A 279296-nucleotide genomic window follows, 5' to 3' on the forward strand; every position below is an offset into this window, starting at 1 on the left:
TCAAAAATAACAGATAGTTCCTCTTAAGCAGTAGAAATATAAGCAGGGTTAGTTTACATGTGTTTTCATGGCATGTCATTGCATTTGTAATTTCTAGTAACTGACATTTTGTCAGTTACTAGATTAAAAATATCCTAGTGTAAAATGCAACCTACATTTTGTATTTTACACTAGGATATTTTTCAACAAAGCATCAATATCTGCTGACAAGTTTGATTCTGGTTTCTTTGCATTTTGAATTGATTGTCACAGTTTCACACGAATATTTCACCATTTGAGTCGACTTTCACTGGTCGCATTTGATGAATATTTGGGGCTACTGTTACCATGAGATTGATAGCATCTTGTGTCACAGTACATGCATCTAGAAGTTTCCTTATTTTCAGTTCCGTTTTCTTCGCGAGGATTAGTCGCTTTGATATTTTAAGGGTCTGCGGGTAATTGGACTATATACGGGTGATTTAAAATGAACTGTACCCAAATTCAAAAATTAGAATAAAATACTTACCGACATTTAAATAATTTGTGTTTGTAAGCTGTAACAGGATGATGTTTCCTATTATTGGTGAAAAAATCATGTCTTTACCTCAAATGGTTTTGAAGAAAAGTACATTTTTATAACACACCAATTTTGTTACTGCGGTAGAGAACACGGATAAACTTAGTTCCATGTGTTGGTCTAAAAATGGGATGATAAATTGAAAATGCGATATCTTCTGACTAAAACCACTTATTATCAAAATTCAAAATTTCTACTACAGAACACTTATCACTGCAATAATTGGAGTTCAGAAGCTGCTAAACATAACTGACGTAGAGAAAGTGCTCACCCCTGGGGTGCTCACCTCACCTGGATCTAGTATCCATACATTGGCCCTTATTGCGATTTCGAAGCTATACTATCTGCAAGTCTGATGCAGCTCACTCCATATCCCTCTACAATGAATAAACTTGATGGAGACACAAGGTATCGACCATACTGGCTTCAAAGGGTTCATATCAAATAGATTTGGTAGGATTGCTGAGATTGCGAAGGAATTCATGTGTCGTCGGCAGTGTCCATCATAGACTTCTTTGATGTTATCGTTGATATCAACTCAACTATAAAAGTTAGTTTTGGCAGAAAGTGTTCACGTACATACATAACGATTGGTTCCTGTATTGAGATCTATTCTCAGCTGATTGATGCTTTCATTTTCCCATTGACAAAAGTGAAAAGTCTAGAGTATGAAGAAGAATTTGCTAAATTTGACGTTCGCATTGTAGAAAGTGGTGAAGAATGAGACAATCCATTCAAAATGCTGTGTATCCAGAATCAAACTTGCCAGCAGATATTGATGTTGAAAAATATCCTAGTGTAAAATACAAAATGCATGTTGCTCATCGTATAAGCACACGTGAACTAATCCTGTTTATATTTCTACTCCTTAGAGAAGTAGATTTTAGCAGTTTTCTTCAACAAAATTGGATGATGTTTTAATGCTGGCAACTCATAATTCGTGTATGGTACTGCTAATTATGTTAAAAGTGTCTAATTTGTGTTCCCCTTACATCAAAACATAGATAAATACATATTTGTAGCCATGACCATATATCTGTCAAAATGTGCTATTGCGAGCAAAATGACGTCATTTTGGCGGCCATTTTGTATTTCTGGCAACTGATAACTCGTACATGGTACTCCAATTCTTCTTATTAGTTTCAAAGTTGAGCCCCCAAATCCAAAAACATTATTTGAAGTCATGTATCTACTAAAATATACTATTACAAGCAAAATGACGTCATTTTGGCGGCCATTTTGAATTTTTGGCGACTGAACTTGTACAGGGTACAGATAATTATCTCAAAAGTGTCAAATTTGTGTTCTCAACCCCCCTAAACATATAAAAAGACACACTGAAGCTACGTATCTACTAAAATTTGCCACAAACAAGCAAAAATATGTTATTTTGGCAGCCATTTTGAATTTTTGAATAGTAGGGGGGTCAAACGTCATTGGAGGTCAAAAATGTTGACGGATTTGTGTTCTACGCTAAATTTGACCAACAACTCGTTTTAAATCAGTTTTGTAAAAAAAGTTCAGATTTGCCCAACCCTAGTTTTATATACAATGTATATACCGTATTGTCATAATACCAATATTTGTCATAATATAATGAGTAATATTTAGCAACGCAAATGTGCAGTTCATATGCACAAACGAATACTGATCTTTATGATATTCAGGTTTGTGTACATCACATATAACATGTCACATAGGAGGTCATACGTGTTGACCTTCATCTATTGTATTTGTTCATCTGTGTATGGAGAGGAGAAACACCATTAAACGCCATTAAAACTCCATTAGTATTAGGGCGTAGTTCAGTGAACTCACCGGATTGTTATTCCAAGTACTTTGATAATACAGATAATATGTATTAATGGGTCGAGGCGATTGCATTGAAAAACCTAATAAATTATTCATAACAGTTACATAATCAATCGATAGTGCGGACACCTTTCATTTGCAAATCACCAAAATTCGTGATCTTTTAGCGTTGGAAAAGAAACCACGTGAATAGAGTGCCCTCTCAAGAATATCTGCTCTCTGATAAGGGATACACCATAGATTAATTCCTGGATTCGGCAGCTTTCATTAGCATGAGGCCGCATTGATATGTAAATAGCGTATTGTTATTTAAATTTGTGCCCAGACGTATTGAGGGCGACAGTCATGTTATCCAGACGGAGAATGGTTGCATATGCCGGGCATGTCAAATTGCTGAGTGAAGGCTGATAATCACCTTTCTGTATAGGTAATAAGCTAGTATATTTCGTGTACCAGTTGGTTAGAACAAACAATTAGTATCATATTCATGTATTAAGTGTATAAACTTTGAAATTTACATGAATTTGAAGAGCAGAGCTTCGAAATCTAGCTAAGTCAGGTGGCGTGAAATTCTGCTGCGTGGCCCCCTCTGCGTGGTAGAATTATATTCATAAAACATTGAATTTAACAGATATCATGGGCAGCCAACCACGATTTATGAGCATTTAAAATATATGTTAATTAACAAAGATAAATAATAAAGAGTACAAATGGCAATTTTAATTGCAATTTTAATGGCAATTTTAAACTAGCAAATAAGCCTGAAATCTTAAAATGTTACCACTATTCAGATTTACCGTAAATATTTGGAGTATTGTTGCACGGCTTGCATAGTCGTATAGTCAACTGTGCATTTCTTTACCTCCGTATAAAATCAATAATTCATGCTGGGAGCCAAGTAACATTCTCTCTGCTTAGTGCAGATTGGTATTTTATTTTACTTGAGAGCATAATAGAAATACATACGACGAATAAGGCGCCATGATGGAAAGGTCAGGTCGGGTATCAAAGGTTATTGTAACTTAAATACTACTTGTATTTCACACCTTGCCTCTGTCACATATTTCCTTCATATCGTCACCCTCATAACAAAGTGCCTAAGTCATTATTACACGTTTCTCATTTGCAATATTGATTCTCTGAGTAATAAACCCATAATTAATCAAATTTCTAGCCGCATTCTTCATTAACTTGTGGAATTCATATCTGTTGATGTATTCCACAAGTTTAAAATGAAGAATGCAGCTGGAATTTTTTTAAAATTAATTATGGGTTTATTTACTCAGAAAATCAAAATTGCAAATGAGAAACATGTAATAATGACTTAGGCACTTTGGTTATGAGGGTGACGATATTATTGACAGCAAGTCCTAATTTTGACTTTGCTATTGCAAAATGTGATTTCATATCAAATTAGTAGACTTTCTTTGAAAAAAAAACACATATCACTGGTGCCTAATGGGAATACCCGTCCGCCATTTCATTAAACTGGATCGTTTTCGCCTGGTTTGTGCCCAGATGTATTGGGGGCGCGCTATACACTCATTGAACAGGCAAAGTTCGCAAAACTACTAACGTTGTTATCAGGCCTCGAAATAAGAAGAAAAATCCAAGGGTCCTCTGGATCCTTGCCTTTGAAATTTCAAGGGTCCTCACCAATTTTCAAGGGTCCGACCCCGGACCCATGCTTTTGAAATTTCAAGAGAGAGAATTAGCTACGGCGAATCGGCAATCACGGTATGTAGATTGTAGAAAATTGAAAACCCGGATTGAAAACTTGATGGAAATCTAAAATGAAAGTGTACTCAGGGAGCTGGACCTATTATGTGAACCAGATTTTCCAGTGGAACAACAAAACTGTGATTTTCTGCTCTTTGCTTGGTTCAACTTTTACGGGTCACGCGGACCCGTACCGTAGGAAATTGACGGGTCCGCGCCTACTTTCACGGGTATTTGACGCAAGGACGCGCCTTATTTCGAGCGCTGGTTGTTATTTGCCAATATCAATTAACATGATCCAAGGGGTCGAACATGAATTATTCATAACGGATCGATAACTGGCCTCACTTTCTAGCTTGTAAACCAGCGGAATTTTTCATAGGTTTTGCGTTGCTTCAACCGTGAATTTAGTGTCACCCCCTTGGATACACCCGGGGATACACGCATTGTTTAAACATCGGTGATGAGTCAGTTAGTGCACACTGCACACGCAGCTAAGCACCCCCGTATCATGGCCACTCAAATGTCTTTCGGGTCCATTATACTAGCATGTTTAGGTGCATTTTTGCTCCTTTTGTTCTGTTTATTTTGTATGGGAGGTACTAGTATTTTAATGGCGGATTTTATCGGCGATACTGCAACCACATAACTACGACTTTACACGGAAAAACTGCTATTATCACAGGTAGGTGATGAATGCATGTGCAATCTATTGCATTAAAGGCCCTTTCAGTGATTTCACAGGAACATTAAAAAAATGGAAATTTGTCAGAGTTGCTTAGAAATAAAGAATAAGTCTACAGAATTTCATTAAACCACTTTTCCCTGAATACATCGACAAATTAGTCAAAAACAGAAGTTTTAGAAAGGTTTTCTACTTCAACTCAGATCGACTCGAGAAAATCGAGATTTTCGTACAGTGCGCCACCAATCGACTGGAAAAACTTCCTAGTCCAGTGTTTCTAACACGGGGAAGTAGAGTCTAAATTGATTTAAAACAGACGCTTAATTTTTGTAGTAGAAAACAAAATAAGCAATTAAAGGTCACCGAGGCAAACTAACGGTCAATTCAAATATGAAAAACAGTTAAAATTGTGTATTTTGTTTAAAATAGTAGCTACTGATGTAATAAGTAGTAGAAACAATACGCAACGCGTGTTGGTACGTGGAGAGTGAGCTTCTTTCGATCTCGAGTCGGACTTTTGTACTGTCAGTATCAAAAGTCCAGAATCATGCAAATGCTTTATTTTGTCTAAAATACACGGCTTTCGACCGAACCACTAGCAGGCTATGTTAGCACATCTATGCCAATCGATCGTCCGGATGAGCAAATCACTGAATGGGCCGTTAAGCTTCTGATTATGACTACCGTGGAAGAGACACGTAAAGATACTTTATGTACTTCTTTTGTAACGTATTCATGAGGGATGATCATTGACCTATGAGAAGGGTGACTGGAATTACAGCACGATGGGTACGATTTATATAAGATGATAGACAATAGGCGCCATTAACGTCCATTTTTGTTCCTACATTATGTTATTTATGTATCGTAAACAGATGGAAACCCTGGGTATTCCACGGCCCAACTATCCGGCCCTGGGCATCAGATGTAGGCCTAGATCTTTTGGTTTTAATATCGCGGCATACGGGTTCAAAATTCGGCAGGTATATTTCAATGGAGTGAGGTTTCTGAGGGTTCGTCGCTAAAGGCTGAGCTAGGGTAGATCTCGTAGCTATTATACTGCAGATCATCTAGACTATGCCATAGTCGATTTTTGATAAATAAAACCTGTCATTAATCATGATGAAAGGATTCAGTTGAACTCGAAATTATACTGATATTTATTACATCAAAATACTAGTATAAAATTGTTATGAAAAAGTTTATATAATTATATTAGTGACAGTAAAAGTAAAGTATACGTAGGCTTATATTATTGAATGCAACATTATCATAATTATATTGGCACTTCAATACTGAACAATTCTGATTTTAGAATCTACCAGTTTATTAATCGCGAAAGTCCGGGTTAAAAATCGACTATGGACATTGCATTTTAAATGGGACTTTGATCGGGCAAAGTCCCTAACACACACACTGTCAATCACACTTGTTTATCAATCCAATTTAACCGCACGCACAAAGCTTGGAAGTACAAGCATGGTACAAAACGCGCTCATGCACCTACTGGGAGTTTAATGTTTAACACAAAGGCTGCATAGTTGTGTACCATGTAGTTATTAATGGTAATGTCAGGTACCCGGAGGATTTAAACCATAACGAGATATGGGCGACCAATCACAAGCCAGATCCATTTAAAGATGCATTACATCATGGCCAATTTTAGTAGGCCAGAAATCCGACAATCTCATCCATAGACAGCCGTGTTAAGCATGCAAACTGCAATCCAAAGTCAGTAGTCCACTTGGGATGCTAACAAACAGAGGGGGTACGGTGACTGAAAAGATCAGTTGTGAAAATCTATCAATTGTGCACAAATTAATTAAATCAGAGTTTTCAGCTTAAATGCAATATCCAGAGTATGGACAACTGGACTACGGAGTAGTCTACGGCACAGTCTACGGCACATGTTGTTGTTGCTTGCCTGCCCAGAATGCAATTCACGCATACCAAGGTATTGGATTGGGCTATTTATTCACATTTACGCTGAAAATGCTCTCGTGATTTTGGTGTGGATCATTTTAGTGACCATAACCATGTTAACAGTATGCTCCGGGAGTGGAGTATGTCAACGTGTTTCTTATCACCATGTGAAAATGCGATGTGCTAATTGATGATACGGTTACTTTTGTACACGTATCGGAAAAAAAATAAAACATCCGATATATTTTATGTTTCCAGGTGGAAATGCCGGAATTGGCAAAGAAACTGCCATTGATTTTGCACGTCGTGGAGCACGAGTCATTATTGGCTGCAGAAATCCAAAGAAGGCCACAGAGGCAGTCAAGGTAGGGAGAATTAAATTATGGCTTGCACTGCAGACCAATGAACAGAATCAAGGCTTGTCATTGGCTGATTGACTTAAAAGGGCATTAACCCTCTCCATGCGAGCGTCGAATGCAGACGACAAGTTTCAAAATTCGCTCCAAAAATTGAGCATTGTATAAGTTTTCATGACCATATTTGGAATCAGCATTAAAATGAGCCCAGTATTAGCCTTTTCGATGTATGGCATACACAAAAGGAGGACAGTCTTCAATCTGGGTAAAACCTGGCAAATTCAACTTAACTTTACCCACTTCGTGCCGCGCCAACCTATTATGTCCGCCATATTTTCGAAAAGGCTAATTGGTTCATTGTTTCTTGAGATATTTCTTGATATTTTGAGAACTATCTCGAACTTGGGTTCTTATGTTGAAGTCTATGGCTAACAAGCGTGAATACATCACAGGTAAATGTGACGTTTTCAGTTATATTACTTTCAACGGCGTATTTAAAATTCGTGAGCGCGCTGTAAATTTGCCGTTATGTAGCTAACATTATTAACATCCACCCAACCAGCGGGATTTACGCTTATGGAGTGATATTTAGTACCAACTTTAATTTTGTAAGGCACAAACTTGTTTTCAAAAATAAAAAACACAGCGCTAAGAACTGTTACAACCACAACAATAAGTGTTTTCGACTACTGGGGCAATTCCAAACAAGTTCACCCAAATTGAAAATATAAACACTAGAAAATTTTATAACGTGTATCTTCGTTAGCATTGTTTGAGTACCAATTTTACGATTAAAAGCATCATTCCGCAACGCAAAAGTATCATTTATTAGCACTGCATACAATTTGAAAATAAGATTGATTTTCATTGAAACTAGAATAGTATAGCTGCTAGGCTGAATCGTTGTGCACTTTGAGATAAAAGCATGAGAATGTCCACACATGAAGTACATGGTCCAAACTTTATTTTAAGATGTAGAACCATTTCAGATTTGACCCCTAGTGCATCTAGAGGTCACGAAAGGTAATACATTGGTGAAAAATTCTTGTCAACAGATACACCAAACTATTCGTCTGGAAAGGTATTTTGCCTCATTCATGAACATTGGTTTTCTTTTCTCTATTGTTTTCATTTTGGTAATAATTATTTTCATGTTTGTTTATTTGTCTTTTTATTGATACCAGGAAATTCAAAGACGCGCTGGAAGCAGCAATGTAGTATATTTTCCACTAGAACTCTCCGATCAAGATTCCGTCCGTGAATTTGCCGAAACTGTTTTGAAACAAGAAACCCGAATTGATTATCTAATCAATAATGCAGGTAAATTATACACTATACACAGGTTGTAAGAAAGGAAATTACTTTTTGCATTTGTTGGAGAATGAGGGAGGCTGTAGAAGGTGCTTAGCAGGGGGGGAACTGCCCAGGAAATTTTCAGGGATATAATTTGGGGACGGCAAAGAGTAAAGTGTCCCTAAAATTACTAAAAGTGGGACAAAAATTTGACAAACGGGGACGAAAATGTGGCTTCCCCCTCCCCCTTACATCAAAATCCTGGCTACACTACTGGGCGGTAGGCGTGCGGTACTGTCTAATTATTAGAATTCTTCAGTTGCGGATATTGTTCTAATGAAATGGTTATGTTTTACTTTTGTGTAGGTATCACCAAATCAGCCAAGGGTCAGCGCACCAAAGAAGGCTATGATATGGTTTTTGCTGTGAATTACTTTGGACATTTCCTACTTACTATGTTATTATTGGACAGACTCAAAGCAAGCGCACCTAGTCGTATTGTTAATGTCTCATCCATTATGCATGCTTTCGTGAAGCAAGGAGATATATATTTTACGCCAAAAGACGCAGAAGGTAAGAATGTTAACCTGGATTTACCAGATCCACGGGACCCGCGGGAGCGAAGTATAAATTACATCATCGTAGAATTCGACTTCAACTTAAAAATGACTTCAGCCCTACCCTGACCACACTGGTCACTGAGTTACCTTGCGCCGGTTCATTGTTTGCTGCAGTGAGACCCAAGTGGGCCTTATGGTGAACATTCAAATACATAGGCGGGGGAACAGGGTACGTATTGCTTTATTTTTCTTCTATTAGGATTTTAGTGGGCACGTCTCCAATGCAATTTTTTATGGGGGACCTGTACCTTTCACCACCAACATGACCAAATAGCTTTCATTTTTGACTAAAGTATCCGGAATTTGCGCGCAAATATCTCAGTAATTCGGTACAGACTTTTATGCTCGTCACCCAAAACTTTTAATGCTTCAGCCGCCACTGTTTAAATAGACACGTGGTTTGCTCCTTTATTATATCAACTTTATACATGAAAACAATAATGCGATTTTTATACAGTCTGCCAAAGGACTATTGCAAATATATTTGGGAGAGTGAATGTTGGGTTGCAACATTGTTAACTCATTGTCCAGTGCGAAATTAAGGTCAGCAACTATTTTAGACCGTTGCGATTATATAGTTCACAGCATCTTGTGAATGGTAGTGAGCTTTGGTAAATATTGCATTGATCATTTCATTACGAGTGTGTAGAAGAATTAAAATATCACAGATATACTTTTGTAGGTCCTGTGGTTCTTAAGTTATGTTGTAAAGAGGGCTGAAACAACAACACTTTTGTCAAACGTAAATACCTCATTAAAGGTCCGTAACCCGATCGACAACATCATCCCCCCGATTTTTGTCATTGTTAATGAGTTTTTGGTATCACAAAATAGATCGTATTTTTCTTATTCCTATTCTGAAATTTGACGCTCCAAGTCGATGTATTTCCGGAGAAATCGGAGAATTCATGCCAATATACCTCCCTTGGTGGCTTCCAATTTCTGGAATTCTAGACAGATAATTATAGTCTCCTCAACAGCTAGTTTGGTTTCGCGTCATTCACATTGTATGAAAAGAGCGAACCGCAATAACTGCTGAAGAGACTTCAGATCGATGATGTTACTATAAAGCTTTAAAAATTCCTTCCGAAATTTGAAGCTGCCCGCGTGGCGCAGTTGGTTAGAGCGTCGTATTTTTGTACCAGAGGTCCCCAGTTCAAATCCAAAACCAATAGGGTTACCCCCCTTTAACAACAATAAATCAAGCAAGTTTTCAAAGTATATGATTTGTAGAATAAACTTTTGCAAAACATCAAAGTGTTATTTTTAATGTTATATTGATTTAGATAACGAAAATACCTCGTCTACCCTTAAATATCTATTTCCCAATGACCTTTTTATTGCACTTTCACTATCATTATGCATTGTCGTATATTGCATCTACTTTTCAACATGAGCACATAAATAACTAAATCCTATTAATACTTGAGAATAATAAGATCATATATTTTCACCATATTATGGCAGGTCGAATATACCCCGGTCTACGTGAGTACGACATAAGTAAACTGGCAAACGTATTATTTACCAAAGAACTTGCGCGGCAACTTGAAGGGTCTTGTGTCACTACATATTCATTACACCCAGGCGCTGTAATGTCTAGTATTGTTGCGACAATGAAGGAGGCTACTCAGATGTCCCTACTAATGTATTGGCTTAACGCAGGCATCTTTTGGTAAGTTTTGGTAAACTTTACAATCTGATATTAAATTGAAACAACAAAACTCATGGATTGATATAATAGGTCTTCTATCTTTTTGTAATCGTTTTAGCATCAAAATGAGTAAAGGATTTACTGACTGCCAAGTCCAATAGCATCTTTAGCATGTTTATTCTGAATATTTATATTGGTTGAAAACTTGAATAAGTGATATCAAACTTTTGTTTTGATCTCTTAACATGCTGAAGCCACATATAAAGGAGGGCCAAAGGAAATATAATACAAACAACAACAGATAAATACCGTTTTTTGTCTTCTCGTCATTTTGCAGGCTTATGGGAAGTGATGAGAGAGCCGGAGCACAAACGAGCATTTACTGCGCTCTTGAGGAGTCTATAACGCACCTTTCAGGGCGTTATTTCGACAATTGTCGTGTCGCTAAGGGGTCCAAATTGGCTTGTGACGACGGATTGGCAAAGAAATTATGGGATGTTAGTTGCCAAGCAACTGGTCTTTGAGAAGACATTTTTATCACATAGCAACGTATTGACTTTTAAATAATATTGTCCTTTTTCTATAAACCACGAAATATATCCACATATCTAATGATTATTAGATAAAGACCTCCGTTAACAAGATGCATACCATTTATTTGACAAAGTTATTTAAAAAAGGAGGATTATATGATCAATACAGTGCTGTGTGTAATATTCGTTGCTGAATTTTCTCTATTTTCTTTGATACTCATAATAATTAAGAACAATAATATTGACGTAATGGTACCTCGAAAGTAGATGGCGCAAAAACAAATTTGGATTAATTTCAAAAGCTTATTCAGTAATATTTATTAAGGGGCTGTGCAATAGTTATGAGCCCCCAGCCAAATATCGCTTGCCCTCCTCTCGGCCTGCCAAAAATCGCTTGCCCTCCCTCTCGGTCCGCCAAAAAATCTTTGCCCCCCCTTTACACATGCCAAATTTTTGAGATCCCAATTTTCAAACTTTAAATGGTCTAGATATATGTTGCGAGCGCAGCGAGCAGCAAAATTTGCATATTAAAGCGTTTCTGTTCTGTTTTCCTAAGCCTTTTTAGAACGTTATATTGAAAAGGCGCCTTATAAATGTGTGCCAAAAATCGCTTGCCCCCCTCTCGGCTCGCCAAAAATTTCTTTCCCCCAATTTTACCCTCCCTAGGGCTCATAATTATTGCACAGTCCCTTATTGATGCATCGATATGTGTTATTAATGAACTATTGACTAATTAATGAACTATTGACTAATTAATGAACTATTGACTAATTAATGAACTATTGACTAATTTATGAACTATTGACTAATTAATGAACTATTGACTAATTTATGAACTATTGACTAATTAATGAACTATTGACTAATTAATGAACTATTGACTAATTAATGAACTATTGAATAATTAATGAACTATTGACTAATTAATGAACTATTGACTAATTAATGAACTATTGACTAATTAATGAACTATTGACTAATTAATGAACTATTGACTAATTATTGAAATATTGACCAATTAATGAACTATTGACTAATTAATGAACTATTGACTAATCAATGAACTATTGACTAATTTATGAACTATTGAATAATCAATGAACTATTGACTAATTTATGAACTATTGACTAATTTGTGAACTAGTGACTAATTTATGAACTATTGACTAATTTGTGAACTAGTGACTAATTTATGAACTATTGACTAATTAATGTTATTTTGCCAATACATTACGAACAAAGATTATATGTTTTCAAAATTTTAAAGGGGGGTAACCCTATCGGTTTAGGATATGGATTCTCTTCAAACTTACAATGTCAAATATTGTCCCCTTTATCCATCTATGTGAGAAAACGGGAACAATTTCAGCATAAATGTGAATAATTAGCATATTAGCAAGCCAATACACTGGTACGCGTGCATTGCATTCTGGTCAGGCATCCCGAAACAACGGCCGAGTGCATGTCCCGGTGGAAACAGGAAGTGTTCGCCTTGGCACTGAAAACCGGCTCGCCCCTGTTCACTTTTATACCCTCTATTCATACTGATTAATCTTAAAAAACATTACATATCACTGCGCTCATTATCATTCTTGACAAGATAGCCCATGTTATATTTACTTCGCTTAATTATTTCTTTATTTTTAGCAATATCATCCACATTTTCACATATTTATGATTTTTCTTTATTTTATTTTTTAACTAATTTTTTAATAGGGGGAGGTGCTCTCATATTTTTTTTCATATTCCTCGTATCATGCTTGACAATATAGGTCATGTTTCCTTATTTATTTCGCCTCTTATGTATTTCTTTATTTTTGTTTTTGTTTAATATCATTATAGCGCCATCTATAGTTTTTGATGTAATATGTATTTTTGCGGACGAATTGGTACTGGGGTGAAGTCTTCCGAATCTATTCCGATTTCATTCTATGACTACCCAAAACTCCCGTGTCGTGTAAAATGCGGCCAACTGGTACCCTGTAACAAGGTGTTTTTTTCAAGATTTCTTCGGAAACACAACGATTTGAAGCGTCAAATTGCAGGATGGTAATGAGAAAAATACGATTCATTTTATTATATCAAAAACTCATCAACAATGAGAAAAATCGGGGGGATGATGCTGTTGATCGGGTTACGGACCTTTAATTGATATTTCTTTATGATGAACAGGATAATTTATTGATGATATGGATGGACCAGCGCAAGCATTGTTAGTCAATCGACAGATTGATATCAGTTCCATTGCCCACAAAGAATAGGCGATACCACATACATCTATTGCCCACAATGTACCACAAAACGTAAACCTTTCTCGAATTATGTCATGATGTTGTATTATCATCGATACATAAATAAAGATGGTTTTAATGGAAATCTGTATTTTTATACAGATTTTTACTTTGCTTACCCTGAGGTAAATACAAAGTTGTACTCAAGGGGCACAGGCATATGTACCTCTTTGAGGATGGGGCACTTTCACCCCATGTTTTCTCTGCGGCGGACTTACCCTGAACTGGAAGCGGACTTGCCTCATCCGCGTATTATGCAACATATTGATAATAAAAAAAAATAAAATAAATTTCGGTGTTTTATATAGCGCCTTTTCCGGATCTTAGAGGGATCAAAGCGCTGTAACTTCGCTGCCATGGTGAATCTTCACAATCAGATCGCATCAACTAGGCTGGTTGCAGCCGAACTTGGCGCAAACCTATCCGCACTTAGATTGTAACATCCACCAATTATCTATGCAGCTCCCCAAATTCCATTGGGTGAAGGAAGTTTTTGATAGCCAAACAACTAATCACCGATTTTTTGAAAGCAGGAGGAAACCGGAGATCCCGGAGAAAACCTGCGAGAGCGAGCATGGAATCGGGATAAACCAAGTGCACATGAGTCCTTGGGCCGCGCCGGGGCTTGAACCCGGGACCTCAGTGGTGCAAAGCGAGGGAACTACCGCTGCGCTAACTCGCCCTCAATAATCATACCATTAAACCAGGTAAAACTACTGGAAAGCATATTTTAAATTTTTTATTTGGTATTAGTATTACTCATACCTCCTAAACCATAATCCTCCCAAAGTTGTAAACAAAATGTTTTTTGTTTACTTTGAACCCCCTAAATTGTACCCATCCAATATATTTATATTTATTGTCTTCCCGGAAGACAATGACTGCCCAATATAATCTTACTGTAAAAAGAAACATTTGCCTTGAATACATGTATAGTTATGCAATATATATTTTGATTTTTTCTGGTTAGGGCGAACTAACCCCACCGTATGGGCGAACTTGTCCCATAATTCGTATGACATTATGAGGCCACCTGAATTCTTCCCAAAATCCAAGATGGCAACCAAAATACCAAAATTCTACTAAAAAGTCCGAGAATAAGTTAACAACGGTTGAGGCACAATTCTACAATGTTTGTGCCCTATTCAAATGTTGATAGTACAGTGGCAGTACAGTCAAATGGCGGCGTGGAGTTAGCAGTTCTTTATATTTTTGCAAACGTGAACGTTTATGAAATATGTTTCAAACTCCTGGGCTCGCCAATATTATACAGAAATCCTGGGTTCAACCCCCGGGTTCAACCGTCTCTAAAATCTACTCTCTAAATTCTCATTGAAACTACTTACTTCGGTCATGTCTTAATAACTATGAAGACAAAACAGTCAGTTTTTATTGGTTGGGGTGCGTGTCACAGTGTCAACACCCTGTATTATACATATTTTTTCCATACAGGTCCACCTGGAACTTAAGGTTGGTCTGAACCCTGGAATTATGGAAACTTTCGGGCCTCATAACTTCTAAATTGTTGGTCTAAAGTATATATAAGTATACATATTTAGAATGGTAAAGACTTGATAAGTTCATCTGTGAGGTCAAATTTGGGCCATTTTTGGCCCAAAATCCCCAAAATAACGGTTTTGGCCCACTTCTTCTTCGTGCACCGTAACAAAAAAATTCTTGGGCCAAATTTTTTTTTTTTTAATTTTTAAAAACTAGATCAAAATATCTAAGACCCGTTTTTTCATTTTTTTGAATTTTGACCAATTTCACCAAAAATATTTGAAATTTGGGCCAATGATTTTTTTGAAAAATCAGCAGTTTTTGACAATTTTTGGTGCAAATTTCTCAAAGTTGGTCGAAATTAAAAAAAAATGAAAAAACGGGTCCTAGATATTTTGATCTAGTTTTTAAAGATTAATAAAAAAAAAATTTTGGCCCAAGAATTTGTTTGTTACGGTGTATGAAAAAGAAGTGGGCCAAAAACCGTTATTTTTGGAATTTTGGGCCAAAAATGGCATTTTGGCCCAAATTTGACCTCACAGATGAACTTATCAATTCTTTGCCATTCTAAATATATATACTTTTATATACTTTAGACCAACAATTTAGAAGTTATGAGGCCCGAAAGTTTCCATAATTCCAGGGTTCAGACCAACCTTAAGTTCCAGGTGGACCTGTATGGAAAAAATATGTATAATACAGGGTGTTGACACTGTGACACGCACCCCAACCAATAAAAACTGACTGTTTTGTCTTCATAGTTATTAAGACATGACCGAAGTAAGTAGTTTCAATGAGAATTTAGAGAGTAGATTTTAGAGACGGTTGAACCCAGGATTTCTAGTATAATATTGGCGAGCCCAGGAGTTTGAAAGTTATGAGGCCCGAAAGTTTCCATAATTCCAGGGTTCAGACCAACCTTAACTGAATGGGCTAAACGTGTTCCTTTATACCTATAAAGTATAATTGTAATTCTCAAAATTAAATATATCACAATTTTTACTTTGGATTTCAAAATCTTTACTTATAAAATGCAGTAAAAGATATCCACAGCAAGCTGCAAGGCCCCGCTATTAGTATTGCTTTTCGAGTTAGTGTACTGGAAACAAAACCCTGGTTTTACCTGAAAACAAATCGATTGTGTAGAATATAGAAACTCTGTGGTATCTCATACTCATATGATAGTCATGGTATGCTTAGCACGAGTCGCTCGGCCTATCTCGAACAAAATCGCCATGCTTAGCTGTTGAAAAACGAGAGGATTCGCTGTACTATCACGGCAATTTTTGACACGAAGATATAGGGATGATGACGATGTGCGTGTGTGATGGCGTGCATCTCTTTTTGGAGTCATGGACAATATTATTAAGGTATTTTAAAGGTGACAAAGGTTGTGGGTATTGTTTGTGTTTGCCAAATATTGTTTTTCTATAATTAATCATGGTAATAAGATAAGGAATACATACATCAACTGGCTAGTGTACAGTACTAGTAACTACACACACAGCTAAAAGCTCCTCTGAAAATGTCTTTCGGGTTCATAATATGCTTATATGCATTCTTCATCCTTGTTGTGTTAGCCATCTTGTATTTGAGGTACAAACTTAATGGCGGATTTTATCGGCGATATTGTGACCACATAACTACGACTTTACATGGAAAAACTGCTATTATCACAGGTAGGTGAATTTATACAGTGATCAGTTTGTGATAGTTACTGCGTGAGACAATAAAGTCTCAACTTTAATACGCCAGCGTAAATTTTGAACAGTGCGTGTCAGTCACGCAATATAGAAAAGCATATAGCTCTCGTAAGTGCTGCGTCAGCTGTGCGTATGTCATTCTCTATCAAATCACAATGTTATTACACCAGGGACAAGTGATTTGCGCGGAACCTTTTTTTCCGCGCAATTGGCTATTTTTTTCCTATGGGCAGGGATACATGATTTGCACTGAAAAAAGGTTCCGCGCAATTTCCTATTTTTTCTCGCAAATCGCCTGTCCCTGCATTAGTCTCGTCCATTGCGAGTATTGCATTTCTCCTGCTGATCACACTATAAGAATTAGAGCTAAGCTCGGCCCTTAAAGCCATTGCCTTTAGCGATAATCATTGACAAAATTAATGAGCCTGAATGCGTCCCTAAACTCTGATCAATAACGATTTTGCCTACCTCTACCTCCAACTAAGGTTGATGCTATAAAATATTTTTCTTATTTTAGGAGGAAATGCTGGAATTGGCAAAGAAACTGCCATTGACTTTGCACGTCGTGGAGCACGAGTTATTATTGGCTGCAGAAATCCAAAGAAAGCCACAGAGGCAGTCAAGGTAGGGATAATCAAGTGTGCATGGGTTGCTCATAATTAGATGGGATGCTTTTCAGTTTTATGAAGTGCTATTATTTGGATAATAGTAATAACTAGATTTCGCGGTTCTCGGGTTGGGCGGTTCTCGTGATAGGCCTATCTCTAATTACCCAACGCCCGTTACCTATAATACTTGTCCTGACCTTTCAAACTACTATACGATTATGTCTCTCAATGATTAAGACACAACTATCGACTCTGTTTTGTAGCTGTGACGCTTACTTCGGAACCTATTTAATCTGAAAACCCATCGTTCGCCTCTTCCAAACCCTGTCCTGCAACCACATCGGAGGACCCAAAAATACCCCGAAATTTTAGTAGTGTCTGGATGTAGGCCGTCAATTCAATCGGGAGAAATGTGAACGCAAACGGGTATGTTAATCATGTCTTTAAAATAGGCCTATTGGTCCGATGAGATCCACCTGTTAGTCACTGTAATGCTTTCCGATGCTCGCATTGCGCCCGTCGGTACTCCGCAGCACTACGCGATAGCGCACCGCGCACACGCGATACGCACCGCGCGCTCGCGTTATACGCACCGCGAGCACGCGTTAGCGAGCCACTCGCACGCGATAGCGCGCGGACAGAGGACGGACACGCCATAATTAGTATTAAGATAATACTAATACTAATTATAATAGTAATACTTATTATAATACTAATACTAATTATAATACTAATTATAATACTAATACTAATTATAATACTAATACTAATTATAATACTAATACTAATTATAATACTAATACTAAAACTAATTATAATACAAATACTATACTAATTATAATACTAATACTAATACTAATTAAATGTGAACATGTTTTTTTTTCTTTTTGTCATTTTTGTAATAACTTTTTTATGTTTATTGGCATTTTATTCAGGAAATTCGAAGACGCTCTAGAAGCAGCAATGTAGTATATATTCCACTAGAACTTTCTGATCAAGATTCCGTCCGAGAATTTGCCAACACTATATTGAGCCAAGAATCAAGAATTGATTATCTAATCAATAATGCAGGTAATATTATATTAACAAAATACAGGTTGTATCTAATCGCGCGGTTTGTCGGCATGCCTGTGGTTCAACAGCGTAAAAGTGGCGTCGCTGCCAAACTCGAGTTGAAACATATTGTAAAAAGTGGCTTGCTGTTTTTGGAATCATGCTGAATAATTTGGGTGAGCTGGTGCGCTAATCCAAGTGCTGGCCCTGTAGCGCTTTTATCCATTGATGCCAAACGTAGTAGCGTCAATCCCAAAGTGCGATTGCTACGACCATAATGATGTCAAATGTGATATTTTCATATGTCATGTGCATTAAGACATTATTTCTCTATTTGCGCTACTAATGTTGGAGGAATCCTTCAGTTAACGGGCAGCATTGTTCCAATGAAATGTCAATGTTTTACTTTATTTATAGGTATCGGCGAAGCAGCAAAGGGTCACGTCAACAAAGAAGGCTATAATATGGTTTTTGCTGTGAATCACTTGGGACACTTTCTGCTCACAATGTTATTATTGAACAGACTTAAAGAAAGCGCACCTAGTCGTATTATTAATGTCTCATCCATTGGCCATACTATGGCGAAAGAAGGAGATCTACCTTTTACGCAAAAAGGCGAAGAAGGTAAGCATGTCTGCCTGAATTGATCAGATCCACTCGTCCGCGGGAGCAAAACACGTGATCCTGCATAAAGTTTGAAATAATTATGTGTATGCAAGGGATAAGATGAGACAGAGAGAATGGAAGGCACTACATCCGGATCCTAGAGCTCTTCTTAAACAGCTTTTGGGCTATTATGGCTTGCGCTATTCCCAAAACCCATGTCTTACCGACGTGTTACTGCTAACTTGTGTAGTGTGCAGAATTCCACGAGTTTCTCATAACTGCTGTTGATATTGCCCATGCCGTACATGCCTCTGGGTGGTGCCAAGAAACTGTGGTCCGTCCCTAATTTGTAATCCGACCGTCCCTAAATGTGGCTCGTCCCTAATTTGCCGTCGAGGTCTCCCAGAACAATGAGGCTCTGTGTATTAACAGACCCTGAAAGGAATTACTAGTGTCATATTATTCAAACTAATTTAGCAATCAACATGAATTGTTTGCAAATAATAAGATCATATTTTATCACCATATGACAGGTCGAATATTTCTACGAGAGTACAATAGAAGCAAACTTGCGCTCGTCTTATTTACCAAAGAACTTGCGCGGCAACTTGAAGGGTCTGGAGTCACTACCTATTCCTTACATCCGGGTGTTATCAGATCTAGTATTATTGCAACCTTGAACGAAGCTAATCCAATGTCCCGAAATAGGTACTGGTGGCTTGTACTCTTCTTTTGGTAGGTATAATAAACACTTTCATCTGAAACAGAGTCATATAGGCCTTCTTCAAAAATTGGTACAGACGATCAAGTCTGTAGCATGTTCAGCAAGTCTGCAGCATGTTTCTTCAAGTTAGCATGTTTAATGTAAATAGTTCATTTATTTAAAAACCTGTAGTGAAAACATTGCTTTGGTTAGGTATACGAGTCCAAGGAAACCACGCATCAATATAAAGGGCCAAAAGAAACAAATAAACAAACGGTACGAATTAAGTGGCAATCTATGCTCTTCATAGGCCTTCTATCTGGCAAACGTCAGTACAGACTGTAGCATTGTTCAGCAAGTCTGCAGGATGTTTCTTCAAGTTAGCAGGTTTAAGGTAAACAAACTCCTGGCCCATTCCATGTCAACTCCAGGGATGTGCACCGCAGCACCTCTTCAATTTTTTTTCTTTTTTCTGTGTGGTGGTAGATATTGATGAGAAAGTAAAATCCTGAAAAATTGAGCTTCATACTCCATTTCGTTTTCCTGTGGCATCAATTTGAAATTTAGGGGGGTCAGCGTAAAAAATGTGTCGCAACGCGAACGATGTTTGGAGGTCCATAAATGTATAAAGGAACCCTTTAAAACTTTGAAAATGTATGTATCCTGGGGTACTTTTTCTGTAGAAATCAAATCTGGTATCAGGAAACTTGTAACCCCTTTACTTTAAAAGATATAGGGCCCTCAAAATGCAACTTCGTCCAACCAGGACCAACTTTGAGGGGGTCAGAACTCCAAAAGTAAAAATAATTTTAATGTCCATTTTTTTTTGCCAGTCAGAGCCCTTTGGTAGGACATTACTCTTATCCAATATTGAGCATATTAGAATACATTTAGCTGAGATATTACCCATACAAAACCACTTTTTTTTTTTTTTTACCCCCCTGAAAACCAATGTCAGACAATTTGCCCCACCATCAATTTCAGGTATGAGGGAAGATATGTTCTTGGACAACATTTCTGAGAGATATTGGCAGATTTGATGGCTTACAACAAAAAGTTTGCCTTCCATAGAGATACATTAAATCATTTACATCAAAATCAAAAAGGGTTCCTTTATACATTTATGGACCTCCAAACGTCGTCTTCGCGTTGCGACACATTTTTACGCTGACCCCTAAATTTCAAATTGATGCCACGGGAAAACGAAATGGAGTATGAAGCTCAAATTTTCAGGATTTTACTTTCTCATCAATATCTACCACCACACAGAAAAAGAAAAAATTGAAGAGGTGCTGCGGTGCACATCCCTGAGTTGACATGGAATGGGCCTCCTCAAGAAAGTTTGGAAACTTTCAAAAACGGCTGTATATCAGATATGTTTGAACTCTATCTCCATATTGTTTCATATCAGTGAAAACATTGTTCTTTCCTGTCAACAATGACACCTCATTTGTGACGCGCCTGAGTAACTTTCTTTGAAAGACAGAGAGGGCTAAAATGTACCAAACTGACCATTTTCTGCGCTTATCTCGTTGCTTTGAATGAATGAATAAATGAGTGGGTTAATGCAAGAATAAAAGAATAAATGTAAAGTTGTTTGCAGTATATCATTTTGAATGAAAATGGCTAGGATGGGATTAACAGTTCTTCATAGTGGTCATTTGTAAAAACAGGTTCTAATCAACCATGGTTCGATTATCAGATCTGGAAAAGGTTCGAGCTATTGGTTAGCTTGAGGCTCGCATACCTCAGAATCAAGTTGCGACAACTTTTGGAGTTCCCTGCAGTATGATATCCATGATAAAAGCCAAGGTTCGTGAGACCGGAGATGTCAAAGACAGACCCTGAAGTGGCAGCCCAAGAAAATCAACGGCTGCAGAAGGCCGTTACATCATGCTGCCAGCACTTCGAAACCGTAGACTAATGAAACAGTGGGGTATTCCTTACTCACGTTAACTAATGCAAATGGCGCAGACAATAGCAGATTTAGCACATTATGTTTAAGACCTCTCTGTCTTTCAAAGACAGTTACTCAACCGTGGAATACGTTATGGTCACAAATTTGGTGTCATTTTTGACAGGAAAGAACAATGTTTGTATTGATATGAAACAATAAATTTTAAATATTTCTGATATACAGCCGTTTCTTCCTTTGGTTCAAAACCTGTTCAAATTTGCTTTGGTCAGGTATGTCCAAGGAATTAAGCCACAAATAATAAACAAACCCAAAACAACAACAACAACAACAACAACAACAACAACATCACAAAAACGGTACGAATTAAATGACAAATATTTAACCTTAATCTGTGCTCTTCATTATTTTCAGGCTTGTTGGAAGTAATTCGACAGCCGGAGCACAAACGACCATTTACTGCGCTCTTGAGAAGTCAATAACACATCTTTCAGGGCGTTATTTTGACAATTGTCGTGTAGCGAAGGAGTCCGAATTAGCTCGTGACGACGGATTGGCAAAGAAATTATGGGATGTTAGTTGCCGAGCAACTGGTCTTTGAAATGACATTTTCAAACAAACAAATAAACAAACAAACAAACAGCAACCCCACTACAGTCATAAAATCATGTTATTACAACGTTAAACCAACCAATTTACGTCAAAAAAACAACCATCCTACAACCATTATACAACGTTCCGACGTTGTATTGACGTCATTTTGCTGACGTGCCCGCTGGGTAGCCTCATTCCTACCGGGAACTCTGGTTACATCATGTTTGTGTGCAAGACATATCTTGCAGATGAATTACTTTAGCAAATATATCGTAAGGTGAAATTTGTATGTATGTTCTGTAAATTACAGCATAGTGGCATATGGAGCAATATAGGCGTACATAATTATGCACAGGGGCGTCGACGGAAATATTTTGTGAATTGTAGACATTTTTTTAGCCAGGACGGCGCTCAAGAATCTAATATATATCGGTAGGGGTCAATTTTTTTTCGACAATATTTTTTTAATTAGTAACTATTACGTAACAACAGCACAATTTCGTAACACATTACTCTTTTAAATGACTCTCACATAGCTTTGACAATCATATGGTTTTGACGACAACAGTCAATTTTTACCGACAAAATTGTGTACTGGGGGTGTCACCCCACCCCCTCTAGCGTCGCCCCTGATTATGCAACTTACAAACGCGTCGGAATCAACTGAAATGCGAATAAACTTTTTTTTGCAGGTATCTACTCAAACATACCATAAAAATAGTATGCTAGAATAACAAAATGTTCCGTTAAAGGGCATATATATTGCTCTGACAACATCATAATTATCATTGGCAAGCTAATATTATGAGGACAATGAAAATGACTCCATTTTTGAGAAAATAAGACGTTTAAAATTGATATTCCGCAAAAACCAACCGTAAGCGATGAGTTCCTTCGAACGAGACAGATTTAACCTAGAAAAAAGTTTGACGTCATGAAATGAAATGTGCCCGCTTTGAGAGAATGGACTGTAAACACTCTCAATGCATAGAACGTATACTGTTGTTGTTCTCTAAAAAAACCTCTGAATCAAGTATTACAAATTTAATGGTTTTTAAACATGGATAACAGCTGTTTCTTTATTATATATTAGTAAATTGTGATATTACAATTCATATGTATATCAACATCATGAGAAATATTTGGACTAAAAAATAAACAAAATATTTTGAGCTTAGAATTTGAGCGTGATCAATATTGTATTTATTATGCAAATAAACAATTTCATTGGGCCGCGCATATGAATGAACATGAAAAGAGCTTAAGGCTCATGTGTTATCGTGAACACAGGGGAAGAACGGCGGGTAATCCCACTCTTGATATTGATATGGTTTATTCTATCTTACGTTGTTTTAATGTGTAGTAATAGGCTTAAATGAAAAGGTTTTTGGGATTACCCCACTCTCCCCTATATAGTGTCCTCGTCATTTATTTACGTCATTCAGCCCGCTGCCTTGAAAATTAATTTCGCTTCGAACGGGTGCAGGACCCGTACGAGCTCGAATTTTACCAACACATTTTTTTTAGGAGAAATACGCATAAAAAATTGCAACGAGTGTCAACTTGTAATGTAACAATTATTCTCTTCGAATGGAGTCAAACTTGTTTTTGCAATAGATACGCCCTTTAACTGAATTCTTTCCTACTTTGTACATGTAACTGTAAGCTTTACTACTTCTTGCATTGTTCACACTTTGTCACTTGACAGCTTTATCAAAGATCGTGATCTATGGCTTTATCATGCAATGAAATAGATAATCAGCTTCAAAGGGCAGTCCGTTATCACAGCTTTGAAACCTGGGATTCATTGCTTAATATAAATATTTTGACTGCTCGACGGTTAAATCATGGCGGATTCAGAGTAAGTATAAGCCTTTAGAAGCACGATCGGTCAAATGAATAACTGTTTGAAATGATACTTTCAAGGAGGATCAGTTGTCTTATTGGTCGTCGATTCACTTACGTATTTTAGGCCTTAGTGTGCGCAAACACGTATTATGGTCGCGTTTGTATGGTAATGCAGCATAAGTTAATGGCTTATAGAATTCGAGGAGGTCCGTAGCACGGAACGTGTACGTTAGGGAAAAATGCTGATCAAGAACATGCGACCATGAGCATATTGAAGTCAACGAATACACAATAGTGTGTGTGGGTGGGGGTGGGTGTGGGGTGGGGTGGTGTGTGTGTGTGTGTGTTTGTGGGGGGGGGTATGCGTGTACCAGGAGATGGGGATAGCGTGAGTGGGGTATATATAGTGTAGATGTGATGAGTTGTTGGGGTGTTTGCTATGTATAAAGTTAACTTTTTTCATGGTACCCGATATATACTACATAATGTGCTCGGTGCACTGACATCCCGGGGGGATCACTCACATAAATGGTCTGTACGCATGCGTGACCAAAAAAACAAGTAAAAAGGGGGTGTTTTTAGGCAAGGCAAGTTACGCGAGTGACGCATTTTGGGTCTAAAAACACTGATTTTCAAGAATAAGGGTAGTTTTCTGAAACTGGACAACTTGTTTAGGGTACCTTTTCAAATTTTTGGTAAATTACGAGTCCAAAAAGGGTACATTTGTTGCATTTTCACCAGCCAAAATCTCATTAGGGGGTAAATTCTATATTAAATTACCTTATTAAGGGGCTAAATTTGCTGGTAGGGTAAAACTCGTTTAGGGGGTACAAATATGGTTATGTTTCAGTGGGGATGGATATGCGCATTTTATATAAGTCTTTGTTTTTACTGGAAATGCGGAAAATTAATGCTGGTACCACAATTTCATTTTTGTGAACAATAATATTGAGATAGGGCAGTTTTTCGCTGAGTCCACAATGTAATAGACTACCGTAAAAACTCGTCTACAAGCATATAGTGTGTTTTTGATGAAAGCTAAATAAACCGAGACAGCCGTAAGTATGTCAATACAATATATTGGTCTTACAATAGTACTTGTTTGTAATATACTTGTATCAGTAATAAATTTGCTCAAACTCCATAATATTACAGTTGTGTTGATTCTATAGATTAATTTAGCTTTCATCAAAAGCGCTCTATATGCGTGCAGACTATGCGTGTATGCGGTATATTAACAAATTAGGTTGTTTTTCGCCGTCATCTTATTTCGATCAGGTTACCTGAAACGTTTGTCAAAGGATTTCACGATGAAGACTCCGTCCGAAAGATGCAATACAACCCTTTGGGGAATACGGGAATGAATGTATCAGTTATTGGTTGTGGTAAGTAGGTCAAATAATATTACCAATCATATGAGAGAGGTTGCGATGTTACAAGTATGGTGCGTGGCACGTACGTCGGCCCGTGCGTTTATACGTCGTTGAAAACGGTGTTAAATATTGCTAGTCTTTGTTCAAAACTGGATAGCGCTCATTCGTCACGAAGGTAAACAAGGCGGCTGGAACAAAGACTAATATCTGATTCTGAAGCTGTCTGATCTGGTCGATAGAAGGCATTGTGATTGAAAATGTAATGGTTATACCGAGTCTCTGCCTAATTCAATACAGCATACTATTGACTTTGACAAAAACCAAGGTTAACATGCTGATTAAACTAAATTGTATTTTTGTTTTTCCCAAATATTATAGTTGCCCAAAAAGTTATATTTTGGTAGATTAAGGACCAATACATCCATATATCATGACTTTACTTTCAAAATAAGACTTTTTTGTGCTGAAAATTAGGCGCGTTGCATGAACTTCGACGTGTCGTAAAATCTGCATATTTCCACGTAACACGTGCGTTTTATACAACGTTGGAGTACAAAATGTGAAATCGCAATGTCATTTTTAATACACATTTCAATGGAAAATCTCTACATATGAACCTCGCGTGTGAATTCAGTCAAATTTTCACACATCTCTGTAGCTTTATTATAATGATTTTTTACAAACAAGAAGGATCATGATAATAGTAAGACTTTCCTTTTTATGTTCATTATCCTTGATTGTCTTTAACATATTTGAAAATGGACAAATTCTTTGCATTTTCAACGATGTATCTGCGTTAATTTCGCACGTGTAAAATCTTTAAAAATCTCTAAATACGCGACCTCGCTTCGATGCAGGAGAGTGGTTTTGAATAGATCGACGTGCGTCCGATACCTATGTTTGGAAATCGCAATCTCTCTAATAAACCGTAGAAAATGCACACAAAATTGGTCCGTTTTATATTATATTAAAGACATTCAGATATTGATAATATGAAGGAAAGTATAACTATTAATATTTTTCATTTTGTTGTAAGCAATCATTATGATACATATACCATATACCATATAGTTGAATCCTTATTCCTAAAATCTAACCTCCTAATGTATTTAGGCAGTGGCGTGGCAGTGGGGGATTGTCAGGGATAAAATGGGTAAGTTGTCATTAAAATTACTAAAAATGGGACAAAAAATGACAAAAATGGGGACAAAAATTTGGCTTGCCCACCCACACACTAAAAGGTTGGCTACGCTGCTGTATTTAGGATAAGTTTGGTTTTTCACTTGAGAAATAGTTGATTTTAGGTTTTCTCCAACGTAGGTGGTGCACCTCTTGGTGGCTGGTATGGTGATTTTCATGAGGAGAAAGCTGTACAATCAGTTCGTGATGCTCTCGTCAATGGTATCAACTATATAGACACGGCACCATGGTATGGAATGGGGAAATCCGAAACGAGAATTGGGCGAGTATGTTTCATGATTAATTTCCAGAATCATACACGATAATGTATACCTACATAATAAACCTTCTAGCATTTACCTAGTATTCTTTTTCTCAATATCAAACTAGCCATATGTTAAACAAAGTAATAAATGCAAATCTTGAAGGGTGTGAAAACAGCCTCTACTTCTGTAGCTAAACTTAGTTATACAACTAGTTTGTTAGCCTGTGTCTTCGGGCACGTGTGGTGCAGCGGTAGTATTTAAGGACTCAAAATATTCAGAGCGTGTGTTTGAGTGACCGTGTGCTGTGTCTTGAGCAAGGTACTTAATCTCAATTTGTTCATCTACACTCAAGTGTATAAATGGGTACCTGCTCGTGAAGATAAACGGACTCGTTTTACGGAGGTCTAGCGACCCACCCACCCCACATGCTCAGAGCAACATTACAAGGCAAAGGTTGGCCCAATGGCCACCGCCACACAGTTTACCTTTCTCAATACAAACTTCATATCAATTTGTAAGCGCTCTATAGTAAAGTCATAGTTCATTGAATTTACAACCGCATGACAAAACAGGCGAAAATAGTAATTTTTTGCACAAGACTTGCAATTTAAAGAGAATTGCGCCATTGCTCATTCTAGTGACGCTAGTATATGGACAATATCAGTGTGTTTTTTCATCTAATGACATAAAATTTGAAAAAAAATGTAAGGAACACTTGAGGTTTTGACTTTTAAAACCTACATTTTGGTCAAAAATGTGCTTGAATAGGTAGTTTTTAACAGATATTCCACATTCGCCTCGTTATAACATTGAATTGCGTTATCTGTTGACCTAATGACGAAAAGTATTTTTAGGGGTAAGTGTTAACTTTCGTTTGATCTAAAAATCTGATTGGATGAAGGGAACACTTGAGGTTTCGACAAACACCAATCACAGAGGCCAATTTTCAGCTAGAAGCTCCACAGCTCTTACGATGCTATGCACTCAACCGTGTAGTGTAATCAAAGACTGTTTGAAGACAAATTCACTGCTTGCTTGGAAGCTCTTGGACGAAAATGTGTGCTCAGGTGTATCGAGCAACTGTGCGTAGATGGTTTATAAGAGAATCGTTTTTGTATAGAAACCTTTCCATATGGTGCTCTTCCCTTCATTTTTACAGGAGACATACTACCAATAGGATATCCCATCAGTAACTTCATATATCATGTACCGTAAAACCCCGTCTACAAGCATATATAGTGTTTTTGATGAAAGTTAAATTAATACGATACATGCGTAAATATGTCAATACAATAGAGTGGTCTTACAATAATACTTGTTTGTATGTGCTTGGATCTATAATTTATTTGCTCTAATTCCATAATGGCGCCTGGATTAATTTAGCTTTTATTAGAAGCACTCTATTATGCTTGTAGACGAGGTTTTACGGTATATGCTTTGTGTTGCTGTTTTATGGAGATTATTTTAGTCTTATACATAATATACATTATTTTTTGTACCTTTATGAAGGCGATCAAACACGTTCCCCGACAAGCGTACTACATCGCCACCAAAGTGGGTAGATACAAGCCAAATGTTGAAGAGATGTTTGATTTTTCCGCGGAGAAGACCCTTCAAAGTGTAGATGACAGTCTGCGCTATCTAGGGCTAGACTACGTAGATATTATTCAGGTAAAGCTGTTTTCTTATTGTAGACGTACCTGGGGCTAAATATAGTCAACTCGATAGGCCCGAGGCCGGCACTCTAAAGTAAAGTTTGTCGTTGGCTTAGGAGATTGCAGCCCAAAGTTGGGTAATGTTTTGCCCAATGTTGTGTAATGTAACGAGACTGCTGTGCAGCAAAATTGCATATATAATTGTCTATTTTGTTCAACTTTGTGTTTATATTGTAAACGTTTCCGTCGTTGAATATTTTTTTCCGTCGTCAAATACTTTCAAAATATTGATTTTGATAACATCTTACAAATTCTGAATTGCAAAATGTGTTTTAATTTTGCAATTCAATTAATACTTAAATTTGATGATATTCATCTACAGAGTTCCTATCCCTTTCTGTATAGTGGTCAATGCGTGAGGATTTGGTCACGCTTGCTGGTCTTGGTATGTCGTGCCCATGGGTCACGTGCGTATTTATAAAAGCACATTTATAAATACCGAAGTACACTGATTATAGACTTTTCCCTTTGCATTCAATTGGCTCTTTTGGACACTTCCATGTGACCACTTTACTGTGTCAATCACAGACCCCTCTGTCCAGAATCAGGTCATCATTAACGCACGATGAAATGTCCTCGCAATCAATGCCAGAGAAAACAGCCAAGACCGTATTGTTATTGCCCGGCTAAAGACTCATTCTCACGCTAATTATTTAATAGCTTTGAACAGTAAATTTGACACTCTTTGCGATTTTTGTATTTTTTGCCTTCATCATAATAATATAATGGTATATAATAATTTTGGTAGGATTGATAGGATTGAAATCTCAGACATCAACCAAATTTGAATTATCATTTTAATACAGGTGCACGATATCGAGCATGCCAAGAGTCCTGATATCATATTAAACGAAACACTACCAGCACTGGAAAAAGTGAGACAAGCTGGAAAAGCTCGGTTTATTGGGATCACGGCATATCCCTTGAACGCTTACAGGTACTTGGAGAAATTTATCTTTATGCTGGTTTCCACAGTGTCCTGTCGCTGCCGCTTGGTTAAAAAAAATGTTGGTATTTATATAGCTCCTTTCAAATGTGCACATGTATCAGACCGTGCTTTTACATGCTACGCACCTCGTCAATGGAACCGGCTACCGAAACATATCAGAAATGCAAACTCTCTTCTCATTTTCAAAAGACTCTTGAAATGCCATTTGTTTAATGTTGCCTATGGACTGTAATTTTATTTGGTTTAAGTGTTTATCAGCGCCTGTTAGTACAATTATTTGGTTTTAGGCGCTATATAAATTTCAGTTGTATTGTATTGTATTGTATCAAAGCGCTGCCATACAATGCCCAAGGCATGTTTATACCTTTGCGCGCGTTCAATGGACAATATTCGTAACAGCTCCCCATTTCATCCCTGAGTAGAAAGAGGCAAGTAAGGTAAAGCGAATTTTGTCCAAGAGCACAACACGATATTATGAGCATGGTATAAGTATGCCTTTTGCATTATTTGACAGCTGACATGTTCTAACAATAGCGGAATAAAGCACGTTGATACATATGAAAGGCGCTTTATAAATGTCAACATTTATTTAACATTTATTTATATTAGTTTTGTGGGTAAATATTAAGAAAAAACACCAAAAGGCAATTTTCAACAAGATGTGGCCGATTTCATGCCTCCCTAAACTACATGATAATTACACTGTACGAATGTCACTTGTTTGATTCGTTTAATGTATTGTTTTCAGGGATATCATAGAAAGAAGCACAGTTAAGATAGATACTATCCTGTCATATGCGCACCTGACGATGCATGATACCACTCTTCTTGACTATTTATCGTACTTCAAGGTAAGCTGGTGTGTAACGGCTTTTTTGTTCAGAAAATATCCTTTTTTTGTAAATATTTGGGGATTTTTGAGTTTTGAATACACCGTGTGCAGCACGTGTGGCCGAGTGGATAAGGCGCCCGACTCATACTCCATAGGTTGCGAGTTCGAACCCCACTTGTGCCAACGTGTTGTTACGGGTTACCATTAGAAATAAAACCTCAAAAAAAGTGGTAAAAGTGGATTAATGGAAAGAATTGTTAACCTCAATTGTTTCAATTTATTGATGGAGTATTTGTTTTCACCTACAGCCTACAACTGAGTTGTTGATAGCACTCGGCCTATTCAAATAATGCAAAAATCCTTTCATCTGACTTCTAACACCATGTCTAACTTTTGTCAATTTCTTTCACTTTATAAATTATACAAACTTTTTAGGAGAAAGGAATTGGTGTTATCAACGCGTCACCATTCGCGATGGGATTTCTGACACCGCACGGCCCGCAACCATGGTTAACCACGCTAACAGCAGCTAAACCACACATCAAGGAGAATTGTAGGAAAGCTGTTGAATACTGTCAAACCAAAGGAGTCGACATTACTAAGTTAGCACTACACTACACACTTTCCCACAATGCAGTGCCGATTACAGTAATTGGCACGACGAGCCCTGACGAGATGAAGACCAACATTGGGAGCGCTTGTGGTTCTTTGACAGCTGTCGAATCTGAAACACTGCAATATGTACTTGAAAAGTAAGGATTAATGCCCTCTTTATTTCTTTCATACTTGCCCCGCTTTATTTTTAGTCTTAACAACGTTCAAAGTATTTTTTTAAAGTAAAGGTATACTTTATCAATTTTAGGAACTTTTGAATCGGTCTGAAAAACACATAATGAACAAAGTCTGCTCATAGGACATAAATGTCGCATGCATAATTTTGGATGTCATTTTCTTCAGCATGTTCAAGGCTCATTTTTCTGTGTATAAATTTAGTTGCTTTCATATTTGTAACAGATCTTTTCACGCTTCTATTTCGTTATCAACACGATATTTCCTTGGCATATACAGTCAGCACAATAAATAAGAAAGTAGTTCATAAATAACCTTATATAATTGAAGACTGAATTAAAAAGACTAGTTTGCGTAGCCTATGACATCATGTCAACCAGACCAAAAATGCTGTGCTGCGCATGGCAGCAGCCAATCACGTCGCGCCTTTGCCCTGAGTTCAGACAAACTAGTCTGTTTAATTCGGTCTTCAATTAGCCCTATAGCAAAAGTGAGGATCGATTTTGAAAATCTAGGTAACCGCAAGGTCGATGTTTTCTTTAATTTGAGATATCATTGACGGCAAATTATACAGAAATATACAACTTATGAAACTAAAACCGATAGAAGGTACAGATTCAAAAGTTGCACCCTTTATATGACAATACCCTTATTCAAAATGAATCATGGTGAGTGCCGCACACCGTCATCGTCCCTATATCTTCGTGTTAATAATTTCCGTGATAGTACGATGAATCCTCACGTTTTTCAACAGCTACGCATGGTGATTTTGTTCGAGATAGGCCGAGCGACTCAGGCTCGGGCTCAGGCTAAGCATACAATGTGAGATTTTGAGAGTCTGCCACACTGTTTCTATTCTATGTTTTTACGATTTTCGCATGATCAGTATATGGCTGGCCGTAACCGCCACAACGTGGAGCTGCTACGCGCAGCTTACTTTTCGCTTCGCGGAACTAAATTGACCAATCATGTTAGATCTTTTCATTACGCGGAACCAGTGGATGCATCCTCGTTCCAGAGAGAGAAAACTCTTGCCAAAATTAATGTTTACTATGGGGATTTTAAATGAATCGAATATAAATACACCACGACCAGTTGTACAGGACCAATACCATTGTTTGATTAGTGTATAGTCAATGTTACCTTGCATGCATGTGTCATGTGTGTGGCGTGTTTGTTTGTTTGTTTGTTTGTCTACTGTGTCAGGCCAGGATCACTGACACCCACGGTACTGATACTGTCATACTATCACGGTGATCATATTGTTGAATGTTGTTGACTTTAAAATAATCATGATGCAGTCATGTCTACAGTAGAATTCACCACGACCTTTGAAGGACTTAAACCCCATTAAAAGCTATTAAACCAAGATAACACTCAATGAAAACAGCTCAACTATGTTACATCAGATCTTCTCTGGTTAAATACACACTGCACTTGTGTCTGTTTTACCTGTGCAATAAGCAATGAGCTGGTATTATAGTTTCAGTTGGGTGAACGATTATAAAGCGAACGCAAGGTAACAATACTGTGTGGGCTTAGTGTTTACGAAATGAGACAATAGTCTGCTTATTGTTAACCAGCGTTCTTGAAAATGAGAAGCATAATGGTTTGCAGACTTAACACGGTTTAGAAATAATTTCTTCATATTGTTTGGTGTTATCTGTCGTTTACATATCCTTCCTAAAACACAAAAGTACCAATATTTCCAAACACCTAAATTAGCTAAAAATTTAGGACATGTTACAAAACTATATTTTCTAGAATTTCAGAGAATACTTTAAATATTGGCCGGTTATTTTTTATACAGTGACGTCAACTAGGCAATGGCCTATACTTCTAACATACACTATTTGTAGAGGTCACGCGTCAATGGTGAGCGCACTGAGTATTGTGTATAGGAAAACGGACAGTAACTACAGTACAGTATGTATGGCCTACTACTAGTATATAAAGTAAATCCGAACTGGTTTGCTGAAGGTCGAATTCCGCAGGCCACGCCGCGCAAGTTGTACAAATTAGCTCTCGGCGATACACTGCAGATCGCAGAATTGTGTGCATGGTTTACCACCACTCTGCCTAGCTATTATAGTTATGTACAATACTGTATGAGTTTCTTATGAGTGCATGTCCATCTTAATAATAACGGTTCGTACTTTTCATAAACTACTTTTATCATAACTTTCGTGACCGAGGATATCTTGCAACTACGTGAAGCTCGTCTGGCAAATTCTTAATGAATAAATGAGTAAGTCGTACTTGATTGGTCAGTTTTACCTCCGAGTAATGAAAAACTCCAACATGATTGGTCAATTTGGCTCCACGGAGCAAAAAGTCAGCTACGCGTATAGCAGCTCCACGTTGTGGCTGTTGCGGCCTACTATATCAGTATCCCATATGATATTTCTATTGCAAGAAAATTTTATTTGTTGTCATGTAAATCACAGGTTTTATTTTAAATACACTAACTGGAAATTAAATTCACTAATTAGTGAGGACCGGTATTAACTGCAATTTTGCGGTAAAAAATTTGAAATCCTGGGTAAAAATTTTGATATATTCAACTCTTTGAGAAAATAATTATATAAAGGAATGCATGTAAAACCCAGGTGCAATACAATGTATATTATTGACACACTATCACTTTCTTTATCTACGTCAATAATAGAATAATCGATTTCAATCGAATTGAATACAATTCTCCATTTTGAGTTTGTAGTTGACTACTGAGCGACATAAGCGATCGATTGCTAGCCAATCAGATAGAATTCCGTTTCTTGCGTTCGGTGAAATACCACTCGCCCGTCGCTCACCAACGGAGTATTAAATTTATATTTATCGTATAGGGCGTCGACACTGTGTGCCGCGGACAATGCTTGCATGCTACCGATGAATATTGACGGAAAGCGAAAAGACATGCATGATGTGTATTAACCGATAGGGTCCGAATACGTCTGTATTCGGACGTCTTGTGTCCATTCGTCTGTGACAAACGCAGAAGTAATTTAGGTTGATGTGAACGAAGGCCTAAACATGACATATACTAAGTATTCTGGCCCTAAAACCCGGGACTAAAACACCAATGACATTTTGAAACCTTCGTTCCTTTCAGATTTATGCGTCCACTGAATAATAAAAATTAGGCTGATGCGAACGAAGGCCTATACATGATTTAAATTCTGGCCCTAAAACCCGGGACTAATACAAACACCAATGACATATTGAACTTTTCGTTCCTTTCAGATTTATGCGTCCCCTGAATAACGACAATTGGGCTGCTGAGAACCAAGGCCTACAATCATACACATAATGTGAGCTAATCAATGGAACCTTCGTTGGTCAATGAAGTTGCTCAACTTTCATCAACAATCAAGCACCAGTCAACGTGTCACTACATTTCTTTACAACAGAGGCTGGTTCTGCAACAAACCAGCAATGTGAAAAATCAAAACACATTCTTTAATTATGGGCAGGTATAGTTTCTATTCTGACCAAAACGCATTTCGTGAGAGATGTAGAAACAATTAGGCAGGTACATCCCAGAAAAAAACTACTGCTTTTTCCTACCAAAACCATACTTGGCGTGTATTTTGCTTTCGATGACAGAAGTAAAATAAGCCCAGGGGCCACCTCAATTTTTTCCTTAAATCCAAGATGGCGGCCAAAATCCCCAAAATCCACTAAAATCCCCCAAAACTCATGTTTACAGTCTTAGAATGTTTCATTTTACCTTGCACTTATATACAGATATCGGTTAACATGTGCACACAACAAAAACAACATCACAAAATAGGTAATTCACTAAATGGACTCACCGTTGACCCAACTCAATATGACTAGATGTTAAAAATAATTATGATGAAATGACACAGTAGAGAGATTGCGAAATTTACGTGAAACGTGATACGGGAACGCCAACCGCATGCTACATTAGTCGAAAATCAGTTAGTATGCCCTCTAGATGGTGAAATCCATTGTGAATTGGTCAATCGTGGAATTTCCGTAAGGTGGTTACGTTGCGGTTGGTAGCAAAAATGACGTTCCAAAATGATAAAAAATTGCATTACAAAATGTGCCCATCCACCACAAACTGGTCGTAAAGTCGGCATTTTCCATTTTGAGATACAATCAAAAACAGTATATGGATTTGTATGTAAAATATAGTAGGAATTTGACCTTTGATGAACCATAACTTCACTTCCAGATGTCAGATGAAGCTGGTTGAGATGTCATTTTACAGCTGCAAGTGCATTTTATTTTAATCTGCAATGAGAAAATGATCTAGAGCCGACTTTACTACTACTTCGTGGTGGATGGTCTCAAATGCAGAAAAATGTTATGTTTGTCGTGTTATGAAGCGAATCAAAGTATCCAAATAGTACAAGTAGAGTCCGACATGTAATAAAATCCATTTTGGGGGTTACAATATGACTTAGTACTGTATAAAAAAGAAGTGAATAAATTTCGATTTTTTTCGACGCGAATTCGAACGGGCAGACTGCCTATTCATTTGTGTGTGGAGAATGCCGTCCAAATATCATCTTGCGAAAATGCGTTATAGGCAAGATCGTGTCGTCTTACGGCATAATGCGGTATGAATTGTCTGTTTTGGACGACGTGCAGTAGAAGTTCGTGCAACGTCATTTTTCGCCATTGCTTTTTCGTTGCGTTAAACAGCTATCAAGTGTTTTGCTTATGGATACTATTCAGCAAACACCAAAAATGTTTTTAAAACATGATAATTAACTTGCCCATACACTATCTGTAAATAAATGATGCAGGCTCGTTCACTGATATTCATGTTAAGTAAATGGAAATAATTTGAAATATCAACCGAAAATCTCGATCACCCATCTGCTACTCCACTTTTCACCCCTCGACCCCTCCTTCACTACCTCAATTGCCCCTGGCTTTTAAAATGTATATTCGTGATATTACGAAACCCATTTGACTTTATTGAACAGGTCTATAACCATGATAACAACATATAAGGCCCCAAAAAAAATTGTTGTGTTGCCCTCAACCGCCCGACCCTAAATCCTGAAAAATCAGGGTCGGCATTTTTTTTTTTTGAATAATGATTTTTACAGATTTGTTCAAAAAAATCAATTAATATTTTATTGAAAGACTAGTCTTTAATTGATGTCTAACAGGTATCCAGAAGTCAAAATTGACAAATGTCTCCAAATTGAAGAAGCATTATTTAATATTTGAGGGGATTAAAAAAAAATGAAGGTTTGGGAAAAAAAAATCCGTCCGTCCGACCCAACTTTCCCATTTTCCCACTTGAGGGCAACACAACAATATTTTTTTGGCCTAATACTGCGAAGTAGTTAACTATAGAAAGTGACACAGATATACCTATAGCAACAATGGCACGGGTAATCGATCAGCAACTCTATTGAATTTATTTAAATGAGGCGCCTAAATAAAGGTGTGTGGTAAATAATTGTACATCGACGGTAAAGTGTGCTTTTGTGTGCATGTGACAACTCAAGCACACCCTTGGGTTATATTAGAACAAAGGGTACCTCTCGTTCGTGTAGGCGCTTTCATGTGACTTTCGTTTCATCACTTATTGACAGTAGCCTGCCTATTATAGCGTTAATACGCTGTCAGGTCAACATGAAGGCGCTGGAACTGACAATAGCCATAATATCAAAGAATAGCAACACTGACTGCTAATCTGCAATTATCAATGAAATTAGCGCAATTATGAACTAAACATTGCAATTATGAAACTTTCAAAATGCTCAACGAAAATAGTGCAATTATGATCCTGTTGAAATTAGCGCAATTATCAACCACATTTTGAAATTAGCGCAATTTTGAGATTTTCACTACTCTCCTCTCTAGTGATAATTGCGCTATTCCGCTATTTTCAAAAATCGCTTCAAAGTAATTGCGCAATTTTGAGTTAAATTGCGCAAGTTTGAGATTTTCACTTTACCTCACCACTCAAATGATAACTGCGCTATTTCTCTATTTTCAAACATGACATTATTACTTTACATCTCCACTCAAGTGATAATTGCGTTATTCCGCTATTATCAATCTTTTCGTCCAACGTATTTAACATACACGCAGCAGCTCAAATGTTTTGAGAACATGCTCCAAGTGGGATCACAACGTATCAGCCCCGCAGGGCAAGTAAGAAAGTGTGAACTGCTAGGTCTGACGTTTACGCATTTGTCCTGATAGCTGTGGAATTTTGTCCAAAGGGCGTTTCAAATTTTTTAATAACATACATGCAGCAGCCCAAACGTAGGTCTAGCTGAAAGGCTAATTTTGAAAATTGCGGAATAGCGCTATTATCACTAGAGTGGTGAGGTAAAGTGAAAATTTCAAAATTGCGCAATTTTGTCTTAAGGCAATTTTTGAAAATAGCGAAATAGCGCCATTATCATCTGAGTGGTGAGGTAAAGTTGAAATTTCAAAATTCCGCAATTTTGTCTAAAGGCAATTTTTGAAAATAGCGGAATAGCGCAATTATCACTTGTGATGAGTGGTAATGTGAAAAATTCAAAAATTGCGCAATTTTGTTTAAAGGCCATTTTGAAAATATATAGCGGAAATATCATTTGAGTGGTGAGGTAAAGTGAAAAACTCAAAATTGCGCAATTTCGTGTAAAGGCCATTTTTGAAAATAAGCGGAATAGCGCTATTATCACTAGATAGATTTTTTTCTAATTTAAATATGTAAAAGTCCATGTTCTTCTGATTACAAAACTGAAAGTTTTATTTAATCAGACATTCGGTTCTCGAGATATGGCCTGCCAAAATGGCGCGAAACCAACAAATTGGCAACAACTTTCTTTTTATTTTCTTTATTTTTGGCATGCAGCGTTGCCAGGTAATTTTCTAATTATATATGCATGAATTATGCAAAGTAAAGTTTTCAGATACAATTAGAAGAGGTATGGTACTGAAACTTGGTACATGGGCAGTATACATGAAATGCAACAAACCTACGGTTGCGTTTGGCAAATTTCCATTTGCATAATTAATTAGGGCCCTAATCAACTTTTCTAATTAGTGGCCCTAATTAATTATGCAAATTGAAATTTGGCAAACGCAACCATAATTTTGTAGCACCTTGTTTGTACTACCCATGTACCATGCCTCAGTACCATAGCTCTTTTAATTCTATCTGAAAACTTTACTTTCATAATTCATGCATAATTAGAAAATTACCTGGCAACTGCATGGAATTGTCAAAAATATAGAAAACAAAAAGAAAGTTGTTGGCAATTTGTTGGTTTCGCGCCATTTTGACAGGCCATATCTCGAGAAGCGAATGTCCGATTGAAACAAAATTTTCAGTTTTGTAATCTACAAGGCAAGAGCTTTAATATTTAAATTGAAAGAAAATCTAAATGTTTGCATTAGCCGATAGGGCCACCTTAAGGTTTGTAAATTGGGATCCCAAAAATTTGGCATGCACAAGGGGGGGGGGGCTTTTTGGGCAAAGAATTTTTGGCGGGCCGAGAGGGGGGGGGGGGGGCAAGCGATTTTGGGCATGCCGAGGGGGGGGGGGGCGGCAAGCGATTTTTGGCGAGCCGTTTGGAAATTCCCCCCGGGGCTCATAATTATTGCACAGCCCCTAATTAGGCGGAGGCGCCGTGGATATTTAATTATTTTCTTTGATTTCCACCCGCCTTACCCCCGGGCCTTTAGGCGGGCCTTTAGGCCCCTATACCCGGGTGGAAAATCAAAGAAAATAATTAAATATCCAAAACAACGCTAAACTACGGCGCCTCCGCCTAATGTGTACCGGGCCGGAACTGGTAAGGAGGCGCGAGTGTTAATGGAATGAAATTCGGGGATGGCGCTATTCAGTGGTTCTTATCTTCCAAATTTGTCTTCACTTGTTTTAAAAACTCAAATTTTAATAAACATGTTATCTTTATTTAAGAGATTGGTGTGATCAAAACAATAAAAATACTGTTACAGCAGAAAAACAAACTTACTTTTTTGTATTTTCACGTGTATTTCAATGAGACGTTTATTTAGTGGTGTGCACCCACAGGCTTGGGTGACAGGCTAGAGATAGCGGAGCACGGACATTAATTTTTACGAGAAAGAAACAGCATTCAGTTAAATTAACACACTTAAATTAGCAGTAGGCCTAATTGGAGAATCTACTGGAGGTGACGGTAGTATGCGAGTATGAAATCGTCTCAAACAACTGTAACGCAGTGAGTATTAACGTAAGCACAGCCTCTGTCATGATCAGGCGCGTACGCAGGAATTTATCAAAAAGGGGAGTGTGATGATAAGGGCGCACACCACTAAATAATCTTCCCATTGAAACACGTGTAAAAACACCGGTTTTCTTTGCTCATTTTGAGGCCTTTTGGGCTCGTTTTAAAATAATTTATGATGACCAGTCGATTGCAAATCGATGCAAGTTTAACATATGTTTCAATGTATGGGGTCCTTCCACCTCGTTTTCCCGCTACGAGGCCGCGAACAGCGCCCTCACTGTTTTTGACATGCTCTCAAGACTGCAAACCCGATTCTGCCATTTTTTAATTCGCGGACCTATTTTCTCAATAATTATACAAAAGCGACTTTTTTTTTTTTTTATATTTATGTATAGGCTTTACACTTTTATTTGAGCTATAATTCGCCACTCTTTCTGATTAATATGTCTAAAGACCAGCCCAAAATACCTCAAAAGTTTCTGTATTTTACCGGAACTCATTAGGGTTACACAAATGGCGCATTGATTTAGTGGTGTGCCCCCTTCAAGAAATTATGGTGTTCATAAAATCGAATTTTGTTATATTTTTCTTGAAATATAAAATGTTTTGAGTAAAACACTCAAGGTTTGAGTGCTCTGTGACATCCACATCAAGAGAAATGTCCTATCAAAGATACATGTTGCATTCCAAAAATGTGCACATTTTCAACATTTTGACCATTTGTGCTTATTTCCCTAGATTTGCATTAAATACCAAATCTCAACATATAGTTTTTGACCGTTTATCTGCTAAAAACCGCTTTAAAATGAAAAGAAATTAGGTTTCATAATGGCAAAGGTCTATATATTAATGATTTTGCAACAATCACCCCCCTTATAAAATAATTAACATTTGAGAGGTTTAAAGACGTGTGCCGATTTGTCACCTTAAGACAATTTTGCTTCAAATCTGAGAAATCTTAGTTTTCTCACAATTTTTGACAGTTTCTTTAACTTTGAAGGCCTCTGAGAGAATAACCTTAGCGCGACTTGCATCTAAAACGCATTAAATATATTCACTAACATAAAAACTATCTATTTAAATCAAAAAACCGCAATTTAATCGAAAGCCAACTTCAATTTTGGGCTAAATCTCTCAGGAGCACGATTTTACACCTAGGCCCGAAATTATGGTGTTCATAAAATCGAATTTTGTTATATTTTTCTTGAAATATAAAATGTTTTGAGTAAAACACTCAAGGTTTGAGTGCTCTGTGACATCCACATCAAGAGAAATGTCCTATCAAAGATACATGTTGCATTCCAAAAATGTGCACATTTTCAACATTTTGACCATTTGTGCTTATTTCCCTAGATTTGCATTAAATACCAAATCTCAACATATAGTTTTAGACCGTTTATCTGCTAAAAACCGCTTTAAAATGAAAAGAAATTAGGTTTCATAATGGCAAAGGTCTATATATTAATGATTTTGCAACAATCACCCCCCCCTTATAAAATAATTAACATTTGAGAGGTTTAAAGACGTGTGCCGATTTGTCACCTTAAGACAATTTTGCTTCAAATCTGAGAAATCTTAGTTTTCTCACAATTTTTGACAGTTTCTTTAACTTTGAAGGCCTCTGAGAGAATAACCTTAGCGCGACTTGCATCTAAAACGCATTAAATATATTCACTAACATAAAAACTATCTATTTAAATCAAAAAACCGCAATTTAATCGAAAGCCAACTTCAATTTTGGGCTAAATCTCTCAGGAGCACGATTTTACACCTAGGCCCTTCGAAGGGCGCACACCACTAAATAATCTTCCCATTGAAACACGTGTAAAAACACCGGTTTTCTTTGCTCATTTTGAGGCCTTTTGGGCTCGTTTTAAAATAATTTATGATGACCAGTCGATTGCAAATCGATGCAAGTTTAACATATGTTTCAATGTATGGGGGTCCTTCCACCTCGTTTTCCCGCTACGAGGCCGCGAACAGCGCCCTCACTGTTTTTGACATGCTCTCAAGACTGCAAACCCGATTCTGCCATTTTTTAATTCGCGGACCTATTTTCTCAATAATTATACAAAAGCGACTTTTTTGGCGACTCAAATTTATGTATAGGCTTTACACTTTTATTTAAGCTATAATTCGCCACTCTTTCTGATTAATAAGTCTAAAGACCAGCCCAAAATACCTCAAAAAGTTTCTGTATTTTACCGGAACTCATTAGGGTTACATAAATGGCGCATTGATTTAGTGGTGTGCCCCTTTCAAGAAATTATGGTGTTCATAAAATCGAATTTTGTTATATTTTTCTTGAAATATAAAATGTTTTGAGTAAAACACTCAAGGTTTGAGTGCTCTGTGACATCCACATCAAGAGAAATGTCCTATCAAAGATACATGTTGCATTCCAAAAATGTGCACATTTTCAACATTTTGACCATTTGTGCTTATTTCCCTAGATTTGCATTAAATACCAAATCTCAACATATAGTTTTTGACCGTTTATCTGCTAAAAACCGCTTTAAAATGAAAAGAAATTAGGTTTCATAATGGCAAAGGTCTATATATTAATGATTTTGCAACAATCACCCCCCTTATAAAATAATTAACATTTGAGAGGTTTAAAGACGTGTGCCGATTTGTCACCTTAAGACAATTTTGCTTCAAATCTGAGAAATCTTAGTTTTCTCACAATTTTTGACAGTTTCTTTAACTTTGAAGGCCTCTGAGAGAATAACCTTAGCGCGACTTGCATCTAAAACGCATTAAATATATTCACTAACATAAAAACTATCTATTTAAATCAAAAAACCGCAATTTAATCGAAAGCCAACTTCAATTTTGGGCTAAATCTCTCAGGAGCACGATTTTACACCTAGGCCCTTCGAAGGGCGCACACCACTAAATAATCTTCCCATTGAAACACGTGTAAAAACACCGGTTTTCTTTGCTCATTTTGAGGCCTTTTGGGCTCGTTTTAAAATAATTTATGATGACCAGTCGATTGCAAATCGATGCAAGTTTAACATATGTTTCAATGTGTGGGGTCCTTCCACCTCGTTTTCCCGCTACGAGGCCGCGAACAGCGCCCTCACTGTTTTTGACATGCTCTCAAGACTGCAAACCCGATTCTGCCATTTTTTAATTCGCGGACCTATTTTCTCAATAATTATACAAAAGCGACTTTTTTTGCGTCTCAAATTTATGTATAGGCTTTACACTTTTATTTGAGCTATAATTCGCCACTCTTTCTGATTAATAAGTCTAAAGACCAGCCCAAAATACCTCAAAAAGTTTCTGTATTTTACCGGAACTCATTAGGGTTACACAAATGGCGCATTGATTTAGTGGTGTGCCCCTTCAAGAAATTATGGTGTTCATAAAATCGAATTTTGTTATATTTTTCTTGAAATATAAAATGTTTTGAGTAAAACACTCAAGGTTTGAGTGCTCTGTGACATCCACATCAAGAGAAATGTCCTATCAAAGATACATGTTGCATTCCAAAAATGTGCACATTTTCAACATTTTGACCATTTGTGCTTATTTCCCTAGATTTGCATTAAATACCAAATCTCAACATATAGTTTTTGACCGTTTATCTGCTAAAAACCGCTTTAAAATGAAAAGAAATTAGGTTTCATAATGGCAAAGGTCTATATATTAATGATTTTGCAACAATCACCCCCCTTATAAAATAATTAACATTTGAGAGGTTTAAAGACGTGTGCCGATTTGTCACCTTAAGACAATTTTGCTTCAAATCTGAGAAATCTTAGTTTTCTCACAATTTTTGACAGTTTCTTTAACTTTGAAGGCCTCTGAGAGAATAACCTTAGCGCGACTTGCATCTAAAACGCATTAAATATATTCACTAACATAAAAACTATCTATTTAAATCAAAAAACCGCAATTTAATCGAAAGCCAACTTCAATTTTGGGCTAAATCTCTCAGGAGCACGATTTTACACCTAGGCCCTTCGAAGGGCGCACACCACTAAATAATCTTCCCATTGAAACACGTGTAAAAACACCGGTTTTCTTTGCTCATTTTGAGGCCTTTTGGGCTCGTTTTAAAATAATTTATGATGACCAGTCGATTGCAAATCGATGCAAGTTTAACATATGTTTCAATGTATGGGGGTCCTTCCACCTCGTTTTCCCGCTACGAGGCCGCGAACAGCGCCCTCACTGTTTTTGACATATGCTCTCAAGACTGCAAACCCGATTCTGCCATTTTTTAATTCGCGGACCTATTTTCTCAATAATTATACAAAAGCGACTTTTTTGGCGACTCAAATTTATGTATAGGCTTTACACTTTTATTTGAGCTACAATTCGCCACTCTTTCTGATTAATAAGTCTAAAGACCAGCCCAAAATACCTCAAAAAGTTTCTGTATTTTACCGGAACTCATTAGGGTTACACAAATGGCGCATTGATTTAGTGGTGTGCCTCCTTCAAGAAATTATGATGTTCATAAAATCGAATTTTGTTATATTTTTCTTGAAATATAAAATGTTTTGAGTAAAACACTCAAGGTTTGAGTGCTCTGTGACATCCACATCAAGAGAAATGTCCTATCAAAGATACATGTTGCATTCCAAAAATGTGCACATTTTCAACATTTTGACCATTTGTGCTTATTTCCCTAGATTTGCATTAAATACCAAATCTCAACATATAGTTTTTGACCGTTTATCTGCTAAAAACCGCTTTAAAATGAAAAGAAATTAGGTTTCATAATGGCAAAGGTCTATATATTAATGATTTTGCAACAATCACCCCCCCTTATAAAATAATTAACATTTGAGAGGTTTAAAGACGTGTGCCGATTTGTCACCTTAAGACAATTTTGCTTCAAATCTGAGAAATCTTAGTTTTCTCACAATTTTTGACAGTTTCTTTAACTTTGAAGGCCTCTGAGAGAATAACCTTAGCGCGACTTGCATCTAAAACGCATTAAATATATTCACTAACATAAAAACTATCTATTTAAATCAAAAAACCGCAATTTAATCGAAAGCCAACTTCAATTTTGGGCTAAATCTCTCAGGAGCACGATTTTACACCTAGGCCCTTCGAAGGGCGCACACCACTAAATAATCTTCCCATTGAAACACGTGTAAAAACACCGGTTTTCTTTGCTCATTTTGAGGCCTTTTGGGCTCGTTTTAAAATAATTTATGATGACCAGTCGATTGCAAATCGATGCAAGTTTAACATATGTTTCAATGTATGGGGTCCTTCCACCTCGTTTTCCCTTCTACGAGGCCGCGAACAGCGCCCTCACTGTTTTTGACATGCTCTCAAGACTGCAAACCCGATTCTGCCATTTTTTAATTCGCGGACCTATTTTCTCAATAATTATACAAAAGCGACTTTTTTGGCGACTCAAATTTATGTATAGGCTTTACACTTTTATTTAAGCTATAATTCGCCACTCTTTCTGATTAATAAGTCTAAAGACCAGCCCAAAATACCTCAAAAAGTTTCTGTATTTTACCGGAACTCATTAGGGTTACACAAATGGCGCATTGATTTAGTGGTGTGCCCCTTCAAGAAATTATGGTGTTCATAAAATCGAATTTTGTTATATTTTTCTTGAAATATAAAATGTTTTGAGTAAAACACTCAAGGTTTGAGTGCTCTGTGACATCCACATCAAGAGAAATGTCCTATCAAAGATACATGTTGCATTCCAAAAATGTGCACATTTTCAACATTTTGACCATTTGTGCTTATTTCCCTAGATTTGCATTAAATACCAAATCTCAACATATAGTTTTTGACCGTTTATCTGCTAAAAACCGCTTTAAAATGAAAAGAAATTAGGTTTCATAATGGCAAAGGTCTATATATTAATGATTTTGCAACAATCACCCCCCCCCCTTATAAAATAATTAACATTTGAGAGGTTTAAAGACGTGTGCCGATTTGTCACCTTAAGACAATTTTGCTTCAAATCTGAGAAATCTTAGTTTTCTCACAATTTTGACAGTTTCTTTAACTTTGAAGGCCTCTGAGAGAATAACCTTAGCGCGACTTGCATCTAAAACGCATTAAATATATTCACTAACATAAAAACTATCTATTTAAATCAAAAAACCGCAATTTAATCGAAAGCCAACTTCAATTTTGGGCTAAATCTCTCAGGAGCACGATTTTACACCTAGGCCCTTCAAGAAATTATGGTGTTCATAAAATCGAATTTTGTTATATTTTTCTTGAAATATAAAATGTTTTGAGTAAAACACTCAAGGTTTGAGTGCTCTGTGACATCCACATCAAGAGAAATGTCCTATCAAAGATACATGTTGCATTCCAAAAATGTGCACATTTTCAACATTTTGACCATTTGTGCTTATTTCCCTAGATTTGCATTAAATACCAAATCTCAACATATAGTTTTTGACCGTTTATCTGCTAAAAACCGCTTTAAAATGAAAAGAAATTAGGTTTCATAATGGCAAAGGTCTATATATTAATGATTTTGCAACAATCACCCCCCCCCCTTACAAAATAATTAACATTTGAGAGGTTTAAAGACGTGTGCCGATTTGTCACCTTAAGACAATTTTGCTTCAAATCTGAGAAATCTTAGTTTTCTCACAATTTTTGACAGTTTCTTTAACTTTGAAGGCCTCTGAGAGAATAACCTTAGCGCGACTTGCATCTAAAACGCATTAAATATATTCACTAACATAAAACTATCTATTTAAATCAAAAAACCGCAATTTAATCGAAAGCCAACTTCAATTTTGGGCTAAATCTCTCAGGAGCACGATTTTACACCTAGGCCCTTCGAAGGGCGCACACCACTAAATAATCTTCCCATTGAAACACGTGTAAAAACACCGGTTTTCTTTGCTCATTTTGAGGCCTTTTGGGCTCGTTTTAAAATAATTTATGATGACCAGTCGATTGCAAATCGATGCAAGTTTAACATATGTTTCAATGTATGGGGGTCCTTCCACCTCGTTTTCCCGCTACGAGGCCGCGAACAGCGCCCTCACTGTTTTTGACATGCTCTCAAGACTGCAAACCCGATTCTGCCATTTTTTAATTCGCGGACCTATTTTCTCAATAATTATACAAAAGCGACTTTTTTGTCGACTCAAATTTATGTATAGGCTTTACACTTTTATTTAAGCTATAATTCGCCACTCTTTCTGATTAATAAGTCTAAAGACCAGCCCAAAATACCTCAAAAAGTTTCTGTATTTTACCGGAACTCATTAGGGTTACACAAATGGCGCATTGATTTAGTGGTGTGCCCCTTCAAGAAATTATGGTGTTCATAAAATCGAATTTTGTTATATTTTTCTTGAAATATAAAATGTTTTGAGTAAAACACTCAAGGTTTGAGTGCTCTGTGACATCCACATCAAGAGAAATGTCCTATCAAAGATACATGTTGCATTCCAAAAAATGTGCACATTTTCAACATTTTGACCATTTGTGCTTATTTCCCTAGATTTGCATTAAATACCAAATCTCAACATATAGTTTTTGACCGTTTATCTGCTAAAAACCGCTTTAAAATGAAAAGAAATTAGGTTTCATAATGGCAAAGGTCTATATATTAATGATTTTGCAACAATCACCCCCCTTATAAAATAATTAACATTTGAGAGGTTTAAAGACGTGTGCCGATTTGTCACCTTAAGACAATTTTGCTTCAAATCTGAGAAATCTTAGTTTTCTCACAATTTTTGACAGTTTCTTTAACTTTGAAGGCCTCTGAGAGAATAACCTTAGCGCGACTTGCATCTAAAACGCATTAAATATATTCACTAACATAAAACTATCTATTTAAATCAAAAAACCGCAATTTAATCGAAAGCCAACTTCAATTTTGGGCTAAATCTCTCAGGAGCACGATTTTACACCTAGGCCCTTCGAAGGGCGCACACCACTAAATAATCTTCCCATTGAAACACGTGTAAAAACACCGGTTTTCTTTGCTCATTTTGAGGCCTTTTGGGCTCGTTTTAAAATAATTTATGATGACCAGTCGATTGCAAATCGATGCAAGTTTAACATATGTTTCAATGTATGGGGGTCCTTCCACCTCGTTTTCCCGCTACGAGGCCGCGAACAGCGCCCTCACTGTTTTTGACATATGCTCTCAAGACTGCAAACCCGATTCTGCCATTTTTTAATTCGCGGACCTATTTTCTCAATAATTATACAAAAGCGACTTTTTTGGCGACTCAAATTTATGTATAGGCTTTACACTTTTATTTGAGCTACAATTCGCCACTCTTTCTGATTAATAAGTCTAAAGACCAGCCCAAAATACCTCAAAAAGTTTCTGTATTTTACCGGAACTCATTAGGGTTACACAAATGGCGCATTGATTTAGTGGTGTGCCCCCTTCAAGAAATTATGGTGTTCATAAAATCGAATTTTGTTATATTTTTCTTGAAATATAAAATGTTTTGAGTAAAACACTCAAGGTTTGAGTGCTCTGTGACATCCACATCAAGAGAAATGTCCTATCAAAGATACATGTTGCATTCCAAAAAATGTGCACATTTTCAACATTTTGACCATTTGTGCTTATTTCCCTAGATTTGCATTAAATACCAAATCTCAACATATAGTTTTTGACCGTTTATCTGCCAAAAACCGCTTTAAAATGAAAAGAAATTAGGTTTCATAATGGCAAAGGTCTATATATTAATGATTTTGCAACAATCACCCCCCCTTATAAAATAATTAACATTTGAGAGGTTTAAAGACGTGTGCCGATTTGTCACCTTAAGACAATTTTGCTTCAAATCTGAGAAATCTTAGTTTTCTCACAATTTTGACAGTTTCTTTAACTTTGAAGGCCTCTGAGAGAATAACCTTAGCGCGACTTGCATCTAAAACGCATTAAATATATTCACTAACATAAAACTATCTATTTAAATCAAAAAACCGCAATTTAATCGAAAGCCAACTTCAATTTTGGGCTAAATCTCTCAGGAGCACGATTTTACACCTAGGCCCTTCGAAGGGCGCACACCACTAAATAATCTTCCCATTGAAACACGTGTAAAAACACCGGTTTCTTTGCTCATTTTGAGGCCTTTTGGGCTCGTTTTAAAATAATTTATGATGACCAGTCGATTGCAAATCGATGCAAGTTTAACATATGTTTCAATGTATGGGGTCCTTCCACCTCGTTTTCCCGCTACGAGGCCGCGAACAGCGCCCTCACTGTTTTTGACATGCTCTCAAGACTGCAAACCCGATTCTGCCATTTTTAATTCGCGGACCTATTTTCTCAATAATTATACAAAAGCGACTTTTTTTTTTTTTTTAAGTTATGTATAGGCTTTACACTTTTATTTAAGCTATAATTCGCCACTCTTTCTGATTAATAAGTCTAAAGACCAGCCCAAAATACCTCAAAAAGTTTCTGTATTTTACCGGAACTCATTAGGGTTACACAAATGGCGCATTGATTTAGTGGTGTGCCCCCTTCAAGAAATTATGGTGTTCATAAAATCGAATTTTGTTATATTTTTCTTGAAATATAAAATGTTTTGAGTAAAACACTCAAGGTTTGAGTGCTCTGTGACATCCACATCAAGAGAAATGTCCTATCAAAGATACATGTTGCATTCCAAAAATGTGCACATTTTCAACATTTTGACCATTTGTGCTTATTTCCCTAGATTTGCATTAAATACCAAATCTCAACATATAGTTTTTGACCGTTTATCTGCTAAAAACCGCTTTAAAATGAAAAGAAATTAGGTTTCATAATGGCAAAGGTCTATATATTAATGATTTTGCAACAATCACCCCCCCCCCTATAAAATAATTAACATTTGAGAGGTTTAAAGACGTGTGCCGATTTGTCACCTTAAGACAATTTTGCTTCAAATCTGAGAAATCTTAGTTTTCTCACAATTTTTTACAGTTTCTTTAACTTTGAAGGCCTCTGAGAGAATAACCTTAGCGCGACTTGCATCTAAAACGCATTAAATATATTCACTAACATAAAAACTATCTATTTAAATCAAAAAACCGCAATTTAATCGAAAGCCAACTTCAATTTTGGGCTAAATCTCTCAGGAGCACGATTTTACACCTAGGCCCTTCAAGAAATTATGGTGTTCATAAAATCGAATTTTGTTATATTTTTCTTGAAATATAAAATGTTTTGAGTAAAACACTCAAGGTTTGAGTGCTCTGTGACATCCACATCAAGAGAAATGTCCTATCAAAGATACATGTTGCATTCCAAAAATGTGCACATTTTCAACATTTTGACCATTTGTGCTTATTTCCCTAGATTTGCATTAAATACCAAATCTCAACATATAGTTTTTGACCGTTTATCTGCTAAAAACCGCTTTAAAATGAAAAGAAATTAGGTTTCATAATGGCAAAGGTCTATATATTAATGATTTTGCAACAATCACACCCCCCCTTATAAAATAATTAACATTTGAGAGGTTTAAAGACGTGTGCCGATTTGTCACCTTAAGACAATTTTGCTTCAAATCTGAGAAATCTTAGTTTTCTCACAATTTTTGACAGTTTCTTTAACTTTGAAGGCCTCTGAGAGAATAACCTTAGCGCGACTTGCATCTAAAACGCATTAAATATATTCACTAACATAAAAACTATCTATTTAAATCAAAAAACCGCAATTTAATCGAAAGCCAACTTCAATTTTGGGCTAAATCTCTCAGGAGCACGATTTTACACCTAGGCCCTTCGAAGGGCGCACACCACTAAATAATCTTCCCATTGAAACACGTGTAAAAACACCGGTTTTCTTTGCTCATTTTGAGGCCTTTTGGGCTCGTTTTAAAATAATTTATGATGACCAGTCGATTGCAAATCGATGCAAGTTTAACATATGTTTCAATGTATGGGGTCCTTCCACCTCGTTTTCCCGCTACGAGGCCGCGAACAGCGCCCTCACTGTTTTTGACATGCTCTCAAGACTGCAAACCCGATTCTGCCATTTTTTAATTCGCGGACCTATTTTCTCAATAATTATACAAAAGCGACTTTTTTGGCGACTCAATTTTATGTATAGGCTTTACACTTTTATTTAAGCTATAATTCGCCACTCTTTCTGATTAATAAGTCTAAAGACCAGCCCAAAATACCTCAAAAAGTTTCTGTATTTTACCGGAACTCATTAGGGTTACACAAATGGCGCATTGATTTAGTGGTGTGCCCCTTCAAGAAATTATGGTGTTCATAAAATCGAATTTTGTTATATTTTTCTTGAAATATAAAATGTTTTGAGTAAAACACTCAAGGTTTGAGTGCTCTGTGACATCCACATCAAGAGAAATGTCCTATCAAAGATACATGTTGCATTCCAAAAATGTGCACATTTTCAACATTTTGACCATTTGTGCTTATTTCCCTAGATTTGCATTAAATACCAAATCTCAACATATAGTTTTTGACCGTTTATCTGCTAAAAACCGCTTTAAAATGAAAAGAAATTAGGTTTCATAATGGCAAAGGTCTATATATTAATGATTTTGCAACAATCACCCCCCTTATAAAATAATTAACATTTGAGAGGTTTAAAGACGTGTGCCGATTTGTCACCTTAAGACAATTTTGCTTCAAATCTGAGAAATCTTAGTTTTCTCACAATTTTTGACAGTTTCTTTAACTTTGAAGGCCTCTGAGAGAATAACCTTAGCGCGACTTGCATCTAAAACGCATTAAATATATTCACTAACATAAAAACTATCTATTTAAATCAAAAAACCGCAATTTAATCGAAAGCCAACTTCAATTTTGGGCTAAATCTCTCAGGAGCACGATTTTACACCTAGGCCCTTCAAGAAATTATGGTGTTCATAAAATCGAATTTTGTTATATTTTTCTTGAAATATAAAATGTTTTGAGTAAAACACTCAAGGTTTGAGTGCTCTGTGACATCCACATCAAGAGAAATGTCCTATCAAAGATACATGTTGCATTCCAAAAATGTGCACATTTTCAACATTTTGACCATTTGTGCTTATTTCCCTAGATTTGCATTAAATACCAAATCTCAACATATAGTTTTTGACCGTTTATCTGCTAAAAACCGCTTTAAAATGAAAAGAAATTAGGTTTCATAATGGCAAAGGTCTATATATTAATGATTTTGCAACAATCACACCCCCCCTTATAAAATAATTAACATTTGAGAGGTTTAAAGACGTGTGCCGATTTGTCACCTTAAGACAATTTTGCTTCAAATCTGAGAAATCTTAGTTTTCTCACAATTTTTGACAGTTTCTTTAACTTTGAAGGCCTCTGAGAGAATAACCTTAGCGCGACTTGCATCTAAAACGCATTAAATATATTCACTAACATAAAACTATCTATTTAAATCAAAAAACCGCAATTTAATCGAAAGCCAACTTCAATTTTGGGCTAAATCTCTCAGGAGCACGATTTTACACCTAGGCCCTTCGAAGGGCGCACACCACTAAATAATCTTCCCATTGAAACACGTGTAAAAACACCGGTTTTCTTTGCTCATTTTGAGGCCTTTTGGGCTCGTTTTAAAATAATTTATGATGACCAGTCGATTGCAAATCGATGCAAGTTTAACATATGTTTCAATGTATGGGGGTCCTTCCACCTCGTTTTCCCGCTACGAGGCCGCGAACAGCGCCCTCACTGTTTTTGACATGCTCTCAAGACTGCAAACCCGATTCTGCCATTTTTAATTCGCGGACCTATTTTCTCAATAATTATACAAAAGCGACTTTTTTGGCTACTCAAATTTATGTATAGGCTTTACACTTTTATTTGAGCTATAATTCGCCACTCTTTCTGATTAATAAGTCTAAAGACCAGCCCAAAATACCGGAACTCATTAGGGTTACACAAATGGCGCATTGATTTAGTGGTGTGCCCCCATAAACAATACTAAAATAAAGAAATGGCCGCGTAGCGGTATCCCGTCGCGCTTCCGCGACGCAGGGAGGTGTCTGAGGGGGGATGTGCCCCCCTGAGAATTAAGAAACTTTTGGGAAATGAAGACCTAATTGAAGCGATTTTTTGGTGGACAATTTTGGCACTATTAGGCTAATGAAAGTCGATTCAAAGTTTCCCGTTACCCTACTCCGCGCAAAACAAATTGCTGGCCAAATATTTCATTATTTTGAATAAACGTTGATTTCTAACAAACTTTTTAATATGCAAATAAATAATTGTGTTTTTAAATATATCATAAATCTCTTTCTGTTGATTTTCAGGGATTTTTTTTGCAGTAGGAGCATGGTATATCATGCCTGGAAAAAGTGGGGAACTTGGGAACCATGTTCCCAGGAAATTTTGCTATTTGGAGGGAAATGTTTGTCTTCTAAACAAAAAAATACATAAGAAATAATGGAAACATTTTCAATACTGGAGGGAAATTTTGCAAACTTGGAGGGAAAGTTTGATGATGTTCCCGGGAAATGTTGCATTTTTTCCAGCCCTGCGGGTTCAGTCCATGTCAAATCAACCAATATTCTGAAAAGTTCCCAGGTGACCCTCTCAGATTTTGATGAAATTCCATCAGAATAATCTTTTGTGGCCACAATGAACCCATACAAAAATTTGGCTTCATAGGCCATGTCGTTTTTGAGAAATGGCCCTTTGAAGTTTGGCCCGGACCCCCCCTTTTTGGCACTCGCGAGTGTCATTGGTGATTTTTACCAACTTTGGTGGCTCATATTAAACTTCTTGTTCTAAACAGATATAAAGCTGCATTCTTGGATTCTAGCTAACCTTATGTCATATTTTCAGAATCTGGCTCTAAATTTCAGATATCTGCTTTCGTTTTTTAAGTTATGAGCATCCAAACTTAGTCATTTATTCAACCGCAAGTGTGATTTTGTCATTTTTGGGGTCCCCTGGTGCCAAAAATATGTGGTCATATGACTCAAATGTCATAGATACATTGTCTATGGGACTCAGGGACAGACTTAGGTTTCAGTTTTCTACTGGCCCTCCGGGCCAGTGAAATGGCAGATCTAGTGGCCCTGCAATAAATTTACTGGCCCAGCTTTTTCAATAAAAAACATGCTAATTTTTTTCATGGTGTTTTTTGAGGAAAATCTATATCAATTTTTAATAATTTGCCATAAAAATGTGTACGGTATTAATATATCACGAAATTTCAAAAAATCAAAATCATTTGATATCAGAAGGACATTCCTCTTTCAAAATGCTATTCGATATGTCTGATGTGCTCTCAAGTCCCATAAAAATTATGTGGAAACGTCGCTATCCGAGCCCTTAAAGTCAAGCAAACCTTAAATTTGATTTGTACTTGTTATTACCCAATGTCTATAAATTGTAAACAGATTAGGGGTCAAATGTCATTAAGGGGTTCAATTCCGGTGTTAAACAAAATAACATAGCACATTAACGGTATGTTTACACATGAATTGTTGATACCCCACTCCTCCCTACGCCATACATAAATTCTCCCAGCTACATTTCCCTAATAAGAAATTAAAAATAAAAGTAAATTGAGTTCGGCAGAGGTGGGGCTCGAACCCACGCCGCTATCATAGATACAGTATACTTCCAGCGCCTTCGGGCGCTCGCCTACGCAACTTCAACATACCACGTGGCAATTTTATCTGCTTAAAAACATTAATGTGTATTATAGCGCTAAATTGTTGATAATTGCGTGTTCTACATACAGAAATACGACAATACATGGGCCTATACACATGCACAATACATATCGATTTTGACTCGCCGGACTGCATGTGGCTAAGGTACCAGTTATGTTCATCCCCTGTATATCCTAAATAAACACAGATATATAAGAAACCAGCATCCAAAAGCTCCATCTTTTAGCTCGAATTTAAGACCTCATTCGTTGAAATTGTTCAAGAAATAAAGACACGACGATCCAAAAACCCAGAAATACCAATTTAAAACTTGCAGTTAACACCATTGCATGCCCTATAATATTGATTTGTACACAAAGCGTTCGCGAACAAGAGAACTATAGCGCCGTGCTTCCATTGATTAGCACGATTAAAACTAGCGTCGTTCTTTCATTGATTGGAACACAAAAGTGCAACTTTTGAGTCGTTTTTTCATTAAGTTTTAGATCACTGTTTCTTTAATTCACAACCAATGTCAACAAATAAGGTCTTAAATCAGAGTCAAAGAGTATAGGTATTGGCTGCTTGTTTTAATTTTGACATATTTGTCCTTATTTAGGATATACAGGTGTGAACACAACTGGTACCTGAATTCTTTGGCTTACTGTAGATCAGTATATGGAGCCAACCATTTTTCTTGTGTATACGTTCTGGGTTTTTACCATTTATTTATAGGATTTCCCGGTCAATTTTGCAACTTGTGTGTTCTGTTTAATAAAAGGGTCGTTCCTTTTCGTGCCAGATTGAATGATCGCAACGAATCCCGCTTTCTTTTTGCATCATGAGCAATCGATTTCATTTTAGCTCAATCAAATTAATGTATGATCAGCACTATTCATTATTGTGAATTCAATTTTGTTCTAATGCTTCTAATTAATTTCACCATTACACGTCTAATTTGAAGAATTCGCCACAGATGAAGAGGGACTGTGAAACGGTGTTAATCCGATTTTCTGTTTCATGCATTGTCAATCTAATAAGCAATAATGCATTCAATTCGAAACTATGGGCATATTTAAGTCCACTGATATTGCAAACAAGAAGAGTCTTTCAAAAAGACACAGTTCACGGATCAGGTGTATAGTAATTTGTTCTATAACTTTCCATTTTCATATAACCTAGGCCTACTCTGCACTGATCTTACAATAAATTAGTGATTTGAGGCATAATGACTACTACATCCTGACTCTGGCTATATAACTCTCCATCCAGCAAGAAATATATACCATGCAGATAATAACCTTGGCCAAATAAATATTTGGGATCCAATTATGATAAGCAAACATTACTGGGTAGATAACAGGAATTAAGTTTTGTCAGTTGGAAGGAATTGAGTAAATCGCCTGTATCAACATAGCAGTCTATTTTTCATATATGCAGTAATATGCTCAGCCTTATCACAAAATAAACAATAGCATTGACCTTACCCACCAATCAGTAAAACCTATTATAATCATGTGATGGCTCAATCCAATAGTAAACATGCTTAGAAAAAAGGCAAAAAAATAGTCCTGGCTGCCATTGTCTCAATACAAGATAAGATGTGCTAAAAAGTCCTTGTCAGTGGGGCCGGATTAGATAAAGGAATACAAACCTGGGTATGAGGCATTAGGAATTATTTTCTAGCCTCACAACCACATGGTTGATGGCTACAATAGTTATTCAAGACACAGTGTATGTAAGGGATAAACTGTGCATATGAGATATGGGTTCAAGTGGGAGAAAATGTTCACTGCCGTGAACAAAAATACAGAGTATGCCTAGGTACGTAAAACTGAAACACTTTAACGTGTTGATGGCCAATGCTTGTACAATTAAGTATACATTAGGTGCTGTTCAAGTTCATTCATGAATTAACACATTAACGCTTGCAAAATGAATACGAATGCAACATGTTACTATTGTTAACACACGCACGTCTTAAAATGTGTTCAAAACGTCTTTTCACACGTTCAATGATAAACCATTACGTGTTCAAGTATAGGGCTTAGGCTTCTCTGCATTTTTGCAGACAAACACCAATCTGTAAATGTTATTTTTTTATCCATATTTTCACACAATCACTTGAACAAGAAATAGGTCTCTATAGCTTTAAGATTTTATTCGTAATTAAAGTTGCGTATATATACATTTTATTATACATATCTGGGGTCAAAGTTATTAAAAGGTCACTTCCGGTCCGAAACGAAATTCCTTCAAAATGTCTCTTCTGGCACAAATAACACAGCAGAGTGATGCCACGTGCACTCATGCATTGGCAATAGCCAATGTCTATGGGGTGTTCAGAGATTTTGGGGTCAAAGGTCATTAATGGTCACACCACAGCTGTGTTCGTTGTCGTAGACAATGATATTGGTTATGACACTGGATTCCTGATGATTGACAGCTGAAGGGCGGGGCTAATCGACGAGACAAAAATGTGACTCGAAAAATGAATCAAAATTCGGAGCGGTGATACAGGAGTCACAAACTAGATAGATCATAGATGCAAGGCATACTGCAGTTACTGTCCGTTTTCCTATACACAATACACAGTGCTCTCACCATTGACGCGTGACCTCTACAAATGATGTATGTTGGAAGAATGGACACTTGCCTAGTTAACATCACTGTGTGAAAAATAACCAGCCAATATTTAATTTATTCTCCAAACTTCTAGCAAATATGTTTCTCTAACATCATGACCTAAAATTACAGCTAGGTTAGATGTTCAGAAATGGTCGCACTTTTGTAAAATATGATGGTGAGGGCAAAGCATAGCTAGCTCATAGCTAGCCAACTCCCCGTGTTAATTGAATGGAGATTTGACCGAAAATATTGAGCTATATTGGTAACGGACCGCTCCGTTCTGAAGGATGCCACAAAAAAACGGGTACAAGCTACATTTAAACTATTCTAAATAGGTTCTAGAAAATATAGTTTTGTAACATGTCCTAAATTTTTAGCTAATTTAGATGTTTGGAGAGGGTCGCACTTTTGTGTTTTAGGAAGGATATGTAAACGACAGAAAAAATATGAAGAAATTATTTCCAAACCGTGTTAAGTCAACAATCATTATGTTGCTCATTTTGAAGAATGCTGGTTAACAAAAAGCAGGTCATTGTCTCATTTCGTGAACAAAGGTACACATACCATTGTTTCCTTTCGTTTCCTTTATAATCGGTTACCCAACTGAAGCTATAATACCAGCTTTATTGCGATGTCGCACATGTAAAACAGACACTTGTGCACAACCAGAGAAGATCTGATTTAATCAGTTGAGCTGCTTCAATGAGTGTTATCTTGGTTTAATAGCTTTTAATGGCGTTTAAGTCCTGCAAAGGTCGAGATGAATTCTACTGTACACATGACTGCATCATGGGCCGATGTGACTCCATCGTATAGGCATTTACTACAGAGTATCGTTGGCCTGATTCCCCGCTGGGGCCTGATTAGAATATGGCTTTCATTTATAAGCCTAAGTTGTATGATTACAAAGTGTACCACGCCTACAACAAAGTTATGAACGATCATCTTACCCACACTGTATTTGTTCACTATTCTTCAGATTACCTGAAACATTTGTCAAGGAATTTCACGATGAAGACTCCGTCCGAAAAATGCAATACAACCCTTTGGGGAATACGGGAATGAATGTATCCGTTATTGGCTATGGTAAGTATAGGTCTTTCATCCTAAATAAAAATGCAATATTTGCTTCGATGATTACATACAGATACTGCATTCAACTTTGGATGCAGACTGAATTAATTAAGATATCTGCCCCCCCCCGTTAAAACGGGTGACGGGGATGTGCGGTCACATTGACCCCCATTTTTCAACTCGCTCTCACCCAATGACCCCCTTTTTTGTTTTACTGAACTCCTCTCACATGACCCCCTTGTTTGTTTTTCTGTCACCAAAAGACCCCTTTTTCAAAAATTGTTTTGAAATTTTGAAATTTTTCATCAACTTTTATATCTTGACCCACAATTTTTCCCAGTCTCACTGAATGACCCTCTTTTTGGTCAGAATTTCCCCAGTCTCACGGAAATCCCCTTTTTTGGAACCTTCTCACTGAAAGACCCTCTTTTTCGGTGTCTAGGCTCTCACCGAAAGACCCCTAGTTTCGAACTGCTGTCCGCACATCCCCGTCACTTCCAAAGTCGAGTGCCCCCCCCCCCCCCCCCCCCGGGTATCTGCCTCCCAAACTTGCCTGTTATGTGCATTACAGGTTGTTATCGATAACATTTTCAGTCTTTGGCGGACTTTGCCATTTTTCTCTTATCTTCTGACTTCACATTGAATCTTGATGAAGCCATCTTTCTTCCAGTTGCCTAACAGCTTGTAAGATATATCTCATAGTGGACCCTCTTAACCGTATCCCTCTTCTGCAACTGTAACCCTAATTCAAATTCTAACCCAAAACATATTTCTAGCACTACTAAACAATCATAATCCTAATAGTAATACGTGTACTATATTTTGGAACACCAAATCAAGTATGAATTATAGGCCTACACCTAAAGACTTCTCCAAACGCGCCCCTTTCATTGGCTGCTGAATTTGGCACCATTTTTGGTTCTGACCCCAACCAGCTTAGGTAGCCGTGTTAACGCTTGCTTTACAGAGTCTAATTATTAATGACTGAAATTCTATCGAGAACGGTGAGCAATGTGGTTTACTTTACCGTAAAATTCCGTCTACAAGAATATACCGTATGCCTCTAAACGAGGGTTTTTTGACGGAAGATATGAGAGGCAGATACTCTTCACAAAAAAACATTATTTGGAGTTTGAACAACTATATTACTGCAGGCGACTGCACAAACACGTATTATTGTAAGACCGATATATCATAATATTTTTGTGAAGGGTATTTGCCTTTGGTCCTCGTTTAGAGGCATAATCATGCTTGTGATATCACACCACCAAATAAATCCTCATAGAGATATGTACTAAATTCGCCTCAAGAAAACGTCCTTTTTTCTTCTCAAGAGCGACTCAGTTCTTAGCGACAGCTATGATGGTTGAAATTAGCCCTAGCCTGATCCCTCTGACTGGGAAAAATATAGGTTGACCGTCATTATTTTTTACGACTGGCCCTCGAAGTCTATGATGTCTGGGAATTACCTAATTTACCTGCAAAATCATGCCAGTGTTTCTGTACAGAAACTTACTTTTACTTTTATCCACCACTTTTGCCTTTCATAGCGTCGTGGGGAAATGTAACTTTCTTTCCTGGGCGAGTCGGGTAGCCTCACTCATGGTAATCCCATGACTTGCGAGTACTTCCTTTACTCCATCTGCCCACCTCTTCCTTGGTCTTCCTCTAGCCCTAGTTCCTGTTGTTTTGCTGTTATATGTTCTTGCTGCAGGTTGGCTAGGGGCCATTCGCATAAGGTGACTGAACCATCTAACTTTTTGTTTTGCAACATATTCTGTGATTGGTGTGGTGCCCACCATCTTTCTGATATCCTCATTCCTGATTTTATCCCTCCTTGACTTATTAGCTGCTCTTCTTAGGCATCTCATTTCACAGGTGATGAGCTTTGGGGTTGTTCTATTGTTGAGAGTCCATGTTTGGCACTGGTAGCAGAGAGTTGGGAAAAATATGGCATTGATGAGTTTTTCTTTTGTATCCATCGGTATTGCAGGATGTGTGAGAAGCGGGCCTAGTTGGTAGATACTATTATTGGCCTTTTGACATCGTGTCTCTATTTCTCTGGTGATACTTCCATCCTCAGAAAAGATACTTCCCAAGTACTTAAACTCCTTCTGTACAGAAAAGACTGCTTAAAATCATTTAAAAAAAATCGATCTCTCCCATCTGTGGTACACTTGCAGGATTTGATATTACTAATCATGACCAATCCAAATTTAGCCAAAATTATGCAAATTTCAGCTCATTTTAATGCTTACCAAGGGTAATTCAAGTTTTTTCTGAGAAATGCATTGGACGCACGACCGTATAATCCTATTTTATATTTGGTGGTGTGAAATCTTGTAGACGGTATTTGCGGGAGCAGAATGAATCAAACAAAAAGGCAGTAGCCCTATCTGCTCTGTAATATTTAGGCTACATGTAATCACTGCGTTGTTACTTGGATGGGCATACATGTAGGTCCGCCGTCCAAATTGTTAATTCATATACAGACTTTTTATTAGTTAGAAGTTAAACATTACTGGAAATGGAATTGGAACAGATTGAATAACGAATACATGTTACATCAAATATTCTACGTCGAATATTCGGAGTCTGTATGACCCTTTAAGCGTAATATTTTTGCTCTAAATGCAAAAATTGAGTGCCCAATCGGCACCCGTGAGCAATCCCAACATTCCAAAGTCAAAGTGTATACAGGGGTCAAAAGTTTGGCAAACCAAATCCAAATAATTCTGCTGGTCCCAAGGATTAAAAAATTATAGTTTGACAAATCTACAACTTATCTGTCTGTAGTTAATAGTGAAAAGGCCCAAGGATTTTGGTTTTGTTATCTCAAAAAGAATACTTTGCACTATCTAGGGTATTTGTTATCTAGGAATCACAGCAAAATATGTCACAATCAATAGGACTGGATGGGTATCGATCCATTTCGATAACTGTGTTACCCAGGTAACAAAATATCTTAGGTATTGCAAACTATTTATTATTTAAATAATTATTATTGTTGCAACAAACTGACCATTTTGAGACCATTTTGATGAAAATGTTTTGTTTTTTACCTAAAGCCAAAATGTTGTCCTTCGACCTTAAAGGTGAACCTCATTGAAAATAAAGTTATATGTCAATGGAAAGCTTATGATGTCAGGATACTAAAAATTATTTTTTCCGATTTTTTTGATGGCCAATAAAGCTGAAAAATTAAAAAAATGATTGAATTTTTGGTCTTTTTTGAGGCGCCCAAAAAGCACCCAAATCAATCGTCTATGACCTTGGGAATGCTCGTGACGTAAGCTCAGGGTTCGCAGTCACGTGATCCTACTCGGAAACATGTAAACAAGACTTGCTTCCTGTACTTTGCAAGCTGCCCGGCAAGTCTGATTTTCACAATAAAGCTTGAAATTAGAGGAATCTTCAAGTTGCTGGTTCCTTCTATATATATTAGAAATAATAGAATTATTGTCAATACATACATTTTCCGTAAATTTTTGACAAAATCAGTCATAACTGGCTGGGTATAACTGGGTAATTGAGTTTGAATTTCGCGCTGGGATCAATCCCATGCGCAAATGCTTGCTGCTACCGTTCATGTCATGGACTGAATAAACATGATCGAATAACAAATTAAATACTTGTTTGTGACACTCCCTATTCTTGATTCATTTTAAAATATCTGATTAAAAAAAATATCGTCTTGCAGTAATGAAAAAATTAATTAAAAAAAACCAGATTTCATCAAATCCAGCCCATATAATGGTTTTCATATTTAGCGCATTGCGGTAATACATTCTTTCCACACAATCGCGATTGAAAGAAACAGATACTCGGCCAGATACTTTATTATAAAAATAAATACAATTTAGGCTTAGTAGACCGTTATTTGACGGAAATCTGAATAAAATTAAAATATTGTCACTTGTGTCACGATTCTTTAATGATAGTACAATCAGTGTACGGTACTGAAAAAGTGAAACATTCATGTTTTATGGATTACCGAACACGATGCGTAAATTGCTGCTGAAGAAATTGAAGGGACGGATATGCACAAACACAGCGACTCGCTTCGGGGCTTCGTCCTCAGCACTTGCGCTGTCTGTTTCATGGGGTGTTTCAGCAGATTTGATCAATCGTTCCCTTATATTTGGAACATTTACAGGAATATATTACGCTGATGAAGTAGCAATAAGTTGGAAATATCAGAATGTCAATATCAAATCGGTCATTTTGTCTGCAAGTACAGTACAGTCGCGGATACTGAACACTCGGCGTAGTGAGACTCAGTCAGTCACTGAGCTCATCCCGTATGTATCATATACGAGTTCGCCTATCATACATGACCGGCCATGACCGGTTGTAAAGCTAAGAAATAATTAAAACATCCTGTACATATACCTTATTCTATTCCTTCATTTTCTCATTGTGATAAGTTCATCTCAACTTGGTGTGACGATCTGAACTGGTAGCACTAGCAGTTATTTTTTGCAACTTGATCTGTTTTCATTCCGGTTCTTCGGCGAATCTTCACTCTTCGTGTTACTGTAATATTCCCTATGCATATCGTGGATGGCTTGGCCTATCCCAAATCACCCCGGCCAGCACTTTTCCCATTTTTAAATCCACACACTTTATTCAGGAACTTCATTCTTGATTTGATCATGATATTTCCTTCATGTTATTCTTATTTTATTGAAGATATTTTTCATGTAAAGTAAGTTGACAATGACTGAGTTCGTGCATTGGCCCGTTGCATGCCACAGTAATACACGGACATTGTGTTTACAATCAAACCCGGAAGTAACTGTGTGTCCCTGAGCTGACGTCATCAACGAAAGCGCCCAATTTGAACGATTTCGTTTTGTAATTTAGGGGGGGTGCCAATATCCAATCTTTGCATGGAGATTATGTCTAACCTGGTACGCTATGCAAATAAAAAATATTCTTTTCTGCTTCCTGACATCATAAACTTTCCATTGATATATAACTTTATTTTCAATGAGGTTCACCTTTAACGTTAAGAATTCCAGACTAATAAGTTGTAGGTAGGCCAAACTATATTTTTCTGAATCCTACGAATATTTTGGAATAAGTTTTAACTAAATCAGAACAAGTATGAGTTTTAACCCCTGTGTAAACTTTGACCCTTGATATCTCGGAAGGCTCAGGGGTTCACACTGGACACCCTCCAGATTCTTGTTCTATAATACACCTCAGAGGTCAACATAAAAAGCAACAAATCGTAGTCATACCCAACTTTACAGTCATAATCAAGTTCTACCTAAAGTATTATTCAGATTTCCTTTTACAAGTTAACCATCGCGTATACGTGCGCGACGTCAAGCGTGTGCATTGGACCATGTGTAAAATACGCGCTGGACGGCTAGCAGTACGCTTAATTTGTAAAAGGAAATCTGAATAATACTTTACCTGACTAAATATTTTGATATGGTCGTAAACCATGATACCACGAGGAGGATGAGCTGACATTTTAGGGGGCGGGGGGGAGCCGCAATAGTGAAATTGAGGTTTAGTCAATAGACTCCCGCCTTTCTCTGGACGAATCCAGAATCCAAATTACCACGTTTCTTGTGAAGACAAGAATGTTAATTTTGATACATTTTGACAGTTTATTTGAGCAAATTGATTTTAACATTACACGATTCTCTCATACAGGTGGTGCACCTCTTGGCGGATGGTATGGTGATTTTCATGAGGAGAAAGGTGTACAATCAGTTCGCGATGCTCTCGTCAATGGTATCAACTATATAGATACATCACCATGGTATGGAATGGGGAAATCCGAAATGAACATTGGGCGAGTATGTTTCTTGTTCAACTTTCGAAATGATAATGACGATAGTGTATAAACTTACTATATATGGAAATTTCGGCAGTATTTCTTTTCCAAATACACTAAGCCAAAAAAGAAACCTATCATTTTTTACAAGGTCATATCTTAAAATCCTGTCCATCAAAATTAACCAAAATTACACACAGGATTGCCTCAATACTATACTCTAAACACATGTCAGTAACCAAGCAGTTGTCCAACTGACACAACAGCAAAATGAACTGATATGGTACAGCTTCCTGGACCACCATGACCATATTCACAGCCCAATAATTGGCACCAGCACAAGAAATATGTGAGAGCGTTGAACAGATGCCAATTATTGGACTGTGAATGTGGTCCAGGAAGCTGTTCCATGTCAGTGCATTTTGCTGTTGTGTCAGTTGGACAATTGCTTGGTTACTGACATGTGTTTAGAGTAGAGTATTGAATCCGGGTGCTCTGCAGGGACTCCAGTGGTGCCGTTGTGGTGGATGGCAGTGTCTCAGAGCCTTTCCGGGTGACGGCTGGAGTGCTTCGGGGTGGTGTGTTGGCGCCGTTTCTGTTCATTGTCCTGGTGGACTGCCTTCTGATGAGGTCGACTTCTGGAATTGACGCTGGGGTTGTTGCCTGCCCGTGTCAGTCTAGCAGGTGTCCTGCCGGGATGTTGAATGACCTGGATTTTGCTGATGATGTTGCCCTGCTGGAGTCTTCCGTGGACTTTCACGGCTTGCTGGGACTGCGGCTGCGGCGGCGGATCTGGGCCTTGTTGTCGGCGCACCTGGGACGGAATGTGTGACTGCGGGCTGTGACGCCCGGCCGGCACTTGAGGTCTGTGGTGGTACCATCAGCCATGTCACAGGCTTCAGGTATTTGGGTTCCGGGGTGGGCTCTGTTGTTGGAGACCTGGAGGGAGGAGGGGCGCTGGCCTGGGCGGCTTTCTGGAGGCTGGGCGCCTTTGGAGGGGCCCGTCCCTGCCGGTCGAAACAGGGGTCAAGCTGTTTCAGACGGCGTGTGTTGCTGTCTTTCTGTGCGGGTGCGAGTCGTGGGTGATTGCCAGGGACGTGGAGGACGGGATCAATGCGTTTGCAGCGTCTTGCTGCAGAGTCATGTTGGACGTCGGGCGTGTGGATCGGATTCCGGGTGGGGCCATCTGCAGCCTGGCCGGCGCCACTCCACTGGTTGCCGGAGTCGGGATTCATCGGCTCAGATTTCTCGGCCATGTGCTGCGTCTTGGAGATGGCGAGCCTGTGAGAGAATATGCGTTTTGTATTCCACCACATTGGAAGAGGAAACCGGGACGGCCACGCACACTGTACTTACAGTGTGTCTAGCACCTCCTGGGAGATACTGATGGGATGCTGCAGCCAAACAAAATTGTTTTGCTTGCCCAAAATCGCATTAGTTGGAGAAAGCTTGTAGTCGCCTGCTCCGCAGCCGACTGATGATGATTGAAGTAATCCTGTGTGTAATTTTGGTTCATTTTGATGAACAAGATTTTAAGATATGACCTTGTGAAAAATTGTAAGTTTCTTTTTTGGCTTAGTGTATCAACCCCAATCATAAGTTTCAGCCTAATCGTGAGAATCAACTTAACCGTATAGGGTCATGATTTTTATGTTGGGCACCAGTTACGTTGCATGTGTATTTTTCAAACAAATCACATGCTTTTACAGGTTTGGTACTAAAACTTCAAAAGTTTACATTAGAACCCAATAAAAGTATATATTCTGAGAGCATATACTCAGACGATTTCAGAAACCATACAATGGGAGTAATTATACAGGGTGACCCATATAATATACAGGGTGTAACAAGCAAAATAAGAATGAAAATATTAATTCAGTTAGGGGTGTCACCCCTCGACGTACATTGATAATGTAAAGTTTTCACACATGTTTAATATAGTTTATTTAATTGCCCACCTAGCCATATGGAACTTTTAGCGGTCAAGTACTTCAATTATGTAGATATATGGTGGTCAAAAATCTGTCAATATTTATATATATTTCTTTAAAACACCCCTTATCAAAATTTGTCGCAAACTTTCTATAATTTTACTAGTTTTTAGTTTGCTGAAGTAAAGAGGATCACAACCAAGGTCTGCTTAAGAAATTTGAGCCTTTTATCATGTTTCGTTTGTCCGTAGCATCCTTTTGAATGTTGCCTACATTAAATCCCTATTAAGTACATAGAGGTCAACGAACTTTATTAATGTAGCAACAAGTAATTAGTAATTTTAATTGTCTAATTAACAAATACTGAGGCAATGAATGCTAAACATGATATCACTTGGCTGAGATCAAGTACAGAAACAAGTAGAAATCCATCAATAATGTTTATTGAAGATCATGTGGCGGAGGATCACCATTGTACAGCATTGTGATCCTCCGCCACATGATCCTCCGCCACATGAGCCACCTCTGACTAATTAGACTTAACGAGTTACAGTAATTAGTACAAATAAAAATCATTAATTTTTGTTTCAGAAATTGAAGGACCAATGTCTAAGGAAAAAAAAGTACTAAACAAGCTCATAATAAATATCAAATAAACAAGCTACATGCATGTAAACTTCAAATTGTGAAAGCCTTTTGTTTTCGAACGAAAACAACTTATTTGCTATATATAATTTACATAAACATGATAAAATCTGAACTAATTTTTGTTTGCCATCGACTAGCTCAATATACAAAGGTATGCTCGACTTCGCTTGCTGCATTTAAGAAGACATACCTCATACGATATGCCATCATGTAACAGTGATAATATTTGGTATGGTCAAATTTCAATAATTACGTCACAATTCATTTCGCATGCGCCCATCTCCCAAAAGCTTACACAAAAACATATCAAAAATCATGGAAAATCTAAGTGGTGATCAGTGTCTAATATGCATGAATCCAACATGGCCGGCTATAAAGGTGTGAAATGTTAATGCATTCCTCACGTCATAAGGATTCAGAAAAAGTACACTTTGACCTGTCTCAGTCCTTGAATTATAGGCCTATACAAAAAGGTCGAAGGTCGAAATATGTGGAAAATCACACTGGTCTCAACTTGTTCCTTTAGCAAAATCGCGACATTGGTCAACGTCAGTCAGCAGTAGTCAATGTATCATTGCACCCCCCCCCGACACACCCCCACACAGATCAGTGCATTCTGCTTACAGTGCGGGATAATACATTCAAAAATAGTGCAAACCCATAACGCTATTGACGACTTCTTGTCTCCCAATGGCTGTTTTATCACATGACTGCATGGGTTATTATATGTGCCTTGAACGCTACCATGACTGCGGTATTTTTTACAAATGATGTCACTTATGTACTAATAATTACTTTTATGGACCGAAAAGAGTTATTGTTCAGCTTCACTTGTGCTCTTTTCACCTAATGCGCACTCAAAAGGCGGGAAAAGTGGGTCAAGATCGTCGCGGTGGTTGTTTCCCTTGCACGCTACCCTACCAAAAAGCAACTGAATAAAAGTTACTTATTTTTTGAAACATTGGATACCTTTAACAGAGGGTCGCTGATATCAGCGGACCAAAGTGCTAAATTTTATTCCTTCGCACCTTTTACACCGAGATGATCCCTATCCATGTCACTTATCTTTTGTTTTAAATGAAGTTTACGCTATTAATTAATTGATTATCACCTACATTTTGTACTGTATCTATTTTAAAGGCGATTAAAAATGTTCCTCGACAAACGTTCTACATCGCTACCAAAGTGGGTCGATACATGAAGCCAAATCGTGAAGCGATATTAGATTTTTCTGCGGAGAAGACCCTTCAGAGTGTGGATGATAGCCTGCGCTATCTAGGGTTAGACTACGTGGATATCATTCAGGTAATACTCCTAGGGTAATACTTTGTTCTCGGGGGTTTGTATAGGCTTAACCACGGTGGCTTACAGATGCAATTAAGGAGCCAAAGAAAACTTGGTGTTGTCACGATCACTTACAAGTTCTTAGAAAGTCAGTGCGAATTTAATACCGTGAGTAGACAAAACAGAGTATAGATCCTAAGTATGTGCGTCTTGTAGTGACTCCTTCGGTAGCCTAATGATCTATAATAATTACTCTGTACCCCTCCTCTGGCACAACATTTTGCAAAAGCCAATTTCAAATCGATGATTGCTCTCATATTCGAGCCTATATACGCCCTGATCCTAAACCCAATCATTATAACTCTGACTCTAATACTAACTGTGACCCTAACCCTGGCATGACCCAACACCAATCCTAACCATTACCTAATTCCTAATATAACCCTAATCCAACGACATATTCCTAACCAAGCATACTCTAAAGTAACCGTAATTTTAACCCTTTTCGAACTATAAATGACTCTTCGGACTGTTCCGCCTTGTTTACCCCCCCCCAGTTTCCGAAGAAGAAACCTAGATTAGGCTGATCAGGTCTCCATCATATTTTAATTTACAGGTACACGATAACCAGCATACGGATGCCATTGTAAACGAAACGCTACCAGCATTAGCAAAAGTGAGACAAGCTGGGAAAGCTCGGTTCATTGGACTTACGGGATATTCATTAAATGCTTTCAGGCACGTTTAATTTTGATAAAGTGACAGTAACATTGACCCTTTAGGCTGAGTTCACATAGAAGTATACGGTATACGGTATTCGCTATACGAAATACGCTCATTCGTTCAGGCTGAGTTCATATAGGAGTATACTATGTGAACTCAGCCTGATCGAATCAGCGTAGTTCGTATAGCGACTAGCGAGTATGTCAGTTTTCCCATTTTCTTCGTCTTATCAAATGCTTCGAACTTTACTTGTGAACGCATTGCGCAGCCTCAGGGTGCGTTCACAGAAGTATACTATTCGCATACGGTGTCACGTTTTTCAGGTTCACGCGTATAGCTTAAATCGAGCAAGGCAATTTCATAGTACCGGGTCACATAAGGCTACGATCGCATAGAAGTATACTATTCGGGTATACGATGCACGTTTTGTAGGTGCACGCGTATAGCTTAATTCGAGCAAGGTAATTTCATAGTACCGGGTCACATAAGAGCTATTCGAAAAGGCCGTATACCTGCGTTTAGTATAGTATAGTGGGAATCGCGCGTGTGCGATTTTAGTGCAGCGTATACCGTCCAAATTTTAAAAACCTAAACCATATGTGGGTAAATTCATTTTTTAATAGATGCACTATCTAATTCTGCACATTATGACACCTCATTGAATGCAATGTGACCTCAAGAAGTAAAGTTACAAGCATTTGATAAGACGAAGAAAAATGGGTAACTGATATACTCGTTATTCGCTATATGAATACGCTTTATTTGATCAGGCTGAGTTCACATAGTATACCCTATATGAACTCAGCCTGATCGAATGAGCGTATTTCGTATAGCGAATACCGTATACCGTATACTTCTATGTGAACTCAGCCTAAGAACCAACTTCGTCTATAGTTTGTCATTAATTTTTGAAAATGCATGCTTTGAATTTCATACCCTTTCAAATCTTCAAGGTTTAACTTTTCATTAATCCCCTAATCTAGGCAATGAAAATTGATTTTTTTTTGGAGTTAAACGACCGCAGCTATTCCGACACGCCTTGCACTATTCGTGATGATCATGTAACAAGATTAAAGGATGACTCCGGCAATCACAACTAGTCTCAGCTTATTATCAGTTCGGGGGCACTGGTAATAACCAGACGTCTCTGATTTCAAAGACGGGTCACTGATTTCACATACGGGGCACAGTGTCGGCGCCCTATACGATAAATATAAATTTAATACTCCGTTGGTGAGCGACGGGCGAGTGAAGGAGTTCTATCTGATTGGCTAGCAATCGATCGCTTATGTCGCTCAGTAGTCAACTACAAACTCAAAATGGAGCAATGTATTCAATTCGATTGAAATCGATTATTCTATTATTGACGTAGATAAAGAGAGTGATAGTGTGTCAATAATGTACATTGTATTGCACCTGGATTTTACATGCATTCCTTTATATAATTATTTTCTCTAAGAGTTGAATACTATCACAATTTTTACCGTGGATTTCAAATTTTTTACATCAAAATTGCAGTTAAACATATCCACAGCAAAATACCGGTCCTCACTAATTAGTGAATTTAATTTCCAGTTAGTGTATTTAAAATAAAACCTGTGATTTACCTGACAACAAATAAAATGTTCTTGCAATAGAAATATCATATGGGATACTGATATGGTAGGCCGCAACAGCCACAACGCGTAGCTGACTTTTTGCTCCGTGGAGCCAAATTGACCAATCATGTTAGAGTTTTTCATTACTCGGAGGTAAAACTGACCAATCAAGTACGACTTACTCATTACGTGAAGCGAATTTATTCATTAAGAATTTGCCAGACGAGCTTCACGTAGTTGCAAGATATCCTCGGTCACGAAAGTTATGATTCAAAAAGTAGTTTATGAAAAGTACGAACCGACTTATTATTAAGATGGACATGCACTCATAAGAAACTCATACAGTATTGTACATGACTATATAGCTAGGCAGAGTGGTGGTAAACCATGCGCACAATTCTGCGATGTGCAGTGTATCGCCGGGAGCTAATTTGTACAACTTGCGCGGCGTGGTCTGCGGAATTCGACCTTCAGCAAACCAGTTCGGATTTACTTTATATACTAGTAGTAGGCCATACATACTGTAGTTACTGTCCGTTTTCCTATACACAATACTCAGTGCGCTCACCATTGACGCGTGACCTCTACAAATAGTGTATGTTAGAAGTATAGGCCATTGCCTAGTTGACGTCACTGTGTAAAAAATAACCGGCCAATATTTAAAGTATTCTCTGAAGTTCTAGAAAATATAGTTTTGTAACATGTCCTAAATTTTTAGCTAATTTAGGTGTTTGGAAATATTGGTACTTTTGTGTTTTAGGAAGAATATGTAAACGACAGATAACACCAAACAATATGAAGAAATTATTTCTAAACCGTGTTAAGTCTGCAAACCATTATGCTTCTCATTTTCAAGAACGCTGGTTAACAATAAGCAGACTATTGTCTCATTTCGTAAACAAAAGCGCACACAGTATTGTTACCTTGCATTCGCTTTGTAATCGTTCACCCAACTGAAACTATAATACCAGCTCATTGCTCATTGCACAGGTAAAACAGACACAAGTGCAGTGTGTATTTAACCAGAGAAGATCTGATGTAACATAGTTGAGCTGTTTTCATTGAGTGTTATCATGGGGTTTAAGTCCTTCAAAGGTCGTGGTGAATTCTACTGTAGACATGACTGCATCATGATTATTTTAAAGTCAACAACATTCAACAATATGATCACCGTGATAGTATGACAGTATCAGTACCGTGGGTGTCAGTGATCCTGGCCTGACACAGTAGACAAACAAACAAACAAATACGCCACACACATGACACATGCATGCAAGGTAACATTGACTATACACTAATCAAACAATGGTATTGATCCTGTACAACTGGTCGTGGTTTATTTACATTTGATTCATTTAAAATCCCCATAGAAAACATTAATTTTGGCAAGAGTTTTCTCTCTCTGGAACGAGGATGCATCCACTGGCTCCGCGTAATGAAAAGATCTAACATGATTGGTCAATTTAGCTCCGCGAAGCGAAAAGTAAGCTACGCGTAGCAGCTCCACGTTGTGGCGGTTACGGCCAGCCATATACTGATCATGCGAAAATCGTAAAAACATAGAATAGAAACAGTGTGGCAGACTCTCAAAATCTCACATTGTATGCTTAGCCTGAGTCACTCGGCCTATCTCGAACAAAATCACCATGCGTAGCTGTTGAAAAACGTGAGGATTCATCGTACTATCACGGCAATTATTAACACGAAGATATAGGGACGATGACGGTGTGCGGGGGTCTGTTATATCACATACGTCGAGCTTTGTTGACAGCTCGGCACCCGATGCAGCACATCGGAACGAAGCTGAGTGTATTAGAATAAGCTTTCCTATGTTTAGAAAATATCTACCTGTGCAAAAATTATATCTATCTGTGCAAATTCTGACAAATGGTCCCAGAGCACACTTAGATTGCAATGGCCAAAATCAAATGTTTTGAAGTAAAAAAATCCCAATTTTACTATCCAATTCATGAATTGGATAGTAAAATTGGCAGGCACTCAACATGGTCAACTTGGGCTAGCTACAACCCTGATAAGGCCTATACACAAAATTATTCCCACTGCGCTGGCACGTTCATCAAAATTACTTATATCGTTTGCGACTGGGTTTTGAAACTAGGGAGTATGTGATTTATGAGACGTCTCTGAAATATGATACTGTTATGTGACATGACGCTTCAAGAGTATTTGATATCAGAGACGTCTTTGAATTAGCAGTGCCCCCGAGCTGTTATATACCAGGGCTACGACACTCAACTCATTTGCATAGCAAAATGACCCGTCTCCTCTGCAGCCAATTTGGCTCCATCGAAATGTTTTTTCTTACGGAGCTACAGCTGTTGAACAAAGGTTGTTCAGCGATTGTACAACAATATCGCATCGATTGATTGGTTATTCAGGCGTTTCATTGAAGGATGAATTTCACTTCACGCTTGCGTATTCAGCCTGGACAGACCTGTTGTGCTTTTATCTAGATTTGTTTCTAGATTTCGCGGATGTATTCATTTTAAATAGAGTTCATGCCCGTTGTATGCTAACATGTTCCCACTTCGAAGAGGTTCAACTGCCTTGACAGAGGCTTCATAATCTAATTCACTACGGTAGCAGTGTCCACGCTTTTGGATGATTTTAAATCAGCCGGTTTCTTCTATCTAGCTGGCTGGAAATTTCAGCACATGGGCATTGCTCAAGAGAAGAGAAATGCACATAATATTTAATTCAAATGTGGCGCTGTCAGATTGACACGTGGTGTTGACGCGGTTTCGCAGGTAAACGGTGGAATGACCATCAATTACGGTAAGGTCAACAATGATATGTTTATGCAATGGCGATGGGAAGTTTTTTGTACGAGGATCTAGCAAGGTTAGTAAATTTTATGCATGCATAGCTTAAAATATTAATTCAGTTGGTGCACGGTGATGTGAATTTCGATTAATTCAAATAAGTGGGTGTAAGTTATACACCGATAAACTGAATGGAGAGTTCATTGCAGGAGCCCATTAGCAGCTGCCTGAAGTCAAACTTAATGGCAATATTGCACCGATAACTAGTACATTGTAGTAGAGTCAAATGAAGGAGCGCATCAATAGCTGCTTGGAGTCAAAATATGGCAGCATCGTTGTCAGAATTCCGTATCATACACGATCATGTCATAAATTGATATTTCAGTTCTGGGTCTGATTATTCGGACTACATTATTATGATTACAGGATATAAATTTTAAAGTATTATATAGCGTTTTTTGCAGAGGAAGCTCTGCTAGATTCTAGATTTGTTATCACTGATAATGATAATAGTAAAAATTTGGAAATAGCGTAATTTCAATCATTGGATTTTTATCACAGAATATCCTTCTAGAGCAGTCGGAAGACCCGGGGTTTTTGTTGTTGCGAGGTAGAAATATTTGGTTTGTGCAGTTTGGAGCGCATAATCAACCCCTGATGATAAAAGGGTGGTTGAGAAGAGTTGTTGATATGAAGATATTGCCTTAAAGATTCTGCCTTTAATTCCGTGGTATCAGAGTTTGAGTCAAACATTCCGCATTTGGATTACATTCAGATGCAGTTTCAAGAAGATACAACTAAGCAAACTGAATTGGTGAGCAGAAGGTTCGGCAAAACAGGTTTAAAAGAGGAATTGAGCCAAGTTATTTATGATATTCTTTGTTTCATATTGAGGAACTGGAGCGTAATTATTCCTATTGGATAGGGGAATAATGTCAACTGGCTATTAATGCCTTTGTATTCCAAAATGAATACATAGCTTTTTATTGTCTTATTTCTAAGGATTCAGAGATCGAGCTAAAGAGCTTTCGATAAATATTCAGATTCGGTTCAAAATTTATTGAGGAACTGGTGCGTAATTATGAGTTTCCGATTGGATGGGGGAATAATGTAAATTGGCTATGATTGCCTGCGTATTCCAATATGAATACATAGCTACTTATTGTCTTATTTCTAAGCGGGTTTCTAAGGCTTCAGAGATCGAGCTAAGGAGCAAGAATTTCGTTTTCGATAAATATTCTGATGTCGGTTCAAAATTTATAAAGGATAAATAAGCGCAAGTGCGCTAAATGCCAAATTGTTTAAGATCGTTTTCTGGATACAATTCATAAGGCCGATTAAAAAGATTTTCTCGAGCTTAAAGTGGTCAATGTTCAAGTATTAATTCTAAGCAGGATCGGTGTCATGTTTTAGAATAAGCTTGCAAAATATGCAATTTGCTTTGTCTGGTATTCAGATTTCCGTCATATTGGCATAATGTCTCAATATTAGCAGTTATGAGAGTTTATTGAGAATTTTTAACGGATTTAATGTCTTTTTGGTTAATTGTTGGGGAAGTCATATCTGCTTAAATTATGTTTATCAAATGTGATCATCATTGTTTAAGCTCCGGAAAATTTAAGGACTGCTCCTCAAATTTGGTAGAGTTCAAAATGTTGAAATCGTTAAGATCAAGTTTCATTGTTTTTCTAAATTCCCCGCGAAGAGATTGCAGATGGATATAAGCAAAATGTAGGATCTAGATAATTGAGTATAGTCTTGTTTCAGATATAGAGGTGAGTTTCCTTTCCCGTATAAGGATTCATATTTTGGACTTCACAAGGTAGACTATATCGCTGATAACTCAAGACTGTGAAGCTCTTAAATTTCAAAAGTAGGCCTAGATTAATTTTTTTTTTTTTTCTATGAAGGCGAGAATCGCGCTCGTCGTATTCTTCTATGCCAAGATGGAGTAAGGCTGTGTTACATTCCTTCAGGTGTATCCATAGTTAACAAAGCTGATGAGGTGTGGGCGATGCCTGCATAGCTAGCCGGAAATCTGTAACATTAAGTTTTTCAGTCTAGTTTGCTTAGCACAGGCCTAATGTCTGCGATATGTGCTAAGTGTGGGACATTTGTACCGTCATCAATGTCATGTATAAGTTAGGGGCAATCGTGGTTAAGGGAGAAATGGTAGTTTTCTCTTTCAGCTAAATCACGCGGTGGCTCGCATCCGTTTAATATACCACATAATAAATATACTAGTTCGCTTTAAGAGGGAACGGAAAGTGAAACTGTTTTCACTGGGTATAAATATCTCGTATGTGTTTCTGAGAGGAAACAGGAGTGCAAGATCAGAATTATCGAAAAGGTCTTAACGAATTTGTTTTCAGGTATATTCAGTAACGGTTTTCTTTTTGAGACTCTATATATTAATATATTATTAATGAATCATCAGGATTTCTGAGTTAGTTGAGTTCCAGAAAGGAGTTGGTGTAAAATAATGGAAATTTTAGGAAGATTCGGAAATCAGTTACGAGAAGCGTTGATAACGGCAACCGTGCAAGTTGAGGTTCTATAAGAGGATCCAGAGAAAAAGCCATACTCAAGGCAGTAGATAATATGCAAGGGTAATATTAATTGTCAACGAAACAATGAGATTAATGGAGAGTGTAATTATCGGGACGTCCCTGTGACGAAGCGGTTAAGGCCATGGACGTCTAATCCATTTATGAATGCTTGCTCAAGTTCGAGACTAATGTCTATTGAATTTAAATGCCATGAAGGTGAACCAGAGCGTAAAACATGAGTTACCGATTTGAAAGTGGAATTAAGTTCAAGTTGGCAGACTGTTGGCTGTAAATGCCATGAGGAACCAGAGGGTTTTATGAGAGCCCGAATGGACAGCGGAATTAATAGTCCATTGGCTGTATACGCCATTTATGTGTTCCTAAGAGGAACCAGAGCGTAGTTATGAGTTATTGAATGTACAGTGGAATTATGGAAGCTGGCATTGAACGCCATAAAGTTGGGCCTAAGAGGAAATAGAAAGTAAACATGAGTTTCTGACTCAACACGGAAATTTCATCCACCTGCTAAGAATGCCACGAATACGTGTGTTCCTAAGAGGAACCCGAGCACAATGAGTTTCTGAATGGACATGAATTTCCATCGACTAGGTATGAATGAATGCGTTCCTAAGAGGAACCAGAGCTTAATCATGAGTAATGAGTTTCTGATTAGATAGCTTAATTATATTTATTGGCTACGAATGCCATGAATGTGTTCAAAAGATGAACCAAAGCTTAATCGTGGGTTATTGATTGGTAAGCGCAATTATGTCTATTGGCTACGAAGGTCATGAATGAGTTCCTAAGAGGAACCAATCTTGTTTTAAACGATCTTGATAAATTCGTTCCTAAACGGAAATAGTTATTGTTTGGGACGTTTAAGAGACGGCTAAATATCATGTATAATTATCGTAATCGATATATATTAATGAAAATTATACACCGAGTGAGAGTAGCTGGAGCAAAGTAAATGCTAGAAATATTTGCCTACGTTATAGCAATCGTTTATAATCAAAGACGTGTTCCAAAGAGGAGCCAGAGCATAACATTTTGTGAAGCGGTGATCATACTGCGTTTTTCTTTAAAAAGAAAGAATATATAAAAATATCGTTTTGTAAGCACACAAAGATGCCTAGTGTCGAGAAGACAATCACAATTAGGCCTAATATCAGCGGAAGGCCGGTCATATATATATAATTAGCCAGTTAGGGCGCAATCCAAAATTGATATATTAGCATGAAGTTTAAAATTGTCGGCCAGAAATCTAACGAGTCGGAGATCAATTGATATTCAAATACGAATATACTGGCATGCATGCATCAATATGCACGCTGAGATTACAACTAGGCAACAAATCCGCTACTAAGCTGTCTCCCATTTCGGTTCCGTATTCCGTTGCAGCTATTCGCAATGGATTTTTCCTCTGCGAATTTCGTCAAGTTTTATTATTCTCTAGAATAAACTCTATACTGATCGCGTCCTTTTTTTTGACGTCACCGTTCCGGCTTCCGGATCATACTAATAACATTCGAGAACGTAATCATCAGTGTTTTACGCCATTAAAATATGGCAAACGGCATTATGACGTGGATATCTTACTAAGCTTTAACAAGCCATATGATTTCATGCATTGTTTTTGGCTTGGAAGGTTCTAATACTACGAAATAACTAAACTGATTTGCAAGAAAGCATCCCGCAAAAAATTTCAAGAAGATGAATAGCATTCGTACAATGCTGTCGGACTTGCAGATTTGAGCATTTAGCAGGTTTCTTCAGCGGACTTTTAAGCTTTGAAGAGATGTGATATTCAGACGCTTAATGATGCTCTTAACAATTGCAGAGATCTACAAGTACGATTTTAAGTACTATAGGCAAGGATCAATTAAACTTTAGCGGGTTCTCATTCAGAAATATACTTCTGAGGTAAACAAATGCCAAATAATGATCTCACGTTTATTCATAAAGGAATTTTTCATAATAGCTCAAGATCGGGAGGGATATGGTAATACGGCAGTTAACCGAGTCCCATGCATACAGGTTGTGAAGTAGCATAGTGTTGGCGTTCACAGCATGCCAAAGATATGGCAATCTGGTAGATATTTTTCAATCTCGTTTTCGTGATTAGGCATACATGGATTAACGTCTTGTATCAGATCATGTAGAAGTTTGCTCTTCCAGAAATGAGAGCAGTTGCGATTTCACTAGTTGCTTAAACAGTTAGAGATTGATTTTTAACGGTTTTATGGTTTAATATAGGGCCTATGCACAGTTAATTTTTGAGGCAAAATAAACCCTTTTCTCGATAAGCCCGTTCTTTGGTCTTCACGGAGGAGCTGCTGCGGCAAGGCGTCATACCCCATATGAATGTTGTTTTTGTGTGTATTCATTATGTTTAGGGAAACAGCGGCAGCGCGTATGAAAATATTTTATTCGCGTTTAAGCGCAGCGAATTTAGCGAATAAATGTTTTTTCTTACGGAGCTACAGCTGTTGAACAAAGGTTGTTCAGCGATTGTACAACAATATCGCATCGATTGATTGGTTATTCAGGCGTTTCATTGAAGGATGAATTTCACTTCACGCTTGCGTATTCAGCCTGGACAGACCTGTAAATTTTCAAGATCTCAACAGAAAGAGGTTATGCTTTGTTTTTTAAGAATGTTTTTTCCCAATTTGGAGTTTGTTGGGTAAGTTAATCTAATTTTTCTCTTGGTCTGATAAGTAGGCTTAAGGGTAGGTCTTTAACCTGTAATTAGTACAGCCAGGACAGACCGGTAGGGGAGAGCGGGGAGTGTTCGCCCTAGGGGCAGGTTCGCCCACCCCTTGTTTCTCAGCACTACGGCTATCGGGGGATTTGATGATGGCAAAATTAGGTGACATAGGTTATTATAAACTTCTCATATTAGCTACGCGACATATAGGGACGTGTTCATCGAACTGCAGCCAAAACAAAAAAATTACACCAAAACGTAATTTTTTGTTGCATTAATAATGTTGTATTATCATTGATACATAAATACAAGTGGTTTTAATGGAAATCTGTGTTGGGAACATATGGGATTTCTCAAAGATTTAATGCTGTTATAAACTCCTTATTCGATTTGTATTTTGCATACTCTGAAGAAAATACAAAAATGTGCACAAGGGGCACGTTCGCCCTTTTGAGGATGGGGCATGTTCGCCCTATATCTTCCCCGGGCGGACTTGCCCCAAACTGGAGGGCGGACCTGCCCCACCAGCGTATTATGCAAAATATTGATAATTATACCATTAAACAAGGTAAAACTACTGAAAAGCATGTTTTTAAAGTTATGTGGTATCAGTATTACTCATACCACCGTTTATGTCCTAATCCATAATCTCCCCGATGATACGTTTAAGCTCACTTTGGACCCCTACATTTTACCATGACCCGACCCCTGCAACAAATTTAGTAACTCCCCAGAAGAGAATGGATGCCCTGTATACGCTTGCTAAATGTTTGCATTGAATATGTTATTGTTATGCAATGTTTAAATCTTTTTTTGTGTTATTAGGGTGAACTTACCCCCACCATATGGGCGAACCTGCCCCAATATGGGGCAAGTTCGCCACTTTGCAAAACTTTTTTGTTTGCTCTATCCTGTTGCTATTGTAAGGCCTATAGTTCTGGGATTGTAACCGTATATAGCTAAGACATAGGGCTTTCACATGAGCTAATCAGGTCATCCCTAACCTTAAAATTGACATCGCTAGGCTGGTCAGAAAAAATAGGGCGAACACTCCCCGCTCTCCCCTACGGTACATTTTGTAGATCTCAACAGAAGAGGTTTTCGTCTTTTAAGAACGCTTTTTCTCAATTTCGAGTTTGTCGAGTAAGCTAATCTAACCTTCCCCTCGGTCCGGTACGTAGGCCTAAGGATAGGCTTTTAGCACGTATCACGTAAGTCAGCACAACACTGTCCGGAGCTGCTGCGGCAAGGCGTCATACCCCATATGAATGTTGTTTTTGTGTGTATTCATTATGTTTAGGGAAACAGCGGCAGCGCGTATGAAAATATTTTATTCGCGTTTAAGCGCAGCGAATTTAGCGAATAAATCAAGCTGGTCACGGAGGAGACTACCCTCCTTTGTGTTTGTTCATTTGTGTAAGGAGAGCCCATCTTGGAGTCCGTAATGACTTAGGCTACGCTCTCAGCTAGAGTCCGACGCTGCATTGCACTAGAAATACTTTTCTGTGAAATCGCTATAGAGCCAACCGGGAACACGTATTCGTTTTGAAAATATAGCATTAAAATTAGTATCACCCTTGTGGCCCCCGTGCAGTGGAAAACCTTAATTCTTTCATTAAAAGGAAATGAAAAACAAAACAAAAACACGGATCTACCTGTGCACCTATAAAAATGAGCACAGCAATTTGTCTCAAATAATTATGAATGAATTTTAAGAAACATACGGGATGATGATGAACATTGACCTGACGCCATGATAGTAGGATCTATTAGTCGTTTTATATACAATGTATATACCGTATTGTCATAATACCAATGTTTGTCATTATATATAATGAGTAATATTTAGCAACGTAAATGTCAGTTCATATGCACAAACGAATACTGCATGATCGATCTTTATGATATTCAGGTTTTTGTACATCACATATAACATGTCACATAGGAGGTCATACGTGTTGACCTTCATCTATTGTATTTGTTCATCTGTGTATGGACAGGATTAACGCCATTAAACGCCATTAAAACTCCATCAGTATAAGGGCGTATAGTTCAGTGAACTCACCGTATTGCTATTCCAAGTACTTTGATAATACAGATAATATGTATTAATGGGTCGAGACTCGAGGCGATTGCATTGAAAAACCTAATAAATTATTCATAACAGTTACGTAATCAATCGATAGTGCGGACATTTTTCATTTGCAAACCACCAAAATTCGTAATCTTTTAGCGTTGGAAAAGAAACCACGTGAATCGAGTGCCCTCTCGAGAATATCTGCTCTCTGTTTATATTATCAAGCACAAATCACATGGTTTTATTTAAAACAAACTCATATTGACCATAAAAATGAATAAAAACAGCCGGCTCTCAACACGCGATATTCAAAATTCCCCGCCGCCGAAATTGTCCAGTGCAATGACGTCGTGGTTATTTGTGCTCAATTGTTGTCAGCCTTCATTGTATTACTGGGACGTCACTGCACTCGATAATCTCGGCGCCTGGGAATTTTGAATGTCGCGTGTTGAGAGACGGCTGTTTTAATTAGTTTTTATGGATAATATGAGTTTGTTTAAAATAAAACCACGTGATTCGTGCTTGGTAATTAATTTTCTAACATATAAGGCATAATGTTGTGATTGCAGGAGTCATATCGTTTAAATACCGTAGCAATAGGTTAAAACAATTTTTGAATATATCGCCCAGCACTACAAGCAGGTTGCACTTATCACCTGTGTATGTCTGCAATCATAGATTAAATGCAATACCGCTCTTTTCAACGGTACTAATCTTGCAGGTTCGAGTGATCAGCATGATATGGTTCAATGCAGAGGTATCGCGTGAACGTATTAGTGCATCGCGATATATTCAAAAATTGTTTTAACCTATTGCTAAGGTAGTTAATCCGGTTGTTACATCACTTCTACGGCGAATCAGTGATTTGGGAAATCAGATAACTCCTTCTTTTGCATTTTTTAAAGAAAATAGTATTTTGTCAATTAAAAATCAATTTTCAATTGGAAGTATTAAAGTCGATGTTGGAGGCGTTTATCCATTTGGACACTCGTCGCTCGGATGACATATCGCTTGGATGACATACCGACGTATCAGCTATTTTTGACAACATATCAATTTGTAAGCGCCCTCTAGCAAAGTCATAGTTCATTAAATTTACAACCGTATGACAAAACAGGCGAAAGTAGTAACTTTTTGCACAAGATTTGCAATTTAAAGAGAATTGGCCATTGCTCATTCTAATGAGGCTAGTATATGGACAATATAAGTGTGCCCTTTCATTTAATGACATAAAATGTGACCGTACAGCACGAATGAGCCGTAAATGTCCTCAATTGTATTCTGAGTTACAGTGTAAAATGGGCATGAAGGTCATATTCATAGGTATTTCAATTTGGTGCTACGTGTATCTCATTAAATGAGGTACACGTAGCACCCAATTGAGGTACCTATGAATATGACCTTCATGCCCATTTTACACTGTAACTCAGAATACAATTGAGGACATTTACGGCTCATTCGTGCTGTACGGTCACAAATTTGAAAAATATTGTGAGGAACACTTGAGGTTTTGACTTTTAAAACCTACATTTTGGTCAAAAATTGTGCCGTGGTATGTCCATACTAGCGTCACTAGAATGAGCAATGGCCAATTCTCTTTAAATTGCCAATCTTGTGCAAAAAGTTACTATTTTCGCCTGTTTTGTCATACGGTTGTAAATTCAATGAACTATGACTTTGCTAAAGAGCGCTTACAAATTGATAAGTACGCCACTATGTCGTAACTATTTCGGTAAATCGCGGCTGTGTGGCTAATACAGATATGAATTCAACAATGACTGGACATAATTGACGTATCACGTGTCGTATGTCAATTTAACCATTTTTCAAAAAATTTACCATACTGGCGTATAAGTTTAATGATTAGTTACAATTAATTGGTGAACGACAACAATGTATTTTCATTAAATATAACTTAAATATCTATTTTTTCATATCCATTCAAGAAAAGGAGACATTTTAATCGAGTCGAGGTAATGTATGACAAACGGGTAAAAGTTGCAAAAATATTTCAAATGCAATTTTATCTCATAATGGCCATTTTCGTGATACGTCATTATTTCATCCGAGCGAATTCATACACACAATAACTTCACTGATATATCATATTTTCAGTACTTTTTGTTGTTTTTCATATGAAACAAATACATGGTGTGAAAAGTATTAACTTATCCTTCACCGATGGTGCTCTTTAGTGCCTGTCTTGTAGGACTACATTTCCTTTGGATCTTATTTTGATTTGCTTCGGTTCTTCTTTCAGGGATATCATAGAAAGAAGCACAGTTAAGATAGATACTATCTTGACATTTGCTCACCTGACGATGCATGATACCACTCTACTTGGCCATTTATCATACTTCAAGGTAAGTTAGTGTGTAATTGCTATAAATGCATATATAAAAAGACAAACTACCATACAGAGAAAATAGAATCCAGTAAAATGACAATCGCGACAAAATGAGCAAGAATGAAAGTGGAGGAGTCCAGCAGGTGCGATCCGGGTGCCATCACAAACTGTCGAGAGGCTGATCTTTGGATATAGCTGGAGAGGAAGGCCATTGCTGAGCACGAGTGGCCCAACATTGTCCGGGTAATGAGCTCACGGGATTCAACTACAACAGGAAACAAAATTACGCGTTCCTGAAAAACAATAATTTTGACCATCCAATTTTGATGTTTCTTCTTGATTTTTATGGGTTTAACGTTAAAGTGGTTCTTTTGATATTGATGTTGGGTCCCATGGAACTCCCCCCCCTGGGGGTGGGGGGATTTTCGAACATAGTCGTACGGGGACATGCCACGTGAACTTTCGGATGTTAACTTTCACTATATTTTTGCAACCCATCAGTATACCAATTTATGTTACAAATACCACCCAAAAAGCACACAAATTTGCCCAAATTGGTTGTTTTTAAGGGCACTTTTGCCCAAATATGCCAAATTGGGCGCATTGGCTTAAAACCTACCTATCGATATACCAAATCGCTGAAAAGGTATTCCAAAACCGTGACACATCCCCATAAACTTTCAACCAGGAAGAACCCCCCCATGTACACCCCCTCACCACAAGCGAGGAAAAAGGTACCTTGATCACTTTTACCATGCTTACATATTAATTTCCATTCCGCTTCTAAACCATTAATTAGGAAAAAGGAGTTGGTGTTATCAATGCGTCACCGTTTGCGTTAGGAATGCTTACACCACACGGCCCTCAACCATGGCACACAGCACCGGCACCACACATCAAGGAGAATTGTAGGAAAGCAGTTGATTACTGTCAAAGCAATGGAATTGATATTACCAAGTTAGCGCTACACTACACACTTTCCCACAATGCAGTGCCGATTACAGTTATTGGTACGTCGAGCCCTGAAGAGATGAAGACCAACATCGGGAACGCTTGTGGTTCTTTGACATCTGTCGAATCTGAAACAATGGAATATGTACTTGAAAAGTAAGAAATTAATTGATTGCCTTGTTGTATCCTTTATCGATTTTGATTTAGTTTATCCTGCGTGTTTTCATATTTTGTGACGTGTCATGTCAAAAGGAGACACTTTTGGGCAGGTTATCAATTTTGAGGTTTTTACATATCTTAGAGATATTTTGCTCCACAACGCCGTTTACCCCCAATGAAATCGGACATTCCTAAGCGAAGATATTGAGTTTGTAAGTTATGGTATTATAAAATTGGAAATTGAGATACCGGTCTTTAAAAATATTATTGACAATGTTGAGAGTATAGTTGGAATTACCTTGAAAAAATGTCAAGATGCCAGTTATATTCCGGTCTGAAACTATCAGACAATATGTTTAACATTAATAACATCACGAATTTGCAACAAACCCAAATTGTGAAAAAATCACACCCGGGCAGATTTTTGGCTATTTCTCCATTTACGATCCTGCCCAAAAGTGTCTCCTTTTGACATGATACGTCACATTTGATCAAGTGCGGGCGAGTAGGATGGCAGGGGCCATTATGTCCATTTTAATAGACATTAATCGTCGTCCGTATTCCATAGTGGCGTATAGTGGGGCGCCGCGAATAAACAACTTTTTGAGAAAATCGGGTTTGAAGAAATGCCAATTTAAAATCGAGTTGTGTAAATCAGACATTCATTATATTTTGTAAATGATGTGAAATTTCTGTAGTAAACTAAATAGATTTTATTGTTATATATTTTTCAAAAGAAATAAATACATACTTTTGCTGGCAAACTGACAATAAAACTATACGTCACTATGGAAAACGAACAAAACGCAATACCTAACCTTTTTTTGTATTTATAGTGAGATCGACTATACGCCACTTTTATACATTTTATAATTATGAAATATCGGCAAAATGAAAACATCGTATTCCATAGTGGGGTATAGGTCCGATACGCGTACGCCACTATGACATACGATGTTTTTCATTTTTGCCGATATTTCATAAAATAAATGTATAAAAAGTGGCGTATGGTCGATACGCCACTATGGAATACGAAAAATGTCACTTTGTAACTATACGCCACATTTAATTAATCAATTACTAATTAATTAGCTAATTATGACTGATGAGACTTAGAAAAATGAAAGAGAACATCATTAAAGACATATGTGCCAATTTTCAAAAAAATGACCAAAAATCACTATACGCCACTATGGAATACAGCCGACGTTAACGAAAACAATACAGTGGAGAAGCAACGAAAAAGGAAAGAAGATGAACAAAGAAGTTAAAGCTTTTCCCCGAGTATTGACCCAGGACCCCTCACGTGCCAAACACTCCATATCGGCGAAGTGTAGCTACGGGTGTTTCGCTAGCCCGGCCAACGAAACCGTGCGTTGGCCCTCTATGACTTTTGCATACGTAGCTAGCATCACGTGGGATGCACACAGTGGTGGTTTTGCTTTCAATTGTAAGATTTGTGGAGGAAATTATACTCCTGATATCAAGCCTTAGTATCTAATTTAAATTTCGATTACATATTATTTTAGCCAAAAATGAAGGTGAATTTTGCTATTTGAAAGGCTAGTGTGCGCGAAGGGCGCAAAATTTAAAAATGTTACCCTATGTTGGCCCAAAACATGGGCTAAAAAGGAATTTTTGGGCCCTGAGCCCAGGCCCATCTGGCCAAATGGTAAATCCAGCCCTGATTGCAGCGGCTAATCGCAGCGGGGAAAAGAAAACGCAGCATTCGTCGCTGCGAAAAAAATTCACGCGAAAAACGTAATACTATAGGTCTTTACTGACCCTTAATCCTATTTTGCACGAATAATATGTTTGCACCTTCTTTTTTCAGATTTATGCGTCCATTGAATAACGAGAATTGGGATAATGTCAACCAATCGTATACATTGAGGTAGTATGTCAGTCAGCAATGAAGTTGGCTCATGATGTAGTCATGTCTACAGTAGAATTCACCACGACCTTTGCAGGACTTAAACCCCATTAAAAGCTATTAAACCAATATAACACTCATTGAAAACAGCTCAACTGATTAAATCAGATCTTCTCTGGTTAAATCCACACTATAGGCCTAAATGTTTCTGTTTTACCTGTGCGGTATGGCAATGAGCTGGTATATAGTTTTAGTTGGGTAACCGATTATAAAGCAAACGCAAGGTAACAATACTATGTTGGCCTTTGTTCACGAAATGAGACAATAGTCTGCTTATTGTTAACCAGCATTCTTGAAAATAAGAAACATAATGTTTGTTCACTTAACACGGTTTGGAAATATTTTCTTCATATTTTTTGGTGTTATCTGTCGTTTACATATCCTTCCTAAAACACAAAAGTGGGAATATTTCCAAACACCTAAATTAGCTAAAAATTTAGGACATGTTACAAAACTATATTTTCTAGAATTTCAGAGAATACTTTAAATATTGGCCGGTTATTTTTTTACACAGTGGCGTTAGCTAGGCAATATCCTATACTTCTAACATACACTATTTGTAGAGGTCACGCGTCAATGGTGAGAGCACTATGTATTGTGTATAGGAAATCGGACAGTAACTGCAGTATGTAACACTTAATTTACATCTTAATGACAACTTAAAGACTTGAACCTGGTAAAAAGTACTACAATAAAAATGAAGATGAAACTTACTAAATTGATACTGATAATGTAAATAAAAATTGAGGCTGATCCGACCCCGGCCCTTCGGTGGTTCTGCATAGTCAGTGACCTAAATGCCCATTCTCTTGTGAGGTGCATGCAGAACTTCACTTTTTGTAACAATTTCTAGAAATAAGAGAAAACCTGAAAAAATATCCCAATCGTGCAGCGTCCTTAAAGTTGCAGAATCAAAATTTATCAAGGATTTCATAAAATGGTACGTACCCTTTGAATCTCGGGATTCTCGCTATTGCATGCATGCATGCAATAGGAGAAATGGTTGCTTCCTGTACCGGCCGGTATTTCCATGAAATGCTCATCGTTTTTGTTCCTCTTGATGTACTTTTTACATATGCGCGTTTAGGGTTCCCATTAACTTGAGCAAGAGGCGCTCAATCATACATGATCTATAACTGAAGACCGAATTAAAAAGACTAGTTTGCGTCTGACGTCAGGGCAAAGGTGTGACGTGATTGGTTACTGACCTGCGCAGTAGGCCTACGGCATTTTTGGTTTGGTTGACAGGACGTCATACGCAAACTAGTCTTTTTCAATTCGGTCTTCAATTATAAAAACCTCGTATTACTCCCTAATCCCAGGGTTGCTATAAATCTTTAAAAACTAAAACCGCCCATTAAAATTTCCGTTTTCTCTCTTGTCTTATGTAACGCTTCTCTGAAAGTCTTAAAGCTAACAGTTTGGCATGGCTGGTTTTATAGCTTTTATAAAGATTGAAATTGACAATTGACTGACAGGGTTTATAGTCTTTTGATGTAGGCTAATTGATAAAGTTGTGGTAAAGGCCATTTTACAGTTTTCAGAATGAAAGTATTGAGAATCACAGACCGTTAAGACTCAATGCGACAAGACCTTTCTTTGTGAAGTTATCGGATATCGAAGACGAACCGATTTGAGCACGAAGCGTGGCAAAGAGTACTTCCCCTTCACATGCTCGACTTAACAAGTACGTCATTTGAAAACTATAACCCAGACCCGAGATTGATTGAAATGGAACCTGCATATAATTTTCTTTCTCAACTTTCCTCGTGTATTATAAAGGGATCGCAAGTTCTAAGTAGACCTTAGACTTTTAATTTTGAATAAATCGAAAAGTTTTTGACGACATCAACAGGTTAAAAAATATTGGTATAGCCTATCTTGTGTTGCACACCCTGTCCGATTTACAATGTCCCACATCGTCATAATAACTAATTATATACGAAACAACGCCGCGGCGCGCCGTTTTAAAAGTTGCACTTTTGCCCATTCAAAGTCTCACAAAGCATGCAAAATATTCTAAAGTTTAGAACATTCGGCATGCTTTGTGACAGGTTTTTGTGTTGATAATGGATACATATACGACGTATAAGTATATTGTCGCGAGATATTTGCATTATAAACACGCCAGTATAAATTGTGTGCGGTATTACCGGAAGTAGGAGCTTCTTTATGCTGCGTAGAATGCGCGCAAGACATTCGCAACGATTCTCACCACTCAAGAGTTATCAAAACAGAAGCTACATGTTTGCCGCCATGATCATATTGTTGAATGTGCTGTTTATAGCTCGCGCCACAATATTTACACATTCCCCGTGTGACCTCGGGGTCATTGCAAATGTACGATAATATTAGTTGGTATATAATTTGTGCGGTAACTGTCAGCGTGTTTGAGTGAAAATACCGTATTTTGAGTATACCGTATATGATAATCCTTGTATACTGCGTATGTACCGATACTCTTGCTGTTTATAGTGAGACACAGTTACCGCACAAATTATATACCAATTAGCCTAACTTATACCGTGTAGGCCTACATTTGAAATGACCCCGATGTCAAACGGGGAATGTGTAAATATTGTGGCGCGAGTTTTAGGGCGTTTTTCGTTGCTGTGATAATCAAGCCCAAAGACTTGTACCAAGACTAATTTCACGTTTTGCATTCCAATTTTTGAAAAACACATTATTTTAAATTGCAAATTAAATTTTTTTTAAGTATTTGTCTGGAATTGGGAGTAGACATGTTAGAAGTGTAAATCGCATAAGACGCAGACAATTAGTACACTCTTATTTCACCAATTAAAAAAGTCTTAAACAATCTTAATCAATCTTAAACTCGTGTTAGTTACGTGGTCCTCTCGTCGAAATATTGGTTAAGGGCCCTTAATTTTCTTGTTGTTTAAAGCTCAAATCAATAGTTGGTTAAAACTTTTAACCAATAAATGCATATAGCACTTTAACCAGCTTCAAGTTTAAGTGCTTAACCAACTAGGTTGTTTAAGGTCTTTTAATCAATATTTGCTTAATAACTCTAAACAGATAATGATTTATATGTTCTATTTTATCTAAGGATTGTTTAAGAAATACAACTGCTTAATCATGGTTGTATTGGATTTAATTATGATTGGGACTTTCTTTCTTTCTTTTTTAAAAAAATTTTATACTGAAACATAATTCCCCGGGCATAATTCATGATAGATTTGAAGTCATCAGATCTTGGTCAACTGTGAGATTCGTTCAAAAATACAATTTCATGCATGCAAAAGTTTTTTGGTTTTTTATCAGTTCAACCCGCTATGTATCCGGGCAATGTATCCGAGTAAAAATTAAAATCTAGTAAGCCTTTCTCTCGCATGCATTACGATACAATGCTAAAATACAATACATCAACGCTAATAAATTCACACACTCGATACGGTATCCAGCATACCGATACTTCAATGCATCTCGTCTACATTGTAAGCTATTGTGCGTATGCCCAAAACTGAACATCGCGGTACACACATTGGTGATATACATGTACCGTGCACGTAGAACAGTACAGTACAGTATCGCTAGAATGTCAATCCCAATGACGTTGTTAAATCTAGCAAATGAACGCATCAATATCCATCCTTTATGTCTCAACGATGTCTATGCATAACTTATCAAACGAATCTCGAGTTTGGTGCAACCTGATTGACTCAAACCTACCTATTTGAACGAAGTTTCAGAAGACCATAATCAGCACGACCAGCATTCACTCGTGGCCGCCATTTGCTTTTGTCATTTTAAACAATAATTGGTTAAAATTCCGTGGCGCGAGATGTATCGTTAAACAGGTAAAGTACAATTCCACTAAACATTACACAGTTTAACGCCTTTTAACGTAACAAAAAATAACCACCTTTATACGCTCGAGTTTAACAGTCTTTTAACATACGTTAAACTTTGCAGATTAAGCGCAAAATCACGCCTTTGAACATTAATTGTTTAAAAATCTTAAACTTTTCTTCTTATACTTGGCGACTGTTAACTGCCGGAACAAGAGTGTATAATATTATTTCTATTTTGATATTACGTTTATCAAATTTTAAGTCGATGTTCATGCTTGTGACTATTGCAAAACATGTGCTCTGAAAGAAACTTCTTCTTTTTTTTGGGTGTGGGTTGTAGGTGCAGAAAATATAACTTTGTCCGACAATTAATAAGCGATAACTCTTCAATAGTATCGCAACAAAACTTAAGTAACTTGTTTAAACTATGTTTGATAAAAATTGCACCAGAAAATCTCAGCAAAGAAAACGTTTTAGGGACATATCCCCATAAACATCACTTCGTGCTGCTAAATCCCAAAGAAAAGACCACTCCCGTAAAAAGAGTTTGAATCGCAAACGGGAATTATGGAAATAGCTGCCGGTTGATGTTACCTATATAGACCTACATTAAAAACAGGACTGCTACCAAGATAGAGATGAGGGCTATAGGTTTTAGGGTTAACATTAGGCTGGCTAGAGTTAGGATCAAGCCCGTACGCAGGGTTCTTTTTTTCTTTTTGAGTGGGGGTGCGCATTTTGAAAAAGTGGACCTTTTTCCGGGGTTGGGGACGATTTTGCAAAAGTAGACATTCTTCCCAATGTGGACCTTTTTTGACTAAAATAAAAACATAAAATCCCCGATTTGTTTTGGTCGCTACGCTTGTCGGTTTATGGGACTTTCGTTTTTAAGTGGACTTTTGCAAATTTGGAGTCTTCGATGTTATTCATAATATGTAATCGAAATATTCTTGCATTTTAATTTTAACATTTTAGCATTAACTACTCTGTCATTAAATCCAAAAGCTACTGGGTGAACAATAAAATTTATACAATTTTGAAAATAGAATGACATAAGTATGCTGCTAATTATTTGGTTTGATATTTATATGTATATCAAGATAATTTCTTTAGCCACCAGATAAGTTTTGTTTCAATAAAATCGAGGGTATGCAAGTGAAGATATGGCCAATTCTCGCTATTCGCAATAAAGGGCGCCGCCAGCAGATTTTGCGATGTAATCATGATGTATCATGGGAAAAGGTCGACATCAAGTCCGCGCAATACGAATATTACCATGCTATTACATAGGAACACGTGACAATATTTTTTAGTTTGTCAAAATAAAGGTGTTACACGCGAATCGATACTCAATAATACTTAATAATGTGATTGAAATGTGCACAATTAATTTTTTTCTCTATCGATTTGCGTGTAATACCGTTATATTGACAAACTAAAAAATATTGTCACGTGTTCCTATGTAATAGCATGGTAATATTCGTATTGCGCGGTCTTGGATGTCGACCTTTTCCCATGATACATCACGATTACATCGCAACCGCTGGCGGCGCCCCTATTGCGAATAGCGAGAATTATGTAACCTAGTCTTAAAACCGCTTGGGCCACTTTTGTCTAAGCGTAAAAGTGACTGAATAGAGTTGAACCATGGACCAGTTGACTGAATAGAGTTGAACCATGGACCAGTTGAACGGTGCTCTTATGATAGGTAGTTTTAAACAATGGGGTATTCGAAGTTATAGAAATGATTACAATTACATAATAGAATATCTCCTTGAGGTTTTGAAAGTTACAACTAAGCACTGACATAACAACCTCATTTACTAGAAATCGTGGCTGCAGCTCAACAACTTCAACCCCAATTCACGTTGTAAGAGCGTATTTTTATGTTTGTGACATTAGAAACCATAAGATTGTTTATAGCTCATTTTCCAAACTCACGTCTTCTATCAAGGCATACATTATTACATATAACTATGAGAAGTATGTAGAATTTGTTAACAGAAATGCTGGCAATAGTGATCGCCCCAGAACACCTAGTAGAAGCCCAGCTGAACTTAATTTCAAATTTTTATTATTTTGTTCTGTTCTCAGTTTTACCAATGATATGAGAATTACTTTATTTATAAGATAATTTGAAAGAAATTTCATGACTTAATTTATATCATAAATATCAAAAATATCATATTATGATTAAGTTCATGTTAATTATAATGAAGAAACACCACTTATAATTCTTTTGTGTCAGTTCTTTAATGTTTAATGCACGATAAGCATATCTATACGCGGTTCAAACTTGATATGCGCAAACATGGCAAAAGTGGCCCAACACGTTTTCTGGGTGAATTAATTAATAGGACATAACTTTTGGATCCAAGTTACTAAAGAAACAAACTAAACGTCTTCTTTTAGCCAATATATTACTGATTGTATTGCATATAACATTTGTGCCATAACTCTTTTAGTTTTTTCCTGAGAAGTCAAAATGCAATTATTGTTACACCCTGTATACTATTTATAAAATTTATTTCATTGCTTTTATACATATTTCAAGTTCCCCCAAAGTTCGATTTCCTCATCTCTCTCTCCTCCCTCTCTCTCTCTCTCTCTCTCTCTTTCTCTGACTCTCTCTTTCTCTTTACCACTAAAACAAATAGATTTCAAATCATTTATATAAAATGTAAAAAGGTGTATAGAATTAAAAAAAAAACGGCTTTAGCATCCTCGACAATATCGTTTTCCTTTCCAAACACCCAAACCAAAGTATTTACTGTTTAAGGCAGCTATAGTAAGCTTAGCTTGATATTATCATATAACTGCAATAAATAGTCAATAAGTCAGTGTTCGTTTCTTAAGATAATGATAAGAGGAAAATATGAAATCAATATCAAAAATTGATCATGTAACGAGGAAAAGTAAAGGGCTGTCATGGTTCAACCGCTCGATGCCAATCATCATCGAATATGCTGGAAAAGAGAGGGAATTACCCAGAATTGTAAACAACAAAGGAGGAGGTGTTTATAAGTCCGAACACAAACACTTTTTCGCGTCAGAAGTTAAATTGTTATGCAAGGAGCAACATCGTAGTACTTGTTAGAAGTTGTGTAACTTGGCTAACGCTCAATTCTTATATTGCATCAGGTGTGTTGGCACTTGGCGTCAAATGTGATCATACACTTAAAATAGCTACTTATAAAACCAGTTCGTACCGGTGCCAACTTGGCTTGAATAACGTTCTCTCAGATGTAGAGTTACGTATTCAGACAAAAGATTATTTTGGGAATATTAAGACGTACAAAGACTTCATTATGGATAAGCTATCAGTTTATACACCAAAACTTTCGTCATCTGCAGAATTGAACTCTCACAAACAATTATCTACAGTGATGGATAATAATCTTCCACTTCGGCGACCAAAAATTGCGATATTTGCAAGTCCTGAAGCGGAATCTGCAAGAGATTCTATTGACATTGAAGATGAAATGTTCCTTGCGGATAATGAAAGTGACACAAAGGTACAAAATGACAGTTGCGTTGGATTGGACATTGAGTTGCAAGAATGCCAACGTTTTCAACGCGAGAAGAAAACAGCTTGGGTGCCGGAACAGAAGGCGAAACCAAACCAGCGGCAATCTGCAGCAAATCACCGGTGGAAGAAAGCAACAATTAGCGCAAGACTTTGCGTGGATCTTACAAACAGGAAGAAAAGTGGTTTAGAATCTGACGAGAAAGATTCTGTTTCGGAGAAGAAGGACTTGATACCAGGTTTAACACTAAATCGTCGTCGTTGGAGAAAAGTTGGACTATGTGTATCTATGAATGCAATGTTGTTGAAAGATGTGAACAAATCTAAACAGGAAAAGAAATTTGAACAAAAAGCAAACGCTGGCAATGATGATTCTTCTGTGCAGATTTCAGAAGACAATATTTCTGGCAGTGGCAGGACAGAAACAAAAACATCCGGTAGGACAATTCCAAGTACGCAAAGATTTGGGAGGCGATTGTCACCACAAGTGAGCAGAAGTTTACCAGATAAATTCAAGCCGTCTCCACCTCCCAGTCCCAGGCGATGTTTGACAAGAAGAACTCAATCGGAGAGTCATTCTCATCTGGACATACCACATGGTCACGCAAAACCCTTCAGAAGAATATCCAGCCCAGCTCTTAGTTCCAGATCAAGCTCACCCCCGTCTTCGACATGTTCTTCTCCAACATTCTGTCGCCGAAAACTCTCTCTCGCATCTGATTCGTCACTGCCGAATTCCCCACCTTCATCAACATGTTCGTCACCAAAGAGTGAAAGAAAGAGGTTGTCGCTGGCATCTGATTTGGAGACAAATAGAAGTATAGTGGAAGATTTGATGCATCAACGGTCAGAGGCAATATCACACCTTAGTAACGAGAGAAATTCCAGATGTGGAAGGAAGAATGTGATGAACTGTGATGAGTCTCCAATTGGAAGACGATCAACTCAAGCTTGGGAACCTTTAAAGGTAATTATGATTTTCAATTTACTTAAGGGCTCGGATAACGACGTTTTCACGTCGTTTTTTTTGTAGGACCTGAGAGAACATCAGACACATCAAATTGCATTCTGAATACGAGGAATGTCATTCTAATATCAAATAATTTATTGAAATTCGGGATATAATACCAATTTTATGGCAATTATTAAAAATTGATATCATTTGAAAATGTTAACCTTTTGTATTTAAGATACAATTTGATGTGTCTCAAAAAATACGTGGAAACGTCGCTATCCGAGCCCTTAACATACATACATGATACATAACCCAACCTTAACAGATAACTATTTTGTGCTCCAAACAGTTAATTGGTGCTCCAAACAGTCGAATACATGTATTATACAATGTTTTGATCGTGTGTATGGAATATGGATCTAAATTGATTGAAACTGTTAGTCAATAAAAACAATCAATGTCCTTCAATTAAATAGATAATATCAATTGAAATATAATACAAGTTGAAAATATGTTACAATAAAAACATGAAAAATATTTATAAATAGATAAGCTAAAAATATACTTTATATTAATATTTTTGTGCTATCATATTATTTCTTGCAGAGTCATGAAGACATCGTTTTGACTGAAAAGTTACCTAAAGCAGACCACGCGATATCAAAACAAAGACTTGAAGAAGCTGAGCTGACAGAATACTACGACATTGCAGAAGGCCATTGTTCCTCTCTGTCATTAAAGGAGTTGAAACAAACATCTAACTTTAATTTACCAGAACTCGTATGCTTAGAGTCAGATAGCATTTCCGAATGCAAAAGCAGGACATCATCGTCTTCAAATGACAGCAGCATAACGGAATCGACAGGAAGTATGAAATCATTTAGGACTTCCAATAAAACAGACAATACCAAATCATGTTCGAAATTTGCTTGTAACAGAACTGATGCAGACATTGTCAAAGACGTTGAAGAAGAGATCCAACAGAGAGTCTCCAGGCGGAAGCAGCAGTTGATACAGCAAGCAGGCGGTCAAGAACACCACGGCAGGTTACAGTTAAGAGCAAGAGCAAGATCAACTGGAGGACAATTACGGAGAGTGCTCTCCGATATGCATGAAAAGCGTACAACATCCGAACTATGGCAAATGGCCGTTGAAAAGAGCAAATTGCAAAGCTCTTATTTTTCACATACAAATACTATGGTTTTATCAGTTCACTGAACTATTGGCTTTGACTCACTGGCTATAATACTCACATATTATGTTGATATCCACTTATTTTCAAAAACAAATCAATGTTGGTGTTGAATGATTTGATCAACTACATGTCCTAATGTAGGCAAATCTAGAAATACCGTTTTGCGCCTCGTATCTGTGAAAATTATATTTCGAAAGCTTTGATAATACTGTAATATTTATATTGCATGATTGGGGTGTAATGTGATATAGGCTTATTTTTAAGTCAATTTAAAAAACGAGCAAGTAAAATAAGCATTGTATACAAATGATTGGAAATAATTAATAATTATGTGCAATAAGTACATTGGACAAAAAGTTTGTTGATGAACTTTTGATTTGGGCCATTCAACTTGAAATCCCGGGGTACTCAAGTTTGGTTTTGGTAGGGACGTGCCGCTGAGAATATGAAAGTGGACCCATAAATATACCAATTTTTCAAGAAATTTGGACCCATTGATATACCAAAAGTGAAAATTTTTTCGACCAAATTTAACCCATATTGTCTTACTTTTTACAAGTTTTGGGAAAATTTTGAACATTTTGGCTACATTAAGGAAAAATTGGGCTATATTCCGAAAAAATTGAGACAATTTTTTGAAAAAAGGACCCATATGATCTTAATCTTCTAGGCTACATAGGGATTGTGAATTTCAAAGGCGGCTTATACCTGAATGGGTGACTCCATTTGAAATTTACACCCCTATGTGTGAAATTAAAGTCAAGCCTTCCATCATTGTCCATAGGGGGTGTATGGATTTCAACTAGAATAGCCCATTAAATTAACTTAGATTAGGATTTAATTTTCGACGCTTTGTCATCTTAAATGAATGATGAATAGATCATTGTGGATTATGTAGAATTTTAGCCTAATTTAATGCTATAATTAACAAAGATTTTTGACGATAATAGTTTAATCATCTTGTAAAGTAAAGCTAATCAGTTTTGATGGAAGATATCAATTTTTTAATATCTAATACATGATATTTGATAAAATAATGCGCCAACATTAGCTAATGCATGTTGGTAGAAAAAATGACGCAATAACAGTTATGACTATAACTTATATAAACAAACACATGATTCAACGAATTGTGTTAAATAGGCCTACATAATAAATGTGGTGATTACATGAACAGTTGTTCCCTTTGTGTCTTACTTGTGATATAAACTGTGTTGTTTTATTGCATAACGATTATTCATAGAACTTCTTCGGTAGTTATATTACGGCCTATAAATAACATTTACTCAAAGTGAACATTATACACGTGAGCAATACGATCAATATTTCGATTAATAGTAAAAAATCAAAACCTTGGAAGAGCGCCAAAAGTACTTTATTGAATATATTGATGATGTAATTTTGTTTTCGATATCACTAGGATCCACAACATGCTCATCAGGGGCACAGTTCTTTAACCCCAATACATTTGTACATTCATTGAATGACCTTTTGAGAATTTGGGTACAAAAACTCATTCTCGGCAACTTGGGGTCAAATTTTGTACTATGATTGTTTAATTGAGGTTATTGAACTATGCCATTAGGATGAGGCCATTGTGGTCCATAGGAAATGTTGAAGCACAGACCCTAGTTGAAGCTACAGATTTGTTTTTCTGTTAGAGAAAGGAAATAAATTTATCTGTTATCAAAAGTAATCAATTTTCGCTATTATTAGATCATTATGTTCAATAATGATTGATTTAAGCAGAGGTTCCTCGATATTTTGTAGAACATTTAATTTGATGTTATAAATAAGTAACTATATATTCTACAAGAAGTTAATAATTGGTTCTAAGCCAGTACATTGTCAATAAATGACATTAAGACCAACTTTATGGTTTTTGGGTACATACCAAAATTATTATTAAGGGCTCGGTCACCCACCTTTGCACAGTATGTTTGAGGGACCTGAGAGCACATCAGACACACCAACTTGCGTACTGAATTAAAGGATTATACACCCCAGTGTCTGATATTAAATATATGCCTTCCATACGGGGTTGTATAAATTTCAACTGAAGTAGCCTGTTAGATTAACACTGATTAGGATTAGGATCAAAATTTAATTTTCGACGCTTTATCATGTTAGATGAATGAAGGTTTATTTTAGCCTAATTTAATGCTATAAATATGATAAAAGATTTTTGACGATAATAGTTTAATCATTTTGTAAAGCTACTATTACGTTTTGAGGGCAGATATTTTTTTATAAATATCATATACATGAAACATGTGATACTAGATTATCTGATGAAATTATACGCCAATATTGACTAATGTATGGTAGAAAAAATGACGCAATAATAGTTAAATATGTTAAAAACAAATTCAACGAATTGTGTAAATGAATAATAATAGGTGATGATTAGATGAACAGTTATTCCCTTGTGTCATACCTGTGATGTAAACTGTGTTGTTTTATTTCATAACGATTATTCATAGAACTTCTTAGTTTATATTTACGGCCTATAATATAAATAACATTCACAAAGTGAACATTTATAAACTCATGAGCACTACGATCAATATTTCGATAACTAAAATAGTAAAAAATCAAAACCTTGGGAGAGCGCCAAAAGTACTTTATTGAATATAATGTAATTTTGTTTTCGATATGTTGAAGCACAGACCCTGGCCTACAGATTTGTTTTTTCTGTTAGAGAAAGGAAATAAGTTTATATGTTGACAGAAGTAATCAATTTTCGGTATTAGTAGATCATTATGTTCAATAATTATTGATTTAAGCAGAGGCTCCTCGATATTTTGTAGATCATTTATATTGAAAACAATTTGATGTTATAAATAAGTCACTATAATAATACAAGAAATTAGTAATTGGTTCTAAGCCAACAACGTACCAAAATGATTAGGTTGCATTTGAAACCATGGTCTTAAGGTTATACAATGGATTTTTCAAGGTCTTAAGGTTATACAATGGATTTTTCAAGGCTTGATTCCAGAGGGGCGTAAGTTAATAATAGAAACAGCCTTGCTCAAGCGTACTTGGTGTATCAATCTACATGCACAATGTCCACGAACCTATGAAACCGTGGCACGTGAGTCATCCTATGTTGCAGGGATAGGGAGGGAGGGGCAACCATGATAGGGGCTGCCGGGGTGGGGGAGCCGGTTTTCTGCAATTTTCCTATGGTAGGCCTATTTTATAAATTTTCATTTTTTTAAATATTATCCTTAGATGATATTTGTCGTGAAATAAATCAATGCCGCTATAGGCTATAATTATGCCTAGTAGGCCTACCCTGATTATGCAATATATACAACAATAACTACAACAACAATAACAAAACCAACAACCAATATCTAATTTGTAAAAACTATTCATAGGCTTATATAGGCCGCGCCTATTTAGACTAGTAGGCCTATTCATGAATTATTAAAAAAAAGCCGGCAAAAACAATCAATCACTGCAGTCAATAAGAAAGAAACGAACAAGAAAGAAGGCAGAAAAAGAGAAAAGTAAGAAAAAAAAATAGAATTGGACCACACAGGGACTCGAACCCGTACTAGTTGACCAGCTCAAAACTATTACAAAGTCGACAAGAGTATCAGTCAAGCGCGCTAATCGATTCCACCACAGAGGGAACTTACGAAAACTGATGGTCTCAAACTGACTATGATATTCAATAGTGCATACAGGCTGTGATATTCAATAGTGCATACAGGCTGTTATGATAAACAAACGCATTGCCCGCGCAAAGTCGGACGCATCGATGACGAAAAAAACTCGTTTTTTTTGCAAAAGTAGCTTCAATTTGGAATGAAAATCAAATGGTAGAGTAATCGACAGACAGTTGAGAAATAATGTTGGTAGTTAAATGTCAATTAACGTTCCACAATCAAGATATCGATAATGTAAAAAGCAGTTTTTTCTCAAGCAAGATTCTCGAAAATGTTCCCCCAAAACGGGCTTTTAATATTTAATCGGTACTGTATTTGGTTCTTCCCCATGGCAACATTATTTCTTTGATCGATTTGTAGTACAATACAAAAAAGAAGAAAACAATCACTCGGCGTGGTTTTATACGGGGCGCACATTTGAAAAAAAAAACCGTCATGGAACGCGTTTTGATCTTGTGAACATGATGCGTAAAAAGGCTTTAAACGAAGGAGTCTCAAATTTATTCTAAAATTTGTATAAACACACACAAAAAAATGTTAAGCTACATCCAATGCAGCAACATTCACTCGCTGCGATATTTGATTACTGAGAAAACTCTAGAACAACTTTACGTCTTTTATACGTTTTTTATACGTTTCTTTGTGTAACCTTAAGGTACATTATGCGTACATGTATTAAAAAAATAAAATAAATGTAGATATTTATATAGCGCTTTATGCCGTAAACAGCCTCAAAGTGCTTTACATTTATTCCGCCGTCACTAGAATATGTCGGAACCACGTTCGCAGCCTACAAGTGGCGCAGGGTCCATCAGTACAACGACTGTGACTACCCCTAACAGCTTCCCATTGCACCTGGGTGGGATGAGGCAAGCGAGGCAAAGCGCCTTGCCCAAAGGCGCAACATGGTGGGATGGGGAATCGAACCCACGCACGTCGAGCAAGCTCTCGGATTATGAGTCCAAGGCCGTAACCACTGAGCCACCGTGCCCTCCACGTGGATAAACGTTTTAATACAAAATTTCTGGGGAGCTTACGTAAAACATAAAAAATAATATTCGAATTATTGGTGTACTTTAACATGTTTAAAACGGGTCGTAGGGAAGCCTGTGTTTGCACTCAAATATTGACACAAATAAAATCGACACACGAGAGGAATTATATGGGTTCTATATAGGAGACCCCAAGGGTTTATGGGGGGGGGGGGGAGGTGTGATTTCCACCCTATCTGCATGATTTTTTAGGGAGGGAGGAAAACGCTCAACACTTTCGTTTTGTTAGGTCTTAACACAAGAACCGCATGGAAATTCGATTTTTAAATTTGGTATACGCTGCAGGTTTTAAAATTAGAATTTTGTTTATTTCAATCGGTCTCATATCAATTATTGGGCTATTCTATTTCAGTTGATTTCCATGCACTCCATATTGAAGACATGACCTTAATCTCCAACAATGGGGTGAAGTTTTTAAATGGAGTCATCCATTCAGGTAACCCCATTTAGAATTCACACTCTCAGTATGGAAGATTCAGGTCATGTCTTCCATAGGGGGGGGGGGGTGGATTTCAACTAGAATTTCCCAGTGCATGCTTGCTGTTTAAGTGCTGCTAAAATTCATGAAGCTTCTGCGATAATTGCACAAGTCATTTGTTATAATTTTGAGAACAAAGCACAAACCATGGCCATGGTTCAGGCATGCATTTAAACATATTTATTCACCAACAAGAACAAAATGATAATGAGGCAACTTAAAGGAGTATTTCGTGATCCTAGCATCTTCTTTTTATGACATATTTCAGTAGATATCCACGAAAAAAGCTTATTCCCAAAATTTCAGTTCAGAGGATGATACTGTGGATCACGAAATGCCCGTTTAATGGGAATAATCAGAAATAATTAGGAGGATTAGGGCCTATGTATTACCAATGCATGATTGAACCATATTTTATACCTGTTCTCAAAATTACAAAAAACGACCTTTAAAAGGCAATTATCGTACAAGATCGTGAACAGAATTAAAGGTATGGAATCATAGAAGTCGTTACGTTTAGACACGCGCCCTTCATGGCTGAATTTATCCTTACCCCGGAGGGGGTTCTCCCTGCATGGTTGAAGATGTACGGGTATGTGCCACGGTTTGGGGGTACTTTTTCAGCGATTTTGGTATATCGATGGGTGGGTTTTCAGTGAAGACCAATTTTTTGATGAAGCCTCCCGGAATCAGAGCTTTAAATAATTATGTATGGAAATATCAATTTCCTGTGGCATTTTGTTTCTTTATTATCCACAAAACAACATTCTCTCCGGGCATTCTCTACATCAAGCAATATATATAAATATTAATAATAAATTGCACTTTAACCAAATTGAAACGAAATTTACCTTATAAAGATAGTACAAATTAGTGTCAACATTAACAACGCCGAGCTGCTCCAGAACAATGGAATTTATATCAACATAATTAAATCCGTAAAGAAGTTTAGGAAATTTGAGTCACTTATTTTACATTGTATTACAAGTTCAATTGTGCATTGTTTTAATTAAAAGTTCCAATTATGCAGTTTGACATGTTTAATTAGCAAAAAAAGCTGCTCGAGTTAGTCAAGTTAATTGTTTCTTTGAGTTTCAAGGAATTCAGATTGAAAACCACGTGCTCTTCCATTTGTAATCAATATAAGGGCCTTTCCCTGCGTCATTCAATTCGATTTGAAGAAGTTAATCAATATCGAATTATTGATGTTCACAACTTAAATGCAATAGAGAATATGAGACTGATGTCGGGAATGAATCTCACGCAAAATTCCCAAAGACAACCCGTTTCCCCTTTGTCCCCAAATATCCCATATTTTGCTTCTTTGCCCCTCATAGACCCCTGTTTGCCCCTAAAAGACACCATAATTTTATTGTCTTGTTCCGTCAAGACTTTTTACACTTTTTGTGAAAATATTACTGTTTTACCTAAATTTGCCCAAAAGACTTACGTTTCTCTTTAAAAAACCCCCCCTTTTTTTTAGCATCTGACCCCAAAAGAATCCCTTTTCAGGATGTGCCACTCTTAATTTGAAGTGTTTTTACAAGACGAATAGAATAATTTGCGACCATTTGTATGAACAGTAGTTGATTAAGAGCAGGGGGCTGGTGGTTATTATCTTTGTACAAGAGACAAGGGAAATCTCCTGGGTTTGTTTTGGCTTGGTTCTTTCTCGGGCATTTTCATGAGTTTTTTCGTGGCTAATAATTATATCTTTGTTGTGTGTCTTTTTCCCCCACCAGTGCGAAGCACAGGGAATAAAAAAACAAAAAAAAACAACAACAAAAAACACACACACAAACAAACCTTCTACGCATTTTTTCTGATCTAGAAACCTTGATCTCCGAGGATACAGGATGTCCCCTACCCTACCATCTATAAACTAAGACGTATGTAGGGTTCAATTGCAAAGATATCGGCTCATATTGTAATTTGCCTTGGCCGACATCCGACACATTTGGTCGTGTTGATACACAGCTGAGTACTTCACCTACACGAAACATGTTAAATCATATTTAACGATGAATCAATTTATTTATTTGGTTAGAACTGAAAGACATGATCAGAGGGGCTATGACCTGAAATGAAAAAAAAAAGTAACTTGTTTTTTAAACCAAGTGATGTTTTGATCTTTTCCAGTTGTTTGCTTAGATTTTAGAGTAGGTTATACATAAATGCAAACCTCTTGCAGGTAAATATTATGGTCATCCATAGGTGATTAACCTGGGAGCAACAAAGGCAAATGATTAAAGGTGGTTAGACCGATTGTGCCACATAATGTTTTTTTTTTTACCTCGCACGAGGCCCATCACCCAAATATAATTAACTTATTCTAATTTTGGTTTAATTGCTCCAGCGGTTTGGTTTCGTATCACAGAGTTTCCTGGGTATTTCCAAACTATATATCGTGTTTTTGTTCATATCACTTTTAAACAAACCATAACAAACTTTTAGTTGATTCTCTTGGTCGGGCTGACGTCACAAAGGGGAATTAGCCTTGTAAAACCAGTGTGCGAATGTGCAGTTCCCCTTTCTCGAGCTGGTTGCTATGCGCGCGTTTGTGCAAAGGGGACAAAGGGGACAATGTTCCCGGATGTCCGACCGAGTGAATACCAAAATTTGTATTTTGATCGGGTTCAATTTTGGGATGGGCCGTCAATCGGGTCACCTTTAATTAAGGGCACAGTGATTAAGGGGTGTTTCGACGTTTAATTTCTTGCGTTTTTCAGTGCTGTAAATAATGGGAAACAAACGTAATGTTTTCACTTCTGATTTTCAGCTGAAAATTTATTCTTCAATCCCAACATGTATAACATTAGATAAAAAGCAGGACCAGATTTATCTTTTTCAGGACCCTGTGCGAGGCTAAAATGTAGGACCCTCTGGATATCTAGATCCACGTACACACCCACCCAAGCCCTGTAACCTAATTCTCATTCTAAACCAGTGCTTCACTAAATTGTTTCACTTTCCTCTTTTTTTATTTATTTTTAATTTTGTTGTATCCTCCCATAACCAAATATGGGCCCCCTGGATCTTGGGTCCTGGTAAGTTCGACCATGTTCATAAGATAAAACGGAGGTAAAGACAATAAGAATTTGCTCTATATAATTTCGAATAGATTAAGAACATGAAGTACAGAGCAACAAGAGGGGGGGGGGCGGCGGGAGATGTCCACCATATGAGAAACATTACATCAAAATGAGGATAGTACTATAAACCGAATGCATAAAGAGGGTTCCATATCCACCTATGTGCTTACTATCGAGCACAAAACATGCAAACATGAAGACCGCCATCCACAAAAGTTTTTGGGGTTTTGAGCAAATCATCGATACATAATTATAGTTATAAAAATTATACGAAAAAGTCAACCTGCAAATGTGTGTCTCAACCTCATTAGCCCAGTTGGTAAAGCGCCGGACTTTGGTACAAATTCATGTTTTCAAAAGCGCTCGATAGTAAGCACATACGAGGGTTGGTCAATAATATCCCGCAACCATTATTTATCTCCGCTCATGCATGACTTAGATGACTGTTACTTACGATCAATAAAGTTTGTACTTTTGTCTTTCAAAACGCACAACAATTAGTATCAGAGTACCTTTAATTACGTAATCTCATTTGCATAAAGTCATTGCTATATGTGCACTGACAATTGTCAACATTGGCGAGAAATTTGAATTGGCTTTGAGGAACGTGTAATAAAAAGAAGCAGAAGTAAAGACCAAAGCAGTTTACAAGCCTTATTTTTGGTATGAGGTAATCTGAGTATATTCGATTGATAATTGTGAAAGAAGAAATGTATCCGTCAACAGATGAGGAAAGGGACCATCTTTGAACTTCACCAAAAATAGGCCTATAACAACAAGCAAAAATGGTGTGAAAATCGCGAAAAAGAGCCCACACGGCAGAAGAAAGAATCCAAATTATCTCCAAAATTTAACAAAACCAAATATGGTTATTGGTATGGTATTAGAGATCATAGTCAGGACAATAGAATTTGTTGCAACAAAAATAGAAATATGCGCATGCGTTGATGGTATGCATGATTGAAAGTACCAAAAATGTATGAGAAAAGTAAAAATTCATCAAAAACGCGCTAAAAATATGACTAATACAAGGTTTGCGGAACAGTAGCTGTGTGAGTGAATTGCTATACCAAGTCTAATGCTAAAATTAGACACACCTTTCGAAATTCAAATTTCTTATTAAATCCAGAGCCTCTCTATGGTGTGCTACTTTAATTACAAAAACAAGACCTTTTGAAATTAAGGGTTCATTAAGAAAGAAATGTTTATGGTATTACCACTGGGACCTCCCTTTTTATAATCAGTAGATACCCAATCAAACCAGGTACCATTGGTTAAATTTTGTCATCGATTAATCTTTCTATCTCTTATTATGTAAAGAACAATGGGTGATAAAGCCTACTCAAAATTGGAGATATTCAACACGATTTCTTTTCTTTAATAAAAATGGTATATGTCTAAAAAGAGTCCAGCATCATGCCTATGTTATCGGTTTATAAAGCTGCAAAAGCCGTGCCAGATTCTATACTTTTATTCTCGAGATATTTGGAATTATGTAACAATACCTCAATTTGGTGCGAGATTTTCTTGACTACTTTTCACCATAAATCAGGCAGTGCCCATACGCTATTGTGCTTATGCTAATGTCATTACGTAATCAAGCATTCAGCATCGCTAATACATATTCGTTTTGAAAGACAAAAGTACAAACTTGAATTTAGCGTAAGTAACAGCCATCCAAGTCATGCATGAGCGGAGATACACCATAGTTGCGGGAACTTATTGACCAGCCCTCGTATATGCGAACTATCGAGTTTTTACGGTATACTAAACAGTGGATATTCTCAAGAATTGTGTTTTTTGCGTATTTCTGAAAATTGAGATCCGACCATATTCACGCATTAGATTCAGTTGTATCCTCACAGCAACCAATAAGCCAGTAGGTGATCTGTGTTCCTTTTCCCTGGATGAAAAGAAAAAAAATTACATTAATTCACTTTTAATGGAATAATATTTAAAAATTCTTTTGGAAAAAATATGTTACTTTTGATGTATAATTTGGTATGTAGATGTTTGTGCCAATGGCCTTATCTCTTATGACTTTATTTAAGAATAAGTTACGATTTAATGACAGTCGGAATCATTAAACTATCAAAATTGATAACGCTGTATTATTATATTTATCTTAAATATCACTTCTAATATTAGCTTTTGAATTGTTAATAATTACAAAGTAATACACAATAAGAAATTAAATCATACTTCTTTGCATGTTCAAGCCATAATATGTGATTTGCTCCACAGCGAAGTCCTAATTTTTTCCTCGAATTTCCACTTTTGCATGATTGTGATGCCCAGTGACATACTAAAATACCATGTCAAAGACTTTAACTAAGCCTGAAGTGCTTTAATTACAGTAAAATTAAAATATTCAACCATACAACTCCACAGTGGTAAAGTGGTGTTCTTTCATTATTTCGACATAATACCCCGGGGGTGGGGGGGGGCACTCAACTTTAAAAGTGACGGGTATGTGCCTACCGGCGTCGCGAAGTAGGGGCCTATCGGGTACAAAGCGTTATTTCAAAAAAGGGGGTCATTGGGTACAAACAAAATAAAAAGGGGGTCATTGGATATAATATTTTGAAAAAAGGGGGTCATTGAGTATAAGATTTAAAAAATAAAAGGTCATCGGGTAGAAAATGTTGAAAATTTCGGCATAATTTTGAAAAAATTGAGCAAGATTTGAAAGTTTCGGCATTAGTTTTTGGCATTTTGATGATGCTATTCTAGAAAATCTAGAAAAAAGGGGGTCATTAGGTAGCCGCAACCAAAAATAAAGGGGGTCATTGGGTAGCCGCAACTAAAAAAAAGGGGGGTCATCGGGTATGACTTTAAAAAAAAGGAGGTCATCGGGTATAGTCGACTTCATAAGAGGGTGCCTATTGACAGGCACATACCATCACTTCAAAGTTGAGTGCCCCCGGGCATAATACAAAACAGGACCAAGGTTCAACATGCTACAAAAACGGCACCTTTGAAATGATTTACCTTCATTCTTGAAGCAGATTCATCAGGATTGTTCATAGTTCATAAGATTGATAAAGGTTCTTTTTCAGATCCAATAAAATGATACTACTCACTCAGAAATATTTCAATTCCTATCAGGAATCTTGTTCACTCTGATACTGGTGTTTCTAGATGTTTTTAGAACCGGCAACACTTCTGTCTGGTTTTGATGACGTCACCAAACTTTCTTGTTGCCGAGAATTTATGACCTGGTCATAAATGTTGTCCAATTTTGTCCAACAAGAAAGTAATTGGTGACGTCATCAAAACCAGACAGAAGTGTTGCCGGTTATAAAAACATCTAGAAACACCAGTACCAAAGTGAACAAGATTCCTGATAGGATTTGAAATATTTCTGAGTGAGTAGTATCATTTTATTGGATCTGAAAAAGAACCTTTATCAATCTTATGATTTATACCTTCATATCTACGTGTCCGCGAAGCTCCATCTGAAATCTGTCGAAGGAATCAAGAATCTGCTTCGTAGAGGAACTTATGTGAATTTTCAAAGCTGAATATGGAAAAAGTGAAAGTGTGAATTTTTCTTTTATAAAGATATTTTACTTCATTATCATTAAATATTTATGATTATGATGTAAGCTTTTAAAGCATGTCGGTTTTTGTCGTCACCGTCTTACAACTGCTTGGCATACGTGACTCTTTGGTTTTAGGAAGTTGTCATGATTCACCTTTTTGATGAAAACATTCATATCAATACATTTGTATACTTTTTATATCAAATATCTCAAATTTATTTCCCCCCATGATTTAGCATGTGCAATTCACTTTTTTGTGGTCAAAATTGAACAAAACTACCCGAATCCATTCCCCCTCAAATATTTTATCAACGAATATTGAATTACAAATTGTGACTTGTATTCTCCACATCAAATGAAGTTCAAACTTTATTTACTTTAAAATGCTGTTTTAATAATTGACATTTTTGGTAAAAAAAGGTAACAAACATCACAGAAACTGCATTATTCAACCCAAATATCTCAGCCTACGTCACTTTTCAGAAATGCCAGCCGGGTAAAATGAAAAGATCAGAGTGTGTAGATACATTTTTTAAAACACCATAAGAAGCTTTGTCCAAATATGTTGCACGAAAACTTCAAAATCACTATGTGTTCTCACTAAATCTATGTATTTACATGCATAAAAGTGGAAAAATCCAAATAATATGCATTTCATGCTGAAATGGCATATGGTTTCTGGTCATAGGTAAAAAAGCTATGGGCACAGAAATATGTCACTGTTACCTTTTTCAATTCAAAGATCAAGCTCAATACATTGATATACATTTCTTCAAATAAATACATTTCCCCCCAAAAATAGAATAAAAATGGGCATGTTTGGCAAAAAATGATAAATATCGTGAAAAAGCATGTTTTAACCCAAATTTTGTCTCAATATGGTATGATGGAATATTTTTGTTTACAGATTTAAAATATTCATATGCCCTTAGATTGCAGTCAATTTTATTTCGAAGTTCCGGCTACTTATATTTGCCATTTTTGGGTAAAAGTTGGGGGAAAAAATCACAAAATACACATTTTCATCCAAAATATCTCAGTCCACGTCACCTTTCAGAATTGCCAGCCGGGGTAATCAGATAGGGGTGACTCTCCTCTTTCGAAATTATGGCTACTTTAATATTTGCCACTTTGGGGTAATTTTTTTTTTAAGTCACAAAAAAAACCATTTTCAACCAAAATACTTTTCAAAATTGCCAGCCGGGTTAAACAGATAGGGGAGACTCTAACGATTAATTGCAACCCGGCTGGCACCATTTTCAGAAACTGTTGCACGGCCTCTCTACTATTTTATAGAACATTTGAAATACATTATCTTACCTTCCCCAGTGGATTCCATTCTGGATGTTGTGTTGACAGTGTCTCCAAATAAACAATATCTAGGCATCTTAAGACCAACAACTCCAGCCACACATGGGCCTGTGTTTGAAAGATACACGTAGAAAAATGAAGTGGTTTTGAGAGAATATGTTGTTTGTTGTACTTGTTTATGTGAATATTTATTGTTTGTTATTTTTAATGTCTTCACGAAATTTAGAATAAAGGTATTTTACATACTCCAGCTTCACATGGACCTGTGTTTGAAAGATATACGTAGAAAAATGTAGTAGTTTATGAGATAATCTGATGATTTAGTTTTTTGTATTATACTTATTTGTTTGCTTATTGTGGTATGTTTATCATTTTTATGTTTTGACGAAAGTTAAAAGAGAAGACTTGTCCTAATACTGCCAACTATTATATAGCTAAAGACAAGAGGATGATAATGATGATGATGAGATGAGGTGAGATGATGATGATGATGATATGATGGTGATCATCATCATCGTGACGACGTTGTCGACGACGACGACGATGATGATTATAATAATGAAGATGTAGGTTATGAAGGTAGAGAAGAGGATGAAAAAACGTCAGCTGGTAATCAAACCTGAGTGCACACCGGCCCGAAGCTGTAGTCGCTTTTCTGGTACATGTCTTATCTTAAATGTATCAACAGCTTTGAGTAACGCCAATGACATCTTAGCTATCTCTTTTGCATGTGATAAACCATTGGGTATAGGTAAACCAGAGACAACCATATAGGCATCACCTATTGTTTCAACCTGAAAAATAATTAAATTTGTCATCAAAGAATGGGAGATCAAACGTCAAAAAAACTAAGCAATTAAATTCTTGTCCTATATACAAAATATTAGAACAGTGTAGCCTCTAAAGGTTAGGGCGTCCAACTCATGATCGCAAGTTTGGTTGTGGATAACAAATGGATAAGGGCACCGTCAGGACGTGTCATTGTACGTGTCATTTTATCTCGCTTTTCCACTCTACCCAGGTGTATAATAGGGAGCTATTAGGAGTAGCTTTGAACAAATGAAAAGGCGTTATTTAAGCATGAAAAATGGGGCTGTGCACTTTAGATATCAAGCCCCACATTTTCTATCAAACAATTATGTTACACCATCTCCCGACACACCTCAATTAATATTTAGCCCGTGTGGTTTATGCAGACCCCTACCAGACCAGTCTTTGAATTTTGCGAAAAAATATTCCATATTTAATGTCAAGTCTGTATTATTGGAAACCGAATAATCTACCTTATAAACGTCAAAATTGCCAATTATACCGTCAAAACAGGTGTACAGATCGTTTAACAAGGCAACGACCTAAAATAGACGTGACAAAAATATGATCATAATCAAAATGTTGGTTTTAAACATTGTTCGGTATCATGCTCATAACTTCCTCGGAAGTAAAGCTATTTGAGTTAAATGTGAACACTATGTATATGGGTAGGGTATTATGGGGGTGGTACTGGTGTATAGGGGGAGGGTACGGGTCTATTGGGGGCTGTGTGTGATTGTGTGTGAGGGGTGCGTGGGGGTGCGTAAGGATTAAAGATTAAAGACACCAAAGTGAAAATTAGTATTGCTTTTTTCATTGTAGATTACGTATTGGTTGATGGATGTGATGGTGTGTTGGGGTGTTAGTTTATGTGTGGGGTGTTTATACCTGTGTGGTGGGGGTGCGTGGATAGGGTGTGTGAGTGCATGTAGTACCTGTGTAAATATTTCTGTTTCTTTACACGTGTGGGCGTTAAAAGTGTATAAGCAGTGGGATGTGATGGTGTTGGGGGGGGGTTGCGCTGGTGGGTGTATGTGGATGTTAGGTGCGTATGTGCATATTTCACTTCGGAAAAGAGCACCTGCATTGGAGTACTAGCGGCAGATAGTGACGTGAAGCCAACAATATCACTAAAGAATATCGTCACCATTTCAAAGGTCTCTGGGTCTACGGCATTTCCACGCTTTAGTTGATCAGCAACAGATCTTTAAAAAATAGATTTTATTTTATTGCATGTATTTCTATTTTGATTGCACTAATGAAAACAATTTATGATGTACGTCTACACTGTTAGTTTTAGCAGGATCCATGTGAGAGGTATAAACAACGTATAAAGACTGAAATGAATGTTGTCAAGTTGTCGAGCTTGAGGGCCGAGTGCACCAAATCGGCATAACTAACTATGACATAGTATCTCGATCTATACCACGTCATAGCTACTCCAGATCTCCGTGTCTGTTATTCTTACTCAAATAGTATATTTCCGAGCATACCTGGCTTCAGCAGAATAACTTCAAGAATGACAGTCAATGAACTCATGTAGTCATATTTATTGGCGAAAAACCTGGCAAGCGACTTCAGCAGAATAACTATCTCACTATAATGACAGTAAATGGACCAGTTCAATTCTTTTCAACGTGGTGAGTTGTTATGTTAATAATAACAATCCATAAAGTTATGTCATGTCATGTACCAGTATACAAATATTATACAAATATTGACTGCTATGAGGGGCATGGTTAAATTTGTAGGCCCGCGGTGATCTCAAAACCATGACTATGCCCCGATGCGTAGCCGAGGGGTATAGTCATGGTTTTGAGATCACCGCGGGCCTATAATTTTAACCATACCCCGAATAAAAAGCAGTCAATATTTGTTTTATATACCAAACCGTAAGATTCTTGTCATCTGTTTGGTTAAAAGCATCGATTTTGGAAAGAGAAAGTAATAGTTTCAATGCGAACGGCACAGACGATGTCCACGTAATTATAGCGCGCGAAAACATTAACGCGTGCGTAATATCATTTTACGCTGGGAACAAAGCACACGCAGAACTATGCCCGCTTTTGCGGGCATAGTCAAAATTATGCCCGCTCTTTTAACCAATCAGATGGCGGGAATCTTTGGATGAGGTATATAATGACTGCTATGAGGAGCATGGTTAAAATTATAGGACCAAGGTGATCTCAACACCATGACTATTACAAAGTTGTTATTGGACATTGATGGAACTTTGAGCGAACGGAACAGTGTCATCCTTAACAACAAGAGGATCGGGTAAGTAAACTTTTCATTAAAGGCACATATTTTGTTAACTTAATCAAACAGTGTGTTTTGTTGTGCATTCTGAACTGAATCTGGGTAAAATGTGTTTTTGGCCTTGAGTCATTACGACTCGTAACAACATTCACAATTGATCAAAACTAGACATAATTACTTTGGCAAAACTTCGTATAGGAGAGTTTCTGCTCTTTTCTTCTCTTCCAAAAACGCTGCTGTTCTATCTTCTACAAGTGTTTCTAGATTGTTGGCATACTGCTCCATTCTGGTCAGTAAGTTGTCTAGAATGTTTTCACTGTTGGATTCCCTGGAATAATTAAAATGATAAATTAATTCATATTTCTTCGCAAATTTCGAAATCTTTATATAACCTGTGAGGTGTCGTATGCAAGCGATTCACCGTAGTACTTCCAACATGGTTGTAGTCACTCAAAAGTGGAACTTGATAACGGACATTAAGTGGTGGGATCAAGTGAACATGTACTCACTTCATGAAAAAAAATATCACGACTTGTGAGAATTTATATATCTATATAAATAATTATTGAGAGCCGTGAAAGAATGTTATGTCTTTCTCCCAATAAAACCACGCTATTATACAGCTCCATTTTTTCCCCATTTGTATCTTATTATGACATAAACAATAGGGCATTTTATTTATCATGAATTAAGAGGTCAATAATAATTTTATTAAGTTTATTAAACCGGTCAGGGAACTTTTTCAGCGTTAAAAGTTCCCTGACATGCAGTTACGAAACTGAACAAGTATGAACTAAACTTGAACCTACTTAACTGATAATACATCGAAACAAATGGAAATCTGTACCATTTCAAAAACAAACCAAGATTACAGAGTGGTCATGTTAAAATCACATTAATCATTTCTGAGAGTAGTATTCACAGGTATATAGTATTAAAGGGGAATATTGGAATGTCATCTTTCTCTGGGTAAGACCAGACAGCAAGCCAGGCGCAGGCCACAGCTAAACAGTAATATGAGAAGGTTCATTTCACCTTGAAGGCATGGATAGTCTTGCAAATATGGGATAACTTTCCCCTAGGCCATCCAATATGCCAGACTTAGTAGGACGACAACTGGTATCTACTGGTCAGTTTATACTTTTATTTCCACATCTGTTATATTTATGTGGGCCTTTAAAAATGTTGATATGTGAGTCTGTTTATTCGCCCCTACACTCGGAACTGTCACGCGCTATGGCCCTCAAACTTGGTGGGTAGGTGCGAATTGGTCTAAAGCAGAGCAAGTTTGCATTTGTTAGGTCATCCAAGGTCAAAGGTCAGGTCAAACTTAAAGTAGCTCTGATCGGGGAGCATGAAGGTCATATGAGGTGAAAGTTCAGGTCAAATTCAAAGTTGCTCGCATTGGGGTGTAACTTAGTGAAATGATCCCTGCACTTGGGGAGTTTAAAACCACACAGGTCATCCGAGAGCAAAGGTCAGGTCAAATTTGAAGTTGCTTCGATCGGGCTGTAACTGCAGGGAAAAGGATCACTGACACTTGGGGAGTATGAACCGTCGAGATCATCCGAAGTTGTTAACCATTCCGGTTTACCAACCGCTCCCGTGCGGCGAAACAGCTCCCGTTAGTATTATATAACATAGTAGAACATAACGAAATATTTTTCCTTGCAATATAAGTAAAAAGGCAGTATTTATTATGTTGTTTATCTACAGATACTGCATTTTTACTTGACGGAGGGAATTTTGTAAACAAATGGTACTTGTTAAGTTTACGCAAAGCTGCCAGTAGAGCCTTTGCAGGAGGACGGTCGTCAGGTCTCTCAGCCCAGCAATGTTGCACCAATTGCATCAGTTCTTGAGTTCCGTCGTTAAGGTTCACAAAAGGTCGAAACGGTGGGTCACTGACTTGTTGCAATTTATTTAAAATCTCTGTGAAAATAAGTGTTTGTTTAATATTATTTTTAATATACATCGCAATCACCTGTTTGTTTTATGCTTTTATTAGAAACAAAGCTTTGTTGGGAATGCTTCTGGCAATTGGGACACACACACGCTATGATAAAATAAATCTTTACAACCCATTTGCAATGATTTGCAATCGCCATTGTAACTTCCGATTTTTGAGAGCCCTTTTGGGACACTTTGACCTCTGACATATCGGGAAAAATGCTGTAATTATTTAATATTATGTTGATTTGTTATTGTCATTATGTTACCATTAAAATGTTTATATAATTAATATATATGATAATAATGCTTTTTGTGTTTGTTTTCATTCTTGCAAAACATTTTAGATTGCATTTTGTACGCACAAAAACAAATATTTCTGAATTTTCCAAATAGGTCAGAGGGCAAAGTGTCCCAAAACTGCAAATACTGTCTCACAATGCATTGCAAATTTCCAATGCCGATTTGGCTTATTGCCTTGGATTTTTCAAATTGTTATATAAATACCTACCTTCCGATCCAAGATTCATTCGTTCAGTTTCAAATGGTGGATTTCTTGTTGTTATTTCAAGCAAAATCATCCCGGCGCTATAAATATCACCTTCCTTCGTCGGGGGTCGATTTGCGTCTCGTAGAATTTCAGGTGCTTTCCACAATAATTCTGAAATAATGCAATCAAATTAATTTATCTCTTAATTTTGAAATAGCTATCTTATTTGTTAAAATGATCGTACGGAAACTTCAGGAAGTCAGACTTACACCAATTTTACAATCGAAACATCATGTACCGTAAAACCTCGTCTACTTGCATATAGTGTTTTTGATGAAAGCTAAATTAATACGAAACAGCCGTAAATATATCAATACAATAGATTGGTCTTACAATGGTACTCGTTTGTATATGGTTATAGCAGTAAATTATTTGCCGAAACTCCACAATTCTATAATTTTGTTGATGGATGGCACCTGGATTAATTTAGCTTTCATCAAAAGCACACTATATGTTTGTAGGCGAGGTTTTACGGTATTCGTGTCAGCCGGCCGACATCTTAGAGGTTTTTTGAGCAAACCAGATACTGTAATTTTACTAAGAGCAGAGTCAGTATATTATAATCAACCCACAGTAGGCTACTATGAGGCACGGCACTTTGTGGCACTTTTGCTATGTTATGAGTCCGCACAAAGACGAAAAGCTTCAGCTTTGTTCACACAACGTGCTCAATTTCGAACTTTTTAATATTTAACGAATTTTGAGCTATGTAATTTGAATTGCTTGACTTTACTCTCTGTATTTTGTATTGTTTCTCCTCCTTCATCATGTTTAGCCCACTTGATGAATTCGTAAAGTCCGAAATCTGTGAGTTTTAATACGAATCTGCTATCGATAGTACAGTTGGATGAGCTCAGACGCCCATGGATACCCAAGACGCTACCATGGAGGTAGTGGAGACCCTGGAACAAATTTGAGATATACACAAAGGTATGAAAGCATAAAGCATAAAGTGAATATGCCCCCTCTGGCCCCACTCAAACCTGGTTTCAAAAATGTTAGATAGTTGTAACTATACAGTTACTTAATCAAGTGGAATCAATTGACCAAACTGGGAACTGCTGCGGCCAGAGTGGGACCAAATAGTGTTGGGACGCAGGTATCAATTCAATTCTACTTGAGTAAATACAGTATAAATTGTTTGGTAAATATCTACACCTTTTTTTTGTATTGTAATGGCCGCCCACATTATCTTTAGTCCTCGAAATGTTGCATTGCCGATTTGTCGGTATTACTTTCAGCAATAAGCATGAGAAAATATTACCTTCGCCATATCAATCATCAGTGAGTGCTTGAATGATGTGTCCAGCTTGAAGGAGTCATTTTGAAGAACATCCTTTTGACGAGAAAATGTTATGAAAATGATTTTGTAAAAAAAAATGTTAGAAAAATAAGACGATTAAAAGACGTGCAACATCGGTGCTTTCTTGCAACAAATTAGGCGCGAAGAGAGCCAAACATATGATTAAACATTACATCACATAAACTGGACAAAATGCGCGATAAACGCATGCAATTTTTTATAATGCAATAGTCAAATATAACCTTACATTTGGTCCATAACATTTGTATTTGCATAACACGGGAGGGATGATTACAGGGACCACCCCTCGTCGAATACTGGGAAGATTGATCCCCATCCCTATATTTACGTCCATGTGCAGTATATTGAAGATATCCAGTATGCTCTGCATTTAAAGGAGTATTTCGTGATCCTAGCATCCTCTATTTATGTCATTTTCATTAGATATCTACGAAAAAAACCTATTCCCTAAATTTCAGTTGATTCCGATTTTGCGTTCGCGAGTTATGCATGATTATGTGTATTACACTGTTCCATAGACAATGCGTTGTAATTTCGTTCTGGTGCACCAGAACGAAATTCAAATTTCACGATATCTTTGCTAAACGAATTAATCTGCAAGAAATATTTTGTACATAAACATTATGTAGCCAGAGGTTTCCAGTGATATAAAAATCTCAACTTTTTTTTGAGAAAAGTGGGGGATGAGGCTTGGGATCACGAACTGCCCTTTTAAGTAAAACACGTAATGTAATTGCTTCTGAACACTCACCTGTAAGCTTCCTTTTGGACAATATTCTGTCAATGTAGAAACGTTTGGCGGATCTACGCATGCGCCAATAAACCGAGTAATGTTTGCATGTTCTACTGTACGCATCTGTATGAAAAAGAAAAGTTTAAAAAATGGGTATCGTCGTATACACTAGTCCTACATTATTGTGGTTCTAATTGTTGAAACCTTGTCCACCTGAGCCAAATTTTATAACACAAACTATGAAGGAAGAGGGAGGGGTTTGTTATTTATATGGGTCTCCTTTATCCAGTGATACCAAAATAATAAGCAACATACAACTGTTAGGTCGCTATGACGTCATAAAGTGAGCGCGTCCTCGTAAAATTAGGACATTCTAACATACACAATTCTAAATGACTTGTTGAAAGCTCGAGCAAACGGACATAAAAATTGAGAGACCCAGTGAACACAAATCGTTTTAAAAACGTTTTAAACAGGTTATGTTTTGGGTTTTAGGTTTTGGTAAAAAACATTTTAACAACATTAATGATGTCCAAAACGTTTTGTGTTTGCTGAGGTGTGAACAAATGAGGACTTGGTGGAACATAAGTATGCTATACGTAAAATTCATTTTAGGCTAAAATCCCATGAACATCCCTTGAGTTACCGCTGAAATTTAGAAAACGTCTATTTTAATCTAACTACCATGAGCAAAATCACAGATTTGACTGTAGAAACTTATGGTGGGCTTCACCTCCCTCCATAATATCAGCGAGTAAGGTGGTAGGGTGACATTTTTATCACTACAATGTGCACACATGATGGAGCTACGATTACTTCAAGTCATATGGGTGCGTTTTAGTGTGCCGGAAGAAAAACCTTGAGGTATTTCTCCTTCGTAAGGTAAGGGTTTAATCTTTGATAGAATTTAAAGAGTGACTCTTTTCTACTTTCTATCTAATATTTTTAATCGACAAAGGATCGAATAAAAACAAGAAAATCAAAGAATGAACCAATGAGAGATTATATGAATCTTTGTGATTTGATCACGCAAGCCAGTGAGACGCCTGTTTTTCTTCTTCCGTTATATGGCCAGAATTATTGTTCGTGTTTTCTTACGGTGCTTTTCAGCAATGAAATTGCAACATTTAGAAAGCTAACATTTTATTATTATCATGATGATGTAATTATTCTTAATAATTTTATTTGATTCGAGATGTTGATATTTGTTGTGACGATAATTTGCATAATTGATTATAGTGCCACAAGTCATGGTACACGTGCATCGAGTGCACGCCGTATTATCCTTGCATCAATTGCACGCCGTGGAGAAATGTATTTTCCATGTTTAGATAATTATTGTCACTTCTTGTTGACTCTCCGAACCGTGCGGACGCAACCATCTAGTCTCCTGATGTTATGCTTAGGTCTTTTGTTTATGACGACGAGTTTACTGTTTGTCATAACGAGCGCGGGTATCAAATTCAATTATGCTGCAATATATCTCTGGTAAGGTTTATTATCACAAACATTTATTATTGTGATCTGTGTGTCTGACGATGTAAAATCACAATAAATTTTATTTACGTAATTCTGTTTCATCTGGTTCATTTCGTGCTAGCCATTCCTTTTCCCGTTCATTATTCATTCCCCCTTTTTTGGGACTACAAACGTTATCTCTCTCTGCCTTCCCTTTGAATAATTCCCTAGGTTAGCAACATAACATATTATGATGATCACAAAGGGGGTGGACCTTGCACATCACGATTCAATATTGATATTTGAATATCATATTCTTTCACAACATCTTTTCTGGTCCTCTAGCGCTATCGGTGCCCGAAGAGGTACCGATGACACTTTTTATCGTACCCTGAACATTGTACAGTAAATTTCTTTTTTTATGCGACTGTTATTATTAATGATGTCAAGAGTCATCGGTACCTAACCGGGCACCGATAGTTCTATTGGACCAAATTCGATATGGTGCCTTAGGAATATCTTATTTGTTTTCGCACAAAGAGACACATATTATACCACAAAGCTCATGGTGTTTACAAATCAAGTTATTCATTCATTAGTTTTGGTATGATACTTACACTTCTTATTTCCTTAAGGACAGGATTCGACAATTCGACTCTTGATATTGCTAAGTTTTTCACAACAACAGTTCGTCCCTGTGATTTAAAAAGAAATCACAGATAAGTTTCTTGAAGGAGACAATAATGAACAACAGCAAATGTAATAAGTTTCCAAGGATGTTAGGCCCTATTTACCTCTATATTGGCGAGTTTTGCAAAGATCTGGTGATGTTTTACTTCCATACTTGTGGACAAACCCTGCAAAAATTCAAACAAAACAATGAATACAAATTTTTGTGCATAACAAAAGAAAAAACATCAGTGTGACGTCTATCCTTGATCAATTTTAGATGTCACGAACAGAGAAACGAAAGGGGAGAAAAAGAGAGAAAAAAGCTGAAATTGCGCGTAATTGAATAGGCCCGCACAGTCCTGCCGATCGCAAGTAGCCTGTGATTATTTTAGGCAGCGCTTGAAATAAGGCGCGCCCTCAAAGTTCCATAGTTACCAGCGACAAAGACCTCCTAGATGAAGCATTTGATTTCGTAGTATCTAGGAATACTAAATCATCGTAGCGTATTTTCCAAGAGATATTGGCAGCTTCAGCATCATGACGTATTTTCCTGTAAAATAAATATTACGCATTTACTCTGCAGCCTAGGTAAACCACAAGTATATTAAGGTGCTACAGAAGTGAGGGGTTTGTTGCAAATTGGGTGCTTGATGATAATTCTAGTGCAATTGACCGCAACCAATTATGGTAGTATCAAAGGGGCGTCTACTTCTCATTGTCTAATTGAAATTCTTGATGTTTTTTTCAAAGGTACAGACAAAGGAGGAACTGTAGGAACCCTAGTTGTGACGGACTTCTCCAAGGCATTTGATTGCATCGACCATACTTTAGCTATACAGAGACTCTACGAGCTTGGTGTCAGAAGCGAGTTACTGCCGTGGATTATAAACTTCCTCACAGCTCGTCGTCAACGGGTGCAGTACCACTCTGCCCTGTCAGAATGGGAAACTCTCTCATGTGGTGTCCCATAAGGCACTAAGCTGGGCCCCATCACATTTCTTGGTGTAATCAACAATGCTTCTGAGGAGTCTCTGACTAAAAGCTTTAAATATGTCGATGATCTCACCCTTGGAGAGGTTCGTCCTGCTAAACAAGTCAGCCAGATTGGACCTGATGTTTAGGTCTTGGATGCTTGGGCAAAAGACAATCATCTCAAGCTCAATCCGAGTAAGTGCAAGGTGATGCAGGTTTGTTTCATGAGGGAACCACCCGCCCCTGCTAGTCTCCGCATTGCTGGGATTGACCTTGAGGTGGTGTCTGAGACTAAGCTCCTGGGCCTGACTGTCCAGTCCAATCTTGGCTGGCAGTCTCAGGTTAACAATATGGTATCAAAAAGTAGTCGAAGGTTGTACATGCTCTCACGTCTCAAACGCTTTGGTGTTCCAACTGGTGACCTAGTCTCTGTTTATATTGGTTATGTTCGCCCAACATGCGAATATGCAGCCCCTGTCTGGCATGGTAGTATTACCAACGACCAGGCACATCAATTAGAGCGCATCCAAAAGAGGGCTTGCCGCATTATCCTTGGTGCTAATTACTCATCCTACACAGATTCCCTTGACCAGTTGGAACTCCAAACTTTGAATGATAGAAGACTACATCTCTGATGTACACAGTTTGCTCAAAAATGTGTTGAATCTGATAGGTACTCAGAATGGTTTCCACACAATATGAGGACCCACAATGACCCTTAGACAGTGCAATAAGTATCATGTCCCAGAACCAAAACAAAAAGATATGGGAACAGCCCAATACCCTATCTCACTAATCTACTTAATTAGTGCATCTCATCATGTTCATATTCAGATGGTGTGTTTAACTATGATTTTATGACTGCATTTTTATCTTGATGTATTGAATTTGTCCCATATAATTTGGCTGGTCCAAATATTTATGTGCAATATTTTGTTATGTTATTTATTAATTACTGTTTTATTAAATTAAATTCTTTAGTGCATCTGTGGTGTGTGTGTGTGTGGGTGGGGGGGGGGTGTGGGGGGGGGGGGGGGGGGGGGGGGGGTGTATATGGAGGGTTGATAGTTCGGGTGTGAGTGTTTGTAAGGGGTGTGTGTATGTAAGGTGTGTGTGGAGAAGATGTAGGGGTGTGTGAGCTGTGTGACTGAGATTTTTGAGTAATTTAATGGTGTTTTCATGTATATTTTATATGTTTTTTTTATGTCTTTTAATGTAAACATTGCAAATGTAATATTTCATGTAATTTGGCCTACGGGCCACGAATTTGAAATAAATTTAATCTGAATCTGAATCTGAAGTGTATTTCGTGATCCTAGCATCCTCTTTTTATGACAGTTTTTCAGTAGATGTCCACGAAAAAGGCTTATTCCCAAAATTTCAATTCATTCAGATTTTGCGTTTGGGAGTTATGCATGATTGTATACTCTGCTCCATTGGCCAATTTAGCCAATTTGGCGATATTTTTGCAAAACGAATTAATCTGCAAATGTTTTTGTACATAGACATTATGTAGCCAGATGGCATTCTAATCTCACCTTGTTTTGATTAAAAGTGGAGGGATGAGGTTATGGATCACGAAATGCCCCTTTAAAAGGTGTGTTTAAATCTTAAGGATGTTAGAAAAATGTTTACATCCACGCACCCTATATCTCTAAAACATCCTGCACCTGACCCTCATCACATACACCTCACACATAGGCAACGTCAAAATATATACTTTAATATGCTTGACGTAATAATAGCAAAGAAGATTTTTACAGCATCCCAGAATACACCATGTGCTGCACAGCGTCAACAACAGGTAAATTATTATTTTTCCATGCAGCGAATCACGTGGAATTGTAATAAGACCATCAAGTCACGGCCACTTAAGGATACGATACATGATTTACCGACAAGTGACTCATTTCGGAATGCGATCATGAATTTTGAAGGAAAAAAAAAGTTTCCACAGGCTTCGTTGGGACTCGAACCAGCGATTTTAAACTTCCTTCGATTACGCGTCTAGCGCTTTACCGCTCGGCCACCGTGGCAGTTGAACGGATGAGTGTAATGATAAAAGATAAATCTCATAATGCCATGTTTAGCCTTTTGTTTACTAAAAAAAGACGGGTTTTGTAAAGATAGATTAGCCGTTTTATGCATAAATAGCACGAACGTTTGGGAAAGGTTTCAAACAAATAATAAAGACACTGATGTGATGATGAAATTGCGTAAGTCGGGAATTATCTGCATCGCAATGTTTTGTTTTGGTTTTAGGAATTTGACCTTAAAATTTACGACTTCATGACATTATCATTCGAAATCAACAAAAGATATTTCAACACTATATGTCCTCATTCTTTCTCTAGAATGTTTTGTACATGTATGTGAAATAGCTTCAGCAATGGTTCGCTGCATACTGGTAAAAATAGCTTTGACCTAAAATAGGGCGAGAGGTACCATATTTACGGATTCAGGCTAATTTTAAAATTGATATAAAACGTTTGTTTTTTGATGGATTACTAAAATTAATTTTTGTCGTATAAAGAAATTGTATCTGGCGTGAATTACACTACAGTTTTTATTCCTAGGGCTCTTTGACTTCTTCAAATAATTTTTTAATGATAGAGTGAATCCCTGGCCCTCTATAATTACGCACAAAAGATCGAGTCCCCTTAATTTAGGTCTATATTACGTTGGTGAGCGACGGGCGATTGGTATTTCACCAATAAGGTAGCTCGCTTAAAATTCCGAACGCAAGAAAAGAAGTGACGCTGTGTGCTGTACATGTCATTGTATGTGAAATTTGTGCAAATAATCAATTTTGAACTCTAATGGATGTGTTCATCTACACCACATTTCGCCATACTGCATTTTAGAAACGCTTGCTGTTAGAATAAGAAAAATTTTAATTGTAATTATTGCACAGGTCACGGCAACCCTGTGACCTTTCCGGAAAAAAAAGCCGAGTGGCAGGTTTTTCAAATAAATATTTTCTGTGTAGAAACTGTACCATCAGATAGGTAATGGAATATATGAATATTAACTGTACATCTATCATAACAATTTTTGATAACAACTTGCGTCACAATTGATCTAGTATAGAAGGTAGATAATTTATTTCAATCTTATATACGCTTTTTTGGAATTAAGTGAAAATTAATTCTGTAAAACTGCAATTTTTAATGTAATTTTCACATTAGACCCAACATAAGATTACCGTTTTGTTGTTATGATAATCTAATCTTTTGATTTCGTAAATAAAATTAGGGGTCTAATGTGGATTTAGGATGCAAACTGGAACAATCCAATGCCTTGTCAAAAGCATTTGCTTCAAAATGGAGTTTGGATGCACTTCGTAATACAACTTCCGCTATTTGCGGGAAACCACCTGCACAGCAGAGCACGTGGCCGCCATATCAAAATCGATTTTATGTATATGTAGGCCTATTCATAGGACCCTCGTATTAATTGTCGTGGTAATGGTATAAATAATGGTAGCTTTATTATAATACACATTAATATTTTAAGCAGATAAAATTTTCACGATGACACTATCAAGTCCTTCGTGGTCGAGCGGTCTAAGGCGCTGGTCATATAGTATACGTGATAGCGGTGCAGTGCAGCGTGGGTTCGAGCCCCGCCTCTGCCTAATTAAATTTCCTTCTTTTTTAAATTTCATATTATGTTAGGGAAATGTGGCTGGGAGAATGTATGTATGGCGAAGAGTGGTGTGGTGTTCATCTATCATCTACCTTTTTGTTATGATATAATAGCCTTCCGAAATTCACGGTCGCGGTTTACATATATCAGTGAACATCAAAAGAGAAGCTAGGTTGATCTCCGTGTCAAAAATGATTGGTTCTCATTTTTTATTTTAAATTTTATAACACTATTTTGTCTTACTTTCAAAGCTATTAATTTTTGAACTTGCAATGAGTAGATGAGGCCCCCAGCTACCCGTAAATACCATCCAAACCAAAGGAGCCCCAGTGATATTGTTGCTGTTAAGCACTCCTTCATGTACATATGGAAACTTGTGTGCATATATGCATCAGGAACCATTTGTAGGGTCTTTTGCAAAGGCATATTGCATTGTGGTGATGTTGCGATAATCTTCTTGTAATAATAGCCTGATTGCCTTATATTTGGTTTGGCGGGAAACTATCAGTGCTCCGAATTTCAAGGAAATGGTCTCAAATTGATCGTCATGTAAAATGAACTCAAATAAGGAATAGCGTAAACATTGGACATTTCTGGTAAACAAATCATAACAAAAGATGTCTTAACTCAAACCTTGCCTCAATATGGTATGATGGAATATTTTTGTTCAAAATTAAGGTTGCAGTCAATTTTCTTTTGAAATTATGGCTACTTTAATATTCGACATTTTGGGGTGAAAATTGGGGAAAAAAGTCTCAAAAACTAATTTTCAACCAAAATATCCCAATCCACGTCACTTTTCAGAATTTCCAGGCAGGTTATTACAGAGAGTAGACTCTGACGATTAATTCTAATTTCTAACCCGGTTGGTACCTTTGTCCAAAACTGTTGCACGGGACGCTGTGTAGGCATAAAACGGCCTTTCTACTAGATAGTATTATTGCAAAGGCGACGAGTGATGCATTTCAAAATTCGCGATTGCGCATTGGTTTTCAAAAGCGGTGCACCTCAATCGCTCCGCGATCGAGTATAAATTCAACTTTAACCCCGATACTAGTATTATAGTCCATCATATGCCTTCCTCGATACAGTATAAAAGTAAAATCAAATGTTATGATTTTCTTTCTGAAAATCTATACTTCTATATACCGCAAAATCTCGATAGTTAGCATATGTTGCAGGTTAACTTGTTCATAACTACGTGTATCGAAGATTTGCTCAAACTCCTTTACACTTTTGTGGATGGGGCTCTTCATGTTTGCATGTTTTAAAAGCGCTCGATAGTAAGCATATATGCTAACTATCGAGTTTTTACGGTATTTGTAATCATTACATTTAGAGATACAATAAAATACAATATCTAAGTTACTGCCTCGAGGAAGGCATGCAGACTATATTTTTTTATTTTATGTTTAAACATGGTGATAATAATAAACTCTAATATTGCATGTTTTCTTGGAAATTTAACCAAATAAATTCGATTAAGTGACATGATAATGCATTAGAGTAAATAAAGATCGAGGCATTTATGACAGTTATTGATAAATGACATATTATTATTATTGTTATTGATAAATAAAGATAAATAAAAATTGAAACATTTATGACATTTATTGATAAATGACATATAAAGCATGCAATAAAAAAACATATTTTCACATTGATTACCTGTATATCAAAGGTGTAGCGAGAATAATAACTGCCAAAATACAAGCCACAATAATCCCTATAATGACAAGTGTCGACAATTCGTCTAAAATCAAATCAAAAAAAAAATTATCAATTTTGAGCTCGAAGTAAAACATTGATTCAGGGACGCACAACCGAGGTCTACTCTGTAATATTGAAATTTTCACTAATAATAGTAATTGACTATTGACTTCACATTTTTTTATGATCACGCCGGTTCCTTTAACCAAACACTTCATTATGAAAAATAGTTCAATACCATTAAACGAAGCTGCATGTTGTTTGGGTTTTTAAACACGCATCTATTATTTTGACTCCCAGAATAAAGTCAATACCATTAACATGATTAAACGAAGCTGCATGCTGTTTGGGTGGTTAAACACGCATCTATTATTTTGACTCCCAGAATAAAATCAAATTACGAGCCTCAGTCTGCTCCGTTCGAACGTGTTATTTATCGATTTCACAGTCTGTCATTATTAAACTTAAATTGCAACAGAGAAGAAATTTCAGCATTCGACACAAATGTGTCATAATACCGAAAATTTCGAAGTTTTGCGTACATTTCTGCTAGGCAGTGTACATTACTGCTATTGCAGTGTAATGCAGTGTATATTCACTGTCGAAGCGACGTAATAATCGGATTAACTACCATAGCAATAGGGTAAAACAATTTTTGAATGTATCGCGCTGCACTAGAAATAGGGTGTACTCATCACATAATCTTACAGGTGCGAGTGATCAGCTTGATATGGCTCAATGCAGAGGTACCGCTTGAACGTACCAGTGCAGCACGGTATATTCACAAATTGTTTTACCCTATTGCTATGGTAGTTAATCCGATTATTACGTCACTAGGACGGCGAATAATGCACACAAAACCGCCTAGCCAATGTATTGTAATTTGCACCGACGGTAATCAATTTCCATACGGGTCCGGTGTAGAATGTAGTTTTACATACAAATTCACCCAAAACAGTCGATAATGGCCTAATGGTACCAATATTCGCTTCTTCATAAATGCAATTTTTCAGGAAAAAGCAGCTGTGAGTATAATACCTTTTATTTTGCATTCGGGATTGTCATTATCAAATCCACAAAACGGCTCATCTAAAGGTGGTTCCGTGCGTCCATCAGGCCATACTACATCCTGAATGACTTCATACGTGTTGGAAGCGCCATAAAAATTGGCAACCACCTGAAAACAAGTTTTAATGTGAGTATATGAAATGGAGAGTTAAGGCTATTATTGAAGACAGAATTAAAAAGACTAGTTTGCGTCTGACGTCAGGGCCAAGGCGCGGTGTGATTGATTGCTAACCTGCGCAGTACGGCATTTTTGGTCTGGTTGACAGGACGTCACACGCAAACTAGTCTTTTTAATTTGGTCTTCAATTATAGCCTCATAAAACGACACATATCGCAAGAATCACAATACATTAAACAATTTTTGAAAGTGCATTGTCTTGCATTCCGTACACATTTTTTTTAGTTGAACGAATATGACTATACACAGTTTTAAAAGAATCAAATAATAATTGGTTTGCTGTGATATATTCTTGTTGCTTGTCCCTGAAGAAGGGCAGTTTATCTACTCGAAACGTTGGTTGTATTAACTTTTGTCTACTTATCCCTGTGGTTTTATAAAAAATTATACAATAGCAATTTTTTTTTAGACAAAAATAAAAGAGATCATGGCAACAATGTTATATGCAGTGGAACCAATAACATGTTGGCTAACTTAAATTGGTTTCTTTACGAGCTCGTTATCAAAAGCTATGCTCAATTAATCGTCCAGAAAACGAGTTGGGCTACTTTTGAACTTTTCCGCACAGATCAAGGTTGTTTTGCGTATTTCAAAGATTTCAGAACAAAAGCAAAGGTCTTTGATGTATTTCTTTCAGTTAATTGACATTAGCAAATAAATAATATGATATTTATTTCAAATGTACAAATTAAAATTGTTTGAAATTACCCATCTTAAGAGCACCGACCTAACGGTTCATGATTCTACTCAATTCAACCACTTTTGCTACACAAAGACACGAAACCGACCCAAGCTGTTTTAGGACTTCTTTACATAATTGGTCATATATTCTTGTAGACCACAGATTTTATTGAAACAAAGCTTATGTAGTAGCTTAAGAAATTATGTTGACGACCAAATAAAATTCGGTACAATTTATAAGTGACATGTTTGTCTGATACTGTTTTCCAAATTGTATACATTTTTGTTACAACCAGGCGGCGAGTGGCATGATAAGGCCGGCAACTTGTAAAACCGCCCGGCCGTATGGCATTTTCCATAATTATACTCGGTTAGTTTTGCGGGGTTCATTATCGAACCCCAACGGTTTTAGCTTGTATTTATATTATTAATTAACATAGGCCTATTTGTTTTTGATATTTCAAGCATTTTAAAATTTTAAAATAATCCCATTCAATTACACGGTTGACGATGGAAATTTACTGAATTTAGAGAATGCACGTCATTCACCACCTGGTTACAACCTGTATTTTTACCTTTACCATGTTTACCTGTGTTAGCGCGCACAATGCATTAGTTATGATCATTTTTTGTCTTTCTCTTGTTCCCAAATCAAGTTGGTATACCTGGCTCAAATCTTTCTGATTATAATTCAAGTAACTTACCATAAGTATGCCTTTTTCAACATCTACCATATTCCACATCGAATAGTCCCCATCCCTATCACCGTTGTCGTCAATGGTTAGGGTGCCAGAAATTCCTTGATTGTGGTGATGATAACACATAGTTGGAATCAGAACTATACCTTTTAGATTAGGCGCTAACACCGGGTGCATTTCACCCCTGTACAATTTTGATTTTAACCTTTGACCTATTTTGACCTATATCTCATTAAATGGGCATTCTAGAGATGACCATTGACTGTTTTACTACTTGGGACTTGTGATATTTCATAACTTACATAAAGCATTTCGTATGCCTGCTGCGCTAATGGCCTAAGTCATTTGTTTAATTTTGAGAACAAAGTACAAATGGTTCAAGCATGATAGTTATTCACCAATCTTTACACAAGAACAAATGATACTGATACACATAGGCATAGATCCCGCGGGATGGGGGATAAATCCCCCCCCCAATATTTTGTCAGGGGGATGGTCCATACAATCATCCCCCCATGTTGACGCCTCTATGTGGGTTTCTGACCAAATTTTCATATTTGGACATTTTAGCACCAATAGTGCAAATTTTTGCGCGTTTCGGGCGATTTTATTCCACGCTTGCACCATATTTCAACAGTTTAGCTTCAAAATGGCAACATTTTTCGCATTTGTACCATTTGTAACTTATTCTTTCGCCAAAAGGTGCTGCTTTCACCACACTTCAAGAACTATTTTCCAACCCCATCCCCCATGTAAAAAAAGAAATCTACGACACTGATGATACAAATGAAAGGGAATAATCGGAAATAATTAGGGTGATTACGTTACTGGTGTATGCTCGAACCACATTTTGTTCTTTGTTTTCAAAATGACAACAAATTACTTAAATTAGCGTAGCAGGCTGACGATTTTAAATTAAAATCCCTTTGTGTGCCTACGACCTCGATAACTTAATTTGCTCATCAAGGGTGCCTTTTTGGCACTCTGAGAATAATATCCCCGATTGTGCAAAAATATATTAGTACATAACTCCACGTATGTACGGTCATTTCCCTCGCCCATCTGTACCTTGTGCTGTTGTGCCCCAGTTAAAGCAATTTCTATATAGGGGCCTATTGTCTCTCACTGATTTTGATTAAGTTTAATGTTTATAGGCTTCTAATACAATTATGAAAGAGGTTTTAAAAGCCTCTTTCATAATTAATTTAACCAAAAGTCACTAACTTTGAATTTTCGATGTGTGATACATATCCTCATCAGAAGAAGTCCTAAGATATTGTGATGGACTTGCCCTTCTGATGAGGATGTGTGTCACATATCGAAAATTCAAGGTTAGTGAATTTTAGTGCATGCTGAAAGTCAGTTTAAACTTTGTATTTATGAATATTATCAATCATCCAGGTAGATTAAATAGTTGACTAAATTATAATTCTATTCAACTGGACTTACTATTTATGATGGCTACGGTATCACGTCATATCCATGACGCATCATCAGGCCGACTGATCTTGAATTGGCTCTGTATTCTTGACGTGTGACGTCACTTCTACCATCGTGACGTCACAGGTCAAGAATACAGAGCCAATTCAAGACCAGTCGGCCTGATGATGCGTCATGGATATGACGTGATACCGTAGCCATCATAATTAGTAAGTCCAGTTGAATAGAATTATAATTTAGTCAACCAGTTTAAACTTTGTTTATCACCAGCACGTATGAACTTACATTCTTTCATAATTGTATTAGAAGCCTATAAATTTACCTATAAGTTTCTGGAGATATAATGAAAATAGAACATCACTTTTCAGTGGTTTGCCAAAATACATGAAATAAGCAAAAAATGGCATTGACTTTACATGCAAAAGTTCAGTCCGGTAACATCCCCTAAACTTTATTCCTGATAAAATTTTCAGAATCACCCTATTCACTTGTCAAACTTTTTTGACCTACCTTCAAAAGATCTACCCCACATTTTCTTGGTGAGAGCCAATCCATCTGAGACATTACCGTTTTCTGCTAATGTTTCATTTATTGCCAGTGAGTACAAGATAATGGAATCATGTGTTGCTGCTTGCAGATAGGCAAACTGCAAATAACGCATCATTATCTTTAGTGACACAAAGCTAAATTAAATTACTCAAATTTCTTAACCTGTTTCTAACCATTAGAGAATGAATTTGGAGAAAACCTTCTGATAATTACAAACACTCGCTGAGCAGCAAGACCTTCCCTCTAAGCTTTTAATCCGATAAGCTGATTATCTATTTGTTTTCATGAATTGGAAGACATTCTTTGATGTATTACTGAGCTCAATCATCTGAAATTACTGGAGCGTAAGCCACCCAGGCTGGTGGCTCAGCACAGTATTTTATTAACAGAAGGTTTTCTCCAAATTCGTTTCCTAATGTATCTTTAAGGCGAGTCGAATGGGAGAGTTCAAATGTTGTTAGTAAAGATGACACTCACACCGAAATGAATGGGTTCTATAGGATACTAAGATACCAAGGCTACTAAGATACTACAAGATACTAAGGAGGAGAAATTTTGTATATTTTCGGCCTTAACTCAAGAATCCTATGGAAATAAAAATACAATTATTGGCTTTTTTGACTAATTTTCAATAGAGGCCTTGCATGTGACGTATCATCCCGTAAATATGGCGGACTACTCAAATGCATTCAACAAAAGCATGATTGCAATCTACCGTGACAGTTCGTCTCACACACATAACCCTGCACTACGATCATATAGGTTGATGACAACATTTGATTGAATGAACTGCACTCCGCCATAACTACGGTGAAGGACACCGGCTCAAATCCTTTGTTTGGAGCCAATCGATAATTTCATGCAGGGCCTCTATAAAATCAGTAAGTATATTAAAGTACTCGAATGTAAATGCACAAGTGCTGGTGATAAACAATTTCTAAAAGTTTAAACTGACTTTCGCAAAACAAATTCAACTAACCTGATGAAGATGTGTATCACACATCGAAATCCAAGGTTAGTTGAATTTGTTGTGCGAAAGTCAGTTTAAACTTTTAGAAATTGTTTATCACCAGCACTTATGAACTTATTTGTGGTACGGAAAGTCAACTTAAATTTTTACTAATAAATTAATTAAGCAAGCAGGAAAGCAAGTAAGCTTAAAAGTAAGTAAGTTAGCAAACAAACAATTAAGTAAGTAAATAATTAAAATTAAGTAGTACTCTTACACTTTCCCCAGGTGGACGGGTAAAGTTGAAGTCTTGTTGCTGACGAAGATCATGCGCCTTTATGAATTCCCTGAATTTGTCGTTATCCAGTTGATACAGCATGAAGATTAACAATGCTTGATAGGCAAATTTGGCATCTTCGTCTCGGGCATCGTTCTTAAAATTAAATAAATACAAATCAGTGACTGTCATATTAGCCCGGTCCCCGCACTCCGTGCATCCGCGGGTATTCATGCTCGTCGAAAATTTCGCGAAATAAGGGGTGTTTTCAGATGAAGAAACGCGATTCGCGAAACACACACGTGTTCGCGAAATTAAAAAAAAAGGGTATTTTCATCAAGTAGCCTACGCGTTTTTGCCAGAAAAGGGCATTTTAGAAATATCGTTCGTGTTTGAGCGAAAATAGGGGTATTTTCAAAGGGCAAATAATTCGCGAAATCGCTAAAAAAAGGGGTGATTTTCCCCTAAAAACTTCGCGAAATGAGATGCAAAAGGGGGTGTTTTTAAAGTTCACCGACAAACATGAATACCCGCGGATGCACGGAGTGCGGGGACCGGGCATATTAGCAGTAGCGTAGCCGGGGGCAAGGGGGGGGGGCAGCTGCCCCTGTGAAAAGTCTTGGCCCCCTGTTGCCCCACCTCCTGTGGGATGCTGGCCCCCTGACATAGCCCATTTTCGTCAAAGTTTTTCCCCCTGGAAACCTGTCTCGCCCCCTAAAAAAGTCCTGGCTACGCCACTGCATTATTAAAGATTCCAAAAAATATTGGTCGCTGCTCTACGAGGTTATCATTCGGTAAGTTTATAGTTCGAATTCAAAGAAACTTGTGTTGTTTTATATGCGCGGTAAATCTTGCTTTTAAATCATTGATTTAAATCACTTTTAAATGCGTTTAAAAGTGATGAAACTGCGTTGAAAAGTAACGTTGTTTGCTAATCACGTTGTTTCCTAATTTTCTCTTTGTGTTTTTTTAAACCGTGTGAATGTTTATATGATTGTAACGTAAGATATTAGCATCAAATTGTAATATTATTATTATATGATAACGTTGATGGTTAAATCATTTCTTTGTACAGTGCTTGAACTTTTTGATAAGGCGCTTTATAAGCGTCATTTTATGTGTTTTTGTATTTAACCGGGCATTGAAATACCTGTTGCCAATTGTCGTCTCCAAAGATACGTTTGTTGTCAAAAGGCTGAACGCTAAGAAATTGATACTCCCCATTAATAAGTTGCAGATCCAAGGCTGCCAGCATTAGTTGACGTACCACGGTTCCATGTACAGACAGAATGATTACTGTAAAAAAGTTCATGGGATATTACCCAGGTGTGGAGCACATAGGGATTTGTTTATCACCGGGGTTTATCATTCGTTTCTTCTTTTTGTTAACTCTATACACACTTGACTTCGTGGGGGTAAATGGTTAGTCATTGTCTACTTAGTGTTCCCAAATTTAGGGTTAAGGATCATAATGTACCTTCAAATGCCTCTTCTGCAACAACAAACATCGCCCTGTATAGCTATAGCATTACGGAGAGTACTTAATCGTGGAAACCAATCACACGCTCCGTTACGGAATTATTTATGCTGTCAATTATAAGGTATTAATTTTGATATTGTGTCTAGTTTGTCTTTTATATATATTGACATAGCATTATGATGGATATTATAAGAAACCCTGGGATGTTAATGGTGAGTACACTTTAGTTTGTTTAGTTGAAATGGATTGGACAATTAAACAAAGGAAAAATAGGTAAACAAATCACGAAAGTGCAGTTTACGAAAAGCTATATACCTAATCTGGTGGTATAGGTGACGAGAAATGCTATTTAACATTGCTGTACTGAGTTTGGTCTTGGAAACTTACCTGTGGCTTTAAATTAGGTTGAAGTGAAATAATATCGTTAGTTACAAGTACAAAATATAGGTCAACATTAAAAACAGAAGCATTTTAACCAATTTGTTTTAAGAAATTAGCAACACGTATCCAAAGTTTTTAACGAAATCCGTTGGTAATATAAGCTTACCAAAATGAAGAGAATTACAAAATATATGGTGCTTGAACGTTTAGAGTAAAAAAAATTCAAACACTAGAAAAAAGGGTTTCCCTTTAGCTCAGAATAAAATGATAATTTTTTTTTGAATGAGGCTACCTGCATCAAATTTGAGGACAGATGTTGTCAAAACATTGCGTAGCCTTAAGGGATCTGGAATGAGCGTTTTTGAGACATATCGAATTGCATTCTGAATACGAAGAATGTCTTTCTGATATCAAATAATTTTCATTTTTGAAATTCACGATATAATACAAATTTTATGACAAATTATTCAAATTTGATATTTTTTCACATTTTTGATATAACAGTCCTCGAAGTAAATTTTATAAATCTAATGACATAGTCTTAAAGTGTATGTAGCTGGGAGGAAAAGCCGACGATCAATTGAAAAATTTGACCTTTCATATTGAAGATATGGATTTTTGTCCCTAAAAGACCTAATGTGTTTTGGGGAAAAAAATCCATATCTTCAATACGAAAGGCCAAAATTTTCAATTGATCGTCGGCTTTTCATCCCACCTACATACACTTTAAGTATAAATCATCAGATTTTTAATCATTTGCCATAAAATGTGTATTACATTGTGAATTTCAAAATATCAAAATTATTTGATATCAGAAGGATATTCTTCGTATTCAGAATGCAATTCGATATGTCTGATGTGCTCTAATGTCCCACAATAAATACTGTCCAAACGTTCATACCCACCCCTTAAAACTTTATAACGATTAAAATTGCAACATTGGCTGCCCATTTCTCACTGGTGTAAATAGATTCGCTTTGGAATAAAGTGGTGCCTGGTTCCAGTGTCAGACCTATCCCGCTTTTGAAAGTTAACTCATTTGCTTGAATTTGATTTGATTTTTTGAATGGAGTAAGGGGAAGTCCGAGATTGGTTCACACGCCCGGGTTCACACGATTAGGCACGGAACGACCGTTCCGAAATCATAATTAAAGAACGGGATCTTAAGATTGTAAAAACCTTTGAATACTCGAGAAATATGCAATATTTAAGTAAATGTAAAAATAATGCATGATGGGTAAAACAAAACAGTTTCTATTTCCCCATTGAAATCTCGTTGATGTGTTATATAATAAATATAATGTGTGTTTACGGCGAACTTTGTGACACAAATCACTTTTATCCCCTTATTTTGGCATATTGATTGCGCATAAACTAAAATGCAGCTCTGAAAAATTACGTACATAATATTGTGCCAAGTTTTGTTTATTTTGTGGTTTTATTATTGAATTGTTTACATGTGTCAAATAGCGCGGCCTTTGCGCAATGATCTATTGCAGGCTAATTTCCTAATTCGAGTCTCTTGTACTCTATTATCCATTTAAAGGAGTATTTCGTGATCCTAGCATCCTCTTTTTATGACATTTTCAGTACATATCCACGAAAAAGCCTATTCCCAAAATTTCAGTTGATTCCGATTTTGCGTTTGCGAGTTATGCATGATTATGTGTATTACACTGCTCCATAGACAATGCGTTGTAATTTCGTTCTGGTGCACCAGAACGAAATTCAAATTTCACGATATCTTTGCAAAACGAATTAATCTGCAAGAAATATTTTGTACATAAATATTATGTAGCCAGAGGTTTCCAATGATATAAAAATCTCAACTTTTTTGAGAAAAGTGGGGGATGAGGCTGTGGATCACGAAATGCCCTTTAAGTAATTACTTATACAAATAATGTAACGTAACAAGAAGAAAAGGGAATTGTTAAATGCAACTGAATCGAAATTGGAGTTTGTATTTTTAGTTCATCCATGGGAAACTAATTAATGAAGAGTCCAATTAATGGATTACTATTCATCATCTAAAAAGCTTTTAGCATCAGGATATCGATAAGCTGTAATTGGAAAAACGTATATGTGACCGTAGACGACGAATGAGCCGTAAATTCCTCCCCGGTTAATTTTGTTTTATTTCGTGTTTAGAAAATATATATCATAAGCTTTAAAATGGTACTTCAGTTGACTTCAAACGATATCCAGAAGCGGGGTTATGGTTTGTTGGACTTTGGTCCTTCAACAAAATGGTAGCTTTTTTCGTTTCTACACGTGTCTCTTTTTCCATATTGCTGGTAATAAATATCAAACAGTCATAATTGGCGGTCATTTCAAATCATCCCCAAGTCAATGAGGTTCAGGATTGTCCTTTCATTGTTAATTGTTAGTTATACATAGCTAGACAAAATACAATGCTTTGTAACCCACCACTTGAACAGGATTTAGCCAAAGCAAACAAAGACCGGAGATATTAAGAATTCTATAGACATCTTAGGTAGAAGCTTATTATCCTCATCAACAATAGGATTATTGATTGATTTAAAAGGTGTTTGACTATAAAAATGAGATAGATGTCGCGCCAACTTGAGGTACCGATGAATACGACCTTCATGCACATTTTACACTGTAAATCCGAATACAATTTAGGACATTTACGGCTCATTTGGGCTGTACGATCACATATAATAGATTTCGTTAAAAGTCAAGGATACGAGATATTCCGTGGAGTAGTGTTAAAGGAAGTTCCGGCAATCACAACACCGTGCCTTATATTATATTTTATATTATATTAAGAATGGTCAAAATGGAAAAACGATATTAAATTAAAGATTCTGGTAAAATAAAACAGATTGACAGTACGAATAGCGAGTAGCAATAAGCAATCAAGTGAAATTTAAAAAGACCTTGGGTCACAGAAATCACTAGAGATAAATATCAATTGCCTAATAATACAGTTATCAATGGAAATGCTATTTTGTGCAAGATGTTTTTCATATTCCGAACTCTCGTAGTTAAAACCAATCCATACCGGGGTCTCCTCGTCAGTCCGAACCACCGCTAGTCCGAATTTTTTAGGGTTAGGATTAGAGTTAGGGTTATGTTTAGGGTTAAGGTTATGGTTAGGTTTAGGGTTAGGGTTATGTTTAGGGTTAGCATAAGGTTTATGGTTAGTTTTAGGGTAAGGGTTAGTGTTAGGTAAAAGCTTAAAATTTGGACTAGCGGTGGTTCGGACTGACGGGGTTTCAGACTGACGGGGTGTACCCACAATACCAGATGAAACTAAATAACCAAATATGGCACCTAATTTGACTTAAAACTATTCTTGTTTTAGCGCAATGAAATAGAAAAATGCTCGAAAATGGCAGTGAGCTCTCTAGACGGATGCATGGTTACTCTTTTGAGGGGTGCAAAATTATGAAAACTTTTTGACAGTATAATATAACGGAAGGTTATATTATTATGCTCGTAAACTTTACATTTGTGTGTTCAATAATACGAGACAAATAATTAAACCCCATAAGAACTACCTGCCTATTGGTCAAAAAGAAGTTTTCACTATCAATTGGACCGATCAGCAACATTGTTAGAATAAAATTAGGGTGAACTATTTGCAAAACTCCAATCTGATTTGTGATTAAAATGAAGATATCATGTCGGCCCCCTAATTGACCAATCAGAGGCAATATTAGATCGGCAGGTAATGCTTAGGGGTTTAACATCTTTGTGAATTAGAGCAAGTTCAATTTCAAACGATTAAACGCACACAAAGACCGGGACAAAGACAACTCATCTCCTAATATATCAATTCACACAAAATTAAGTAATACTTACTTCTTCCCCTCTCAATTGCTGCTTGCAAAGTTGTTTTCACCGTTTCTTCATCAAATGAATTCATCATAAAATCACGTATTCTAATACCGTCATTTCCTAATGAATTCAAAAGACTTGGAGTAAGAATAGACCTCCAAAATGCGCGGGTGTTATCCCAAATTATAGAACACTGCTTCCAACCATACTTCCTGAACACAGCTCTCATAAATTGAACCAAGTTAGAAAGTTTATACGAAGTACGCGTCAGTGTTGTGTACCGGGATTTGTTATCCAAAATGCTCGACGTAGAACCACCAGAAAGTAAAGGTATCTGCCAATGCGCACACAAATCAGCAGCAGACTGTGTTTCAGGGCTACACAGAGGACCAACGAATGCCGAAACATGATATTGATAGTATATATCAGCGGCGATACCCGGGGCTCTCATAGTTGGTGCCCCGCAGTTGTTATCACTTTTTCGATAGATGTAAGACATTGAAAAATTCAAATATTCTCCCGTTTGAACTCGACGATTTACTTCATCAAAAGCAATATCAACAGATGGCTTAAAATGCAAGTAGTCTATATCAAATGGCGCATCATTAAGAATAAGACCGACTAAAATTTCGGGTATTTGATTTGATGACACCATTGATGGTGTAAGAACAAACAATACAATTGCGCCCCAAATTTCCATTGTGTGTGATCCGATTCTCTTCTCCGACATATAAAGTAATTATAACAACAAAGAGAATGCTTTCCACTCACAGCAGTGACTTGAACCAATATAACCATTCAATCATGCCTGCAATATGCCCATAGAGGGCACTTGTTTACATACGAGGGGCAGTCAGTATGTTTTAAGAGTGGACTCGTGATGTCATATGTGGATTGTTTTCATGGCATTTCTCAATGATTACATAAACACTGTACCTTTGTCTTTCAAACAACACATGTAAAAATTATATCATACACATGATTACGTAACAGCATTAGCATAAAATCAATATACTAGGGACACTGCCAAATCACACAAAAAGGCGGGCCTTTTAAATTACAACAAAGACACGTGTTTAAAATGTCCGAGAACAGAAAAAGTACAAGGGGCATAAGGCTAGTTTTTTGCAGAAATAAACACTAGGTCCTCAGTTTGCATTTAGTAAAATATGAGACTTGTCATTAAACTGTGGTGGAAATGGGACGTTTGGAAACTTCAACAACTTTATAGGCTTGAATGGAAGCAAAATCATTCTGCAAAAATGGCGTTAATGAAAAAGCAGTTATTACAAATGACATTAATTATCTTCAAAATGAAACATACTAAAATATAATGACTGGTCACGTGTGAGAGCTAGTACTCAGTGCGATGATAACTGGTGCAAATCAAACAATAATCTGCGCATGCGTAGGTAGGATGACCGATACAACATGGTGGAAATGCACGAAAATGGCAAAATTCCATGTAAATAGGGCCTAAAATATTACAAAATTCTATGAAAATTTTATTTTAAATATTTATATGAATTTTTATGGATGATCTCAACCTGAAATGAACAGAAAAGTTTTAAAAATAAATATCTTATTAAAACGATGGCCTCTCTCTCTGTACCACTACTTTTTGTATAAATGTAACAATGGTAGAATAACAGTTATATTTTAATCACTGATTCAAATATTTTCTAGGGAGACTCCCGTTTTTATTTTTGGAGATTAGTCAACAGAACTGGCCAACAAAATTAAATTTCCACGTTTGCTATTTTTGGCAATATCAAGATTTGTATAGAAAGAAAAGCCTTGTTTTTGTCAAAAATAAGACATATTTGACCACGCATTTTAAATAAACTAAAACCTTTACAGCCCAACAAACATGGTTTAATGAACTGGTAGTTTGTGTTCTATTACTGTTCCAAAAGGCAGCATTCTCTATTCTTTAATTCCCGAGAAAATATAAAAAATACAACAATACCTCATTTCAGCCTCTTATTTCCCTTAACAAAAACGACTCAATTTCACCAGGTGACTCTAGACCATTGATTTTATGTTAATGCTGTTACGTAATCATGTGTATGATATAATTTTTGCATGTGTTGTTTGAAACACAAAGGTACAGTGTTTATGTAAGCATTGAGAAATGCCATGAAAACAATCCACATATGACGTCACGAGTCCACTCTTAAAACATACTGACTGCCCCTCGTATAATATCCATCAATCTGATCAGTACATATCCTGATTTCAGCATAAAATCAACTAGAAACGTCCATAATGATTAAAAGGGCATTTCGTGATCCACAGCCTCATCCCCCACTTTTCTCAAAAAAGTTGAGATTTTTATATCACTGGAAACCTCTGGCTACATAATGTTTATGTACAAAATATTTCTTGCAGATTAATTCGTTTAGCAAAGATATCGTGAAATTTGAATTTCGTTCTGGTGCACCAGAACGAAATTACAACGCATTGTCTATGGCGCAGTGTAATATACATAATCATGCATAACTCGCGAACGCAAAATCGGAATGAACTGACATTTTGGGAATAGGTTTTTTTCGTGGATATCTAATGAAAAATGACATAAATAGAGGATGCTAGGATCACGAAATACTCCTTTAAGTCAATTATTTCTTCATTTCAATCAGCTTTCTTTATCTGAAATTTTTATTTGCTTATTAAGGAAATGTGAGGGTCTGCCCTTTATATATGCTAGTTTCTGGATTAAATAATTCGGTAGATACCATAAAAACATTAATTTCCGTACCTTAAGGGGGTACTACACCCCTCGATAAATTTGTGTCTATTTTTGCATTTTCTTAAAAACTAATAACACAGTGGTATCAAAAGTTATGTATATTATTGGGGCAATGTATCCAATTACTACACTGGAATTCCAGTGACCCGAGACAAGCGGTTCGTTATTTATGAAAAGAAATAGGGTACCGCTAGGGTGTACCTCATTTCCTATCATATATACTGAACCGCTTGTCTTGGGTCATTGAGATTTCAGTGTAGTAATTGGATTCCTTGCCCCAATAACATACATAAATTTTGTTACCATTGTGTTATTATTTTTTGAGAAAAATGCAAAAATGGTCACAAATTTACCACAGGGGTGTAGTACCCCCTTAAACTAATCATTTATGTACCTTATCAAACCAAGGGCATATACGTTTTATTCTGTTTATGATATAATTTCGGCCCATGGGCAAAATGCCTATGACTTTTACTATTTCAATTTAACTTACTCTATTTAACATTGACGAACATGTAATTCTATGAGCTAATTCATTTGGTAGTTTGAATTGGTTACCACGCAAACAGCATGCGGATTATTAAATTATCAATTTTTCCAATCATTGCGCTGACATTTCTTATTTAGAAATTTTGTAGTTAAAATATCACGTCTTACATTATGTTGAACTATAACATGATAATAATAATAGAGACTTTTTGTGATTCCCACACGCCGTGATTGTACGTCCGTCTTTCTATTCAAAATCACTCTCCTGTGACGGAGCGAGGCTGCTGATGTAGACAATATTGAAGATTCTGCACGTACAAAATGAACGCGCAGACAATGCAGAAATGCTCAAAAGTTTTACTTTTTACTAAATATTAAAACTGTTAAGAATATTGAAAATTCGAAGTAAAGTCTAACTATTAATATGATTCATTTTGTTTGTAATAAATCATTATAATAAAGCAATAGCGAGGTGTGCAAATTTGCTTTCATTCATACGTGCGGTTCATACGCATAGAATATCCAATGAAATGTGTGTGAGATCGGCAGTATAAAAAGAGGTTGCGATATGTGTTCATATTTGAAACAAAATACAACTGTACATACGCTGGTCATTGTCATGTTATTGCACAATGAGCACTCGACAACATTAATGAAACTTTTATAAATTTATTTAATTACCTTTTTTGCTGTTGCACATCGTTACGTATCGGTTATAATTATCAGAGAAGATGTTCCCTGTGTATTGAATATAGAGAAAGCAATTATCTTCTTAAGGGGTCGGTTCATTACTGGAGGACACACGATAATTCGCCCTATAGCCTAAAGACCGGCCAGTTCCGGCCCTATGGAGAAACCAATTCTTTTGTTGTGCATTCACCCATACCATATAATAATAACAATCAGATTTTGGGATGGATGTATGCACAGTGATTTGATTATAACAGAAAAACATAATCATTATTTGCCTTTATTATGGATGAGTAACCAAATGTTGACATAACTGTAAGTTGGAAATCCACCACAATAGAATAGCTCCTGGCATTTATTTATCTTAACTCCTCAACACTGTACACTGACCTTAGTCAATGGACTAAATCTACAGAACTTAGCCATATCAAATCATGGCCAACTCTTTGAGCTGTGTGAAGGATCAAGAATATCTTCTAAGTTATTGTTGCGCCAACTATCGAGCGACCACCGAGTAATGAACGACGTATTCACGCATTTTCTGTGGGACCTGAGAGCACATCAAACGTATCGAATTGCATTTTCAATACAATGAATGTCCTTCTAATATCAAATAATTTTTATTTTTTGAAACTCGAAGTAAATTGAATAAATCTAATGATATGTACTTAAAAGCTGGGATGAAAAGTCATCCAAAATGGGAAAATTATATAGCGAATTAAAAAAAAATCAAAATTATTTGATATCAGAAGACATTCCTCATATTCAGAATGCAGTTTGATATGTCTGATGTGCTCTCATATTCGGCAAAAAATACTGTCCAAACGTTGCTAACAGAGCCCTTAATGAAACTTAATTATTTTTTTTAATTAACTTTTTTTTACTATTGCACATGGTATCGTTATTATTAGAAGACGTTCTCTGTTTATTGAATATAGAGAAAGCAATTATCTTCTAAAAGACTCCGATTAAACATTGCAATAATATTTAATAAGCATATCGTGTTATTCCAGTGTTTAAATAACTTCTTCGTGGAACACTCCGCTGTGTCTGACAGTAATCTGAACATTTTGCCAAACCTTAGCAGCATTCTGCTCCACCGTATCGGCACTATTCATCAGCTATTATATTTACAAATATAACTGTCTTGAAGACCAGGGCATTTCGTGTTATTCCAGGGTTTAAACCGGGGGGGGGGGGCGTATGTAGGACTGTATGTAGGGCTGTTAAGACCCCCTTTTTCAGCATCGCTGTCACCCAAAGACCCCATATTTGTTTTACGAACACATGCTCTGTCACCCGAAGACCTCTTATTTTTCCATTTGATCTGTCACCCAAAGACCCTTACAAGTTCAATTTGAAAAGCATCTTTCATTTATCACTGATTTTTTTACTTATTTTGAAAAAACAAAACAAAGAAATTTGAAGCCATTTAGAACTAGAAATTCGATTTTCGAGGTTTCTGTGGCGCTGTTTCGGTTTTCACCCAACGATTCTATTTAAAAAAGGTCATGTTCTCACCCAATGACCCCATATTTTTTACATTTTGCTCTCACCGAATGCCCAAAATCATGCTCTCACCCATTGACCCCATATTTTTTTACATTTTGCTCTCACCGAATGCCCCTTAGTGCGAAAGTGCCAGCCCTACACCTATATCCATTTCAAATTGAAGTGTCCCCAGGGGGTTTAAATAACTTCTTCGTGGAACACTCCGCTGTGTCTGACAGTGATGTGAACATTTTGCCAAATTCAGCAGCATTATTCCGCCCCAACGTATCAGCACTATTCATCCGCTATTATAATTTACAAATAAAACTTTCTTGTGGACATCATGCATTACTATATTCCTATGGATACAAAATTTGCACAACATGATTTTTTTGTAAAGTAACAATTATGATAATTGTTATATAGTGTGTGATGATACCAAAATACTGACCAGATCGAAATACACTACACAATTATTTTTAGAAGCTTAATGACCGAAACTTTCTGTTTTAATATCTACGGGGCGGGTGTTCTCCTCTTAGGTATACGCGGGCGAAGTTACGTAATAAATCGGATTAACTACCATAGCAATAGGTGAAAACAATTTTGAATATACCGCGCCGCACTACAAGCAGGTTGCACTCATCACCTGTGTATGTCTATAATCATAGATTGAATACAATACCGGTCTTTTCAAAGATACTTATCTTACAGGTGCAAGTGATCAACATGATATGGTTCAATGCAGAGGTACCGCGTAACGTATCAGTGCTGCGCTGTATATTCAAAAACTGTTTTCACCTATTGCTATGGTAGTTAATCCGATTATTACGTAACTTCGCCAGCGTATAGCCACCACTATTAATTAACATCGCACATAGTTGTTATTCTTGATAACAATATTGTTATTGTCATTATGTAATATTAGCCCGGTTAGCTCAGTCGGTAGAGCATCAGACTTTTTTTCTGAGGGCCAAGGGTTCGAGTCCCTTACCGGGCGCAAGTTTTTGTCATTCATTAAAAGCTTTCCACTTTTCTGAGTGTATGTATTGCAATTGGAATCTTGACTTTTTTTTTGAATGCAAGAGCTATTTTGCATATATATCTGTTTGAAATGTCATTAGTTTTGTACAATTAAATTAATATATTATCATGATTATTATTATGCAAAGCTACTATCAGTTAACTTTTAGTAACAATTTAAAGGTCATATACAGGGTGAGTCAAAAAAAGTGCAACAGAGAAAAGAATCCATTTTTATTTAAGAACCGATTTGAACCTTTTAGGTTTTAAAACATTTTATGAATGATATATCCATTAGTGATCTTGTGTGAAAAAACCAAGGAATTAGCATTTACCGTTTTGTTTTTATGACACATTTTATAGCTATACCCAATTTTAATGTTTGTCCAAGAAAGCATCTATGTTAGATTTGGAACAACTGCTATTTTCTTAACCTCATTGGCATTAAAATAAAATGGAGCACCCAAATTGTTATTGTCCTTGGTCTTGTTTAAGGAAAAGAAACATTATTTGTTGTTATTTTCATTTTACCTTTACTTTACAGATGTTTATTCTCTATCAAAAACATACACATTTGTACGCGGATTTTTTCAAATGTCGAAATGAAATGCGCGCAAATTGAAGTGGGGTGAATTATAAAATATCCAGTAAGTTGGACACATTGGGATTTAAAAAACTGGAATTGGAGTCGAGTGAGGTATGAAGGACTTAAAGTAATGTTAGAAAGTTTGTTTAAACAGAAACAAAAATTAAAATAACGCAAAAATCAACCTTATTTAAGTTAAAGTCAGTTTCAGAGCTGGTGCCTTTATCGTGCATTGTGTGCTCTCATTCAAAACACATGGTACATCGTGGACAAATGATGAAATTGGGTATCGTAGCAAAAGGACTCATAAAAATTAAACGGTAGATGTGATTGACTTCATTTTTTCACAACAGGTGACTTTTGAGTGTGGCATTTATAAAAACTTTCAATAATTGGAAAGTTCAACGTGGTTCTTACATAAATATCGATTCTTTGCTCTATTGCACTTTTTTTGACTCACCCTGTATGTGACCCGGCAGCACAAACGAGCCGTAAATTCCCTAAATTGTATTCTGAGTTACGGTCTAAAATGTGTACGAAGGTCGTATTCATCGGTCACTTAAGCTGGCGCGACATCTGTCTTATTTTGATAGTCACAACACCAATCAATAATCCTATTATTGAAGTGGATAATAAGCTTCTACCTTAGATGGCTATAGAACTTTTAATAGCTCTGGTCTTTGTTTGCTTTTGCTAAATCCTCAAGTGGTGGGTTACCAGGCATTGTATTTTGTATAGGTATGCATAACCAACAATTAACAATGAGAGAACCTTCTTAAACCTCGTTGACTTGGGGATGATTTGAAATGACCGCCAATTATGATTGTTTGATATTTATTGCCAGCAATGTGGAAAAAGAGACACGTAGAAACCTTAAAAGCTATAATTTTGTTGAAGGGGCAAAGTTTAACAAACCATAACCCCGCTTCTGGATATCGTTTGAAGTCAAATGATATACCATTTTAAGTTTATGATGTTTATTTTTAAACACGAAACAAATCAAAATTGACCGGGGGAGGAATTTACGGCTCATTCGCCGTGGACGGTCACATATATTGCTCGGACAACATCATATCATTGGCAAGCTAATATTATGAAGACAGTGAGAATGACTCCTTTTTTGAAAAAATAAGACGTTTAAAATTGATATTCCGCAAAAACCAACTTAAGCGGTGAGTTCCTTCGAACGAGACTGATTTGACCTAGAAAAAAGTTGACGTCATGAAATGAGATGTGTCTGCTTTGAGAAAAGGGATTGTAAACGCTCTCAATGGTTTTTAAACATATGGATAAAATCAGCCTCTTTTTTGTATATATTAGTAAATTGTGATATTACTATTCATATGAATATCAAGTTTTTGAGAAATATTTGGACTAAACAACAACAAATATTTTAGACCAATTTTACCGTGCAATTTTAGAATTTGAGCGTGATGTATATCGATATTGTATTTATTATGCAAATAAACAATTTCAATGGCCTTTTGTTCGAACCTTCCCGATTTCTCGTGGAACAAGGTCGCATATTATACACATGACTGAATGTCATACCCAGGGCTCATGTGTATAACGATTAAGCTTCATTTACTGTGACGGCACCAGTCTCCTGCCATGGAAAGCAATTTTGCTTTAAGCGGGTGAAGGACCTTAAATTGGTGTACGAGGCAGAATTTACAAACTCAATTTCTCTTTTTTCAGGAGAAATACGAATAAAAAAATTGCAACGAGTGTCAACTTGTAAATGTAATAATTATTATCTTTGAATGGAGATAAACTTGTTTTGCAATAGATCTGTCCTTTAACTAGTTATACATAACATGCTAAATATATAATTACAAGTATTGCAGCTTATAGTTTAGCTTTAGGTGTACAGATCATTTGTCCTCATTGGTAGGCTTCCAATCCTGTGCATGTGTGAGTTACATAACACGTGAATTTTGGTCAATCTGGGCAACTATCTCCTTACATATGCTAGGTTTTACTTGACAAGGGGAATAGCAACATTAATATGGATACTCCACAGTACACGCTAGAGGTAAGGGCTTTCCTTGTTGCAGTGTACTATCGCACCCAGAGTCCAGCAGAAGTGCTTCTGAGATTCCGTCAGCAGTACCCAAATGCACGTCCCCCTTCACGTGGCGCTATTTACAAAAATGTTGCGAAGTATCAGATAACTAGAACGAGTCGTAATCTGAACAGAGAACATTGTGGTCGCCCCCGGACTGGAAGATCTGCTGCTAATATCCTAGCAATCCGTAACACTCTGCAGGCGGGGCAAGCAGGAGGTCCAATTAGCTGCCGTCGAAATGGACTTGGAATACCATCTGCAACCTTTAACAGAATAACTCGTTTATGACTTGCGATTTCATCCCTATCAGACGATAAGGAGACATCAACTTTAGCAAGCAGATCACCAACGTCGCACTGTATCCTGTCAGTGGCTTCTTGCCCCTCCTCTACGTTTCCTGGAAGATTTCATCATTGGCAATGAAGCAGAGTTTACATTAAATATTTTCATTTGTCTTTCGCAGACATTGATGAACTTCAAAGACGCATAATTGCACAAGTTGACATTCTCAGGCAGGACAGACCTCTCATTAGGCGTGGTGTGAACGCCATGTTGAGAAGAGCCGAAATCTGCATACAGAAGAATTGTGGGCATGTGGAAGACTAAGACTAAAACTACCAATAACTGTAAACAGTAGTGAGACTTATTTGTGATTTGTATGTTGTTATGATTTTAATTGACTTCGCGCAACTGCTTTTTGTACGGATCACAAAAGTAGCCACCAAATCCTTATTATTGGTCACACGCCAGTGATTTTTAGCTATAGAAAGACAAGATATTGATTAAGTTATCAACTAGAGAATTTTGACCAATGACTTCATACTTTTTAATCTATCGGCAATTTTCAAACTGTATACTTAATTTTGATACACCCTGTATAACGTCACCCACAGTTGTTATTCTTGATATAAATATTGTTATTGTAATTATTTGATATGAGCCCGGTTAGCTCAGTCGGTAGAGCATCAGACTTTTAATCTGAGGGCCAAGGGTTCGAGTCCCTTACCGGGCGCAAATTTTTGTCATTCATTAAAAGCTTTCCACTTTTCTATAAAAACGCGGAGTGTATGTATTGCAATTGGATTTTTGCCTTTTTTTTTTTTTTAATGCAAGAGCTATTTTGTATATATATTTGTTTCAAATGTCATTAATTTTGTACAATTAAAATTATATTATTATTATTATTATTATTATTATTATTATGCAAAGCTACTGTGGCGGGACCGGAGACTGGTAGGGCTACTGGTTTAGTTTTATCACCACCACGGGTTCGTTGGTGTGGCAGAACACACCGTGTGGACTTTGACACAAACCTTATAGAGATAACAACACGTTTCACACATGTATTTTTTCTATTTCAATTGGTAGCTTTATTTACTCCCTTTTCTTCCTCACAACAAACTCTTCACAATTAATAATATCGCAATATAATACTAGACTGTGTGCCTACAGAATACCCCCGAGAATGCCAATAAATAACGATCAATCCAATAATCACAACGGAATACCGAATAGAATACCGAAACCTCTGTGGAAATAAAGCACAGAGAAAAATATGAATAGTAACTTGCAAAAAATGACAAAACATGATAAATTTTAAATAAACATGACTAACTGAGACTTCTGTACCAGCTGCACAACAATACATGGCAATTTTGCAGGCCTATACTAATTCAATATCGTTTTGAGTTTATTGTGACAAACACAAACTCCGCTCGCTTGCACAGTTTTGATATCGAATTCATAGTAGGCCTATGTTCACATCCAGGGATCATCATTCTTTCAAATTAACCACATAGGTAAATAAATCAACACACACAGATCCCGTCGCTTATATCAACCCATGATATACACTTGTCATCATCAATTAATAATCACACAGTTTTCTATAATCATTTAATATTATCAAGCTCAGATCTGCACACAGATAGATCACCTGACATGTTTTCTTCCAATATATACTCTCATCAGTATCAATTAATCATCACACACAGTTTTTCTATTACGATTATTATCAAGTTCAGGCCCATCACACAGATCACCTGACAAGTTTTCTTCCAATTGTTATGTAACGCATCACACAGCAAGAAATCGTTACCAATCACACAGCTTTTATCATTATTAACACTGACCATGGAAGAAGAGCATTGCCACTTTAAAAAATAGAAGTCTCAGTATCATGTTTTAAGCATGTACATGTAATCAAGAAAAGCACAAAAACACATAATAACATACACTTACCAATACCAATCATCCATAATAAATAAACACAAGTCCTAGATACTAGGCGGCAAGTACTGAGTGTTTGGAATAAACACACTAATCTTTGGCAGGAATGAATACTGAGGCAGTTTGTTGTAATATAAAAGTATAAAAGATATGTCCAGAATACAAAAAAATAGTTTCTATAAAAAGGCATAATTTGGCATGTGAAAGCACACATTTCTGAGCTGCAAGAATATCTGCTTGGTCAACAAGATCAATAAGTTTTTGTCATAAATCAAACAATTTATGATGTCAAAAAATCCTATCCAAACTTGACCAGCATTTCACTTTGGTTCAAATAAATTAACAAAAAAAATACTACTGCTTTTGTTTATCAAATGGAACGCCTCATGTATGAATACAAAAAAATATCAAATATGGAAATAAATATAAACTATGTTCTATTAACAACTCTGACAGACCTTGCAAAACCTGAGTTTAAAATGTCCCATGAATACAAATGCAAAGCCTCTAAAAAGTGTGTTTGTGAATCACAAAAGTTGCATGAACACACAAGTTTTCTAGACATTTAAATATGATAAAACATTGTTTACAAAATATCTTAGCATGAGCAGAGTTCCCAATCATCCCAAAAAATTATTAATGAAGAAACAAATCCAATGAAAGACAGCCCAATTTCACATGATCACCTCCCTATTAATTTAACAGCAAAAGTCATTCATTCCCTCCCGTGCATAACCAATGCTAAATATCCCGAACAAATTTATAATTGAACTCCATTCATACTAAGATACTAGACCTGAAGAATAAAATCTCAAAAACCACTTCGAATTATAAAACACCAAAGCATGGTACATGTAAGTTTCATCTGAAAGGCACAATATTTTAAAGTCTAAATATGGGATGAAATCAACTAAGTAAAATCACAAAGGCCGAAAAGTATTTTGTTACCAAATTTTTCATTTCATCATCAAAAATCCACAAGTTGTTTTTATAAAAACACACTTTGAGATAAATAGAACTCCAGCTGTGCAAACAATACAATGTATGCTTTTGGCAATTAGGCTGAAGAACAAAGGAATTGACATGCATGACTCATGGCCTATGTCAACACACACAGATCTGTTGCGTCACAGCAAAACTTTCATCACACAGCAAAATACAAGAAAAAGTATAACTTAAACACGCTTGATTTCAGCCAAATTAATTCGTATAAGTGCTGGAATTGCACCAAACTTCTCTGAAACTATCATATTTTGGCATGGTAGCCATGAATTTTAATGGCAAAATGAAAAAGAAGCAATTTTAGAAGTTTTAAATCATCATCTCAATGGCAATGAAATTGTGCACTAAGACCATACATTGAAACTACTGCACTCATGCTCTTAGGCAAAAGTTTTATAACATGGCCTAATTTTGGAGATCTATAATATTATAATACAAAATTTAAAAGACTTACCAGTATTGTCCAAGGCACAACACAAAATATAAAATCTTCTAGCACATAGCTGCAAGTTCAACACACAGTTTAAGTTATCCACAAAGTTCTTCACACAGTTCAAAAAATCTTAATTATTTCTTCTCACACAGAGCCACACAGTATCAAATGATAACTTTCTGCCCACACAGAGCTCACACAGAATGACTTCTTGGACTGTGCACTGAGTTTTTAACAGGGCCTAATTTGCATAATTGGGGGCAGTATAATTGGGGTGTTTCTAATAATTGGTAGACAGTGGTTTTTATTTTATGCATTAAAGAGATACCTTTCAATATCCCATTACACTACTTACTACCAGTTAACTTTTAGTAGCATAGTGTACATTACAACAGGCTAAGTCATAATAATTATGTAGGGCTTACACGCATTTCAGCTTATAGTGACGTTAGTACATCATCATGCATTTCAATTATTGTATTCCTATGGATACAGCATTTCCTGTAAAAATGGGTAATGAATTCATCCCACTATTCTAAATTAATAATTAATAATTATGATATTCATAGTGTGATGATCATTGGTTTGAGAAAAGGGATTGTAAACGCTCTCAATGCACAGAGCGCATACTGTTGTTGTCCTCAGAAAAACATACTGCAGTTACTGTCCGTTTTCCTATACACAATACACAGTGCTCTTTCCCATTGACGCGTGACCTCTACAAATAGCCTACGTTAAAAGTATGGGGATATGCCTAGTTAACGTCGCTGTGTGAAAAATAACCGGCCAATATTAAAAGTACTCTTCTAAAGTTCTAGAAAATATAGTTTTGTAACATGTCCTAAATTTTTAGCTAATTTAGATGTTTGGAAATATGCGTACTTTGGTGTTTTAGTTAATGTTATAGGTAATAGTACATTGCCTAGTTAACGTCGCTGTGTGAAAAATAACCGGCCAATATTAAAAGTACTCTTCTAAAATTCTAGACAATATAGTTTTGTAACATGTCCTAATTTTTTAGCTAATTTAGATGTTTGGAAATATGCGTACTTTGGTGTTTTAGGAAGGATATGTAAACGACAGATAACACCAAAAATATGAAGAAATTATTTCCAAACCGTGTTAAGTCTGCAAACCACCATGTTTCTCATTTTCAAGAACGCTGGTTAACAATAAGCACGTATTGTCTCATTTCGTAAACAAAGACCACACACAATTGTTCTCTAGCGCTCGCTTTATAATCGTTCACCCAACTGAAAGTATAATCCCAGCGCATTGCTCCATTGTACGTGTAAAGCAGACACATATGTTGTGTGTATTTAACCAGAGAAGATATGATTTAATCAGTTGAGCTGTTTTCAATGAGTGTTATCTTGGTTTAATAGCTTTTAATGGGGTTTAAGTCCTGCAAAGGTCGAGTTGAATTCTACTGTAGACATGACTGCATCATGAAAGTCTAATCAAGTGTTACAAATTTAATGGTTTTTAAACATATGGATAAAATCAGTCGCTTCTTTTGTATTAGTAAATTGTGATATTACTATTCATATGTATATCAAGTTTTTGAGAAATATTTGGACTATACAACCCAATAAAAATTATTTTAGACCAATTTTACCGTGCAATTTTAGAATTTGAGCGTGATGTATATCGATATTGTATTTATTATGCAAATAAACAATTTCAATGGCCTTTTGTTCGAACCTTCCCGATTTCTCGTGGAATAAGGTCGCATATTATACACATGACTGAATGTCAAAAGAGCTCATATCCAGGACTCATGTGTTATAACGCATAGATAAACCTCATTCAAAACAGCTCAACTATGTTAAATCAGGGATGTGTCTCATATACCTGGTTAAATCCATAAAGAGCGTGTTTATAGTGAGACAATCTTTCCGTTATTTAGCTAAACTACCGCGTAGTCTAGATTTGCAATGGTTAGTAAAACATAAACAAATATAGACTGCGTGGCAGTCCAGCTAAATACCGCATAATCTGGCTCACTATAAACACGCTCAATCATAATGTTTCTGATTTCCTGTGCGATATCGCAATGTGCTGTGATGAAATAGGTATTATAATTTCAGTTGAATGCTCCATTAGGCTGAGTTCACATAGAAGTATACGGTATACGGTATTCGCTATACGAAATACGCTCATTCGATCAGGCTGAGTTCATATAGGAGTATACTATGTGAACTCAGCCTGATCGGATGAGCGTATTTCGTATAGCGAACAGCGAGTATGTCAGTTTACCCATTTTCTTCGTTTTATCAAATGCTTGTAACTTTACTTCTTGAGGTCACATTGCATTCAATGAGGTGTCATAATGTGCAGAATTAGATAGTGCATCTATTAAAAAACGAATTTACCCACATATGGTTTAGGTTTTTAAAATTTGGACGGTATACGCTGCACTAAAATCGAACACGCGCGATTCCCACTATACTATACTAAACGCAGGTATACGGCCTTTTCGAATAGCTCTTATGTGACCCGGTAATATGAAATTACCTTGCTCGATTTAAGCTATACGCGTCCACCTGCAAAACGTGCATCGTATACCCGAATAGTATACTTCTATGCGATCGTAGCCTTATGTGACCCGGTACTATGAAATTGCCTTGCTCGATTTAAGCTATACGCGTGAAAAATTATGCACCGTATACCCGAATAGTATACTTCTATGTGAACGCAGCCTTACAAAGCAAACGCACATTTACAATACTGAGCGTGGCCTTTGTTTCCGAAATGAGAACAAAAGTCTGTATATTGTTATCCAGCCATGTTGATGGTACAACTCATGTCAAACTTGTCACATGTATTGTGATCGTATCACACAAGTAAATGAGAAACAAGTCGCTTTAGACTTAAGGGATGTGGCTATAGGAATAAAGACCAAACAAACATATTCTTGTTTATGCCGTAATATTGTAGTCTTTCAACCCATTCACAACTTCAGCTGTGCAACTTACAAAAATTCCCGCTGAAAAGTGGTTCTTTTAATTTTAGAAAATAAATGAAAAATCGCTCTGGACTTTTAATACTGATTATACTGTAGACGATCACAGACTATTTAGTTCTGATCATACTATAGACTATTGTGACGTCATTGCCAGACAGTTTGTCTGTATTATGGTTATTGTTCCTTGTCTGGAAATATGTTCGGGCTTTATGTTATGTTCAGGGGCCGTGTTTTTAAAACTCCCGCCTCATCACAATAAGGCATAGGACAGTGAGTTCGCATTGAGTTCAGTCAAGCATATTTCAGACCAATCCCTTTTCGCCTCATTTGAAGAGCGTTTTTCCAGAACTCACTCAGTCCACTTGACCACATTTTGAGAAAATCAAGTTTGTTTGTTTATTTTTAATTGTAGTTGTAATTGGTTTGAATTAATGAGTGACTAAAGTTAAAGACCAATAGCTAAAACGCTTAGACATAAAAACAGAAATCAATAAGTATTTTTTTGCAAAACAAATGGTAGCCGAAAGTGAACAATTTTTCCAGAGATCACTCAGTCCATGGACTTAACGGTTTGGAAAAAGCTTTTCCATTTTTTAGCTCCTGCCCTATCGGGCAGTCAGAACTCCATATTTGGGAGGGCTCGACAAAAATCTTCCCAAAATCGCATTTTAATCATTTTTAGATGACCATAGAGGGAAAGAATTGTTATTTCCTAATTCGCAAGCTCAATCGGAAATAAATCATTTCCAATTGCGCCTACTTCTCTAGGATCTATCAACCTGCAAAACAAACACACAATGATACAGTTTATCTTAGCAGGGGAATATTGTTCGTCAGCCGCGAACTACGGACGGACATCGAAACGGTCAGACCCGCCTATAACGGGTGTAACTTCGTAAGAAGCTAGAAGACCTACTGATAGGTCTGCGATTCATAAAGAATAGTATAACAAGACCTATATGCTAGGTCCAATTATCCTTCACTATGCTCTGCTCAAGAAATCGTTTCTTCATTGAAGGCCTTAAACCATATAACGCCTGTCAACATAGATAATATTTCTATGCAGAAAGCAGAAAACATTTACGTCACATGTGTTTATTATAACATAAACTTAAACATTGTTAAACAAATCAATCTATGCCATGCGAATAAGAATAACAATTCTTTAGCCCTAAGGAACCAAAGTCCTAACGATCAGAGGATTCGAATTATCTGAATTCTGAGCATCAAACATCTCCCATCTACCCAAATTACTGGACGGACTGTGACACGGATCAGACACAACCCAAGCTATCACAATTATCATCAAGCATGTCCCATAGGGCCTAGGCCATACGCCATTGGACATGTTGCACAAATCCAAAAAGAGATAACTGAACACAAGTTTTAATAAGCCTACGGAAAATTAGACGTCCGTAGTCCTCGGTGCTGGCAACAATCAATGCCTTGATCACACCACGCTGTACACAATTCATGCGTACCGCTGAATTGACCATTACGTAATCCTCGATACGCAGGCCTCCAAAGGAAATGTATAAAGTTTTTTTACAGCTTCTATGGTGAAAATTGATCAAACCGATCACACGATGGTGCTCGAGTCAGCTGTTGAGCACAATTTGCCATTAAAATTACACGTCCGACTGTTATGAAATTTTGGAAGACTCTCTTCGGAAAAACAGCTCGACAACAGCTTTCCCGTGACATTTTTTACTTCAAATTGTAGTATGTTAAGGGGGTACTACACCCATTGCATTTTTTTTGCATTTTTTTGCATTTTGTGAAGAAATGAGAACAAGAAATTGGACAAATGGTATGCAAAATGAAGGGGCAAATCTTCTCGTTCAATTGGTGGCATCAGTACCAATGACGCGTACATGCTTCTAATGGTATAAGCCAAAAAGTGGTACATCACTGATGTTTTAAATTCACTTCATTTTGGAAAGCTTACTATCAACGGATTTTGTTAAAATTTTGGATATGTGTTGCTAACACATTAGGGAAATAATGTTGATATGTAAAATGGGAATAAGTGGTCCCTGATTTCTTTTATGACTTCATGAACTTGGTGCTCCACAACTATCAAAAAACGAACCGGTTAAAATGCTTCTATTTTCAATGTTGAGCTATATTTTGTATTTTGAACTTGCGACACTATTTCACTGAAACTTAATTAAGCCATAGGTAACAGGTTATCACAACCACACTACAGCAATGTTGAAAAAGATTGTATTTTTTGTCACCTATACCACCATATTAGGTAGTTTTCCGTAAGCTTCATTTTTGTGATTTTGGTAACTATTTTATATTTATTTGCCCAATCCATCTCAACTAGGCAATCTTAATTGTACTCACCATTTACAACCCAAGGTATTTTAGTATATCCACCTCACACATTTCCATTATATATCCAGTAACAGACAAAATATCAAAATTGATGCCTCATTATGACATGTATGATATCACAGACTATCACATGTATTCAGAATTGATGCCTGAATTTGACCTGAACCAATTGACCTATAACCTGACCTTTGATGACCTTATAGCCTTTTTTAATATCTTTTCCTAACAACACATTATGGAAGATACATACATGGTGTAGTATTAAATTGTCTATGTGGAAGAGATTAGGCCTATTTAATTTATTCAGTGTTATAATCAGTGAGTACATTTCTATAGATAGTATAACAAAGGATTTAATGTATTCTATTCATGTATTCTACTTGGACATGTTCAATAGAATAAATTATGGTTTGTTATGAAACACACATCTCAGTTACTAGGTTACAGTAAACAAAAAAAATATATAGGGCTAAAATGATTTTCTAAAATGGTTTAAAATCACTTTGTAGGTAGAGATATTTTATAAGTTTAGGACATGAGATGATGAACATATTTATGTAGTTCATAAATTTGCAAGAAAAAAAAGAAGAGGGGTACTGATGAAAATCAGGGTATTATTCCCCCTTAAGGATGAACATTATAATTCACATGTGAGCCTCTATGGCTATTATTGGGTGAAGGGTTTTTCCTCCAGCCTACTAACTAGTCTTATTGCTAATACCTACAGTACAGTGAGTGAGCTAAAGGTCAATCATCAATTGGAGCGCTGTGTGTGCAATGAATAGGAAAAACGGACAGTAACTGCATAATGTCCAACGCAGCTCAGCTCGGTATGTCATGGGGGTTACAGTAAGTACAGCAGCGTCTCTACCATGATGAAACATCTTGGCTGGACATTACTCCAGGAACGCCGCCTTCAGAGTAGGCTGCACATGATATACAAAATCAGTAACAACCTGGTCGACATCCCCTGGAAGCACTACATGTCTCAACTTGCATCATCCATCAGAGGCCATAGTTCCAGATTCTTCCTTCCACGTACCCACTCTTCAGCGTATGCCAGCTCGTTCTTCCCTCGCACCATCCAGGAGTGGAACCGCTTACCAGTAGACCCAGCTGCATACCCATCCCTCAACTGCTTCAAGACTGCTCTGAGGGATGTCCGTCTGAAGTACCTCATCACCAGCCTTTTTACTCGCACCTGTATATAGTGCACCTGTCGTCAATTTTCCTGTTGTCTTATGCGTCGCATTCCCACACACGTTGTGCGTTTATTCTCAGCCATTTGAGAGCAGCACAGTATTGAAAGGAAGGAAGGAAGAAAAGCTACTACCACCAGTTAGCTTAGTAGCAATAGTTATACATAACAGGCTAAATCATATCATAGGGCTTTGCAACTTATAGTGAAAGTTAGCATCATCTTGCATTTCAACTGTACCATAGTATTCTAATGGATACAGAATTTACACCAGCATTTCCTGTAAAAGGGGGTAATGAAGTCATCACAATGTTCTAAATTAATAATTAATATGATATTCATAGTGAGATGATCATTGGTAATAATGAAATACCAAAATACTGACAAAAAAGCAAAAAAAAAGCAACTGCACGATTCTTCTGAAAACTCTGTTATAATCATCTACATGGTCTTCTTCTCTTTTATCCAACCGCCACTATTAATCAATAGACATCACACATAGTTGATATCCCTGATATTATTATTGTTATTGCCATTAACTGTAAATGAGCCCGGTTAGCTCAGTCGGTAGAGCATCAGACTTTTAATCTGAGGGCCAAGGGTTCGAGTCCCTTACCGGGCGCATATTTTTACGCACTTAATTATGTTCAACTTTTGATGACATCACGATAAACCCATTGTCTAAAATGCTTGCCATAAAATACATTTTTTTACAAATCTCTGCCAGACATTGTAAACTACTAACAAAAACGTTACCAACGTAAAAGTCTGGTAAATTATATTACCGGTAATAAGTGACTTATGTCCGACCGTGTGAACACGCCTTTTGTCAGTTAAAGTGTTTTGGTTTGTTGATTATTGTTCCATGGGTGGTAAAAAATCAGATTCGGAGGGGTGTACAATTGACACCCCTTTGCGTTTCGAGCTATCCAAAGTCAAAGTTTATTCAGTGGTCAAAATTAAAAACTTGTCCAAACATCATTATATTGTCCAATTTTGTTCGAACATACACGAAATTATTGCTTTGGTCATAAGGATTCAGAAAATAATATAGTTTTACATAGTTATCTACGCCTTATCGTTGTGGAGCTATGAGCAAAAAGGTCGAAGGTTAAATAAAAAACTCCATAGTGGTTAAAATAGAAAAAGGCCTCAATTTTGATCTCAAATTTGGTCTAAAATTGTTGGTACTATTCTCTCAATCTAATAAAGAATAGTTTGAATCACCTAGAATGACTCGTTGCTTTACAATCATCCCCCAATGTTGACGCCTGTATGTGGATTTCTGACCAAATTAACCTCATATTTGGAGCCCCCAAAGTGGAAATTTTTGCGAGTTTATTCCACTTTTGCACCATATTTCATTAGTTTAGCAATTTAGCAATTGTTATTGCTCGCTTTGTGCGCATTTGTACCATCAACTTATTTTATCGCCAAAAGGTGCTGGATTCACTATACCTAAATAATTTTTTCCAACCACATCCCCCCCCCAATGTCAAAAAGAAATCTACGCCAATGCATTTTTCAGGTGACCTTGGTCGCGGTTGTACAGTATAGTTGCACACAACTGCAACCTTGTCACATGAGAAATACGAGAATGACCCTGCCTGCTCAGAATAAATCATTGTGGCTTTCCAATACTGACGAACCCCATATATTTATAAACCGTTCCTTTTGTATTATACTGAGGGTGGCAATAATAGGAATCTGATTTGATTAATTTATTTGATTGATTTTAGTGTTCATTTTGTTTTTTGTAATAATCAAAAGCTTTCAATACCGTACCGGCACTAATTAGTACCTCCCTAATTATCAGCATTTTACAAAGTATCTTATTGCATAAAATGTTAAAACAAAAATGCACAAGACAGTCATGGGATACCGTAAAAACCCGTCTAGAAGCATATATCAAAGAAATGCCCTCAATAAAGCTAGTTGCTTTTTGTATTTGGAGTGTGAGCAACTATAATTATACTGGCACCACCGTGTACTGGCAATAGGTGGCTATGATACATTACATCTTTGTATATTGTATTGACATAATAACGAATGTTTCATCAGGATCATATAGCTCAATTGATAGAGCGTCAGACTTTGGCAGTAAAGAGAGCGCGGTCTGGGGACTGGTTCCGTTTTATGCTCGTTTTGATTAAACTTTTTGACATGTTCTTTTTATCTGTCTTCAAATCCACATTTCTTCTTTTAGGATTTCATTTTAGATTTTTTCCCCATTTTTTTTTATTTACTTTTTTTTATAGAAATTTTGTGGTTTTAAAGAAACTAGTAAAAGTATTTATTCCAAACAATATCGAAACCCACGGTTAGAGCAGCCATAGGCCTTTAGGTACATATTATTGGAAGCAGAAGGTACCTAAATTGGTGTTTTATGACCATTGACATTCTTTTGTGGCGAGTGACATGGTCTTTCAAATCGCGCCGAGTGTCCTTGACAGGCTTCACTATTCTTCAGTGGTCATGAAAGAATTTAAAAGATAACCTCTGCCCCAATAATCCCAAGCTATTGTCTGAAACTGCTCCTCTCCATAAGGAAACGCGGAATAATATTGAATGAAAGACTTGTGATGACATTTGAAAAAATATTGTTTTGTTGCCACAATTGCAGTCTTTTCAATAAAAAATAAAATAAATGAGGAATAATAATTATTCCATGTTTGAATCTATTATCCCACCATGAATAGAATGTCTTCCAAAACTTCAATCATTTCATCTTACAAAGACAACTATTTAGCTCATTCAACTACAAAGGCCCACTTCTTTTGTATAGAGTTTGTGCGTGAAATTATTGATTGGCTCAAAACAAAAGATTTGAACCAGTGTCCTCCATGGCGCAGTGCATTCCATTTAGTCAAATGATGTCATCAACATATTGATCATAGTGCATTCGTTATGATTGTGAGATGAACTGTCGCGGTAGTCTGATTGCAATCATGCTTTTGCTGAATGCATTTGAGTAGTCCGCCATATTTACGGTGTGATTTACGTCATATGCACATACTTTATTCACCGAAGTAGTGATGTTACACTAACAGTTCATAACAAGGACGGCTTATTGTAATCATCATGGTATTTATTATTATGCGGGAATCATATTTAAGGTGTGTGCATACACATATTGATCATCATATCATTCTCATATAAATACTACAGTTATGTCGAATATGACATGCCCGGGCTTGTGAATTAAACATGAGATTCACTGTCTTCAAGCAGTCGATTCTTTGCCTTCGGTTGAGTTGTTTACCAGCCAGTATGTTGTTTGTGTGCCCTTTCCCTGAAGCAAAAATAAATAAAATAAATTATGTCATACATACTTTGTTTATCCAGTGAACGAATGCGGCATTTTATAATGTTATTGTATAATGGTAGTAGATAAATGAATAAATTAAGCTATAATTAAACGTTTTTGTTCATAAATACCTTCATCTCTACTTCTCCACGAAGCACTGTCTCGAATGTCTCAAATGTGTCCAATATCTTCTTGGTTGAAGAGCTAATGTGGATTTTTAAAGCTACAAATTGAAAAGTAAATACAGACTTGACATTTAGAATGGAATATTTTTCTCAAAATTCCAAGACTGTTCTGGAAGGGGTCTGCATAAACCGCACGGGGTAAATATTAATGGAGGTATGTCGGGAGATGGTGTAAAATAATTGTTTGACAGAAAATGTGCTTTCCATTACCTAACATTATGGCGCTCATACTGTAGTGAATTAGCTTAAAATGGCGGATTTAAGGAGATTGAATTTAATTTTTATGGGAGCAACATTTCTGAATTTGAACAACATAATTCTGATATTATCAAACTTATTGAGGTCTGAGGTGATATTTACTGAACCTAAAGACCAACAAGTGTTCGTCAAAACTGAAAAGGGGTATGCACTCAGAAAATTTGAATGGCCCCCTGGGGCCAAATGTTATAATCTTACTGAAACATTGTGAGTTCATTGGACAACCAAGAATCCGCGTAGTTGTTTTTACCGTAAGTTTATAACATTTGACCTCAGTGGGGCCATTCAAACTTTCTGAATACGTACAACTTTTAAGAGCCATATTTTAAGCTCCTCCCATGTTCAAAAAATTCCTACATTGCACGTGTATTTCAGCTGTAATGCGTGCCAATTGCTGACGAAGTTTAGGAAATATCACTTCAAACCACTATAAATTTCATAATATCAGAACAATGTTGCACAAAGTCCGAAATTGTGTCTCCCGCAAAGCTCAAATTCAACCTCCCTAAATCCGCCATTTTAGGCATATTCGATACATTATAATCACTATTATGTAAAGTCATGGAAAGCACATTTTCTATCAAACATATATTTTACACCATCTCTCGACAAACCCCAATTAATATTTAGCCCGTGCGGTTTATGCAGACCCCTCCCAGACCAGTCTTGGAATTTTGCAAAGAAATATTCCATATTAAATGTCAAGTCTGTACATTCCCATCAGTTATCTTTGTACAGAAACAGTATCTGACCATGAAAGGCTAACTTAATACTTTCAAGGAACAGTCAGTGATCAATATTTTGTATAACTGCGATTTCTTTCTGTTGAGAGCTGCGCCAACAATGCCGATTTCGTAAATCACTGCAAGGTCCTCAAGTTTAGTTCTGCGAGTTTGAAACTGTTATCCTCATGCATGTATGTTGTACATGTACAAATCAAGAAAGTAGTTTCTTTTAGACGTTTTGCCCTCTGTGAATTACAGTCAATATACCATATTTTTCTGTACGTTCTATTGTTACGCAAAGGCAGCCTTTTCGAACTGGAAGAATGTTAGCGGGAAATCGTGGTGGCGAATTGAGAACACAACGTCACCCAGGAAGTCTTACGCACGGATGACGAAACATCTGAAACCAGTCGTCTTAGGGCATTAAAATAAAGGTACTTATTTTAATGCCCACGTGACCAGATGGGACCTGACATTACGGCGTCTAGACAGGATGTCTGGAAAAGTGACATTTGGCATAGCGGGTGGTCTTCCTGTGTATTTCAATTGGAAACGCGGGATGCATGTCCAAATTTTCTAGCAAATTTGTCATTTATTTGCAACTTTGTAGTATTATTGTAAGAGTTTCCGTCGATAACTTTTTTCCGTCGATCAAAACTTTTAAAAATTAGTTCTTGAAAATATACTAAAAACAGAATCCCCCAATGCATAATTAAGTTGGCTTTTAAATGTTCAGCAATTTTATGATATTTGTCTGAAAATTCCTATCTCTTAGCATTGTAGTACATCTACTGATCACTAGACGGTCTTCGTATGGCGGCGCCCATGTGTCACGTGGGCATTAAATTTAGTGCCTTTTATTTAATACCCTATGGTAACTGAAAACGGAGTAAACGTCTAATATAGCCGTAATTATCAAAATCTATAAAACAAAACGCACCTTCCCCGTTGGATTCCATTCTAGATGCTGTGTTGACTGTGTCTCCAAATAAACAATATCTAGGCATCTTAAGACCAACTACTCAAGCCACACAAGGGCCTGTTTTTGAAAGATACACGTAGGAAAATGAAGTAGTTTAGAGAGAACAAGTTGTTTGTTGTCCTTGTTTATGTGTATATCTATTGTTTGTTTGTTATTTTTATGTCTTGACGAAAGTTACAAGAAATGTATTTTACCTATACTGATAACTATTCTGAAAGTTATTATACTTAGTTCACTGGATTGGTAGGATGAACAGATTGTAACCTTCCCCAGAGCAGCCAGCGTACATACACGACGCTCTAGCCAACTGAGCCACAGAGACACGCTGGAGAAGAGCGGAAATCTATTTCTAAGGTATTAGGTTCGAATGATGCTCGTCGCGTCGCATTCCTAGTGGAAGGCATCAGAGTGTTCCTCTGTGGCTCAGTTGGCTAGAGCGTCGTGCTACGAAGGTCGCCGGTTCCAATCCAGCCAGATGCACCTGCTTTTTTAAACGTTCATGTGTGCTGGCTGCTCTGGGTAAAGATTAAAAGGTGATCATGATAACTATTAAGTAGCTAAAGAAAATGAATAAGAAGATGACGGATGATCATCAGATCATGATAACGTTGATCATCATCATGACTGCGACGGCGACGATGATGATATAAATGATGAAAGTGAAGATGTACATTAAGGAGATAGAGAATAGGATAAAAAAATGTCAGCTGGTAATCAAACCTGAGTGCACACCGGCCCGAAGCTGTAGTCGCTTGTCTGGTACATGTCTTATCGTAAATGTATCAACAGCTTTGAGTAACGCCAATGACATTTTCGCTATCTCCTTTGCATGTGATAAACCATTGGGTATAGGTAAACCAGAGACAACCATATAGGCATCACCTATTGTTTCAACCTGAAAAATAATTTGAAATTGTTAAGAAGGAGATCAAACGTTAAACAAATTAAGCAAATAAATTTTTGGCGTTCGCACAGTTGCCTATAACGGTTAACGCGATTAACTTATGATCGCAAGGTTGGTTGCGAGTTAGAACACCGGCAAGGCCAGAATATTCTTGGGCATGAAAGTTTATCTCGGATTTTCTACTCCACCATAATGTATAATAGTGAGTTGCTAGGGGTAGCCATACCGGCGCCGTTGTTGTTAGAATAAATACAACTCGTTTTAGGTAAAATCCCACTAATTATGTATTACACGGGTTTCAATGGGAAAATGACTAATTTCGGGTGGAATTTTCTCATATTCAGAACTCTCACAGTTAAATGCCACTAACATCAATTTCAGCGATTTTAATGCAGTCTTTTCAGATGTCATGCAAACAAATAGTTACTCGTCGTATTTCCATGTATCGCCCAGGCTTATTAGTGGTATGTAACCTATAAACAAATTCAAAAGGCGTTACTCAAGCAAGAAAAATGGTTTTGTGCACTTTAGATCAGTAAATCACAAAACAGCTTCTTATACAAATGAAAAGAATATAAATATACGGGTATCTTGAGCAAAATGAATTAAACAAACGATAGATTATCAAAAAGGTGAAGATTTAATTTTTCATCAAATCAAAGTTGATGTGAAAAAGCACGTAAATAATTGTCATTAGTTGACCAAGGATTTCCATTTCCTTCGAGAGAAGAACATAATAAGCAGAGTATAATGCCTAATATTATTGGAAACTCAATAACATACCTTATAAACGTCAAAATGGCCAATTATACCGTCAAAACAGGTGTACAGATCGTTTAACAAGGCAACAACCTAAAATAGATGTGACAAAATTATTATTACAATTAATATGTCGCTTTTAAACAATGGTCAGCAGCATGCTCATGCTTCCTCGGAAGAAAAGTTATTGGCGTAAATGAAACATTATAGGGCATCAAAGAACTCGTTTTTACCATTGTATATTACGTTATTGGTTGTTGGGCGTGTGGTTTTTTTGTGTGTCTTGGGTGTTGGGGTAGGGGTGCGTTTGTAAATACCTCCAAACGAGGACCTACATATGGATACACCTCCGACCGTGGACGTCCTCTGTCTGCTGGATATAACCAGGACATCGCAAATAACGTAAAAATGTATTTAAAACTGGTCCACCTATAGGGGGTATAGGACGGGCCACGGTTGGATAGTAAGTGGTCTGGTGTGTGTGTTTGTAATTAACAACGGATTTGCAAGTCCACGGTTTGATAGTAATCATATGCAGAATAAGATCCTCGTTTGGAGGTATTTACAGGTGGGGTGTGTGTATGGGGTGGGGGTTTATATATGTGGATGAGTGCGCGGTGGGGTGGGCGTGTGTATGTGGTACCTGTGTAAAATGTGTTTCGTTACACGCTGGGGTTTCGGGGTGGGTGTTTACAGTGTATAAGTAGTGAAATGTGTAAGTAAGTGTGCTGCTGGTGGGGTGTATGTTGCTGTTTAGTGCGTATGTGTATATTTCATTTGGGAAAAGAGCACCTGCATTGGAGTACTAGCGGCAGATAGTGACGTAAAGCCAACAATATCACTGAAGAATATCGTCACCATTTGAAAGGTCTCTGGGTCTACGGCATTGCCACGCTTTAGTTGATCAGCAACATATCTTTAAAAAATGGGTATACAAAATATGTCATTCAGCAGGACCAATGTGATGAAGTATCCCAACATGTTCCAAGAAGAGGTAAAAACACATAAAAGACTAACATTGTGACTGTTGAATTGTTTTTAAAAGAGTTCGCGGGACGTGTGCACCAAATCGGTATAACTTGCTATAACCTTAGTATCTCTACACCTCGCCATTCCATAAGTACTCAAGAACTTACCCAAGTAGTATATTTGCGAGCAAACATGGCAACTTCAGCAGAATAACTTCTTCACTAGAATGAATAGTAAATGGGCCAATGATCTTGTTTCTTTTAACGTGGTGTGTTGTTATGTTAATGATAACACCCCATAGTTATGCAATGAACCCGTAGAAAAATTAATATAGGTCTACTTGCAATGCATATAATATTCACTTTGGCAAAACTTCGTATAGGAGAGTTTCTGCTCTTTTCTTCTCTTCCAAGAACGCCGCTGTCCTATCTTCTACAAGTGTTTCTAGATTGTTTGCATACTGCTCCATTCTTGTTAGCAAGTTGTCTAGAATGTTTTCGCTGTTGGATCCTCTGGAATAATTAAAATGATAAATTAATTCACATTCTTCGTGGACTTCGCATAGTGACAAATTAATGCACATGCTGTAATGAACTGTCCCTATATAACCTGTGAAGTGTCGTATGCATGCCGGTACACAGTGTCGACACCCTATAGCGACGGGCGATTGGTATTTCACCGAACGCAAGAAAAGGAGTCCCATCTGATTGGCTAGAAATCGATCGCTAGATCGCTCAGTGGTGGAGTACAAACTCAAAATGGAGAGATGTATTCAATTCGATTGAAATCAATATTCTATTATTGACGCATATAAAGAAAGTGGTATAGTGTGTTGATATAGTACATTGTATAGACTTGTGCTTTATTATACTGTACACGTGTTCCTTTATATAAATGTAATTCTCAAACAGTTTAATATATCACAATTTTGACGAACGATTTCAAAATCGTTACCGATAAATTGCAGTAAAATATATCCACAGCAATCCCCGCTAATTAGTGTATTGCATTTCCAGTTAGTGTATTGGAAACAAAACCTGGGGTTTACCTGACAAAAATCGAATTTTCTTGTAATGGCAATATCATATGGGGTACTTGATCATGCGCAAATCGTAAAAACATAGAATAGAAACTCCGTTGCAGGCTATGTGGTATCTCATATCGTGTGCATATGGTATGCTTAGCCTGAGTCGCTCGGCCTATCTCGAACAAAATCGCCATGCGTAGCTTTTGAAAAACGAGAGGATTCGCCGTACTATCACGGCAATTTTTGACACGAAGATATAGGAATAATGACGCTTTTGTAAGTAGGCTACATCCCCGTTGTTTTAAATGAGCAAAAGCGTTGCGAACATCTAAGCCACCGAATCGCGTTCTTAATTCGCGCACGTGTATTACGCGAACGCATTATAGCGCGATCATTGAGGATCTACAAGGGTGCCGCCGCTGCTGTTTCGGCGCGCTCGCTGTCTTATAATGACTATCCACTATCGTGTCATAATTTATAGGTGAAAACCAATCAAATTGCGTGTATTCTTGACAAGACGCACCAAGTGAATTAGAATTACACTGCACTTTTACTATGGGAGGTAAAATTTGCAATAAATCGTACTTGTTAAGTTTACGTAAAGATGCCAGTAGAACTTTTGCAGTAGGACGATCGTCTAGTCTCTCCGCCCAGCAGTGTTGTACCAATTGCATCAGTTCTTGAGTTCCATCGTTAGGATTCACAAAAGGTCGAAAAGGTGGATCACTGACTTGTTTTAATTTATTCAAAATCTCTGTGAAAATAAGTAAGTGTTCATTATATTTTAATTTACACCGCAAACTTGAAGTGGCACTACCTATTATCATAATTTTGTTTGTTTACGTTTGTAGGCTACGAAACATTTCTCATGTCTAAAGTTTTACAGGCAATTAATATAAGAAAAATAAGAGCTTTCGTTTGGTTGGGTGAACGTTGCATGGGGAGGGGTGTTTTTGGCAATTGGCGCACACACACTTAGCATATATTTACAACTCATTTGCAATGATTTGAGTAATTACCTCGGATTTTTCAAGTTGTTATATGAATACTTACCTTCCGATCCGAGATTCAATCTTTCATTTTCAAATGGTGGATTTCTTGTTGTTATTTCAAGCAAAACCATCCCGGCGCTATAAATATCACCTTCCTTCGTCGGAGGCCGATTTGCGTCACGAAGAATTTCAGGTCCTTTCCACAATGACTCTGAAACAGTTTTATATGTACAGCAATATTTATGCCTGCCCTAGGAGACGAACGTGTGTTCACCTGTCGGAGTGCCCACCTCTTTTTCGAACCGTTTGGGTCCAAATCATCCATGAAATATTGCTACAGAGATCGCTACACCTCCATTCTGTTTCTTTCATGGCATGGAATGAAGTCGGTAAACATTTGTACAAATGGGTGGGGAGAGGTAGTAGGGGTGAAGAGCCTTGCATAAGTTCTTGTGATGTGCCCTGAGTAATTTAATTTGATAAAAGTAAAGATGACTTCATATGGGATTACCCTCAGGAAGCGATGTCACGGGATTCCCCTCAGGAAGTGATGTCATGTGAAAGGTTAATGTTATAATTATGACTTGGAAATTTCCAAGGTAGCAGCATAGTGTGAAGGTAGTATTTGGCTATTAATTTTTTCAGTGCTTGATATACATGTATAAGAAAATGTAAACATAATTCTTCACAGTTTATAGTGTTGATCTGTGCTAGCTAGCTAATATGCTTACAGACCAATTCCTTCAAAGAAAGGAAATTGCGAACCAGAATTCTTTTTATGTAGTCAATGTACTACTACCTGCCAGTGTTGTCGGAGAAGATCTACAATACGTCAAAGAACGTACTTCTTCCAAGAAAGGAATATATATATTATTCTGTCGACTTACTGAAGTATGGTTTATACATAGATTATATAAATATGATGAGCTATGGTTTTTGATACAACACGTCTGTCAATATAAGTGGGGACAACTGCATCGCAGTCCTGCTTCCTGAAGATATTGTGTGAAAGGTGGAAATAGCACCATTTTTGGAGAAATCAGCGCAAGGAGTTAAGTTTGGAGAAAGCAGCGCAAGGAGTTAAGTCTGGAGAAAGCATAGCAAGGAGATAAATGTTTGGGGAAAGCAGCACCATTTTTGTGTGAGGATTTTATACGCAAGGATATGCAAGTGTACAAAGGACTTCGCTGATTTTCGCAGGACAAGTGATTTACATCAGCCGTCCAGAGCATTGCAAGAACTCTATGATCACCTACAAGAAGACTGCTGGTTAAGTACTGAGTAGTTAAAATAGTATTGTGATTGTGTGATTATTTTTGTATATGCATTTGTTGTCATATATTGTACCAATCATATCTTTACTTTCAATTAAAGACTTAGATTTTGTTAGCTTAATCAAACAGTGTATTTGTGTTGTGCATTCGTGTGAATTTAGGTAAGAGGTGATTTTGGCCTTGAGTCAGTACGACTCGTAACATTCTCAACACATTGGTGCCACGGAGAATCGAACCCATGACCTCGAGCAGCCTCGTGATTATGAGTCGTAATGTTAGAACGCTGCGCCACCATGTCCCCACGCCCTCTGCAGAATTAGATTAATGATATTGCAGATACAGATTGTAAATAAATATCAAAGCAAAAACTGTCTTTTGCCTTTTTGAACAAATTATGCGTTTTTACCGAGGGCAAAGTAATGATATCAACATCAATATCCGCAATACAATGATGCACAGTTGGGACACTTTGATGTGTTGCGAATCAGTACAACAAAGAGAGGCTTCAACTTTGTTTTCACGTGCTCGATTTCGAACCCTTTAATATAAAACGAATTTGGAAGTATGGAACTTGAATTGCTTGACATTACTCTCTTTATTTTGCGATGTTTCTCCTCCTTCATCATGTTTAGCCCACTTGATAAATTCGTAAAGTCCAAAATCCGTGAGTTTTAACACGAATCTGCTATCGATGGTACAGTTGGATGAGCTCAGACGTCCATGGATACCCAAGATGCTACCATGGAGGTAGTGAAGACCCTGGAACAAAATTGAGATATACTCTCAGGTATGAGAGGGTAAACCAGCCCAATCTATTGGACCGCCCCACTTTGGCCCACCCAAATCTGGTACAGATATTAGTTGCAAGGCAAGGATAGCCCATAAAAGCCTGGCTACGTATGCAGGCTTATTTCCAATGGGGTCCCATATTTACAAACAAATAGTGGATATTTTACAAAACAAGATACCGTTGTTAATCTAGCTAAACTGGGAACTACTGCAGCGAGTTGCCCCCCCCCCACTTTGCCCCTCCCCCAACTTTTGAGGCATAACCCCCAAAATCACGTTAAGTTCTATTTTTGCGGCAATTTTGCCCCTCTCCCCTGAAATTCACTTATCCCCCACAATGCCCCCCCCCCGAAAAAGTTCCTGGCGCCGCCACTGGGACAAATCGGTGTTGGGACGCATGAATCAATTTCATGTACTGTAATTTATTTTGTTTTGTGAATATGTAGCAGATTTGAAAAGGCCGGAGTGAGGCAACCCCAGTAGAGTGGGGTGAAGCTCTGACGTTAGTGGTTACTTGATCATGGAGCGGCGAATGAAAGATATTGCACAGCATCCATAAGCTTCCACGGGCTCCACAATGCTACTTAAATTGATGTATGCACGTGATCTGAGGCCACACTTTACAGTCACAATTTTTAATATTTAAGGGTTTCAACATTCATGTTAGTACATTTGGTTTTCTGGTAATGACCGCCCACATTATCCTTTGTTTTTATTCAAGCAATAAGCATGAGAAAAATATTACCTTAGCCATATCAATCATCAGTGAATGCTTAAATGAGATGTCCAGCTTGAAAGAGTCATTTTGAAGAACATCCTTTTGACGAGAAAATGTCATAAAAATAATTGTTAGAAAAATAAGTCAGGCAGCATTGTTTTTTGTAACAAATTGCGCGTGCAAAGCCAGACATTGCCATTTTACCATGTTTATTTTATAATGTATTCATGTCTTAAATTTGGTCAGAATCATATGTAACATAACGGGATGAATGCACGAACCACTCCATCGCCGAATATCAGGGAGATTTATACCAATCCCGTCATTCACAGGGATTTATGTGCAGCAGACTCCCGGAAGCAGACTATTCAGGACAGCAATGCTTTTGTATGTATTAGTTGATTTTGTTAACACCGGGTTAACGTGTTATATACTTGCTTCTGAACACTCACCTGTAAGCTTCCTTTTGGACAATATTCTGTCAACGTACAAATGTTTGGCGGATCTACACATGCGCCAATAAACCGAGTAATGTTTGCATGTTCTACTGAACGCATCTGTATGAAAAAGGAAAGTGTTAAAATTGGAATCATCATAATACTCTACTTTTTTGTGGTACTAAGTGTTTAAACCTCGTCTACCTGTGCCAAATTTTATAACATGAACAGTGGCGTATAGCTATAGGGATTGTGACGCCCGAGGCAAAGATACAGAATAGCACCCTAAACTTGTAAAAATGTTTGCCGACTAAAATTGTTAATTGTTGACCCCATATTTTTTTTTTGCCAAGTGCGCTAGCGATTCAAAAAAGTGTGTGTTGGTGGGAGGGGTTGGGGGTTGGGTGGGTAGTGTATAAGGATCAAAAGTTATATTTAAAAAACTTTAAACCGGTATATGTCTAGCTCTTTTATCCAATGATACTAAAATAAGTACATATATACCCTCGCAAGGTCACTATGACGTCATAAAGTGAAATTGGGATATTCTGATCTAACAAAGTTAACAAAATCAAGGGCAAGGCTCATCCATTAGTTTTATAACTTACACTTCGCATTTCCCTAAGGACATGTTTCGATAATTCGACTCTTGATATTGCTAAGTTTTTCACCACAACAGTTCGTCCCTGTGTTTAAAAATAAGAAAAAATAACATTACAAATAAGTTGCCTGAAGAATACATTTGAATAACATTCTAATGCCATTAATGAGTTTCCAAGGATGAATCTTACCTCTATATTGGCGAGTTTGGCAAAGATCTGATTAGGTTTTTCTTCCAAATTTGTGGATAATCCCTGCCAAAATACGAACAGAAAAATCATGAAAATGCAAAATATAAAAAGATGAAACATCAGTGTTATCTCCGTCCTTGTCCTTGAAAAACACAATTAATTCAGTGAAACACAACACATACGTTGTCATCGTACATGTATTTGTAATTGCAAATTTCAATGTTAATCAAGTTCCATATGGGCTGTTCCAGTCGAGATCCATACACCCTCTAATGGGAGAAATTACTTTAATCTCTCACACAAAGGTAGCCCCATCTGGAAGATTAAGGTCATGTCTTCCGTACAGTTGTATTGATATGCATATTCAATTAGAATAGCACTATTTACCAGCGACAAAGACCTCTTAGATGACGCATTAGATTTGACAGTATCTAGGAATACTAAATCATCGTAACGTATTTTCCAAGACATATTGGCAGCTTCAGCATCATGGCGTATTTTCCTGTAAAATAAGATAATTATGTATAACTGATCGTGTAGGTCCTACAGAAGTAGTTCGAGGACGTATTCAATTCTTAAGATCTAATCAAAATAATTTACATCCATACACACCCCCTCCACACAAACACACACCACCTCGCAACCACATGCATTGATATAAAAATTGAATCGACTGACATGATGCAGTCATGTCTACAGTAGAATTCATCTCGACCTTTGCAGGACTTAAACCACATTAAAAGCTATTAAACCAAGATAACACTCATTGAAGCAGCTCAACTGATTAAATCAGATCTTCTCTGGTTGTGTACAAGTGTCTGTTTTCAATGTGCGACATCGCAATAAAGCTGGTATTACAGCTTCAGTTGGGTAACCGATTATAAAGGAAACGAAAGGAAACAATGGTATGTGTACCATTGTTCACGAAATGAGACAAATACCTGCTTTTTGTTAACCAGCATTCTTCAAAATGAGCAACATAATGATTGTTGACTTAACACGGTTTGGAAATAATTTCTTCATATTTTTGGTGTTATCTGTCGTTTACATATCCTTCCTAAAACACAAATGTGCGACCCTCTCCAAACATCTAAATTAGCTAAAAATTTAGGACATGTTACAAAACTTTATTTTCTAGAACCTATTTAGAATAATTTAAATGTAGCTTTTACCGTTTTTTTGTGGCATCCTTCAGAAGTGAGCGGTCCGATACCAATATTTTCGGTCAAATCTCCATTCAATTAACACGGGGAGTTGGCTAGCTATGCCTTGCCCTCACTCATATTTTACAAAAGTGCGACCATTTCTGAACATCTAACCTAGCTGTAATTTTAGGTCATGTTAGAGAAATATATTTGCTAGAAGTTTTGGAGAATAAATAAAATATTGGCTGGTTATTTTTCACACAGTGATGTTAACTAGGCAAGTGTCCATTCTGCCAACATACATCATTTGTTGAGGTCACACGTCAATGGTGAGAGCACTGTGTATTGTGTATAGGAAAACGGACAGTAACTGCAGTATGACCCATTAACTGGTCGAGCTATGAGCTGGAGTCCAATATTTAAAACTCATATTGTAGTGAGACTAATAAATATTGGGCGTAAAGCATCCAATATTATCTTTATTATGTTTTGGATCTAATATTTTCAAACACTTCAGTATTTCAGATCCAGGAGCAATTTTGGGTGTTTTTGTGTAAATATTGCCCCTGTTCTATAAAAATACACACAGTTATGTTTCAGAACCAGGGGCATTTTGCCTTTTAGCAGGGTAAATTTGCCCCTTGCTACTGCTTATTTCAAGCCCTGACTTGGATTCATCAAAACAAATGCTACTTGAAATTTGTACAAGCTTAAATGATGTCCAAACGTCTTGGCAACCACATGGCAACTGTAATATTGTACCTTTTAATTGAAATGCAGCAAAATCAATGAAGTTACAACAATAATTAAGCAGTAGAATGAGTAAAGGGTGAACAAAATTACGACAGGTATATATCTGTCGTAATTGATGTCTTTATTACAATCATCAATGGTTGTTTTGATAGGACATTGTAACAATTATTACGTTTTTGTAAAGGCAGTGTTATCTGTATAAATAAAGATACCGAGTTTATTCACTACTGTTGTGTAGGTCTTAATGGGTCAAATAAAAACAATATACTTAAACGGCATAATTATAAAGCATGCAGTGAAACTAGCGTTACAGTTATTACCTGCAAATCAAAGGCGTAGCGAGGATAACAACTGCCAAAATACAAGCCACAGTTATGCCTATAATGACCAGTGTCGACAATTCATCTAAAATAAATAAGTTAACAATTTAGAGTTCTATACAAGTAAAATAAACATCTCAAAAAGTAATTACCAAACCCCCTTTAATAATGACTTTTATTCAAAAACGGGCTATTGTATTTCAAATCTGTAAAATGCGTTGGAAGCAGAATTTATTTATGCGCATTTTGACAACTTATTTGTAACAATTGTCTAAATATTGACGTCGCAGGGTACATTTATACCAATGTAACCCAAGATTTGTAAGTTGCAGTAAAATCTATTGATTTGTTTTCAGTATATAAATAGAAGGAAATCTTGTGTAATGATATCTGAGTGTTTTTGTATTGTTGTACTTGCAACTTTCAAATCCGGACCTCGGTACAATAAATTGACCAGTGTTTTATTGTTTTCTGGGCTACCGTATCAAATGAGGTGTCAAATTGCGCAGAAATAATTCTGCTTCCAACGCATTTTACAATGAAATACAATAGCCCGTTTTTGAATAATGGCCATTAATTAAGGGGGGTAATTACTTTTTTGAGATGTTTATTCATTCAGGTAACCAAGGTCTGCAATTTCGTAGTTTTCAATAATAATTGTTGACAATTCTCTTCACTATTTATTTATACAAGAATATCGATCGCTTTACCAAAACCAAAATAGTTGCTATTTGGGTTCTTAAACACGCATCTATTATTTTGACTCTTGATTTTTTCTATCTGCCCTTGGTTTTTGGTATTCTAACGTTCCCTTCCTTATCATATTCATGTTCACTCTAACTTTTCAAGAAAAGGTCGGGGCTGGAGTATTTAGTAAGATATACCTTTTGCTTTGCATTCCGGATTGTCATTATCAAACCCACAAAACGGCTCATCTAAAGGTGGTTCTGTGCGTCCAGTAGGCCATACTACATCCTGAATAACTTCATACGTGTTGGAAGAGCCATAAAAATTGGCAACCACCTGAATACAATAAATAATGCGGTTATATGAAATAGGTAATATCGGTCTATAAAATACAACGGGCAATAGTTGGTTTACAATAAATGGAGGATTCATTAATAGTATAAACATGTTCCCTTAAGAATTCAATACCTAACCATATTCTAGATTTAAAAGCAGCAACCAGGATTTTTTCCAACTACCTTAAATCATTCTCACGTGACCTAATTCAAAATAAGCCGCAACATTTATGGGATTAGGACAAGATTCACGGTATTGCATTCAAAAACGGCTTTCCACTGAAAATAATAAATAACCTCGCCCTCATCAGTCCATATAATACGAAGGAAGCAATAAACAGTGATCTTGGTTCGTCACTATGCGAAAACTAAGAGGATTACGTACCTTAAGTATCCCTTTCTCAACATCTACCATATTCCATATGGAATAGTCCCCGTCTCTATCACCGTTGGCATCAATGTTTATTGTACCTGAAATTCCTAGAATAATACCATGATGGTTACATAGGGATGACACAGTGGCGTAGCGTCATAGGGGCACGAGGACACGTGCCGCCCCATCGATTGCAAAATTTAGAAAACCCCATAGGAAAAATGGTTAGGGTTAGGGTTAGGGTTAGGGTTAGGGTTAGGGTCAAAATGAGACCAAGTGCCCCAATCATGGTTGGTGCCCCCGTCCCATATGATGTCCCACGCTACGCCACTGGGATGACATACAGCGATAACAAATTGCTATTTGCATTTTGAACATGGAACCAATTGGTAGCATGTTAATATCGGACTATTATCTAAATTGTTGAAATGACATTCGAATGGTCTATAATTGCTTCATAATTGCTTTACGTGTTATCAAGCTGTTATTTTTTTGTTTCTCTATTGTCCAGAAACTAAGAATGGACAATGGGGAAGCAGAAATTTGCTGCCAACCATAGTGTTTTATATATTGTTACGAGTCGTACTGACTCAAGGCCAAAATCACCTTTTACCCGAACTCACTCGAATGCACAACACGAATACACTGTTTGATTATGCCAACAAAATCTAAGTCTTTAATTGAAAACAAAGTACGATTGGTACATATAACAACAATTGCATATACAATAAAATCACACAATCACAGTTTTATTCTATCAGTACTTAACCAGCGGTTTTGTTGTTGGTGATCCTAGAGTTCTTGCAATGTTCTGGACGACTGATGTAATATATCCTTATTCGCTTGTCCTGCGAAAATCAGCGAAGTCCATTATACACTTGCGTTTATAAATATCCTTGCGTATGAAATCCTCACACTAAAATGATGCTGCTTTCTCCAATCGCTTATCTTCTTGCGCTGTTTTCTCCAAAATATATCTCCTTGCGCTGCTTTCTCCAAAAGTGGTGTTTCGTTCACCAACCACTCTTTCTCCAGGGAACAGGCTCCTTTAACACTGTTCCGCTGTATTTGTCAGATGTGTGGCTTTCATAAACCCAGCAAACTTCAGCAATTCGACAGAAGAACTTTAATCCTTTGATGAGGAAGAGCGCATTCGCGTACTCATAAATCTTCTTTGTTGCTGTATTAAAATAGCTCAATTATTGGCTATATACACTGGTTAAAATGTACTTCTTTTTTGAGGCACGAAGACAATCACATACATGTGGAGTTTCACAATCTCCCATGACATTCTGTATTAATAAAAGTCCAAACTCAAGCCTCCAGCTTTTATACCCACAATCTATTAATATACCATTCTGTCACTTCCTGGGGGGACTTTCTAAAATGATCTTCATTTCACAATCCAAGAGAGTTTCCCCTGATGGTGCAACTATGCACAGAATATTGAGTAATATGGAAAATCCCCTATGATATCAATAACTCTGGTTCAGTTGGTTTTGATCACCTGATGAATGAAAGGGAATTCCCCTAGAACATGCCATAACACACAAACAGTGCAAGGGGGTTTCCCATCTCATGAAATACTTTCAGCTTGTAAACAAAGTTAAATAATTAAATTAAATTACTCAGGGCACATCACAATATAAAGTGTTGGTAAGTCACCATCTGGTGGTTGGAAAGCAGAACATACAATATGGATCCACATCTTACATGATCAATATTATGAGTTTAACATTTACCTGATTTTTAAAAGAAAAAAGAACCAATAGTTTTTGATGACTGCATCCAATTACCAGGTGTTTTTCAAGGTTAAATTGAATCCATCTCTAAAATCAACACTTGTCAGTTCTGTTCAATTTATTTGTTCCCGTTTCAATTCACAACAATATTGCAACACTTGCCATCACTTCCAATTAAATTTTTTTTTTCAATTTCCAGCAAAATGTTGATTTGTTCAGTATAAAATAGAAATGTTTATTATATAATATTGATTCGTATTTTTTATTTATAGTATCAAATAATTTGTTATTTCATTGAAAAGCATAAAAATGGAAACAGGTATAATTGTAATATTATGTGTGAATTTACAAAAGGCGCTCGGATCTTTCTTGCTGCTTGACTAAAATCTATTACTCTCTACTGGGATTTTTTTGACCTACCTTCAAAAGATCTATCCCACATTTTCTTGGTAAGAGCCAATCCATCCGATACATTGCCGTTTTCTGCTAATGTTTCATTTATTGCCAGTGAATACAAGATAATGGAATCATATGTAGCTGCTTGCAGATAGGCAAACTGAAAACAAATGATAAGGAAATCATTGTATTGTCTCCTCATATTTATTAGTTTAAGGCCAAATGCAATTACTCAACCTATTTCTGGCATCTTTAATGTACAACATTGTTTGAACACAATGAAGTAAAAACATGTCAAAGATTTGGAAAAAGAATTAACGTTCCATTAATTTGTGCCGTGTTCTTCTAGCGACAATAATCACGTAATTCCACTTTATATTCTGGGTTGCTTTTGATTAATATTAAACGATAAAAGCCAAGATAATGAAAGCAAACTATAATTGTTGAAGGCATCATTTTTTTAGATTAGGCAGTATAGGATCTATAAAAGTAAGTATACGTGAGTCATTAAAGCCACATTGTAACATTCCATATGTATTTTTTTTCACAAAATGTTAGTTTTCATTGTCAGATATGTCCTCTTTTAATTTTGGCCCAAACAGATGAGGCAATACAAAGAAAATCTCTAATTAATACCAACGCATTATGTCGCCAATGCGAGCGTCGAACTTCGGTTCTTTTGATATATTATGACCGTCCCGCACGCCATGTATGTACTGTTTTATGAACATCGGGTAACCGCAGGGCTAGATTTACCATATAGCCAGATGGGCCCGGGCCCAGGGTCCCCAAATTTGCCTTGTGCAGTGTGCATCTTCCATTTTAGCCGAAAAACACCATGTTTTGGGCCAAAATAGGGTACAAAAATTGCAAAATTTTGCGCGCTTCGCGCACACTGGCGCATTATGTAGCAAGATTCAGCTTCAATTTGAGCTAAAATAGCCTAGAATTGAAATTTTTTTCGAGTGCTTCGCGCGCAAATGTCCTAGTAAAATCTAAAAACTTGGCCACTTGAGTGCACATGCCTTCCTCACGATGCATTTGGGGCCTCCAAATTTTGGCCTGGCCCAGGGCCCCCCAAAAGGTAAATCCGGCCCTGGGTAACCGTTCGACTTGTATTTCCATCGTAATAATTAAACGCCGAGTTCAGTCGTTTTATTCACCATCTCGAATATTGACAAAATTGCAGCACCTAATGTCTTGATTTTTGCAGGGTATGTTAGTTTACTAAAGTACATAACAATCGTGTAAAAAAAACCCAGAATTTTGAAAATATTGAGGGCGTCCTCCTCACCAAATGTTACAATATGGCTTTAAGTAATTCACCAAGTCATATAAGGAAAGCAAGTAAGCTAGTAAGTAAATTAATACTATGCCTACACTTACACTTTCTCCGGGTGGACGGGTAAAATTGAAGTCTTGTTCCTGACGAAGATCATGCGCTTTTATGAATTCCCTGAATTTGTCGTTATCCGGCTGGTACAGCATAAAAGTTAACAACGCTTGATATGCAAACTTGGCATCTTCATCACGGGCATCGTTCTTCAAAATAAATAAATAATTATAAGACATACAATTCAATATACTACTTGTTGCTCCAAAATATTATTATAACTAAAAGTTGCTGTACGAGAGGTCTTAGTCCGAAATTAAAAAAAAAGCCTTTAAAATGGAATATGTATGTCATGGAAAATTCTTAATAACTCATGTTTACAGTCTTAGAATGTTATGGAGCTATTTTATTTTAACTTCAAATTATACAGATATCGTATAACAAATTTGCACGACAAAAAAAAGGTAATACATTAAATCGACTAACCAATGTGATCCAAAATGACCAAACTCTATAATATGACTACCTTTGAAAAAAGGATGAGATGGCACATTTTGTTATACGAAATCTGTATATAACTTGAAGGTAAAATAAAATAATCTAAGACTGTAACTATGAGTTATTAAGGAATTTAGTAGACATTTGGGATTTTGGCCGCCATCTTGGATTCAAGAAAGAAATCGAGGTTGGCTTTTTTTATCCTTTTAATCTAGTGTGCTTTTAATCCAAGCAACATATGTGACAAGTATCATGGTTCTGGTAGTTTTTTTTTCTGGGATAGACCTGCCCATACTGCAGTTACTGTCCGTTTTCCTATACACAATACACAGTCCTCTCACCATTGACCCGTGACCTCTACAAATAGTGTATGTTAGAAGAATAGGCCATTGCCTAGTTAACGTCACTGTGTGAAAAATAACCGGGCAATATTTAAAGTACTCTCTGATATTCTGAGATTTTTGAAAATTTTCTTGCCATTTGTAAGTCCTTTTTCCGATGTTCTAATACCATTATACAAGTGTCTAACCCTTGTAAAGATGCAAACAAATTTGAGATTGTTCAACTTTTCTTTAAAATGACTCAGTTTTACATGCAATCAAATAACCGTGACATTGATTAATCAATACATGAATACATTTTCATTATAAGGAGAACTCGAGTCCATCTTGAAAGGACTATGAACATTTGGCTAGCCAAAGTCTAACCAAAGTTAATTATGGCGTCGGGATGAGTGATGATATGTAGTAATTACTACTCTTTTGTAATAAAAGTCAAACATATTTTTATTCAACCAAAACGCCTATTGTTTAAGGGACAATACGCTATAGAATTCAGTATGATTGCTTCCTAGCTATTTGTCACAACCTGCAGCTAATGAGAGATTTAAAGATGTTGTTTTGTATGTAAAAAGATGTTATTTCAGTAACAGCACAATTGACATAATGTCATATTCACCATAGAACTCCCATGTTATAAAAATAGCCAAAATACGTGGAGTTGGCATTTTGAGTAAAGAATAACCAAATTAAAATTGGCTGAAAATTGTACATTTATGGCTTTAAAAACAACACCTCATTCATGTGAACTCAATTAATTCTTTCAGATTTTCTGCTCAAAATAATTTTAGCTTCCCATGTCATTGTGATATTTATTCCTGCTTGGCTCTGATAAGATGGGAACGGAATATATAATAGCAACGGATAATTTCAAGAGCTTTATCATAATTAAATGGTGCCCTATCTTTTATGGGCAAACTAATTTACTGGGTGGGCATTTTTGGGCAATGGACAAGTTGAATTTACTGGGTGGGCTAAATAATTTACTGTTATTTAGGCCTAATACCTCCATTTTGCCCATACCTTCACTGTGGAAAACACTTAAAAGTGTGCAAAGTGTAACATGATGTTAAATCTGTACATGTTTTTTCTAACACTTCGAATTACATTGTAGGCTATAAGCTGCAATAGCATAATCCAGGGACGGATCCAGGAATTTTCAATAGAGGGGGCCGCGCCGGGTTCGCCCCCTCTAAACCCGCCCCTGTTAAATCATAAATACTACAAACAAGTAATTACAGATACCTGTTGCCAATTGTCGTCTCCAAAGATACGTTTGTTGTCGAAAGGCTGCACGCTCAGAAATTGATACTCCCCATTAATGAGTTGTAGGTCTAAGGCTGCTAGCATTAATTGACGAACAACCGTCCCATGTACCGACAAAATCATTACTACAAACATGACAAAACAGATAAAAGGTTTACGCATGCTTAAAATACATGTACATACATTGATGAAACAGCAATCAAAAATTTTGGAATGCTTTATTACTTTTCAAGATCAAATGTGATCTTAAAGTAAGCGCTTTCAAAATTGTATCGGTGTAAATTCTGTGTAGCCACAGAAAGCAGTCAAAAAAGCCATCTACTTACTTTATTTTTTATCTAAGGCAACACATCTTCATATGCAGACTGTAATAATAACATTTATACAGCTGCTGTTTATAGGAAAAAAATGTAAGAGATCGTGGCAAGAACGTTATATGCAATGAAATCAGTCACATATTGGCTGACAAAAAAAAACCCACTTTACTTCGTGTCTTTATTAGTTCCGGCTCAAACGCTAATTTGTTGAATGCAAGAGAATAGTTACTATTAAATAACTTGTTAATTACCTCTTGAATGCAAGAGAGTAAATACTAATAAATAAATTGCAAATTACCTTTTGTATATAAGAGAGTGAATACTAATAAATAACTTGCTAATTACCTTTTTGAAATGTCATCCAGGTGCTAATTTTTTTTAAACTTCGCCCGAATGGGCTTAAACTACATATCATGGGATCATGAAAAAAATGTAACCAAGGTCAAAGGTCGTATGGTGTCAAACGTTAAATATACCCAATTGGGCTCAAACGTGTCAAAAAGAATCCTCGATATGACGGGAACATGTGAACAGGTTAAAAGGGTCATCAGGTGTCAAACACTATCGCTATTAGCCTTTCCAAGTATGGCATACACAAACGGGGGGGTGGGGGAGGGGGCACACCGACATCGCCTGGCTAATAATTATTTGGTGCAGCAGAGATACTAACATAAATACCCGGGATCGATACACATGAATTGCTATGCACGATTTTGATATCAGACGAAAATCTTCGGATACCTAGGTAGAAAATGATGAATATCTCCCGTAAATGATTTCGTCTCAAGAAACCAGATGTGGTCTCATACGTGTTGAACAGATATGATAGTCGTTAGTTTGCGTATTGAGAAAAGGCCGCGCGTCTTGAAGTCAAAATCTGACCAAAATTATAATTTTATATTGCGTTGGTCCTGTATGGACTACAGCGCGCATGTTATAGCTACTGTCACTACTCCAGTGCAGAGGATGATTTAAGGAAGCCCCATCATGCACTGTAAATGCGTTATCACTAGAGTTTCAACTGCCACTTTACTTTTCAAATCCCATTGAACTCTGTGCAAAACATGTTGTTTTAGAATTGCCCGTGTGTCATTATTACTTGGTCGATTTCAGATCTAAAGTGATGTATGCATGAAGGATAATTCACACCTTCTGTAGATAACATAAAATGTGAAATCGACCAACTTTTTGGAGGTGTTTTTATTGTAAATATATCTGTCCAAATTCAAATTTAACCATGCACGTGTGTATGCAGTGGGCGGGCACTGGTGTTATGTTCACTCACACAGCTGTGCTAACCGCAAGACTTGCTGGGAAGTGCTTAAATCATCCTCTGACTCCAGTGGAGGCAGTATGACCATTGACCGCAATGTCGTATACAAGCTTACTCACACAGCGAGAAATCAATTACCACGGCTATTGTCAGTAGCCTTAGTCAGGTCACTTGGCTAATTATGCCTCTCATAAGGTCAGAATAAAATGGCCATGCGTGGCTGTGGATTCAACCTACCATGGCGATTTCTACCATGAAGATATCGGGGCTATGACACTGTGGGGGGTCTTCAATCTGGGTAAAACCCGGTAAATTCAAAAGATTTTACCCACTTCGTGCAGCGCCATCCTATTGTGTCCGTCATATCTCGAAAAGGCTAATTATGCTGCTGGTACTTGCGCAATGCGTCCGGTTCAAATAATTGATTACTTCCCAGAAAGGTCTGCAGAAATCGTTTAAATACCGGGTTGTATAAAGGGCAATAATACGTTTTAATAGCATTTGGAAACATTTTTGAAAACGTAATGCAAAACCTTATTACAATGTTATTAGGCCTAAGTGTTGACAACATATTTTGTAAACATATTTTACAATAACATTATTTTAACAATAACATTGTAGTGTTTTATTTTACAAAAACTTTTTAAAAAAATGTTTTCATGACCTTTACCCGACATTTAAATGCTATCAAAAACGTTTTAACCAAACCCAAAACACATAATTAACACCTTTATCACGTTTAAAAAATTATTTGGGTTATGAAAAATATGAAAGGAGAAGAAATTAGATTACTAATACAACTGAATGGAAACAAGAGTTTGGATATTTAGTTCGTTTATACTAATCACTAAAGAGTCCAATTAGTGAATTAAGGATTTAACAGCATATTACAAGTCATCAGTATGCAGAAAACCTATTGCTATAATAGTGATTTGAGGCAATAGTTCGTTAAACAGTATAAATGAATTCCTTGGCCCCGAAACCTATGACTAAACAAAAATCACCATACTAGGTTGAATCTGAAGGAAGTTATACCCAGTGTTTTTTTTTTCATAAAAAAAAGTTTAACAAATATTTTCATGACCTTTATACATGTATAACCCAACATTTAAATGTTATTAAAACGATTTGACCAAAACCAAAACGCGATAAAAACACCTTTAACACATTTTTTGTTTGCTGGTTATTGAAATTATGAAACGGGAAGAAATTAGATTACTAATACAACAGAATCGAGATAAGAGTTCGTATATTTAGTTCATCCATGCTAATCACTAAAGAGTCCTATTAGTGAATTAAGGAATTAACAGCATATTACAGGTCACCAGTATGCTGTGAAGTGGAAAACCTATTTCTATAATAGTGATTAGCGGCAATATTTCGTTCAAGAAATCAATAAGGGGATGCATTAGTAAAATTAACGTTAATATCATTTTTTTTAACATAACCATGAATTTATTCAATTCAATTACCGTAAAAAACCCTCGAAACCATATATGTCCTTACTATCGAGCGCTTTTGAAAACGACTTTTACCAACTGAGCTAATGGAATTGAGACACACTTTTGCAGGTTTACTTGTTCGTGTATAACTATATATGTGTTTCAATGATTTGCTCAAAACTCTTTACACCTTTTTTTGGGGCTCTTCATGTTTGCATGTTATAAAAGCGCTCGATAGTAAGCACATATGCTAACTATCGAGTTTTTGCGGTAGGTGATTTATAGTGCACGATACCATCCACAAGCTTCTGCACACTTCGCAGATATTTGCCCAATACATACCTTAACAACCATTTTACAACATTCAGTGACGCAATTACTCAATATAAGCGCAGTCTCCTAGTCTACCACATATAAACATTGCACCAGGATCAGCTCCCCGAGTACGGGAATTTAGCAACTAGTTCCTTGTTTCAACTGGGCTAATTTCTTAAAATATATTTAATACACCGCATAAATATTAGCTTTATTACCCCAACATGGGTTCAAAAATCAAGTCAAGGTTTTGTTAAGCAATAGGTAAAATAAATGCAATATCTAGTATTATTTTGTTTAACATTTGTTTGAACCCTGGTCCAATGTTTTTGGTTACAAAATGTATAAAAAGGTTGTACCAACCCTCTATGGGTTTCTATTCTGTGCAGTACTAAATCCCCTATACTGTTATATTGGGTACCAAACGATAGCTAGGACGGGGGTTCTAGCTTTTTACTCTCTTCTCACCCTGCGGGCCGGGTTCAATTCCCTGCGTTGCCACATGTGGGTTTGGTTGCCATTCCATGTTCGTTCTCACAGGTTTTTCTTCGGATGCTCCGGTTTTCCTCCTGTTTCTAAAAATTGGACCTCTTCCCATATCCCCGCCCCATCATATTCGGTTGGCATCCCTTAAATTTAGTAGCCTCTGAACACTATTGGGCTTTGCCTGACTTCGGCCGAAATTTGTTATAAATAAATAGTAAATAGTTTTATCGAATAAGTACCAATAAGTGCTAAAATTAACGTGAAGTACAGACGTACGATTATTTGAAGCTAAAACGTTTTTTTTAACCATGTTACCTAATGTAAAAACCACGCTAATCGAAGTAGCTGTTTTTAATCACTGCGTGGTTGAAAAACTTTCTCAAAATAATACTTACTTCTCCCTCTCTCAATCGCTGCTTGCAAAGTTGTTCTCACCGTTTCTTCATCAAAAGAATTCATCATAAAATCCCGTACTCTAATACCGTCATTCCTAAGCAAGTCTAAAAGACTTGGCGTAAGCACAGACCGCCAAAACGCGCGGGTGTTATCCCAAATTATGGAACACTGCTTCCAACCATACTTCCTGAAAACCGCTCCCATAAATTGAACCAAGTTAGACAATTTATACGAAGTACGCGTCAGTGTTTTGAATCTAGATTTGTTATCCAAAAGTCCCGATGTAGATGCACCGGAAAGCATAGGTATTTGCCAATGAGCACACAGATCTGCAACAGGTTGAGTTTCGCCGCTGCAAAGAGGACCAACGAATGCCGAAACATGATATTGATAGTATATATCAGCGGCGACACCCGGTGCTCTCATCGTCGGTGCTCCACAATTGTTATCACTTTTTTTAAAGATGTAAGACATTGAAAAATTCAAATATTCTCCCATTTTAATTCGACGATTTACTTCATCAAAAGCGATATCCACGGATGGTTTAAAATGCAAATAATCTAGATCAAACGGCACTTCATTGAGAATAACACCGACTAAAATTTCGGGTATGTTGTTCGATGACACGGAAACTGGTGTAAGAACAAAGAGTGTAATTGCACCCCAAATTTCCATTGTGTTTATCTTCTCCAATACGCACAGCACTTAGTCTATATCACTTGTAAGTACGCTTGCCACATTCAGGAGTGACTTGAATCAATAAATCTAACTATCTCAATGTGTTGTATTTTTACTTGAAATAAAAGACAAAATATATGAGAATAGAGCTATGTCTGAAATATACTCGTAGAGGGCAGGTGAGGTATTATAACAATCTTAATAATCGTTGTGAACACGACTTATTGTCAAATAATATAAGTAAAAATCGGCTGAATTATATTGTTGTGTTGAGGCGATTTAAACGATCAGTTTACAGCGAATGCCTTGTCGCGCTCGGCGAATCGCGTGAGCACTTCGTGTATTAGATAGGAACGGAGGGCTCGAATGCGATTAGTTAATTTAGATATTGATATATTACTATTTAATATTAATATTAAAGCCACACATAAAACTAACAGATGTGGAAATAAGAATATAAACTGACCAGTAAACAGATCCATGCCTTCAAGGTAAAATAAACTTACTTGTGTTAACATCTGGTCAATAGCCTTTTCGAGATATGGCGGACACAATAGGATTTTTTTAAAACAGTAACACGATTGCAACCATTATCAATTTATCATGACTATCATGTTCTGGAAAATATTGGATCCAAAACATAATATCATAAAATTGAATGTTTTCACCCAATTTATTGGTCTCACTATAAGTTTTGAAATATTGGGCTCGCCTGTGTCTCGCACAATATTTTTAAATCCAACAGCTTTACCAACGATCCAATTTTATATCAAATATGGACTTAAAGGTCCGTAACCCGATCGACAGCATCATTCCCCCGATTTTTTTCATTGTTGATTAGGTTTTGGTATCACATAAATAATACTATTTTTCTCATTACTATCCTGAAATTTGACGCTCCAAGTCGATGTATTTGCGGAGAAATCATGAAACATAGCGGTTTTTACAGGCTACCAGTTGTTCGCATTTTACACGACACGGGAGTTTTGGGTAGTCATAGAATGAAATCGGAATAGATTCGGAAGACTTCACCCCAGTACCAAAAATACATCAAATAGGCCCCCTAATGTCAAACTATAGATGGCGCTATACTGATATAAAACAAAAACAAAAATAAAGAAAGACATAAGAGGCGAAATAAAAAAGGAAACATGACCTATATTGTCAAGCATGATACGAGGAATATGAAAAAAATTATGAGAGCACCTCCCCCCATTAAAACATTAGTTAAAAAATAAAACAAAGAAAGATCATAAATATGTGAAAATGTGCATCATATAGCTAAAAATAAAGAAATAGCCTAATTAAGCGAAGTAAATACAGCATGGGCTATCTTGTCAAGAATGATAATGAGCGCAGTGATATGTAATGTTTTTTAAGATTAATCAGTATGAATAGAGGGTATAAAAGTGTACAGGGGCGAGCCGGTTTTCAGTGCCAAGGCGAACACTTCCTGTTTCCACCGGGACATGCGCTCGGCCATTGTTTCGGGATGCCTGACCAGAATGCAATTCAGGCGTACCAGTGTATTGGCTTGCTAATATGCTAATTATTCACATTTATGCTGAAATTGTTCCCGTTTTCTCACATAGATTGATAAAGGGGACAATATTTGACATTGTATGTAAGTTTGAAGAGAATCCATATCCTAAACCGATATGGTTACCCCCCTTTAACTCATATAGCACACCTAATACTACATGTATATTCACACGCTCTTAGAACCATATAGCCAATCAGAAAAGCCGTTAGAAAAATACGCTTAGTGCATTAATATTGTATAATTGCACGGGCGCACAGTCCACGTACTACGAGCAGTGCTTTTGCGAGCGTTCGCATCGCGTAGGATTGATACATTTTCCTGGCGAGTTGATGCATTTATATTTGCTCGTATTTTCCAACATTTTTAGTGACAATTTTGTTATAAAATTAGCAAAAATCGAAAAATTGCACAAAATAATGCACTTGTACTGAGATGTTGATGCGTCTAATGCACTCCCCCCTTCGGGGTGTGCATTAGACGCATCAACATCTCAGTACAAGTGCATTATTTTGTACAATTTTTCGAGCAACAAGTAATGCGCATTTATTAACCTATAATTATTCACCGTTTTCCCGTATTCGGAATCCTGCAGGTGTCGGCTCTTTTGTGATATTTAAAATTACATTTTTACTATTTACCAACTTATTCCTGAACCTCAACTAGCCATTTTCCCCCGAATTTCCGTACTTTTCTATTATTATGGATTCAAACGCTTGTGGATGATTGGTCTGAAATAGCCCAAGTTGGGAGATGATTGGTCCAGGGATGTGAGCCAAATTCTCCAATGCAGTATTTGTCGCAAAAACACACGCAAAACATTGAAGTAATGATATCGTCTTTCATTTAAATAAAAAACAAAACAAACAAAAGAATTGTGTAAATGTTCAGGGTACGATAGAAAGAGCCATCAGTACATATCGGGGAACCGATAGTGCTAAAGGCCAAAATTAGACGTTGCGCCTTATTCGCCTTTTACTTCAGGATCTGTGTTGGCGTACAATCCAGTTGACCATGTAATTTAGGTACGCGCGAAATTGCAAAAAAGAAATAAACAAGCAAGCATATGCGTTAAAAATCCGATGATGAAACGATAAATGGATTTTCTTTATCTTTTAAATAAATTAGGGACTTGCTATAAACAGGATACATAATTATTGCACTTCCCTCAGCAAAGTACGAATAAAAACATCTCAAGGTCACTAACGTCAAAGTTTTAATATGCAACTAGCTTTTATTATATTGAAAATGCATTATCTGTTAAATCTTTCAAAGGAAATGCGATTACTTAGGGTCTTTTCAGTTTCTGTTTTCGTATTTGTTTCCGTTTCCGTATGTCATTGGTTAATATTCTGAAGTGTTAGCCTCTAAGGTGTGACCCAATCATTTATTCTAGCCTTTTGTCACTTATTAATAACTTGAAGCAACCCAGCAAACACAAAACGTTTTCGTCATCATTCGCCAAAGGTTAGAAAAGGTTGACAGAATACGTTCAATTGTCGGTTATACAAAGGGTATATAAAGGGTATAAAATATATGTTTTCATAACATTCATAAACATATCTCCCTGCAAATATTCTAACATAATGTTATTTGGGTGTTGACAAAATATTTGGTAAAAATGTTTGCAAAATATAAAATGTTTTCACTACCTTTACACAACCCGCAATGTTATTAAAACGTTTTTACCAAAACCAAAAACGTTTTCGTAAATTATGTAAATTTCTGACTTCAAAACTCCAGGTAAGTTGGTACGTGCTCATTTAAACAAAAGAAGTATCTAAATTTTGCGGTACAAAATTCACGAGAAATTGCATGGCTTCATTTACGTGTGTGTACTTTTAAAAGCCTTGGCGTGACTTGCTCGCAAAAATAGTCTAAAATGTATACTAGTCAGTGTTTTAGGTATAGGCCCTACGTGTGCGCGTAATCACGCAAAAATCGGTCAATATGATTATCAAACAGCTCGTGTGTGCGGTAAAAGCATGCAATACAAAAGTATTTCATTCACGCGAAACTACTTAATGATTTCATTCATTGCCGTAGCAATTGGAATTGGTAATCAGATAATTGCTATAGACAAGATTGCAGACTCGAATCTACTTTAAATGTGTATTATTTTTCATTCATTGACCCAAGACTGATAAAGATTGCAAATTGCGAAGTAGGAGAGAGAAGAGAGTGGGGTGAGAGGAGAAGATGGTCGGGTGGAGGGATGGGATAGAAGAGGAGAGGAGAGGCGAGGAGAGGTGAGGAGATGATTGGTAGGCGAGTAGAAGAGGGATGAGTTAAGTTTATGCTATTCAGTTTATTTGAATTAACCCGATATTTTTGAATGTTTATTTTTGCGGAGCTGAATTTTGTCAGTCATCTCAATATACTTGAGACTGAACAAGTGAGAGTGGGAGGTGGCGAGGGAGAAAGAGAAAAGAGGGAGAAAGCTCATACGTGGACCTTTTGTGAAAAAGGGCTAATGTTTTTACTCAAAAAAGTGGACCTTTTCATTCAGATTTGCATTTTGTCACATTAATGAGAACCAACAACATCAAAGACGAGAGGGGCGCTAGACCACTAAAAATACCGGTGTTCCATAATCTTGTCTTATCCAGCCTTTATTGACACAGGCATCGACCTCTATTGAAATAAGCTGATTGGCACTTTTTTAGTTTCTGAACAAAAGACTAACGAAAACTGAAAAGATAAAAAGACCCAAGGTAAATATTCAACAAACAATCACCATTGCAGTTTGCAGTTCTTAATGCGTCGATAGCTGAGACTGAAAGTCTAATGAAAATGAAATCTAATGATATATTCTTAAAGTGTATGTAGCTGGGAGGAAAAGCAGACGATCAATTGAACATTTTGACCTTTTATATTGAAGATATGGATATTTTCCCAAAAAGACCTAATTTGTTTTTTGTATTTTGGGAAAAAATCCATATCTTCAATACGAAAGGTCAAATTTTAAATTGATCGTCGGCTTTTTCCCCATCTACATACACTTTAAGTATAAATCATCAGATTTATAAAGTTAACTAGAGTACTGTTAAAATATCAAAGATATCATTTTTAATCATTTGCCATAAAATGTGTATTACATTGCGAATTTCAAAAAATCAAAATTATGTGATATCAAAAGGACATTCTTCGTATTCAGAATGCAATTCGATATGTCTGATGTGCTCTAATGTCCCACAATAAATACTGTCCAAACGTTCATATCCCATCCCTTAATTTTCGCGCGCAGTAATAAAAAACGATTACAAGCTGATGACGTAAATTAGTAGTAAAGCTTTAATTTAAAGGCGGGTAAGGTTGGTGGAAAATTAAATCAAACGAATTCAAAATCATAAAAGTGAGTTCTTACAACATTTACTTTATTTCAAAAATCTTTTATTCAGGCAATGTTGCATTATTTCATGATACAGACCATTTTATGAACAACTATCAAGTAAGTTGACAAATATCTTAAGCGTCTATTTTCACCCGCAACTGTGGACTTCCTCGCTTTAGAAAGAATTTAGTGTTTTAAAATGTCCTCCGTTGTCTGTAAAGTCAAAGGGTCCACAGTTGCGGGTGAATGCAGCTAAGTGCGTGGGTGGAGGTTGGGGTGCGTTGTTGTGGGGTGTAGGCACATGTGTGCGGTGAGTGGGCGAGTTGTGTTTTTTCTTAAACTTCTATCCAAATGTAATCTTAAACTAAATTAATATATTACAGCCATTTCTATAGTAGATAAGAATTAAGTCTATTGCTTCTACCCCTTGTATTCCATTGTGTAATTAAATTATTTTTTTTAAATATGAAAGTGAAAATGTGATTGGATTACTGGACTTGTTTATATAAAAAGTGCACATGGATCTAATTATAAATTACGATCTAATTATAAATTACTTCGAATGTAATATAAATACTTAATGTAAATATCATTTGTAGTGTCAACAATGTTAAAATATCTATAGCTACCACTATCCTTATGTAGTTTTCAATTATGCCAACAGAGGTAAGGCGAGTCGGATGGCAGCCTGGCAGGAGCCATATGTTTGCCATTTTAAATTTAAAAAAACTTACTTCGATGTGTTAGGCAAGGAAGCCAATATATCATAATCGCATTTATATCCATAGGTTTTGCGGTTCTTGAAACATCAAAACGAAAATCATTCACAAGGAGCCGAAATGAACCCTTAAATCAAGCCTTGGGATCCGCTTTATAAAAACATACGATTCCGTATCGTGTGCCATCTTTCACCTCACCTCAGGTACCATCCTCATCATGGGGGTGTGTTGCAGCCAGTCTTGTGATGAGCCTCCATTTGCATCTGTCTTGTGTGGCTTGGATCGCAGTGTATGTGGTCATTCCCGTCCAGGATTTGATGTTTGATTCCCATGATGTGCGTGGACGTCCTCTGCCTCGGTTACCTTGTGTTTTTCCTTGCAACAGGGTTCTAGCAAGGTTTCCTGCACTGCCTCTTGCTACGTGACCAAAGTACTGTAGCTTGTGTTTTCTCACTGTTGTCAAGAGTCTTACTTTTGGATCGATCTGGGCAAGTACCCATTCATTGGTGTGTTTGTCTTGCCAAGTGACACGCAAGATACGACGGTAGCACCACAGTTCAAAGGCTGAGATCTTTTTGGTGTCTGCCTTCTTCAGGGTCCAGGCTTCACATCCGTAGGTTGAAATGGGGAATATGAGTGCCTGAAGCAGTCTGGTTTTGACTTTGATTGAGAGTGTCATCTTTATTTATATAAATTTTTGAGTGCGAACACCGTTAGGTCATGCTGCCCTCTGACCCGTCTTAAAGACAATTAATATGTCAATTTTTTTCGGGAGTGAATGACTTCTTCAGATTGATGGTTCAACCAAATGCGCCTTTCATTTGTTTATTTGAGATGGCGTAGCGTTGCAACCAAGTCTCTATGATAAAATGCTACCATTAAGCACTTTACATTAGTAAGTGCATTTAGTATAAGTGTGAAATGGGTGTCGGGTTGTCTCTAAGTATGAAATTTGTTACAACGTGAGGAAGCGACATCAATGAACGCGGAGACTCACGTAGTATACAAATATTGAATGTTTGTGAATTCAATGGAAAGAATATTTTCACGGGTGAAATATGGATTGTTCCATTCAACTAGGCTTTGCCAAGTTGTATGGAACAGTTCATATTTCACCGAATTCTTTCCATTGAACGAATAAAACGTTCACTATTTGTTTTATACAATTCGTATATAAATTCCTCTTCTACTTTATTTCATAAATCACCAGGAAAACAAAATAAATTAAATAATACCTCAGATATATAATATAGGTTACCCACTTTACTCATGCTGGTTCCCGTAGTATTCCTCATTCAAACCAATTCAATGCACGACCTCGGAGTTACCTGCATGACTTGTGGCGGGCTATTTTGAAACAGTCATGGTTGCACATGCATGTACTTATTTTGAAAGTCTTAAACAAGGTATAGCAGTTGCTAATAGGATATGCAGCTTATAGAACACGGATAACCTCTATTGGCGAGTCCGGTGGAAACAACTCGCTACGCTCGCGTATCTGTCATGTATGCTATGACTATTGCACTCACGCGGAGTGCAATAGTCTTTTTGCAGCTGGCCGCTAAAATAGCAAACATTATCAATAGCAATGATTGGCCAATCAAATGACAAGAATCTTTGTATGAGTAAAGACTGGCGTGGGATGAACATTATATATTTAGTTCTGACTGACTTGCGATGTAGGTCAAACTTAGAAGAGGCTAGCCATGCGGGGCTCTTCTAAATTGAACCTACATCACAAGCCTGTCAGCGTTTGTCGCCGTCGCTTCCTTGCGCTTGATTAAAGTATGAAATGGCTTACAGGCTGTTTGGAAGTGGCATTTTTAACTTGACAAAATCTTGCGGAACCTTGGTAAATGCAACGACATTACTTAATTACAACAGATGGCGCCATCACCGCGCTGAACTGCGCAATATTTTCACTTTAAGACTGTTATAGAGTGCTTAATATTAAAACTTTGGCAGAGAGCGTGGGTCAACTTAACTGTACTGTACTGAGCGGCTGCTTTACCGCGTTGAAAAACCACGGGCCGTGACCGGGGCCGTAGCCGTGACCATTGCGGATGTCACTGGCTGCACTCTCGATATACACTGGCTGTGTCGGTACCGAATGCTTATAAACTCAAAATTGTAAATCTACGACAGTTATGTAACTGCTCATGATGAGTACTCGCATCTGTCGCCGGGGTCCCGGGCTGGGTGACCTTGCATGGTCGCAGGTGTACTTCCACACTACGGCAACATTGTCACACCGTACATATAAAGCACAGCTATAACACGCCTTTTAAGAGAAATGTATGAGAATCTGGTCCTTGCATATTGCTGTGGTTTTCCGATACTTACGAACCCTAAATAATAATAAACCGTTCCTTTTGCATTATACTGTCTGAAGGCACTTCATAACAAGGACGGCTTTTTGTAATCAGTGTGGTCTTTATTAATATGCGGGAATCTTATTATTATCACACGATGGCTACGACAATTAATATGTCGAGTATGACGTGGACCTGTGAGTTAAACATGGGATCCACTGTCTTCAAGCAGTAGATTCTCTGCCTTCGGTTGAGTTGTTTATCAGCCAGTATGTTGTTTGTGTGCCCTTTCCCTGAAGCAAAAATATAAGCGAAATAACGAGTTATGTCATACCTATTTTAAATTTGCTTGTCCATCTTTATACAACGTGTTTTTGTATTTATCCATAACAGTGCACTAATACGGCTTTTTGTAATAGTTATAGTAGTAATAATGATATTGCAATAAAGATAATTGAATAAATCAAGTTATAGTTTAATCGCTAAGTTTTTATTTATAAATACCTTCATCTCTACTTCTCCACGAAGTACTGTCTCGAATGTCTCAAATGTGTCCAATATCTTCTTGGTTGAAGAGCTAATGTGGATTTTTAAAGCTATAAATGGAAAAGTAAACACATTCCCAGTTCTCTTTGTATAATTAAAAAAATATGCACACCTTAAAGTATAGAGACAGAATCTTACCCTGAAAAGCTAACTTGATATTTTAAAGAACAATCTGAGATTTTATGTACAACATATCTTGTACAACTGCGATTTCTTCCTGTTATGTGCTGCACCAACAATACCGATTTTGTAAACCACTGTAAAGACTTTTTTTTTCAAACTGACATTTTGCCCTCTGCGAATCAAAGCCAATATATTATGTTTTTCTGTGCGTTTCTAATGTTGCGCAAAGGCAGCCTTTTCGAGCTGGAAGAATGTTAGCGGAAAATCGCGGTGGCGAGCTGAAAACACAACATCAGTCAGGATGTCACGGATGGTGAAACGTCTAAAACGGAGTAAACATTTTTTTGTACTTATAGAACATAAATTGTCACAATTTGTTAAACAAAACGCACCTTCTCCATTGGATTCCATTCTGGATGCCGTGTTGACAGTGTCTCCAAATAAACAATATCTAGGCATTTTCAAACCAACTACTCCAGCTACACATGGACCTAAAGGGTGAAACATTCACACACAAATAAATAGATAAACTTGTCTGTAAAAGTCTATGAGGGTGTATTACATGTACAAACATTTTCTTGATGGTTGATTTTCATGTTTTTGCTACTTGTGAGTGTATTCTTGTTCTGAGACATGATGTATGAATAAATGGAATGATTTGGTTGATTGACTGATTGATTTATTAATTTATGATTGATCGATTGGTTGATTGATTGATGATTGATTGATTGATTGAACGTCCAATTGCTACATTCAACTTACGTGGATAGGTCTGACATCCTCAACGCCAGCATTGACTGAGACGAAATAATGTTTAGTTGTCACTAGATGGCGCGATTGATCATACATTTTATATAGTATTCTTTATCCCATCATGCACTATTCCAGGGTTGCGTGGGATTACTCTCATAACCTCACACGAGGTTCAAAACGGTTCAACACAATGCATAAAATCCGATGGGACATGAGAATATCGTCAGCGGAAGTATACCATGGAATGGTGCATTGTGGGCTGTAGAATAAATATGAATTACAGATTTACACAGCAACAACACAGACGTAATTAAAGGCCTTACCTGTGTGAACCCCTGCACGAAGTTGTAGTCTCTTGTCCGGGACATGTCTTATTTTAAACGAATCAACGGCTTGAAGTAATGCCAATGACATACCCCCTATTTCCCTTGCATGCAGAGCGCCATTGCGTAGTGGTAAGCCGGACACCACCATATATGCATCACCAATAGTTTCAACCTGCACGACATGGTGAAAGAAAAATAATCCAAAATGGTTTTCAGAAAACTATATAGAATCGTCTGCCATAATTGTTACCATTAAACATTATAAATTGTACCGCTAAACCGCTAGCTGCAAGTGCGCCTCCGCAGTCAACCAATAATCATTTCGTTATAGCGCCGCCGTGTAGTACATTAATAAGTTCCTTTTCTGACAAATACGGATTTGGTAGTGCAGCCACGATGAAACAGTCTGCAGCGGCGTCAAATATTCTCTACGTAATATTTTTAACTATGTTAAAATTGGATGTAATACTCAAGTGGACAGAATAACCAGTCACTAGGAGACAATTTTCCGTGGAAAATCTGTGTTACATTATATATTTTTCACGGAATTTTCAACCGACCGTATCTGTGTCTCCTAGTGAGTATGCTTATCAAAAGATGCTACCCATTATTGTGTGCGAGCTTGTTCAAATTTAACTCCTCAAACAAATTATGTCCTATTCTAACTCATTTAAGCATACACCGACCACAAAATATGCTTCCAGTCCAGCGTAACCTGTTACCAACTGTTCAAATTTTGCAGTAAGATGACTCATTTTCTTGAAAGGTTATCCCGCATACAAACGAACCCCAGATATCTATAACCCGTCCTTTTGTATTTTAGATTGACCGTAGAGGGCAACGTTATCAGATGTTTTGTGTTTTGATTGGGTCACTACCCACGCTCGGCGAATCGCGCAAGGTACCTTGCATGTTTATATACAATGAAAAGACAGTTTTGACTAGCCTGTCGATAGCGATTCTGATATCCAAACGTACCTTATAGACGTCAAACTTGTCAATTGTACTATCAAAACATGTATACAAATCATTAAGTAAGGCAACTACCTGAAAGTAGAAGAGATATTATAAAATATATTTTAATTACTATTATATTTTTGTAAATGTTTGTATGTTTATGTTTTTAATATTGTAAAGCGCTTTGGTATCTTTTGAAAACGCGCCAAATAAAAGCCGTAATAATGATAATAATCATAATTATGTAATAGTTCGTCGTTAACCACTCCATTAAACCTGGCTGCACGCTACATTGAAGCATCCAAAAATGAACTCGATGTTCAAGTGATATAATAATTCTATGGATTGTTGACTGCAAGATGTTTGTGCGCTTGTTTGTTAAGTTTCTTTCTTTTTGTTTAATAGTTGGGGTAAATAAATACAGTTGCGATTTGCCAATACTCCGAATCAGAAGTACCCTTTCTTTAAGGCCACCTATGCCGACGTTACCTGCAAAGGCGTGCTAGCTGCAGAGAGTGACGTGAACCCGACGATATCGCTGAAAAATATTGTTACACTTTCAAACGATTCTGGATCTACGGAATTGCCGTGCTTAAGTTGGTCTGCTACTGATCTATATAAAAGACAAACGAATAAACATTTACACTTAATAAGTCTCAGCTGTTTGGAGGTTAAAGTGAAATGGCATAGCCAGGCGCGGCCGCTTCCAGGCTTGATCTTCATTAACGTTTCTTGCACAGTTTTAAAAATACCAAGTTCAATCCCATTAATGACATTCGCGATTCGCTTCCAGTAATGCATCTAGAACGCCATTTCTACAAAGCAATGTTTCGCAATTACAAAGATTTGCTGACCACAGATTTACACAAATTTAAGCTGAGAGCTGAGTAGCTAATATCTTTTTCATAGCGTTAAATTTTAAATAATGAGCTTACTTCGGAAGAACTTCATATAGGAGTGTTTCTGATCTTTTCTTCTCTTCCACAAGTGCTGCAGTCCTATCTTCCACCAGTGTTTCTAGATTGTTTGCATACTGTTCCATTCTTGTCAATAAGTTGTCTAAAATGTTTTCGCTGTTTGATCCTCTGAAAAAAGTAACACACAAGTTAGGGCCAATTACTGATCTTCCCCATTTTATGGTAATATATAGCTCCTTAAATACGAATCTTGTTGTTTTAGCCATTTATGCGACTTTTTCGAAAGTAGTTAGAACTTAAAGTTAAGCCCATCCTTCACTAATTTAATTAGACCTCTCAAATTTTAATGCGCTAATGCTGTCAATTGATTGGTCAGTTGTGGCTTAGATTTAGATTAAGCTATTAAAGAAACGATCACCCCAATGTTTCTTCCCTAATTCCCTGTACAGCCCCTTACCAGGCGCCAACATTTTATCGCGCGCGTTTAAGCGTACACTTCAGGATAGTTATCGTGAAAATAGTTGTAATCTCTTTATAATCCCTTCAGTCTTGATCTCACAAGAAAATGTATTCGACTCTTACTTGTTCAGCTTTCGTAAACCTGTTAAAAGAGCTTTAGCGTGTGGTCGATCGTCGGGTTTTTCTGACCAACATTGCTGCACTATCGGATACATGTCTTTGCTCTCGTTATCCACTTCCATACGAGGACGAAATACGGACTCCCCGCCTGATTTAAGCTTTTCCAAAATTGCTAAAAACAAAAGAGAAACATATAGAATAGTAAGACAGAAGAAGGATGCTCAAATGACAGCTTGAGGGAAATTTTATAATGCATTTTTTTTTCCTATAGAGGCCGTCAGGGTGACGTCATATGCCGCCATCTTGTGGGTACATGCTGCGATGGTCGTTCGATCTCCATGCGTGTGACAGCAAAATCACCGTGTCAATGCGCGATAACAGCTGCATGGGAAGCTGCGCCCTGCGCGTAGTGTCCGACGCGCGTAGTGTACCCACAAGATGGCGAAAGGCTGACGGCCTCTATTGTATCGGCAGAAATGCCAGAACAGCGTTACTAATTGCCACATTTTGTGGGTCTAAACTGCTAACGAGGTTACACACAAATAACCCTATGTTTTATTTGTCAGTCACAACGCTGGCGGAGAAATTGAAACAGGGGTGTGGAATCTCTTGGATGCAAATACCAATTGAGACGTTTTTGACACCCCCTTCCAAGGTGACAAAGTTAAATCTTTAAGAGACATTAGACTGAATAACTTACCATCTGTTCCAATGTCCAATCGCTCATCGTCAAACAGCTCATCTCTCGTAACGATTGCATATATCACCATCCCAGCACTGTATATGTCACTTTCTTTCGTTGGATCCATAAGAGGATTTCGAAGGACTTCAGGGGCTCGCCACAACAATTCTGCAAAATGGTACGAAATAATAACTTTGAATACAAATGTACCTTTTCGGTAAATCCCTGGGGTCTAATGGGGTAGATAAGGACAAAGCGCCCTGCTCGCAGAACCGATGAAGTCATCTAATCCAGCTGCTTGTTGCCAGTTCTTTATAAATCAAACACTGAATTGAAAACGCTCTACGAAGAGCAGCACCAAATATTAGATCTACTCTTTCGTGTATAGGTAATGATAAATAATGATAATATTAAATTACTCATTTCATGTAATTATTTCTAAATTTTAGGAACTCAAGCACATCTTATCAATTTGGTACGTTTCGTCTGTGTTGCCCGATTATCTTTACCAATTTTGGGACACAGTCGGCTTCATTCGCCATTATGGTAGAGTTTGTATGGCAACGGGACAACGTGTGCTTGCACTTATTATTCAGCAATAAAACGCTAAAACAATGGTCCACAGTAAAGTTGAATATGCTGAAATATGTAATTCAATTAAATGTATTTTTCTAAATTAAATTCAGTTAGGGATGAAATCAAAACTCGACCGGCAGTTACCGGTGGTTGTACAGCATTCTATTGTTTAGAACAATAGAAATTGGCTCCAACCGGACGGAACAGCCCGGCACCGGCGGTCGAGTTTTGATCTCATCCCTTACCATTTCTGTAGTATTTGGTGCTGTTTTTGTTAGGTCCCTACATTTCGTAACGGGTTGCTCAGTGTGTGGTTTTCAAGGAAACGACAACGTACTGGCTTGAGTTTGGCGATCTACGTTGCTGGGGTACAAGCGCGAAGGCTTATGGAATTGACCCAAAGGTCAACAACGCTACGTACATCAAAAGTTATTCGTTGATTTATTTACTGTTAAAATGTGTCGGGTGCTGTATGTATATACGTTTTATTTTATAGAATATATCAAATATTATTACTGTCATTGTTGCAAGTTGTAGTGTCTTCTTGTTTAGCTGACTTCTGGAATTCATGTAGTCCAAAGTCAGTAAGCTTTAACACGAATCTGCTGTCTATTGTACAATTTGATGAACTCAGACGACCATGTAGACCCAGCACACTGCCATGGAGGTAATGGAGTCCCTGAAAGGAGAGGTGGTACTTGTTATTGTACTGAACACAGAGATATAAAATGTTGGACCGAAGAAAAAAGAAAGAAATGCAAACAGTACAAATAAATTATAAGATATAGTCGTCGTATTATGCGTTTGTTATTTTATCATCCTTATTGTCGAGGGATTTCAAATGTTTTTGACAGCGCTCTATTATATTAAATTATGGGATGTCTTCTAGATATTGTTGTTTTGTTGTTATTGTTATTGACGTTCATTATTATTAGAAGCTCATTATATAAAAACAAATGTAAAATACAGTTCTTCACATTGTAACTGTTGAGGTAAAAACAACAATGCACAAAGTAACAGCATAACAAAAAGACCCATTGTTATTCTAAGAGGTGAAATTGCGACGAATTGCGACCCATACCGGCGGCACATATGTACCCAGCCTTTCCTAGAGAATACCTCTCGGGCACCGGCACGGTTAACACCCTAATCTTTTAAAAGTGACTGCGAACTATAAAAGACGAAGTACCTTCATGGTTCATTTACCTAATTACACCAAGGGGGAGAGTACAGGTCTAATAATCTATTACCACATACCTTTGCCATATCTATCATGAGTGACTGTTTGAATGACGCATCCAGCTTGAAAGACTCGTTCTGAAGAACATCCTAAAATAAAATTAAAAAGGTCAAAGGTTTAAAATATCCTAATGTTATTTGATGCTTGCTTAAAACATATGCCAATTATGAATTTTGTAAAGAACTTTTTCAGTGCTTATTTATTTTTATTTACTTTTGTTAATTGAAATAAGGCACCATAGCCAAAATTGTTCGATCTTTGGATCGATCGTCGATGCTGCTTCGATACTTGTTGTTAATGAGCTATCGTCTAAACGTTTCAATAACCTGTATTTGCGTCCGGGTATTTAAAACTTATTAGAGAACTTGCGATTTCCAAAAGTACGTATCATACGCACGAGCATCTATTCAAAATCACACACATGTGACGGGATTTTAAATAGGTGTACGGGCGAATGATACGTATGTGTGGAAATCGCAAGCGCTCTGTGATTGGATCAAACACATCGTGTATATTCACAAGGTTATGAACCAAATACAATCAATGTAACATGTTGTTGGTCAATACATTACATACAATTATTAAATATTATCACCATTTACAATAGTCAATTGATATTTCATAGTAAGGATCGACCAAGCATCGATGGCTGATCGAAAGACCGAATAAATTATGGCTCCATTGCCTATTATTCTCTAAATTTTTTTTTCCATTTTTATTCACCTGTACTTGGGCCTGGTGGAAGGGAAAAAAGAACATACAGACATGGTCCACCAGACCCCATCTTAATTACGGTAACCAAGATAGATGCAAAGATACAATCAGATTATGACAATGAGATTTAAATAATACTGCCCCACCACGATTAGATTACCATATTTCAACGTAATAGATTGAAACCCAAATGCAAGAGATTAAATTTTTTAATCTTAATTTGGATTAGTCTTGGATTTCTATCTATCCTCGTTGTTTAGACCAGGTTTAAAGTTAGATTCCAATTTCCTTTCTCACGAAGTAATGGCTAAGAGTAAACTTGTACAATTGTGTTTGGGAGTGGCCTTCTCTCCTTTCTCCTTTTCCTGGCTATATCATGATATTCTTCCATTTCTTGCTTTGTTTATCAAACCTATCTTGGCCAGGATGAATCTTATTAGCCTACACTGGCTATCCAGGCTTGTGCATTTGTATTGTGTGAGCTTGGAACGGTCCATGGATTTTCCATGGATTAGCATGTGTCCCTCACGGACCAAACTGGGTAACATATCAATTTGTAAGCGTTCTTTTTTAAAAGTCCGAGTTCATCGAATTTACCACCGTATGACAAAACAGGCGAAAATAGTAACTTTTTGCACAAGATTTGCCATTTAAAGATAATTAACCATTGCCCATTCTAGTGACTCTAGTACATTGACAAAATAAGTGTGGTTTTTCATTTAATGACATAAAATTTCAAAAATATTGTAAGGAACACTTAAGGTTTTGACTTTTAAAACCTACATTTTGGTCAAAAATGTGTTTGGATAGGTAGTTTTCAACAGATTTTCTACATTCGCCTTGCTATAACATTGAATTGTGTTATCTGTTGACCTAGTGATGAAAAGTGTTTTTAGGGGGAAGTGTTATCTTTCGCTTGATAAAAAAAAATCTGATGGGATGAAGGGAACACTTGAGGTTTCAACAAAAAACCAATCAAAGAGGCCCATTTTTCAGCGAGAAGCTTCACAGCTCCTACATTGCTATGCGCGCAACCGTGTAGTGTAATCAAAGACTGTGGTGGAGACATTCACTGCTTGTTGTTCTCTGCTTGGAAGCTCTGGGGACGAAAATGTGTGCTCAGGTGTATCGAGGTGGAAACTGTGCGCATGATGGTTTATAAGAGAATCGTTTTTGTATAGAAACATTTCCATATGACAGACCTGGTTTAGACCAGGTTTAAAGTTAGGCCTAACTTGTTTTGTGCATACGGGCCTTTTATGTTCATCATTACGAGCCTAACTGCCGAAGGCACAGTCCTATAATCTGATAGCTAAACATTTGACCTCAGATTGTTGAGTATTAGTTTTTGCATCCAAAACATTTGAAGGTCATTCTATGAATGTATAAACATATTGAGGAACTATTGTACAGCGTGTATCAAAATGAAGTATACGGTTTAAAAAATGCCGCTAGATTAAAAAGAATGAGGTCTTTGGTCAAAATTATTATTATCTTGTCCTCCTACAGTTGAAAAATTACTGGTGTGTGACCATTAGTAAAGATTTGATGGATACTTATATGATCAGAGTACAAAAAAACCCAGTACACAAAGACCTCATACTGTTTAATTTAATCTAGCGGCATTTTTCAAACTAGATTATTTTGATACACCCTGTATTGTAAAACACAGCCCTACGGCAAAATGAAATGAAGAAAATATCCGAAGTGCTTTTAACAAATAATATTCGCAAGACAGCGCAGTAAAATCGGACAAGAAACAAATAACCACTGAAATACTGTTCAATGTGATCTACATATCCAGACATTTCCCCATTTCAGTACGGATTAATGATGCCTTTTAATAACCTTAAAAGATTAGCACAGAGCAAAACAATTAGAGAATAAAAGATAGCATTTTGTCTTTTGCCTATCCAATATCGTGTCATAATGGATGGGATGGCCAATGTTTTGAGTAGTGGATGCCGGCATCCACTACGATAATTCGTGCACGTGTATTACGCGAACGCATAATCGCGCGATCATTGAGGATCTACAAGTGTCCCGCCGTTGCTTGCCGGCGCACTCACTGTCTTATATGACTATCCAATATCGTGACGAATGGATAGGTGAAAACCAAATCAAATTGCTTGTATTCTCGACAAGACGCACGAACTAAATTAAAATGCAATTTATTACAGTCTTTTTATTGTGTGCGTGTCAACTTTCATATTTACTCATAATTGTCTTGTAAATAAATTCACGGACATTAGAGCTTGAAATTATTGCAAAAATAAAATAAATAGATATGCTAGAGCTGAGTGAAAAGTGAGAACGGGAGAGAGCGATAAAGAGGTGTAGAGAGTATGAGGGATAAAATAAATATGTGAAGTAGAGTGAGACCTGGAGACGAAGATATAAATGGACACTGAAACATGTATCACCATGGACAAGATACATACTTCATACACTCCTATATCAAAGCAGCCAATCAGAAAAGCTGTTAGAAAAGTACGAAACATGCATTGATTGTGTATATTGTGCACTCCGCGTACTACTCGCAGTGTTGTGTTTCGCGCGCGTTCGCGTCGCGTAGGATTGATTCATTTTTCGGGCGGGTTGATGCATTTATATTTGGTTCTGTTTTCCAACATTTTTAGTGATAATTTGTTACAAAAAAAAGAGTAAAAATCATGTGTTTTTTTCTTCTCGTGTATGAAATAGAGTAATAAACTTGTATTACTTATTGCTCGAGAAATTAGACAAAATAATGCACTTGCGCTAATGTTGATGCGTCTAATGCACTCCCCCTTCGGGGCTCGTGCATTAGACGCATCAACATCAGCGCGTGTGCATTATTTTGTCTAATTTCTCTCCCAATAAGTAACCTATAAATATTCCATTATACCAGGTACATCTATACATTATACCTTTCAGTATTATTAAATCACTCTTTCTTGCGCGTGGTGTGTGATGGGGGTGTGTGCGTGCATGGGGTGCGTGCATATTATGTGAGCTCGAGGAATGAAAGGGGCATTTCGTGATCTACTACCTCTTTAAAAAAAGGTTGAGATATTTATACCGCAAACCTCTGGCTGCATAATGTTTGTGTGAATTGTGTCCAAAAATATTATTAAATTGCAGATTCATTCGCTTGGCAAAAATATCGTCAAATTTGTATTTATGTTCTGTTAAGGGGGTACTACACCCCTGGACAATTTTGTGCCTATTTTTGCATTTTTCTCAAAACATATAGGGCATTGGTGACAGGTAAGATATGTATATTATAGGGGCAAAGACTACAACTACTGCACTGAAAATTCAGGAACTCAAGGCAAGTAGTTACTGATTTATTGATCAAATATTGGTTTTCCCTCATTTTTGACTGTAGCTCCACAACTGTTGTCTGTGCTGAAATAGAATTTCCAGTGCAGTAGTTGTAGTCCTTGCCCCTATTATATACATATCTTACTTGTCACCAATGCGCTATAATTTTTGAGAAAAATGCAAAAAAAAGCTACACAATTGGGCAAGGGTGTAGTACCCCCTTAAGAGTGGTCTATGGAGTAGATGCAATACACATTATCATACATAACTCGAAAACGAAAAATCGGAATCAACTGAAATTTTGGGGATAACCTTAGCTTTTTCGTGGATGCAAGAATCGCACAATTCTCCTTTAATAAACCGTCTCCCTTATAATACGCACCTGTAAACTGCCTTTCTGACAGTATTCAATAATGACACACACATTGGGTGGATCCACGCATGCGCCAATGAAACGGGTTATGTTGGCGTGCTCAACTGCACGCATCTGTTGAAATGGATAATAATTTAATATCAAAATCAAGTAAATTATGTTATCATGGTTATCAAGCATTTGATTTTGTTTAAAATAAACTTTAATTTAATTAATTTAGTAATTTATTAGCGCGGTTTAATATGCGTAACGTACATTCCGTAGCTCCTTCAGCACATTTTTCGATAAATCAACCTTCGATATTGTTAGGTTTTTGACAACGACAACTCGTCCCTGTATACAAATAGAAAGAATTATCATTATCGTTATTTTGAATCATTGCTATATCATCATCATCTTATGTTATTACAGACTTGACATTTAATATGGAATATTTTGTCGCAGAATTCCAAGACTCCAATGGGTCTCCATGAACAGCATGTGCTAAATATTAATTGGGGTGTGTCGGGATATGGTGTAAAATAATTGTTTGACAGAAAATATGCTTTCCATTAGTTTACATTATGGCGGATTTAAGGAGACTGAATTTGATTTTTGTGGGGATAAAATTTCTGAATTTGAGCAACCTTATTCTGATATTATCAAATTTATTGAGGTTTGAGGTGACATTTTATACTGAACTGAAAGTTTTGAAAGTGGGAGAAGCTTAAAAAATATTGCTCTTAAAAGTGGTACGCACTCAGAAAGTTATAAACTTACAGTACACAAAGCAACAGCATGACTTCATTAGACAACCAGGAATCCGCGCAGTTGTTTTTGTACCCTAAGTTTATAACATTTGACCCCGGGGGCCCATTCAAACTTTCTGAGTACGTATCACTTTTAAGAGCCATATTTTAAGCTCCTCCCATGTTAAATAATTGGTACTTTGCAAGTGTGATGAATGTCAATTGCTGATGAAGTTTAATTTCTCAAATTCAGTCTCCCCAAATCCGCCATTTTACGCAAATTCGCTCATTATGAGCACCGTAATTTAAAATTATGGAAAACACGTTTTCTATCAAACAATTATTTTACACCATCTGCCGACACACCCCGATTAATATTTAGCCCGTGCAGTTTATGGAGATTCCGTTCAGACCAGTCGTGGAATTTTGAGAAAAAATATTCCATAATAAATGTCAAGTCTGTATATCATCGTCATCATTACCATTGGCTTTTATTATTCTATAATCATCATCATCATCATCATCATCATCATCATCATCATCATCATCATCATCATCATCATCATCATCATCATCATCATCATCATCATCATCATCATCATTTGCTTTATATGCACACATACATACTCCCCGAAATCCCCCCTCCCACACTTACACCTACACGCACCCCGCCGCAAACTGAACGAACCCACATGCACAACATGTATACACAAATAGGATAAACATTTTATCAACATCTCAATTTTACTTTTCAACTGTCTCACCTCTAAATTGGCCAATTTGGCAAAAATTTGTTCAGGCCTCCCTTCAGTGTTTCCAGACGCTGCCTGCAAGCAAAATACATTATTAAGGTTACACAGTGTTTTGTCAAATTATTTGCTGTGCATTACCAGTCTAGAAAATATGTGACTGGACACTACGAATGAGCCGTAAACTCGGCAGATTGTATTCTGAGTTACAGTGTAAAATATGCGTGAATGTTGTATCTCAATTCGTTGCGACAAGTATCTCATCAAACACTGTTTAAACCAATCAATAATCCTATTGCTGAAGAGGATAATAAGCTTCTACCTATTTCTATATAATCTTTAAATAGTTCTTGTCTTTGTTTGCTTTGGCTAAATCCTGTTCAAGTGGTGGATAACAAAGCATTGCATTTTGTCTAGGTATGTATAACCAACAATTAACAATGAGAGGACATTCCTGAACCTCGTTGACTTGGGGATGATTTGAAATGACCGCCAATTATGACTGTTTGATATTTATTACCAGAAATGTGGAAAAGGAGACACATGTAGAACCGAAAAAAGCTACAATTTTGTTGAAGGAACAGAGTTCAACAAACCATAACCCCGCTTCTGGATATCGTTTGAAGTCAAATGATATACCATTTTAAAGCTTATGATATATATTTTCTAAACACAAAATAATATAAAATTGACCGGGCCGACTTTACGGTTGAATAGCAATAATGATATAAATAATTTCGGACTGTAGCCTACAACGGTAGTAACAAAGCAATCCTGGAAGAAATCTGAATAATTTTTTAGATTTAAAAAGCTCCGTGTCAAATTGCGGGTAAATGCATTCATTTTAATGCCGAAGTTGTTATTATACTGCACTAATATATTAATATATAAATCACAAAAACAACCAAAATATCTCAGAACACGTCATCATTTTTGAAATGACAATCGGGTAAAATGAAAAGATCCCCGGGAAAAGATCATGGTGAATAGATACACTTTAAAGGATTTGGAATGAGCGTTTTGAGCGTTTCGACAGTATTTTTTGTGGGACATGAGAGCACATCAGACAAATCGATTTGCATTCTGAATACGAAGAATGTCTTTCTGATATACAAGCATTGACGATATTTATAAACGCTGGAATGAAATAATGATTTTCGTTGTTTTGCCTCATTTGTTTGGCTCGAAATTAAAAGGGTACATGCAAAATAAATTGATTTTTTAAGTACCGCTTTATTTAAAAATGACAATACAATAAGTCTTCATTAAAAACGTACCTTGAAAACCGCCCGGGGAAAATCGTTAATATTCTCTACTTCGCGAAGTTGGTATTTACGTGTAGGAACGATATTTTTATTTTATATTTTGCGTGCATTATTTACTGCTTTAATTGAACTTTTGAGATTTCACCAGTTTCAATATAAATGCAGAATCTTAATTTAAGGCGAATATTTTGACTTTGAAGATTCTGATTATGCTAATGTGGTGACGATAATTCGTCTTTGCATAATTGAATATGAATATAGTGCCAGAAGCCATGGCAGACGTGCAAAACGCAAAACAAGCATGATAATGCGTGTTTTAGCGATAGCCTTTTGCAGTTTACATAATTATTTAGAAAGCTTTTTTCCACTTAACAAAAAAAGATTTTCCACTTGAAAAAAAGATTTGGAGTGTTTTTTATACACCATGAACATCCTGATTTAATTGTAATAGTGTCTAAATTGTATTTAAGTCAAATTTAACATCTCAATTGATAAATTGGTTTTCTAAACCTTTCACGAATTAATGTCCATTCTAAAGCAACGACCGAATTTCGTACTTTTCCTAAGTTCAAAATAAACAAGCGACCACGACTACTCGCTATTCAGGCGTATATTTTTTTAAGAAACGGCTCTCAGAGCAGAATGTCATGCCACTGTCCTCGTAGCTCAATTGACCAACACACGTAGAAGTATCATTTTATGGGAATGGTTTGTTTGAATACGACTCAGTGTTATCCATTTTTTTATGGAAGTAAAAACCGATCCGATATTTATTTCTCATTGAGTTGCAGTAAGTCATTTGATTATTATGTACACAAATATTGCAGTTTACAATTACATATCCTGATTGTATATTAATGTGATATTTACTCCACACGATATACTCATGCGATGCATTTTTTTCATGTTCATTCAAGGACCTTGTGCACAGAAAATATGAAAATTATTTAGTACAACAAAGGAACACGCCCCGAGATCTAGCATAAAAGCCACAGGACGTGAAATTGTCTGATTTACATAACTTATTTTTCGAGTCAACGCCCTTTATATCAATTATGTGTAGTTCTGGTTTCTCATGAAAATTCCCAAGTTGTATAAGGTTTGCCGATTCAATGAATATTCCTTGCCGAAATAATTCCTGGTAAGCAAATGTTCTCAACACAGATCCAAATAGTAAATTAGGTACTTACTAGAAATATTTCGATTCCTATCAGGAATCTTGTTCACTCTGGTTCACTCTGTGGTGAGTGGTAGTGTTTCTAGATGGTTTCTAGACGCCCCCTCGTCCTTGTTCATGGTGGTGTTGCCTCTGCTCCTAATCCAGATGGCCTCTTTGAGCCAACGAGTTGTTTTGTTAGCTTCTTGGTCGATGACTTTGGCCTCCTCCCACCCAATCACGTGATTATTTGTTGCAGTATGCTCTGCTATGGCAGACTTGAATGTTTCTGTAGTTTTCCTCTGTGCTCTTGTGAAGGTTTTCTCACTAGCTTTTTCTGATTCAGTCTTGTGTTCTTTTAGCCTAGTGGACAGTAAGAGCTAGTAAGCGACCTGTTTCCCCTATATATGTTTTAGGGCAGCTCTTGCAAGGAATTTCGGCTGCTTCGGCTGTTTGGAGGGGGTCTCGCTTATCCTTCGGGTGAACAAGAGCTTTTCGGATGGTGGAATGTGGTTTTAATGATGTTGCAAAACCGTGCTTTTTAAAAATTCTGGACACACGTTGACGTTCCGATAAGCCTTCCACGTCCTTGGGCGTACAGACTTGATCGGATCTACGATCAGATCATCAATCGGCAAGCAACCCATGTGACGTCATCAAAATCCGTCACAAAGTATGCCGATAACATCTAGAAACACTACCACTCACCACACCAGAGTGAACAAGATTCCTGATAGGAATCGAAATATTTCCAGTAAGTACCTAATTTACTATTTGGATCTGTGTTGAGAACATTTGCTTACCAGTGATTTATGAACGATCCTGATGAATCTGTTCAGAGAAATAATTCCTCATTGATATATAATATCGTATTCTCACTAAACAGCTAAAGGTCATCTGTATAAGCAATTTATATTGTGATCTTTTCAACTACATTAAGGGACCGTTCAATATTTATACCTGGAGAGTTTTAAACTGGAATCCGATTTTTCTTTTTTTTTTGGGAGGGGGGTCTTGAGGGGAAATCTGAATTTGTTACTTGAACCATGAGCAGGAATGGTTTTTTTTTCTGTTTAAACCACCAATGCCCTCTGGCGTAAATATTGAACGGTCTCTTATGCGATCTATACATGATCAATATGATTGATCAATATCAAGGATAATAGTTACAAGAGTGGACACAAGATCTACCATTGTGTACTGTACACACGATCTTCAATAGTGATTTTATTGTCCAGCCGTCAATAAAATCAAACTATATAGATAATATGGCCCATCCACGTTCAATATCATTGATCAATATCAAAGACCCTAGATACAAGAGTGGATACAAAATTAACCATTGAACACGCACAATGGTAGGTTTTGTATCCACTCCTGCATCTAGGGTCACCAATATTTTGATCGTATATGGACCGCATTAGATCTCTTCAATAATATTGAAGAGAATGTTATTTTGCATCCAATCTTGCATCTAGTGTCCCCAATATTGATCAATCATATTGATTGTACGTGTACGGGACGCATTACGCATTCAAACATACCAGTGAAAGAGACTGTTTTGACATGGAGCCAATGGATTTAGAGGCATCTAGAAAGACTAAATCATCGTATCGAATTTTCCACGACATATTCAAAGCTTCAGCATCAAGTCGCATTTTCCTATGTAACAAAACATTCATATAAAAATATTATCCTCTTAGATATTAAAAGCAATACACGACTGATACATCAAGAATAAAAGAACGGATGTTGAAAGTTAAATTTATCAGAATTCATCTTTATTATATAAGATTAAAATTGGTCCGGTTTTAGCTATATTGAATGAGTGGTTTATTCATCCTTTATGCAGTTGTCACAATGGTATGGTGTATCGACATTGTTAAAGCCATATTGTATCATTTCCATAAAAATAGTACTTCTTTTCCATAAAATGTTAGCTTTTACCCTCAGCTATGTCCATTTTTAATTTTGAGCCGAACAACTGAGGTAAGCAATGAAAACTGGAATTTACTGTCAGCGCCAATACGTGTTACTCCGTCCTGTGATGTGTGTGTATGATCGTCACGCACGCCATGTACGTACATACTGTGTTATGAATATCACACACGCGTTCGACTAACATTTGCATCGTAATATGTGATGCGATCAAGCAAAATCAGTCGGAACTCGGCAATAATAAATTTTCAGTTTCCTATAGGATAGTAAAAAGCATTTAAATAGCTAGATTTGGCAGAAAACCCCATTGAAATTGAACAACCAGTTCCAAAGATATGAGCAATTAAAGAGTTTCCAAAATAAAAGGAAACAAAAGGAAAAGTTTCCTTTGTTTGGCCATATGTCAAAATCAATATTTCCGAGTTCCGACTGATTTGGCTTGATCGCATCACATATGCGTCTTATTAAGACGGTTTATTCAAAATCTTGAATTTTAACAAAACTACAGCAGCTAAAAGTCGTAATTAAGCTTTACAATCGTGTAAAAGCAGAATTTTGAAACATATTGAGGGCGTCCTCCATTAGCAAATATTACAATATGGCTTTAATTATAGGTCAAAGAATGGCGGGGTCGAAGGCTTTTGAGCTCATGGGAGGGGGGGATTAACCCCTCCTAACTGGCTGCAATGTTTATTCAATGGAATGTCTAAAATAGTATTTTAATACAATACATTACCTGTAAATGAAAGGTGCAGTAAGAAATAGTATTGCCAAAATGCAAGCGATAGCTATACCTGCAATAACTAATGTGGAAAGCTCATCTGCGATAAACAAAATAAAAGAATACTGCAAGTCATAATGGTCTGAAGACGCGCGTGTTTCAATGTAAATCATGATGCAGTCATGTCTACAGTAGAATTCATCTCGACCTTTGCAGGACTTAAACCCCATTAAAAGCTATTAAACCAAGATAACACTCATTGAAGCAGCTCAACTGATTAAATCAGATCTTCTCTGGTTGTGTACAAGTGTCTGTTTTCAATGTGCGACATCGCAATAAAGCTGGTATTACAGCTTCAGTTGGGTAACCGATTATAAAGGAAACGAAAGGAAACAATGGTATGTGTACCATTGTTCACGAAATGACACAAAGAACTGCTTTTTGTTAACCAGCATTCTTCAAAATGAGCAACATAATGATTGTTGACTTAACACAGTTTGGAAATTTCTTCATATTTTTGGTGTTATCTGTCGTTTACATATCCTTCCTAAAACACAAAACTTCGACCCTCTCCACACATCTATATTAGCTAAAACGTTAGGGCATGTTACAAAACTTTATTTTCTAGAACCTATTTAGAATAATTTAAATGTAGCTTTTACCGTTTTTTTTGTGGCATCCTTCAGAAGTGAGCGGTCCGATACCAATATTTTCGGTCAAATCTCCATTCAATTAACACGGGGAGTTGGCTAGCTATGCCTTGCCCTCACTCATATTTTACAAAAGTACGACCATTTCTGAACATCTAACCTAGCTGTAATTTTAGGTCATGTTAGAGAAATATATTTGCTAGAAGTTTTGGAGAATAAATAAAATATTGGCTGGTTATTTTTCACACAGTGATGTTAACTAGGCAAGTGTCCATTCTCCCAACATACATCATTTGTTGAGGTCACACGTCAATGGTGAGAGCACTGTGTATTGTGTATAGGAAAACGGACAGTAACTGCAGTATGTGTCAGGATGTTTATTAGGTTTGCATAGGGAGGGTGTGGGTTCCAGGTGGGGGTGTAGGTGGGGGTGTGTTGGGGTAGTGTTTGGGGTGGGGTGGGATGGGGTGTGGTTCGGGGTGGGTGTGTAAGGGGTTTCTATGTGTGTAAGGGGTGTAAGAGAGAGGGATGTAGGATGTGTTGGTTTGCACATGCGCGAACACGTGGATGTGTTCATCTATGCTTTTTGAATGCCAGCATTGATGTCACAAATTCTCTTTCTATAGTCAGGATAGTGTGCGCTGTTAAGAATTTTTATTAATAACAATACATTTTATGGCATTTTACCTTGATTGTTACATGCCGGATTTTCACCCTCAAAGCCACAGAAAGGTTCATCTAAAGGTGCTTCTGTCTTTCCCGCGGGCCACGTGACGTCTTGAAACTCCTCATAGATATTTGAAGAGCCATAAAAGTTGGCAACAACCTTCAAATAGTAAATACAATACAAATAGAACAAATAATTGGCAAGCCGCATTATCAAAGTCCATTTTGGTATACACCTATGACTTCAAACATATTTTGAAATAAAAATGACTTACATTTTGAAAAAATAACGAAAAAGGTCGATGGAACGTTTGTGTGGTGAACGTGGACGGTGCCATAGAAACAGACTAATAAATCATGCGGATAAAAGCGATGAAGGAGATAGGACACGCCTGATGGAGCCAAATGCTGAATATTTTGTTCAAAAGATAGTTTGAGTATTAAAGAGGAAGCCCCGCCAGAGCTGTTCTTCTGGGGCGAACCAAACCTGCCTGGTTACCAAATTAATTAATGAAAATGTTTATCTAGAAATTTGACAGGTGCATCAATGAGCACCTTGTCACTGATTAATTTGGTAACCAGGCAGGTGGTTTGGTTCACCCCAGAAGAACTGCTCTGGCGGGGCTTCCTTTTTAACAAAAGAATTAATTGCTATTTGACAGAACTCGTCAAATATTAAAATTTTATTTGTTGTGTACACATGGCGTTATATTTTATTTAACCTAATAAAATGTAGTGAATTATCGCAGCGCCTAGTAAGGGGGAATTCATGCAAAAACAGCACAGCAACACTTAATAAACACTTGAACACTTTATTAAATGGCTAAGGTTTGTACATTTAAGGTATAGTGTGAAAAACGCGTGAAAATATGAAGATGTTTATTTTATTATAAACACAAGATAACAAAAACAATACTTTTAACACTTTAACACTATATTATGTTAAAAGCAAAAACATCTTCATTTTTGTACGTGTTTTGGTGTTTATAAATTAACACCCCCATACATTCAGTGTACAAACCTTAGCCATTAAAGTGTTCAAGTGTTTATAAGTGTTGCTCTGTATGTTTTGCAGTGAAGCAATTTGTACAAAAAATAATGCATAACGCTGAGGTTCTTGCCCAGGGTTCCTGTGGTTAGGGCACGACGCCATGCGTTCACTGTGCCCAATGGGCTATTCCATTTAAAATCCACACTACCCCTGTGGAAGACTTAGCTGAAGTCTTCCAAAGAGGGAGTATGATTTTCAAATTGAATAGACAATTGGGTAACTTCCATTTGAAAAACTCACTCCAGTTGTGGAAGATATAGGTAAAGCATAATCAGGGGAGTATGAGTTTCAAAATGGTTAACCCTGACCAATTACATTTGAAAAATATACTCCCTCTGTGAAAGACATTTCCAAAATCTTCCACAGGGGTAGTGTTAATTTCAACTGGAATAGTCCAATTCTTTCAACTAAAAACCAAGCATACAACTATAGTAATTAACTAAAGTAATGTTGGAAAACCTTTTATTTTATAGGTGGAAACGGTTATTATTTGACAATCCGGTCATATCAACGATAAACATTCGTCATAATTATACCAAAATGCCTTTTGGTTGAAGAGAAATTCACATCTCGTTTGATAATACAATGGTGTGCTATCAGGTAAATGAATCATATGTCGGATGTGTCGGAATGATTGATTTGATTATAAATATGTTTTTACAAATTACCAGTTCCTCTTCTTTTACTATCATCCAAAGTTGATTCAATTAACAAAACACGACTCGCCTATTATTTCATAAATATCTTCATAATTGTGTGTTTGATAATGACTGCGCAAAACGTAATTTTATTTGCGTCAATTAACTGAGAGTGACCCATAATATTTCAAAATTATGGCCAGGGATGTACGAACTATATAAAATATTGATGCATCATGTTTTCTGAATCAAAATCCAAACAGGTTAATTGATAAATAGTCTGCTTTATTTGCAGTCCCTTTTTGATAAACAATTTACCCCAGCTATGCCTTCCATAAAACAAAACACATCCCCAGTGACCACTCTGCCCAGAGAAAATTAAGGCCTATTTATCTTGGGGTATACCTCTTTATCTTGATAATTATTTCCGTTCATCAATGTGGTCTTTGCGGGAGTGGGATGGGGTTGTCACCACCCCCCCAAAAAAAACACACACACCAAACACACAATCCAAAAAATATAATTTAACCCCTCCCCGTAAAACCAGACCCCTCTTATAATTCAACCTCTAACTCTCTCCCTAGAGGATCTCTCCTATACTTCTACGCTACCCAAATTTGGTACATTCACCGGAGCGCTTTCACCGGCGTCTTTAGCGGATGTTATCGTCTTCTACATGCGCCGATTTAATTACGCAGAAGGTGTCATCCACATAACGATACTACGTACGTGGTGGGTGAGGAGCAGACGCTATAGAGCAATGCATTCAAAGTGTTCCATGTAAGCATTCGCTGCCAACGGGCTACATGGGCTGCCCATCGTACACCCAACTTTGTGCTGGTAATGTCTTCTTATTTTACGTCATGTATATCTGTGACGGCATCGAAGGTGTCTCAACAACATCACTAGCAACAACAATCTACAGAGCTATAACATCCGCTGAAGACGCTGGTTGACCCAGTAAAAGCGCTCCGGCGAGTGTACCAAGTTTAAGAAGCGTAGAAGTATTTTGCTTTCTAGTTACGTTTACCGCTACGTATGAATATACATCATAAGATTATAAAATCGTTAATGCATTACAGCTTTGTTAACGTATATATTATTGAATTCGTGACACTCCGAATTTAATTATTGTTTTCATTTGTTACTGCCTCCGGTGGTCTATTAGTGACCTGGAAAGAACTCGGGAAAGGGAAATATAAATTCTTAAGGTATTGTGTAATTGCTGTGATTATTGTTGAAACATTTGTAGCCAAATAAGTAGAGTACTTCCTGTAACAGCGTGAATGGTAGTGGCTTTAATAAAATAATATTAATTTTAGTAGTTGTTATAAGTATATTTTTAAATGAATTGTTTAACAGGATGGATATTTGAAAAAAAAAAGGTCATGGTTTGCGCGCGGCCCGAGGCGTGTGGTAACTGCGCGAACTTATGAAAGGAGAATGGGTGGCTTTGCTGTCGTTTCTGCAAGTATTGCATAAACATGAATCTAGTAAATGGGTGAAATATTCTAACAAGTATTTGTTATTTAATCTATTTCATGCCATGTATGTTGACGTAAAATCGGTAATATATTCGACATCAAATAATTGATGATCCGTCAACAAACATTCTTAAGAAACTAAAAATGAATTGGAATAGATTATATACCCAGCAAACACATAAACTTCAAAACCCTTTAATGGTGGTCGTAACTCTGTAATGGAATTATGTAATTTAAGGGGCTCATAACTTCACCAAAAATAATAAACCATTTTGGTGCAAACTTCTCAAAGTTGGTCAAATTCAAATAAATAAATAAAAAATAATTAGTTCCTACATGTAGATATTTTATCTAGTTTTTAATATTTAATACAAAAATTGACTCAAGAATTGTTTGGTTACGGTGACCGAAAAATTTGGGCCAAAAAACCGTTTTGGGGGATTTTCTCCAAAATTTTCGCCCAAATTTGGCCTCATAGATAGATTCATCAAGTCATTTCCATTCTAAATATGTATACATTTATATACTTTGACCAACAATTTAGAAGTTATGAGGCCCGAAAGTGTCCATAATTCCTGGGTTAAGACCACCCGTAATTTTAAATGTCGGGTTTTATAAAGGTAACGGAAATGTTTTTAAAACGTTATTGTCAAATATTTGGGATAAACATTTTTGCTAAATATTCTGTCAACACTTAAATAGCATTCTGTTTAGAATGTTTTGCATCAAGTTTTCAAAAAATTTTTTGAATGTTATTAAAATGTTTTTATACCCTTTATATAACCCGATATTTAAACATTTTCTGTAAAACGTTTTGTGTCATGATAATGGCCCTAAGTGCTTGGTATGGATTGATGAATGATATCAGATACGTATGACTGGCCTTGTCGTAATCCTCGCTTCCTCCAGAAAGAATAAAATGTTGAATTTATTCTGTCAACACTTAAATAGCATTCTGTTTAGAATGTTTTGCATCAAATTTTCAAAAACAATTTTTGAATGTTATTAAAATGTTTTTATACCCTTTATACAACCCGACATTTAAACATTTTCTGTAAAACGTTTTGTGTCATGATAATGGCCCTAAGTGCTTGGTATGGATTGATGAATGATATCAGATACGTATGACTGGCCTTGTCGTAATCCTCGCTTCCCCCAGAAAGAATAAAATGTTGAATTTGCTTATTAAGACTCCGCTGATGGCTCTCCAAACGACTGTTCGGCACGCAGTTCCTAATGTCTTGTCTCTCTATCCCAGTATCCTCGATTAGTTACTTAATATAGTTATTCAAGAGATGACCTCTTAATCTTTACCATGTGTAGAATGTCACAGCAAGTCTCTGGAAGCTACCTCTCTTTCACTTCTGACAAGATGTCCAGCTAATCTCAGCCTTTTCTTTATTAGTGTTTCAGAGATTGAGGAGAGATTGCACTACGGCGCTCCTTATTGGCGGTGTGTGACTGTCAGGTAACTTAAAGTGCTCTTCTCAGTGGTTTTATGTCAATAGCAACCATCAAGCTCCTTCCTAGACTTTGATGTAATTGTACAGGTTTCTGCACCTTACATCAGGACTGATTTAACTTTAATGGTGTAAAGCTCGAGTTTTAGATTTCTAGGCAGGCTGCTCTTCAGATCTTGCTCATACTCTAGTAGGCTGTCCACCCATGCTTGTGCTTTCCTGATATTAAAGTCTTTCTCACTGCTACAAATCCAAGTTCCAGGATATTTGAAGTCATCATATATTTCAAGGTCACTGCCATCAAATATGTGGAGTGGTGATGGGGTCATATTGCAAATCATTGCCTTGCTTTTCTTGTCGTTCATCTTGAATATGGTATCATCATCATCAGCATGATGTTTTTACAGTGGTCGTTGAGAATGTGCAGTACCCTGAATTCTTCTTCCGCTCTTTGCTCTTGTCACCACTGTCTCCGACCATAGCTCCAAGTAATTAGCTCATGTCTCAGGACACCACTTTACTGTTTCTGAGACTGAATCTGAAGACTAGATATTTTAGCATTATAGCAGCAGCATCGTTGACCTTCAGAACTCAACCACCATGGTGACCGGCGGTACTGACACCTTATACTGTTATTTTAAGACTTACGCGGCGTCTTCCTCTCAAAACATTGTATCAAAATGGATCGGTTATTATTGTTGTGGACGAGATTGACGTCGCAGATTTCTTTCCTTCTCTTATTATTTGGTAAGAAATTTATCAATCAATAGATAGAGTTAGTGTCCATTAATTAGATTATTATTATCAGAGTAAACATTTACCTTAAAGACGCCATTCTCCGTATCCACCATATCCCACATGGAATAATCCCCATCTCTGTCCCCGTTGTCGTTTACTTTGATCGTTCCATACACACCTAAAAGTACAAAATGTGAAATAAAATAAGCTCTTGAATTATTGCTTCTGTTCACGGTTGTTTGATGGGATCATTTATTAGTTTTTCAAACAAAACATCATGTACAACCAAATTTTAGGCCCGAACAGCTAAATGTGATATTATGCTAATGTATACAGATGCTTTTGAGTCATTCTCAACTTTAATTTTCCCTCTTTTACAAAATTATTCACTTTTATAGCATTTTTATAGCTTTTTCGGATATAAAATGTATCTATTTATGACAAAATTGGTGGCGCTATTTAGTTACTGAAAATTACTCTTTTAAGCTTTTAATACAAACAGCTCCTTTTATTGTTTGATAAAATATGTTTATAAAATGTCCTTGTTGCTTGTTTCATCTATTCCAGCTGTTTTAATGGCAGTATTAATATCCTACCCCTTGCAAATAAAGAAATATGATCTAGGATAAATAGCGCCATCTATAGTTTGCATTTAGTTAATAATGAAGCCAATTCTATATACATCAAACAACCGTGTGTTGTTGTTGAATGATTATGAAGACAACGACGACGACGTCGATGGTGATGATGATGCTGACGACACTGATGATGATTATTGCGCTCCTACGAAGTCAAAGTGTCGATTGAAAATACCAGGTTCCCAATTTTTGTGTGTGTTGTGACCAAAGGTTTACACTATACTAAATTAAATGTTGAATGGTTTTTTTTAGAGAAGTTAAAATTCACTGTTACAGTTACCTTCAAACGTCCTATTCCACATTTTTCGTGTCATCGCCATTCCATCTCTCACATCACCGTTTTCAGCCAGTGTTTGGTTAACAGCCAGTGAATACAAAATCACCGCATCATACATTGCAGCGGATAAGTAGCCAAACTGTAGAATAATGATGATAACATAAGAATTAATTGGCGTGTGTGGGTTTGTAGGCAGTCAGTGGCGTAACCAATGGGGGGGGGGGGGTGCAAGCTGCCCCTCGGACACCAACAAACTGGGAAGAAGAGCAAAAAATTGGGAAGGGGAAAAGGGGGGAAGGAGAGAAAAAGAGGGAAGAAAAAAGGGAAGGAGAAGAGAAAAAAGGGGAAAAAAGAGGGGAAAAGAGAAAAGGGAAAGAAGAAAAGAAAAAAGAGGGAAGAAAAAGGGGAAGGAGAAGAGAAAAGGAGAAGGGAGAAGAGATAAGGGAAGGGAGAAGAGAAAAGGGAAAGATTGTACATATTGTGAAATTTGTACTCTGAAGTACTTATTTTTTAGCTTCTAATATGCCAAAAACCAGAACCCCATCCGTTTATCTTTTCGCGGCAAGCCGGTCGCACATAAATACTAAACAAATTTCAATCTTGCCCCCCGGAAGGTCAGGTCTGGTTACGCCCCTGTAGGCAGTGACGGTGCCGGTACCACTAATGGGGAATTTTCACTAGCCTAAATATAGCACTATTGTAGGGCAAAAGGTGACCAAATGAATTTTACATAAAGCAGCCTTTTGAAACCAAACTCGTCATTTTTATTATTCAAGCCAGATTGTATTTTAATTTTTGTTGTTGTTGCTATAATTTGTATTTCTTGAAAAGGACGCTTCGCCTTCGGGAGGGCCTCACATCGATCCTTGCTCTTGATGACTTTGTATCAGACTTCACAGGGCTTGTGACCCCACAGTTGGTATAGCTAACACTCCCACAGACGGTGGTTGTCACGGAACTTTGGCCTTTAAGGGTCCACACTAGGGCACACACTGTATATACTTACATCATCACCAGGGGGACGACTGAAGTTGTAGTCCCGTACTTGTCGCAATGTGTATTCTTGTTTAAAAGCTCGAAATTGTGCGGTATCTGGTTCATACAGTTGAAAGTTCATCAGCGCTTGGTAAGCATATTTAGCATCCTCGTCCCGGTCGTCATTCTGAAAGTCAAAATGTGTTTATTTTAACAGCAAAAATATATGTGCGTTAATTCCGTGCGAAATACGACGTAATGCAAGTTGAACAGTTTTGGTGATATGCTTAATTGTGATAATAAAGTTAAGCAGGTTGTTGCAAACAAAAGTGTAAAGAGCAAAATCATTAACAATCAAAATACTAGAATATCTGTGACAATATTTTGGTCTTTGTGATTTTCTTATTTTCGCATACTGACGAAGCCCACATTACTATAAATCATCCATCTGTGTTGTAATAACTATAGAGGGCGAGTTTATCGATTTATTTTTGAGCAACCGGTGTTGCGATCGCTCCCCGCGACTGCCGTAAGATACTGCACGTGGTAAATAGAAACGGTTTATAATAGGGTGGTATTCGTAGGTATGCAGAAATTACGGCGAATTACGCATATGTATACCTGCTTCCAGTTGTCATCGCCAAATATAAACCTATTGTTGAAAGGATAAAAACTGAAGAATGCGTATTCCCCGTTGATAAGTCCCATGTCATATCCTTGTAACATAAGTTGCCGTACAATAGGTCCAATTACAACCAGAAGAATTACTGTGTGAAGTAAGAACAGAAAGAAACACAGAACAAAAATTAAATTAATCAAAGCCTCCTGTAACATTTGTTGAGGAGGACGCCCTCAATAGTTTTCAAAATTCAGTTTTTTACACCATTGTAATTAGAGAATAATGTATTGTTTTTAGCCGCTAGAGTGTATTTATCGTCTCATATATGCTGACAATGAAAGCTAACATTTTATGGAAAAGAAATACCAATCTATTTTTATGGAAATGTTACAATATAGCTTTAAAGGAAAAATATAGTGGGAGATAATTTGGATCTCAGAACTATGGGGAAAATTGCTTCCTTGTCAGCAGCGTAGCCAGCCTTTTAGTGTGAGGGTCAAATTTCATCCCTAAACATTGGGGTGGAGATTTTTTATTTATTTATTTGTCCCATAAACATAAACACATACGCACATGGATTTATTATATTCACATACTTTGCAAGTGATGAAACCGAACATAACCTTTTAATGGTAAAAGGTCACATGTTAGTATGTTAGTCAATTGGAAGGAATCGGTCCGTACCGAAGGGAGGGTCATATTAATCAACACTGCCCATTTTCTTCCTTTTTGCCAATTTTGCATAATGAAAAATAAAACACCTATATGGGGAATTACCACACAAGTTGGTAAACTGGGAGCAGAATTCTGCACCCGCGAACCAGCGGGAATTTCAAACACATACAAATCCCGCTAAATGCAAAAAGATCGATCACAACCGACAAATAAAGGTAAACTAGCATTGAATGAACGATTAGTTATGACAAGAACCATCTATGACTTGTCAAGATTAGATTCGATTTAGATAGATTTCTACAGACAAAATATCATACATGCCATTATTCATGGGGTTCCAAAAGAGAGAGGAAGTAGGTGCGCCGCTAGGCGCTATGGGTAATCCCAGGACCCTTTACCGTACCAATACCGGGCCATTTGGATCGTGCCAACACCTGGCCAGTTAATCAATTTCATGGTTGGCCCGGTATCGGTCCAATTATGGCAATTTTACAATTCGGCAACATAACGTTGGGCCAGTATTGGCGTGGTACATGGTTTCCGTGTCCGATAGTAGCCATTACGAGCCAGAGTGAACCCTATATCGGGCCAATACCACAATGTTTGCTGGGTAATGGCAATTTACTATTGATTTATCCTTCATTTTTTTAATGGCTTAAAAGCCATTCCTAATCAAATATAGTTTTACTCCTTTGCAGTTATCACTGACATGACTGGTAGCTAGCCCTGGACCGTCAAAAGAATTTTATTACCTAATATTACAATTGCACCAAATCCCGCACGATGCAATAATGTTAATGGACGCAGTAATCATTGTGTAATGCAGTATATTTCTGACATTTATTATTCAAAATTCTTCGCTTATTAGAAAAGGACATTGTTATGTAACTAAAGACGTCATAAAAATGAACGCATCCGTTATAAAAATGTCTATATCAGAACTAGTATTAATCATATTCACAATGTTTTAACATAAAAAGATATGTGGTTTAGATACCCCTTTTGCCCAATTTCGTTCAATACTATACAGCAGAAGACAAAACCCTTAATTTAAAAGCTGCAGTAGGCCTACATTGTATCGATTTGAATCAAGCGCAAAGATAATGACAGGTTTTTCATGCCACGATGCCTGTGTTTAAACCATTGATCGGTAACTTAACCATTAAGTACAACTTTTCGGGGTTTTGTCCTTAAAATACATCTGAAGGGGGAACTACACCCCTGTGGTAAATTTGTGACTATTTTTGCATTTTTCTCAAAAATATTAACACACAGGTAACAAAAGTTATGTATATTATTGGGCCAAGGAATCTAATTACTACACTGGAATTTCAGTGTCTCAAGACAAGCGGTTCAGTATATATAATAGGAAATGGGGTACATTCTAGCGGTACCTTATTTCTTATCATAAATAACGAACCGCTTGTCTTGGGTCACTGAAATTCCAGTGTAGTAATTGGATTCCTTGCCCCTATAATATACATAACTTTTGTTACCAGTGTGTTATTATTTTGTGAGAAAAATGCAAAAATAGACACAAATTTATGGAGGGGTGTAGTACCCCCTTAATGTTGAACAAAATTGGACGAACGAGGTATTAAAATGCGCGTAATAACCCCCCTGTATTTCCTATGTTAAAATATTGTGAACACGATTACTATTTCTGAAGATATAGACGTTACTTTCATTTTGTAATTCATGTGTTTCCTCAATAATGAAGCAATAATAAGAATACTATGAATATTAATACGTAGTAAAATAATCGAACCTTCAATGGTAATAACGTTGATTTATTTAGCTAACGACTAAAAAGCGATACTGTGATGCATGAATATACGGCTTTATTAATTCCAATTATACGTGAAGTGAAAAAAAGACACTTATTTGTGGGGCCATAAGTGACGTGGTCGTACAGAGCAAAACTGGTAATTTTAGAGCAAAATTAGCGTTCAGTACCCCACTTTACATTCTTACATAAGCTTCAAAAGCTTCAAATTTGGGCTTATTGTATTACTAAAAACAAAATCAAACAAAAAATAGACAAATAAACTAAATACCCAGCAAACACACAACGTTTTCGACATCATTCGCAAAAGGTTGTAAAAGGTTATCAGAAAACGTTTGAATGTCGGGTATATTAAGAGTATAAAACGTTTTCATAACCTTACAAAACATTTTTGATAATCTACTGCTCAGCAAACAAAAATGTTTTACAGAAAACGTTTAAATGTCGGGTTATATAAAGGGTATAAAAACGTTTTAATAACATTCCAAAAACATTCTTGAAAACTTGATACAAAACATTCCAAACAGAATGTTATTTTGGGGTTGAAAAAATATTTTACGAAAAACGTTTGCCCAAAATATTTTCAATAACTTTTTAAAAACGTTTTCATGACCTTTATATAACCCGACATTTAAATGTTATTAAAAGGTTTTGAAAAAAAAAAAAACATTTTAAGAACATTTCTGTGTTTACTGGGTTCAAATATTTTAACATAATGTTTTTAAGTATTGACACAATATTTGGCAAAAATGTTTGCAAAAATAGTTTACAATAACATTTTTTGAAAACATTAAAAAATATTGTTGTGGTGTGTTTTCATACAAAACGTTTTAAAACGCTATCATGACCTTCATATAACCCGACATTTTAATGTTATTAAAACGTTTTTACCTAAACCAAAAGCCAAAATATAACTTATTTAAAACGTTTTTAAAACGTTTTTGTTTTTGCTGGCTAGACAAATGCAATTTTCACAGTTACTTAAATAGATTTAAGTGACAAACGACTCAATGTATATTGCTTTAAATGCTTAAAATAAAACTTTTGTAGTTCACATCATCTTGCGAATGGTAGTGAGCTTTGGCACCTTCTGCAACTTACGTACGTAAGACAACTACAATAGCAGGTTTTTATTTGTCGTCCAGGTCTCCTTAAACCATGCGATGGGTATAGAGGTTCATCTTCCTGCACCCTGCATATGACCCAGGAATCGTGAGTGTCGATAAGGCCGTGTAAAATTAATATTTTGGTTCTCGTCCCTCCTCCTCAATTTCTGGGATTTGTCAGATTTTTTTTTTTTTTTTGAGATTTTTCAATTTTTTTAGACTTTGGAATGATTTATGAAATCTTCATACATATAAATAAGTTTATTAGAGAACAAGCATCACTTCCAAGTCTTTTTGTGGTACTCTAGGGGTTTATCCCTCAGAATCTCACATTTGAAAAAAAAAAAGGGCCTCATCGTTTCCTCGAGCACTGTTGGAGAAGACCGAAAACTACTTCCACTCCCAATCTTACATTGAAAAAAAAAAAAAAACACCTCCTCCCTCATCAATTCATGAAAATCCTTCGGACGAGAACCAAAACATTAATTTTATACGGCCTAAGAGGCTCAGTGATGGTTACTGGAGTGGTGCGGGCATAGATTCTTACATTTCTAACATGATCAATGCGCTTGATGATAGCAAATGTGTAATTTTGCGTTATCCTATTTCCATAACAGAGGACAACCACCCCAAAACACAGTAGTGAGACGTTCTTCTTGCAAGACCGCAAATGCCTTCCGTCGGGAGAAGTCCTAGTGATCACCATAGAACCAAGTTCGCCATGTACCCGTGGTGGCTGAAGATTACATTTGATATCCATTAATGTGTTAGTCTACTCAGTCTTAGGAACGGTGCACCGCGGTGGTGACGAGACCCCGATTTTCTGTGCCAATGGAAGATTCAAGAATGTCCCCTCCCACATGCCAATATTTTGGGTTCCCAGTACAATTTGCATACCATTATAAAACGGTCTAGATACATAATGAGAGAAAAACGTTTCCGTATTGTGTCCCATAAAATGTGACACAAAATCGTTCTCCCCTTTCGACTCGGCAAAAATTGCTTTCTCCCAAATTTACCCTTTCCGATGGCTTATATTTATTGCGCAGTCCTTAAAGATCACCATACTTTGATGACATAAACTGTTCAGAATATGTAACATTATGTCCACCCTGACACAAATATTAAATAACCAAACGCGGCAAATGCAGAAAAAAGCATGGAAATATTAATATAATATTATATTCATAGTGTACTAGTATTAATTTTTCCTTTTCAAATGTCCATAAAGATCGCTTGTAAACGCTTTATTGCATCGTTTCTTAATAAATGTCGTTTTTGATCAAATAACGGTGTATCTGTTATTTGCCAAAAAAACCAAATGAATTACGCAGCCTTATTTACAATAGTCGTCTTAAGGGCTGGGGTATGTACGTTTGGACAGTATTTATTTTGGGACAATAGAGCACATCAGACATATCGAATTGCATTCTGAATATGAAGAATGTCATTCTGATATCAAATAATTTTGAATTTTTGAAATTCGCAATTTAATACACATGGCAAATCATTAAAAATTGATATTTTTGATATTTAACAGTACTTGAAGTAAACTTTATAAATCTGATGATTTATACTTAAAGTGTATTAGTCCTGGCCCTAGCTAGAACCCGGCCTACACCGGATAGGGTAGAGATTTTGACACTTGATTTGGGTTATTGGACCTTTGAGGTTAAAGAATCACGGAGGTGCTTTTGCGAAAGCGGCTGCGAATTCGAGAAATCCAAGATTTTAAATTTTAGTTTTCACTCAATATTCATGTGTAATACATCATTCTATAGGTTTTTGCATACAAGGAATCAATTTCTGACATTATTTTTATGATTGAAGGTCAGTATAACATGTTTACATTCAAAATGGCCGCCAAATGGTTGCCAAAAGATGGGGTTTTCATTAAAATGTATTTAGAATTCAACATTTTAAGTTACTTGATGTTAAAAATAACCATGGGTTGCTGATATTATGGTGACAACAAAGCACAAGTCGTCTATGTCATTTCTATCATCTCCTGGATATGTTTTGAAAATCAAAATGGCCGCCAAAATAGTCTTTTTCATTAAAATGTGTTACAGGAGCATATAAAGTACCAGATTTACAAGGAAATGGTGTCAAACATTGTGTTCTTTTGTATTCAAAGTATCTCTCTGGTAAAGGGGTAACAATATGACATCGGCATCAATTAATATTATCTCATGGGCATGTAAACATTCAAAATGGCCGCCAAAATGGCTCCAAAAACATGATTTTTTTCATTAAAATGTTATTTAAAACAGCATTTTAATAGATGTTGTGTTAAATATTTTCATGGAACGCTGATATAATGTTAAAGTGGTATTTCTATCCAAATTTCTTCCTGCTCATGTGTTTTTACATTCATGAAAGAAACTTAAATCCAAATTTTCATGCAAATCGGACATTCAGTTGGCGAATTGTGGGCTATAACATATATTTCAATGGTCCATAGGATTGTGTGTGATACCTTTTGTTGGCGACAGAATGAAATTCAAAATCGAACATTTCGGCCGGTTTCTCTAGATATAAATTATAAATTTATAAAATAAATTTGCAAGATTCCTTTTGCACATGATCATTATGCACCTAGTAAGGAGACCGGGGCAGGTTGGCCCCTTTTTCCCCACTCGTCTGGAGAGCTCAGTTTGTGGGTTAGGAGGCTCTCAATTTGATACTTGAGAGCTGTTAACTCTAGGTAAATGCTAACGAATTTATATGGCTCTGTGACTTATGGTAGTTGTAGGAGAGAGCGAAGTGAAAATTAACCAGGCCGGGGCAGGTTGGCCCACCACACGGGGCAGGTTGGCTTCTATGCACAATTTACCGTGTGTTATTGCCGTATTTCTTTCCAATGAAACATTATAAATTTACAACTGCAGTAAGATAATACCTATTATAGTTCCAAGACATTATCTGTCAACAAATGAAATTCATTTTGCGCCATCATGGGTCATTCTTGAGGAAATAGCTAAAATCAAGGAAATAACGTTAACCAATCATCTTATAAAAAACCCATAACGAGAAATTGAAAGGCTGTGGATAACAATTATAATTGTCTTTTTTGTTCATTATTAACTATTCTGAGTGATGAATTACTTTTTTTTGTACAAATTCCCAATTATAAAAAAAATATGATATTGATTAATTGGTATTTCTAGTCAAAAAGTGCTCAAATAGGACGACAACATAGATTTTTTGTGTAAATTGTATTTTGCTTCATTTGACACGAAATGGGTGAAAAATTGAGAAAGTATGCATAGTTCTGCCCATAAACGCAAAGGGGACCAACCTGTCCCAGCGCAAGTGGGCCAACCTACCAGTGGTACCCCATAGTCTATTTTTCGTTTTCCATCAAATTCCGCAGAACAGAAACAGGATGGACAGCTTTCAACTATATGGCATTTTAGGCAAGACCCACACCTTCCAATTAATCATGTTAGAATTAAACTATCACCGTACGCGTATTAATATGTTGAGGAAATGCGATATTTTCTGAAACCAAAAAAGTTCACTTTACATGCGAAATAATCGTTTTCCTTGATAAATCCGGAACTAAAAGGAGTATGATCATAAAATTTTATATGTATATTTTACATGACATGGATAACTTTTAACACCCCAATAATTCCATATCAACACCTACAAAAATACCCAGAAACACAAGGTGGGCCAACCTGCCCCGGTCTCCCTATATAAGGGGTCCTGTTGGTGAAAATCTCAAAAAGCTTGGTGTGAAGGGGGGGTCGGACAGAGGTTCGCGAAATGGCCCTTTAACAACAAAACTCAAATTAAAGATGGCTGCAATAAACTTCATGTTTTAAAAACATAGAATATTATGCCATTTCCATGCTTGACATTTAAAAACTGCCAAAATGGCCCCAAAAATATAGGTATTTGTTTTCAATTAAAGATATCCAGCAACTTACAATTTACCTAATGTATTATTTGCAACAATAGTGCTTTCTTTCCTTTCTTTTTTTCCAAAATGACCATGCAAATAGTTTTTAAATTGATAATATTATGTCTCAACAACATGTAATTTATCTGATTTTCAAGGAAATGGCGCCACATGAGTGCTTTCTTCGAGATCCAAAAGTATCTTTGTGGCAGAGGGTAAAATATGTCATTCAAAATTATCCCATGGGCAAGTTCAAGGAATTAAAAATGACTCCCAAAATGGCCACCAAAATATTATTTTTTCATCAAAATCTGTTACAGCAACACTAGGTATCTGGTTTTCAAGGGGATGGTGCCATAAGAGGAGAGTATTTTCCCACATAATCATTATAGCATAGCAGTAATAGGAAAACAGCATGGACTTATGGGTAATTGGGCATGTTTAAAATTCAACTTGGCCACCAAAATATATTCTTTTAAATGACTGTTACACCAACATACAAGATACCAGTTTTTTCTAGGAGATGATGTCATTTCTTCAGCTTCATGGCATATGGTTAACATTCTGTCATAAAATGATCTTGCCGACAGGCGCGGACCGACGGGACCACTAATATACTAGGTGCACAATGATCATGTGCAAAAGGAATCTTGCAAATATATTCCCTTTCCAGAGAAACCGGCCAAAATGTTCGATTTTGAATTTTATTCTGTCGCCAACGAAAGTATAACACACAATCCTATGGACCATTGAAATATATGTTATAGTCCATAATTCGCCAACGGAATGTCCGATTTACATGAAATTTTGGATTTAAGCTTCTTTCATGAATGTAAAAACACATGAGCAGGAAGAAATTTAGATAGAAATACCCCTTTAACATTATATCAGCGTTCCATGGAAATATTTAACACAACATCTATTAAAATACTGTTTTAAATACCATTTTAATGAAAAAATCATGTTTTTGCAGCCATTTTGGCGGCCATTTTGAATGTTTACATGCCCATGAGATGATATTAATTGATGCCGATGTCATATTGTTACCCCTTTACCAGAGAGATACTTTGAATACAAAAAGAACACAATGTTTGGCACCATTTCCTTGTAAATCTGGTACTTTATAATGCTCCTGTAACACATTTTGATGAAAGAAGACGATTTTGGCGGCCATTTTGGCAGCCATTTTGATTTTTAAACATATCCAGGAGATGACAGAAATGACATAGACGACTTGTGCTTTGTTGTCACCATAATATCAGCAACCCATGGTTATTTTTAACATCAAATAACTTAAAATGTTGAATTCTAAATACATTTTAATGAAAACCCCATCTTTTGGCAACCATTTGGCGGCCATTTTGAATGTAAACATGTTATATTGACCTTCAATCATAAAAATATTGTCAGAAATTGATTCCTTGTATGCAAAAACCTATGGAATGATGTATTACACATGAATATTGAGTGAAAACTAAAATTTAAAATTTTCAAAATGGCCGCCGGCGGCCATCTTGATTTCTCGAATTCGCAGCCGCTTTCGCAAAAGCACCTCCGTGATTCTTTAACCTCAAAGGTCCAATAACCCAAATCAAGTGTCAAAATCTCTACCCTATCCGGTGTAGGCCGGGTTCTAGCTAGGGCCTGGACTATATGTAGGTGGGATAAAAAGCCAACGATCAATTGAAAATTTTGACCTTTCGTATTGAAGATATGGATTTTTTTCCCAAAACGCCAAAAAAAAATAGGTCTTTTTAGGAAAAAAATCCATATCTTCAATATGAAAGGTCAAAATTTTCAATTGACCGTCGGCTTTTCCTCCCTGCTACACACACTTTAAGAATATGTCATTAGATTTATATAATTTACTTCGAGGACTGTTATATATCAAAAATTTGAAAAATATCAAATTTTTATAATGTGTCATAAAATTTGTATTATATTGTGATTTTCAAAAAATGAAAATTATTTGATATCAGAAAGACATGCTTCGTATTCAGAATGCAATTCGATAGGTCTGAGGTGCTCTCATGTCCCACAAAAAATACTGTCGAAACGCAATAAACGCTCATTTTAGATCCCTTAATATCAACACATACAGAGTTTTTATGTATTGTGGCAAGAAATCATTTTCGCTTCATGCATTTTGCATGTTTCTAAATATAGGTTGTGCTCGATTTTGATTTTTGTTTTAGCTGCTCAGAGCATGAAGAGTATGTGTCGTTGATTATGTTCTTGATTATGTTACCTTTGTGTTACCAGTAACTATGACTACATTCTCGTTAACCGCAACAAACTGTTTCATGATGTCGGTCGTGATGTCTCATTTCATATCATTTTATTTCATTTCATTTCGCTTTATTAAACATGTTAAACCAAAGATATATTTCCATTGTGGTCCTTTCTGCCATAGTGAAGATATAAAATAGGAAAACATGGATTGAACTTTACCTTTTGAATACAGTATTGTAAAAAGTAATAAACATCAAAATCAGTTCTGTATTAAAATTGTTAAAAGAACCCGGACCAGCCTAGTTCATAGTTTGTTTTGTTCACTGTCATTTTGAGTGGAATGTTTCCACAAACAGGATTTTTTATTGTATAAGCACTTCAAAACAATTGACTTTTTATCTTCAGAAAATATTTACGCGATTGAAATTGGTTAGCCCACGTCGTCGGGCGTATCATACCAACACTGACTGCGAATTTGAACTGCTTTCATGCATGACTGGGCTCATATTGATTCCTCATTCAATTATGGCTATGAGCCCTGTCATAAATGAAAGCATTGTTAAAATCCTCAGTCAGTGTTGGTATATACGCCAGATGACGTGTGCCATGACCCATTCTAATCGCATAATTATTTTAAGAGATAAGGTCAAATGTAAAGGGGAACTTATTTTTTTTGAAGTGCTTATAACCTTCTGCACGCTAATCGCTATTACAAGACCATGATGCATTATTAACTTATTTTTAAGTGCTTGCTCCCACATCCGATTTCATCTGCTGACGCTTATTGAAGACTTTGATGTTTAATAACCGGCGTCTCATCCAGGAAACACAAAATGCTTTCCTTTTATTACTTCTGCATCATTTATCAATTTTTATTTTTCAAATATTTTGTCTAATAAGTAAAAAGGTTACACAAAAATCTTTTGTAATTCTTATTATTAAAACACCACAAGCAAGGTATGTGACATAAACTGTTAACAATCGACATTGAATGTATAAATATGTAAATCAAAATCTTCATTTTAAAACGGTTTGAGAAATGTTTTTTTTTTTCAACTTATAATAATATAGAAATACCCATTAGGTTACAAATGCTTTTAGGAATATTTCTTCGTCAGTTTAGCCGACTCGATGGGTGGTAGCATGTAATAAACCATTTAATGCTCAAATATAAAGACTTCACAAAATCCAATACAGCCAGTATAAATACGCCTGTACCTCAGGACTATTAAATTGTGTATTCCCTGTGTGTATGTGACATGCTATCACGAAATAAGCGAGAAGTCGCAAGTTGGTAGTTTCCAGACATTCTGATTGCTGTATTGATGTTCTTTGTTTGCCGCGCACCCCTACAAGTCAGTGGTATGTTCTTCGTGAGTAGCCCAATGTGCCCCCATTCACAAAGGACAAAGACATACTATTGGATTGAGCAGGTGTGTGAAACAAAGAACACCAACGCATACACTAGAACGTTTCAAAACTACCAACTTGCGACTTAACGCTCATTTCGTGGTAAAAGGCGACATACATGTATAATGATCATTGTAAACTGCAACGTTTAAATTCTTTTTTTGTTTTTGTTTTTTAACACTACTGAGTTAATATTGAACGACATTTGAGGTATTGGGTATCAAAATTAGCCATCGTTCTCTCTATATTAAAATATTCTGAATACGATCGATTAATTTGAAGCATTACTTTTTGTGAATTCTTTAGTCCGTGTGGCATATCTCATGTTGTGCGAGACTTACGACATCTAAAGTTAATATTTGACAACTAAACCAAAATACACAGACAAGGAGCAACATGATTGCACAAGGTTGCTTAGTACTTCTCTGACTCATCTATATACGGCTATATTATGTTATATACAGCTAGCTTTTGGCTATAACGACGACGTATGTCAATCTGGCACCTCAGTGATAGAAACTTCAGGAACTCATGTTGCGTTGTAAAAATGCAAACTTTGTTTAAGGCAGGTGCAGAGACAGATTTAAGTTAAATGTCCATGTTAGCAAAGTAGCCCGCGGAGCCCTCTCAGTAAAGTGGATCCTGGACTTGAATTAAACGGCCCTTTCTGGGTTCTGGGGGATTTTAAATGAGAGGGTGGTAAGTTCCACTGAACAGTTGTGTGAAATCACCCATTGGCGGTATTTGATTATTTTTCTCTTTCTTACGTCTTACTAATTACAACAGAGTTTTGCATTTTTGAAACAAATGTTAATGTAGATCATTCTGAAAAGCGAAAGCCATCTAGTATTATGTACACAAGTGTTTGATAACTAGTAAGAAGAAGATATATTTAGACTTCATTAATCTATTTCAGGTCTTAAGATTCCGGTTGCTATAAAATAATTAGATATCAGTTTTACTCCGGGTTTCAATATTAGCTGTTATATATTTAGGGATGGAATCAAAACTCGACCGGCTGTTCCGGTCGGTTTCTATTGCCCTAAACAATGGAACGTGGTTCAACCGAAATATGTACATGTAGCTTTAGGGGTTGTTTGATGCCATGTAAAACTATAGTCATTTATAAGTAAAGGTGAACAATGATGGCGCTATTCATCTTAAATCTTGTTTGCATCTTTACATCAGAAAAAAGACTAACAGATGATAAGGAAATTTTCAACAACTTTTTGTTATGAAATATAAGGAATAATTTGTACTATTTGGGTATTTTAAATTTCAAATATATACATAGCGCCCTCAATTTGCACCTAAATGTACAGTTTATAGAATTAAAAATTACCACAAAAAGCAGAAAAAGATGAATAGTTAGATATAGAAATGAAAATATATGTTAAAAATAGTTCAAACATATATGTGTGTATTAGTGTAATAGCTGTTGGTATTGTCCATGTCTAGAATTGAATATTATATAATGTTTTGTTAGAAAACTTAATAAATGATCACATTAAACAACCGTGTCATCCATCAATGCCATTGTTACGTGACACTGACAATGAATTTTTGTATTTTTACATTGGTCAGTCCATAGAAATTAAAGCCAATATTTAATATTCTCCTCTCTTTACGAAAAAGTATATTATCTCGTAATTATGTGACCATGTGTAATTTGAAAAGATACTTATTTCTTATGGTGTAATATCATCTTTTTATAGAACACTTAGCTCGATCAATTGTAAAATCAAATAACTAAATCTTGTTTTTTTTCTTTACACTTTAAAACCTCACTTAAAGACCCATTCAGTGATCCCAGTGCAAGTGTGAAAAAATTAAAATTGTTTATAAATTGCTTAAAAGTGAAGGATAAGTCATTCAAATTGTCATTTGGTATTTTTTAATGACAAATTTGACAAAAAACGAAGAAAACAGCAGTACTGACGAAGTTGAAGCCCCATTCAAATACATGTAGCTAATTTAGATACTGTCAGTATCTAAATTACAGATTCGTGTAAACTGTCTTATTTTGTCTTAAATATGCGGCTTTCGGCTGAACCACTCGCAGACTATGTTAGCGCATCTATGACAATGACGAAGGAACCAAGATCTGAATTTTGATGATTTTGACGATCGTCCGGATGAGCAAATCACTGAATGGGCCTTTAATTTCTCTTGTCACCCTTTATACTCCATGTCCCTCTTTCCCGCCCTCATTCTCTCTTTCTTCCTTTTTGTCCTTCCAACCTTTGTTTTTCAGTCTTCCCTTTCCTCCGTCGCTTATCTTCTCTCCTCTGTCTGTTTTTGGAACTGTACTCTTTAATGTTATGGATTCATATAATTTAACACTATAACCATTTAATATGACTCGGCTATTGTTCATGATAATTGTGCCATATCGTACCCATAGTTGCATCCAAAAATAATAATGGTACATGAAATATTTCAAATGACATATTGTAAAAAGATTGCACATAAATATACCAGATTACTCTCTTGGTATCAACATTATGTTCATAGCAATTATTATGTCTTGCTTGTTGCAACAGAAAACGCAAGAGGGCCCTTGGACCAAGATAACAAGAGGGATCCAGCAACTGTTGACTTGCTGACAGCTTAAATCCGCCACTGGGCAGGTGTAACATGTTGTATAACCTATCACATTTTTAGAGAGAAAAAAATCTTAACAAAAACTTACTTCTTGCTTTTTCAACTGCCGCTTCCATTATCGCTTTAATGTCTCTGCCAAAAGAGTTCATCTCAAAGTCTCTAAGCGTTACTCCGTCTTGGCCCAATATATTGATGAGACTTGGTGTAAGAACAGTCCTCCAGTAGGCTTGGTTACTGTCCCAAATAATCGAACATCTTTTCCAATTATACCGTCGAAATATAGTCACCATAAAGTCCACTAAGTTTGAAGCTTTAAACGATGTTCGCGTCAGAGTTCTGTATCTAGATTTATCATCTAAAGCTCCAGATGTAGACACACCAGAAACAATGGGAATGTTCCAATGAGAGCAAAGATCCGCAACTGGTGCGGTCTCGCCGCTACAAAGAGGACCGAAGAATCCCGCGACATTTTCGTCGTAGTAAAAATCAGCCGCATAGCCTGGCGCATCCATGGTCGGTCTACCACAGGTATTGTCGGTGATTTTGAAGACGTAGGATGTGGTAAAGTTCAAATATTCTCCATTGTCAACCCGGCGTTTAATTTCATCAAAAGCTATGTCGATAGAAGGTTTAAAATGAACGTAATCGAGATCAAATACCACATCGTTTAGAATGACACCAAGATGAATGTGGGTGTGATTGCCATTTGTGAAATAAACAAAAAACAGAAAAAGTATAACAATAAGTAGCTGCTTCATTTCCACGTCTTTGATCGTTTCTGCATTTGAAAGTTAAACCTAACACTGCCTGGATTCCCTTAAGAAATTGCCTAATGATAAAACGGTATAGGTAATAACAGTGTACTGTTGAAAGATATTAAAATCAATGAGTGCAAAAGAGGCATCAATGAGGCGCGAAATGAAAAGTGACGATACGCTGATATAGTAGTTTTGTATTGGCTACTACTGGCTCGTGGAATCATAGAATTGTTCAATAAAGAACGACAGGGGAGGCCGGGAGTGTGCTGCCCTCGCGAATGGTACGGCATCCACGTGATTCTCGGTACTACGGCCATTGTACAGTTTGTTGATGACGAAATAAGATAACACAGGACATTATTAACTTCTCATAATAGCTACGCGATGTATACTCAACGTGTTAATCTAACATTAGAGAATGAATTTGGAGAAAACCTTCTGATAATTACAAAAACTCGCGGAGCAGTAAGACCTTCCCTCTAAGCTTTTAATCCGATAAGCTGATTATCTATTTGTTTTCATGAATTGGAAGACATTCTTAGATGTATTACTGAGCTCAATCATCTGAAATTACTGGAGCGTGAGCCACCCAGGCGGGTGGCTCAGCATAGTACTTTATTAACAGAAGGTTTTCTCCAAATTCGTTTCCTAATGAAATGCAACCAAAACAAAATCCAACCATTTACAGAAATTATTATGCACAAGTGCGCAGGAAATTACAACACGATTTTCACTGATGTATGTAGAGCGCACTCTTCAACACACAAAATTCAGAAGGCTATTTAGCGTAACAAAAGCTTAGCTCCCGATAGATGCACATGTTCTGTGAGACATGGAAATATGTTATTTGCATAGTAACTAAAATATTAGATTCCAACTTCGTTGAATAGATTCATCAGGTTTGTTCAATAAATAAACATTTTGGATTTTTTGCTTTTCGAAACCAAGTGAAATTTTACTCACTACAATATTTTCGTCCTACGCGTCGGAGGACTTCATCATCATCCACCCAAAAGACAAACGTGAAAAGGAAAAAACCGGCAATTGCATTTATGAAATCGGCTGCAAAAACTGTCATCTCTCCTATGTCGGAGAAACCTCACGGATGTTCGGCACTAGACTTGCTGAACATAAAGCGGAAGTCAAAAAGGCCAATGAAAAAAGTTCACTCGCTCAGAACGCAGGACATCGGAAATGGAACAGACCAAATCAGCCATATCAGATCACTTAGCAAGGGCAAACCATGTAATAGATTGGGAAGAATCAAAGATACTTGGACGGGAGCACGACAAAAGATCCAGAGAAGTCAGAGAAGCAATGGAGATTAGAAGACGGGGCACCAACACCCTAAACAGGGAGGAGGGCACCTACCTCTTGAGTCATGTCTACGATCCACTTCTGAAGTCTGCAAAAGAGACTAAGGAATACCGGAAACCACTCAAACTTGTTTGCCGGGAAAGTGGATCAGATGACCAAAATCAGTCATACCTGATGAAGTCCTCCGACGCGTAGGACGAAATATTGTAGTGAGTAAAATTTCACTTGGTTTCGAAAAGCAAAAAATCCAAAATGTTTAAAATATTAGATTCTTTTCTGGCGCGTTTAAGTATAAATAGTATGTCATGATGTTGTATTATCATCGATACATAAATATAAAGATGTTTGTAATGGGAATCTTTATTCGCCGTAGACGTGACGTAGTTAATCGGATTAACTACCATAGAAATAGAGGAATACAATTTTGAAGATATCGCCCTACACTACAATGTTCACGCGGTACCGATGCATTGAACCATAGATGGCTGATCACTCGCACCTGTAAGATTAGCATCTTTGAAAAAAGCGGTATTGTATTACATCTATGTTTGCTGAGATACACAGGAAATTAGCGCAATCTGCTTGTAGTGCAGGGCGATCCATTCAAAATTGTACTTCTCTATTGCTATGGTAGTTAATCCGATTATGACGTCGTTTCTACGGCGCAATGGGAACCAACAGGATTTGTGAAGGGTTTTATGCAGATATAAACAAGGCATTCGCTAATGAACTATGCATACTCTAATGCATACCCTAAGATAAATACAAAGATATGCATAATGGGACACTGTTAGTGAGGATGTGGCACTTTCGAACGGACTTACCCCGTCACATTTACATGCATATAAATATGATGTGACCTGCCCCATATTTACGAAGCACATTATTTATAAGAGTACCTTTTAACCAGGAAAAACGACTGATAAAGCATATTTCCTATTAATTTGGTATTTATATTACAATGCACTTAAAACCATACCTCATTTATATGTCCAGCCTAAGCATAATCCTCCAACATTCAAACCCTTCAATAAATGTAGCACAAGAAACTCCTCGGAAGAACATGGTTGACCTATGCTTAAATTCTGATCCCTTAAGGGTTCGGTCACCCACCTCGTGAACAATATTGTTTGTGGAACTTGAGAGGAGATTGGGATCATTGGCAGGAGCTATTGTTCCAATTTGAGTAACTTAACTAAAAAACTGCAGAGTACTTCTTAATAGTAATAGGAAATTGGTCAAGGAAACCAATAATCGCATGTATATTTCCATAGGCCTTGGGCCTATAGGCCATTCATATATTAAAACCAAAATTATGGACGTTTTCTTCCTGCCGAATAATCATGCACATGTGGAGAAAATGGCATCCATTAATATATCAAGCCGTGAGATTTCTTTTATAGAACCCATTCTTCTTGCGTGTCCGCTTTATTTGCCCCCAATATTTGAGTGCAGAACGCCGCTAGGTCATTGCTCCCTCCCCTAAGTGTTTAATCATTGTTCGAGTATTTCAATAAAGCTGTTACATTAAAACCTCTGAAAAATTTGCCATAGAAAAGTCAATTCATAAAAATAGGTATACTAATAATATTGCTTGTGCATGTTTTCAGTTAGCGACGTTTTTAGACTACGCTAATCAAACATTTTACAATGGAATCAACTGCAATATAGGAACATTAAAAAAGACTCAAATCGCCACGAACGTGAACAATAACAAAACCTCAAATTGTGACAACGAATATCGAATAAATACCGTGTTCATTCAAACGGTTTTATGTGGTGGAAGAACTGACAACCAAATATGACCTGCTATCATGAAATGAGCGTAAAGTCGCATGTTGGTAGTTTTGAGACACCCTGGCTGCTGAGTTGGTGTTCTTTGTTTGCCGCGCACATGTGCAAGCCAGTTGTATGTGCCGCTTCGTGAATGGTCCATTGTACTCCCATTCACAAAGGCATACAGATACAGCCTACTATTGCTTTCAACAGGTGCATGTGAAACAAAGAACATCAACGATGCAGCCAGGAAATTTTGAAACTACCAACTTGCAACTTTGAATTTGATCGATACATATGAATAATTGCTTTTAAATTTATTTTCCATTTGATGATTTTCCATTACAAACTTACCTTAAACATGTTAAAAGTGTCGATTTATTCAATGCATTCCTTTGCGCTGTTTTTTTAGTCAAGGTCGTTGTTATTGTACAATTGGGTATATAACTGCTACGGAATTAATAAGAATAATTACTGATTTGTCAGTTTATCTAGAGCATACATTGCAGTTGAATAATCAATTGAAATGTTCTAGAGTAAAAACGCATTTACAGATAAATTATTATAAACAGATATTGTCCTTTGACTTGGAGACATGTCGTCATGTGAGTGCAAGAAAGTGGTATGTGGAATGGCTGCCTTATGTTAGGTTTTGAAATTGCATTTGTAGAGGAATCGAAAAACCCGACAAGTATATTAGTGCAATTGATGTAGGTTTATATGTACTACAATCGTGCAAATCATGTTAAAGTTGTCATATTTGGCAGATGAATAGTAGCTATATTGCTTATTAATCTAGGCTATAAAGGCATTTTACAGTACCCTCATTTTAGTAGAAAAAGGTCATTGAACTTTGCACAGAGTGTCAAGTTCAAATTACTAAGACCTGCTCAAAAAACACCCTCGTGATCCACAGCAGGGTTATAAGAATTCACATTAAGTATACTTTGACCTATCTATGATTTACGGTTATGAAATATATGGGCAAAAGAGTAACATTGTGACGTCATAGGTCCAATTTTGCCCCCGTTTTTTAAGTATTTTGGGTGCTTTCTTATCAAGGTAACACAACAATTTGTCAAGGTCAAATTTATTCAACATAGAACTCAATGCGACTCAATAGGTATTGTCGATTTTGATGTGGTACTGGGTAACGAGATATCGTACATAGCACAAACTATTATTTTTCTGATTTATTATGGAAACGCCAATAATTTGGGACCATTTTCAACAAAATCGGAGCATTTTTCAATTTTGCTCCATTAGACCTATGACGTCGACTTAATAACTTTACATCGTAGAGCAAGTCCGAGCAAAAATTCGACCTTTTTCCTTGTACAAATAAGGGTGCTGTTGAAGTGCCTCCATAGCATATTTGGCAGAAATAGAGTACTTATAGCACTTTTAAAATATTATTTCAATTAAGCTGTTACATCAACACCTTTGCCATAAAAAAAAGTCGAGTCATAAATAGGGTATAGTAAAATGGATCTTCAAGGCATTGTTTTGCGTTACCGTGTTTTCAGCTAGCGTAGACACGTTTTTAGACTACGCTAATTAAAAAATGCTTAAAAGCATTTTATAATGGAATAATGAATGGAATCAACTGCAATATGAAAATTAAAAAAAAGATAGAAAGCGCGAAAAGAAAAGAAACAGATTCGCCACAAATGTAAAAATAACAGAAGTTCAAAATGTGATAAAGAATACCATTTACATTCAAAAGGTTTTATGTGATGAAAGAACTGATAATCAAATACTGGTGCGGTGACCTTGTCATTCGCAATCTAGAATTTGTGAATGCACACAGGCGTATAAATATTTTGATCGATACATATTAATAATTGCTTTTAAAATTATTTTTCATTCGATGATTTTCCATTACAAAGTTACCTTAAAAGTCTCCATTTATTAAATGCATTCCATTGCGCTGTGTTTTTTTAGTCAAGGTCGTTGTTATTGTGAAATTGGGCATAAAACTGCAACGGTATTAATGGGAATAATACTACTTTGTCAGTTTATTCTAGAGCATACACTGTAATTGAATAATCAATAGCAAAAATTGCATCGAACATTTCATATAGCGAGCGTGTAGATGAATTCAAATATCACAGATCAGATATACTTATATGTAGGTCCTGTGGTTTTTGAGTTGTGTTGTAAAGAGGGCTGAAACAACATCACCATTGTAAAACGGACATAACTCACTAACAACAATAAATCAAGCACGATTTCAAAGTATATGATTTGTAGAGTGAACTTCTACAAAACATCATGGTGTTATTTTTCAATAATATATTAATTTATATAATGAAAATCGATATTTTTTGTTGCCTCGACCACTGGTCTGAACCCTGGAATTATGGAAACTTTTGGGCCTTATAACTGCTAAATTGTTGGTCTGAAGTATATAAAAGTATACATTTAATGGCAAGACTTGATGAATTCATCTATGAGGTCAAGTTTTGGCAAAAAATGCTAATTTTTTCGACAAATCCTACGTAACAAAAAAAAAATCTTGAGTAATTTTTTTAAAATTAATTGTCAAAAAACTAGGCGATGTTGTTAATCAATGCACCTGCCACCCAGGTATTCAAATTGCTTCACCTCCTCAATCCGCTGGGCAATTATCACAAACTCATCACTTTTCCGCTCTCTGTCTACAACCATTATTTTTGTCTTCTTTGTGTTCAGGTTAGTAATCCTTGTACCGCCAAACATCACTCCTACAAAGCCGGTGGCGTAGCCAGGATTTTGGAACCGAGGGGGCACAACTTGTAAATGTACCGACGGAAATATTTTTTGCCGACGGAAGTCGTGATTTGTTGACCCAAATTTTGTTTTCATGGTTTGAAAAAGTGAAGAGCAAAAAAAAAAAAAAAAAAAAGGATTATAGGCGGCACCATCATAAAAACACAAAATTTTTATGTAAAATTCATTTTTTTTACATTTCTCCCCTTTTTTCTGTCACCCTAGCCTATTGTTAACCCAATTTTGTTTACACCAACGACGTCCGTCTACCGACGGCCTTACATAAACCGACGGGGGGCACCGGCCCCCCCCCCCCCACTGGCTACGCCACTGTACAAAGCTGTTCTCATAATGTCTTCAGAGTAGATGTTAAATAGGTTTGGTGATAGCAAACAGCCCTGTTGTCCCACTTAACGAAATCCTGCCTGCTCATCAGATATTTCTTGCTCCATTCTGTTCTTTATTCTCTTGATGATGATTTTCTGAAGCACTATATTTGCATGACAAATCAGGCTGATGGTCCGTTGATTGGCGCACTCTCTTAAATTTCCCTTCTTCGGCAGTGGAATAAACTCTGCCCTACACCACTCTCTCGACCTTTTCTTCTTTTTTACTATGATACAACATACTACGCCACATTAGGTCTATCTCTTCTTTCCTCAGTTGCCTTCCACAACTCAGAAGCTACATTATCAATGCCATAAGTATCCCATAAGCCTTTGCGAGTACACCTAAGAACTCGTCATTCTGCGTCACGCCGCTCTGCGCCGATGCGTACATCGTTTATCGAACATCGTTACTGCGCATTGCAAGTCGGCGTGACGTAAAATGACGAGTTCTCATGTGTAGGGTTTAAATATGGGATTTACCGAAAAGGTCAATAGCAAGCTCAATTTCAGATCTGGTGGAGGTTCTTCCTCACTCGTTTCACACCGTACACACACCTTGTCATCTTGTGCCTCAAACAGCTTGGAACTATACTAAAACCTATCGCCACTTGATGTCTTCACTTTCGGTAAGAGTGTTACATTTAGCATTAGTGATAATTGGTGTAAGATTTTAACATTTCAAAATGAAATGTGTACAAAGTGCGCATGTTTTCAAAAGTGGGGGTGAGGGGCGGCATGGGTCTTGATTCCCCGACTGCCCAATGTTACGAGTCGTACTGACTCAAGGCCAAAATCAATTTTTGCCCAAATTCACACGAATGCACAGCACAAATACGCTGTTTGATTAAGCTAACAAAAAGTCTTTAGAAAGTAAAATATGATTGGTACATATTTTAACAATTGCATATAAACATCTCAAAAAAAGTAACTAACCCCCCTTAAATAATTACCATTATTCAAAAACGGGTGATTGTATTGCGTTGGAAGCAGAATTTGTTTTTGCACATTTTGACACCTCATTTGTAGCAATTGACTAAATATTGACGTCACAGCGTATATTTAAATCAATGTAAGATTTTAATGGTAATTTTGATGGTTATATGTTCTTGTTTAATTTAATATAATAGGCTTTGGCTTGATTCACTGTGAAAGTCAATGGTAGCACTCTACGTTTTGAGTCGGTCATGTGCGGCGCCTCCTGTGTCTTTGTGCAATTGTGGGATGTTCGATGGCTTTCGCAGTGAATCACACCCAGGTTTATTTTGTACTAGTAACATTTGGATTTTGCTGTGCTAAGTTTGTGTAATAAATATATTTTTATCATTGTACTCTTGCAATTTATTTATATATAAATGCAATTTTATCAATTTTGTTGTACCTACATTTTATGCTCATTTGATTTTATTGTGATCCAATGTACATGTATAGTCTGCACGGGAAGTGTCGAGGCTGTTATAGATGCGCCTGTGGCTTTGGAGCTAGTAGTTGTTTTCGGAATGTTTCGGCGTGGAGAGGGGGTGGTTTATTTGCGTGCGTTTTGGTGCCCCATTTGTCGGATGTCAAATATTCAATATTGACAGCGTAGTAGTGCTTTTGGGGAGAGGTGCCTGGGTTTGAAGGTTGCAGTTAACACCGACCAATGGTTGTTGTGCCGGCGCTGTGGGGCCCCTCGTTGTCTAAGTCGCGCTTGCTTCGATTCCATACGGATAGCTGCAGCTTTTGAGTACGGGGATTTTTCTATCGAGGCTGTGTTGTTGATGTTAAACCATTGAACCAAGTTGAATAGATTGGACATCGGAGTTGTGTGGGTGGATCGTCCTTCCTTTTTATGTTGGGATATTGTGGGAGCAACTATTTGGTTCTGGAACTATAGGCGTATTTGTAGTAGCTGCGTTGCTTTTTGTGCAGACTTTATTTTATTGTTATGCATGCAATTTACAAAAGTGCAATTTATACAGTTTTTCTTGGTATTTTAAGTGCTTTGTAATTTAAGATTAAGGACATTTTATTTTTCAATATTTGTTTATTTTTTTATAACTTTGTATTTTATTATGTAAAGAGGGCCCCAGTGGAAAGCAGTGCTTTGTTCACTGATCTGGGCTACCCTCTATAAAGATGCCGTTAATAAAAAAATAATAAAAATAAAAATGTAGCCCAAGATTTGAAAGTTGCAGTAAATTCTATTGATTTTGCATTCAGTGTAATGGAAGGAAATCTGTGTAATCGATATCAGAGTGATTTTGCATTATAAACATTTGTATGTAAGTGCAACTTTCAAATCTGAACCTCATTACATTAAATTGACCGGTATTGTATTGTTTTCTGGCTATCGTATCAAATGAGGTATCAAAATGCGCAGAAATAAATTCTGCTTCCAACGCATCTTACAGATTTCCAATACAATAGCCCCTTATTTTCTCTTATTTGTTTAAATCAAAACGTTTCCGCCCACCGCTCCTCATTCCGCGAAAAAATTCATACCAACTTGGGCAACTTAATGCACCCTGATACAATGCCACTAACGTATGAATTGCAGCACGGTACAACTTTTTTTAAAGAGTTTAATGAACACTCACTCAATAATCATAAGGCCATATAAAATTAATATTTTGGTTCTCGTCCAGAGGATTTTCATGAATTGAAGAAGGAGGGAGGTGTTTTTTTTTTTTTTTTTTCAATGTAAAATCAGCACTGTCAGTAGTTTTCGGTCTTTTCCAACAGTGCTCGAGGAAACGATGAGGCACTTTTTTTTTCAAATGTGAGATTCTGAGGATAAACCCCTAGAGTACCACAAAAAGACTTGGAAGTGATCCTTGTTCTCTAATAAACGTATTTATATGTATGAAAAATTCATAAATCATTCCAAAGTCTAAAATAATTAAAAAATCTTTTAAAAAAAATCTGACAAATCCCAGAAATTGAGGAGGGAGGGGACGAGAACCAAAACATTAATTTTATACGGCCTAATAATTAAGATGCGAACTCATGCGTATGATGGCAAGTGCTAAAATGTCATTCACTTGTCCTTCGAGACTTTCATTTTATTGCACAACGACCACTCGACAATATTAATGAAACTTTTACTAATTCATTTAATTAACTTTTTTATTATTTTACTGCAGTACATGGCTACGTATCGCTTATTATCATCAGAGACGATGTTCTCTGTTATTATATTGAATATAGACAAAGCAATTCGTCGGCTGTATTCCATAGTGGCGTATAGTGATTTTTGGTCATTTTTTGAAAATTGGCACATATGTTTTTAATGATGTTCTCTTTCATTTTTCTAAGTCTCATCAGTCATAATTAGCTAATTAATTAGTAATTAATTAATTAAATGTGGCGTATAGTTACAAAGTGACATTTTTGTATTCCATAGTGGCGTATCGACCATACGCCACTTTTTATACACATTTTATAATTATGAAATATCGGCAAAAATGAAAAACATCGTATGTCATAGTGGCGTACGCGTATCGGACCTATACGCCACTATGGAATACGAACGACGAAAAGTAACGCCATAGGGATTACACGGCGACCGAGGTGGCGTACGGTTAACGTAAGGTTAGGGTATTGCGTTTTGTTCGTTTTCCATAGTGACGTATAGTTTTATTGTCAGTTTGCCAGCAATAGTATGTATTTATTTCTTTTGAAAAATATATAACAATAAAATCTATTTAGTTTACTACAGAAATTTCACATCATTTACAAAATATAACGAATGTCTGATTTACACAACTCGATTTTAAATTGGCATTTCTTCAAACCCGATTTTCTCGAAAAGTTGTTTATTCGCGGCGCCCCACTATACGCCACTATGGAATACGGACGACGAATTATCTAAAGAGGCGTGGTCCGATTTTAAGCCTACCATTTAAACAAAAATGTTTCAAATTTTGAGTCGTTTTCGCTGTAGAATTAATCACGCAGCAAGGTTAATTGCATAGCGATAGGTGAATACAACATATCGATTTGTAAGCGCTGTTTTTTAAAAGTCATAGTTCATTGAATTTACAACCGTATGACAAAACATGCAAAAAAAGTAACTTTTTGCACAAGATTTGCAATTTAAAGAGAATTAACCATTGCTCATTCTAGTAACTCTAGTATATGGACAATATAAGTGTGCTTTTTCATTTAACGACATAAAATTTGAAAAATATTGTAAGGAACACTTAAGGGATCTAAAATGAGCGTTTATTGCGTTTCGACAGTATTATTTGTGGGACATGAGAGCACCTCAGACCTATCGAATTGCATTCTGAATACGAAGCATGTCTTTCTGATATCAAATAATTTTCATTTTTGAAAATCACGATATAATACAAATTTTATGACAAATTATAAAAATTTGATATTTTTCAAATTTTGATATATAACAGTCCTCGAAGTAAATTATATAAATCTAATGATATATTCTTAAAGTGTATGTAGCTGGGAGGAAAAGCCGACGGTCAATTGAAAATTTTGACCTTTCATATTGAAGATATGGATTTTTTTCCCAAAAAGACCTAATTTTTTTTGTGTCTTTGGAAAAAAAATCCATATATTCAATACGAAAGGTCCAAATTTTCAATTGATCGTCGGCTTTTCATCCCACCTACATACACTTTAAGTACAAATCATCAGATTTATAAAGTTTACATCGAGTACTGTTAAATATCAAAAATATCAATTTTAATGATTTGTCATAAAATGTGTATTAAATTGCGAATTTCAAAAAATCAAAATTATTTGATATCAGAATGACATTCTTCGTATTCAGAATGCAATTCGATATGTCTGATGTGTTCTAATGTCCCAAAATAAATACTGTCCAAACGTTCATACCCCAGCCCTTAAGGTTTTGACTTTTAAAACCTACATTTTGGTCAAACAATGTGCTTGGATAGGTAGTTTTCAACAGATTTTCCACATTCGCCTTATTGCTATAACATTGAACTGTGCTATATGGGATATGTTGACCTAGTGATTAAACGTGTTTTTAGGGGAAAGTGTTAGCCTTCGTTTGATATAAAAAAAACAATTCTGATTGGATGAAGGGAACATTTGAGGTTTCGACAAAAACCAATCAAAGAGGCTCAATTTTTAGCTAGAAGCTTCATAGATCCTACATTACTATGTTCTCAACCGTGTAGTGTAATCAAAGACTGTGGTGGAGACATTCGCTGCTTGTTGTTCTCTGCTTGGAAGCTCTTAGGACGAAAATGTGTGTTCAGGTTTATCGAGGTGGAAACTGTGCGCATGATGTTTTAAGAGAATCGTTTTTGTATTTTATCATATTTGTATTGCCCTGCACTAAAAGTAGGCTGTAATCATCACCTGTCATGTATGTGTACAATCATAGATTTAATACAATACCGTTATTTGCTACATACCAATATTCTTCATACTGCAGTTACTGTTCATTTCATATACACAATACACAGTGCTCTCAAAATTGCTGTGCTGTGTTAGAGGCATAGGTCATTGTCTAGTTAACGTCACTATGTGAAAAATAACCGGCTAATATTGTTTGTACTCTCTGAAATTCTAGAAAATATAGTTTTGTAACATGTCCTATTTTTAGCTAATTTAGATATTTGGAAATATTCTCACTTTGGTGTTTTAGAAAGGAAAGGCACGGCATGCCTGCAAAATTCCCTGTGTAAATCGAATGCAACTTTTAGTGACTATCACTCACTTGTAGACCGCTCTCTTCCGAAGGGCATTAAAGCTAAACCACTTGACGGATATTTTGCTGCCAATCAGGAATAATGTATACATTACATGTAGGCTAAAAAATGAGTCGGTGGGGCATCTGCAAATGTTCGTACTTCCCTGATATGTAAATGACAGACAACAGCAAAAACAGCTCCCATATGGTCAGGCCTCGAAATAAGAACAAACATCCAAGGGTCCGGACCCTTGCCTTTGAAATTTCAAGGGTCCTCACCAATTTTCAAGGGTCCGACCCTGGACCCTTGCCTTTGAAATTTCAAGAATGAGAATTAGCTACGGCGATCCGGGTTGAAAACTTGATGAGAAACTAACATGAAAGTCTACTCAGGGAGCTGTACGTATTATGTGAATCGGATTTTCATTGGAATAACAAAACTAGGATTTTTGCTCTTTGCTTGGTTCAATTTTTTACGGGTCACGCGGACCCGTACCGTCGGAAATTTGCGGGTCCGCGCCTACTTTCACGGGTATTTGACGCAAGGACGCGCCTTATTTCGAGCGCTGCATATGGTCCTGTGTCACAACCCGGGGTACCTTTGTGTTACATAGTAAAAAATGAAATGTTTCAAACATTTTACCTACACGTCTCATTTGAAGTGGTTCATCCTCCTGAGCATTTTGACACCTTTTTTTTTAATGGAAATCGGTTAAAATCACATACAGTCGTTATCAGTGATATATGGATACAACATTTGCACAATATCAGTTTCTGTAAAAAAAAGTATAATGGACTCAATCCTATTCTAAAGTAATGAAATACCAAAACACTGACAAGATCAAAATAACTACACCAAAATAAATACACCAATCGGGTTTCTAATTAGATTATCTCCACAATTATCAACCATAAACTAGCAAAAGTATACATTTTTGGAAAGCTGAAGGCATAAGCAATTCAAATATATACATTTCAACTCATTATACAGGGTGACCTGCAAGTTATACAGGGTGGAATGAAAAAAATTGACAAAAAATGGGCCACTCAATGCATTGCTTATTACCAACTTACAGTAATAAACTGGAAATAAACAACATTCATTTGGTTAGAGGATATGGAGAGCCAACTGACTTTGGAAGAATCCAAAATCACAGCTGTTTGGTAATCTCGGAATATAGGGTGTATGTTGTTAGTATGTTAGATTTTTTTACAATTCAACATATTTTGAACCTAAACATTTTCCCCCTAACCCATACAGAAAAAATATGTCCATATTGAGATTCCTCGTCAAATTTCCCTTCAGAAAATCTATACTTTGACTATGATTGGATAAGTAATTTTAAGTTACAGTAACTTTTAGATTTTGAAGACATCTGCATTACTTACTACAGTGTTTAATATGACAACGGGTAGTTTTGTATGGAAAAGTTTGTATTTTCTAGACTAAACCAATCATAAATGATTAAAAACAATTAGTAGAATTGTTTAGCTGTAAGGCCATTAGTCTTTTAGATGCTAAATAGAGTCTTAACAGCATTTACAGAAGCAGATTACGCACTAAAAATACCAATCCCATAGAGTTTGTGTGTACCACATCACCCACCACCACATACCCCACCACCGCCACCCTGCCCATTCTGAATTCTATGAAGCACAGTGTCAGTATTAAAAAAGTTCAAGTATTTCTTTTTACAGGGTTGAAAGTGCATTTTATTGAGCAATAAAATGAGACCACAAGCATGACAATAACTTCTTGCTTGACAGAGATATCATCATTTGTTTTGAGTCGACTTTGGCAAAATGTAACGTCGCCACCTTTTTTTGGTGGCGAGCTCAAGACACACGACCTTATCCAACCACCACTATTAATAAAATCACATACAGTTATCAGTGATATAATTATTGTTATTAAAAACTTCGGTCGAAGTTTTGCCGCAAGTTTAAAAAAATAACGGTTAGTTCATGAAAAAGAAGTGAAATTTGGCAAAACGCGACGAGGTTTATTTACCCGTAAGAGAGCTCTATTGTTCCGCTATTGTATCCGCTATTGTATCCACTATTGTATTCTATTCATAAAAGCTACTGCAAGAATCGCGGCAATCCCTGATCTTGCAGGTGTCTACCGCCGGCGTTTCGCATTTATTAACATTCAAAATGATCCCATACTCTTACATTTATAGTCTTATTCTCGCCTTTTATATAATATTCAGAAATTGCAATTCTGAAAACTACTAACTTTTCAAGTGAAAAATATATTCCATCGAAAATATATCATACTTAAATTCTATACAATCTATAGACACCCAACCCAGAAGTACCCATTTATTTTCTAAATATTTGAGTGAACACGATAATGCGATTGATTTTCTTACACGTAAAATACGGCCAATTCAGAGAGAAAATCTTGTTTCACGTATAGGGCCAGCTAAGGGCCTACTATAGACATTTTTGTTGGCTGGCCGCTGAGCTACATCTTTTTACTAATTATAGATACGTCAAAACGTGTTCCCATGTTGAAAGTGTACAAGCTATTTCTACTTGCTTTAAAGAGAGCACAATTGAATGAAGACGATTTATTTATGCCAGGATTTCATTTAATATAACTATTTTTTATTTTAATAATACCCCATACCTAACAAGAACATAAGGAAATATTGTAAAGGCCATAAATATACGCACTCATGCATAGGGAGACAAACATGATAAAGTTAATCTGTTCTTTTCATTCTCGTTCATTAACCTTTGGAACTTGGTGTTGTTCAACGATGTTTTAATATAAAATTATACACTGACGTTTCGTACAAAAGTAGGCTTACTTTATCAAAGTAAGCAAAATAGAGAATGTCTGCGAGCGCGGAAAATAAAAATGAGAAACGCGATGTTAAAAGGTGCGTACTAGAAATGGCGCAACACGTAAATTAAAGCAGCGCGAGCGAAAGCAGTCGCAGATAAACTCTAGATATTAAATGAAATGCAAAGAAAGAGGAAGAGAGACTGATGAAAATAAAGGAAGAAAGTAAAGAATGAACAAAAAGAGAAAATAGAAAGAAAGAAAAAAAGAAAGGAGGAAAGAAAGAAAGGAAGGAAAAAGAAATGAGAAGAAAGAAATAAAGAAAGGAAAAAGGAAAGGAAAGAATGAAAGTAGGCCTATGAAAGAAAGAAAGAAAATAAGAAAGAAAGAAAGAAAGCAAGAAAGAAAGAAAGAAAGAAAGAAAGTAAAAAGAAAGAAAAAAGAGGAAGAAAGAAAGAAAGAAAGAAAGAAGGAGAGAAAGAAAGGAAGGAAGAAAGAAAGAATGAAAGAAAGGAAAAAAGCAAGGAAGGAAAATGAAAAAAGAAGAAAGAAATAAAAGAAAAACGAAAGAAAGGAGGTAAGAAAGAAAGAGAGAAAGAAAGAAGGGGAGAAAGAAAGAAAGAAAGAGAGAAAGAAAGAGAGAAAGAAATTAATACAAAAAACTGCTATAATGGAGAGAATGAAGATCTACCAAATGGGCAGGGCGTGACCAAAAGGAAATTAAAGTTTGAATGCAGAAAATTGGACATTAAGTCCGATGCTATCAGGGCCAGCAAGGGTGCCGTAATGGCATATAGTATGTAATATGAATGGATGAAATAAATTGATTGATTGATTGTATGTTGTTCCTTCAACCAACGCTAGTGATCTGAACCTGAGGTTTGGAGAAGGCCAGTGACTTTATATATTTTCTAAGACATTAGATCTGTTTAATAATTTATTTTATTCAAACAAAAAAACGTCAAGTGTTCAAACTTTAAAGCTCTTTTTCTCGAAACAGCGATTTTAATTTCAAGTTAGATCATTTTACCAAATCAGGGCCGAATTAGGCTGTTTAGCTTAATCATGTGAAGTGACCTCTTGAAATGATATCACACCGATCAGACTGATGTTATTACAGTGAGGCCCACATACAAAGTTCAACAAAAAGTGAACGATGTTATAGCTTGGAGGGCTAACAAACCAACACCGCCAAATTCGACTGACGTGTGTACAACGTGGGAAGCTATGAGGAAATTGAACACTCGTTGTCTGATCATGCATGTGTTTATGGTTATGGATAACGGCAGTACTTAGCAGCTCTCGTTCTGCTTGGGTTTATTGAATACACTCTATATATAGTCATCAATATGTCGTTTCCAGTCCCTCGCTGAACTATTGGGTTCAGCTATTAATTTTTTTGATAATTCTTACCCCATGCAGCTGATTGGGGTGGTTACGTGTCGTCAAAACCACTAACCGCGAAATGAGGATATCGAACTAGTTTGCCCCGCAGGGTTAAAAAGAACCACAAACCGCGAAATATGGATATCCAACTAGTTTGCCCTCGAAGCTTCAAAAACCACTCATCCCGAAATATGGATATCCAACTAGTTGGCCCGCAGGGCTACAAAGAACCATTAACCGCGAAATATGGATATCCAACTAGTTCGCCTTGCATGGCTACAAAGAACCCACTTACTGCGCAATATTTTTTTTACTTCAAAAAAAGAATTAATATCTACCAAAAAACGTTTCAAAACGTAAAAGGGGCCAAAGTTTAAAAAAGCTTTCCTGTGTGGCTTTTCACCCTTTTTTAAACTTGGTCCCATTTATGAAAGTTTCTAAAGACCCATATGAAGCCATCTTTAGACTACTTGTTTGTTTTCTTAGTTGTCATTGTTCATTTTGTAGAGTAAATGAATTAATGTTCGTGCGTGATTGAAGTTTTTCCGTAAAGACGTTATAATGTATTTTTGATTTAAGCAAAAGTAGCAAATACTCACTTTGTTACATTCTTCATCGTCTTGTGCGATTCTGCGCCTCATGTACAGATGTAGGGCCTATATGCAAGTTGACAGACAGTCAATTTGCTAAGTATATATAATACTCTACTACTCTCTGAACACGCAATATGATAAACCTCCAAATGATTTTGATAATACATAGCCTATATGCTTTTGAACAGTCTTAAACCTAATTGTAGAAATTACTACTATACTGAATGGGACCAAGTTTAAAAAAGGGTGAAAAGCCACACAGGAAAGCTTTTTTAAACTTTGGCCCCTTTTTACGTTTTGAAACGTTTTTTGGTAGATTCTGATTGTGTTTTATGAGCCTGGTCAGCTCAGTGGGTAGAGCATCAGACTTTTAATCTGAGGACCAAGGGTGCGAGTCCTTTACCGGGCGTATTTTTTTTGTCATTTATTAAAAGATTTCGATATTTTTATCAAAGTTACTACACAATTCCTCTGAGGAGCTTAAAATGGCCGAAATTCAATTTTTTTTTATTCATCTACATGTCTTCTCTTTTATACAACCACCACTATTAATAACATCACACATAGTTGTTATCATTGATATTATTATTGTTATTGTCGAAATGTTATATGAGCCCGGTTAGCTCAGTCGGTAGAGCATCAGACTTTTAATCTGAGGGCCAAGGGTTCGAGTCCCTTACCGGGCGCAATGTTTTGTCATTTATCTTTTAAAAAAGCTTTATCAAAAATTTTCAGCATTTCTATCAAAACAAAGAGTGCAAAAGCCTTTTTTGTATATATGTGTATTTGAAATTTCATCAATTTTGTACAACTAAATTATTTTATTGTTATGTTTAGCTACTATCAGTTAAATTTAGTTTCAATTTAACCAGTTATTGCAATAGTCATTACAGGCTAAACTACATGCTACAACTACTGCAGCATAATAGTGATAAGTTAAAAACATCATCATGCATTAATTGTATTCCTATTATATTGATACAACTTTCGCACAATATCATTTCCAGTAAAAAAGATAATGCATTCATCACACTATTCTAAAGTAATAATTATGATATTATAGTGTGATGATCATTTGTAATAATGAAATACCAAAATACAGACAAGATCAAAACTACACAAATGACCGAAGCTCACTTTTAACAAAATCTACAGGGTCTTCACCTCTTTTATACAACCACCACTACAGTATTAATGTATTAGGTCCTGTGTCACAACCTGGGGTACCTTTGTGTTACATAGTAAAAATGAAATGTTTCAAACATTTTACCTACATACTGCAGTTACTGTCCGTTTTTCTATACACAATACACAGTGCTCTCACCATTGACGCGCGACCTTAACAAATAGTGTATGAAGAAGTATATTGCATTTGCCTAGTCAACATCACTGTGTAAAAAAATAACCGGGCAATATTTTAACTATTCTCTAAACTTCTAGCAAATATATTTCTCTAACATGACCTAAAATTACAGCTAGGTTAGATGTTCAGAAGGGGTCGCACTTTCGTAGAATATGAGTGAGGTCAAAGCATAGCTAGCTCATAGCTAGCCAACTCCCCGTGTTAATTGAATGGAGATTTGACCGAAAATATTGAGCTATATTGGTAACGGACCGCTCCGTTCTGAAGGATGCCACAAAAAACCGGTACAAGCTACATTTAAACTATTCTATGAAATTCTAGAAAATATAGTTTTGTAACATGTCCTAAATTTTTAGCTAATTTAGGTGTTTGGAGAGGGTCGCACTTTTGTGTTTTAGGAAGCATATGTAAACGACAGATAACACCAAAAATATGAAGAAATTATTTCCAAACCGTGTTAAGTCAACAATCATTATGTTGCTCATTTTCAAGAATGCTGGTTAACAAAAAGCAGGACATTGTCTCATTTCGTGAACAAAGGTGCACATACCATTGTTTCCTTCCGTTTCCTTTATAATCGGTTACCCAACTGAAGCTGTAATACCAGCTTTATTGCGATATCGCACATTGAAAACAGACACATGTGCACAACCAAAGAAGATCCGATTTAATCAGTTGAGCTGTTTCAATGAGTGTTATCTTGGTTTAATAGCTTTTAATGGGGTTTAAGTCCTGCAAAGGTCGAGATGAATTCTACTGTAGACATGACTGCATCATGACACGTCTCGGGGGGAGATCAAATTTACGATACGGATCCCTCCCCCTAATCCTCCTCCCCCTAATCCTCAGCCACCCTTGGCACATTTCATGCCAAACGTCATAAGAAAATAATTAAAAATTATTTTAAAACAGGTTAAAAACATGATTAATATAGAATAAATTAGCCTCAATTTAAGACCTAATTGAATCTTCTAAGTGAAGGAATACTCAAGAGACAGTGTTTTGAAATCCAAGCTGCACATCAAAATGTAACAAAACCACCTTTTTGGGTACCCAGTATATGACACAGAATCATATCTGTCCATAACTTTGCTCAGTGCAGCGAGTCAGGGGATTTCAAGTGGGTGATTATTGATTGGCAAGTGCCAGTTTTGGGCTTAAGTGCAGTCCACCATTCAATGTGGAGGATATAGACGAATCCAACGAGCCAAGTCATGGTCAGGATTTGGTCGGCCATTTTTGGGTACCCGCTAGCACAAACCTGGTGTTTTGAGCGCCCCATTGTGCAAATAAAAGCCACCTAACACCCACCTTTGTTCCATAACAAATAAGGTATAGGACATTTTTTGTTTTTGCTATAGCTCCCGAATGAAATGTATTTAATTATGTTTTCTACACGTCTAAATAAAAAAAAGAATTGTTGCAATTGCTCACAGCAAACTAAAGTTATACTCATTTGAATACAACTACCCATTTTTGTAGCTGCACACGGCTGATTGAATTTCATCCATTTCAATTTCGACGAATCAGCAAAGTGCTAACAGGACTTTTTTGTTAAATTGAAAAGACAATTTTTGCTTTTAATCAATATTCAACAAAGTCCATGACGGTACTATAGTTTGTGGGGATACCAATTCAAGTCTTTACGAACGATCCGGCAGGGGCTTGATTGGGGAATGTTGAGTAAAGGATTGAGCTGATATTTGGTCTTGCTGTAACGCATGTCTAACTCTTGCAATGTTCACTTGTGATCTAGCAGTTCGTTTTATTATAATGTAGTGCAATGAGGTAAAATTCATATTGAAAAGAGCCCTATAACATGGAGGAATTATTGATGGAAACCACACCTGCCACAGAACTTTATTTGCATTTGAATTTTGCGCCTTACCAATCAATATAATAGGTAGGCCCCTACTTGGGAAGTGAAACCGTGTGCAGCTACAAAAATGGGTGGTTGTATTCAAATGAGTATAACTTAAGTTTGCTGTGAGCAATTGCAACAATTCTTTTTTATTTAGAAGTTAAGAATTTGCTCTTTCCAGTGGTATTTTCATTTTTAGCAGATTCCTTACAGATCTCGAGTTACAGCCCCTCAAACATGAGTTTACTTCTTTTTGACTCAGCCTGTATTCTGATACAAGCACTCCAAGCAGGTTGCTCTCATCACCTGTGTATGTCTGCAATCATAGATTGAATACAATACCGCTTTTTTCAAAGATACTTATCGTACAGGTGCGAGTGATCAGAATGATATGGTTCAATGCATAGATACCGCGTGTAGTGAATCCGATTATTATGTCACTTCAACAGCGAATAGACCATGTAGAAGCTGTGTGTTTTGCCGAAGGGAACAGTAGAGCCTATTGTGTTGTAAACTTTAATCATTCTTTTGTCTACTTGTGTTTTCGCGGAAGGTGTAAAACGGGTGATGGAATGCAGTTTAAAATTTCCGCCAAGGCCGAATCATTTCACATTTTGGGTGCATTGTAGCCGACGGGTACCCAACTAAAGGCTGCTAGTCAGGTGTAGGAATGCGTGGATTTGGATTCGTCTATATAGACTAGACTTTATCGATTGATTTTGCTGGAGTAATTTCCTGTTAACCAGGTTTAAGTACTGCAAAGGTCGAATCATGTTTGCTGTGCAACATAACTGCACTATGAACAAAATCTTGAATAGAACCGTATGTGATGCGACCGACGATTTACCTCCCTGTCTGGAATTGCACCAATGGTTATTAAATATTAAATTGTACTATATTCAGAGTCTTTAAGAAGATTGCTTTCTCTAAATTCAATATACAATTCCTACAACATGTTTTTGTTGTTGTTACCTCGCACCATTATTGTAAATGTACGCAAGTGTACGTTCATTAAATTATAAGCATTCCACATTTCTATAAAAACGAAGAGTGTATGTACTGCGATTGAAAATTGATTTTTTTATTATGGGTGTTCGAAATGTCATTAATTTTGTACAATTAAATTATATTATTTTGTAGTAATTTTATTAACTAAACTTAGTTTCACATTACAGGCTAAATTCCATGTATGGGCTTCAGGTACTGCAGCATAACAGTGATAAGTTAAGAACATCTCTGCATTTCAAATATTGTATTCCTATGGATACAACATTTGCACAATATCACTTTCTGTAAAAAAGTATAATGGACTCATTACTATTCTAAAGTAATGGTTATGAAATTCTTATATAGTGTGATGACCAATAATGAAATACCAAAATACTGACAAGATCAAAATAACTACACAATTCTTCAGAGAAGCTTATAATGACTTAAACTCACTTTTTAAAATCATCTATACAGGTCTTTTCTTTTATCCAACTACCACTATTAATAAAATCACATACAGTCGTTATCAGTTATTCTGATTGTCTTTAATGAGCCCGGTTAGCTCAGTCGGTAGAGCATCAGACTTTTAATCTGAGGGCCAAGGGTTCGAGTCCCTTACCGGGCGTAAGTTTTTTTTTTGTCATTTATTAAAAGCTTTCGGCATTTCCATCAAAACGAAGAGCGCAATGGGTTTTTGTATAATGTGTGTTTGAAATTTCATTAATTCTGTTAGGGATCAAATCAAAACTCGACCGCCGGTTGCCCGCCGGTTCCGGGCGGTTCCGTCCGGTTCTAAATTATACACAGTAATGAGGTCAGTCGTCACACTCTGGCTCATATGGCCGGTTGGTATCATCGAGTGAATGAGTGGAGTGATTTCAAGTGGTTTCTTTTCAAATTTAGTACAATAGGAATAATCGATTTTCCTTCTCGGAGTTCTTCTCAATCAATATAGCTACTTTTAGCATTTTATTTTGATAAAATATAAACAGAGACCTGGTCTATTTATTTCAAATTATTTTACATCGTGACAGGTTTCATTTCCGAGGGGATAATCGCGATCACGAAATTCTGCATGTTTTAAAACGCAAGGGTCACACACTAAGAAAGGGAAAAGAGAGGAAAAAAACAATACAGAAAGGGAGAAAGAAGGGGAAGAGAGAGGGGAGAGGAACAGGGAGATGGAGGATGGGGAGAGGTGGAAAAGGGGTGAGAGTATGAGATGTGTCTCTCAAATCACATGAGAGAGAGGGGGATAAAAACTACACTAAGTTCGTAATATAGGCCTAGGCCATTAGGCTGGTATATTGGGCCTACAATGATGTTGACCAGGCTCGTTGAGGTGATGTGCAAGAAGAACTAATGATTTTGCAAGATCGACAAAATATATGCGAATCCCATCACCCCTCGGCACCGCCCCCGTCATCAGCACCAATGGAGATTAGCCATGGGGCAGGGTGGCAAGTCATTCCCCTCTCCTGCTCAGTCGTCAGAAATGTTGTTACAAAATCTTGCTTTTGGTCTATTTTAGACCCAAAATCAACCCCATTTTGTACCATTTTGGGCTATCATTTTCTTCGGAAGGGGGGAGAGGTGTCCCAAATATACGAGAGGGGGAGCGGCCATAAATGTTTCGACAAAAAAATGGGGTGGGGGACATAAAACTTTGATGACCAAAATGTAGGGAGTCATAAGATGACCACACATAGTGTGTTTGTTTCCTTCAAAAGACTGATTTCAATACAATTTTTGCATGCTTAGGGGTGTGTCGGGAGTGTTAGATCAGCTCCTCTGATATAATACTCTTTAGGTGGATCAAAATAAGCCTACCGGGACTAAAATAAAACCAATAGTTGTAAAAGGCCTATGCATCTTCCTTTGGCAAGTTGTCCTCAATTTTGTTCATTTTAGTATTGAAGTTACATTTTTGGCATAAATCACAAAAGAAATCCCCAGTTGAAGTATATACAAAGCAAATTAGTCAATCAATATCACTTCAACTGGGGATTTCTTTTGTGATTTATGCACGCATCATATCTTCTGGAGGCAGTTTTGAACTAATGACCTTCGTATAATTGTCCATCACCAATACAGGCCTATGTGATTCACAAAATAATAAATTCACAACTTCTAAATTACTTAACCTATAGAAATCATTGAAACACTGTTCTGAACTTAAATTAACTGATTAAAACAATAGTGATATATTCAAGCAATTTTAACCATAAACAAGAAATCATTTCCAAAATTAATTTGCTTTGGTGGCAAGTCAATAGACACGCGACTAAGAAAAATCGATCATCGTGCAGTACTTTAAAGTATGGGCTATCATGGCTATTGTGACCGTGAAATTTCAAGTATGCGCTATTGTGATCGCGAAATAAACATGATCGCGATTAACATTTTGTTAATCTCTCCGGTTATGTGCTTAAACCAACCGGCGGTTGCTACTCATGCATTCTCGAATATTCATATACCAATGACCTCTGCCAACCGGACGGAACCGCCCGGAACCGGCGGGCAACCGGCGGTCGAGTTTTGATTTGATCCCTAATAATTAAATTATTTTATTGATATGTATAGCTACTATCAGTTAACTTTTAGTAAAGTTAAGGGATCTAAAATGAGCGTTTATTGCGTTTCGACAGTATTTTTTGTGGGACATGAGAGCACCACAGACCTATCGAATTGCATTCTGAATACGAAGCATGTCTTTCTGATATCAAATAATTTTCATTTTTGAAAATCACAATATAATACAAATTTTATGACAAATTATAAAATTTGATATTTTTCAAATTTTTGATATATTATAGCAGTCCTCGAAGTAAATTATATAAATCTAATGACATATTCTTAAAGTGTATGTAGCAGGAGGAAAAAGCCGACGGTCAATTGAAAATTTTGACCTTTCATATTGAAGATATGGATTTTTTTCCCAAAAGACCTAATTTTTTTGTGTGTTTTGGGGAAAAAATCCATATCTTCAATACGAAAGGTCAAAATTTTCAATTGATCGTCGGCTTTTCATCCCACCTACATATTACTTTAAGTATAAATCATCAGATTTATAAAGTTTACTTCAAGTACTGTTAAATATCAAAAATATCAATTTTAATGATTTGCCATAAAATGTGTATTAAATTGCGAATTTCAAAAATCAAAATTATTTGATATCAGAATGACATTCTTCGTATTCAGAATGCAATTCGATATGTCTGATGTGCTCTAATGTCCCACAATAAATACTGTCCAAACGTTCATACCCCAGCCCTTAAGATCATCATCATGCATTAATTGTATTCCTATTGATACAACTTTTACACAACATTTCCAGTAAATTCATCACACTATTCTAAAGTAATAATTATGACATTCTTATAGTGTAATGATCATTGGTAATAATGAAATACCGAAATACCGACAAGATCAAACTACTCAAGGTTTACCGAAGCTCACTTATTTTATTAATCTACATGGTCTTCTCCTCCTTTTTACAACCGCCACTACATGTAGTATTAATAAATTAACATCATATTTCCCTGATATTATTATTATTAGTGTTATAAACGAGCCCGGTTAGTTCAGTCGGTAGAGCATCAGACTTTAAAACTGATGGCCAAGGGTTCGAGTCCCTTACCGGGCGCGACTATTTTGTCATTCATAAAAAAGCTCTCCGCATTTCAATAAAAAACGCAGAGTGCACTTACAGCAATTGAATTTTGAATTCTTTTCTTGAGTGCAAGAGCTTTTTCGTATGTGTGTTTGAAATTTAATTAATTTTGTATGATTAAATATATTATTGTTATGTATAGCTACTATCAGTTAACCTTTAGTAGCAATTTAACTAAACTTAGTTTTACATTACAGGCTAAATTCCATGTATGGGCTACAAGTATTGCAGCATTACAGTGATAAGTTAAAAACATCATCATGCGTTTCAATTCTTGTATTCCTATGGATACAACATTTACACAATGTCATTTTCTGCAAAAAAAAATGGGTAATGAACTCATGACATTATTCTAAAGTAATGATTATGTTATTCATATATAGTGTGATGATCACTTGTAAAATAATGAAATACTAAAACACTGACAGGATCAAAATAACTACACAATTCTTCAGAGAAGCTTATAATGACCGAAACTCACTTAATAAATCATCTACATGTCATCTCTTTTATCCAATCACCACTATTAATACATCGCATATAGTTGTTATCACTGATATAATTATTGTTATTCTCAGCGTGTTATATGAGCCCGGTTAGCTCAGTCGGTAGAGCATCAGACTTTTAATCTGAGGGCCAAGGGTTCGAGTCCCTTACCGGGCGAAACTCTTTTGTCATTCATAAAAAAGCTCTCCACTGATTTCAATAAAATACGAAGAGTGTACAGCAATTGAATTTTTTTTCTTGAGTGCAAGAGCTTTTTTGTATGTGTGTTTGAAATTTCATTAAGGGGGTACTACACCCATCACATTTTTGTGTGGGTTTTTTGCATTTTGTGAAGAAATGAGAAAAAAAAAATTGGTCAAAGTGGTATGCATAATGAAGGGGCAAATCTTCTCGTTCTATTGGTGGTATTGATAATAATGTAGCTTACATGCTTTTAATTGTACAAGCCAAAGAGAGGTACATGATGACCCCATCACAATTTTGATCATATTTGCAATTTCATAACTGCTAGCGTGAATCGACCTACCCACACTTATTTATCATTAATGGCAGACCCTAATAGTACCAAAATATTTTTTATTTTGGAAATGCATTAATTATGCACAGCTTTGAAAACACAAATATGCATCAATTTCATGTTATCAATGAAATTAAACTTATTTTCCCCCTTCCAGTTGACAATGATATGCAAAATTTGTGTTCGCAAGGCAGCACATTTGTTTCAGGTTTGATAAGGTTGAAATTAAAGAACAGTCAAAACAGTCAATTTTCAGTATTAGGTGAATTTTTGCTCAGTTTTCTGAGAAAATAGAAAGCTTACAAAATACGATTTATAATGTGAATCGGTATGTTCACAATGGTAAAACCTCAAAATTAAAGTGTTGGACACACCCTAAAACTTCATGTGTAGTAACGGTTTCGTCACTTACCTGTAGCGGGTGTGTATTCCTTCCATTTTGAGAAAATGATTGTGTAAAAGCTTGTAAAATCCGTGAAAATCACTGCTCGCTTCGAAGACAAGCGAAGCCGACGAAATTACATGACGCCATATTTTTATAATTGGTTTTGACCTTTGACTAAGGTTGAGCGGTACTCGATATCGCGGATTCTCTGATACCGGTACGCGTACGATACCGTACTTTACAGACATGACAGAATAGGCCTAAAGAATTATTTAATGGAACGTATTGAAAAAAATATTAGAAAATTGAAAACAAATAATTGTGTTAATAATGTTTTAAACTTAAATTGTCAACAGAAAGAGTCAGCTGATCATCAGGTTTTATGTCTTCTTTTAACAAGAGTGGAAACAAAGGAACCCGAAGAATGTGCAAAGCCGGGGTGCAAAGTTATTGACTTCGGCTAGCATCTTAAATTTAAACTCTGAGTCAAAAATAAGCTTTGTTTCATTAATTAAAAAGAAAGTTGTAAAGTTGTTGTAGGCCTATCTTGTTGGTTTAAGTGAAGTTTGCTACTGGTTTTATTATTACCTGTGTTGCGATTCGAAATCCCACAAAGAGTAAGTAAGTTCGTAATTAAATGTGGTAGGCCTCGCCTCAGTACCCCCCTCCCCTCCCGGTCCCAACATACACATTGACTCAATTAAGGCGCGGATTCAGGTGGCTGACGGACCCACCCCCAAAAAATAAAGAGAAGAGAAGGGAAGAAAGGAGAAAAGAGAAGAGAAATGGAGGAAAGGAGGAGAGAAACTAAATTGCACGTAATTGAGTAGGCCCATGTGTAAATAACCGCACAGTCGGGACGATTGGAAGTAGGTCCTATTATGCCTGCGATTATAGGCATTGCTTGAAGGCGTGTCATGTGAAAATTACTGCGGGTCCGCCGATATGCAGGGCCCCTCACATTTTGCCACCAATGTCAGTATTAAGACGGACTCTATACCGACTTCATCGATTTATGCATGCTTTAGTAATTGCCAATCTCAAGTTTTGCAAATTGAGTTCGGGCCCTTTTTTCAAGCAATTGATTCAAATAGTAGTGTAAAAACAATGCACCGAATGGCTTCAATTCGACCTTCATTTTGCAAATTTTTCAAACTTCTCAGGGGGAACACCCCCTCAGACTCCTCTTGCGTAGTGGATAAACATATGATCATTTTCGCTCTTCTTCCAACATTTGCCAATTTAAGCCCTATGTTAACACAATAATTTATAAGGGTATAGGCTTACAGGGAAAACTTGTCCAAGGAAGGTTTCATGGACTATCATTTAACAAATTTGCGGCTTTTTCAAACTAAACTTTTACACATGCACTTGTACCAAAATGGTCCACCAAAACACTTCAATTTTCTTCATTTTACACTCCCCATGCGTAATCGATATACAAGTGGCCATTTTCGCTTCTTCTTTTGCCGATTTATAGGCCTACGACAATAGGGAAACTTGTCCAAGAAAGGCTTCATGAACCGCACATTTCACAAATTTTCGGCCGCCAAACCTAAAATTTTACACTAGTAATAGTGCCAAAATTGTCCACCAAATCGCTTCAATTAGATCTTCATTTTGCACAAGTTTCTTACTTCTGAGGGGGGAACATCCTCCCTCAGAGAACCTCCTGCGTCGCGCAAGCGCGCTCCGCGGCCATTTTTTTAAATTTTATTTTATTTTTTCTAAAAATTACGCCCCCACCCCCCCTGACTGTTCTAGATCGACAATTGGTATCGCCCATCCCTATGGAGATTGACATCACATACCAGGCGGTGATGGAAGCGATATCGCCAATTTTGAGGTCACCATTAGATTAACACATAATCATGAAATCGTCACAAACAATTCTAAATTTGTTATGTGGTGTCAAAGCAAAATTATCTTACTCTAAAACCGTCGGGGTACGACAAAGTACCCTACTGCAAGTATGATAATTTTCTATTTGTAATTGCTAACCGTGTATTTTGAATGGGGCTGTCAGAGTATCTTCGCCAGCCTCGTACGTCACGTGTTGCGCTTCCTACGCCGCCTGTCACAGACGTAAAAAGTGGATATAAGCGTCCCTACCAACCAATCAACTTTAAGACAAATGGGTGAAATAGGACACTTTTACGAAGTTGTTTCATAATTATTTTTATTTCACATGATCCGTGCATATATCGCCTAGCTATAAATGAAAAAATATTTTTTTAGACCAATCAAACCAACATATGGGTGTAGTACGGCCTTAACTTTATGCAATTCAATTATATTGTTGTAATGTAGCTTCTATCACTTAACCTTTAGTAGCAATTTAACTAAACTTAGTTTTACATTACAGGCTAAATTCCATGTATGGGCTACAAGTATTGCAGCATAACAGTGATAAGTTAAGAACATCATCATGCGTTTCAACTATTGTATTTCTATGGATACAACATTTGCACAACATCATTTTAAGGGTAATGAACTCATTACATTATTCTTAATGATAATGAAATTTTAACATAGTGTGATGATCACTGTAGTAATGAAATACTAAAACACTGACAGGATCAAAATAACTACACAATTCTTCTGAAAAGCTTATAATTACCAAAACTCCCTTTTTAATCATCTGCAGGTCTTCTCTTTTAATCCAACCACCACTATTAATAAAATCACATAGTTTTTATCACTAATATTATTATTGTTATTCTAATAGCGTTATGTGAGCCCGGTTAGCTCAGTCGGTAGAGCATCAGACTTTTAATCTGAGGGCCAAGGGTTCGAGTCCCTTACCGGGCGTAAGTTCTTTTTTTTTGTAATTTATTAAAAGCTTTCGACATTTCTATAAAAACGATGAGTGCAATTGAATTTTGAATCTTTTTTTGTATATATACATATACACCAATCCGAGAAGCGTTTACTGTATTTGGCCCTCTATTGACGGCAACACAGATGTACCAGAGCGGGAGATTTAATTCGTAATTCAATACTCATGATTGTGTATTGAATATCACTGTTGTGTACAATTCCGGGTACAATTCTGTATAGCACACAATAAATAATGGATAGAACCCCCACCTCGGGACACCGCAGTTTTACATCGGGGACACCGCAGTAATGGCGAAGTCGGATAGGTGTATAGGTGTGTTTGAAATGTCATTAAATTTGTACAATATATTATTGTTATGTATAGTTACTACCAGTTAACTGTTAGTAGCAATTTAACTGGCTAATATATTACAGGCTAAAATATATAGGGGCTAGGCTTACAACTAATGCAGCCATGATGCAGTCATGTCTACAGTAGAATTCATTTCGACCTTTGCAGGACTTAACCCCATTAAAAGCTATTAAACGAAGATAACACTCATTGAAACAGCTCAACTGATTAAATCGGATCTTCTCTGGTTGTGCACAAGTGACTGTTTTCATGTGCGATATCGCAATAAAGCTCATATTCATAGCTTCAGTTGGGTAACCGATTATAAAGGAAACGAAAGGAAACAATGTTATGTGTGGCTTTGTTCACGAAATCAGACAATGTCGTGCTTTTTGTAAACCAGCATTCTTGAAAATGAGCAACATAATGATTTTTGACTTAACACGGTTTAGAAATAATTTCTTCATATTTTTGGTGTTATCTGTCGTTTACATATCCTTCCTAAAACACCAAAGTACGAGTATTTCCAAACATCTAAATTTGCTAAAAATTTAGGACATGTTACAAAACTATATTGTCTAGAATTTTAGAAGAGTACTTTTAATATTGGCCGGTTATTTTTCACACAGCGACGTTAACTAGGCAATGTACTATTACCTATAACATTAACTAAAACACCAAAGTACGAATATTTCCAAACATCTAAATTAGCTAAAAATTTAGGACATGTTAAAAACTATATTTTCTAGAACTTTAGAAGAGTACTTTTAATATTGGCCGGTTATTTTTCACACAGCGACGTTAACTAGTCATATCCCTATACTGTTAACGTAGGGCTATTTGTAGAGGTCACGCGTCAATGGGAAAGAGCACTGTGTATTGTGTATAGGAAAACGGACAGTAACTGCAGTATGCCTAACAGTGATAAGTTATCATGCATTTCAATTTCAATTATTGTATCCTATGGATACAGCATTTCACAACATCATTTTCTGTAAAAAAAGGTAATAAACTCATCACACTATTCCAAAGTAATATTATGATATTCTTATTTATCATTGGTAATAATGAAAATCAAAATTATTTGATATCAGAAGGACATTCATCGTATTCAGAATGCAATTCGATGTCTGATGTGCTCTCATATGTCCCACAAAAAATACCAAACGTTGCCACCAGAACCCTTAATTAGTATTCGTTTGTACATTATAATTCAAGTGATTCAAAGCATTAGTAATAGGCCTAATTACAATTAATTTGTGTTATGACATGTGGTATAAAATACATCCGGTATATAAAACAACTAATAAAAACATATCAAAGGTTCATTAATTTACATCCGTATGTTTATCGAAATTCAGTAATATTTGAGAACAATTTCTATATTCATTTAATGTTCATAAGTGGAACCTAATTTTCTTCTCTTTTTATTTGACAAATTTTTGTTTTCCATTGCGCGGGGTCCGCCGGGGCAATACGAATTTAAGAATAGGCGATTCTAGTACATGCAGCGTCTGACTCTACCTGAGGACATAGCCTAAGTCTCAGGGGCTCCAAGAATGGCTTTCCATACACAAATGAACAAATACAAAGGAGGAGTCCAACTTCCATGAAAATAAGTTTGATAGCTGTGCCCATCAAAGAATATTTACCTTCTGCTTAGGTTATGTACAACGCATATATCATTTCTATTCATTATGTTCATTCATGTGGTAGCGAATTGAAGAAAATTGAATAGGCGTGTAAGGCCGCTGCATACTTTTTATTCAATGTAGAATATTCGATACAATAATGTCATTTAACCTATCCCCATTCTATATCCAATCAAGGTTAACTTCTAATGTTTAATTACTATATATTTCATTCGATATCAATATAATCGATTATCCGTCAACGAACACTCGTTAGAAGATAAAAACGAATTGAAATACATGTAGATTGAATATTATACTTGTGACGACACGAATATTCTACGGCGAATATTTGGCGTGTGTATGGGCCTTAACCAAAATGGGGCTCAATGAACCATGATTATCCTTGATGAACACAATAAAATGTGCGTCTAATCTCATGCTCAATGCAAATCTTGGTTTTGACAGTTTTAATACCGATTTCATGATGCATATAAAACCTAGCTAAACACGAAGGTGATGTTGTTTAGATGGCCGTGCCGCGATGCCGGTAAGTTTGGTAGCTTTTACTTAAACAGGAAGCCCCGTCTGGCTAGTTCTCCACAGAAGAACTGACAATACACCTGTTACTTTGATGACAGACAGAACAGAATTTACATGGATAAGTTTTAACCTTGACTAATTCCCCAAGGAACTTGAACCAAAAGTGTGGCTTTCACTTTAAGCTTATTTATTACTTTGTGTGATTAATAATCCAGTCATGACCTTTGTCCACAAATTTACTCGAGAACTCACTCCTATCCTGGGACTGAGCCTAACTTCAAATTTACACACGTTAGTTTATATACGCCAAGGACTATGATTTAATATGCGTTAATGCAAAAAAAAAAAATAACCGATAGCTTCACATTCGAATACATTTTTGCAATTATCGTGAGCAAATTCGAACCTATAGTTCTCGAGTAGCTTGTGACGTCATCAAACATTCGTTAGTTTTTAACTTTTAACGAATATTTTTTGATATGTTTGATGACAAAAGTCTGGAGCGGCCATTTAAAAACGAATCAAGCCTGTCGGTTCGTTTTGCATGCTCATACTGCATATTTCTAGAGTTTGAGTTATTAGCTACTGTTACGTTTTAATACCAATAGGATCGTAATGGAGTTCATGCTTTCCGTATATTTGTCATATATATATTTTCACTGCTTGAATATTTAACTAATGGCAATGTAAACTATTTATAAAAGTACCAAATGTTATACTCTTTCAGCTTTTCATATATCGTCCTCGTCGGCTTGCAGTACTGGTTGTCTGTAGCCTTACCAGTTACATCACCCTAACCATGCTAATGTTGTATGGCTACAACCTCACATCACTCCCCCAACGTGAAAAACGTTTCGACCAGTCTCCATGGCAACAACAAGATGCAGGGTTGCCTGAAGCTCAGAACACGAGACACGGGAATATGGTAGGCCTACTGCAAAACCAGAGTTATTTGGAGGATGCTGGAAGTCACATACAAGCAGGATTGGATCGGGATTTAGCAAATGGGATAAAGGATCACGCCGTTAAAAGTCTTGAATTGAAAAACATGTTACAGCAGTTTGAAGCCTGGAAAACAGAACATTTCAATGTTATAAGCAACAGATCGGTGCCGTTGAAATTACCGCCTCCACCCCATGTTAATAACAGTTTCATATGGGATAAAATGTTAACGACTTTTCCATTGGTGAGTATTAGGGTGGGTGGGGCTTCCATATTTTGTTAAATCTGTATTATGCGCATTACATAAACGATATGTTCCATGGAGGCAACTTTGCTCCTTCAACAAAGTGGTAACCTTTATTCGGTTCTACATGTGTCTCCTTTTCCACATTACTAGTAATAAATATCAAAGAGTCATAATTGGCGGTCAATCAAATCAACTCCAAGTCAACGATGTTCAGGAACGTCCCCTCATTGTTAATTGTTGGTTATATACATACCTAGCTTTGTAACCCACCACTTGAACAGGATTTAGCCAAAGCAAACAGAGATTAGAGCTATTTAAAAAGTCTATAAACATAGGTAGAAGGTTATTATTAATATGATTATTGTTTGGTTTAAAAGCTGTTTGACTGGCGCTATGAAAATGAGATACATGTCGCACCAAATTGAGGTACTTATAAATACGACCCTCATGCACATTGTACGCTGTAACGCAGAATACGATTCAGGACATTTACGGCTCATTCGTGGTGTACAGTCATGTTAAAGCTGATAAATTGGTAATGTTTCGCTCCTTCTAATGAGTTAAATACATATTAAACTATACCAAAACAAATAATGCAGTGCATAAGTCAAAATCATCGCATCGAATATTGTCGTATGCACATCAGGTCAACGCCCCCAATCTCATAGTCAACGCATTACATGAAAATCTATTTTAAAATCTGAAACAAAAACTTTTTAAATATGACAAATCATTATTGAAACGTTCATATAAAGGTTACAGACAGTTGTCGATCTAAAGTTGCCACTAGGCTCTCAAGCATGACATTCTCAATAGAAAACAGTTCCTTAACCCCAATGCTTCATCTACACTCAAAGAATGTATTTGAATGTGTTGGGTACAAAAACTTATGTTCCACAACTTAGGTCAAATTTTCTGCTTTGCTTGTTTGATGGTAGTCATTGAGCTATGCCATTAGGAAAGAGTTCATTATAATTTTATCAGCTCGTAATCGGCGTGCCTTATAACATCGCTAATTAATATCAAAATATTTTATTTTGAGAATTATTTTGTGACATCTCGCAAGCATCACGAATTATTAATTCAAGTCCTATACTTTGTCTACTTTCTTTAACACACAAAATAAAGACCAGACAGGTCAAATAATAGCACTCTAGTGTGGGTCTACTTTTCGGCGTAGTGGTAAAAGCCTAAAAGCCTCCCACCCATTACGAGCTGGTCAAACTATATGGTTCACAGTGTGTCGATCTTAGCACCTCACGAAAAAAAATTCAGAGCAATTATTTTTGTACTATATAGATTAGGCACCAGAAACAATTTCTTTCAATCTTAGGATCGACCGTCGATGCTAGTTCAATGTCAATGATGACAATGATGACGATGATGACGATGACGATGATGATGATGATGATGATGATGATGATGATGATGATGACTAGTTATTTCTATGGTTCTTTGTAGGTTTTCCGGCGATTAATGAGACCATTCTTGACTGACTACAAGAATCCATGTTTTCGAGAAGACGACGGCAGTCTACGATGTCTGCCTTATTTCATTGAAATTGGTGCAGCAAAATGCGGCACGACAGATTTGTACTATCACATTACTCGTCACCCACAAGTAGTACGGGGCTACAAAGAACCTCATTTCTGGACGCATATGGGAAAATCTGGTAGGAAACCTGTCATTGTTTTGTTTAACTTTAATAAAGCCTATATTATCAGTTCCCAATGTCTTGCACTACATCTACTATCATCAAATAGAATCAATTTGCACTCATTATCAACCATTATATTAAGCCCGGCCATACGCCTTATATGAAATTTAATGGGAGTGTGTGGCTATTTTGAAATACGCCCTCTACCTAGTCTGTGTTACAGACTGGGAAACCCAGAGTCTACCTCAGGGAATGGACTGTTATTTTTTGTATTAGCTTCATATCATTAAAATACAGGACTTATGAAAACTTACTTTTTCATACTGCACGAAAATAAATATGTAATGGCATTTATAACGAAACGCAGAGTAATAACATTAACTTGAGTCAGAGGCGACTTCAAACTTCAAAACTCGGCCGGCAGTTACCGGCGGTTCAACCGCGTTCCATTGTGAAGGATAATGGAAACCGGCTCCAACCGGACGAAACCTCCCGGAACCGCCGTTCGAGTTATGATTTCATTAATACTCTACTTTTAAACAGGCGGCGCGCGTAACGCATTTACTAAATTCAGGGATTTTCCTTTGGGCCGTGTAGACACTTTCGATACATAAAAGTAAGGATGTGTGTGGACCCCTCTTCCTGATTCCTGAAATTTGTTTGATACCAAATTTGTCAAGGTTGTATATGCACTTCCAGAATTATTGAAAATGTTAACAATTTCACTTAGGACCACTTTGCTGCCTAAAATTGACCTTAGGGTCAGTCCAAAAAATACAAAACAAATCTTATGTTCCTAGTAACATTAGACTACATTCTTTCAGATGCAAAAGACTAGAAATTCATATCTGGTGTACACCTAAAGTTATTAGTTGTCAAAATTTGCCGATTTTAAGCGCCATTTGTGGCTGAACCACTTTAGGGGGGCCTAAAATTCTGTAGGGGGTCTAGAAGTTTCTCTTTTTTTGAATTGCTCATAGACATTGGCACATGGTTAATCCATTCTGAACATAATTAGGACCTATAAGTGCACTGTGACATTATCATGGGTCCTTCAAAATCAAAGATAATTTGATTGAACAGTACGAAGTGCTGATTTTGACCCCCCCCCCTGAAATCCCAACGAAATTCCGAAATCAATCTTTTTTGGCATTAGGCATTTCAGACACAGCCAGTGAGTGAACACATTCAAAAAGAGGGTCACAACTGATTTAATTAAGAAGAAAATGCCTCTCAAAGAGAGCGCTTTGTCATTTGGACACCTTAAATTCCCAATTTTGGTCAAGGTCGCCAAACTTAGATGGCCCGCCATTCGCAAACGAAATTGAATTTGAATTTTTTTCTTGTGACTTCACCTAGGGGTCCATGAAAGGTACCCCTGAGCCAAAGGAGAGCAAAATCCAAGAGGGTGGGTGTACACTCAGTCTGTTTTGACATGGACTGACCCCTTAGTGAGATATTTTGTATCCTTAATATTTTTTTATAATAACATCGTGATTCTATTTTCTACTCAGATAATAAAATAACGCAATATTTGGACTCGTTGACAAATTTTAGCAAAGCCATGGTGACAAAGAGAGACAAGGAGTCACTGATATTCGGTAAGTGTCCTGACAAGAAAATAGTGCAGTGCAGATAAATTACTCATCTGTTCCGTAAGCCATGATGAGCTGCATATTTTATTACCTCATTCTGATCCAGGGCAATGGAAAATTCCAAGATGAGATCACAATTCTAAAAATAGCACTGATGCATAAATATATAGGCTGGTAATTGTGCAATATGGGAAATTCCAAGTTCAAAATAGCCATGAATGTGGTGAATCAGGCATCGCAGGCACCGCGGCACCACGCGAAAATGTGCTCCGCCGGGCACTTACATAACTACTCACGAGTCACGAATTCAACACTGAGGCATAAATTAAGAAGCTGGTAATTGTGCATATAGCGCATGTGCAGTATGGGAAATTTCAAGTTCAAAATAGCCATGAATGTGGTGAATCAGGCACCGCAGGCACCTCGGCACCACGCGAAAATGGGCTCCGCCGGGCACTTACATAACTACTCACGACTTATTCGAATTCACTTGAAATTCATGGATGATACAAGTCTTTTTGATTTATAATTACTTACGACTGTACCTGTTAACAATAATGATACTAATTATGACTTTAGTGAAATTTATTACGACTTATGCCCAATGTAAACGCGGTATAAATCACAATCCAATCATCGAATACTCACGACCGACCGTTGCACTGTGCGTATGAACGAGTGTAAACCGCTAAAAGTATGATGTATTCTTTCTTTTACTCAGGGGATGCCTCACCATCCTATTTCTGGGAAAATAATAGAGTGCCACAGAACAAAAACAAAGAATTATTATTCGTCTGGGCAGATCTAATTCATGCCGTAATGCCTGGAGCGAAAATCATTATTATCTTGAGAAACCCGACTAACAGGTAGGTAAAGCCAATGAAAAGCATAAAGGCCTATCCCGGCCCGGCTGTTTCTTAGTGAAAACAGAGATTTATCTCCTGTCCCGGTCTCATATCCCTGGTAGAAAGATCACTGAAAGCCAAACTGGAGTCAGGGTGACTCTAAAAGCAGAGTCCAGCCACTCTGCGACTCTATGTGTAAAATGACTCTATATTGGGAGTCATCTGACTCCCTTAAAGAGCTATAAACTTCTTGACTCCGGGGAAGAGTCACCTTTGATGACTCTACACTGGAGTCATTTGACTCCCAATATGGAGTCATTTTAGACATAGAGTCGCGTAGTGGCTGGACTCTGCTTCTAGAGTAACCCAGATTCCAGTAATAGAGTCCCCTGACTCCATTACAGGGACACTCCGACAGTTCGGAAATAGCACAAAATAATGATACACATAGATGTACATCAAGATAAAATTTCAAAGTATATAAACACCTCAAAAAATAAGCCCCCCCTCTGAACATGTCGTCATAACATCGTAAGGTTTCATTTTGTACCAAAAAACTAACTTTGAAATAATTATATGACTGTTTACTAAGTGCTGTGTGAAAATGAGAGATTTCCATGACTTCAGGGCTGAATGAGCCTAAATTGAAGGCAAAAACTGCCCTTTTCAAAAGTCACAAAGTAGGCCTATATGCTTGTCACAAAAGTTGATTCATGGCTTGTTACTAATGGAAAACCCCATGTGTTTGAGTGCAGTTTAAAATCCTCACCAAGTGAACATTTACTGTAATGTGTATCGATTCTTGATCATTCAGCCATGCAAATCCCCTTGGTGCAGAGTTCAGCACAGTTAGTTGTAAGATGGTCAGTTCCATTCCTTGTCCCAATACGCCTTGCAGTTAACAAGCATAGGCCTACTTTGTGAATTTTGGAAAGGGCACTTTTTGTCTTCAATTTAGGCTCATTCAGCCCTGAAGTCATGGAAATCTCTCATTTTCACACAACACTTAGTAAACAGTCATATAATTATTTCAAAGTTAGTTTTGTTGGTACAAAACGAAAGTTTACGATGTTATGACGACATGTTCAGAGGGGGACTTATTTCTTTTGAGGTGTTTATATACCTACCGGAATTATGGAGACTTTACTTTGAGTTTCACGCCATATAGGCGATCGTTAGACGACAGAATGAAGAAATTTATAGGTTAAACCACCGACCCCTTAGGAAAGGTAGAATATACATTCCATGGTGTCAACAGCCAAACTATTCCAGAGTATGACTCCGTCGACGACTCTGAAGGTAGGCCCTAGAGTCAATTGACTCCACGGGTAGAGTTAAGGTGACTCCTTTTGAGAGTCTTTTGAGAGATTTTGGTGATGTGTGGCAGAATTCATTTTCACCTTTTGGTATATAACTTTGGGTGCAATTTTAAGAAAAACAGGTAGAAATTTGGTTTTTTTTTTTTTTAAATATCTCCCCAAATCTGAAAAAGTGCTGATTCTTGAACAAAATTTGTGAAAATGTTAGCAAAATGTGCGAAAAGTTTCAAGAATTAGGTAATTAAATTTTGAACAAAATAATCAAAAATTAGTATATTTTTAGTCTCTATTTCGTCAAACTTTTATTTTGTATGATTTCAAAATCCCAGCCATACATTTCTCCCAAACCAAAATCGAAACCCCCGGAGGCATACATATAATTAAATTATTAATTATTGGCCTAATAAACAAACAAATAACCAATAATTATAATTTCTTTCAATTTTGACAGAACAATTTCTCACTATTTCTACAATAGTAGAAATCAGTCTCCCGAAGATTTACACAAAAAGGTTCACGAGGCAACCAAACGATTCAATACGTGCCTGAAACAACGCCGTTACAGGGAATGTGCTACAGAATACTACCCCGCGGTGAGTAAAAAAATGAGGCATGTAGATTTTATAATAATTATGTGCCCAGGGCGTATGGGTCCAAATCGAGAAGCAAAAATAAAAAATAAAAAATAAAAAATAAATAAATAAATAAATAAATAGGCCGAATTATGTTTTTTGGAAGTAATTTGTAGTAAACATACATCGATTTAGCTATAAAACGACTATTTTCATAAGCATTTTGCATGTTTTTATTCTTGTACATGTTCATGTGGAGTCGCCCATCATAAACCAAATCCATGTTCTTATAAAATCCGGGAATAAAATGAACCACTGAATTATCTTTCAGAGACTTCAAGTAAGTGTTTATATTGCCCATGTTCGTGAATGGCTCCGTCTCTACCCACGAGAGCAGGTCCTGATAATACGGACTGAAGATTGGCATGACCATGCGAAAAATGGTATTTTACAACAGATTTATAAGTTTCTTGAAATAGGTAAGTCAAATTACAATTCACTCCACCTTTCTCCCCTCCTCCTTGCTCTTGCTCTTCTTCTTCCTCCTCCTGCTACTCCTCCTGCTCCTTCTCACTCTTTTCTCCCCTTCTTTCTGATTTTAATACACCCTAAAAAGGGTCATAGTCACTCCTTTTTTACTCCGGTTAAGGTCATCCTTCTTTACCTCTCCTCCTTCTTCTCGCCTTCTCCTTCTCTTCCTCCTCCTTCTCCTCCTTTTTTTCCCAAAATTATCCTATTCATTTGTGTGTGTAGTTGAAAATCATCCAGACATCTGACAATGGGTGGTCTGCTAATGGCTGCCTCCATGAGCTATACTCGATAATATATTATCGACTTTATAAAATCATTGTACAGATTAACTGTTCATTCTATTCCCAATTTAAAAAAAAATCAGCTTAAAGGTTCAAGGTGTCACTTGATAACATACTCAAAAAGCAAACATTTTCATAACCCTAGTTTATCGGTAGAGAAATCTGTTTTTATTTCAAAAACATAACTTAATTTGATAAACCTGGTTTTTCCGATTTGCAAAAACAGGGTTTTCGATTTGAAAAAACAGGTTTATCGATTCGAAAAGCAAATTTTCGAAAAAACTTGGCTTCTCGAGCGAGAAACGTGCTTTTTCGCCGATAAACCTGGTTTATCGCTCGAAAAAAAAACTATGTTCGGCGAAAAACCAACCTTTTCTCTTCTATTGTGCAATATACCTGCCCATCGGCGTTACAACATTACATACATTAATAAGATGATAATTGTGTTTATTGTTTTACACAGATGAATTGTCTGAAGCTCAATTACCTGATTTAGAAGAGGACTCTGTTTTGGCAGAAATTGAATCCAAAAAAGCTACTGAAAAGAGAAGCAAACGTTTGGGATATGTCCTACCGGAAACTAGAGCATTCCTCGATGAATTTTTTTGAACCATATAACAGAGAATTAGCCGATTATTTAGGCGACGAAGCCTTTCTATGGAAGGATTAATCTTAAAGCCATTGTGTACGATCTTATAATATGAAATTGGTGAATTTTTTCAAACCTGATTTTTGTTTGCATATTATTTTGTAATGTTTTACGCATGTCCCAACTCCCAACTTGCACCTAAATGGAATCGGCCAATTTTTTGGTCTTCGTAGGTCAACAGTTCGACTTTATGTCCTCCCATAGAATTGCATTGTTTGTTTTTTCAGCTTAAAATGGAAATTTCAGTGACTCAAGACAAGCGGTTCAGTATATATGATAGGAAATGAGGTACATCCTAGCGGTACCTTATTTCTTATCATAAATAACGTATCGTTTGTCTTGGGTCACTAAAATTCTAGTGTAGTAATTGGATTCCTTGCCCCTATAATATTACCCTTGTGTTACCAGTGTGTTTTTAGTTTTTGAGAAAATTGCAAAAATATACACAAATTTATCGAAGGGTGTAGTACCCCCTTAAGAACCACTGAACCAATACTAGAGGCTTCAAGCAGTACCAATGTCAATGCAGCTGTGTGCCATTATAAGTTCTGCTAATTAAAGTAGTCTAATATCTTTTTCAGTTTTGAAGAGGTGTATTTATAGACGAATCCAACGGGGTCCCGTCTGCACCAAACTGGTGTTGTTACTGCCCAATTAGGTGGATTAAATCAGCTTATGTCGATGTTGAATTGTATTGTGTTGTAAACTTTCATCATTCTTTTGTCTACGTGTAACACGGGTGATGGAATGCAGTTTAATATCCCCGTCACATCATTTCACATATTAGGTGGGATAGATGTGTGTGTGGGGGGGGGCAGCTATGGCTGCCATTGAGGTGTAGGAATGCGTGAAATTGGATTCGCGATTCGTCTATATGAGAGAGATTGCGATGTTCCATACGTGCTGCGTAGAATGTGCGTTTATACGGTGTACATATAGCTAGTCTCGGTTCCAAGCTGGATAGCTCCTTCGTTACGAAGGCGGCTGGAAGAAAGACTAACACCTAATCTGGTCACAAGAGGGTGAAGCAGTTGGAATTTAGTGGCGTCCGAGTCTTATATATACTTCAATACAGCATGCGTCAAGGTTAACGTGCTGCTTCAAATTAATTGTATTTCAGTGCTTCCCAAATATTATGGTTGCCAAAAACAAATATTTTGGTAGATTAAGGACCATTGCATCTATATATCATGACTTAACTTTCAAAATGAGACCTTTTCGTGATAAAAAAATAGGCGCGTTGCATCGACCGTCGCGCCGCCGTACAAAATGTCAATTTCAACCGTGCGTATACCGTGCGTTTGTATCCAAAAGGTAAATCGCAATCTAATTTTATACGGCCAATCTCCCACGCATTTCAATGGTCAATCTGAACGTATGAACCACGCATATGAATGAAGTCACATTTTTACACCTCACTCTTACTTTATTATAATTATTTCTTACAAACAAAAAGGATCATATGACTTTGCATCGTACAATATGCCCATTATCCTTGATTTTCTTTAATAATATTATTGTTAAACGGACAAATTTTGTGCATTTTTAACGTTGTCTCCACGTTCATTTCGTACGTGCAAAACTAGAACTGACTGAATACGCCACCTCGCTTCGAATCAGGAGAGTGATTTTGAAAAGATAGACGTGCGTACGATCACAGTGTTTGGAAATTGCAAGCTCTCTATTAGGTCCTCCTTCCCTCTGGCTGTTTGGGATGCACCGTTCAGTCCGACACGCCGCTAGTCCGACAACACAAAGTCCCTACATTTTGGGGTGCGTCAGTCCGAAAATGAAACATACTGCGCTAGTCCAAAAATGAAAACCACTGCAACAGTCCGACATGCCGCTAGTCCGAATCTGAAAACACTTTTTCAGTCCGACTCACCGCTAGTCCGAATCCGAAATACACTGCATGCGCTAGTCTGAATCTGGAAAACACTTCTTCGGTCCGACACTCCGCTAGTCCGAAACTGAAAACCATAGCGCTAGTCCGAAACTGAAAATCACAGCGCTAGTCCTAATCTGAAAAACACATTAAGAGTACCATAATTTAAGTTGTTGCTAGTAGGATCTTTGATAAATCAGTCTGTACAATGCAATGGTGTATGGGCATTATTTGTGGAGTAAAAGGGACTGAGGTGGTTTCAGTTCTGAGTATTGCCAAGAGATGGAACCAAGACTGACAGGCTGAAAGTGCCTGAACTGCTGTGGTAACCCATTGAGCCCCGGGTTAAAATTTCCAAACGGCCCGCCAAAAAAACCTTTGCGCCCCCTTTTGCATATGCCAAATTTTTGGGATCTCAATTTTCAAATCTTGATGGTCTACGTGTTGCATATTTAAGCGTTTCGTACTGTTTTCGTAAGCCTTTTAGAGTCTTTAATTTAAAAGATGCCCCTTAAAAGTGATGAGTTTTACACAATGTAATAGGCCAAACCGAAAATCTGTAAGCGAACAAACAAAATGGTCGATGACGTCCTGTGACCGACTTTCGTTTATCCAAATTAGATACAATATTAATTGGACTTGAACTTGAATCTGAACTTGAGGGTGCACTCCTCTGAACAGGTAAGCTTTGGGGCGGAAGCGGGAGGGGTCGCGGGGGACACGCAACCTCATCTAAATTTTTGCAAGGGCGACGGCCTCCCCCTGAAATCATTATAGAAAAAAACCCGCGATAATTGCCTTGTGCCGTTCGTTTTAGCACTAAAAACACAATGCTTTGCCCCAAATTGTGTAAAATAACAATATTTGCCTTCATTTGGGCCGCGCCCCAGGGTATCAAGTATGATAGTGCACACATGCGTGACCAAATTGTTTTGAAACCGCACGACGAGTTTTTTGCTAGTAAAAATACAACAAATGTGCCCTTTTCGGACTTGTAATTTTCCTAAAATCCATGCATAACTTATTAAACGAATTTCCAGTTTGGTTCAAGTTTGGTTAAAACCAACGCTCTGCAGGGTCTATTGTTCTATTGTTTCCGATTAGAGCGCTGACATATTGGAAAATGTTGCCAATCAATATTCGTGAGAGTGTACATTCAACGTCCAGTTTTCGAAATTGGGTGACTTGTGTTTGGCAGGTGTGAAATACATCTGACTGGGCGTTTTAATTACGTACCGAATAAAGGCATTGACATCATCGAATGGCTGCCCCGTGCTGTTATGTGTTTAATTATTATATAGGCCTAATAATTACTATTAAATGTATTCATCATTCCTTTCTTTTCCCTTCTCTGTACTTATTCATTCCTAGGCCTACACTTTATCGCTTCCTCACTCTCCTTGTCCCCTCACACCCTCCCTCTCTCCTTCCCATCATTTTCCTTATATTTCTATTTATCTACTTGTCTTTATTACATCTTTTCATTTCTCCCTTCCTCCAGCCCTCTCGCATTCTCCATATCCCTTCCTCCTCCCTCCTCCCCTCCCAAGACTTCTCACAGGGGTGAATCTGCCCCTTTCCAACCCCCTCCCCTCTTTGGGTACGCCACTATTTCTATACCACTGGTATATGTAATTTCTTACAACTAGTCCAAAGATTTCCACTTACTTGCAGACGTTTCGAAAACTGACAGTTTTCTTTATCGATGCTATTGTTGCAATGACGATCTGTGTACAGCTGATGATTTCTGCTGCTTGGCAACGGAGTTGCCAGTTGATTTTTCACTTATCAGATCGTCAAAGACGTGACTCAAGTTGTATTGCCCCTCGTCTCTGTTCATGGTATTGCCCCGCTTTCTGATGGTGATCGCCTCCTTAATCCATCTCTTATATCTATTACTCTCTTTGCCGACGATCCTAGCCTCCTCCCAATCGATGACATGATTGTTTTCTACTACATGATCAGTGATAGCCGATTTGTGAACAACTGATTGGGATGCTTTTCTGGTGGCTCTGGTTTTTATATTGTCACCAATTTTCTCTGCCTCAGTTTTGTGCTCCTCCAAACGTTTGCCGAACTTCCTTCCTGTCTCCCCGATGTATGCCAAATCACAGTTTTTACAAGGTATTGAATAGACGACGTCCGTAGAATGATGGGGATCCCGTTTGTCCTTGGGGTGGACAAGGAGGTTGCGCAACGTACAATGGGGCTTCATCGCGGTGGAGATGTTATAAGATTTGAACACTCTCGAGACACGCTCTGAGACTCCCTCCACATGACAACAAGACCTTTCGACTTAGCGGAATCGTCTTTCTTAGATCTGTCTTTCTTGGGCTTAGGTGTAGCCATCTGGTGTTTCACTTTTTCAATGGTCCAATCTGGGTATCCGCATTTTTGGAGAGCCCCCTTAAAGTGAGTTTCCTCCTCTACCTTGTCTTGCTCTTCAGTGACAATTTTGTTCTTTCTATCGAGAAGGGTACGAACAACGCCTAGTTTCTGGTGAAGAGGGTGGTGTGACCTAAAGTTCAAATATTGGTCAGTATGAGTAGCCTTCCGGTAAACCAATAACTTAACCGATCCATCATCTCGCCGAACAATCAATGTGTCCAAAAAGGGGATCTTGCCATCCACTTCCTTTTCAAAAGTGAATTTGATAGAGTCGGTGTCGTCAGCTTGGTTCAGGTGGTCAGTGAGGTTATTCACTTCATCTTTACAAACAATTTCCAAGATATCATCCACATATCTCTTCCATAGCTTTGGTTTACATTCCATAGGGGCAGTAGCGATAGCAATATTTTCCAGGTGTTCCATGAAGATATTCGCCGCCAACGGTGAAACAGGGCTACCCATGGCCGCTCCAAACCATGAACAGAGACCAAACCATGGCCGCTCCGATACCATGAACAGAGACGAGGGGCAATACAACTTGAGTCACGTCTTTGACGATCTGATAAGTGAAAAATCAACTGGCAACTCCGTTGACAAGCAGCAGAAATCATCAGCTGTACACAGATCGTCATTGCAACAATAGCATCGATAAAGAAAACTGTCAGTTTTCGAAACGTCTGCAAGTAAGTGGAAATCTTTGGACTAGTTGTAAGAAATTACATATACCAGTTTATCATGAACAGCCTGATGAATATCTTCAAGTATTTCTATACCAATCTCCTTAAAATAAAATTAAATGGAAATTTCTTAAAAACAACCTTTATAGGCCTATACGTATACTTACATGTATACGTATTAGCGATTACCATTATAGTGGAATATAGATATGTGGAAATGGCAGCCTTCATACATTCTAATGTGTAATCGATCAGCAAGAGCATTCAATTTATTTAAATGAAGCGCATAAAGTCAGGTGGGTGGTAAAGATGACTGCATCGACAGCTAAAGCCTCCTTTATAGACTTCAGACCCACACAAGCACACATTTGGGATACGTGGGGACAATGGTACCACTTTACACATGACTGCCCTTACACATGACTATAGTGTGGTCACTTATTGATACTCGCCTGTTGTGTAGAGCGTTAATATGATGCCGGATCAGTGACCAATTCAATGGCGGAACCCCTTTGTTCGAAACAATTGAAAGCTCTTTGGTTAAAACTCCTAAACTATAATTAAAGACCGAATCAAAAAGACTAATTTGCGTCTGACGTCATGACAAAGGCGCGCCGAGATTGGTTGCTGACCTGCGCAGTATGGCATTTTTGGTCTGATTGACAGGACGTCATACGCAAACTAGTCTTTTTAATTCGGTCTTCAATTATACCAACGTATCAGGACTGAAGCGCGCGCTACACGATCACATACACGTCGTGTCCGCCATTGCCGTTTTACCTGAAATAGGTAAAAACTACATAAACTCGGCAAAATATCTGGCCAATATTGTTTTGCCTTTCGAATAGGTGCACTTTAAAATTGCATAACAACTGGTAAAAGGTTTTGATGACATTTTACTTAACCTGTATATAAAATTGTCGAAATTATACACAACATCATTATACGACGTACTTGGTATTTTTTTACATAATGAAGGTCCGATTTTTCTGTGTGTACAGTGGTTGAAAGTGGCATTTTTGGGAATGTACGTCAGTAACGTGCCATTTTTCATATTTGCCCATATCTTTAAAAAAAATTAGATGAAATTCAATAGTAGATCGGTAAACTACATTCAATATCCGTCGATATAAGACATAAATCAAGTTATTTGGACGATTTTAAAATTTTGACAATTTTTGAAAGCCTGAGTGTGTGACGTAATTACGGAATTTCCCTCGTTTTTTTTTTTTTTTTTTTTTTGGTGACTATATGCGTACACACAGACCATTTATATGAGTGCCTGGGGGGAAGTGCCAGTAAAACCGGCACAAAATATTCTCATGCCCGACACCCCCCTAATTGTAATGATTCGGCTGCCATTTTAGTCCAAAATAATCTAAAATTACACCCCTACATTTTCACAGCCACTGTGACAGCAATATTCGGCGAAGTTCTGTCAAAAATCGTGGTGCAAATTATTTGTCAAAATTAAGACAGTCCAATACGTAAGCATTCTATTTCTAATAACGCGACCTCGATGTTCGCGATTTCTATTCATTATGTTCATGCAAGCATAAGTAAAGGTTCAAGTGGTAGAGAATTGAAGAAAATTTAATGGGTAGTGGCCTCAAATGAACCATGCCATGCTATCCCTGACTGAGCAGCATCTCATCTCATGCTCAATGCATCTCTGTGTTTTAGACAGTCTCAGTCTGAATACCGAGTATGCATGAAACCAGGCGGCTGACACTGAAAAATTTGCATGGAAAAATGACCCGTCTCCTCCGCAGCCAATTTGGTTCCGCTCCATCGAAATCAAGCTGGTCACGGAGGAGACTACCCTCCTTTGTGTTTGTTCATTTGTGTATGGAGAGCCCTTTTTGGAGTCCGGAATGACTTAGGCTACGCTCTCAGCTAGAGTCCGACGCTGCATTGCACTAGAAATACCTTTTCTGTGAAATCGCTATAGAGCCAACCGGGAGCACGTATTCGTTTTGAAAATATAACATTAAAATTAGTATCACCCTTATGGCCCGCGTGCAGTGGAAAACCTTAATTCTTTAATGAAAAGGAAATGAAAATTAAAAAAAACACGGATCTACTTGTGCACCAATAAAATTGGCACAGCAATTTGTCTCAAATATGAATGAATTTTAAGAAACATACGGGGTATGATGAACATTGACCTGACGCCATGATAGTAGGATCTATTAGTCATTTTATATACAATGTATATACCGTATTGTCATAATACCAATATTTGTCATTATATATACTGAGTAATATCTAGCAACGTAAATGTGCAGTTCATATGCACAAACGAATACTGATCTTTATGATATTCAGGTTTTTGTACATCACATATAACATGTCACATAGGAGGTCATACGTGTTGACCTTCATCTAT

At 36.7% G+C, this 279296-nt stretch overlaps 10 protein-coding genes and 7 non-coding genes across 18 annotated transcripts; 13 read left to right on the forward strand and 4 right to left on the reverse strand.

Moving 5' to 3' along the window:
• Window positions 1-1279: 1279 nt before the first annotated feature.
• LOC140150006 (retinol dehydrogenase 11-like) lies at window positions 1280-11145 on the forward strand. The gene is made up of 7 exons (XM_072172009.1): window positions 1280-1357; window positions 4697-4775; window positions 6957-7063; window positions 8239-8374; window positions 8714-8920; window positions 10435-10642; window positions 10959-11145. Exons 1-7 carry the CDS (start codon window positions 1280-1282, stop codon window positions 11143-11145), a joined length of 1002 nt encoding a protein of 333 aa, XP_072028110.1.
• Window positions 11146-16470: 5325 nt separating this feature from the next.
• LOC140150007 (retinol dehydrogenase 12-like) lies at window positions 16471-22134 on the forward strand. Its single transcript, XM_072172010.1, has 6 exons — window positions 16471-16624; window positions 17166-17272; window positions 18192-18327; window positions 18727-18933; window positions 19449-19650; window positions 21948-22134. The coding sequence occupies exons 1-6, from the start codon at window positions 16471-16473 to the stop codon at window positions 22132-22134; spliced, it is 993 nt and encodes a 330-aa protein (XP_072028111.1).
• A 1840-nt stretch (window positions 22135-23974) lies between these two features.
• Window positions 23975-34894, forward strand: LOC140150008 (uncharacterized). The gene is made up of 8 exons (XM_072172011.1): window positions 23975-23988; window positions 25254-25360; window positions 26669-26814; window positions 28303-28464; window positions 29315-29445; window positions 30206-30308; window positions 30725-31041; window positions 34322-34894. The coding sequence occupies exons 1-8, from the start codon at window positions 23975-23977 to the stop codon at window positions 34386-34388; spliced, it is 1047 nt and encodes a 348-aa protein (XP_072028112.1). The 3' UTR covers window positions 34389-34894.
• A 4250-nt stretch (window positions 34895-39144) lies between these two features.
• Window positions 39145-85118, forward strand: LOC140150604 (uncharacterized). Of its 2 annotated transcripts, none has more exons than XM_072172654.1 (8): window positions 39145-39276; window positions 57472-57578; window positions 63237-63382; window positions 67080-67244; window positions 67840-67961; window positions 81924-82026; window positions 82810-83117; window positions 84955-85118. In XM_072172654.1, the coding sequence occupies exons 1-8, from the start codon at window positions 39248-39250 to the stop codon at window positions 85016-85018; spliced, it is 1044 nt and encodes a 347-aa protein (XP_072028755.1). In that variant the 5' UTR covers window positions 39145-39247; the 3' UTR covers window positions 85019-85118. The 2 variants fall into 2 exon arrangements, with proteins under 2 accessions (XP_072028755.1, XP_072028756.1); XM_072172655.1 differs by having other exon boundaries at window positions 39148-39288.
• A 7034-nt stretch (window positions 85119-92152) lies between these two features.
• Window positions 92153-94921, forward strand: LOC140150605 (uncharacterized). The gene is made up of 2 exons (XM_072172656.1): window positions 92153-93361; window positions 93956-94921. Exons 1-2 carry the CDS (start codon window positions 92177-92179, stop codon window positions 94565-94567), a joined length of 1797 nt encoding a protein of 598 aa, XP_072028757.1. The 5' UTR covers window positions 92153-92176; the 3' UTR covers window positions 94568-94921.
• Window positions 94922-104589: 9668 nt separating this feature from the next.
• Window positions 104590-135911, reverse strand: LOC140150606 (atrial natriuretic peptide receptor 1-like). The gene is given in 22 exon segments (XM_072172657.1): window positions 104590-104749; window positions 106275-106366; window positions 107712-107810; window positions 108322-108496; window positions 108986-109054; window positions 109594-109717; window positions 110950-111099; window positions 112535-112703; window positions 113233-113382; window positions 114005-114173; window positions 114536-114607; window positions 115347-115451; window positions 117404-117481; window positions 117581-117621; window positions 117872-118008; window positions 123747-123831; window positions 124827-124965; window positions 126420-126514; window positions 128364-128499; window positions 129629-129784; window positions 130779-130924; window positions 135321-135911. Coding segments are annotated over 22 exon segments (2931 nt in total). The 5' UTR covers window positions 135796-135911; the 3' UTR covers window positions 104590-104680.
• A 5734-nt stretch (window positions 135912-141645) lies between these two features.
• Window positions 141646-141718, forward strand: Trnak-uuu (transfer RNA lysine (anticodon UUU)). Its single transcript has one exon. It is a non-coding gene; the product is annotated as a tRNA-Lys (tRNA).
• A 3616-nt stretch (window positions 141719-145334) lies between these two features.
• On the forward strand, window positions 145335-145407 carry Trnak-uuu (transfer RNA lysine (anticodon UUU)). Its single transcript has one exon. It is a non-coding gene; the product is annotated as a tRNA-Lys (tRNA).
• Window positions 145408-155117: 9710 nt separating this feature from the next.
• Window positions 155118-155190, forward strand: Trnak-uuu (transfer RNA lysine (anticodon UUU)). The gene has a single exon. It is a non-coding gene; the product is annotated as a tRNA-Lys (tRNA).
• Window positions 155191-156981: 1791 nt separating this feature from the next.
• On the reverse strand, window positions 156982-169156 carry LOC140150607 (atrial natriuretic peptide receptor 1-like). Its single transcript, XM_072172658.1, is given in 15 exon segments — window positions 156982-157860; window positions 158007-158098; window positions 159984-160082; window positions 160746-160920; window positions 161713-161781; window positions 162481-162604; window positions 163020-163169; window positions 164270-164438; window positions 164738-164887; window positions 166541-166709; window positions 167485-167556; window positions 167910-168014; window positions 168503-168580; window positions 168686-168737; window positions 169044-169156. Coding segments are annotated over 15 exon segments (1686 nt in total). The 3' UTR covers window positions 156982-157791.
• Window positions 169157-171773: 2617 nt separating this feature from the next.
• Window positions 171774-181744, reverse strand: LOC140150009 (atrial natriuretic peptide receptor 1-like). The gene is made up of 6 exons (XM_072172012.1): window positions 181687-181744; window positions 177851-177996; window positions 175823-175978; window positions 174461-174596; window positions 172311-172405; window positions 171774-171926 (listed from the first exon to the last, which is right to left on the reverse strand). The coding sequence occupies exons 1-6, from the start codon at window positions 181742-181744 to the stop codon at window positions 171774-171776; spliced, it is 744 nt and encodes a 247-aa protein (XP_072028113.1).
• An 8739-nt stretch (window positions 181745-190483) lies between these two features.
• Window positions 190484-232036, reverse strand: LOC140150010 (atrial natriuretic peptide receptor 1-like). Its single transcript, XM_072172013.1, has 21 exons — window positions 231340-232036; window positions 217531-217676; window positions 216941-217096; window positions 215938-216073; window positions 215103-215197; window positions 214387-214646; window positions 207218-207335; window positions 203268-203330; window positions 202031-202108; window positions 201785-201889; window positions 197400-197471; window positions 196659-196821; window positions 195585-195734; window positions 194888-195056; window positions 194324-194473; window positions 193878-194001; window positions 193410-193478; window positions 192429-192603; window positions 191745-191843; window positions 191188-191279; window positions 190484-190976 (listed from the first exon to the last, which is right to left on the reverse strand). Exons 1-21 carry the CDS (start codon window positions 232007-232009, stop codon window positions 190908-190910), a joined length of 3159 nt encoding a protein of 1052 aa, XP_072028114.1. The 5' UTR covers window positions 232010-232036; the 3' UTR covers window positions 190484-190907.
• A 17254-nt stretch (window positions 232037-249290) lies between these two features.
• On the forward strand, window positions 249291-249363 carry Trnak-uuu (transfer RNA lysine (anticodon UUU)). Its single transcript has one exon. It is a non-coding gene; the product is annotated as a tRNA-Lys (tRNA).
• Window positions 249364-253443: 4080 nt separating this feature from the next.
• On the forward strand, window positions 253444-253516 carry Trnak-uuu (transfer RNA lysine (anticodon UUU)). Its single transcript has one exon. It is a non-coding gene; the product is annotated as a tRNA-Lys (tRNA).
• Window positions 253517-257154: 3638 nt separating this feature from the next.
• Trnak-uuu (transfer RNA lysine (anticodon UUU)) lies at window positions 257155-257227 on the forward strand. Its single transcript has one exon. It is a non-coding gene; the product is annotated as a tRNA-Lys (tRNA).
• Window positions 257228-260711: 3484 nt separating this feature from the next.
• Trnak-uuu (transfer RNA lysine (anticodon UUU)) lies at window positions 260712-260784 on the forward strand. Its single transcript has one exon. It is a non-coding gene; the product is annotated as a tRNA-Lys (tRNA).
• Window positions 260785-263266: 2482 nt separating this feature from the next.
• Window positions 263267-272541, forward strand: LOC140149696 (carbohydrate sulfotransferase 15-like). The gene is made up of 8 exons (XM_072171768.1): window positions 263267-263326; window positions 264047-264505; window positions 265970-266180; window positions 267680-267766; window positions 268482-268626; window positions 270376-270517; window positions 270828-270975; window positions 271772-272541. The coding sequence occupies exons 1-8, from the start codon at window positions 263321-263323 to the stop codon at window positions 271915-271917; spliced, it is 1344 nt and encodes a 447-aa protein (XP_072027869.1). The 5' UTR covers window positions 263267-263320; the 3' UTR covers window positions 271918-272541.
• Window positions 272542-279296: the final 6755 nt, after the last annotated feature.

The sequence above is a fragment of the Amphiura filiformis genome, chromosome 4 (assembly GCF_039555335.1).
Source record: "Amphiura filiformis chromosome 4, Afil_fr2py, whole genome shotgun sequence".
Lineage (NCBI taxonomy): Eukaryota > Metazoa > Echinodermata > Ophiuroidea > Amphilepidida > Amphiuridae > Amphiura > Amphiura filiformis.

Bases quoted from the DNA above. Each gene is read 5' to 3' on its own strand.
- LOC140150006 (XM_072172009.1), top strand. From the start codon at position 1,280: ATGAGACAATCCATTCAAAATGCTGTGTATCCAGAATCAAACTTGCCA. The intron at 1,358-4,696 runs GTAAAATACAAA...GGGAGGTACTAG, and splicing joins ATGTTGAAAAATATCCTAGT to TATTTTAATGGCGGATTTTA. The intron at 8,375-8,713 runs GTAAATTATACA...ACTTTTGTGTAG, and splicing joins TTATCTAATCAATAATGCAG to GTATCACCAAATCAGCCAAG.
- LOC140150007 (XM_072172010.1), top strand. From the start codon at position 16,471: ATGTCTTTCGGGTTCATAATATGCTTATATGCATTCTTCATCCTTGTT. The intron at 18,934-19,448 runs GTAAGCATGTCT...ACCATATGACAG, and splicing joins TACGCAAAAAGGCGAAGAAG to GTCGAATATTTCTACGAGAG. The intron at 19,651-21,947 runs GTAGGTATAATA...CATTATTTTCAG, and splicing joins TGGCTTGTACTCTTCTTTTG to GCTTGTTGGAAGTAATTCGA.
- LOC140150008 (XM_072172011.1), top strand. The intron at 30,309-30,724 runs GTAAGCTGGTGT...CAAACTTTTTAG, and splicing joins ACTATTTATCGTACTTCAAG to GAGAAAGGAATTGGTGTTAT. The intron at 31,042-34,321 runs GTAAGGATTAAT...CGTTCCTTTCAG, and splicing joins CTGCAATATGTACTTGAAAA to ATTTATGCGTCCCCTGAATA.
- LOC140150604 (XM_072172654.1), top strand. From the start codon at position 39,248: ATGAAATCGTCTCAAACAACTGTAACGCA. The intron at 67,245-67,839 runs GTAATACTCCTA...TTTAATTTACAG, and splicing joins ACTACGTGGATATCATTCAG to GTACACGATAACCAGCATAC. The intron at 83,118-84,954 runs GTAAGAAATTAA...TTCTTTTTTCAG, and splicing joins ATGGAATATGTACTTGAAAA to ATTTATGCGTCCATTGAATA.
- LOC140150605 (XM_072172656.1), top strand. From the start codon at position 92,177: ATGGATAAGCTATCAGTTTATACACCAAAACTTTCGTCATCTGCAGAA. The intron at 93,362-93,955 runs GTAATTATGATT...TATTTCTTGCAG, and splicing joins AAGCTTGGGAACCTTTAAAG to AGTCATGAAGACATCGTTTT.
- LOC140150009 (XM_072172012.1), bottom strand. From the start codon at position 181,744: ATGGAATGGCAACCAAACCCACATGTGGCAACGCAGGGAATTGAACCC. The intron at 175,979-177,850 runs GTATCTGTAATT...TTTATTTTGAAG, and splicing joins GAGACGACAATTGGCAACAG to AACGATGCCCGTGATGAAGA. The intron at 174,597-175,822 runs GTAAGTGTAGGC...ATTTGTTTTCAG, and splicing joins CCCGTCCACCCGGAGAAAGT to TTTGCCTATCTGCAAGCAGC.
- LOC140150010 (XM_072172013.1), bottom strand. From the start codon at position 232,009: ATGAAGCAGCTACTTATTGTTATACTTTTTCTGTTTTTTGTTTATTTC. The intron at 202,109-203,267 runs GTGAGACAGTTG...ATTTGTATACAG, and splicing joins CCAAATTGGCCAATTTAGAG to GGACGAGTTGTCGTTGTCAA. The intron at 197,472-201,784 runs GTGCGTATTATA...ATTTTATTTTAG, and splicing joins GTCAGAAAGGCAGTTTACAG to GATGTTCTTCAGAACGAGTC.
- LOC140149696 (XM_072171768.1), top strand. The intron at 266,181-267,679 runs GTAGGAAACCTG...TTTTCTACTCAG, and splicing joins GACGCATATGGGAAAATCTG to ATAATAAAATAACGCAATAT. The intron at 267,767-268,481 runs GTAAGTGTCCTG...TCTTTTACTCAG, and splicing joins CAAGGAGTCACTGATATTCG to GGGATGCCTCACCATCCTAT.